The 283,859-nt window shown below is 34.6% G+C and overlaps 8 protein-coding genes and 1 non-coding gene across 18 annotated transcripts; 5 read left to right on the forward strand and 4 right to left on the reverse strand.

The window, feature by feature from the left end:
- Positions 1–14,230: 14,230 nt before the first annotated feature.
- Positions 14,231–14,445, reverse strand: LOC149419758 (small nucleolar RNA U3). The gene has a single exon (XR_016302851.1). It is a non-coding gene; the product is annotated as a small nucleolar RNA U3 (small nucleolar RNA).
- A 22,750-nt stretch (positions 14,446–37,195) lies between these two features.
- Positions 37,196–80,904, forward strand: LOC149419759 (PI-PLC X domain-containing protein 1-like). Its single transcript, XM_089637009.1, has 8 exons — positions 37,196–37,535; positions 73,005–73,159; positions 74,982–75,122; positions 76,072–76,208; positions 76,618–76,851; positions 78,297–78,387; positions 79,544–79,778; positions 80,475–80,904. Exons 1-8 carry the CDS (start codon positions 37,466–37,468, stop codon positions 80,864–80,866), a joined length of 1,455 nt encoding a protein of 484 aa, XP_089493135.1. The 5' UTR covers positions 37,196–37,465; the 3' UTR covers positions 80,867–80,904.
- A 10,760-nt stretch (positions 80,905–91,664) lies between these two features.
- LOC149419760 (PI-PLC X domain-containing protein 1-like) lies at positions 91,665–105,449 on the forward strand. Its single transcript, XM_089637010.1, has 8 exons — positions 91,665–91,848; positions 95,152–95,255; positions 100,610–100,753; positions 101,249–101,379; positions 101,488–101,778; positions 101,973–102,063; positions 103,094–103,346; positions 105,049–105,449. Exons 1-8 carry the CDS (start codon positions 91,782–91,784, stop codon positions 105,420–105,422), a joined length of 1,455 nt encoding a protein of 484 aa, XP_089493136.1. The 5' UTR covers positions 91,665–91,781; the 3' UTR covers positions 105,423–105,449.
- Positions 105,450–106,551: 1,102 nt separating this feature from the next.
- spel1 (DNA mismatch repair protein spel1) lies at positions 106,552–152,395 on the forward strand. The gene is made up of 15 exons (XM_089637270.1): positions 106,552–106,648; positions 106,963–107,012; positions 123,491–123,685; positions 125,083–125,268; positions 128,460–128,606; positions 129,707–130,095; positions 131,247–131,454; positions 132,172–132,331; positions 135,274–135,448; positions 137,509–137,693; positions 138,046–138,264; positions 143,987–144,219; positions 145,753–145,844; positions 146,222–146,444; positions 152,065–152,395. The coding sequence occupies exons 1-15, from the start codon at positions 106,612–106,614 to the stop codon at positions 152,296–152,298; spliced, it is 2,733 nt and encodes a 910-aa protein (XP_089493396.1). The 5' UTR covers positions 106,552–106,611; the 3' UTR covers positions 152,299–152,395.
- LOC149419762 (uncharacterized) lies at positions 110,494–117,478 on the reverse strand. The gene is made up of 2 exons (XM_089637269.1): positions 117,383–117,478; positions 110,494–115,595 (listed from the first exon to the last, which is right to left on the reverse strand). The coding sequence occupies exon 2, from the start codon at positions 115,586–115,588 to the stop codon at positions 110,744–110,746; it is 4,845 nt and encodes a 1,614-aa protein (XP_089493395.1). The 5' UTR covers positions 115,589–115,595; positions 117,383–117,478; the 3' UTR covers positions 110,494–110,743.
- A 2,711-nt stretch (positions 152,396–155,106) lies between the features above and the next one.
- Positions 155,107–231,888, reverse strand: nsl1 (non-specific lethal 1). 2 transcript variants are annotated; one of them, XM_089637272.1, is made up of 11 exons: positions 231,756–231,888; positions 218,578–219,521; positions 178,309–178,656; positions 172,317–172,468; positions 169,613–169,789; positions 168,727–168,850; positions 166,381–166,512; positions 164,509–164,596; positions 161,745–161,891; positions 160,077–160,349; positions 155,107–158,754 (listed from the first exon to the last, which is right to left on the reverse strand). In XM_089637272.1, the coding sequence occupies exons 2-11, from the start codon at positions 219,270–219,272 to the stop codon at positions 158,434–158,436; spliced, it is 2,457 nt and encodes an 818-aa protein (XP_089493398.1). In that variant the 5' UTR covers positions 219,273–219,521; positions 231,756–231,888; the 3' UTR covers positions 155,107–158,433. The 2 variants fall into 2 exon arrangements, with proteins under 2 accessions (XP_089493398.1, XP_089493397.1); XM_089637271.1 differs by lacking the exon at positions 231,756–231,888 and adding an exon at positions 219,685–220,027.
- Positions 197,172–198,645, forward strand: LOC149419764 (uncharacterized). Of its 2 annotated transcripts, none has more exons than XM_089637274.1 (4): positions 197,172–197,548; positions 197,687–197,767; positions 197,871–197,951; positions 198,039–198,645. In XM_089637274.1, exons 1-4 carry the CDS (start codon positions 197,491–197,493, stop codon positions 198,164–198,166), a joined length of 348 nt encoding a protein of 115 aa, XP_089493400.1. In that variant the 5' UTR covers positions 197,172–197,490; the 3' UTR covers positions 198,167–198,645. The 2 variants fall into 2 exon arrangements, with proteins under 2 accessions (XP_089493400.1, XP_089493401.1); XM_089637275.1 differs by having other exon boundaries at positions 198,227–198,645.
- A 5,939-nt stretch (positions 231,889–237,827) lies between the features above and the next one.
- Positions 237,828–240,578, reverse strand: Nup107 (nuclear pore complex protein Nup107). Its single transcript, XM_089637011.1, has one exon. The coding sequence runs from the start codon at positions 240,485–240,487 to the stop codon at positions 237,950–237,952; it is 2,538 nt and encodes an 845-aa protein (XP_089493137.1). The 5' UTR covers positions 240,488–240,578; the 3' UTR covers positions 237,828–237,949.
- A 4,743-nt stretch (positions 240,579–245,321) lies between these two features.
- Isha (Insulator su(Hw) mRNA adaptor) lies at positions 245,322–282,282 on the forward strand. 8 transcript variants are annotated; one of them, XM_089637276.1, is made up of 22 exons: positions 245,322–245,486; positions 245,565–245,855; positions 247,174–247,318; positions 247,697–247,779; positions 248,482–248,704; positions 252,179–252,332; positions 254,245–254,326; positions 255,490–255,567; positions 255,849–255,967; positions 256,786–257,054; positions 258,241–258,449; positions 259,364–259,552; positions 260,508–260,620; positions 261,940–261,972; positions 264,979–265,100; positions 271,425–271,555; positions 271,971–272,419; positions 273,654–273,917; positions 276,015–276,178; positions 278,025–278,141; positions 278,457–278,510; positions 278,697–282,282. In XM_089637276.1, the coding sequence occupies exons 1-22, from the start codon at positions 245,451–245,453 to the stop codon at positions 280,244–280,246; spliced, it is 4,875 nt and encodes a 1,624-aa protein (XP_089493402.1). In that variant the 5' UTR covers positions 245,322–245,450; the 3' UTR covers positions 280,247–282,282. The 8 variants fall into 8 exon arrangements, with proteins under 8 accessions (XP_089493402.1, XP_089493403.1, XP_089493404.1 ...); XM_089637277.1 differs by having other exon boundaries at positions 271,428–271,555; XM_089637278.1 differs by having other exon boundaries at positions 256,798–257,054.
- Positions 282,283–283,859: the final 1,577 nt, after the last annotated feature.

Here is a 283,859-nt window from a genome sequence, read left to right on the forward strand (position 1 = left end):
GGGTTGTTTCGGAGAATTTGAACAATTCATCAAATTTCAACGTTCATTTTCGGGTTCTGTGAAAGTCCTATTCAAGTTCTGTTACTATATGATTGTAGGCTAGTTGCTTGACAAAACTGAAATAAAAACAGAACTTGAAAAAATCTTTCACAGAACTTGAAAATGAGCGTTGAAATTTGATGAATTATTCAAATTCTCCGAAACAACCGGTCCTTAAAGTTACATAATTTTCAAACTTCACAATCACTCACAAATTTGTAATAATCAAAGTAATGATTCTGTAATTGATTTCCAGTAATTAATTCTTTCTGAGAATTTATTAGCATGTAAGATGATAAACATTAATAATTAGTATTTTGTATTTTAATAAAATCAGCTTTAACATAACCTAAGAACCCGTGAAAATACAAAAAACACAAATGAAATAATAATATATTTTATTGAAAAATAAAAGCATGTTTGTGGCACAAATTATTTCTAAATAGTTTGCCTAAAACTTGTTCAATAATTCTAGAATTTCGTACCAGGAAAGCCAATAATTATGTACAGGTCCTCGAGCAAGATTCGCTTTATTATCTTATGTTATTTTGTTTAGATTAACTAGTCCAATTATTATTTTGAAGCACTTCATTTTAGTTCGATATGGTTTAGTTTACTGTCCAAAGCGATTCAATGAGATTATATTTTTTTAAATTTTGTAAAATAAACGAAGATTTATTTTAATATTTTTAAGTCATCATAAGGGGGTATTTCATCATCCTCTTAATAGATTATCCTTAGAAAATGTATATTTTCGATTTATTTATTTATTAGCTGACATGTACCCGGCGTTGATCGACTTTTTTTAAATATCGATAAATATAATATCCATGTATTATATATATATAAAAACTTTCCGAAAGAAATTCTCTAAATAATGGTAAAAACCCTTTCAAGCTCCGTTGCATAGTTTAGAAGAACTAAGCACACAAACAGACAGACGCGGATGGTGACTTTGTTTTATACTATTTAGAGAAACCAATGTATTGCCAAGATTATGAATTTACTAAAAATTTATCAGGAAACGGCCTGACATCCCGTTTGTCGTTAATTATGATCTGGGATTGTAATGTATGGCCAAGATCACTCTTAATGGGTGAAAGCCAATATAAAGAATAAAAATAAATAAAAAATGATCTGGGATGTTCCGGGATGTTCCAGACAATTCCCGAACGTTCCAGACTATTTCCGAACGTTCCAGAATGTTCCGGGATGTTCTAGAATGTTGTGGAATGCTCTCGAATACTCTCGAATGTTCTGGACTCTTCTAGAATTTTCTAGAGGGTGATACTTTTAGCACTTATATCAAAAGCATGCCCTTTGGGTAAAAATGGGAATCTTCTTCATGGATGGGGGATAGAGGGCTACCACATCACATAACTCCCTTGATCGTACCGGGACCCGTTTCTGATTTTTAGCGGCACGCACATTGTACACTTACTTTTAAATTAACTACATAAGTAAGTGTTTTTTACACTTACTTTTACACATTGTACACTTACTTTTAAGGTAACTACTTAAATAAGTGCTTTTTAAAGAAAAGGTTAGCCGAGTTTTCTACCCATTTTGAGTATTTATCTGTTTTATACGTTATCGTATAGATAAGCTATCGAGATAATAGTGAAATACCCCTTAAGTCTCTTACTTCAAACCAAAGCGATGGTTTCTTATACCTCGTAGGTACAAATATACACATTTTGTTTGTGAACAATTTTATTCAACAATGTACAATAATCAATTACTTAACCTCCAGTTAATGACTCGGGCGTGTCGAAACAGATAGCGAATTAATTTAATTAAAATAAGCCTATTGTAAATTAAAACTACTCAAAAACAAAATGTCAAGAAATTGTTACATATTTATTGCCCAAGAAATACAAAAAACGAAATTTGTTTTATACAATGGCAGAAATTATGTATCACACAAGTTTTACTAAAGCCTACTGCTATGTTTAAAATATGAACCAGTGAATAATTTATTGTGTAATAGTGTTAAATTTTTCATTATTTAAGTATTATTTAGTGTACCTAGTATTTATTATAATTGTTTTTTTTTTAGTCTATAATGTTTATAACATTATAAGGTTCATGTAAACCAAAACCCTATTCGATTGCAGTGTATATTTATTCAAATATTAATTTAAGTAAAAGACAAAACAAACTACCTCATCCTATGTTTATTAAAATAAGTAGTAGTTAGAAAATATATTTAAGTTTTTTTAATAATTGCAAATTCACTGTGTGGCGTCATATTTTTAATTTTGTACACAACTATTTAATCAAAATAATCTACATGTTTTTTAATGGTTTGTCAAATTTGGCATTTAACGGGAACCTTTCAATTGTCAAAAAAAAACAAAATGGCGCTGATTCGCTATTGGATAATAATTTTACCTTTGAATTTATATGCGTAACAACCGGGCCTTATATGTCTTCCTAACGACACTAATATTAAAAATTAAGTACAAAGGAAAATCATGGTAAAGTTTTAATTTGAAACTATTTTCATTTATGTTGTATTTTATCACTATAAACGAGTTTTAGCTCTTGACGTAAATTGAAAAATGCCAATCAGATGCTAAATAAATGCTTGTAAATAAAAACCTTAGCTTAATAATAATATATATGTTTAGCCGTTACAAAATTCATTAAGAAAATTTAAGTAACACATATTTTTACTTCAAAATTCAAGCATAATAAGAATTCCAGAAAAACTATTGGATTCTTAAATTTTCTGTTCTTTTTTTGAAACCATTTTTGGAAAAACATTCTGGGATTGTTTTAACGGTTAAAACGATTAGCTTTATGTTTTCGTGATTAATTACTTTAATTAAAAAATGTGTTCATCTTATCTGTATTAATTGAAAGACAATACTTGAGTACCTGAACATTTAACAAAAAAATATTTTTTGCAATTAATGTTATTTTAATGCCCAACAGCTCTTTGAAAATCAACAATAATTTTTAAAAATATATATTTTATAATTATTCTGGATCGTTAGAAATATTTATTACAACACTTATTTGATATCAAATATTTTGGCTTTATTGACGGTCAAAATTTGGATTTAAAAATTAAATGCATTTTCATTTGATAATTGATTTAAGAGCCTGAAATTTAAACAAAAAATACTTTATTAATTTTATGAAAGTATAATTTGTAATTTGAATTAAGAAATGTTGGTGATTTAGTGCCACGATGATTCACGATTATTTAATCAAAATTATTAGTGAAGTGTTTGAATATTTAAAATGAGATTAACACTGTCAATGGTTGTACTTAATAAAATATTTATAATACTTTGTAAGATTTTCATTCCAACCTTTTAAAAGTGATGCAGTAAAAGAGCTCTAACTGGTTAGAGAATTAGTTGACAATAAGCAATGGAGCGATACACATCTGAAGAAAGCGGAATTATTGTTACTGCTTATTTGACCAATTTCCAGTATGTTTTTTTAACGCGGGTAGGGCTAAAGGTCAATTCACTTTATGTTATAAAGTGAATTGGGCTGCCATTTAGTCAAAAAAATTTAAAAATTGGCTCTGGTGGTATATGGTATATGGTGCAGGACGACAAGGAAAACGACGACAAAATTCACGCGATAAAACGACAGATCGGAAATTGGTCAAATGAGCATTAACAATATTTCCACGTTCTTCAGTTTTGTATCGCCCCATTGCTTATTGTCAACTAATTCTCTATGTCTCCACAAATGTTTGTCAACATTAATGTCAAAACAACATTGGCAAAAATTGTAGCAGATTCACATTATTACATTATGTTTGTTAGATGGATATTTTGACCTCCAATCCAAAATGATGTATTATATGGGAAAGGTCGGCCAGCCGTTTCTCTTAAGGCTGGCCGCATACATACGTTTTCCGTATTCGATTTACGAATTCGTTTTCCGTATTCGGAATTCCGTGAGACTAGCGCAAACGTTCGTTTTTCTTCATTCGGAATGTATAAACGTCAGAACGAGTGTTGCCAACAAGGGCGATATGTCGCCATTTAGGCTACTCAGAGCGAGAATCGGTGCCGAAAAAATCCAAAAGGCGACTGGTCGCCAATTAAGCTACTTCAAAAACATCAATTTTAAACATTAAACATTTATTTTTCTGGGGACAAATTTTATATTTTCTTGAAATTCTCTAGCCACCCTCCCCATGAATTTTTTTTATTTTCTGGGGACAAATTTTATTTTTTTGAAATTCTCTAGCCACCCCCCCCCTCCCCCACGAATTTTTTTTTATTTTCACGTAAAAACATCAATTTTAAACATGTCACACCTAACAGCAAATTCGGCTACTTTACGCTACCTTATGTATGAGAAACGGCGATATTAGGTCAAGATCCGTTGGCAACACTGAATTACGAATGGAAATTTCCGTACGTTTGCGTCGGCACAAACAAACTGTATGCAATAGCTGCGTTCCACATGACGTCATTAGGTTTTTTCCATTCGTTTTCTCCGAACGCGCCGGCTGGCATTCGGAGTAAGGAATTTGTTCCGTTCGGAACTAAAACGAACGTGTGCGGCAGTTAATGTATTTTCTACTGATTCCGTGCATTCGGATGTCCGAATACGGAAAACGAATTCGGAAATCGAATACGAAAAACGTATGTATGCGGCCAGCCTAAACCAAACATTTTTGATTAAAAATGATTATTTTTGCATATCAGTAATTTTTAGTAATGATGTCACAGGGCTTATCTTGTCAGGTAGAAACCCTGACCCCCTGAAACCCGTAGAGTAAATTAACGCGATACAAGACTTGTAACTGTAATATCATCTTTTTACATAACGATACCCACAGATCTAAGATATTTTTAAAAAGTACCTTACCAAAAATTAACGTAAAACTGTTTTTATTTTATTTTTCTATGCCATGAATTGTTAACTTCCCGAAGCATTCAATTAAAAATATCTAAGATCCATTTTGTAGGTATGCTAGGGTAAATTCCACCGTAGGTCCATCCATACGCCGCGGCCGTGCATCGCATATTTTTATACACATCTTCATAAATAAACCACTCTCCACATCTTGTTCACTTACGTCGTTAAGATTCCGAATTTATTTCAGGGTATTGTGTCATCTTAACGGATGTAAATATCTCACTTAGCGAGCATAAAGAACAACTGATATACCGGCCCATAGGTATAACTTATCTTGGTTAGGAAACTAAACGCATCACAAAGTATCCCGTTTCAGATTGAGGTGACCATCTTTCAATGGAAAAAATAAAGCCATTAACTTTAATTTCATAACGTTTTAAAAATAGACTTTATAATCTGCGTTGTGCACATTATATTTGCATTTTGAGAAGAGTATATATTATAGAACACTGCGATAATTAGCAAGTCATTAATGCTCGCAGTGAAAAGCCATTAAGCTAAACGCCATTAGGTTAAACGCAACGTTTGTTTTATTCTACGTGTTCATAGATGGCGTTAGTTAATTTATTTCATTAAATACGCTTTTTGCAAGGTATTGCTTTACAATATTAAAACAAATTATTTGTTTGCAGTCGTAGATACGCACTGAATAAATAGTTTTGTTTCTTTAAAAACTAAATTCTTTTACAAATTCAATATTGTACCGAAATTCAATCCAATATTGTATTTGTATGACTTTCTTGAAAGAATTGAGTTTTTTAATGACAAAATTGTTTATTCATATTCATATTGCGTATGTACAGGCGCAATTTTTTTTCTAAATATTCTAAACCAACGCCTTGCAAAAAGCGTATTTTAATAAAAAATAAATTAATTAACGCCATCTATACACACGTAGAATATAACGAGCGTGGCATTTAACCTTAAGCGTATATTATTGTACATATTTAAAAAATAATGCATTTTGAAAAGATAAACTTTTAAACACACATTTTAAATCAAATTGAAAGAGTGTTTACTACAATAATTGATGTGCTGTAATAAAAATAAAATAATTAATTAATTATGATGTATGTTCTTCGTTGTTATCATGCTCTACTTATGTTTTTGTATTGATTTCTAGCCATCAATCTTCTTCTTTTAATGATAGACTTGTGGCAGATAAGTATTGAAGCGCTAATTCTTCGGATAAGTTACACGTATGTACCTAGCAAATGTACGAGGTTAGGCAGTGGCGTGCATGGTTATTTGACCAAGGGTCAGCTGTGGATTTTCACTGATTGATTGGGTTAAAAAAGCACCCATTTAGTTTAGTTTCATGAATATACGCATTCTGATCAAATCTATTTTTAATAAATTTGTCCCACAATGCTATCAAGGAAATAAAATAATTGTAAGTGGCTTTTAAATATCGTTATAATATAACAAACCAAGTGAATCCCCTACAAAAATATAACAAACCAAGCGAATTCCCTACAAAAATATAACAAATCAAGCGAATTCCCTACAAAATATAACAAACCAAGTGAATTCCCTACAAAAATATAAAAAATCAAGTGAATTCCCTACAAAAATATAACAAACAAAGTGAATTCCCTACAAAAATATTGTAGGGAATTATATTATTGGTATTATGGTATTTACTATTGGCTGGAACACATTGGTAGTGATTTCTGAAATCTGAGCTACATTGATATAAAATATTGCTAATTTATTGAGAATCTCTTCAAATCCGGTTAAGAGCGGGATTGCAGGCCTCGAATGAATTGATAAGTTCTAATATATTTGTTTAGTAAGTATGAATATATTATCACGATGTTGGAATACGTGTTAATAATATTTTCGCATATCGACATTATTTATTATCAAGGCAAATGTAGGCAAAAGGCAAATGTGTTCCGATATATCAGGAATTTACTAAAAGTCTATCAGGAAACGGCCTACAATCTCGTTTTTAACCGGATTACCAATAATTTAAAGAGATGCTTAACATATTAGCAATACTCATTTCACTCCGTGCGGACACTTGGACAGGTTGTTTTGAATATATTGAGACTGTATTGAGACATTACGTAATATGTACATATAACAATAAAACCTTACTGTAATACTGACACTGGTGTGCCCGAAACGATCTCAATTTTTCAAATCAATTAGAATCGATATTTAAAAACTTTATGTTGTTTTTCTTCCTAAAACAGAAGTTAAAATTAAGAAATTTTCATAAGTTTGATTTTCTCGAGGTATGTATGGCTTTAACCACTGCGGACTGTCGTGCGCCCCTGCAGCCGAGATATAAAGTTGGTAATACAATATTCTCTAATGCGAAAGCTTGTAATCAAGAGGGCAAGATAAAGATAATGAACTTATCGTCTTAGAATCATCAATCAATAAGTACTTAAGTGGGTACCTACTTTCATAAAATCAAAATGACCTTAAAATATGTTTTTTTTAAGTATGACTAGAAGTCATATAATATTTGTGGTGTCACGTTTAAATTACACAGGTGAACGAATTATTACACTGCCAGTACTTAACATTTTAAACTACTTAAGGTTAAACGCAACGCTCGTTGTATTCTACGTGTTCATAGATGGCGTTAATTAATTCATTGTATTAAAACACGCTTTTTGCAAGGTATTGCTTTACAATATTAAGACAAATCATTTGTTTGCGCCCGTATATACGCAATATGAATATGAATCAATAGTTTTGTTCGTTTAAAGACTTAATTCTTTCGAGAAAGGCACACAAATACAATATTTTACCGATGATTCAATCCAATATTGTATTTGTATGCCTTTCTCGGTAGAATTGAGTTTTTATATGGACAAAACTATTTATTCATATTCATATTGCGTATATGAGGGCGCAAACAAATAATTTGTCTTAATACTGTAAAGCAATACCTTGCAAAAGCGTATTTAAACAAAATTAATTAATTAACGCCATCTGTGAACACGTAGAATACAACGAGCGTTGCGTTTAACCTTAAATTACACCAACTGGAATAACACACGACAAAAAATATGTTGTACAATGGATTTCAATTTTGGATTGTTTAAGTGTGCTAAATAAACATGTTTACAATTGGAAAAAAAGCAAAAGTCAGCTTAGGTTAGGTAGATGGCCTTCGTATTTGAGTGGTTACGATTCTCGGCTACGAACCTGGAGGTCGCAGGTCGTGAGTTTAAATCCCGGCGAGCGTAAATCAATTTTATTAGATTTATTTGCGTTATTTAATTATTTATTTATTTATCTTCCTGAGTGGTAGATACTTTCAGTATCGCCCTGGTGTAAGACAATCATTCATAATCGAAACATTGCTTGAAATGGCTTATGCCGTGTTTGGTGTAGCCAGGTATTTCAACTTCCTCTCCCCCATCTCATTTCCCTCCCCACAATCTTCACCCTCACAACATACCCTGATTGGGGATGACAATCAAATACCCATGTGTTTTTATATACCTAACTAACTAACTAACCATCACGCAGTTTCCCCGCAGGGGTAGGCAGGACGAACAACTCGGTCTCGGCACACACTCCTTGCCTCATTCACATACATACATCGTCTCATACATACCAATGGCCCGACTTGAGTATCTGATTCACTTGATCGTGCCATGTCTTCCTCGGGCGTCCCCGACTTCTGCTACCATTCGCATTTGCATCATATATCCTGCTTACACTCCTTTCTTCGGTCATTCGCTCTATATGCCTATATTCATAATACACACATAGACGTCACATGTGGCAGGTAAAAACATTTTTCCCTTTTAAAACAGCGGCATCGTTGTACGTAAAAGCAACACGCGCTATTTTTTTATCTATACGCACAAATAGACTGAGTTACAGCAACGAATGGAGGGGTACAGCTAGTCTATATAAATAAAAATTTAAACCTCCGATAGTTTTTCACCGATTGCTTTTAAATTTCCGTCTTGAAATTTCTGTCATGAAATGTCTGACTGGCTCCAGATGGTTGGGAAGATGTTGGTACTCTTGTGCAGTACACACGAAAAAATGAATGTTAAAAAAGTTAGGTTAGGTTAGGTTTTATAAAATGGGTAATTTCGTACGTTTGTAATTCTGGCAGTGGGTATTGTTAGGTAGTCAATTACACCGATATTTCAATATGATATTCAAATCAATCAATTCTGGAATCCTTTTTAATAAATCGTAAATCGTAAATTTAAAAACTTGAAAGCACCTTCTATTTCATATTTTATTCAAAGTATATTTCATGATGTTAATAACTTGTCTAAAGGTAATTATGTGTGTTTCCATAAGTAAGGTGGTGGCGGTTGGGTAACTCACCTATTCACCTAGTAAGGAAATCACGGAAATGTTTTTTAACACGCAACAGTGTTATCTTCGACCAAGTAGTGTACGTATTTCTGATGCTGTATTGTGCAGTATATTGCGCAAACCAGAATATTATAATAAATCAATCAGTTTATTTACAATTATATTAACAGTGGCCGGATTAACTCTTTTTAACGGAGATCTAAAAAAAACTTTCAACGATTTTTTTTCTTCATATTTCTCATCCAAAAATCCATATAACTAGAGATGGCAAAATTTAGCATTAATTTTCAGATTTATTAGCATTAAAAATTGGAAATTTAGCGTTTTATAGCATTTTGAGGCATAATTTAGCGTTTTGTAGCAAAATAGAAAAAAATGTATTTCCTGAATGTTTTTAGCGCATATTTTAAGTATTTTTTGTAAAATATATGTTTACCTTCATTTGCAAGTATTTCCATGTGAAAGATTATAAATAATTAATTTTAATATTAAATTAATAAGGAAGGAAACTGTACGGGTCGAACAAAAACACAACAAATGCAGATTGCGATTAACATCAATAGGCGTATTTATTTCGCACAATTTGTGTAATGTCAAAAAGCAATTTTAGCCTACAGTACAAAAATATTAAATATTTAGACATAAAATAGTAACAAAATTATAAAAAATCGTAATGTAAATATCGAGTTTTTGAAATTATCACATATTATTTTAATACCCGGTATTTTCGGGAAATTCGCGCCTATTTCGCTAAATAGAATAATTTAGCTGAAATACGGCCAAAATCACGTTTTTCGCGTTAATTCGCGAAATAGAAATCACTGGAAACACTTCCAAATGCCTTGAAACGCAAAGAAAACTTATAAATGCCCTATTTTCGAAACATAAATATTTTTTCGCGTTTTTAGTTAAAACGAAATTTTACCATCTCTACATATAACCACTAATTTTAACTTCCCTACATAGAAGGCTGTCTGTGAAAGGAAAACATCATATATTATAAAATGCATTCCAATTGGTTGAGTTAAATTCTGTTTTCTAATCTTAAGAGGAAGCTACAAGCCAAAAATATGTATATTCTTGGTATATCTTATATTGTAGGTAATAGGCATTAAAATCGCTTGACAAGCGGAGTCTAGAAACATTCTAGAAACATTTTGTAAATAGTTTTATAAGAAAGCAAAAAAGTTAATCAAGTGAAACTATCACAGATAATCTTAGCTATAGTACTGTATTTTTTTAAAGTTGCTTCCTTTATACTTTCATACATTTCTATTGAAAAAATATTTTTTTGTAGTAGTTTACATTTATATTTTTTAATGAGTAATTTATTTTTTTATTTGTATTCTACTCAAGCGAAACGATAGGAAAACCTTCAATTTATCTAAATCATATTTTTTGTATTCATAATATACACCAATTCGTTATAAAGATTAATCAAAATAGTGATTTAGCATTAAGCTTCGCCTTAATATATAAGAATTCAGCTGCTTATGTTTGTGCTGGCAAAACTCGAAAAGTAGTGGACCGATAATAAATATATATTACATTATTTTTCCATTTTCAATTAGGTAGACTTCGCCCCCGCCGGTTGTTCGCCGTCCGCCGACATACGTCAACGTAAAGTTGTACAGTAGTATGCAGTACACTGCCATGCGTATAAGAGTTCATTGTTTGGGTTAGGTTCTCCGAGATCGTGGTAGTATGGACGTATGGAGAAGGCTATAATATTATTGATTGGTTCTCCTAGACCGTGGCGGTATGGACGTATGGAGGAGGAACATTATAATTTATATTAGTATCTTCTGTTCAAGTACCGCAGATTACTGTCAGACAAAACCAAACATTAAAATGTACGCCATGGGCTTGCCGGTGCATGTATTAAATACCCACAATAGACGTTAAAATTTGAAATTCCAAAATGAAAACCAAAATATTAGTATCTTCTGTTCAAGTACCGCAGATTACTGTCAGACAAAACCAAACATTAAAATGTACGCCATGGGCTTGCCGGTGCATGTATTAAATACCCACAATAGACGTTAAAATTTGAAATTCCAAAATGAAAACCAAATTCTATTGAAATTAACATTTATTATCTAGCAATTTTCGGATTTCCTCTTTCGTTAAGGCGATGCCATACGTAGTAATGCAAAATCATGTTTTTTTGGTTTGAAAATTTGGTCGCCTAGAAATGTTTCAGATGCTTTAATTAAATACTGCGAGTAGAATACATCTTGGCCTTTGAAATAATCGAGTATTTTTTAAATAAGTCTTTTTTATAAGCCCAGAAAAAAATTATGTATAAGGCCTATGAAAACTGCTTTAAAGTTCAAAATCTCCTACTTACGAACCCATTTTCGGTTATGATTTTATTGTATAAAGTGGAAAATTAAGTTATTTATAAAATGATCGAAAAAAAATTAAATATTTATGCCTGAACATCCACAAAGTAAAATAAAATGTACTTTTTGGTCATGTTTTTGTTTATTGCATAAATCAAAAGAGGCGGATGGTGTTATGCGGGAATTTAAACTTTATCGCCATCTACGTAAGGGTTGTTCTTGATAGCGGCTCAATTTAAAATATTACACGACGTAGTGCATCGCCTTAAAATAGATATTTGTTGCCATAGAAAACGAAAAGGTGATACATTTTCACAATTATTGAAATAATAGTATTGTTTTTCATTATGCTTGGATATCCAAGAATGCCAATCCACAAAATACCCAATTCTTAAAAACCTTAAAAAAATCTCCGCACTCCGTAATGTGGGGAATTCCCCACAATTTGGCAACTGCCTAATAGTACATCCTAATCACACTTTTCTTATTGGATTTACATTATTCGAAATCTAACTTATACCGAGAGACGAATCACAAGTGAATTCTGATCAAAACCTTGTACTGTAGTACCGCTAACATAAAAGTTGCTTTTCCTTTCCAAAACACGCTCATTAAAGAACATAAATATGTATTATTAAAATAAATACCGGAAAGTCCAATTATGTCCTAAATACTGTATCTAAATTTCAATAATAAACAATTAGTTAATCTCAAGTGACCTTCCAGATAAGTATGGTACTGTATATTTTTTTCCATATTTTTAGTTAGATCATTGTGGAAATTAAACTTTTGGAAATTACCAAGTGTATTTTGGATGGATTTTGTGGATACCCTCATGGATTTTGAAAAATTATTGTGGGGAATTACACATGATTGTTCTGCAACAACCCCCCCCCCCCCCATGGATTTCAAAATATTGTGGGGAGTACTTATTTTGAAATTTTTTGTGGGGAATTATGGTTTACAGAAATTCTCTAACAATCCCCCCCAATGGATTTAAAATATTTCGTGGGGAGTATTCATTTTAAACTTTTTTGTGGGGAATAATGTTTTTCGGAAATTCTGTAACCCCCCCCCCCCCGGGATTTCAAACTAGAGGTGTGCCTAATATAACGTTAACAGGTATGGATAACATAATATCTTCAAATAATGGCATACCTGTTACTCTAGTACCGCATAACATAGTATTGAATAACTTCCCGTTATTTTATAAGTCGACCGTTCTGACGTGGAACGGTTGAGTTGTAAAATAACTGAATAACTAAATAATTCGAATAACGAATAACGAACGGAACGGAATAACAAAATTATGAAATAATGTTAACTTCTTGGAACTTAGAAGTTCCAAGTTCTAAGAAGGTAAGAACGTAATTTGGGTAATTCCCGATCACCGAAGATATACGAAGTATTGTTTGATAATTATATGGTATATTTGCGGCAAGTTCAAGAATGGTAGATAGGTACTTTCAGTATCGCCATGTTACTTGAATAATGCAATATTTTAAATAACTACAAAATAGTTGTTTATTGTTTCGCCGTTGAGATTGAGATTACGATCCTTGGCTACGAATTCGGAGGTCGCGGGTTCAAATTACGGCGTGCGCAAGTAAATTTTATTTGATAAATTTGTATAATTTCACAATATTTATTAGTTCAAAATAATTCGTTAGTACCTATATGGTATATTTGCAGCACGTTCAAGAATGGTAGATAGGTACTTTCAGTATCGCCATGTTACGTGAAAAATGCAATATTTTAAATAACTACAAAAAAGTTGTTAATTTTTTAATAGCTAAATCCTAAAAATATGTGATAAAAATATATTATTAAATATCGTTGGATTCATTGCCTAGATATCAATTTAATCAGTTTTGTGTGTCTCCATATTCAAATTCGGCGATAAGATATTTTTAATGTGGAATGAAATTTTTTCGCGCAGGAATGTCAAGCAATCAAAGAGAATATTTTTTTATTTCTGTAATCGCTCAAGTGGTAAAAATATATATTTTTTATTTGAGGTATTTATTCAAAATTAATTCAACAATTTTATGTACTTCATAATGTATATGCAACCTAACTGTCACTAGAAAAGTGCAAAGCAATAAAAATCATCAAATTATAAACATTATTTATTTTATGCTCCTCTCCTGCCCTAATATGAATATAACATTTCATTATCGACTCAGCCGCTCGGCCCCAGCAACGAATAACGATGCCGTTCGTTATTACGTATCTACAAGCTTATCCAAATTCTTGGAATACTATGTTATTAAATAACAGGTATGATACTATGTTATTGGGTTGGGGTGTTATTTGTTATATTAGGTATCGGAAAAGAACCGTTATTCACACCTCTATTTCAAACAATAAAACGGGGAATCAATCCCGTAGAGTAATTGTGGGGAATATGTGGGCAGAATTTATGCGAGTTCATTAGAAATATTAGAATTACTTATTCTGAATCAATCCTCAGGTCGGTATATTAAATACTTTTGAGTATTTGTCACCGGTATTTTATTGTACCTGTATTTATTGTACCCTATAACGAAAAGTATTCATAGGACCCACCTCTGGTGTAAACCCACTTAAATTATAAATATAATAATAACATAAATATAATAATAACAAAAATTAATTTGACCGCTCAGAAAGCGACGGTTCCCTAACTGTCTGAGAAAACTCAAGACAGCGAACGATCATCGATGGTCAGGAATTTGCCTTGCGACTAACTCCAGACCTGCCTCACGCTCAAGGAACCGCGCCACGTCTCCTCATCACGGAGTGTAACTCTGGTAGAGTGTACACGTTACGAGGGAGGAAGTACTACAGAAATGATCCTGTGAAGTACAGTCCTACCGTAAAACCGGCATCCACACCATTTATCGACCGGTTAAAAGCAACTGCGTCTGAGCCGTAAACGTAAGTCATGCCATCTAGAGTCAACGTATGAAACTAAATTTCAAATCGCCTAGCGTCATAGATGACACAAACGTATATAAATAAACTTTACACACAAACTAATTTTATTTTTCTCTCCACAATTATGCTGATATCTTGTCATGCAACGTTCATCAAAGTATTTTTTTGTTAATAAAGCCATACAATTTTATCTTAATGATAATTTAATGATGCAATTCCTAAATATTACTTATATTCAGAGATGTGCAAAATGGGTACCCAAAACCATTTGAAATGCAAAATGGAAATGAGTCAAAACTTTTCCATTTGAAAATGCAAAATGCCAAATGGTTTTTAGAAAAGCATTTCAAATGCAAAATGCAAAATGCCTATTTTCAAAATGCATTGAAAATGCAAAATGGTTTCTCAGGTCAAACAATTAAAATAATTATAGAATTTTTAAATAATTTTGTCATTTAATAATGGACATCAATGTAGAACAAACATATTCCATGATGGTAAATCCAAAAACACCACGACTACAGATTATGAAACCAAAAAAAATTGCGCGGGACTAATGTTGCCAACGTAAAAACATAGAAACTGCTATCCAACATTTATTACAGCGTCATGGTCCCATGTTCAGTATTTTTTGTAATGGTATCACTCAATTGCCAGGGCTTCTACCAGGGAGCAACTTGACAAATGTAAATTATCTCTCATAGCGAGGTTGAGAACCGACTGATATTAGGGGCTTATGAAAAAAAGATGAGTGGAGATTGTTGCAAAAAAGCATTTAAAATGGAAAATGCATTGAGAAAAGCATTTAAAATGCAAAATGGTTTTTAGAAAAGCATTTAAAATGCAAAATACCCATTTTGCATTTCCATTTGAAATAAAGCACATCTCTGCTTATATTGTTAGTTATAAATCATTGTAGAAATGTACTATATGTATATTTGTGCAGCGCCCTTGAGGTGATTTTGCACAAAAACGGCGCCATATAAATCATCAAAATATTATTATTATTAATTAATGATAAATAACAATAATAATATTTTGATGATTTGTGTATCGAACATGAAAACACGATTTTATTGCATTTAATATTATTGCTAGTTGAAAAATGCATCAAAATAATCGGTTACTAGGCGATTCAAGCCGGAAAAAAAAAGAATATAGAACACCTGACGCTGACTCATACAAACACCTGCGTTTAGAACAGTAAACAAGTTTTTTTTCATGTTATTGATGTCACAAGAACGCTTGTTGGAGAAATTATAAATACCCAGTTAAAACAAAATTTTGGGTCAGTCAAGTTTAAAAATTAACGAGTGGACGGAACACCTCCAGTTAAATCGCGATCTGTTAATTATAATTAAAAACTATAAATTCCTGAGTGTCAACTGAAATCTGTAGTCGCTTCTGTTCCTCCATCACGGCACAATCATTTTAAAGATTACAACTATTTGCAACGAGCTGTTTACGGCCGGCACTCTATCAGCTGAGCCAGACGCATCTGTCGTCATTACAATAATCTCTTATAATCAAATGACCATGCCGCCGCTGAATACCTGCTGGCTACCGACTGAACTGCCCACTGCCGTTGATCACCTAGAGGCTGGCCAATCTCTGCTGCATTGATGCTGAAAACCTAAAGGCTGACGAATACCTGCTGGCTACCGACTGAATTAGCCATTGATACCGAAAACCTAAAGGCTGGCCAATTCTTCCTGGCTACCGACTGAACCAGCACTGATACTGACAACCTATAGGCGGGCAAATTCTTCCTAGCTACCGACTGAAATAGCCATTGATGCTAACAACCTAGAGAACTGGCCACTGCTGCAGCAATCGCCTACACCATTTGCTGTATCGTATGGCGCGATGATGAACAATGTGCTCCAATCTGAAATTATCGCTGAAAGATTTCCGATTGTCTCTGTTTTATATCTGTGTATTAAAACCCAGTTGTATTGAAATACATATAACTTTTTCTTGTGAATTGGGTTGGCTGTAAAAAATAGGAAGTACCTATAAGCTACACCCTTTGTAAGTTCTGTATACCAGTACAATACTTGTAATTAAAATGTGAATTTTGATTTGAATCTTCTTTCTTTTATGATGGTTTGGATAGAATACCTCACGGTGTTTTACTTAAATCATTACCCAGGTTGAGGGCTGATGTGTGCCGGTGCTTATTATTTACAGTCTTTTCTTATGCTGGCAAACACGTCCCGTACAATTTGTGTAGCGCCGTTTTCACACAAAAAAAAACTTTAAACAAAATTAAGGTTACACAATTTTTCCAAAACCTATTCACCCCAAACCAAACATAACACTATTTAATTAGCATGTTTATGTACAATTAATTAGATCTATGTACTTAAATAGTTAATTATTGTATAATTATTTGGTAATGTTTATTAATACAAACATTAATTATTATCTACTTTGTTTCATTCTCTTTTTGTCTTAACTGCAACATCAGTTCATTTATTAAATTCTTTATTAAGTTCTTTTTATTAAATTGTTACTTCATTGTATTATATTATATTAAATAACCTTCCGATTGAAATAAAGAAATTAAAGACATACTTGAAATTAAAACTGAAGTTACACATTCAGAAATAATTAACTAAATAATTGCCTGTTTTTCCCTTTATTGATATTTATTATCAGTCTATACTCATCTCTATTGTATTTAGATGTTCGTAATTACTCGATAATTCAATACTATACTATATATGTACAACTGCACATATAGATAATCCAGAAGTTTCAATTGTTCCTATTATATATATACTTACCCATAGCATAATAGTATTCTATTTTTCTTATAATTAGTGTAACTCGCTCAATAAGCACAAGAACCAGTTTCTTCATTGGTGAAATTGCGAACATAAATATAGTTTGTAACCATATGTACTTATATAACATCCTGTACCCACTTAAAAATATTAAATAAAAATTTAAAAAATGAAAAATTGTGTCTATGTAATAACATACTGTAATATATATCGCCAAAATAAAATTTTACGTACCGACCAGAAATACGAGACAAAGTGCTACCTTTTTCTGTGACAATTTTAAAACCAACTATGAAGCTCATACACCTAATAGACTACATCATTTTGGCAACAAATTTGGGAATATTGTGGGCATGTTTAAAGATTCCATATTAGTTATAAAACGAAATCTCTTTAATCACTTTACTGAGATGTATGAATTGACGACTCCGCAGTGAATACACTTTTATTTTTATATTTCTATGTTCCTTTATACATATTTTGCTTTCCATAATCTACACTATTGACATATATGACGGCCGGCATAGTCCAGTGGTAACGCATTGGACTGCCATTCCGAAGGTCGCGGGTTCGAACCCGGCGTGCGCAAATAAATTTTATTTGATTAATTTGTGTTATTTCACAATTAATTAATTAAAATAATATATAGTATATTTGCGGCACGTTCCAGAGTGGAAGATACTACCAGTATCGCCCTGGTGTAAGACCACCATTCAGAATTGAAACGTTGCTCCAAGTGGCTTTAGCCGTGTTTAGTGACTAGATCTGAATAGCCAGGTACTTCCCCACCTTCCTCTTTCCCTTCCCCACTTACCTTCAGCCTCACAACATCCCCCAATTGGGGATGCCATAGTCTCACTGGCTCCAGACGGGAGCAGTTGGGACTCTTGTGAGGTATTCACTATAAAAAAAAAAAAACTATTAATTTTAATTTACCTTAATTTAATCATAAATCATTATTAATTGTTAAGAGAAAGCTACAAGCCAAAAATCTGTATATTCTTGGTATACCTTATATTGTAGGTAAATAGGCATTAAAATCGCTTGACAAACGGAGTCAGGAAACGTTTGATTTCAAGCACAAAACTGGTTTTTATTTATTTTTTATATAATTTTATAAGAAAGCAAAAAAGTTAATCAAGTGAAACTATCACAGATAATCATCTTAGCTATACTACTGGATTTAAAAAATGTTTCCTTTACGCTTTCATACATTTCGATTGCAAAAATATATTTTTTAATAGTTTACATTTATATTTTTTATTGAGTAATTTACTTTTTTGTTTGTATTCTACTCGAGCGAAACGATAGGAAAACCTTCAATTTATCGAAAGCATATTTTTTGGTATTCATAATGTACACCAATTCGTTATAAAGATTAATCAAAATAGTGATTTAGCACTAAGATTCGCCTTAACTATGTACCTAATACAACTGTATTACTTATTACCTATCTTTGTAAAAGCCCATTAGGGCGTAAATAATTAAATAAATAATATACTTGAACTGCTACTAACCTTATATGTATACAATACTGCCGCCATGGGTACAACCACGCATTGGGAATCCTCTTTGAGAATCACAAGGACGATGCTGTGTGTTTTTTTTTTATGTCGGCATAATTACACTTCCTAAAACATGTGAACATGTGAGACTAACTAGTAGTGAGGTGTTCACAAAGCAATTCTACTAACCTATACAGATACCGATTATTATATATGATAACATTGGAGATGAATGCTGAACTTGCCGAACGTCACAGCAGTGCTGCCAGGGTCTCTTATCTATGTGAGGTGTCAGCGCTTTATTAGCATCAGACACATACCTGGACGGATGACGAAACTCATGTTGTCACTTTTGGTGGACGCGGTGGACTCTTTTGCTGCAGCAGCTGGACCAGTTTCCTCACCACCTAGGATTCTTGCTGCAGAGTCTCCATTTTCTATATTCGTCGAACGTCACAGCGGTGCTGCCAAGGTCTGGTATCTGTGAGAGGATATTGTGTCAGCGCTTTGTTAGCAACACATACCTGGACGGATGACGAACCTCGTGTTGTCACATTTGGTGGACGCGGTGAACTCTTTCGCTGCAGCAGCTGGACCAGTTTCCTCACCACCTAGGATTCTTGCTGCAGAGTCTCCATCTTCTATCTTCGTGTCACCTGTTCCTGTACTTCATTTTACTTAACGTAACTTCACTTTATTTTTTTAATATTAATATTTTTTGTAATACCTGCATCAACTGTAAAACGCCCCTGAGGTGATATCTCACAAAAGCGGCGCTTTGCAAATTGTCCAATAAATAAATAATATGTAAGCTGTATGTAAAAGAATAGAAATAAATATTCCGACGTAATTCATGCATAATAATTACGTATACATGTTGTATTAGCACACTATATTTTTGAAAACAGATTATTCTTATCTTATCCTTATCTTATGTTTAAGTTTTTTATCTTTCTGACTGAGTAATTACCAATATTATAATTTTAATAAATCATATTTTTGCGTATTTTTTGAACATTTGTTTATGTACAGTAATTATTTAATGCGATTATGTGAATATGCATGCTGCGTTGTCAACGTGTAAATGTTGTAAAAATAGATTAATGTAAAAAAAACTAATGAGCGTTTTAAAATAGTTTTTTTTTTAAATGTATGAAGATTTTTTAGGAATATTCAGCAATGTTATGAAGTAAAAAAAACAAACAAACAATATAAAACCGTTCCTGAAAAATCAGTTTAAAAATTAAAAGTTACATCGGAATTACCCATATATTTATTTATTTATTAAGACAATAAGATACAGTTAAGGATATTTTATTTATTACATAGTTGTAGTACCTATTACGTATGTCCATAAAATATCATTACGAAATTTCGCCTGAGATTGTTCTGAAAGGTTTCGACCGGTTTCGGCCCACCTTCCTCAGCTTGTCTGCATGCACATCTCCCTCCCGCACATGTTTTCGCTTTTCCTTCTGGTTAGCTTGTAATTTAGTTTAGTTTTAGTTTTTATTTTTACTTTAATTTAGTTTATATTTCCATTGTCCTGAAGAAGGTTGAGTGCAACCGGAACCGGTCGACCATAACTCAAATAAAGTGGTTTAAAACAAAGTTTAAAAAAAATCATTAAGATTTTTAATAAATCAGCAATACTCAATTGTGATTGATTAACTATATATTATTAAAAATGAAACGTTCCTGAAAATGAATGCTTTGTTTATTGACTAGATCTAAATATACAAGTCATCCCAACTTTAATCTACGCAGATTTCCCTTAAATCTTGACAATTCTTTCCTCACATCATTTCCCAATTTTGATGACTTGAGTTGGGACTTTTGGAGGACGCAGAAAATGATGTGATTTTGCTCTCTTCAAATTGGTATATTTGTTTACTATGTTTACATAGTTATATTTGTTCGGAATAGCAAACGTTGATGTATAAACAATTATAGGTAATGTGTTCATCCATATAACAACTTGTAAATTGTTTGCACAAAAACATTTTCGGAATAATATTCCATATAATATGTAGCTAGCGAATATAAACGCCAAACATATTTGGGTTTCTACCCCTTCCAACAGAAAATAAAATGTGCACATTTTTTGGTCTTTTCTGCACGAGACAAGTAATTGCAGTAGCCGCGTACTATGTACCTGCAATACGTAGGAAGCGCCCGACCAGGCCTCCCCGTTCGTCAATGCTTCCGTATACCTACTAATACCTTTTTAACTGGTGGACGATTACTATCAATCTTATTTTGACAACAGCGGCAGAGCTATGACTGCCGGATGGACTCAAACTGTGGGGATATTAGTGATTAATATAATAGTTACGTTTAATAATAACTGTATATTTTTTTATTGATTTTATTTGTATGCATTATTAATACATATAAAATATTTGTTAATAATACGTTACATTGAAATGTCACTTACATATATTGTTTAAAAAAAATTAGATACACTTTTATCAAATTTATGTTGCTAATATATTTTTTAAATTCAATTTACAAATAATTTTTGAAGAACAATCAAATTACCAAACAAATATCCAGTATTAGAAATTATTAAGGAACAATTCTTAAGTTATTTTTTTCTAAAAATAGTGCAAGAGTATATAATTCTACATGCATGTTAATTGTAGCAACTATTAAATATATAATGTAATAATAATCAGCTTACTCGTGATAGTACTCCCTCTCTAATCACGATAATTTCTCAACTAGGGAGGTATTATTACCACTAATTAGAACATATTAGCTTTACATGTATTTAAAAAAATATATATACTTATACCTGCTTTTATTATAATGTAAAAAAATTGAAAAAACAAAAAATACTTTTATTGTGAATTTATGTAGCATATTCATAAACCTAAAATTTCTCAAATGATATAACATTCTCAATATCAATAGAGTTGAAATCAGGAACAATTTTTGATGACACATCGTCTGTAATTATGCCATTTTGTAACTCCATTGATGATGATTGCGTTATAGGCGTAACTTCTACAACATCACACGAATCTGGTATTTTTTCTGAATATGTTAATTTACGCTTTTTTGGAGGTTGAGATAGTGTTTTTTTTTAGTTTGTCATTGATTGCATCGACTATAAAAGAAGGATTCCCAATTGGCATATTCCTGTTATTTCTTGGATCAATAATTTCAGGAAGTAAGCAATGTAAATAAAATCGGACAAATTTGGGTTCCATTTTTATTTTCCAGAAATCGTCGTCTTTATAAATGTATTCAGTTTTTAAAGGATATTTTCGTCCACTCCATACAACAAATAAACAGACATTTTTTCCGTAATGTGAAGTTGCCTTTGTACCTGAAAATACCAATCATGATTTGTATTTATGCTCATACTTCCATCTTTGTTTTTCCTCCAAAAAGTAACTTTCTTCTCTTGAATAGCTCTTTCTAAGCCAAGTTTGAAGGACGTTAAAGGACATTTTACTTCTACTAGCATATCGCCGCTAAGACCGTCCGGAGAAGCTCCTAGAAATGGAAATTTCTTGTCAATAAATAGCCCACACGGTTGAATTTCAATATCGTGTTCAACGCTAGCCTGATGTAAAGCTTCTTTCTCATATTTTCTTCCGTGACTTATTGAAGATACATGAGAGATATTGACTTTGTACAGCAACGATTTTACAAGAGCTGCACAGCTTATATTGTCTCTTCTGCGTACAAATTTTCCAAATGAATATGCTGTGATCATTTTACGCCGCAACTCCATCCATTCACTGCAGTTACTCTGTAAAATTGTTTCCCGTTCTATTTTATTCCCATCTTTTTGTTTTTCTCTCAACACATCCTAAAGTATTTCTTTCTCCGCCTTGAAAATAGATTCAGAAATATCTGGTTTTATGCAGAACTCTCCATACTCAGCATCTTTTCGATTCATGTGTCGCTGAATGCGATTTTTCTTCCGAAAATATCGCAAAGTAAGACGACATTTCGATGGTCTGTTTTCTTCTGATTTTTTTAGTCTGCCTCCAGGAGTTTTCCCTAAAAGCTGTTTATGTAATGTATACAGTGGTTTTCGAGAGTTGTGGGATACAACCGCTGCATAGCATCGCCCTTGATAAGATTGCTTATTGGAATAATTTATCCTTTTTCCACCTACAAATTTGGCTATTATTCCGTTAAACCTCTCTACAACATTATTTCGTTTTATTCCCCATCTTCAATAAATTATGGACCTGTAAAAACGCATTATTATTCAACATAAATGCAAACGGAAAGCATTTTTTCCGTAAGAAGTAAGCCATTAATTTTGTTAAATAATGAATAAAACTATACATTCAAAAGTATTTTGAGTACAATATCACACAAAACTCCCTCACCGTTTGAGAACTAATAATACTCGTAACCAAAATAATGCCGACAAGAAAAAACCGTCAAAAAAACTGTCACAAACCGACTTCCGTTCCGTGCCACGTTCCGCGGACTTCTGTACAGATGCTAGAATGTTTGCGTCTTATATCACCACGAATAGAGGCGACAATTGCTTGACCAGCGGAGTCTGGATATATTTGACGTAAGCGCCAAAGTGAGTTTTATTTATTTGTTGAATATTTTTATATGAATGAAAAAAAGTTAGTCAATAATAATTATAAAAAACAATCTTAGCCATAAAACGGTATTTTTTTAAAGGTGTTTCTTATATGAGTTCTTAGTTACCTCAAGAAAAAACAAAATTATCAGTGGTTTACGTTTATATTTTTTGTAACGCAACCAATAATTTTATTTTAATTCCGATCAATAATAAAGAAAGAAAAAGCTTCAATTTATGCATAGTATATTTTTTTGTATTCATAATGTATACCGATTCGTAGCAAAGATTAATCTAAATAGTGATTTAGCATTTACCTTCCTCTTATTTATATGTAAGTAAAACTCTTTGTATATACCACTTTTAATTAATAATTGTCTACATTTTTCAAAGCTTACGGCTTCATGGTCGGGGTAATTTTCATTTCATTTTTATTGGAAAAACTTTTCTTTTTAAAAACTTTGAAGATTATGCCCATCAATGTACTATATCATTGTAGAAGATGATAATACTTATAAATCTAACTGAAACATGAAACAGAATAAGACCCAGAAAAAAAGAGAGATAACGTTCTCAACTAGGAATCGAACCCAGGATCTCAGTTTTACCTAGACAACGTCTAATTTATTTATTTATACTGAATGTTTACAGATGTTCTCACTTACGTGAGAACTATCCAGTTACAAAAACTCAGTTAAGTTACAGACAAAAATCTACGAATTACATACATACAGGTAAAAATGCAATTAAATACAGGTTACGTACATTTAAAAAACCAAACAAATAATAAAATAAAATTATACATAAGTTCAGTAAAATGACAAATAATACTAGGAGAGACAAGAGACACGAGAGTTACAGTGTTACATAATATAATTATCTAAACATATTATTTAACAATAGCAGAACATTTTTTTTGAAACTGTATAGATTATCGACGAAAATATCTACTTCAGCACACTTAATTTTATTATACAGTCGACACATTTGGGTCAGAGGGCTAAAATAGGCGATATTATTTTTGAATATATTCAGGTGAAAAATGCTATGGTGTCTTAAACAATGGGATTTGGGGACATTTATTTCAATATTGCTAAGACATAATGAGGTATCAAGATGGCCGTGGATAATTTTTTGCAAACATATTAGGTCAGTCAATTGTCTTCTTATTTTAAGTGTATTTATCTTAAAGTATTCTTTATACACATACGTCAACGTCGAGTGGTTAACCACTAATGCTTGTTTATTTGTTTTTTTTTAAGGTAAATGGCATTATTCTAAAGATACCCAACATGAAGGTAGGAACAGATTTTTTTTTTAAATTTAAATCACCTTCAGTGACAACATTCCGGTTTTCTCCGGTCGAATCCGAAGCACTATCCAAAGTGAGTTAAATTCACATTCCTTTTTTTTATTAATTATGCAAGTCTTTTATCATTAACTTTCATATTTTCGCTAAATCATTTTCACAAGCAATAATATATGGCACAGTAGATAACACACTGCTCGTCATCTTGCCTCTTTGCACTTGTTCTCTGACCTATAATCTACAAAATGCTGTAAAAAATTTTGAAGTTCAGATGTTGACATGACAACTCCCAGGAGGTTACATAAGTAAAACAGATTATTATCATACTCAATACCAACATACTCGTAAACTGGTTTTTAATATGTTTATATTCAATGTACGTAATTTTCGGCACGTATTTGCCTTACGAAATAAATCAAGCCCCTATACATAATTTTTAAACACCAAGATAACACCTTAAAACACACGTATCCAAGCTAAAATACTCACCACTCACGTTTTATTGGGAAAAAAAGATAATTTAATGATTTTAGTTAAATGTCCCATGGAGAGTTATTAGAACGGTCTTGGCCTATGGATGTGAGGCGGGAACACTGACAGCAAAGTCTGCGGAACGGCTGGACACCTTCGAAAGAAAGGTACTTCGAAGAATCTTAGGAGCGGTGCGAGAGGGAGAGGCATGGAGAATCCGCCACAATAAGGAGCTATATGACATCTACCAAGCTCCCAGACTCTCTACTCATTTACGGCTCCAAAGACTAAGATGGGCCGGACATGTGCACCGAATGCCAAGCACACGTGTACCAAAGAAGGTTTTAACAGGACACCCGGGAGGCAAACGAAAGGCGGGCAGACCTAGGCTGAGATGGGAGGACGATGTCAGGAAAGATGCCAGAGGACTACTCCATGTTGCAGATTGGAAGACGACGGCCGAGGACAGAGGGCGGTGGAGGCTCATGTTAAAGGAGGCCAAGGCTCGAAATGGGCTGTAGCGCCATTGAAGAAGAAGAAGTCCCATGGAGAGTGGGTCCGCAATATTCTGCAAGACCGTGGCCACCGAAGTAGAGCAAGATAAGGAAGCATATAAACACATTCATAAAGAGCATCTTGCAGGATTTAAAAAATATTTTTGGTCGGTTCTTAAAGGATTTCCAAGGCACAATTTTGCAAAATGTTTCTAGTAAATATAAATCAAAGATTGTCAATTGAAAATTAGGGTACAATTCGTCGAAACTACGCTATTTCACTTTTCACAACAGATCAGATTAGGGTACAATTCATTGAAACTACGCCAATTCACTTTTCACAACAAATCAAATTAGGGTACAATTCCTTGAAATTACGCTTAGTATGAATTAGCCATTTATGGGCACCTACATAGAGAATAATAATAAACATAAAAAACCCTATGTTACTACCTCCCGCATAAATATCTTCGCCCAGCAGACATAAAAAGAAATAATAATTACCTAAATTTGTATTTTTAATTGTACCATTTATGTATTCTCCGTGGAAAAATAAATACGTGCGATATTTTGTAAGCCTTTTAAAAATGCATGCAAGTGGCTCATCTTGTTCGGAAAAATCTAAAAGGCATTATAGGCAATCCTCTGATTCGTATACACTACGCAAAAATCTAAAATACATTATAGGCAATCCTCTGATTCGTATACACTACGCAAAAATCTAAAATACATTATAGGCAATCCTCTGATTCGTATACACTACGCAAAAATCTAAAATACATTATAGGCAATCCTCTGATTCGTATACACTACGCAAAAATCTAAAAGACATTATAGGCAATCCTCTAATTCGTATACACTACGCAAAAATCTAAAAGACATTATAGGCAATCCTCTAATTCGTATACACTACGCAAAAATCTAAAAGACATTATAGGCAATCCTCTAATTCGTATACACTACGCAAAAATCTAAAAGACATTATAGGCAATCCTCTAATTCGTATACACTACGCAAAAATCTAAAAGACATTATAGAAAATCCTCTAATTCGTATACACTACGCAAAAATCTAAAAGACATTATAGGCAATCCTCTAATTCGTATACACTACGCAAAAATCTAAAAGACATTATAGGCAATCCTCTAATTCGTATACACTACGCAAAAATCTAAAAGACATTATAGGCAATCCTCTAATTCGTATACCTACGCAAAAATCGATGAGCATTCCGATTTAGAAAAGAAATTCCGTTTCATAACAACCTAACATAAAAATAAACATTACTATTCTTTTTCGCACTAAATTATTAATGGCTTATTTTACACAACACGCTGAGTGCATAGTTTAAAAATATCGGATTTGCAATCTGAATAATAATTATTCTCGATTAAGATATTATTTGCAGTTATTTTGAAATAAAAAGACAATGAATGACAAACGTGTAAAGATAATCCCCGCGTAGTGTGATCTAGATACGGTTGGTTGGTTGCCTTCATTATTCCTATAATAATTGTTACGGAAAGTGCTCCAGAAAAAAAGTAAGTCATATAAATGTATGCATTGCTAATGTGAAATGCGTGCCGTATGAGGCGTTTGTTGTTGATGTTGTTGTTATTATTATACAACATTCTCTGACATAACGTTTTCCAACAACAGTAGTTGATGGCAGCATAATATTACCGTCGTGGCACCTAGTACGTACTGCGAAAAAGTACCAAGTCAAAATACTGCTTTTAAGATAATCGCTTGCGAAAGTTTTTTTATTTTATATTTGACCTCTTAAAATGCCAGGGGTAAAATGCCACGTCTGCTGACACTATTTTCGTAATAATTTTATTGCAAAATTTTTTTTTTTTAAATTGTACCGTCTTATATTAAGGTGAAGCTTAATGCTTAATCACTATTTTGATTAATCTTTATAACGAATTGGTGTACATTACGAATACCAAAAAATATGCTTCAGATAAATTGAAGATTTTCCTATCGTTTCGCTTGAGTAGAATACAAATAAAACTAAAAATTACTCAGAAAAAATATAAATGTGAACTACTAAAAAAAATTTTTTTTCAATAGAAATGTATGAACGTGTAAAGGAAACAACTTTAAAAAATACAGCACTATAGCTAAGATTATCTGTGACAGTTTCATTTGACTAAATTTTTTGCTTTCTTATAAAATTATTTACAAAATAAATAAAAACCAGTTTTGTGCTTGAAATCAAATGTTTGTAGACTCCGTTTGTCAAGCGATTTTGTTGTCTATTACCTACAATATAAGGTATACCAAGAATATACACATTTTTGCTTGTAGCTTCCTCTTAATGTATTATATTTAGATGAGGCATGAAGTGAAAAATATGTTACAATTTTTACCTCCAATTGACCTTTAATGCTCTAGCTACCGAATCCGGTCCACGCGTACCGCTTATCGTGATCTAATAGTAGAATACTTTTTGATATGCGATAGTGCCTCTAATTTTATTGCCATATGCATTCATACCAGATAATGTGTTCATATATTAATATTTGAATATATTTATCGTTTGTAGTTTCCCTTATTAGTTTGTAGTTTTAGTTATTTTTTGCTCTTTAAGTTATTAAAAATATGTATAATGAAGAAAAATGACAATATTCTTAAATTTTATTATATTTTCCAACTAAATAAGGTAAAATGACTATAAAAAATCTGAATTATGATTCTTGACACGGAATTTTTGACAGATAAAATAAACACATTTTCAAGTAACGAAACAAAGAGCTTAAAAAATTTAAATGTACGTTATTTCCTTACCAAGCGAATAAATTACATTTAAGTATGCCGGGAGCATTTTTGAGGTTAAAAATACCATCAAATTGTGGCAAGTGTGACGAACTTTTTTTAGCTTAGCTTAGCCCAGAAATCCCTGGGTAAAATAATTGGTTTCTGTGTGGAAGTTTGTTTGCGTGGGTTTTCTAAGAAAATGAATGAAAGGAAGATCTGGAAAGAAAATAGTATAATGGGTGGGTGATGTACAGAATTGTATTTTTTTACTTCTTACAGAAAATGAGCAGGTGGTTTGTAGAGATATGAAATAGCGCATTTTTGTTAACTGTGGAGTATTACCTGTATAATATTACCTCACAAAACAACAATATTTTGACTTTGTACTTTTTCGCAAAACGCCGACGAATACTCGAGGCCGGTTAGTCAATATGGTTCAGCTCCTACCGGTTCCGTGGTTATTTGCAGTACAGTGGACCCAACACGGCAAGACAACATTGTAGATTATTATAAAGAGACACGGAACACAGGATATCTTATGCAATCACACACCGGTGGACAAATAAATAAATAAATATTCTCTTAAGTGCTGGCAGAAATATGGAGAGTGGATTAAGGATATTGGATTCAGGGATGAGAGAAAATTACAAATGAATGTGTGTATCCTGAGAGGCCAGATGTAACTAGTGTTTCTGAAAAAAGGATGTTTCTGATTTTCTCAAAACTGTCATTTCTTCTTGTATCATTAGTTATTTATACCTACATCATATACTTTTAAAATTTCAAATAAAGAATTATACAACATGTCCAAAAAAACGTCACTATCCGAATGACAATTCTTTTTTCAAATTTTCTTCAGGCAGGTAGGTACCATAATATTGAAAATATGCATTCGAAATAATCGCGCCGATTTCACATTTGAAAAAATAATCTCTACCGGACTATTAAAAAGGTCGCCATCTTTAAACGGAAGAGGAACGTACTAACAAATTTAGAGACAGACGAAATGCAAAACGGTCAAGTTAAAACAAGATTTCACTGCGCTCAGTCAAATTCCTTATATTGTTCACCTCGAAGATAGAGAAAAATCATAGACTTACTGCCTCCGAGAAATTGGGACTGTCGCGTGGAATTAATGTTCAATTAATTCATTACTCTATAATACAGGGTGTCCTGTATTATTCAATTGCCTGGGTGAACCGTTGACGTTCCACTCCTTACTGTCGTGTGTGGCGTATGGATCAGAGAGGTGTTCCGAACCCTTGAATCAGAACAGCGCATCAACGGTCTACCTTCGATCCTCTTACTCTGTCAGTGAGAATAAGTTTCTCCAGCTCAAGTTCAGGGCATTCTACGCTCTACGGGTAACTAGTTGACAGCCTGCTTTCGATACGTGGAACTTCTGACTTCTGAATTATGGCTGTTCGTTAGTGATGCCATACCTCGAAAGTGATAATCGGTAGATTTCGGTGAAAAATATCGGTAGATTAGATACGAAAATCGGTAGAATTTCAGAATGGATTTGTGTGGGATAGTGCTTACTCAGTACTAGATTCCCCTGAATATTTTTTTTCGAATCCATGGGGGAGGAGGATTGCTAAGGAAGAATATAAATCCCCACTAAATTTTCTAAATGGAATTCCGTAGTATGATTCCTCACAATACTTTTTTCATATTCATAGGGGCGGATGGTGGCTTCGTAATTTCAAGTAAAATCATACCCCACCTTTTTTGAGTAAAGAATTTCAAAAAGAAAGAATTCCTCAAATTGAGATTTTCGAAAAAAATTACCATAATTCAGAATCTTTTTGCTGACTTCCGGTAAATTTTTATAAATTTCGGTAGATTTAAAAAAAAAAGTTAGATTTTTGGACAATTTCGGTTGATTTTCACAAATTTCGGTAGATTTTCTGCGAATATCGGTAGATTTTTGCCGAAATCGGTAGATCTACCAAAATATCGGTAGGTAGGGCATCGGTCCTGCCAGTGGTACCTATACCTATCCAAAGCATTATTCGCCCACACCACACATCTTGATAGCATATACATATATAAATATATAGAATTACGGATTTTTTCCTATACTTGGATAAGGTAGAGTTTTATGCGGTTACGTTTATATTTATTTTATTTAGAATTACTGACAGATATGGTACAAAATAAAAAGAAAAAAAAATTATAAGATAATAAAAGTAAACAAGACCAATGGAAATAGGAATATAAAGTATCACAAAGATAATGAAAGAAATGAAGAAGAAACAAAAATATAATACCTGTCATCCAGTGGCCTCGTTAAAATTCTCTGCAAATATTTTATTAGTACAGTTTTATACTTCAATAAAGGCATATTAAAAACATAAGCTAACATAGCACAAGAGTTATCAATGGTATGGTATCTATTTTTAACAGAATTGTAGCTTGAAACCGTAGTATGATTGTTACAATAATACACGGAAACTTGTTCCAATGGTAGGAACATGAAAGTGAATCAATATTAATATATATTTTATCTTTCAAATACTAGAAGCATTTTAGCACAAAAAATTATACTCGAAAATAATACCATTATTTTCATTTAAAAAAACTGTAATTTTTTCAATTTTAATTCACGCCCTTTTTACAAATAAACTGTAATTAATTCAATTTCAATTCACGCCCTTTATACAAATGTGGTTTAGATCCAATAAGGTTTTTCACGGGTGCATTTGGACAATAATGATAATGATCCAACTTTTTCTACACGGAGAAAATGAGTATTGCTGATTTATTAAAATCCTATTAAAAACTCGATTGTATGTCATTTCCTAACAAACTATCAGTGCATTGAGAATACATCGGAACAAGTGTTCATGTAGCTGCGTTTATCCTGATAAATATAGTGACGAAATGCGAAAATATTAGATGTTTTATGAACACGTGTTCCGACATCCCTTGTTGTTGGGATACCTGAGAATTCATTCGTTAAAGGCCTGCAGTCCCGTTTTCATCTGGAATACAAATAATTGTTAATATTGTTAATAAATTAGCAATAATGTATATAAGTAAGTTTTCTGCGCGTGTAAATGTTTACAAAATGGTGATCATCTGATCCATTTTACAATAATATAACATTTGACTAATTGATTCGCTTAAAAATTTGACACTAATGGCCACTGCAAGAAAATCAGATTACAAAAGATTTTCATTTCACCTGTCCACTGGTCTCTAGCAGACCTCCTCGATGGTGTGATTGCACATTACATACGCACAGGTTGCTTGCAGCTAGCTGGGTCAGTCAGTGAGTGCATCAGCTGATCGGTGGTTAGTTGTAACTGGACACTCGGTCGGTACCTACCTAGAGAGCCATTCGGTCCGTGAAGTCTATAGCCAATGGTAGCATTTCCCGCCACAAGTAAAAACGTAAGAAAACGCGCTAAAGTTACCGCAACCTTCTAATTTTGAAACGAGTGAACAATTAAACTAAATCAGTTTTCATTACTAACTACCTCTTTTGTTTTTTCTCACATTTATTTAATTCGATTTTTCCACATACATCCATGAGAATAAGTCTATTCTAAAAATGCCTATTGTGCGTGCGACCATATTTTTATTGATTCATTACTGTGAATTGATTTACTTTAGTTTCAGTTTAAAACCTGAATGAGCTCACAGCGTAGAATGTGCGAAATGACATAAGTCGGGTAAATATCACGTTTTCATTTCTTCAACAGTTGAGTTTCTTGTTTCAGTTGAATTTCATTACATAATTAAGCCCCTGCAATCCAAATTTCTACCGATTTATTATAAAAAATTTATGTTCCTAAAAAAATATATGTTATTTTTGAAGATAATATCTATACCTACATTTGTAGTTGAATTTGCCTTGATAGAAAAAAATCGATAAGTATGAATATGAAGTGTATAAAGTACAAAGTAGAAAATTATTAAAAACTCATTTTGGTCTGTTATTTAACATGTTATAGGTATGAAAAATTTCTGTATATCTTTAAACGAAATTTAGGAATTTATGGAGAGATTTTTGCGCTATTTTAAACGAGTCGTGTTTTATTGAATACTAACGGACCCGGCAGTAATAATAATAATAGTAAAATTACGAAAGATTTTTTAAATATTTATGTTGAGGTATCAGAAGGATTTATAGGCCCTGTTAGGAGTTCTACCTAGCCGAACCCTCTGATATGAAAATATCTGGAGTCGGTGAATTATTTTCCCATTTGATCTCTGGTGAGTTGACGTGTTGTTCTTGTATTGTTTTGTATTTATTTTGCTTATATAATGCACTTGCATAATGTTGATTGACTAGATGATCATTTGTGGAAAAGTGTGTGGAAGGGTTTACTTTTTCCTATGGGGAATATTTAACCCGGACATAAAGACGGAAAGATTAAAAAAAAAAAAAAAATATATATATATATATATATATATATATATATATATATATAGGTATATTTGGATGATTTTTATAGATAATGCGAATATCTTCTTCAGACTTCTTCCGCCATTTACTGCTGTATACCACAATGTTATTGTTAAAAAGAAAACATAACGACTCCAAGTCTTATTCCAGTGCAGAGATTTTGCGTTAAATATCCTCGGGCGTCTCCTACTTCTTGTACCATCCAAACTACCCATGGTGTTAATAAGAACAAACTTAATCGACTTAATAAACTTAACAAACGAAATCAGTCGAGAAGTTTTTTAATCTACTGGGCACAAAAAAAGAAACATAAAAAAATATATATACTAACTCGTAAACATAGATTTTCGCTTAATTAAATTAGCGCGCTCCCTCTAACATTTGTATTTACATATTATCTGCCTTTCACAACAAAGATACACATTCAGATTATTTATTTTCGCGCTTAAGCTTACACTTTTCATATATTGCACGGTGCACAGAATTATCTATGTACCGATTGAACAAACATGGTGGCATTACACAGCCTTATATTACATGACACAAATTGGTTCGTAGTAAATAGTTTGCAATAATTGGTACATATACAGGTACGTGAGGTAATAATTTGCAGTAAAGTATAAGTTTGCTCGGCAGTTGTAGATATGACGTTGACCTACTCCAAGGAGATGACTTAACAAAATATTGGTAAGCAAATAAAGTGCTTAATTTCGTAGCTAAAACCATATTACTCGAGTCATCTTAACATAACTGACTTTTTAAATTAGAATAACAAATCATTTCCTGTATTCATGGTAGTTTTTACTTCGTAATAAAACAATTTATTATGAATTAAATGATATTAAAGTAACTCAGTACAGGTGTTACTGGTCACTAGCGTAGAATAGATACTAGATAGTGTGAATTCAATATTAAAATTGTTATTAAAATAATTAAATAGATAAATTATTGTATTAATACGTAGGTACTTTATCGCTTGTCTGAATTGTATTCAAAATTAGTTTCAATTTTGATAAATAAATTCTTAATAAATCCGAGTTCATTAAACCACAGTTACAGAAAGGCCCTCAACCGAAATGAGTGATTTTGTTGATAATTATCCAATTATTATTATTATTATTTATAACTGTTTTATTCGTTCGAAAAATGTAGGTTAGAATTTTCAATTAACCTTAATTTACTTCAATCTTTCATATTGTACGAATGTGAATTCTTCAATAACGATGCTAGTAATATGCGATTTTTCATTTTTCCAACATACAAATACCGCATAACGATGCTGGAAATATGCGATATTTCTTTATTACAACATCCGAATCCCGCATAACAATGCTGTAAAATTGCGACTTTTCATCATTCCAACATATGAATCCCGCATAACGATGCTGGAAATATGCGATTTTTCATTATTTCCACATCCAGATATAGCAGAATGATATGGGAAATACGCTATTTTTTTCCTTTGCCATTTTATTTTGATAGTAAATGACATGACTACAAAAGAAACATAACTAACTAACTAACTAACCATCACGCCGTTTCCCCGCAGGGGTAGGCAGAGAGGACGGACCGCCAAACAACTCGGTCTTGGCACACACTCCTTGCCTCATTCACATTCATACATCGTCTCATACATACTCTTCCATTATTCTGACTCTTGACATGGCCCGACTCGAGTATCTGATTCACTTGATCGTGCCATGTCTTCCTCGGGCGTCCCCGACTTCTGCTACCATTCACATTTGCATCATATATCCTCCTTACACTCCTATCTTCGCTCATTCGCTCTACATGCCCAAACCATCTAAGCGTCCCTTTCTTAATCTTACTCATTACGCTTACATCAGCCTTGCACTCTTTGCGGATCTCCACATTCCTCACACGATCAAACATGGTTTTACCACACATACGCCTCAGGGATCTCATTTCAACAGCATTTAATCTACTTTCATCCTTTCTTTGCCAGTTCCATGCCTCACTTCCATACATCAAGGTAGGTACCAGCACTCCGTTGTGGACCTTCCTGTAAATTATTCTAATGTAGTGTTACGAAACAGCTAAAATTTAATTTCATCGTAGAAAACCGAAAAATACCTAGATAGAATGAAACTCATATTACAAAATATATCTGAATACTCCACTGCTCAGCATAAACAATCAACTAGAGCAATAAGCCAAAATAAACTGGTTATTCCCAATTTTAAAACATATTTTGGACAGAGAAATACTAAATATATAGAAACTATATAACGCCCTACCAAATCACGCAAAAAATAACTGAAACTAGTATATTTCTATTATCGATAATAGTGTAAAATAATGTCGCTTTCCGCTTCTGTATGTTTGCGCGCTTAATTCTTCTAAACCACGCAACGGATATTGATATGATTTTCACTATTATTTAGAGAATTAGTTCCGAAAGGTTTATATACACGGTGTCCGGAAACTCGTAGTACAAGCGGGAAACTGGAGAATCTACACCACATGGGGAACCCAAAAAAACATAAAGTTTTTTGATTTGAGCATTTTCAAAAAAAAAAAAAAAACCAAAAAAAAATATTTTTCGGCTATTTTAGGGTTAAAGTTTTTTCTGGTGTTAAGGGTTGAATAACAGATGTTTTAACCCTGCAGAGCAGAAATATTTTATGATTACACCGGGTTAAATGAAGGGTGATTTCAAAATAATGCTTCAAATCCGAGTTTCTTCATTTGTTTTACTTTCAAATAGTTTTAATTAGTTGGGTACTTTGATCTTCAGTAATAATTTATAAGAATTTGATTAAAAAAAAAAAAATCACTTCAAACTCGATTTACTCGATAACGAAAGCTCAAATAAAAAAAAAAATACTACAAAATCGACTCCAAATGTGATGTAGATTCACCAGTTTCCCGCTTGTACTACGAGTTTCCGGACACTCTGTATATGTACAATACATGCAAATTATATTTATAGAAAGTAGAGAAAAGTCGAGTAACGCCGGGTACAAGTCAGCTAGTTTTAAACTAAAGTCATGGCTGAGAGAACTGAGTTACAAACAGTTGTAAACATTGTGAATACATCAATACAAAAATATCAAAACTACAACAGCACGCATCTGAACAGGAAACCCTAAGGTTGTGGAGGACTGAGAAAACTGTGACATTATTCTTAAAATAATAACTTAATTTAATTACCTGATAAAACAAAACTAAAATAAACCTTTTAATAACACCGTTTCTTCCTGTAATACTTGTAACACAATTTGTAATTTTTTTAAGGAATGGATGCATCATAAATTATACGGCAGTTATTCTCTCTTGTAAAATTCATGCAATAGTTCAACGGAAAGTGGTTTTACCTTGGTAGAAATGTAAATCTCCACTTGATATCCTTGCGCGGTGTTGACAGAAAAGTAATGGTTTACTCATATGATACAGACTCAAACAAACTATGTAGTTCAGTAGTCTAGGAGTCCGGAGCCAATATGTTTAATGTAGGTCAAAAGTATTACAAGGTACCTTTCAACGTCTCAACACAATTTCGTTTATCTTTGTTAGCATTTTATCCGTCAACTTTATTTGAATGCACGGCTTCGTCCAACACTTTCTTTTAGAATTTTTTCAAACAAACCGTAATGTCGATAGCCTGTCGCACACGTGAATTATATGCATTTTTCAATTTAAAAGATTACTCCTGATTCATTATAAGGTTTCAAAAAACAATATTAACGTAAACATCCACTTTTTATTGCATTCTGGATGAAGCAAGTAATATTTGATTTCCCCGAAACATCTAGTTACAAAATAAATAATCTTGTGAAATGCTTTACAAAACACATAAATATATATATATACTTATAACTGTACCTAACAGATTTTTCAAATCTCCACATGAAAATGAAGTTGACAGCTAATTAAACTTGAATTTCCAGGCTAGAAAATGTGAAAAATTTCATCCCAAAGAAGGAAGTGCATTCTGTTCGAGAGTTTTTCTGCGTTATACAAACAGAATTTCAAAATATTTGGAAATGTGTTAATAAATTAACAAGTCAACAACCTTTTAAAACGAACATAACTTTAAATTTTCGTAACAAAATTATTTCTTAAAATATAACGCAATCAACAGAACGACCTTGAGTCGAAAGTATTCATCTCTGAGAGACTGTGCAATCCTACATTATCTCTCTTACCGGCAGACCATTCTCGAATCGTTAAAACATGTACCTCACTGTGAAGAGAACATTTTCAGATTTGTGTACGTTATTTAACTGCCGTCTCCTAAATAACTTCCCAATTGTTGACGAAAAACAAATAATGTGGATCTTTTGTTGAAGTGTGCAACGACGAGCCTCTAACCTTCAGTTGAAAGTGGTCTACCTTGACCGGGGGGAGTCAATCACACCGCGCTGTTTTGGCTCGGCAGTAATCAGCGAAGTGGTGATCATAATCGGTGAGGTGGTAATCAGTCACACAGTAATCTGGGTCTTCTTGCAGTCAGCTGGGGATCAACGCCAGTGTATGAGTGTCTTATCTCACGAACGGTCCTTCGAGGTTCAGGCTATAAGCTATAAGCTCGAGCGTCGGGGAGGCAGTGTTAAAGTTGATTTCGGCTTCAAGCCTCTGAAAGTGAACTTCAGTGAAGCGTGAACCGATCAGTGCTGAACATGAACAGAATTCTGTGCCTCAGTTTGTTGCTCTTTGTGATTGAACTATGCGACTCTAAGGCAAAATACCGTGAGTTAGCCCATTTATTTGTGCTCTATTTTTTGTGCATTTTAACAGTAATCCTCTCTCAATCGAGGTGTATTTTATTTTATAAGACGGTATTTTATTTATTTGTTGTTTTTCAGTAGTACCTACGTGCATAATTCATTCGGTATCCTAATAAAACCATCAAATATTCTTTATCATTAATGATTACTTATACAATTTCTTTTTACTTAATTTTTAATATTTTATTTATAGTAATTTATTTTGCCAAATATCGGCATAGCCCAAATATCTACGCATTTGGAAACTCGTAGTAAAAGCAGGATATTTGTGGATCAAGCAGAGAAACCAAAAAAAACTTTTTCCGCAACTAAACGGATTAAAAACTTTTGGAGTCGATTCTAAGCAGTCTTACAGCTGATACGATTATTAACCACTTGTATTTCCGCTTGTATTACGGTTTTCCGGACACCATGTATTATTTAAATATGTATTTAAAAAAATTTATTTATTTAAATAAATCTATACATTTCATAATATGAATCTACAAAAGTCTAACAAAAATGTGTAGTACATGGGATCTCGTAACGTCGTTTGTTTTATTTATGTAATACTTACGTATTTTTTACAATAAATGCATACATTCTTTAAACAGTGTATTATAATTTATTATTTGTGCATTATTTACTATATTATTTAATTTATCTCTATGCCTCGTTTCGTGCTGGTGTTTGCAGTTTTTTTGTTATTTCTTTACAATTACCGTTGGGACCTTTTTTTCCTAGAAAACGCATAGGTAAGTTATTAAGTTGTGTAATTTTTTTAAACCACCTACCTCAAGCTTGTATCACGACTTTCCCCTTGTACTGCTACGCGTAAGCTTCAGACGCGCAAATTTAATAATATAAAACGAACCCACTTAATTTACTGAGACTTTTTCAATATTCCCAATAAAACATTCAGAAATCAAACGAGATTAAAATAGTGCCTTTTATCATTTTTATAGCCTATTACACTATCTTAAACGTGTCGCCAATGGCAATAAAGGCGACAAATTGTAATGACATTTTACTACTAACCTGAATAGGGCATTACAAAGTACACCTTCCGTTGTTTTCACTGTTATTTTTTTATCAAATCATGACATTAATTTCACAATCACATCAGTGCAGTGCAACATGGAACTGACAGAGGAAGGATTATAATAAACTGAATTCCGTAGAAATTAGATCCTCTTGAGTAAGTTTAAGAAAGGGACACTTAGATGTTTTTTTAAATCGAAAGCTGATGGAGATTATATGAAGCGATTGTGGATGGTAGAAGAAGTAGGGGACGCCGAGGAAGACATGGCACGATTTGCACTTCGCCACGTTTTGAGCTATCGATCTATGCAATTTCTCTGCCATGGTTGCCCTATCTATCTTATTATATTAATAACAAGACAAAATGTGATTATTTTATAAACGGTTGATTTTAAACTACAGACGTCATATTATTTATTGATAGCGATCCTGTTGAACCTCTCCGATCTCAGATGATCAAAGAATTTGTTTTGATTTCCGCATTGCAATAAAATTCAAATAAATGAAATATTTCTGAACATATAAAGTTACTAAAAACTGTTTTTAAAAGGTGATGAAATAAGCATTCAAATTTCATAATAAGCTTAAAAATAAACATATCATTTTTGTCATATAAATGTTTTGAATGCATATATAAAAAAGTTTTTAAAATGGCTTATGTATGTTCGACTGAACACTGAACCAAAATTAATGAACATTTGTGAAGCATCATTTTTTCTTTGTTTCAAATAAAAAATTATTAATACAAATTTCACAATATTTCATATTTTTTTCTCAAATTGCGGTCGGAACCTTTGGTTTCGTGGAGTATATGCTTCATTTATTTAGTGGTTAACTGCTAGTTTTAAATACAAAGCGTGGTATTTTCTCATTTTATCATCGATTAAATCATAGGTTCCCAAATGGGTCTGTATCGCCCCCCAGGGGTCGATATAGGCTTGCTGGGAGTCTATGTAAGCGATAAAAAAATTTGGGGGTCCACGAGATTCAAATGGGGGTACATACGAGCGGACCTCCATTTACCTCAAGTCAACATTTAGGAGTTCCGTAAATGACACAATAGACCTAACACAAATATAATAGACTGAGAATTTACTTATTTGATATTTGTATTTTTATAATTTCGTTAAGTTGTTAATTAAGGTATATAAATAGAGTCTACGTTCCTTTTCTCGTCAGAATTAATATATTCAAGCAAAACATTGCACAGCCGCGAATTTTCCTAGTTCCCCAACTTGTTTTTGAAAAACATCCAGGGTAATAATAACGCTCAACATTTAAATTCACTTCACACAGACTTCAAAACTAAGTTTGAGGATATTTTGACTATGGAAATGGAACGTTGAAGAATCGGATATCATGTGACAAGAAGAACTGACCGGAATAAGCACTGACAAAGAATTTAAGGGGCTGTTCTGTAGGGCCAGCTACAGAAAGAAATTCCCGTTGCTTATCCTGCTTCATTTTAATTTGGAGTAATACCCCACAAGGGCGCCCTTGTCTGCACAGTGTAAAGACAGAGGAACTATACCGCCACCCGGTTGTTCGACTGGCAAGAGAAGGGAATCTTTTTACGAAAAAAATAAATGATTATCACATGGGACGTTAATAGTTTTAGGAAAATTCAATATTAATTCAATATAGGGGGTCTACGGAAAAAAACATTTTTGGTAAGTGGTCTACGTGGCAAAAAAGATTGGGAAACTCTGGTTTAAATCATATTTAAACGGTGGTAGAAAGAGATTTCCATTAGACCATATGAGTTCTTCCCAAAACTGAACAACTGTCTCAACGGATAACAGCTGTTTGTTCCCTAAACCCAACAAATTAACGCTACGGGTAGCTGTTTGTTCCCTAAATCGAACAAATTAACTCTGCGGGTAATAGATGTTTGTTCCCTAAGCCGAACAAATTAGCCTGAGGGGTTAATGTAAAGTTTCCTAAGCATGGTTCGAAATGTAATTAAAAAGTTTATGGGTTAAACGCTCATCGATTTTTTCTTATTATAACGAAAGACCAAAGAATAATGGAGTACAAAAAATTTCGTGATCCAAAAATCTGGCCATTCTGGCCTTAAATTTCAAATTCATAAAATTCGCTCTCTCAGTAGAAATTCAAAATAAAATGGAATGGAATATACGATGTCAGCTAGTGTGCTATATTTCACTGGCTTACTCGAGACTAGAACCAAAAGTTACCAAGTCTGTGACTACATCGGTTTCCATTCAAATCTACAAAGAAGTCACTTCTATGTGAAAGTGTGTGTGTATTACCTATTCAGTGTACAAACAGACTCGTGGATATTTTTGTTTTTATTTTTTTATGTGAATACCGAACATAAGTCCCAACTTCTCCCAACCGTCTGGAGCCAGTGAGACTATGACATCCCCAATTGGGGTATTTTGCTAGGCTGAAGGCAGTGGAAAAGGGGGGGAGAAGATGAATTTAGTACCTGATTATTTAGATTTGTTCACCAAACATGACTAAAGCCATTTCAAGCAAAGTTTCAATTCTGAATAGTGATATTACACAAAGGCGATACTGAGAGTATCTTCCACTCCGGAACGTGCCACAAGTATACTAGGTATAAATTTATAAATTTATAAAACTTTTAAACTAATAAATTGTGAAATTATTATTATTATTATTATTCAAATAAAATTCAGGGATATGAACCTGCGACCTTCAGATTGCTAGTCGAGAGCCTTACCCCTCGACCACGGAGGCCGTCAAATATGAAATGATAATAGTAAGTAGGTACCTGCTACCTACCCAGGTATTATTATACTGGTTATACGGAATTATTTCCACTGGTAGCATTTTTGCAGTGTTGCCGCAATCATAAATAAAAAAGTGAGCACAGAGCTATTCATTAACCACAGAAATGGGTTTATTTGTGTGATGTATGGTAATAAAGTTGAGTATTTAAGCAATAGATGGCGCTAGTCATAAAGCTTACTTCAGAGTCCGACAGATGTCGCTAGAGTGTAACAATTACTTGTGAGATGAGATTGACAGGGAACAAGCTTCTCGAACCAGAGAATTACCAACCCTGGGGTAATGAACAGTGTAGCTAAAACCAGACCTATTATTTGTATCGTAAACATACACAATTATAAGCAGAACCTTTTACTTTTTACAAAGAGTTCCCAACACTTAAATCTGCAAAGTAAGGCAGATATAACAATTTGTAACCAGCGAATACCTAGGAAATCGCTAATGGTTCGATTAGGATGTAATTTAGCAAACCTTTCCGTCTATAATTTAGTAGGCGCATCAAAGAAATAATAGAGAAACGGGAAGTAAAAATTGTTCAAGTGAGACATTACTGTGTTCTACTTGCGAGTTCTTCCGGTTCTTGAAAAGCAAGTACTCGATATAATGATTTCATATGAAATATAAACATATATTTTTCATACGCAATTATGTGCACAGTGGCGTAATGACTGACCAAGCGGGCTCTGGGGGGGCGGACTCGATGGGGCCCTTGTTAGAACATCATCACATAAGTTCAACTTGTGGCTCGTATTTGCATGTATGCAGGGTTATTTGCGTTATTAAAATCGTAAATTATTGGATTCAAATCATTATTATTAATTTTATTGGAGTTTCGAGTAAAGTAATTCAACTCAGACACTCGCATTCTTTACATTACACTAAAAAAATAATAATAATATTTACTACTGGTAACACAGTAATACGATGAGTAGTGTTTAACGCTTAAATATTTTTTTTATTAGAAATAACATCAATTTTTTTAATGGTTTTATTTAAGTTTTGTTAATAAATTACTGACTATAAAAATATATTATAAACGTCAGCGCCACCTCATTTTTCTGTCGTTTCATATAAAAATAATTAATTAAGGTCTGAATCTTTGGTTTCATAGAAGGTAGACATTTTGATTGTATTGTTGTTAACTTCTATATGAATATAAAGCATGGTGTTTTCTCTTTCTAACACCGTTTAGATCATATTTCTCACCACAACAATAAGGGAGATACAACGATTTCTGTGAGATCATGAGAGTTTTTCCCAGAAATTCACGCGACATGACCAAAGAATTAATCATAACTCCGCAAAGAAAAGAGTTATAAGAGTTATTCGTACGTCGTCGTGTAGATCTTGAGGTGCTCTAAATAGTTAACTGAGCATTAAAATATAATTTATGCCCAGTGACGAATAAAAAGTGAAATTAACGGTAGTGTAGAGTTTTTTTCACCAGCCTTTTTTTAAAACTCTGTACAAGATAGTTTAAAATCTGCCAAATCTGCCTAAACGGTTAGTTGAGAAATACTTTTTGTATTATTTATTAGGTTCATATTATAATAAATTATCTGACACAAATGTGATTGATGATGTTTTCTATTGTTCGTCCTACGTTTAGTATTACAAATAATTGATATTATTTCAATATCTTCAAAGATTTAGAAGTAAGATCACTGCCTACCTACACATCTTGAATAATTATATATTATTTATAAGACTTTTTTACGTTGGTTACGTAACTTAAAATACTTAACATTCGCAGCATATGAATTCCGAGTAGTGCAAAACCTGCGAAGCCTAATTATAGATGTAATTATCAACAATGACGAACACAAAGAAATTTCACAGTTCGGGCAACCGTAGTTCGTGATTCTACTAGTCACTCGATTGTGAAATTGCAGTGAATATATAATTGTTATTTTCACATTATAGTTTGTTTCATAAAAAAGGTCGTCACGTGCTATTATTTTTACTGGCAGACCTAGGTAGTATTATTATGTTAAAAGGGTATGCAAATATTACCCTTACAATTATTTTTATAAGCAATAATTATTAGCCTGAAACACTCATCCACATTGAAAAATCTCCTAATAAAAGATACATGACGCCAACGGGACATGAACCCGTGTCCTTTCGATTTCCGGTTGACAGCTCTGACCACTGAGCTATGGCGGCTTATCTCTTATCCGCGAAATAATTCAATATATACTAGTGTTTCATTCAACAATTACTGCTTATTACATTTTTTCACCTGAAAACAACCAACTTTATTTTATATGCGAAAGGCATTGTAAGTGCTAACTCTCTCACTAGATGGCGTCGAGACAAATTGTCTACATTTTTTGGTGAAGATACTAGAACTTGTCAAATATTAATTATTTATTTTTTGGTAAACTAATGTTTAAGACAAGATTTTTTTATGCATAGCACAAAGAGTAACAATTATTTTTATAAGCAATAATTATTAGCCCGAAACACTCATCCACATTGAAAAATCTCCCGATAAAAGATACATGGCTAATAATTATTGCTTATAAAAATAATTGTTACCCTTTGTGCTATGCATAAAAAATCTTGTCTTAAACATTAGTTTACCAAAAAATAAATAATAAATATTACCCTGTTCACTTTGAAGATCTAACTCCAATCGTCCTTTGAATACTTTCATAGCCAATGGCGATCTAAGAAAAGTATTAAGCCAGTGTTTTTTATTGATTCGGCGAAAGTTTTTAACTAGAAAAACTCCCCGTGAGCTTTATACATGTCTCCCAATATAATATCATTGAGGTATACAGATAGATCCAGCTTTGGCGCTCGCAATTATAAGCAATGGTAAGCAAAAATACAAATTTATTTTAATTTGTTAAGTTCAGGCCAACATCGTGAAATTTTTCCTTAAAAAAATTGAAACAAAGTTTTCACAAACTAATTTTGCCATATTATGCAATAAAACAATTTGAAAAAATATGATATATCAGTAGAAATTTCGATAGTTTATATAAAGCATTTTCCAGGCATGATAAACATTTTTTTATAAAATTCTGATGAAAAAGACGGGCAGGGTATGTAGAAAAAATTTAGGATTTATTTCAAACCATCACCTGTCTCAATACAATAAAAATATATACAGTACCAAAAAGTAACTTCGAGTTGTTTACAAATCAAGCTGAACAAATATATAATTCCGTGTCTATTTATCTCCTATCTGTCCTTGAAACACTTATCATAAATCTGAAAAACGCTTTTGATTACATTTTAATCCCTACGAGATTATCAGTATCATATTAATAGAGACTAGATATGATGGACTCGCCGAACGTCACATTGGTGCTGCCAAGGTCTGTTATCTATGTGAGGATATTATGTCAGCGCTCTTTAATAGCAGCAGACACATGTCAGCGCTTTATTAGCAGCAGACACATACCTGGGCGGATGACGAACCTCGTGCTGGCACTGTTGGTGGACGCGGTGGACTCTCTCCCTGCAGCTGCTGGTAAAGTTTCTTCACCACCTAGGATTCTTGCTGCAGAGTCTCCATTTTCTATCTTCGTCGAACGTCACAGCGGTGCTGCCAAGGTCTGTTATCTATGTGAGGATATTTTGTCAGCGCTTTATTAGCAGCAGACACATACCTGAACGGATAACGAACCTCGTGCTGGCACTGTTGGTGGACGCGGTGGACTCTCTCCCTGCAGCTGCTGGTCCAGTTTCTTCACCACCTAGGATTCTTGCTGCAAAGTCTCCATTTTCTATCTTCGTCCAACGTCACAGCGGTGCTGCCAAGGTCTGTTATCTATGTGAGGATATTTTTTCAGCGCTTTATTAGCAGCAGACACATACCTGAACGGATAACGAACCTCGTGCTGGCACTGTTGGTGGACGCGGTAGTTTCTCTCGCTGCAGAGCTAGTCAAGTTTCTTCACCACCTAGGATTCCTGCTGCAGAGTATTCATCTTCTATCTTCATGTCCCCTGTTCCTGTTCTTCATTCTACTTTACTTAACTTCACTTTATTTTGGTAATATTTATATTTTTTGTAATACCTGCATCGAGGTGATAACTCACAAAAGCGGCGCTAAAAAAATTGTCGAATTATTATTATTATTTAGATCAATAATCTTTATTTATGGAATTGATCGACGCAACGCCTAAATAGCACGATAGCGAGACCACAACATGTAATAATTTGTAAAAATATAAAATATTATTATGTTCGCAGGTTTACTTCTCAAGGCGTGCTAGTTTGTTGATCGAAAGCCGACAAGTACAAGTACAGTAACCTACATAAAGGGATCAAATTAGGTCATTTGTGAAAACGAGAGTTTTAACCTTATTGATGACAAATATATCGAGATCTAGATATTGATAGCACGTAGATGTATTTAGGATTATTAATTTTATTTTACTGATAACATTTCAACACGATTGCAATCACACGATCGTTGACACGGTGAAGAAATAATATTTGAAGTGTGTAGGTACCGTTACCTAAATTATGTTACCAAAACATGACATTATTGACCGACCATCTTACCTCATATTATTATGCAAGGCATGTATTTCAGTCAAGGCCATTTATAAAAGTAACGAAATGAGAATGGACGCCCTTATGCAAACATTTTCATTATAGTGACGGTTTTTTTGGTTCTTACGACAGGTAATAAGAAAATATTTTTTGTATGAATTCCAGTAGTTTTTATAGCGACCCCGTGGGTCATTTGAAAGTGCCGGTGGGTCAAAGCGCAGTGCATCAGTACTAAGTTTTTGAACATTAGACCTCGCATCCAAAAAAATATGTTTCTAATCCAATAAATAAAAACCAAAATTTAGTCTAAAATCCGAAGATTTGTAAGTAGGTACTTAAATACCTACCTGCTTAATTACAAACCATAAATATTTTACGAAACATTTTTTTGCTTCTAATAAAGTGTGGGACTACTTTAACTCATCCCACATATGATAACACTAAAATAATTACTCCGCCGCCTGAAGCCCCGGAGGAGCTAGGTGCGGACGGGAAGACGGCTCTCCGTCATTCTAGTTTCAACTTTCGACCAGACCACCACTCTCCACTACCACCGTCTCTGCGTTCGCATAACTTGTAAATTCATTTTCGCAAATAAATTCAACAAAGATCGCAGACCTTTATCTTTCAATCATCCGAATTCCTTGAACACAGATTTACGATACCGGCAGCCATCGTAAATTACACTCCACACATCGCTATCATACTGGCGACTCCACGCTGCCATAAAAGTGTATTCCAAATAAATTTCCAAGGAAAGGGGTAGGGCCCGTTTATATGCGTTCGTAGGGTACGGCTCGCTACGCCACTGATCAAACCATTAATTGACGATAATATTTTTACCTTTGTTCGACCCAGAAGAGAGTTTTACAAACTGAAATTGGTGTCATACAAGAGTATGGTTTATTTACGTATGTATGTAAAATGTGATGCCAACTTACCCACCCCAATGTGGGTGCTTCCTACGAAAAAAAATTCTGCTTTACTTCACCTTCAATACATATGCTAGAATTTTTTTTTTTTTTTAATTTATTTATTTCATCAAAAAATTACAGAATATATATAATATATCATTAGTAAGTTTTATAATTATATGTAAGTTAGAAACAATGAAATTGTTAGAAGAATAATGTTACAATAATACGGCAGTTTCTAATATAAGAAAAAATATATATGAATGTAAGAGCGTTATATAGAAATGGCATAATATACTATACTTTAGGTTGTGCATAACCTGCCTCACTAGGCGAACCTGTATTGAGGCAGAATTTTTAGTTAATTATTTCTCCATTTAGTCTATGGTTTGTTAATATTTAAATGTTTAATATGGGTTCCCATACAGCAATCTATTATTTTAGGTTACATTATTGTTTACATATTGAAGATACAGATAGAATAAGTTTAAACACAATACATACTATAATAACTCACTGTGACAAGGCATTTGGTTACTTTTCATTATTGTTTGCATTTACACAATACGTATATAGTAAGTTTTAGCACCGTACATACTGCAATAACTGTCAATGACAAGGCGTTTGGATGAGGGCACTAGTGTAGGCTCGATCATTTGAATAAATCCAAATTTTAACATTTTTTTTAAACTCTTTCCGTGTTTGACTCTCTTTAATATTTTCCGGGAGCATGTTGAAGATCTTTGTGGCAAAGTAGCCAAAGCTACGTTGACCAAAGGTGGAAGAAAGTGCTGGAACTTGCAACATGTCTTTGTTTGAATTACGCGTAAATCTAAATTAGTTTTTTTTTCGTAAAGCACGTGTTTGTTTTTAAAGAGATGCATGAGGATAGTTTTTACATAGATCTGTCGAACATCAAATACTCTCATTATGTTGAAAATTAAGTTACTGTTTGCAGTTTGAGGAAGTTTGAGAATAATTTTCATAATTGTTTTCTGCCCTTTTCTGGCAGACCTGCGAGAAGTAACGATCCGACCCATTCTTCTGTAATTGCAAATCCTGTGCCCTTCAATTTCTGAGCTGTTTCGACTACTTGCGTGACGTAAGAAGTCATGGAATCACAATTTTCCTGTCGTAACGAGATTAAATGTCTTAGTAGAGATATTTTACGAGAAAAGCCTGAGTCATCAAATATAGACCTCAGTTTAATCCATAACTCTAAAGTTGTTTCTGTTTCCTTAATATGCACGTACAATCCAGGGTCAATAGTTAAAACTAGCTTCGCCTTGGCTCTTGCGTCATCTGATGCTTTTGACTCGAAATTTTTATCTGGCTCCGACTTGATATAGTTTGCGAGATTGTCAAGCACCAACAGATTTTCGACCACAAAACTCCACTGATCATAATTCTGACGTCCTGTCAGCTTCTCAATACTTTGAAAATAGTTTACAGCCATATTTCCACGAAAAGTCAACAATTTTCGACTGTTTTATACTAAATTTACACAGTAAAAACCGAAAAATATATGGATATTTGCCCATAACCTATTAAAACTCGTTGCTTTTCGTAATAGACAAAAGAATAATCTTTATTGTTCTTGAAATTTATTTGAAATGTTACACATTGTTTCAATATAGATGGCGCCACTAAATACATTTGATAATTTTGTTACCAAATAGAAAATAAAACATTTTTTAACTTATTTCCACTTTTTTATTTTACCACTACCGGTTTCATCCTATTATGGACATCTTCAGGCTGGCAATTGAAATTCTTTTGTTACAGAATTTATACAAAATTAGGTACACAATGTCAAGGTAGGTACATATAATATAATAAAAAAGTGGAAATAAGTTAAAAAATGTTTTATTTTCTATTTTAATAATATATAATTCCACCAAGTATAACAGTATAATAAATAAAGTCATAATTTTGTTACCATTATTCTAATAACCGTTACCCTTTTTGTCTTTAACTCTTTCACTTTTTATTGTACTAAATAAATATACTTGTTTAAATTTTGCTCCGGAATGATGCATTACCAATACAGGGTTGGTCCTGCAGACGATTCTGTCACTGCTTAGCATTGTGATATGTTCAGGCACATAGATATCTTTGAAAAATACACTTTTGAGATAAGTATGCAGTTCGATGTAAAATTGTGAGCTCTACATGATGCATTACTGGGATATTTTGTAAAAAAAAAATGCCAGTGTTACAAGTAAAATCTCAGTATTGAAATGTTCGGTCACTCAGAGCAACACTGAGATATTGATGTTGTCCCACTGTTGCTTTCAAAAGGTCGTTTAAAATACTGAAATAAATTCATTGTCTCACTGTAGCTCTATAGTTTTCAACAAGTTGGGTGATCTTGGAAGAGAAACATAAAGAAAATGAAGGTGAATACTGGTCAGGAGTATGTAGCAAAGTCATGAAAGGTATGCAGAGCAAAACAAATATAGCCTTTACTGTGTACCAATTGTAAATACAAATGTTCTGAATCTGTTTTGGAAGTTGATCGATTAAAATATTTTAATATTTATGATTCCATGAATCCAAGCTAATAGTGGTTATTATTTTGAGAGAGATGGACATAACATACGTGTAAGATTTTTTTATGGCAACCTTAGATATAAGCAATAATACCATAAGCACTGCATTAAAAAAGAAAATAGACAGCTTCCTGCAAAAGGATGATTTAGTTGATGATGTTATGAATCACATCAACAGCTTTAGTAGAGTGGAATCGCACTATTGTCGTGCAGGATCGGCTCGGATCTCCAAATATCCAAAAGATGTACAATTTGTACAAATAGAAGTGTATCTCGATAGGTAATCTTTATGTTACACACTCTACGTACAGGAAAATATTCAATACCAAATTCAATTTTTTTTTTAAACCAAAAAAGAACCTTTGCGCATTTTGTGTATATTACAACTATAGTACTGCAAATGAGAAATTATAAAAAATAATAATATTCTGAACACATTCAGAATGTAAAGCTATCTCGATAAGAATAATATAAAAACATTACCAAGACCACTGATGATACTGTAGTTGCCATTCATGACTTTCAAGCTGTTGTGCCGTTGCCGAATGGCAATATATCTATTTTTTATAAGAGCAAGTTACACGTTATAACTTCTGTATTTACAATACCAAAACACGACAAGGCCATTGTTACATGCGGCATGAGGGTGTAGCTAAAAGAGGCGCAATTGAAATGTCTACCTGCGTGTACACATTTTTAAAAGACCTATGCCGAGGGAAATGGGAAGTGATCTTTTATTCTGATAACTGTGTGGCACATAATAAAAACAAATTTTTATTTTCCATGTACATGCATGCACTATGAACACTTGATATTCAAATCATTACCCATAGATATCTAATAGTTGGGCACTCAGAGAACGAAGGAGACTCCATTCATTATTGCATCGACAGAGAAAAGGTCAGGGTTTTAAAACAAGGCCTAATATTTATTCCAACGGAGTTAGCGATGATCATAAAGTGTTCCAAGAAGAATGAACCTCGTTATAAGTTAACAGAAATGGAAACAAAACTTCATTGACTTGAAGAAGGTATGTGAGAAGACTGGAAAAAAATTCTCAATAATCGTGGAAAAAAATAAATGTATTTGGAATAAAGTTAAGATTTTACAGATCACTAAAGATGATCAGTCAGTTATCAAATACAAAAGCACCTACACCGAGGATCCATTCAATCAGAGTATTAATGTGAGAGAGCGACTAAAGAATGTTCGGAATGAGAATAGTATAATTCTAGGACCAGCTTATGCAGTTTCATCTACAATTCCACCGAATAAAAATCGTGATTTCTTATTTCTTTGCCAATGTGGTCTTATACCAAAAAAACCTCATAATTTTTTTAAATTAATTAAACAGACCGCGATGTACAAGAAGAAAATAACGATGAAGGTTCATTGTAGATTTCCAGGGAATTAACACATATTTGTTTTATTTTTTTGTTCTTAAAGTTTTCTGTAAAAAAAATTGAATACTATCTATTCTAAAGGTTTTCTGTTATTTTTGATACTTACCTACTTTTTATTCTTGGTCTTCTGTTAATTTTGTTACATACTTTTATTCTTAAGGTTTTCTGTTATTTTTGTTACATAATTATATTATCACGCTTCTCATAAATAAATTTATAAGCACAAATATATATATTTTTTTCATTTTTATTCCACCTTACTCCCATACAATTGTCTAATTGACAAACTATAGGAGTGAGTTGGTGTGTACAGTTGAAAATGTATTTATGATTATAAACAGCATGGAAAAACATGCAGAAATAACAATTATTAATTATTTTAAGCAATAATTATTAGCCTGAAACATTCGTCCACATTGAAAAAATCTCCAAAAAAAAAAACAATTATTAATTCATTTATCCATCTAAACTCGTAATATTATTACTATGCTACACTGAGATAATTTGAGATGATTACCAAACACTCCGCGCAACAGTGAGATATTTCCAGATTTACGTATACTTTGTCAAAATTAGTATGAAAAAATTAATTATTTTTCTATTATTACAATTTTGTATTGAAGTTAAATAATTTACCTCTCTTATACCATAACATTAATCTGCAAGATTAGTTAATTTGATGCTGCTAGAGCTCACGCAAACCTAAAAGTCCTATTATCTCAGAACAGCATTTTTTAAGATATCCCACTATTGCTTTAAGGTGACGATATCATTTTAGTGTTTTACGTATTCCTGCGCAAATACATAAGTTACCGTTAATAATTGACTGAATAATTGTAATTTCTATAGTTTTAAAGCTCATCATATAGAAAATCATGGGGTCATCGGAAGACCCACTTGGTTACAGACGTTTTGTTTGGCATCTTGGTCTGTCAAGAGTTTTAATAACTTCCCTTTGTGTAAAAAATAGAGATAATGATGTCTTCATTGGGATTTTCCGTGATTAGGATTTCATTTACATATTATTAAAATTTAGTAGTATGGGTAATATGAACAAATTATAAATATTAAGTAGTGTTTTTTTCTGAACTAAATATAAGTGTGGTGATTTTTGTTCAGTTTAATGGTTTCGATTTCGGCGTTTTGTATTCAGCTTTTTATTAAATATTTAAGTGTTACAATATTGTTGTGAGTTTCGAATGAGAGTGGGATTTTGTTTTTAGTTCCATAGTATAGAAAGCTTTTTTGCCCAAATTTTGTAATTGTAGTTTCTTTTTGGAAATGTTTTTTTTTTACATGTGTTAGTTGTTATTTCTCGTGTTTTTTAATCATGAATGCCAAGGAGCATTGTTTTATAATAGAGTTATTTAATCGACAGTTCTTGAAAACCTTATGAAATTAATTTGTTACTCTTTATGCATTGCTAACATTGCTGCTGTCGTGCATTTTAACTTAATTTTATTTCTTTATATGGGCAACTTTCTTTAACCTTAACGTATCGCGGTCCCGATATTTCAATTGAAGTTTCGTAAGTCTGATTGTTGACTCAGCTTTTTACTCGTGCGGTCTGGTTATGATATTATGACCCTAGGAGCGGTGACGTAACTGCTACACGTATCAACATTTACTCTTTCTTCTTCGTTTACACACCACCTATTTTATTAATTCTTATCCTTAAATAAATATGAAAAACAACCTTTGACTTTTATGCAAAACGGGCGGTCTATTTGATAGATTCACCCTTTCTTAACATACGGATTGCAATCTTTAAAACGCAGGTATCAAATGTGAATGCTGTCCTTGTTAAGCACCGATCTATCGATATAAATTTGATTTTATACATCTCTAGCTACTGAGAAATCTTACATTTTGCCATCATTTACACTAGCGAAAACTCTTAGGATGGGTTATTTCATAGAATATAAACAATTCATCAAATTTCAATGTTCATTGGTGAGTTCTGTGAATGTCCTATTCAAGTTCTGTTATTATATCATTATAGGCCAGTTACTTGACAGAACTTAAATAGTAACATTGACATTTAGTATATCATCAAAAAGTCAGCTTTCTGACACTCATAATCTAATTATACATAATTGTCTGCTAAATTGTAATTGCCACCCCTTGGAAAGTGTAGATTGTATCTTGTATCTAGGTGTAAAGATTGATAATTTTTAAAGATGGAATGACCATATTGATATGTTAACAAAGAATATCAGGAGACTTACTTTTATTTTTAAAGAACTTCGACACATATTGGACAAAGAGAAATTAAAAACTGTCTATTTTGCCTTAGTCCAATCTCGACTTTCTTATAACATAGTATCATGTCTAAAGTCCAATGTTGAACCACTAAATATTACTCAAAAATTGATCCTTAAAGTGATCTACAAAAAAATCTGTTATCCATCCAACCTACTTTATAAGGAATGTAATGTTATGTGTATAAAACAGCTATATATATCACTCAAATACTTTGTCGATTTTTCATCAATTTAAATTTGCTGAAAGAACACAACAAACGCGGACTTCTAGAATTAGCTCGAGCGTGAGCACACAGAGAGCGGTCAGGAGTTCCGAGTTCCGCGTTCGGCGTTCATTAGAATGTACTGATACTATAACAACAACGCACACAGCGGGCAGTCAGACCGCGGCGGTCAAAACGGAACGCCGCGTTCTAAGAGTTCTTTTGCCGCCGAGGCAGACAACACCAGAACGCCGCGATGTTTGAGGTTACAAACACAGAAAAGTTAATTGAATTGGTTAGGGAAAGGAGTTTGTTATACGATTTAAGTGATGTAAATTATAAAAAACGCGAAAAAAAAGTCGAAGCTTGGTTTGAAATTGCTACTAGTAAATTTAAATTTTAAGTAAATTTTATTATTAGTAAATTCGCCTTGTTCTTCTCGCGTTGTGTTGATTGGGTGCACCCAATACTTTATTTTCTTTTTAGAAGCTGTTAAGCTCCACAAGAGCAATATATTTTCACGGATGATGAACTTTCTAGTGACATGTTGCATATGCAAAGACCCAAACGAAACTAGAACGCGAGAATTTGAACGCCGCTTGTGTGCGTTGGAACTCTTGAGCGGTCAACGGTCACTAGAACGCAGAACTCTGACCGCTCTCTGTGTGCTCACGCCCTGTAATTGAACTTTGTGGCGGTACATACTAAAACTTATTTTGGTCAAAGAAATTATTTATATCAGGCACCACTTATGTTTAATATTCTTCCAAATCAAATTAAGTCTACCAATTCCTTAGTTAAATTTAAAAAAAGTTAATTAAGATTTTTGTATTGACAGACGATTGTCTTAATATTTTTTCATCCTTGTCCTTTCTTAAATAATAAGATTTTATATGAGTCCCATTTGCTAAAAACTTAATGTCACCCAATCTGTCTTTATTATCTACTTTGCTTCTTCTTTTGAATAGTGATTAATGATTAGTAGTTATGGTTCGAATATTGTTACAATATACTCTCAAATTACCCATAATGATAATAAATGATAATTGGATGACTTGTGTAGCGCCGTTTTTGTGCAAAATCACCTCAAGGGCGCTGAAAACAGATCTGGTAACACATATAATACTTTTCTATAATTTTGAAATATTTTGTGTTTGTATGTAGAATTACTTTATGTTTGTGATTACTCTTGTTTGCTTCACTCAAATGTAAATTGTTAACCTCGATACAGACTCAGGACGGGTTGTTTCGGAGAATTTGAACAATTCATCAAATTTCAACGCTCATTTTCCAGTTATGCGAAAGATTTTTTCAAGTTCTGTTTTTATGTCAGTTCTGTCAAGCAAATAGCCTATAATGATATATTAACAGAACTTGAATACGACTTTCACAGAACCTGGAAATGAACATTGAAATTTGATGAATTGTTTAAATTCTCCGAAACAACCCGTCCTTAGTCCTAGTGAGGTTGATTTTTATGTGAAAAAAATGTGTTTTATGTATAGTTAGATGCAATAAATAAATAAAAACAGAACTGAAAAAGAACTTTGACAGAGCTTGAAAATTTACTTTGTAATTTGAAGAATTGTTCACATTCTCTGAAACAACCCGTCATTACAATCGACATATCTTTCATCATCCAAGCTCCATAATAAGTTACTGAGCAAACAACATTCGCTTCGTCATACAACCGTACGGGCGAGTATTTTCCACTAGCAATAGTACCGATGCCACATCGTGCGCGTATGTGTGTACGTACGCTGGACCCTGTCAGCACTTTCCTCGCCGTACTATGCAGATGTGACATGAGTCAGTGTATCGGCGGGTAGCGGGGACCAATTTAACAGACAATAAGCAAAGAGACGAGCTCCGGGAAGTCGGACTTATTCACCGTGAGGTTCTCCAACCAACACAAGACAAAAGAGTATAGTTTTTTCATCCATCGATTATCGACAATCGATAATCTATAACATAACTTAACTGTAAAGAGCAGACTCGCGTCCAAAAATAATGTTTCTAATTTTCCCTTATTTAATAAATCGCAATGATAGTATATAACCATATATTTTATCGACTCGAGCGATCTTTGGAATATTATGCCAAGTTTGCTAAAACGTTTTGAAAGATTGCTTGCCATAATGTACCAAATTTATAGAACCTAAGAATATAGGATAAACGGTGAAATCTAGTACAATTCATCGGCTTTAAGGCGAAGCTTAATGCCAAATCACTATTTTGATTAATCTTTAAAACGAATTGGTGTACATTATGAATACCAAAAATATGCTTTAAATAAATTGAAGGTTTTTCTATCGTTTTGTTTGAGTAGAATGCAAATAAAATTAAAAAAATACTCAGTAAAAAATATAAATGTAAACTACTAAAAAAAATATTTTTTCAATAGAAATGTATGAACGCATAAATAAACAACTTAAAAAAAATTCACTATTATAGCTAAGATTATCTGTGATAGTTTCACTTGATTAAATTTTTTGCTTTCTAATAAAATTATTTACAAAATAAATAAAAAACAGTTTTGTGCTTGAAATTGAACGTTTCTAGACTCCGTTTGTCAAGCGATTTTAATGCCTATTTCCTACAATATAAGGTATACCAAGAATATACACATTTTAGCTTGTAGCTTCCTCTTACGTCGCAGTAAGCAGTTTCATGTATTTTCATATTAATATTTTGAGGAATGGTATCAATTAAATAATATGTATAATATGTAAAATAATACATATGGCGGTATAATTTTTTTAAATTTCATAGATGTATTTACACAATTTGTCCATAGAAACGTCATTATCTCAAATGATTTTTTTTTAAACTTTCTTCTTGCAGGTAGGTAAAACAATATCTTTACTGAACCATTAAAATAGCCACCATCTTGAAACGAAAACGGAAAGGTTATCCTAGGAGTGTTTTCATAATATTATATTTCGCTTGGAATTATAGACAAGGTAACTTGTGTCAAGCAAGTTTACTTTTGTAGTAAGTAGTCTATAACTTTATTATCAGCCTTTAATTCGGTAGTAAGCCTGAGCCGGCTTGCGATGTTTTCTCCGAACAGTTTGACGTTCTTCAGGCAGCTAATTATTGTGATGCGCGGTTTATTTCCGTAGCGGTGAATAACAACTAACGACGAAGAGCGACGCTCCTGTACCGTGTTTACCGGCGGACTTATTTCTCTCATTTTACTATTCCTCGATTGATGACGGATCTTCCCGCCATTTCAATTGTGGTGGGATAAAGGTCAGTGTAGGGTGATACTCACCATCAAATTGTGTTCAAATTGAGCGCAGTTATGCAGAAAGCAGCCATTCAATCACATTCAGTGAAATAGGTACTTTTAAATAATGATAAATACATAATAATTAATTTTTGGAATGACTTAATGAGTAAAATATCAAATTGTAATATTTCACCATGGAAGAAAATATCAACGACTCTCAAACGAAAAATCAGTAGGTTCGCTAGGTTTAATGACTAAGCAGAGGTGTCCGGATTCATCGGGTGAGATTTGTTGAGGATGCATCTGGCCATTAGCTGCGTGGTGTGCCAGATCGGGAGAGGTTGGTTTGGGGAGACCCTTCGACCACTTCTACCATCGCCTTGCGCAGCAGTGGGAGGGATATGTTCATATGTCCGTCACTCCTGAACACCCTGATCCCTAGATTCCTACCCAACCCTCATACCCTTTACCTTCCCAGAACTTCCTCTGGTTTATTTTCTTTAAAAAAAACTCTCCACACAGTATGCCAAAAGATAACACAGACTCTAAGGGAATTTATTGAAGTGAAACTTCTTTACGCGCGTTATGCAATTTCGAGGACCGGAGTAAAACCAACTCATCAAAAACCGTGATCATTTCGCTATAGGAGCCTAGCCAATATTATATACCAACTTTAGGTCACTCTCCAAACTCAGCTTCGCGGTCTAGAGGCAGAGCGCCCGATTGTCGTCGTGAAGAACCGAGGTTCGATCCTCGCTTTAACTATTTTTTTTTCTTTTTGTGATTTTTTTAATAATATGTTTTTTTAAAGTGATAAAATGCTCTCGTGCTGCGACTTTTAGATATTTTGACTATATAATATTTTGGTCGAATACGTAATAACCGCGGTCTAGAGGCAGAGCGTTTGACAGTCGTTATGCAGGACCCGGGTTCGAATCCCATATTTTTATAACTTTTGATTTTTTTTTTTATCACATGCTACTTATAAATATGTCAATAGACAGAAAAAAAGAGAGAATGAAATGAAAAGAGAGGAGAAGAATATTAAAAGTTTCACTTCCGTCGTGCGTAGGCTTGCCACACACTGTATTTTTTTCATTAGAGCCTCATGTGTGGAGTTAGTGCAAAAAAAAAGAAAGAAAATGGTTCGGTTCCATCTAATTGAACCAATTGGACCCCCCTTCAATTCGTTTGCTTGTTTGAGTCTCAGATCCACCCCTGCCCATCAGTCTTTTCATCTCCCGTGGAACAGCGAAATAATTCAATAATAACGGTAACCAGCCTACCCAACCTGTTGGACTGGTTAGCCAGAAGTGCAGATCAGAAATATATACCATCAAGTTACAATGTGTTCGGCCGATACTTTGTTGCGAAAAGGGCGACCACAAAATAACTGACTTATTTTATTAGCAAAATGTTTAACAATACTATGAAGGCCGTTTATCTAGAATTAAAAACAATGCATAAAAACACACACGACAGTTTTTGTGAATCAAAAAGAACAAAGCTTTATTAGGTAGACGGAGAAAACATACTGACAATAAATATTGTTAATTTATTAAGTATCTCTTTAAATTATTCGTTATCCGGTTAAAAACGGGATTGCAGGTCCAGAATGAATTCATAGGTTTCCTAAAGTAATTACTTTACTAAAGTAGAGTAATTCCTGAGTCACGAGTTAAGACGCACACAGTTTCGTCGCGCGTATTTTGTTAACGAATAATAATAATAAATATGTCTAATAAGCAAAGCATCGCAGTACTGGATGATTGCTACACGCAACTATCGTCAATGAAAACTAAAAATCTCGAACAGGAGCGAATAATTCGGCAATTATCGAATGAAATAATCACTCAAAATAATATCATTTCGCGGCTCGTTACGAGTATTGAAGTCTTTCGGAGTACCTACAGTGCGAATGACAAGGTGATTACAACGCGATCGAAAACAAAAATCAACCAAAATTCAAACTCAGGTGAGAATATTGATACCATCTCTCTCACACCTGCAGTCAGCCAGCCTCGTTTGGCAAACAGCAGTGAACCAGTTACCGTTTCCCCTGCGCCCGCCCCCGCCTCCGAGTCGGTTACACCGGCTGAGAGCAGCGGCGTTAACGTCAAGCAAACCCCCCGCACCGAGCCGCCCTCCTGCCCATTGTTATCATACAGTGCCGCCTTACGCAATAAAAACAAAATTTTAGTCGTAGGAACCAATGACTCGAGTAAGATTAAAGTAATACCCAAACAAAAATTTATTATCGTTTCACGCTTAGATCCCGACACGACGACGGAGGAAGTCATTTCCCATGTCAAAACGAATACAGCTCTCAGCTGTAATGCTGAAAAGTTTATGGCGTTTTCTAAAGAATACTCATCCTTTAAAATAGGAGTCGACGAGCAGAACATAGATTTACTACTAAAAGAAGAACTATGGCCCCGAGGAGTGGTTGTCCGTCATTTTAGATATTATAATAAACGCATTTCAGGTCAAGAAAACGCGAAAAAGCCGACCGAATCAAAATGACTGCTACTATACCAGAACGTGCGAGGACTCAGGTCTAAGATGAATCAATTTCTAGAAAATGTTCTTAACCAAGAACATAAATTCATCGTGATTACGGAGTCTTGGCTAAACGATTCGATATTTAACGCGCAAATTTTCGACAGCAGATACACAGTTTTCCGAAAAGACAGAAGCACTCAACAAACACGAGGTGGTGGACTACTGCTCGCTTTACTAAACGAAGAAAACATGCGAGCCGAACGACTTTCCCATCTGGAAACGGGAGACGAAAATTTATGGGTCAAAGTCACAATTCAAGGCTTATGTTTATTTATTTGTTCTGTTTATATCCCACCCAGTTCAAAAACGCATATTTACACGACTTTTTTCGAAACTTTAATTAGTAACTTAACTTACCTTGTTGATAAAAAAATCTTAGTGATTGGTGATTTTAACATTAATTCTTCACAAAATCCACGTGCAGTGAACACTGAGCTTTTATATGTTATGGAACTTTTTCAATTGAAGCAGTTTAATACAGTACTTAACTCATGTAATCGTACTTTGGATCTAGTATTAAGTAACTTTAGTATGTTTACAAAAAAATCCGATTTCTGTCTTGTTCAAGAAGATAATTATCACCCGACACTTGTGTCAGAAATTAGTCTTGATCATGACAGACCGTTGAAAAGTCGTTGTTTACATTCAGAAAATAACTTTCGTGGTTGGAATTTCCGCAAAGGAGACTTTGAGAAGCTGTACAGCCAATTGCGTGACCACAATTGGCTGGCTATCTTGGAGATCTCCGATGTTGACGAAGCAGTTAAGTACTTCTACGATACCCTATACGCGTATTTTGACAAATGTTTTCTAAGAAAAAAGCGCCGCGAAATGAAAACTATCCTAGATGGTTTTCGCGTGAGATTATCGGGGACATAAAGACGAAGCTTGTTTACCATCGACGGTGGAAACGATCAGGTTTGGATAGTGAACACGAGTTATTCAAATCCTATCGTACAAAAATTAAACATAGCATTTCAATAGCACACAAAAAATATATTGTGGAGGTAGAGAATAATGTTAAACACGATCCAAAGTCATTTTGGAAATATGTTTCTGACAAAAAAAATGACAGAGGCCTCTTAAATCATATTATTCTGAATGATTGTACTTACAAAGGAACTGACGTACCGGAAGCTTTCGCAAAATATTTCCAATCTGTCTATAATCCAGAAAAAGCTGATTTTGATTCTTACGTACCAGGACAGATTGGATTGACAAAAGCTCAAAACATATCTATAGAAAACGTTAATAACATGGATTTCAGTTTAGCAATAAGAAAATTGAAACCAAAAACATCATTTGGCCCTGATTTCATTCCACCCTTCGTCATTAAGGGTTGTTCTGAACCACTGTCTAATCCACTTCTACATATATTTAATCTTACGATTAAAAACGGATTTTTTTCTAAACTGTGGAAGCTGTCAAAAGTTACCCCTCTACATAAAGATGGTGACAAGTGTCAGGCAACCAATTACCGTCCTATAGCAATTCTTTCCGCACCTGCCAAGTTATTCGAAATAATTATTCATAAATATGTATATGCCAAGGTTGAACCATTCTTGATCGAACAACAACACGGATTTCGACGTGGCCGATCAACCACTACAAACTTGATGGCATATACTGATTACGTGGCGAGAGCGCTCGATAATAATGAGCAAGTTGACACGTCATACCATGACTTTGCGAAAGCTTTCGATAAGGTTGATCACTTAGTGCTCTTAAGTAGGCTTGAAGAAATTGGTTTTTCCGAAAACTTAATTAAACTCTTTGCTAACTATTTAAAAGAAAGGGAACAATTCGTTTCCTATGGTGGTTTTAACTCTAACGCGTATCCTACAAACTCTGGTGTGCCGCAGGGTTCCAATTTAGGACCCTTATTGTTTCTAATTTTTATAAATAATATTCGGGGAAAAATCAAATTCGTCCGTTTTTTACTTTTTGCAGATGATATTAAACTGTTCTTAAGAATAAGATCATTAGAAGACTGTAAAAAGCTCCAGGAAGATATAAATGCAATTATTGACTGGAGTATTGACAGCAAACTCGGTTTCAACTTCCAAAAATGCTCAGTTATGTGTTTTACGAGGTCACAAAAGATCGTATATTTTAATTACAAAATGAAAGATACATCACTAAAGCATACGGTGACTTATAAGGACTTAGGAATTGTGTATGACGCTCGCTTAACATTTCACGCTCACATTGAAAAGATCTGTAAATCAGCTACAAGAATGTTAGGTTTTGTCATACACAATTCAAAGGAACTGACAAACCTTGCAGTCATAAGGCTGCTTTACTTTAGCTTAGTGCGTAGCATTCTCGAGAGTGGATCTCAGGTATGGGGGCCAGAGGACACTGTCTATGTACTAATGGTCGAGAAAATTCAAAAGAAATTTTTACGATACCTCTATATGAGAGAGTTTGGTTTTTACCCATGGCTGTTTCCAACAGCATTTATCTCGGGAATGCTGAATATCTGCAGCCTTAGTTCCAGACGGGACGTCGCATTATTGATGATGGCTTACAAGCTTCTGAATGGTTTAGTATCAATTCCAGACATTCTGTCAAAAATAGGACTTTATGTCCCGGATAATTTCACGAGAGGCCGCCAACACAGGCTTTTAATTCTTCCCAGGTCCAGAACTAACTTACCAATGGTGATGCCCCTGGGAAGACTCACTAGGTTAATTAACTCCCTTCCAGCTAACTTGGATATTTTCCATATGTCCTACAACGACTTTAAGCGCGAAATATTGTATTTGTTTTAACTGTATACTTATGTATAATTTTTTTTCCATATTTTGTTTACCGCTTTTGCATATGTTTTAACTGTATACTTATGTATAAAATTTTCTTCAATAATTTGTTTACCGCTTTTGCAATGTATTGGTTTTTGTACTGTTTTTGCAAATAAATAAATAAAATAAAATAAAATAAATAAAATAAAAACTACAGACAAAATACAAATGAATTGTCACGATGTCGGAACACGTGTTCATAACAATTCGAACAACATTTTCGAATTTCGGCATTATACATTATTAAGACAAAGCAGGTGCATGAACACGTATTATGATATAATTACGAATTTACTAAAAAAATATCGAAAGCGGCCTGCAGTCCCGTTTTTAATCAAATTACTAATAATTTTAAGAGATTTTTAATAAATAAGCAATATTCATTTTTCTCCGCGTATTATGTCTTATGTAGGTAACAAATCGATTGTTTGGTCGAATACAGTACCTACTCACAATGCACTTTTTAAAACATGCATTAAAAATGATATTTGAATTAAGAAAAGAAAAATGAATTAAATATTTAAAAAAAGGTTCCTCCAGTTGCAGCTTGTAAAATACAAGTTCAGAACTCCGCCATGTGTGAATGTCGTCTTGATGAAAAGGATCTCAATCAATTTTTTTTTACATAAACAATTCGTACAAAAAATCATCTCTGACTGACCCTGACCTGATCAGTATGGGTATTCTCCCCCCCCCCTTTAACATGGCATCGCTGTTGTCCTCTATCGACAAATATGTATATCTTTATATCATCTAGTTTCTTTAAAATTAATACCATCTATTTTTTATTGTATTTGTGCATGGATATTAATTTTTCCTCTAGTATTAACTTAGTGTGTTTAGTATCATGTATTTATTTTATTTGCTTGTATATTTTACATGTATTAACTATATCATCTTATTTATTAATTACTAGCTGAACCCGGCACGCGTTGCTGTGGCTCAGTCTGTCTGTGCAGATATAGAAACAATATCGTGTTAAAAAAAACATATGTTTACCTGGCACAGTTGACACCTGTATAATTTAGGTACATAAAAACAAACGCATATTCGAATGCAACGTTGTGCCAAAAGTTCAAAGCAGTCGTCTGAAGAACTTACTACGTAATTAGTGTATCATAAAAAGGCCAAAGCAATCGTCTGAAGAACTTACTACGGAATTAGTTTATCATAAAAAGGCCAAAGCAATCGTCTGAATAACTTACTACGTAATTAGTGTATCATAAAAAGGCCAAAGCAATCGTCTGAAGAACTTACTACGGAATTAGTTTATCATAAAAAGGCCAAAGCAATCGTCTGAATAACTTACTACGTAATTAGTGTATCATAAAAAGGCCAAAGCAATCGTCTGAAGAACTTACTACGGAATTAGTTTATCATAAAAAGGCCAAAGCAATCGTCTGAATAACTTACTACGTAATTAGTGTATCATAAAAAGGCCAAAGCAATCGTCTGAAGAACTTACTACGGAATTAGTTTATCATAAAAAGGCCAAAGCAATCGTCTGAATAACTTACTACGTAATTAGTGTATCATAAAAAGGCCAAAGCAATCGTCTGAAGAACTTACTACGGAATTAGTTTATCATAAAAAGGCCAAAGCAATCGTCTGAATAACTTACTACGGAATTGGTATATCATAAAAAAGCCAAAGCAATCGTCTGAATAACTTACTACGGAATTGGTATATCATAAAAAGGCCAAAGCAATCGTCTGAACAACTTACTACGGAATTATTATATCATAAAAAGGCCAAAGCAATCGTCTGAATAACTTACTACGGAATTGTATATCATAAAAAGGCCTACAGAAAAATCTCTACAGATATTATATGTCTATCTCCTAAGGATAACCCCTAGCAACCCAGGTTACACGTCAGCTAGTATATTTATATTAGAAGGCAACCTCATCGATCCAGGATATTAACTTCATTTGTAATTAAACATATTGTAGCTTTAATGCAAAGTGTTTGTATTCACCTTGTACGTATGGAACGCAAGATACAATGTTGTATAGTCTGACAGAGATTAATGACAGTACGCCGTGAGGAGAATGCAGTGGGCTTGCAACTTACAACCAGACAATGCAGGTCCGGACATATTTCAACAGCTTAAACCTCATTCATGTTCAAAGGAAATGATCAGTAATCCATTTTGGTGAAATCGATGTGTTGAGTTTGACATTGATTTGGGAGATAATAAGGTTTATATAATCCCCGACGCGACGCAGATATACTATAGTATTTTAACGCGATGAAATAATATTATATTGGTGCTGCTTTTTGGAACTTTTATTCTTGTCCCGTTTTATTTATTCCTTTTTGTATTGCATTATTTTAGATTTTTAAATAAATAAAATAATATAAAAATTTAAAAGTTGTAGACCTGGTACAGTCATCAGATATGAGTTAATCATAACATACTGTCAAAAGAATTCTGCAGAATCGTCCATTCAATTTATCTACAAAACATATTCATGACAGAAACGTGTCAAGGATAAAATTAATAACATCTTGTGGAGAACAGAAACATTTGTCAAAAATTAAATAATCGTAGTAATAAGTTGAAAGCTCGTTTAATAATTTTAATGATTTAAATCATGCAACATAGCAGGGCGATATTTATAAAAGTTCTTCGTTATTTATTTTCGGGTACTTTAACACTTTTCCGAAAAAGAAATAATTTAATAATAATATTTTTTGAACGTCATCATAGCTAAGGGGATCATACCATCAGATCTGAATGTACCATAATGTGAACCAAAATCAGTGTTGTCATAGTATAGTAAAATAATTTATTAAATTTAATTGTAAATTAGAAGGAGGGATTTAGAGACCTCGGTCACCAACGTTTCGCAAGACTGATCTGCTTCAGCATCAGTCAAATACGATTACTCGCTTGGCCGAAGAAATGTTGAGGATTCCGGGGAACGCTGTGGACTTTGACGTCAAATGTATAAATACCTGAAGCAGCCACATCACATTGGCTAAGCGGATATATTGCCAAGCATTATCTTTTGGACAATTCATAGGTCACAGAACATACTTTTTTTGAATAATACAAATAAATATATATATATATATTTTTTATTTATTTCATCAAAAAATTACAGAATATATATAATATATCATTAGTAAGTTGTATAATTATATGTCAGTTAGAAACAATGAAATTGTCGAAAGAATAATGTTACAATAATACGGCAGTTTCTAATATAAGAAAAAATATATATGAATGTAAGAGTGTTATATAGAAATGGCATAATATACTATATTTTAGGTTGTGCAAAACCTGCCTCACTAGGCGAACCTGTATTGAGGCAGAATTTTTAGTTAATTATTTCTCCATTTTGTCTATGGTTTGCTAATATGTAAATGTTTAATATGGGTTCCCATACAGCAATCCATTATTTTAGGTTACATTATTGTTTACATATTGAAGATACAGATAGAATAAGTTTAAACACAATACATACTATAATAACTCACTGTGACAAGGCATTTGGTTACTTTTCATTATTGTTTGCATTTACACAATACGTATATAGTAAGTTTTAGCACCGTACATACTGCAATAACTGTCAATGACAAGGCGTTTGGATGAGGGCACTAGTGTAGGCTCGATCATTTGAATAAATCCAAATTTTAAAATTTTTTTTAAACTCTTTCCGTGTTTGACTCTCTTTAATATTTTCCGGGAGCATGTTGAAGATCTTTGTGGCAAAGTAGCCAAAGCTACGTTGACCAAAGGTGGAAGAAAGTGCTGGAACTTGCAACATGTCTTTGTTCGAATTACGCGTAAATCTAAAGTTAGTTTTTTTTCGTAAAGCACGTGTTTGTTTTTAAAGAGATGTATGAGGATAGTTTTTACATAGATCTGTCGAACATCAAATACTCTCATTATGTTGAAAATTAAGTTACTGTTTGCAGTTTGAGGAAGTTTGAGAATGATTTTCATAATTGTTTTCTGCGCCTTTTCAACAGGATCTAGAGCTGATGAAGTACCCCCTCCCCATGCAATGATACCATACTCAATGATAGATTGGGTTAATGCAAAATAAACCGTTTTTAGAATTTGTAAGTTAAGGAAGTTCCTTACGGATCTGAAGAAATGTATTGTTTTCCTAATTTTATTCGCAATGATCTGAGTATGTATATTCCATTTGAGGTATGGGTCAATGGTGAGGCCGAGGTACTTCATCTGTGGAGTTCGCTCTATACAGGGGCACTCATTGCATACATTGGAATTCGTACAGTTATGTATTTTTATGGAGTAATCATCATTAGGTTGGCCTGCAGTATTGATGCTTGAAGTGATATATTTTGTTTTTTTCGTGTTAAGGGTAAGCGTGTTTATATCTAACCATTTTTTAACTAAGTTAATATTTTTTCAGCTTTTTTAAATACAGCTGACCAATTGTTGCCTTCAAACAGTAAGACAGTATCGTCGGCAAAGCTAACAATGCTTCCCTCAATTTCAAGTTTGCAAAAGTTGTTTATATAGAGTAAGAACAGAGTTGGTCCCAATACGCTTCCTTGTGGAATTCCATAGTCAGTTGAGCGCTGGTTACTGAGGGTATTATGTATTTTAACCTGTTGTTTGCGTCCATTTAGGTAGCTTTTAAAGAAGTTTAGCTCTTTGTCCGTGATGCCGATTTTTTCAAGTTTTTTAATTAGTTTAAAGTGTGATATTGTATCAAAAGCCTTAGAGAGGTCTAAAAAGATTGAAATACATTTATTTCCTTTATCAAGGCTTTTTACAATGAAGTCTGTCACCCTGGCAATGGCATCTGAGGTACTTTTGTTTTTTTGAAAACCATATTGATTTTTTGAAAGTATTTTATGGCTCTCGATAAATTTTAAAAGTTGTGTATTAATAAGGTTTTCAAAAACTTAAGACAAGCTATTCAGTAAAGTAATTGGTCTATAGTTATTGATATCTGACTTGTTTCCAGATTTGTAGATGGGAATTACGATACTTTGTTTTAGGTTAGAGGGGAAGTAGCCCTGTTTAATACTTAGGTTTATAAGGTATTCTAGTGGCAATGTTATCTCCGAAGACAGCGTTTTAAGGATTTTCGTTGAAATTTCGTCTGATCCAGCAGAAGAAGTGTTTTTTAGAGAATTAATTGTTTTGAGAATTTCTTCCTGTGACACAGTTTGGAATAGAAATTTTGTATTTATGTTATTTGTTTGAACCACTGTATCGGTAGATTGGGTGATTCCGCTCTGGGCAATTTGAGAAGCAAGATTTGGACCGATATTAATAAAAAAATTGTTTACATGATCAGCTACGAGCTTAGGATTTTTTGTGGTTTCAACAATATGTCCATCAATAGAAAGTTTATTTAAGCTCTGTTTCTCTTTTGTAGTTTGCGAGTTTGTGGCTTCTCTAAGTATTTCCCATAATTTTTTGGGATTATTGTTACTTTCTTTAATTCTTTCTGAGTAGTAAATTTCTTTTGCTTTTCTGATGACGTTACAGCACATGTTTCTATATTTTTTATAATAGTTGAATGTTAGTTGGTCATACGGATTTTCTTTGGTTTTTTTGTGCAGCGTGTTTCTTTTGTGAATGCAATTTATAATGGAGTGATTAATCCATGGTTTCAAGGGTTTCAATTTGTTACTTATATTTTTGGTCATCGTCAGGGTATGGTGGTGTAATTCGTTTTTCAAATAGTTAATAAAGTATATCCATGCGTCCTCCGATTGTTTAATTTGGAAGAGTTCTTGCCATGATTTGTTCTTTAAATTGGTTATTATATTTTGAAAGTTTTTAATTTAATTTTATTGTATGCTAAAGGCAGGCTACATTTATTTATTTGGATAGCTGTTTGTAGTGCAAAGATAGTTGAATAATGGTCCGTGATAGTTGATTTGTAGACGATACTTTTAGATGGTTTTTTTGACTTTACCATAATGTGGTCAATGCATGATATAGATCCATTTGTCGTTCTTGTTGGTGAGTTAACGGTACTCACTAATCCATTAAATTCTAGCATGTTGATATAGTCTTGGCTTTGGTGGTGTTGGTTGCTCGGTAGTATGTTAATATTTAGATCGCCCATTATTATGATATTTTTGGTATTGGAAAGATTTGAAAGTGTGCAACTAAGACTGTTTAGAAATGGCGTGATGTTACGAGTCGATGGCGAGCGGTATATAGCGAGGATTACTGTATCATTGTTGTATTCTATTTGTGTGCAACTTGCATCCTGAATTTTTAGTTCGGTTACTGTGAAGTTTTGATTATTTTTTGTGTAAACAACAATCCCATCGTTCTGATTATCAAACGTAGTTGAATTGTGTGATGTGTAATTTTTTATGATTTTAGGTGTATATGTGTTTGACAACCAGCACTCGGTCAGAATAATTATGTCGAAAACAATATCTATGTGGTGAAGTTGAATTAAGAGTTCGTCAAAGTTTTTATTTATAGATCTTATGTTTTGGTGCATAATTTTTGTATTGGCAGAGTTTCCAATCAGGCGTTTACACATATGAGTATCTGAAGTTGCGTAAGAAAGATTTTGGTTGTGTAATTCCTCATCAAAAAATTCCATTGAGAAAGGCATGTTGATATAATAATTATACGAAAATTTAAAAAAAATAGTTTATATGTTTATGGGAGCTCCACTGTCCGTGGCAGTTACCGGGAGTTTCACCCTAGTTGCAGATAGAGAATTACCGAAGTGGATAATTATTGTTGTAGTTCGAAACAATAAATGTAAAGTTTCTCCTTACCGTTTGATTATAAAGGGTGATCGGGCCAATAACTAACCGACGTTGGAGCTCTCCAGAAGCATCTAAACCATTTTTAACAGGTCATCAGCGTGTTTAATGTAGATGATTTTTTCTCCTTCTTTTTTTCTAATCATAATTTTTGAATCTTTGTACCACACATAATTATATCCCCTTTCTTTCGCCTTTGATTTTGTTCTCCATAGAAGGTCTTTGTAATGAGGACTGAGAATTTCGCTGATGTAGATTCGTTGACTTTCTGGATCCTGCGCGGTGGCTGAGCTTAAAAGTTTCCAGTTTGTAAGAAGTTGGTATCTCTTTTGTCTATTGTTTAGTTTAATATGTATTTTTGGGGGGACTCCCGGTCGTTTATCAGGTATCCTCCTCACGTCCACTATATCTTCTCCTTTTATGTCCACTCCTGCAATTGAAGCCACCCGTTTTATATCATCAGAGGGCTGCTCGTCATTTTTTGGAATGAGGCCGGCAAACTCCAGTGAATCTTCTAGTGATCTTTGATCAACTTCCGCCAATCTGACTTCCAGACACTTTATTTGTTTGTCCTTTTCGACGAGTGTATTCCTTAGTGACTCTACTTCGGAAACCAATTTAGTGATGGTTTACATTTTAACAATTAGATCGTCATATTGACGGCTGATGAAATCTCTCGAGTGTTTACTCTCTAAGTTTTCATCGTCAATTTTTTTAATAATTGCCGATTTAAAAGCTTCCAGTTTTGTTACCATTTTTTTTCCATTTTCTCCATAAGTATGTCAATTTGTGAAGATACATCTACAGCCAAGCTCGTTGTCGCGGGCATTTGTCCTTTGCTTCGAAGGTTTTTGTCGGCAGACATTTCTTGTTTTTGTGCTCTTTGTAGTAGGAAAGGTTGGAAACTGGCTCTACTACTCTATGTGGATTCGCTGCGTTATCTGTGTTGTTATTGTGGCTGAGTGACGTTTGTTTTGGAATGTCAGCATGAAGTGTTAGGACACTATAAACTCACAGATCACTCTGGTTTCGTGCTACCATTTGAATACCGGATCACTTGTAAGGTATTTTTTTAGTTCGGTTTAAGTTTTGGCACTGTTATCAATAAAAAAATTGTGGATGAATAGAAGAAATATAACTGATTTATTTTTTTTGTTTTAAATTATTCACTCCGAACTTAGACTGTTGTGAACTTCTGCACCTAAATCAACTTTAAAGATCCTACCTCAACAATCGTTCCGGAACTAAGTACCAAATCGGCTGTGGTTTGGTAAAACCCTTCAAGCCACAATGTGACGAAAAAAAGAAGACGATAAAAACAAATATTTACAAATTCACTGTGGATACACAAAAGTGGTTATTAGTTTTAAATTGTTATTTGTAAAATATAGGAATTCTCTTTATAATTATGAGAGATTTGACGATTGAGTAATTTTATCTACGTTTTCTCGAAATAACCTTAAAAAAATATTTACGCATAAATTTAGATTTTAATATTAAAAATTACTTTACCATGTTGTACTTCGAAAACTATTCTAAATGACACTACTGAAAAGTAACATTTAAAAAGTGTGGCTTGAAGGTTTCTACCAAACTACAGTCGATATACCACCTACGGTACATATGTTCACCTATTTCTCACTTTCATACACACTTGGTAACAAATCTATATCAATTATCAACATATTTAACATTTACAACACTTTTAACAGGTACTTGAATTATATTTTAAAGTAACCATGATTATTTCAGTGATACTTGAATGATATTTTAAAGTAACCATGATTATTTATTAAACTGTTATACGTGGTGGAATTATATAGTATTAAAATAGAAAATAAAACATTTTTTAACTTATTTCCACTTGTTTATTTTACCAGTACCGGTTTCGTCCTATTATGGACATCTTCAGGCTGAATTTCAATTGCCAGCCTGAAGATGTCCATAATAGGACGAAACCGGTACTGGTAAAATAAACAAGTAGAAATAAGTTTAAAAATGTTTTATTTTCTATTTTAGTAACCATGATTATTTCAGTGATACTTGAATGATATTTTAAAGTAACCATGATTATTTAAGAGGTACTTGAATGATATTTAAAAGTAACCATGATTATTTAAGAGGTACTTGAATGATATTTTAAAGTAACCATGAATAGTTAAGACGTACTTGAATGACATTTTTAAGTAAACACGATTATTTTGGAGCATCGAATAAGAAAAATATATATTTTTAATAACCTACAATCTGTTTTTTTTTATATTCTTTGTATCATGCACTTTGTCATTTATTTATTTAAGTCTTTAATCCAGCGATACTGGAAGGATGGTGCAATACCAGTATGCCATCTTACTTGATATGTATACAACTATTATATTGAAAAATTTAAATTTAAATAAAATTAAAAATAATTGATTAGTAGATACCTAATGATATGATAATTTAAAATAAAACATAATATAAATAAGTAAAATTGAAAATTAAATTTAAAGGATTGTCCATCGCGGAGGTCGCCGAATTATCTGAAACCATATAATTATTATATTACTAGCTGACATGTACCCGGCGTTGTTCTTCTTTCTACTTTCAATAAATATAGTATTATATATATATATATATAAACCTTCCGGAAGAAATTCTCTAAATGATAGGGAAAACCCTATCAAACTCCTTTGCATAGTTTAGAAGAACTAAGCACACAAACAGACAGACGAGGATAGCGACTTTATTTTATACTATTTAGAGATAAATCGTAAATCTTTAATCGAAAATATTCGTTATCCCATGGATAAGCTATCAAGAGGATTGTGAAATACCTCCTATGCATTATTTTCTTTCTTTTTAATCTTCAATTTAAAAAAAATCTGTATCTTGCAAATAAATAAACTTTCTATATATTATGCGCATCATATCCGTAGTGCGGCTTAGTTTATATATCGAATTAAAATTATGTTTATCGGAAGCATTATCCGTTACATAACTGATCATCCGTTCATTTTCGGTGCTGACAAGAAAAATCAGCTTTTCAAACAAAACTCTTTCGACCACATGCGGTTTCTTGACTGTTTCGTGGCGTTAGCATCAAAAATTATAATACAGATAATTGTGAAATAATTTAACTTCTCGGAATGGTTACACCAAGTTGTAAGCGTTAAAAGTAGGTACTTTCCTATTCAGGGCACATTGTTGACGTTAAAAGTTACTTATACGATATTTTAGACGGTTTCACCAACTGAATAATAAATAAACAGCTCTTTGTTAAAACAGTTCTTGGTTAAAAGCAGGAGCAAACACACGAAGAAACAAGGACTCTAAAGAACTAAAGGTGTTAAGATATTGGTGAGAAATATTCCGCTAATCTTATTTGCGTAGTTCTCCGTTTTCTAGAATAAATCACTTATTGTGCGTACCTGCTGTTTATATTTTTAAAATAAATATTTTTTGTTAAATGGTACAAAGCTAAAATATAAGTAAAAACTATAGATGGTGTAACGACTACTAAACTGATGCTACGTATACAAACGCGAGCCTGACTGCCGATTTAAACCTCAACTATGGTAAAGGGACGAAGCAACCGCAAATGGCGCGAAATGCCGCTTGCAGTTCCTTTGTTCCTTTCCCATAATTCGTGTATAATACGTATACGTACCATAATATGTATACAATACTGCTGTCACGGGCGGAACCACATTACCGTCCTTAAGATTCTCAAGGACGATGATGTATTTTTACTTGTGACCACATAATAAAACTTTTCCTAAAACATGCGAACACCTCAGCACAGGTTCTCGAAGTGAGGTGTTCACAAAACATTTCTACTAACCAAACGTAAAAACTTCGAAGTCTACAATGTACAAAACCATATATAAAAAAATATTTTATTTAAAATTAAATTTAACAAAAATATATCTGAATACTCCACTGCCCAAAATCAATACTCAACCACTGAAATAAGCCAAAATATACTGGTTACTCCCAGTTTGAATACAGCTTTTGGATAGAGAAATATTTAATTCCATGCTCTACCAAATCCAACAAAAATAATGACAAATATAAATATATTTTTAAAATATTAAAAATTTTAGCTGAGAGAACAAAGTAATATTCAACTTACAAACATTATGGAGACGATGTAAAGACAAATTGAAACCAAATACAAAATAAAACAGGAAACCCTGGTGAGGAGGACTGTGAAAAAAATTGAATTTATACTTATATTGTACTTTATACCTACATTACAAAGAATAAAAAACCCTTACAAATCCTGATTATCAACATTTCACATTAGGTATATATAAATTAGCCACAAAGTACACATAGTAATTTAGATTCTTTTCCTTCTTCTGAAAATGTTGCGAACAAAAAGATGGTCTTCCTCGTGCATCGATTGTTTTTATAATTATTGTGTAAATCTTCAACAAAATTTTATCAATTATTTCTCTTTTCCAGGTAACTCCCCCTCAGAATGTGGCTTTGTCTACCTGACAGTATCTTCCTTGGTGACCAACAAATGGATAAAGGACCCTAATGAAGATGATAAATTGGAATTGAATTGGGACCTCACACAGTGCGCTGGTGTTGCTGATTCTGAAATTCCGAATAAGGTAAGCTCCATTTTTATTTAATTTATCTCACATACTCTTTACTGAATACAGTAAATACTACATGGGTGATGTACTGTACATATCTCGCTGGGAACAGCCGGCATATATTTAATTTATATACATATTATACTCATATGGTCAGTGGAAAAGTGACCTCCCAAAATTATACGAGTATAATTATAGGGTTTTCCAATAAGAGGTGTTATTTTGATATTCAAAGAAAAATGCCATTTTTTAATATAAATGATCGAATGTTTATTTCATTATAAATAAAAAGGTATGCCGTTAATAGTGAAAAAATAACATCAGTCAAATGACTGCTACGACCACGCCTACAAGACCATATCCTTTTCATGAAATTTTCCATAACCAAATCGCAAAGTGGCTGCCTTATGTCCTCGATAGCCTCACGAATTTCATCTTTGAGGTCTTGAATCGACGCTGGGCTGTTGACGTAGACCTTCTCTTTGACGTGACCCCAAAGGAAGAAGTCGCAAGGTGTTAAATCACAAGATCTCGGTGGCCAATTGTGATCACCTCTTCGAGAGATAACACGGTCCGAAAACTTTTCCCGTAAAAAATCAATGGTTTCGTTGCTTGTGTTGCACGTAGCGCCGTCTTGTTGAAAGTAAACGTTATCCAATTCCGGCCATAAAAAATAATTTTATGGCCGGAATTAAATACACATAACACCTCTTATTGGAAAACCCTATATATTAAACGTTCATTCAAAATATTACACATATCAAAAAAAAAAATCAAATTACCTTCAACTTATGGACTCCTAGAGCCGCCTCTGATTATACCTACATTTTGTTTGTAATCGTGTTGGTTTCAACAACTTTTAATTATATGTCACCACGTAAGGGGACGACAATTATTAACAGACCTCATGGTCACAGAAAGCTAATCGTGTAACTCCATTTCTAGACAGTCGATTTCAGATAATCATCTCGATGCTACTTAGCCTTTCACCAATATATAGAAAATAAATAAAAACATTTATGTCGCGTTTTTTTTCTTTTTGAATTTTTTTACAAAGTGCATGTCGACGTAGAGATGAAAAAAATATTAAGACGTAGACGTTTGAAATGACACTGTCAATAATATTTATCTTTGTTCGCAATTCTTTATAACTCCCTGCGGTCACAAATTCGTGATTAAATAATTTCCACAATCGTCATAGTAATTAAATAGTTCAAACCTTGTTGTAATTTTAGTCTGTTTTATTGTGGGAGGAAGTAAAATAGATTAACGATGTTAGTTTATTGGAGTGTTTTGTTTGAAAACAATGATTATCCTACACTTCTTGAAAACAAACACTTAAATTGTAAAGGATTGTTTTGTATCGGTGATCAACGATCATTCAAAAAGACTCGGCGGCATCTTTGTCATATTTATAGCATAATAAAATTAATTCTGTCTGTTGTTATTCAAAAATGGTTATCAAATGAATGCACGAAAACGATGAAGTTAGCTCCTGACCTATTGTTTTAGTATGACCAGAAGTTTGTAGGACAAGACAAGATATTTTTATTGAGAAATACGGGCAGGCTATCTCCGCAAGACTACGTTTGACTACGGTCGAACTGATGTATTGTCGCGCTGTCCTATCCTGCGAGGTCGAGGCTGTGTTCGCGGTGCTGATACAAGACAGAATTGTACTTCCTTTTGTAGTGTCCTCGTTTGAACTCATATATTCAACTTTATGTTGATACCACAATAAGAATCAGGGCATGGGAAAGGTATACTGGATCTAGGATAGCAAATAACTTACTGGTCAATTCGTCGTGAATATTAAATAATTTTTATATGTTTCCAGATCTCATTGTTCAATGTCAACCCAGAGACAGCAAAAGTCCAGCCTTTGGAAACGGTCAACGTAGCAGATCGCCCGTGGAATTACCACGTTACCCAGGTATCCCTGGGACCTCTGGTACTTCCAGCAGAATGGACAAGAAAAGTATGTTCATTTGTCTGTATTGTCCGCATTATGTTTTTGTTTAACTTAAATTCAGTGGGTTGAAATACTTTTCAATTTTTGTGTATTGAAATTAATTAAATTATGGTGTTTTTGTAATCTGTTTGTATTTTTGTTATAACATAACCTACGTTACTATATCTCTATGCCTACGTTAGAGCTAAAAAATGAATAACAAACATTACTGTAAATTGCCATTTCAACACAGGCGTTTCACACCTAACGAGAAAGGCAATAATGTTTAATAAATCATTATCAAAAATTGTAAATATTTTAAAAATCATGAAGGTACATAACAATAGTATTACAACAACGCTAAGCTTGTTTCCTTGTTTGGTGTTCACAAAAGCTAAGCAAATTTTGTAAAAGTCTGCCCTAGAATGGGTGTTCAAGGAAAGATTTATTTATGGTATTAAACAATTGAGTGGATCAAAGTTTGCCATTTAATATCACATGCATGTTGATCTGGAAGAACGTGGAAAGTAAATTGAATATAGCTTTGTGGAAAGACCATAAAAGCATCGTCCACGTTACGGATAAGTTAATTGAAATGACTTTACCAACGTTTATTGAATATATCTGAAGAGTCTGCTTGTCCAAATATATGTTTACATATCTCCCCTCTCCTCGTTCTATTCGTTCTTCATTTTCTGTTGCTATAGACCAACTGGTTCCCATCTCTTGGAGCTCATGTATAGTATAAGCATTATGAAAATCGCCTTCATAAGAAGCTGTCATTTTTCAATCAAACTGAAGGCATCCCCAACAATCCACACCTCTAGTTTTTTTTACATATGCAACATAATATGTAAAAATATGCAACAAAAAAACCTAGCTCCAACCTGATTATTCTATAAAAACACATTAAAATTATCATCTAATACTTATATTTCAAACAGTAAAAATAATTATGTGTAATCCAATGTTTCAGATAAGAGAGAAGAACAAAGCGAAACTGGTAACTTCTGGACCCCAATGCCTTCCATTCTGGATTGCCAGTTATAGAGACGAAAAGCTGCTCAGTACCAATTGCTTGAAATTCCACCCAACATGGATGTCCGATATTAGGTAAATATCTCAAAATATTGACTAATTAGGTACCTAAATACATTCTACCTTTTTTGCAACTTCTATCAATCTAGCCAATATGTGCGAGTACTTGGATCGAATATGCCTCGTAGTAGGTTTATTTTTCACTTTCACAAACCTTGTTTGTTTACTTTTTTCTTCCACCTTCTCTTATCTAAAATGGATTGTTTTATATGGCTCGCTCGGTCTTCTGGGATGTGCTTGATTTGCGCTTCCTTCGACACTCGATTCCACAGAAGCTCCTTCTCCTCACAATTGTCAGTTAGCTTTTTATATTTTTGTTGACTCATTTCTATCTTCTGCTACGAGAATCATACTAAATATCCATTCTCTGATTTTGCAAAACTTGTTACTATGACGCCCAATAATCGTTTTATCTAAATTTCAGGTCCTATATCGCTGACATCCCGCTATCCAGACTTCTGATCCCTGGAACCCACAACGCTGGAGCCTACGCCTATGGATCCAGCGGATTGAGGAACGTCTTCCAGCGATACGTCTTGTGCCAGGATAGGGACCTCTGGACCCAGCTGGTATCTGGAGTCAGATACATGGACTTTAGGATTGCTTATTACGACACGCTTCAGAGCATTTTCCTGCCGAAGGGTGATGGATCAGACACGTAAATAAATCAGATAATTCTTTAGAGGATAATTTTTTAGCCTGTTAGCGAACATTTTGGTGGAATGAATGGAGTAGTGATGGGACAAAATTGTGGAAAAAGGTTATTAGATGTTAGTGTTAGATATAATCGACCATTTCATACTATAATATGATCAAATTCTGAATGATGGCCTTGCGACAATAAGTATTCCATTTCTAGACGATGGTAGAGGGTGCAATGCATGTATTTTTGTGCTTTTATCATTATTTATTAATAAATAAATAAAACAATACATTTAAATCGACTTGTTCAAATTGCTGGACCATTTGACCGGTCAGTGGTTGAGTGGGCATAGCGCTTGGGTCTCACCCGAGCGTCGCGTGTTCGATTCCTCGGCTGGCTAAGTCCTCCATCACAACACAAGCAAAATTTTCGGCTTTCTGTGGTGGTAGTAGGAGATTTTCAAACATTGTTGGGTTATTCGTAACCCTGGAATGTTTGTCTTTCTTTAAAAAAAAAAAAAAAAATTATTTAGTTTTTTACAATTTTTTGGTGTGTTAAGACCACCAAACTAAGCACATGCCCTTGATGTGGTGGTTGATTATATATTCAGTACATTAAAATAATAAACGATGTATGAAATATAGAAGAAATTAAAATTAGTATGAAAAGCACATAATTTAAAAGAAAAAAGGAGTATACACGGTGTCCGGAAACTCGCAGTACAAGCGGCAGTTATTGTGATGGTCTATATAAAACATACTTAAATAAAGTCTTGGACAAATACAAAGACCTTCCTAGTAAATTTTCAACAAGAGTTTCTCCTTTCAAAATCTATTTTCCTTATAATTATTAGAAGGTTTATAAAATGTTATTATAACGCTAATCAAATGCTGAATGGGTTCATTTCACGGTCTCCGTAGTCGAGGGGTAAGGCTCTCGACTAGCAAGCTGAAGGTCAAGGATTCAAATCCCGGCCTGTGCAAGTAAATTTTATTTCATTAATTTAAATGTTTTCACAATTTTCTCATTTAAAAAAATTATAGTATGGCCGTGTTTGGTGACCAGATCTGAATGGTACTCCCCCACCCTCCTCTTCCCCATCTCCTTCCCCTCCCACTACCTTCAACCTCACAACATACCCCAATTGGGAATACCATAGTCTCAGAATAACAGAATAATTAATTAATTTGAATAAAGACTGTTTATGTGCCGAGACACAGTTGTGTGGCGGTCTTTCTCTGAATAACCTTGGGAGGAAATAGCGGGATAGTTAGTTAAGAATGTGAACACTAACATGTTTTCAGTGACGTTTGTTATCATAATCATATATTATATGATTCACCCCACTCCGTTTAAAATAATTGCTTATTTTAAGATGTGGCAGATTGTTTTTTTGAGGGTCACAAGTCACAGGTCATATTTTCGGTGCGTAGTAAAATAATTTTTGTATCCTATTTCAGATTATGGCTGAATCACAACATGATCAAGGTCACACCACTTCTGCCCCTGTTCAAAGATATCAGACGTTTTTTGGACACCACAACTGATGAGGTGAATATATTACTCAAACAACAACCATTTTTTGATTTATCAAAAACATGTTACCGTGATTTATTTTTAGGGTATAATGCCGTAATGGGTTTCCTCCTTCTTTAGCCAACTTTTCGGTCAGCATTAAAATGTCCATCATCAAGGCAGATGTGTGGATTCTGGTGAAGTGTGTGTTTATTGTTTATGTATGTAAAAATGATACCATTTTGCGCCCGTAATTTCTCTTAGGGTCGGTATTTCAGTATAATAAGTAGTTAAATTAATGTAGTTTTCGGCGTTTAGTTTTGGTGTAGCCGTCAAGTACCGGATACTAAGAATTATTAAACTTACCCGAATCTCTATTACCGAATATTAACGGAGTTTTTTTATAAGGAAACGTTGGCTTAAGAAGGAGGAAGCGCGACGAGGCGTAATGACCCTAAAATAGATCCCTATAATACTTAAGGCCGTAAATCTTAAATCATATCCATGACAAGTTTTAATTTTTGCTTTGTTTCTATTTTTGGCTCATACCTTGGCAATAAAATGATTAATCAATAAAGATCTGTATAAAATGATTAACGAGTGATGATTGACACTCTAAGTATCGTCCTGACAAACTACCACCACTTAGATTCGAAATGTAACTTGAAAAGGCTTAGTGACCAGAAGCCACTATATATACACTACATCTCATAACAAAACTAATTGGAAATGTCATTATTTTACTGGCTCCGGGCAGCTAACGGACAGGACTCCTGGGCGGTATCTGCAACAACCAAAAATTTCCTACCAAAATTTGATCAAAATTTCAAGAAAAGTCAAAATTTGTTTTTTTTAAATATATTACTGTTCCACGGATATTTATCCGTTAACAGTTAGTAGAAGTTTTCTTATTTTAACATTCAGAGTCATTAAATATCCACTGTTTTAGAAAGTTCATGCAATAGCACTATTCCCATTCCTCTTGTCGCGTTATGCTCTATATACGGCTTATACGTGGGCACGTATAAGCCGTAGCATTCCTAGAGCAATGGGCTTTTAGTTAACTCAGGCTCCTACTAACTAACTCCTACATCATGACTGAACTATGTAGAAAGACATAAATACAATACGTAGACATGCAAGAAAAATGAATTCAATTTAACTTACGATACAACCATATATCCTTTTTCAGATTGTAATCCTGGACGTGCACCAACTCCCAGTCGGTTTCTACCAGTCCAACGAAATCCTCCTCTGGAGGCACCACATCCTCCTTGACGTGCTGAAGCAGGAGTTTGCAGACCACATCCTCAGTTTTGAGGAGGTCATGCTGAAGTCTAAGGCTATCATCGGACCCACCGTTGGAGAGATTTTGAAGACAGGGAGGAGACTGATCATTGGATATCCTGACAGCAGTGTCACTAGTCGTAAGATCTTTTTCTACTATTGTAAAACCACGGCCAGCCCTCTTCAGATGCAATTGGTGCAGTCCGCTCCGGGCGCGACTTATCAAGGCGCCGATAATACCTAACCAAGACAGCGCCCTTGAGATTTTTCTAGCGCAAGGAAAACTGTGCCTATCAAGAAAAATTACCCATTATTTCTGATCAAAATCTCCATTAATTTAGTAGGAAACTTTTGCACTCATTATTCAGTCGGCCACAACAATTAACAATCAGCGGAAAATAATAATAAAATATTCATTTTCAAATACTCAATTATGATAAATACCCTACAAATTAAAACTGAAAAAATATAATACAGAGTCATCGAAGAAGGTGTCCGTTATTTTAAAATTAAATAACTAAGTGTGTATTAAATGTATACTATTTATGTATACAGAAAAATACGTAGGAAATCTATAATTGTTTACATTTTTAGAGAATTTCGATTGAGTTCCCCCTGTTGCACGGCAAACATCTAAGCGATAGTCGATGATCCCAGTACGCACATGTCAGGAGTTTCAGTCTAAAGGAGATATGTCAGGCTTCCAGCTGGCCATAAAATAGCAGGACGGAATTCCGCCTCACTACAGTCAAATTCCCTGGCCGTTGGATTGGTAGGAATATGAAATCAAGTAGTAGTGTACACAAATTAATTAATATTTTTATTTCGCTTTTCAGAAAACAGATGGCTCTGGCCCAACGTCAGGCACATGTGGGGCAACACCAACGACGCATACATGCTGAAGGACTACTTGGACTCCGTCATGAACAACCCATACAGACCCACTCAGCCGGGATCCACACCTCTCTGGTCAGCCATGGCGCAAACCACCCCCAGCACCCTGGACGTCATTCTCAACACCGAAGGAAGCCTAAGAAAAAACGCTGACGTCATCAACAGAAACCTAACCTCCTGGTTGCAATACGAGTGGTGGAACAAAGCTAATATTGTGTCCAGTGACTTTTATCTGGGAAATAACTTGGTGGAAGTTATGGTTCATCTTAATAGCTTTAAGGGGAGATTGATGAAGTCTGCTGTTGGGAAGTTTTTCTTTCCGAATGACGTTTAATTGATACACAGGATTGTACTTAATTATGTTATTTATAATTAGCCATTGTAGTATTAAGTTTAATAAATTACTAATAAAATGTGTGATATAACTGGGTTTTTTTATTTTTTATATTACACATTACACACTTTCAAAATTTATTAAAAATAGACACTATTTCTTACATTTTTTATTATTGAACAAACGTTTTATTTGGAACCAACAACGTGGCGTTTTTTTTTAAAGAAATACATTTCCGGGTTACCAATAACCCGAAATTATTTGAAAAACTCCTACCACTATAACTATAAACGGAAAATGTTGATTGTCCAAAGATGGAGGACTTATCTAGTAGAAGGTTAAATCTGCAATGCCTGAGTGGGAACCCGATGCTTTAAGGCCGAGTGTAGTTTTTTTATTAATTTAAAATAATGATAATATTATTAAGCAAATCGATAATGATAGTGTTTTCAACAAGTAAAATTTTTTTTATACATTTTTTAAATTAACATAGGCTTAGTAATTATCAAAGTCAAATCGAAAATATGACCTTTTTCAGACTGTAATACGTGCGTTTTAAAAAATACTATTAATGGCTGAATATCGTCAAATAATACCTGAAGGGGTTTTCTTTAAACGTACGAAAAAAAAACTAAAAAATAAATAAAATAGGTTCGCAGTTTAATTTTTTCATAAACACTGATTGTACTTGTTTTTAAAATGCAGATTATAAAACTTTGGATACGTTTATTTAACAAAACTATACGATTAATTATTGGTATTATATTTTTCCATTTTTTAAAGTTAAGTTAATATTTTTTATACTACAATTTAAGAAAGAACACTTAGATTTTTAAATTACTATTAATATTGGCCGTCCGATGGCGCATATTTGAAATTTTAAATACGGTAAAACATCGAACTAAAAGCTTCTTTTAAATATCCCAACAGATGGCGCTATCATGGTGGTCGTTTTAAGTATTGTTTTATTAAATTATATGATTATTATTATTATATGATAATTATTAAAATATATATTATAATCGGCTACTAACCTGGCAACCTGTTTCGGACATCACGAAACTTCTCATATTTGGTGATCAAACGAAAATTTCAAATCTTATGAGCTCATGATTGATATAACCTAAAATCCTAGAACATTCAAACAGAAGATGGTATACAATATTCACGATGCCGGTGCTCACCGCTCGAGAGTTTTTACGGACTCAGCCAAACAAGAAAAAGTTACTTCAACCAACGTTCATAATTTCCGTCAGTAAAATTGTCATGATATGTGTTGTGTTCGTACAAACAGGTCTCCAACTCGTCTTGGAGAAATAATAGGTTCTTTTAGATTAATCAAGGATTTATTATTACTCCGCGTAATATAATCGTGGCTCGATAGTCGACCTAACTAGAAGCTTGCTAATTGGAATCTGAAACAGTGAGTTTCTCTGAGAGCCTTCGCACTGGCCCTGGCGACTACTGGCCACTGGCTCCATCTTTCGGACTTCCACGCAAGCTCTATGCACTGCCATCTGTGCGTGCATCTATAAAGCTCTTACTTCCCAACAATATGAAAATTTGTTGTTATCTAAATTGGATGTGTACGGTTTGAGTGAACAACATTCTAATATCGGAAAATAAATATAAAATAATTTGCTATTCATTTTGTTTATTGATTTATTATTGTTTATTTAGTACAGCTACATACAAATTTATACATTTGTTAAATCTTTTGACTGTCCAACTAGGAGTAATTTCCGTTTTAGGACACTCAAAATTTGGATGAATTAGGTATAATTGGTACGTACATTTACATTTGAAGGTAGTTAACTGGTATTTGTTTTGAAAATTAATTAATTCATTAGTCCTACATACATATTTGATAAAAAGAAAATTACGTACATTTGAAAAGTAAAATAACATATTAGCACATAATGATAATTTGTCAGTTAGTTCAGCAGTAGGTAGGTAACCATTTTTATCGTGTTAAAATCAACAGCGTTTTTTTTAATTCTTTAGGTTGTTCACGCAATAAATGTAATTTATGTGAAGTAAGTTTGTCAAGTCTGTGAGTTTCAGTTGAAATATTCCGGTTATATCACCCTACACTATTTGCATTGTGCAGTGCGTTGGGTACCGCAAGTCTTCAAAGATTATATCTGTTTGTAATACGGTTGATAGATTTAGGCCATTGAATAAGTGGGTTGATACTACTAACTGGCGATATTTAAGAAAATGAAATCGTTTGGTGGCGGAAAAAGGTATGTCAATAAAAAATTATTAAATAAAAATGGTAAATAAAAATTATTGAAAAAATATTAATATCATTCAGACAAAAAAAATGGTAAGACCCCAGGAAAATATTTAGGTGCTGTTATATCTGCCTTACTTTGCAGATTTAAGTGTTGGGAACTCTTTGTAAAAAGTAAAAGGTTCTACTTATAATTGTGTTTATTTACGTTACAAATAATAGGTCTGGATTTAGCTACACTGTTCATTACCTGAGGGTTGGTAATTCTCTGTTTCGATATAAGCTTGTTCCCTGTCAATCTCATCTCACAAGTAATTGTTACACTCTAGCGACATCTGTCGGACTCTGGAGTAAGCTTTATGACTAGCGCCATCTATAGCTCAACTTTTTTACCATACATCACAAGTGCCAATGGAATTTGTTATCAGAGCTACCTCTTGCGAACTACACCAACATCAACAAATGTTATTTTAGAGAATTAAATTCATTTCAGTTTATTATTAAAAAAAATAGAAAAGTGATAATTTTAATGCGTTTTTAAATAAATTTATAAAAGAGAATTACATAAATATAAACAGTGGATATCAACTGTACTAGTTGTAACAGATCTTGCCTTTTAAGGGTAAACGTAACGTACGTTATTATCTTCGCGTTAATAGATGGCGTTGGTTAAATTATTTTATGAAAATATACTTTTGTAAGTCACGCTTTAAAATATTAAGACGAATTATTTGTTTGTATCCATACATACGCTAGTTGCGCGTGAGGTTTTAATTGAATAGCCTTAAAGGTGAACCTTTCCCCACTTCGCCCCCCTTTACCCATTTCCTTCTAATCCCGGCTAAACGACAAGTTAACATTATTTGTTTAATTGTCGTGTCAATTATGAATATCCGCAAATGTTGAACTCGGCTATGATTATTTTGGAATATCTCATCGTCAAGTGAAATATTTAACCCGCCTCAGTGGACATCGCTGTTTTATGTTATGTGAACAAATTGTCAAAAGGAATTGCCTTCATTATATTTGAACTGATCTGGGTGAAAGGAACCAGCGGCTATGGAAGACCAGACTGAAGGGGTAAGTCTTTTGTCCTTTCACAATCTTTCCTCTCCTGTAAACAATATACGAGTATAAGGCAACTTCAATTCGTTTGTTACTTTGTTAAGTTCTTTGCCGCACTCCCCCATCTCCGCACAGTTACGAGCGAAAGATTTGCGCACCACCATTCGAGCCGGTCCTTCGAGCCGGATTATATTGTATTATTTTCGTTTGAAATTGCAATCTATATTTATTTATTTATTTATTGGATAATTTGTATAGCGCCGCTTTTGTGAGATATCACCTCAGGGGCGCTTTACAGTTGATGCAGGTATTACAGAAAATATAAATATTACAAAAATAGAGTGAAGTTAAGTTAAGTAAAATGAAGTATAGGAACAGGTGACACGAAGATAGAAGATGGAGACTCTGCAGCAAGAATCCTAGGTGGTGAAGAAACTGGACCAGCTGCTGCAGCGAAAGAGTTCACCGCGTCCACCAACAGTGCCAGCACGAGGTTCGTCATCCGTCCAGGTATGTGTCTGCTGCTAATAAAGCGCTGACACACTATCCTCTCACAGATACCAGACCTTGGCAGCACCGCTGTGACGTTCTACGAAGATAGAAGATGGAGACTCTGCAGCAACAATCCTAAGTGGTGAAGGAACTAGACCAGTTGCTGCAGCAAGAGAGTCCACCGCGTCCAACAACAGCGTCCAGGTGTGTATCTGCTGCTAATAAAGCGCTGACACCTCACATAGATAAGAGACCCTGGCAGCACCGCTGTGAAGTCCATCATTTATCTCCATGTAATCCTGTTCCTGGTAATTTTTGAAGTGGTGCATTCTGCCCGCAATAAAAATCGACAGTCGGGATAATAAATTACCCTGGGCTTAGTAAAAAAAACTTACCAGGGTCCAAGCTTGCCCAGTTTCCGAGAATTTTGTTGAAAACATCTGGGGTGTATTTACCGATCGCCGTTCGTTTTGAATGTCCAATACTTTTGAGCAAATTTCCGAATATTCACTTTTAAAACACTGCACTCAAATCACATATTATAAAGTTCTAATAATTATAAAGTTTATTTTTATTTAAGTTCAAATGTTGATAGATTGATTTTAAAAATAATTTCAAGGGGATGTTGCCTCATTTCCCTTGAAAATACTAAAAAAAAACACAAAGCGGTTAGAGGAAGCGTTAGGACGTGCCCTGCTGCCACGAAGGGCGCTAATAATCAATATTTTTACCTAAGTCATAGCATTTGCATTAAATAAGTTAAAATTAAGTCCATCAAATTGCTACATTAAAACGGATTACATTTAATGCTTCATTGCAAATTATAGGTTAACGATAATTTAATCGTGTAAGTAGGTACCGGATTTAACGCAAGTAATCGTATCGTCTAAGTAGGTACTTGTATTCAATAACCAATTCTATTTATACGAGTACATACATCGCTGGCGTTAAGTAGGTAATCCCGATGCATTTACGACCGCTATAATAATATTTAATAATAATAAATAATATTTCAGTTGCTATTGTGTTTAATTTGGAAACATTTCTCAAGAGAATTGTTTACTTGGATCAATTACGCTAGCGTTAATTCAATTATAATTTTTTTTTTTTGGTAAATTATTTATTGCTAACACCTGATAGCTTTTTGTTTGACAAGCCCCCAAAGGGCACACAAACTCCAACGGCTCGGAGGGCTTTGAAGCAGAGAATGGACGGTTATCTCTAGAGTATTTCCTCCTGGGGTAAAAGTGATCTCGTCGAATTTAATGTTTCAAAGACCCAATCCTGTCTGATTACGTCTAAAAGGGATCTAAATGATAATCTAGTCTCCTTCAACGGAAGCAATCTTCCGAACAGGCCTTCCATTGATATGCTTGGTGTAACTATAAGTGACCAGCTCAGGTATGGGGGCTCCATCGAAGCCAGAGTAAAGCTGGCCTCTCAGAAGCTGGGCGTACTGTACAGGGCCCGCAGATACTTTAATAGTACACAACTGCTGACCCTGTACAAATCGCAAGTGCGCCCTACTGTCGAATTTGGCAGCCATCTCTGGTCCGGAGCCCCTAAATACCTGAAAAAAACCCTTGACTCTGTGCAGAAACGGGCGGTCCGTTTGATAGATTCCCCAATCTTAACAAACGGACTGCAATCTTTAGAGCACAGGCGTCAGGTATGTATGCTGTCCTTGTTCTATCGGTATTACAATGGAAGATGCTCTGAGGAACTAGCGTCATTGATCCCTTCGGCACCGGTGCGTAGTCGGGATACACGCCAAACGCGTGCCCAACATTTGTACACGGTTGACACTTGTCACATGAGAACGGGTCGCTTCTACGATTCGTTCTTAAGTTCAACAGCTCGGCTGTGGAACGAACTGCCGGCCTCTGTGTTTCCTCCCTCCTACAACATGGGACTCTTCAAGACCCATGTTCACTCCTTCCTCTCCACAAAAAAGACCCTCCACACAGCATCCCCAAAGATGACATAGGCCCTGAGGGAAATTATTTTCTTCAGGGCCTCCTGTGTGGAGTTAATATAAAAAAAAAATAAAAAAAAAATTGTGACTACTTAAGAGAAAAAGTTGAAATTACTGATTTCTCAACGAGATGTATTAGATGCACGTCTTAATAAGTTTTTCTATCTATCAAATAAAGTTTCCAACCTGAGAATTCTAGAGGAATTTCTTTCTTTAGTTGAAACTCTGGACTTGATTAGAAGTAAGATTGAACCTGATTTTGAAAGATGGTTTAAGTTTGACGATATGTATGGACGTATCTAAAGGAAAATTTCCTTACATCGAGAAAAGACTTCACGGGTGGCTAGTGAACCGAAAAAATGTAGTGTAAAACTCCCACCGATTGAATTGGCATATTTCGATGGGGAAATAAAAAAAATGGCCCAAATTTCATTCAGTTTTATTAACACCGTACACAATAACGACACAATTTCGAATTCAGAAAAGTTATATTATTTGTTGTGGAAAATCAATAACCGTGTTAAATTAACGTTTTCCGGGATCATTTTATAGCCGGAAAATTACTAAATTATTTTTTTGTTATTGGTGCCCTTTTTTACTCATTTAAAGTTCGCTCTAGCGTGTTTAAATCGCACTTTATGGAACGCGCGTTTTTTAAAGTTACCATGGCAACATCAACAAATCAACAAAATGTGAAGTCTAAATGTCAATTGTGTTTTTCATTTCCATGACAACAAGATATTGTGATTTCACATCACGAATTCATTAATAGTTCTTATTTCCAAATTTTTAATAATAATATCAATATTTATGTTTTCAAAGTGCACCAATAAAAAAAAATAGCGTAAAGTATTCGTGGATAACTGGTCTTTAAAACACTTGCTTTATTTCGAGCACTCGGCTACGCCATCGTGCTCGAAAAATCGCGCGTGTTTTAAAGACCTGTTTATCCACTTATACTTTAATATACTATTAACTCATTGATCGATAAATATAATGACAAAAGAGTAATATCTTCTGCATACATCGATCAAATTTTGGATTGTAAATCTTTTGCTGCTACCAATATCAATAATCTCGAATCCTTCATTGATCATTTCGCGTCGGCTGTGGCAGCCGTTAAAATTTAAATTTAGATAATTTGTGTGGCTTTATTTTCTTACACATTGCATTGAAAAAAACTGGATATGCACTCAGTGAAAGGTTTCAAAACGTGTAATCGGGAAAGTGAATTCACCTCGTTTGAAGACTTGGTGAAATTTGTGCGGGAAAAAGTTAAGATCTTGCAAAGCACCCGTTCTTCAAGGAAATCACAAAGATTACGATTAAGATCACAAGAGCGCTGGTAGTGAGGAAAATCGCCAGCCTACTAAATGTTTACTTTGCAATAATCCTTCGTATGGAAATTTGTTTAAATGTTTGAATTTAAAAATGTTATGTGGGGGAACGTTTCAATTTTATCAAAAGCAAGGGATTGTTTCAGATGCCTTAGTGATAGACAAGGCTAGGGCTTGCAATTCAAATCAAAATTCTGATTTTTCTGTTTCAGATTTTTGTTTAGGAATCGCTAATATTGTCTTCAATAATTATTTTTTCTTTATTAGTTTATAGTAAAATTATGTTAAATAAAAATATGTTAAACTCCTTTTCATAATCTGAACCCCCAGTGGAAAGACCACGAACCACCACTGTTTATTATTTACCTATTTGTTTTACAATAGCCAAACTAATTCAACAATAATTATTGTACTTTAAATTGGTTATTTGTTTGTTTAGAAATTCTAAATTGAAATAGTGATTAATATTATCAAAACGAACTCGAATGCTTACATTTTTCTCATTCTGTCAAACTAAGTTTATCGCAAATGACCTCAAACTATAAAAACAAAATAACATTTAAAAACAAAATAACATTTAGTTCCTTAGAACGGGCAATCTGTCTAGCTAGAAACTAATATCAACCTACAAATCATAATAAAACTTGTACTTATTTTTAATATACTTATACAGTTATTGCAATCTTGTCATTTTTGCCATATACATGTATCTAATGTAATGTAATAAATAAAATAAAATAAAAAAGTTAATTTATAACGCAATTACAGTGTTCTTGGTAAATTAAACCTTTTTTTTTAAAACCGTCGATATTTTTAGAAATGTCATCAAATTAGCTATACATGCTACTTTCATTCCATATTTCTGCAAAAAACACGCCAAATATTATTTAAAAACAAATAAAAACTGATCGTGACATAAAACAACTGCGCTCGTTGCTGTGTTTTGTTGCGTTATAGTTCATCATATAATTTAGTTCATTATTCCAAAGGAAGATCTCACACAATATGTAATAACGTGTATCGGTGGAAAATACACTAATTTCGTGCCATGAGTAAAATTTACGTTAGTAGATATTCCTGTGGGTATGAATTCGTTTACCCACCAGACAAATTACCCACATTACTCGTCTTCAATAAAAAAGTGGAGACATTAAAGAATTAAATAGTCGTTATAAGCGTGAATTCGTTATATCCGTCTTTTTAATAAAGCTGTCAACATTACATACGTCACAACATTAACAAAACCACCGGTATATTAATAATTTATTCATTCTCACTTCCCGCCAATTTTGCGTTTCCTTTCGGCCACGTTGGGTTAGCGACTAGTTAACCAAAACCCCTGGTCACACCTATAGTTTTTGTATGTGTTGAACATTGGTCTCGGTTTAACTATTTGTTGAACGAACGTGGTTTGAATGTGAGTGATGCTAATCTACGGTGACAGTACTATATAAAATAAAAATCAACGGCAGGTCCATGACTTTTCGAAAGGTCATAAATATCGCAGCATCCAAATAAATCTTCGTTTAATCAGAATTGGTCATTTTGACTAGTGTTTTCATTCGACGTGTAAATTCGATTAAGAATTTGACAGATACGTATTGGTATTGAAATCCTCAGCAAGGGATATCCCAGTGGGGTTTTCAATATTTTCATTTTTTTAATCTCACAAGAGCGTCCCTGTCTGTAAAGGCAGGGGAGATATGATGCCACCCGGTTAGGCAGCATTGTGGGGCGGGTTAAGGTAGGGGCTCTAGGAAGGGATTTATTAATGCTGCTCTTGAAGAGGATCAGATTATAAGAAGAAGGAAAAACAGATACCACATAAACATAAAAACTAGTCTACGAAGCGGCCCATCCTCATTAAGCCAACATCACTATGAACGGGTGTTCCGCTCGTGTATGTCGAGTTTCACGCACTTGCACCGGTGTACCGGGAATCAATGCTCAAGCTCCGTACAGCAGGCTACGTTAAAATACATGTAGAACAAACTCAGCATGCCCACATTGCGTCTGTGCATTAGAGTCTGTTAACAATGGATTTTCAATCAGACGTACCGCCCTCATTTGCCCAGAATCAAGTATGTTTTAACAAGTATTGTGGCCCAGAGCAGTGGCTGATATCGCTAAGGAGAGTTGGAGCAACGTACACCCGAACTTAAATGTTTCATGCTATGCATATTTTTACAAAGACAGTTTCTGACGGGTAATTTCACATAGCACCGCCACCTTAGTCCCGTTTTATAGGGAAGTGCTGAAAGTTTGTATATATGTTACTAATCATCCTAGACTCGTGTGTTTATCCAAAGCTCAAGGCTGAGAATTCGTGAAAACATAAAATTTCCCGGCAAACAGAATAAAAAATCGGGGACGAAAGCGTATAGCATAAAATTCAAAAGAGAATGACAAAGAAAACCTAAAACTGTACATAATTTCCGAAATTCTTTATACTTATAAACGTTTTGGACAAACAAACCACGCAGGGAAAACTTGTATTGAGTTGGAATTGTCCAAGAGGTATTTTAATAATATCAAATCATATTGTGTATCCTATTCCCATATTTCAATATTAAATAAATTTTATATTTCAAATGAATTAAACTAAATAAATATAAATAAATAGTATGTTATAATGTGAGTAAATATTGTAGTAGGTACAAAAATGATAGTACGTCGTTTGGTGCAGAATATTTTATATATCATGCCATTATTGTTTTCACCACTGCAGCTGGGAAGTTCGTCAATCTCAGTTGAACTGGAACGCAAGAATCATAATAGATTGGTGTCAGCATGTCTGGGTGATCGCAGTGTCAGCATCATAATATGATGCTGACACTGCGATCACCCAGACATGCTGACACCAATCTATTATTATCCTTCATAGAATCGTCCAATGGTGCCATTGGTACCTTCTTTTAATAATATTTGTCTAATTTTCATATCGTCATTCTGGTGGCATATCACCTAAAGGGGAAAAGAAAAAATAACCTTATAGCGTAGACTCCTGCATGTAGGTAGGTAGGCACATTGTTTTTTTAAGGATTCGTAAGTTTTAGCATTAGGCTTTAGGGTTTGATGTTTGAGTTTTAATCTTAAAGCTTAAAACTTTAAGCTTTGTGGTTTAAGCTTTTGTGATTTAAGCTCTGAACTTAAAGCTATGAGCTTGATGCTTTGAGTTTTGAAAATAATGGAAAGTATTACCTAATTGTTTTAGTGAAGTAAGTATCGTAATCGCTATAGGTGCGGATTACATAACGCACATATGGGAATATCGGTTTGCCCTTCGACAGTTAGACTTGATTAGACTTTAAACGCGGAATTTTAATGGCGTGCTGTTTAAAATTTTGTAATTTTGTCTTACTGTCAAATCTTTTGGTGATTCACTGCACAATCGCTCTTTGGAGAAAACTGCAAACGCATCATTGGCACCGCCACGCTTTGATAATCCGTGAAGTTTGGTCGCAGCTAGGCGACAGTAGGCGCGCTTCCACCCCATATCTATCTTTGTTTACATTATTTATGTTCATACCTAACTATCTCAAACCTTGGAGAAATAACTTCCGAGATCCTGTTTTATTTTCTTTGGATAAAACCAACATCACCATGTAGTATTCTCAATCCGCCCCTGTTGATGCATGATTAATATTCAGATTCGATGGTGAACATTGCGGGAGCGATCAGTGACCGCTCAGACCGCACAGTGAGCGGAGATTGCTACATTATATCGTTGACTCAAAACTTACTGAGATACTATAGAACGCCAAACCGTCACTGTGACTCAAGTGTGTCGAAAAGTCTGACTTCTGTAGAATGTTCAGATCTGTGCTTGTTTTTGTACTTACAGCAATTGTTCTTACCAGAGGATCGAACGATAAAAGTCAGTTTATCTATTTATTATAATTATTGTTTTATTTTTAATTTAACAAAACTGATTACTATTAATAAAAGGTTGTATAAAATTTAAAACACTTTCTTACTAGGGAGGTTGGGTCGAACGTAATGCACGCACAAAAAATATGTGTAAGCAAATTTGTGAAAGACAAGTGAAACATTGCAAGTGAATTAGGGGTTAATTTCCTTTGTTCGGTGTTAATTTATGTGACTTATTTACTACCTTTTGGTTCCGAAAATCCAACCAAATTTACATTTTATTATTTTTAAGCAAATAATGCAGTTTTATGTCTGATTCTTTCTTTGTAAGCAAACTAAATGAAAATTAAACTGATACCTTGGTGGAAGATGTCAACGATATCCTTTGAAAGACGAATTAACATTGAAATGTTAACTTTTTATTCTGAACTTGTAATTGAAGTTTATTTGTAGGTAGTGCATATTATTTTAATATTTCCTATTATATTATAAAAATTACTAATTTCGGTTGTGTGGCTAACCATATAACTCTGGTCCAATGAACTCAAATTTGCCTTGAAGTTAAGTGTCATTTTCAAAATTAGAACTGATTGTGTGAAAAATTCAGACAAGCGATAAAGTATTCATCAATAATACAATATTTCTAACGAAGAAATATTTTAATTGTCATTTTTAAAATTGGTAGTGATTTGTAAAGAATTCAGACTATCGCGAGATTTTCCCGGGTCTGCGCTAGTATCCAAATAAATTCAATAATTTCATTTATTGATGCAATTTGATCAAATTTTCAGACCGAAAACACATGATTTTGTGTTATGCCGTGGTGTATCGTCTTTTGTTTTTGACATTACCATACATATTGTATCCACATAAAGAGAAGATCACTCTTGTTTACAAAGATTTTCATGTTTTTAATAAGTCATTATGTGTTATGAAAACAAGTACAGTCAATTATCGCTGGCTAACAATAATTTTATTATAAACGTTGTTGATACAAGATGCAATGTTGTATTTTTGATACATTTTCCTGTGCCTTTATATAAATATTACTGGTACATTGTAATAATCCATAAGATGGATAAAAATGACGTAAAATAATTAGGTCCCAATGGCCAAGTGGTTAAAGTTGTCCCGTTAAGAAAGAGATCCTGGGTTCGATTCAGAGTTGAGACCGTTACATTTTTTATTATGTGTCTTGTTCTGTTTCATGTTTCGTTTAGATTAATTAGAAGTATCACATCACATTTATAGATACACAATATGTATATCACGTATGTATTACCTACTCTACTTAGTGGTATTTGTTTTGTTTGGTAAATATTATAACTTCAGAATCTGATGCCGGAAGGCCATCGTTTTAATTTGAATGAACATATTTGACATGTTGAGGTCATTAATCTGGTATGATTTGAGCTAGTTACCTAACTAATGTTTACCAACCTAATCTGCTCACAAATAATTTATAATTAATATTTTGATGTAAAATATGCATAGCAATACGCGCTCCTTGCATGTTGCACGTTGCTTGTTGCTTGGTGCATCTGTAAACCATACTGTAGATCATTGGATTAAATTGGTCGATGATAATTACGGTGCACAAACGGATAAACCTACTTATCCTAGAGCAGAGTTTAAACAAAATTATAACCAGTCAGTTGATTTATTCATGCCGACTCTTTGTTGTGGCGGAATGCTATCAAGCATGACTGTATGTTTTATGTAATTGATACAAATAACAACATCAGCCTTATTTCACATTTTTAAATACTACGTTCAGCAAACTTAAACAACAAAAAAACATGAAAATTTGGGCTTCCTCCTTCAGTCAACCTTTGGACAGCCTTACAGTATCCATCATCGGGATAGATGGTGATGAACATCGCTAGACTGTTTGGTATATATTTGGAACACGGTTCAATATCGTAAAAGTCTAACAACAACATAATGCAATTGGAAGAAACGATCTTAACAAGTATACTGAATACTTACCAGGAAGTTAGTAAAAAGGCGTATCACAAAAATATGTTGCCTATGGCCTTTGGAAACCTACGCTCTACACTCTTGATTGACCAACAAACACTTTTTAATCCATCAGTGGCGTTCTTTTTGATCTAGCAAATCCACAGTATCTAATTTTTTAAGATTTATTTCTCAGATTTTTGATTAAAACCAAGTCATCGTAACAACCACGACCTTGCAAAGCCTTTCACACATTAGATTACAACAAATAAAACTCAGAGTATCACTGGCTATCAAATAGACAACTAAACTAATGTGCAGTATTTTTACCACAAATCCGGAGTTCCTCAAGGGTCCAACCTCGGCCCTTTACTTTTCCTTTAATTTTATAAAATTTCTGTTATTTTCGGATTCTTTACTGAAGAATTTTAAAATTTCTCACATTTTCCGGGCGATATGAATCTATGAATTCGATCGGGGAATGGATTCGAATAATCACATTAGTTTAATGTTTTGAAATTCTCCAGAATGTGCTCATCCAAAGTAAACATAATGATCTACTTAACTTAAGAGTTGTTCAATTATTATTTTCAATGTGGCTTCTAAAAATTATGGAATTCATGAAAATACATTCGTTTCACAATTATCTAAGCAATTTCAAGTATTTTTTACAACTTTGCAATTAATTGGAGAACCACAATATTATAATGTATATGTATAATGGTACATTCTCCTCAAGGGGAAGAATGTATAAAACTAGTTCCTAATATTTTAAGACTTTGGTTACTACAGTTGGTTAATCAGTCTTTTTTAAATAATTCTTATATTGTCAAAATAAGCAATTGATAACCATAGTTTCGAAATGAAGAGCCAATTTGCCATTAACAACACTTCTCTGTAGGATGATCTTAATGTTGAATTAGGTACTTCTCAATCAACATTTTCTTCCAAATTATTGGAAAAATTAAAACGCTAGTGTCATACGTTTTAGCTAAAAAGAATACCTTGATTTGGTTCTTGAAATTTTCTTTATAAATTCCTACGTACGTTACGAGTTTGTAAATAATTTATAATGCGTATAAATAACATTTATTGCATCTCTACAGTTACTCTTTTAAAATAACTTAAATTTATATTTGATATTGTATCTCCACTTAAACCATATAAATAAGGTAAAAATACTTATAATACCCACACTCAGGCTTCGCCTTCGTGGGATTTTTTTTTTATTATGTACATTTATTTCAATATTTTATGTAACCATGTATGTATAAAAAAAAATTTCAATAATAAATAAAAAAACTTAATTCTTTATTAGCAATAAATTTGACTAATGTAATTATTTGTTTAGGAGCATTACCATGTGACATACACCTCACCGTTTCGACGTTCGAAGGACATTCTGGAAATTTGGAACTTAACTGGAAAACTCCCTGCGAACAAATGCCAGACTGGGTAAGTTTTGAAGAAAAAATCAGAAGCAAAATGTATGAGGAGGGGAAGAGTGGGATGAATCTTAAAATGAGCTATTGTTTAAATATGCAAAGACTCAAACTCAAACCAAACTACACATTTATTTACCTTTAGTTATAGATAATTTAGAATCTCCTCGGATAAATATCGAAGATTGGTTAAAACCATAGAATAAAGAAGAAAACTAGAAGATCCTTCCATGCAAATTTGAATAGAAACCGATTTTCCATTAGCTCGCTAGCCGAGCGCTCTGTCTCATTTGCACTCGCCTGAGATCGAAGATCTCCATCCCATTTATATTTCGAAAACACAAGTTTTTTTTATTGAAAATTTGAACCTCGATTGGGAAAATATATATATTTTCTAATTATCTTGCTAGGGCAATCCCGATGAGTTACAAAACTCATTTTAGGATGGGAGGAAATTACAATACATAAGTCGGAAAAGAATACAAAAGAACATACAGAAGTCAGTACATACAATTTTACATTGGCATCAAAATATCAAAAATACAACACTGCATAGTAATTTTTAAAAGACAGGTTAAGTAGAAAAAAAAATAAGAGTAAACAAATAAAGGAACAATCAAAGATATACAAATATGGATTTACTGATGTTCATTTTTAAAAATATTTCTTTAAGCCATCATTGTGAGTTTTTATTTATTTTTCTCAATGGTTTTGTACATTTCTGGAGGCGAATTATAAAGCGTGTAGGCAATTTAGTTTAAAGATTTTAATCCATATTTTGTAGTGTGTGTTTGAGGAATGCGGATTTAATTGTTATTTCAAGTATTGTGGCTGTGGATGTCTTGATTGTAAAGTGGCTTAACGTAAGTGTGAGTTGATTGTTGGGTAATTTGTAGGATGGTGATAATGATTTGATGTTTAGGAAGGATTGTGATTGGAAGGATACCGGAAACTAGATAGATGTTCCTGACACGAGTGTCCCGTGGAAGTCCAAGAACATTTCTGAGAGCTCGGTTTTGAACCACCTGCTGGTCAGCAATCAATTTCTTTGAGGCAAAACCCCAGATACAGCAGAAATAGGAAATGTGTGAATGTATCATAGCATAATATACTGAAGTTAGTAAAAAAAATGGGTAGTAATCCTTGAAGTCTATATAGTACGCACAGTTATGGGGATAATTTTCTCCTTTACATGCTTTATGTGGAGATCCCACGAGAGTTGAGAATCTACTATAAGGCCCAAATATTTTGTGCTCGTTTTCTTTTCGAGGCAGTTGTCACAAAGTTACAAAGGATGAAATAAAACAAAACATTGATCCTGTTAATTTTGGTGTCACCGGAATTAGAAAATTTAAACAAGGGGCAGTAATAGTGGAGTGTAAGGATGTTGCTGCAACAAAAAAGATGGAAGAACAAATAATATCAAAAATGGGAAAAAATTATGATGTGAACACACCAAAACCTAAGAATCCCAAACTTAAAATTATTGGTTTATCGGATAAATACACTCTGGAAGAAATTGTATCCAAAATTAAGATGCAAAATGATTACCTTGAAACACTTGATAGTAAAATTGATATTAAATTTATAAAAGAAATTAAAACCAAACGAGGAGACATTAACTATACCATTTTCATGGAAGTTGATGGTAAAACATACAATAGAATGTTACAAGAAGGAAAAGTAAATATTGGTTGGGATAGATGTCGGGTGTTCGACAACATCTCACTTCTAAAATGTTACAAGTGCAATGGCTACATGCACAAGGCACAAGACTGCAGAGGTGAAAAAGCATGCACTCGATGTTCCGGAACACATGACAACGACAACGAAAGCTGTCAAAGAGACATCCAATGCATTAACTGCAAAAAAATGAATGATCGATTAAAATTACAACTGCCAACTGACCATTTTGCTTGGAGTGATGAATGTTCAGTGCACGTGAGAAAAGTTGAAGCGGAAAAAAAGAAAATTGATTTTTTATGTCACTAAAGACCTGCTCTAAGGTAAACAGTAACATAAAAATATTTTCGAACAACAAATTAGAAACCGAAGAGATCTTGTACCTTAATATACAAAGCTTGCCTGCACACCATGAAGAGTTACAAATTTTACTCGAAGAACGAAAACCTCAAATGATCATGCTCAGTGAAACGCATGTCACAGAAGAAATAGAAGAAGTTGAAAAAAAATTTACGAACTATAAGGTAATAAGATGTAATTCGAATAGTCGGCATACAGGCGGAGTAATAATGTTACTGAAAGATAATATAAATTTTGAAACAATTTCTAACGAAAATCACAAAAACTGTACCTGGATCTTAGCAATAAAAATTAAGAAAGGATTTAGACCAGGAGTATACTGCGTAATTTATCACTCCCCAAATGCCAGTAAAAGTGACTTTATAAATTATTTTGAAAACTGGTGTTCAAATTTTTTAAAAGAAACTGATCTCAATATAATTATTGGAGACTTTAATATAAACATGAAATGCGAAACAGATTTTTATACAAAGAAAATGAAAAGCATCATCAACATTACAGGAATGAAACAGTTGGTCAAAGAATACACTAGGATAACACAATCAACCTGTACACTCATAGATCTTGTTTTATCAAATGATTATGAACTAAATGTAAAAATATTAGATCATATTAAAATCACCTAAAATAACAGATCATAGCATCATTAATATAGTGATGGCAAAAAATAAAAACATCAAAAATATCGAAAAAGTTATTAAAAGAAGAAACCTGAAAAGATACGATAAGAGTAAAATGATTCAAGAATTATTGATTCAAGATTGGAAAGATGTAAATAACTTAGATTTTCACAAAAAAGGTGAAACTATAATAACCAATATGACTGATGCAATAAATAAAATAATGCCTGAACAACGTATAGTAATTAAAACCAATAATCAATGGTATTCCAAAAAACTAAGACAAATGCAATATGAACGAGATACTTCTTATAAAATAGCAAAAATTACAAAGGATAACGAACATTGGAATAGATTTAAAACAATTCGAAACAAGTACTCAAAACTTATAAAGGATACAAAAAATGAACATTTCATCAACAAAATTCAACGGGAAAGGGGAGATCCAACGAAAATGTGGAAAACACTTAAGTCAATGATGAAAAATAAATGTGAAGATGTGGAAAAAGATATCATATTCCCAACCGAATTGGCTGGCGAAAACAACATGGCTGATAAGTTTAATAAATATTTTGTGACAAGTATAGAAGAAATTAACAAAAATATCCCAATCATAGAAGAAGAAGAAATTTTCAATTTTGAAGAAAAAACTTGCGAATTAAAGTTTAAGAAAATAGACGGCCAGAAACTCCAAAGAATACTGTCCAAAATCAAATCAAAGCCCAGCCAAGATGGGATCACTATTCAAATATTAGAACATGCATTACCTGTAATAGGAGAAGAGTTTCTTAGTTTAATAAACGAATCGTTAGAAACAGGGAAGTTTCCTGAATCATGGAAAACGTGTATGGTGATACCGATTCCAAAGATTTCGAACACAAAAAAATGTGAAGACTTTCGACCTGTAAATATGTTACCAAAATATGAGCAAGTGATGGAATACATAATTAAATCTCAACTTGAAGAATACTTGGAAAATAATAGCATCCTTTGTGACGAACAATCTGGATTTAGGAACAATAATTCATGTGAAACAGCGTTAAATTTAGTAATTGATGATTGGAAGGAAGATATAGATAAAAACTTGCATATTGTTGCGGTGTTTTTAGATTTTCAGAGAGTTTTTGAAACAATAGATAGAAAAAGAGTTATTCAAAAATTTAAAAAAAATATGGAATAAAAGGGAAAGAACTGGAATGGTTTAAAAACTACTTAAGCAACAGACAACAAACAACAAAGATAAGAAACAATATATCAAATCCGATTGAAAATAAGCTGGGTGTACCGCAAGGATCTGTATTGGGTCCGATATTGTTTATACTCTACATAAATGATATGGTAAAAATATTAAAACATTGCAAAATAAGACTGTTTGCAGACGACGCATTAATTTATATTGCAGAAGATAATTATGAGAAAGCAATCAAAAAGATAAATAGTGACTTAGAAACATTGTCAAAATGGCTCAAAGTAAATAAATTAAAACTAAATGTAAATAAGACAAAATACATGCATATAGGCAGAACAAATACGCACGAGGAACCAAAGGTTTCTATAAATGGAGAAATCATAAAAAAGTGGAAGAAATTAAATATCTAGGTGTTATTATAGACTCAAAATTGAACTTCTCAAAAAATGCAGACTATACAATTAAAAAAATTGCAAAAAAAATATCATTTCTTGGTAGAATCAGAAACAAAGTAAATAAAGAAACATGCCAGATAATATACAATACAATTATATCAAAACACTTTAATTACTGTTCAAGTATTCTTTTGCTCTGCAATAAAGAGAAAATGAAAAAAATGCAAATACTGCAAAATAAAGCAATGCGAATAATACTTAAGCGCAACATATACACACGGATAAGAGACATGTTAAAGGAGCTGAATATTTTGACGGTGAAGCAAACTGTGTATTTGAATGTACTTATTTTTATACATAAAATTAACATAGGGATGTTGTCTAAGGAACTGAAAAGAAAAATAAATTACAATAACGAGATACACGGACACGGGACGAGAAATTCTAAGCAAATTAGATTGCCAACAAGAAAAAAAACAAGCACCCAAAAATCTCTGATGTACCAGGCCGTTCAACTCTATAACAAAATCCCGAAGGAAATTGCTGTGATAGAAAATATTAATAAGTTCAAAAATGAATTAAGAAAATATGTCTATCTCAATTATTAATGTTTCTTTTTTGTGACTTTATTGAAATATTTAAAGAAAGATTATGTTTGTCAAACAATGTACATGTTTATATGTTTATAAAACTATTAGCACACACGAAGATGTGAGCTAACTTAAGATTTAAAAAAAAAAATAAAATAAAAAAATAAATAAATAAAAAAAAAATAAAAATAAATTGATATTGAGGCTGGAATTTTTCTTGTTGCCGAAAAGTATATAATGCGTTTTTTTTACATTAAGGGTTAGTTTATTTATTCTCAACCAGGTTGTGAGATGGGAAACTTCAGCATTCATTTCCATTTCAAGCTCCGCTAGGTTTATTTCGCTACAAAAAAATTACCGTATCGTCCTCATAAAATTGTAGAGTTCCTTTAATGCCCCACTTTGTTATGTTTTTGATCACAAAGGGGATTTTTTGTCTTATTCTCTGTTATTATATGGTTAAAACACTTTTGAAACAGTAGATAATCATGTATACACTCAAACTATAACAACTATTGTTGTATTTTCAGATAGGACTATTCGATAAAGATCCCAGTGCCACAGGGGACCTAACACCTCTAGCCAAAGTTATGCCTAAGCAGGTCAAAGATGGTTTCTTCATTACCAACACCGCGATGCAATGGACACTACTTCCCGGGGGTTGGAATAAAACGGTAGATAGAAAAGTTAGAAATAATATGCACTTTCTTTTGGCATTCATCTACTAAATTACAAATGATAAAAGAACTTTTACAAAATTCAATGGACACGATTCCCTGAACCCTGAACCAGTTATAGGTATCATCAAATATACGTTACAACAATAAAGTGCAACAACTAGATCCAGTTACCTGCTACCCACACCTACTGTATCTAAGAAAAAATATTGGTTTTGGGAACTTTACCATTTTGAACAAAGGAAAACAAACTCGAATACTAACATTTAAAACTAAAAACTCTTCTTTCAACCTATAACTGTGATGAGACTCGTCAAAATTTGCTAATCAATCATGGAAACATTTCTCCGTGATTTAATGCTGGTTTCTAATTTGTCATTTCATATTAGATTTGCATAGGAACTAGACATTATCATTGTGTGTATTGTGCAAGGAAACAAAATTTTCAAACTTTTTTTTATTTATACCTACACCTTCTTTTATTATTTCCAGCAGTCAGATTCAAATCTACCAGTAGTATCCGGGCCCCAGTGCCTGGACTATTGGATCGGAAGTTTTGTAAATGAGGTTTTGAATGCTTCGAACTGCCTTAAAATACAGCCCACTTGGCTGGCCGATAAAAGGTGAAATGAGAAGTATAATTATACTCAAATCAAATAATCTCCCATCAAAATACCTAATAATTTAATATAAACCTCAAAATTATAATTTCACAAATTGATATTTTGCAGGGCCAAATTCTCAAAAATTCGAATCTCTGAAATGTTACTACCGGGAACTCACGACACTGGCTCTTTCTATGGAGAGTCCCTCGTTAAGGGGGATGCTTTGAAGAAGTTCATCTTCACACAGAAAGAGGACATTTGGAATCAACTTGTGTTTGGAATCAGATATTTAGATATCAGGGTCGGATATTTTGAGGAAGAAGAGCAGGAGTATATACCCATTTACACGAAAAAGGACAATGATTCCAGCCAATCCAGCGAAGAACGAAAGGAAATGGACAACTTTTATGAAAATAAGTAGGTTCCTTCCTTATATTTCCTATACCCACTGGAAAAAATGCTTTTCAAAGTGTTCTAGAGAGAAAAAAAATATGGAACTGAAATTTAAGAAATTTCATCCCACTCGAATTATTTTCAGAACATTTTTAAACTTCACGTTTATCAGATTAGGCATGGGTTCGTAAAATTATTATTTGTGTGTTTTATTACAGTTTTTGGCTCAATCACGATCTGGTTAAAATAAGACCCCTTCTTCCCATACTCCAGGATATCAAAAGATTTGCAGAAAAGGCAAAAAATGAGGTATTTAAATTCATTTGATAATCCTGCATGTTATCTTGAATTACAAAATAAAACAAACCATGAACTTACGACGTTGTCAAGTTTTTAACAAAGGTAATGAAGTTAGTTTTTAACATAGTTCTTGACATACATTGTATGTAATTGAACGTGAATATTATTAACATTTTAATTTTCGTTTTGAAACGAGTACTTGAGGATCAAATAACAAAACCTATTAATTTATCCTTTAATTTTTATAAATTTATCAATATTTTCAAAATGCACAATGCTTGTCTTTTTGATGTGTAATACCGGCTTAAGGTGATGCACTACGTCGTGTAATATTTTAAATTGAGCCGCTATCAATAACAACCCTTACGTAGATGGCGATAACGTTTAAATTCTCGCTTAACACCATCCGCCTGTTTTGATTTATGCAAGAAAAAATCATGGCCAAAAAGTGCCTTTTATTTTATTTTGAGGATGTTCAGGCATAAATATTTAATTTTTTTCGGATCATTTTATAAATAACTTGATTTGCCACATTCTACAATAAAATCATAACCAAAAATGGGTTCGTAAGTAGGAGATTTTGAACTTTAAAGCAGTTTTCATAGGCCTTATACAATATTTTTTTCTGGGCTTATAAAAAGATTTATCTAAAAAATACTCGATTATTTCAAAGGCCAAGATGTATTCTACTCGCAGTATTTAATTAAAGCATCTGATACATTTCTAGGCGACCAAATTTTCAAATCAAAAACACATGATTTTGCATTACTACGTATGGCATCGCCTTAACTATATACATATATGGCTTTCGATGAAAATTAAAATATCATAATAGATGATGTTTTTTTTGTTGTTTTAATTAAACTGCTTGTCGAGCATCATGAAACACGTGGAGCAAAAAATAGTTTGCAACCACGTGTTTTTTATATTAAGTATGTTTTTCTTATACGCAAGAATTATTTACGGCGGGTTGTGCATTACACACTTTCCATGAACTCACTAAAAGTTTTAAAAACTTATTATTTTTTTTTATTTCCAGATAATAATAGTGGATATTCATCGCCTCCCTGTAGGATTTTACCTAATCAATGGATCAGTGAGATACAAAAGGCACCAGCAACTTATTAATTTTCTTTTCAAAGAATTGGGAGACCTTGCCGTCGATTACTCGCAAATAATCAAACAAAGTATCCTTAAAAATGTTTATTCATATCGAGGTCCGAGGATGGAAGACATTTGGGAGACGGGGAAGAGGATCATTGTCTGCTACCCAGAGACATCATTTACTGGAAGTATGGACACAATACTTTTTCTTCAGTGGGATGCTGACGTTGTTTAGTCAGTCGACGGCATCGGGAGTCACTTGGTTCAGCACACGTTATCGATTCTCCAATCCATGCCGCTCGCAATGGCCGTCGAAAGTACATACATTGGTCGACATTCTTATTCTCGAGTCTCGTCGAAGGTACACACTTAAAAACGCCAAACGTTAAAAGTCATTCCAGTCGAACAACGAGTGGGTCGAACCACTCCTTGTTCGAGTGAAATGACTTCGTCGAGAATCGAGGCCCCGGTGAGCCTCCGGAAAAATGATGAAGAGGACATTCTTCTACGATGTTTTATGTTATTTGAATACGTCCACATTTGCAAAATACAAAATCCTTTAGGCCCCATTTATCATATAGTTACCCACAATGGCTATGGTCGTATACGTAATGCGAGGTCCATGTCTTCCGAGTGAGATAGAACCCTGGCAGTTTTAAAAAATGGACCCAATAATAATCCGTTAACAGTTGATGTTGGCTGCATGAGAACGAGTAATCTCACCTTCTCATTCTTACGTAAAACGGTAGATACGCCTGTGGACTGCCCTATCATCATTCGCATCGTCTTTCTTCCCTTGTTTAATTAAGATATCTTCACGATTCTCGCATAAACATATCCCTTCAGGAATACTTCCTTATCCCGCCTCGCCTGATGATGGCATGTTTTTTGATGTCCATGTCGACATTTTGAAACACATTTAATTAATTAACTAAGCTTTGTAATAATTATCCTCCTCCTTTATATAAAGAAATAGACAAAGTTCTAATTAAAATTAGCCCATATTTGCCATTTCGTGACGACCAATTCCAATTCTTTCTATATTTACACCAAATATTTACTGTTATTATATTATATAATTTTATACTAGTGAACATTAATACATGAATATGCCCCGAAATAATAAAGTTTAAGATCTGCTTGATGACCTTCAAAACATTGCAAGGAATGGCGCCAGCCTATATATCGAAATATGTGTCCGACAAAACTTAAGCAATAGACAGCTCACTCTTAGGTCAGCAGATCTAGATGTTAGTAATCGTCTAATCGAACTTTCTAAGTCAAATCGAGCCGTATACTATGACTTCCCTCAGCTCTTACTAATCTACAGAATTTGACTGAATTTAAACGGGCTTTAAAAACAAAATTATTTAAAAAATCTTACCATTCATAAATCTTAACTTCTTTTCGATATTTTATAATAAGCCATATTCTAAAACTTCCGGTAATTGTTTGGTTTCGGTTGCCTCCTTGTACCCTTTAAAATGTCTGCTCAAAAGATTCTCATTTCTGAGCACAAACTGCCTCCTGTTTTAAATTATGTTTTTAGTTTTATTATTCTTGTTTTGCCCTGTCCTGCTGTTAATGTTATTCTAAGTTTAGTCATCATTTTGTATAAACCTTATATTTAGTGTTATAATATTAGATACGTATTGGGTAAGGCACATTGTAGGAATAATTTTAAGAACATGACCACTAATACTAAATTACCGTTTTAAGTGTGTTATAGTTAAGCGCACTTGAAGTGAAATGACACTAAACTGGGCTATATAAATGCCATTATTATTATTTATTATTGTAATTAAAATTATATTATTTACGTCATGCTTGTAGTGTCCTTATAAAAAGCAATTATTACTACCTACTTATTTCTTTATTATTTTGTTACAGGGTCATGGCTTTGGCCAGCACTTTCCCAAAAGTGGGGAAACCGGCAGACTGCTTCTTCTCTAAAACAATATATACAAACCGTCTTAGAGTCGAAACCACCAACTTCAGACAATCCATTGTGGGCTGTCATGGGACAGATGACTCCGAGGGCAATCGATATCATATTTAACCCCAAGAATGATCTTATGAAAATGGCGGATTCCGTCAACAGAAACCTCACACGATGGGTTCGAGATGAATGGATGGAGAAAACTAATATAATCGCGACAGACTTCTTCATGGGAAACAATTTAATTGATTTGTCCGTCAATCAACGTTGGTCCGAAGGGGATGTTGTCCCTAAGCCGTTTGTTTCCACCCCCAGCACATCATAAAGAACACTACAACAGTATTAAATAATATCATGCAATAATATTTAAAGTTTTGTTATTTTTACCAATGTTCATTTTTCAATAACCGATACCAACGGAATATTGCTTATAAGTGGAAGCGTGAAATGTAATTTAACCCAGGGCCTGCCCTGTACAGGTGCAATTGGAGTACTCCAAGGCGCCAAGGATCCAAGGCTCTGATAATACCAAATACCTAAACAGCGCCCTTGCGGTTTTTAGTAGCTCCAGACCATTTGGCTCAAAAATTACCAAAACTACTATCCTTTATTTATAAATTTAAACGGGGACCTTATAGTTTTGTATTCCTACAAAACCTATTAACACAATATATTCTACTTTCAAACAAAAAACAGAGTACTAGATTAAAACTGATATCTAGGTAGCATTCTTTTAAAAATGTGTATTGCACTATCTCACTCGCTATTACCATAACTAATAGAAGAGGTAAGGTTAGAAAGCTATTAAAGGCCGAAGGCCACGTTTTTTGATTATTGTGGAGGTTTTTTTTAAATCTGTATTATGATAACTATTTCATGAAAATGCATTGAATGTGTAAGCAATAAGAATAAATGGACAAATGGATTTAAAATGATAAAATGCGTAGGGTAACGGAATCACCCCTCATGGCAACCCTAGTTTTGTTTTTATAAATCGAATAACTACAAAAACACAAAAAATCACTTTAGGATCCATCGGGGGTATTTGGCTGTCTCCGGGGCGTGTAAGTAAGTTATTAGGAATAAAGTATTATTGGTATTTAAGCCAAGCTAATTTAATATTCTAGCTTTAAAAAAAATGCGCACTGTCAATATGCTGTCTCCGAGGTGTAATAAAATTTTGAAATGACTATAATAACTGTAAGTAAGTTATTAGGCAAAATATTATTGGTAAAGTATTTATGCAATACACGAGCTAATTTAATACTCCAGAGAAGTTTCTGCATATTGTCATTGACATTTGACAAAATATTTTATTGAAAATTATTCTAATCAGTCTGGTACCGGAATTGTTTGCATATAATTTGTACGTAAGAACTTTGACAACAAAATGCGAGTCGGCCTGGTAACACCATGCACTGAACCATGTGTCAATATTATTATCATTTTGGCGCTCCATTTTTGACATTTACTTTGTCATTAATAAGTATTGTTTTTTGTCTAATCTTATTAAAATGGCTAATCTGCAGCCCCTCCAAGCTTTAAATTTAGGTATGTCTATGTATATTATTTATTTATTTTATTTTAATCTACAAGAACCTTTACATTAGCTTGCTTTTTACATAAGTATTTTGTAAACACGATCAATCTCTTACCGGGTATGAAGTTATGACTAGTGATGAATGCCTTAAAGATTGAGTAAAACATCAATTTTTTAAATAATTTATTATATTATTAGGGCCGTTTCACTAAATTTATATTAGAATTCTGATTTTTTTATTAAATACCTTCTGAAACGGTTGATTTATGTGAATAAAAGTTCTGTTCAGTTTTCTACTATTCATGTGTGTACATGCCTTTTACAGACTCATCCCAGCAGCTGAGTTTTGTCAGATTCTTCAAGACACTCTCTGAGGTAATTAATTTCTTTCAACCGACGTATGTACTTGATAATTATTTACACAGCTTACAGTAGTCAATAGTAGCATGATAACTGACCGTTTGACTTTATGCATTTAAGTGGACTTAGTTTAATCCCAGATTGGTCTTAAGTAATGGTCTTATGAGCAAGATGCTAGATGATATGGTAAGATTTTACACCTATAAAAATCAACCCATGAAAACATAGTATTTGTTAGTATGATGCATCTATTTTTAATTAGATGTTTTTTTGTGTTTTTACTCAGTAATTAGCCTTCCTCCCCAGTAACTGTGTCTTAACTGCTGTGAACTTTTAAAATGTTTTGTAAAACTTATTGAAAAAATATTGTTTTGGCTGAGAATTGAAACTTCCTCCCCGGGGACTGGTGTCAACCGATCTAACAACTGAGCCTAATCACGATTGGATAGGACCGAGTTTTATTTCAGAGAAACGCGTATATGTCCGTGTGTGTATTAGTGATTGCCACCAAAAGTTAATAGAATGCACTGTCATCTACAAAGAGTCTATCTGCTGAATTTCAGCTCAATCGGATTTCGGGAAGTGGCTCAATTTCCACTTTCAAGATTAGCATTCATTCATGTATTTAAAAAAGAATCTCTGATAGATCTCTCTCTAGGGAAGGCCTAGTTTTACATTTTATTTATTTTTTAACATAATTGTATTTCATATTGTTCACTGGGATGTCCCGTGCTGAGGAAGACATTTTAATTTTTAAAATTTTACATTGAGTTTTGTTAGTAATCTTGGTAGATATCCAGAATTGCTGAACGCGGTTAATACACACTAATATTTTGAAAGCATTTTGTCTCAGTTTAATAACAATGAGAACCAACTACTTCAGTCTAGGGAATGCAATCCCGCAAGAAAATGTCAATCCAGGTATCTGCTGGACTGAACAATCTTAGTCCCGCTGGATCCAGGTATTTGCGGGATCCAGCAGAGTGGACTTTGATATCTAATCAATCGTATAATAAAGACCTCGATCTACCAACCTTGTTTTTAGACTTTTAAATTTATACCTATAATAAAACAAGTTCTTTGGGACATTTTAAATGATTAATTAATAGGTATACCTTTAGTTAGACATAGGTAAAGTTTAAGTCATAAATTGGCAATGAATAAGATAAGACATAAATTTACATAACATACCCGCCTCGGAACAGACTTTGTCTAGTGAGGTGGGTAAAAGAAATCTATGTACACAAATGAAAATAAAATAAACGCCCGGATTGCCGGCACTGAAACTGAAATTGAACTGAAACTTAAATTTAAATAATAACGTTCACACGATAAACAATATTCTTGTACGATGAGCATCATAAGTTTAATTAAACATTATTGTGGAAATAGCTTCGTAAAAAAGTTTAAGTATTAATTGTGTCATCTGATAAACGGCTTCTGATATTGGACACAAGGTAGCCAGCGGCTGAAAAAGCTCCTTCAGCTTCCACGCTGGTTGTCATTAGCGCATTGTAAGTGAATTGAAGGTAATTCTCTGTAATCCCGCCAGTCCAGCGGGATCTCGCAAAATTTTCGACCGAGATTAGTCCCGCAAAATGTCTGCGGGATCTCGGTATTTCGGGATCCCGGTATACCGGGATTGCATTCCCTACTTCAGTCATCAGAAATAGAAAATGATGCATTTTAATAGTTATTTCATTCAAAATACCGATTCATCGAATGTTTTGACATAATAATATGAAAATGTGTTTTTAGACTACTTTTCTTCCTTTTAATTAAATAAAAGAGAGTAAAAAAAACTAACAATAGCAATAATTTAACTAACTAATTTGAACAAAATAAATATTAAAATGCATTATTTTCCATTTCCTGTAACTGAAATATTTATTTTTCATTGTTGTTAAACTGATACGAAGTGTATTTTAAATAATTTGTGCCTTATTAACCGTGTCCAGTAATTCTGAAAATTTACCATAATCTTTTATGCCAACAGTCTTTTTTAAAAAAACGAAGGAGGGAACCAAGTTGTAGGAGAGTGAAAACACAAAAGCCAGTAAATGATTCCACAGTTGAGCATAAGAGCCACCAAAGATCATAATATTGTCAACTCATTTATGTAATCTCACAGGATGTGTGCTTGATCTAATATCTAATGTTTCTGATACGTCACATTATGTCAGTTGTATACAAAGGTTGGACACATGTTTGCTGCCGGCTGTATATTTAATTTCAAACTAATTCTCACCCTAATCCTGCGGCAATTACACACCTTAACTCTTGACAGGCCAAGATGCCAAACAAGGTCAGTAACCGACGACCCCATGCATTTTTCTGTCTTATGGGCTTTTAAACTATAGAAAACCCAATACTAAAATGTAATAAGTAAAATACTAACATGACATGTCAAGTATTTAAGCTAAAATAAGGAGGATAGTAATTGTGGGTACTACCTACTCCCCCACTTGGCCGCGGGAAAGTTAACCGGTTCAACGCCAATCTCTCTCATTGGCGGACCAATCATTTGTAATTTTACAGGTAACAAAAGCTCCTGGGAGAGAATGCGTTAAGGGTGTTCGCAAAGTAAAAATAATAGACATGCAAATTTGCAATTCGTAAACAGATTTTATTTTCGAGGACCGAATTGTGATATTACAATGCAGTAAATATACAGAAAATAGTAACACGCTTAATACCCACATCCCAGAGAGAGAGAGAACCAGGTAAACAGAAAAAAGGTTAATATGCACTTTTAATAGAAAAACCACTTATCAGTTAGATAACAATGAGAAGTAAGTATTTCAGTTTCTGGAAATGGAAAATAATGCGATGTAAGCTATGTGTCCACGTGGCAAATAGTAAAGATGTTTATACGTCGCATCGCATCATTGAAGTGAAAACTGGATAGAAATCCCCATATTTAAATTTGGGGAGGCTGGTATGGGTACTGCCAACCTGGGAACAATTCGTCAAACAATATGTGGCTCTTGGGGTGAGGTTTATCCAGGTCTTTGCGACCGATGTGTCTACCTACTACTTGTGGGGTGGGCCTGATTGAGAGAAGCTGGTTGAGGAGAAGTTATTGAGTGAAATTATTTGCCTCAGGACCTCCTACGTAGAGCTAATGTAAAATATATTTAGGAATTTTATGTGTTTATGGGGTGCCAAAAATTTTACCTGCACCGGGTGGCGTGAGGTGTTGGTTATCCAATAAATGGTTCCCGGGGCGGCGGTACTCAAAACCGTCTCCCAAGTTGCATTTATTAAATCACCGAAAGTTTGATGGCCACGCTGCCTCCCGCGCTCTGCGCAACTTGGTTTATTCCCTTTTCCCTGATTGACCCATCTATTAATTTGACTGTCTATGACGGGACCTAAAATTGAGAGGTTATCTAGCTACGGATATCCTAACTTTGTTAACCATACCATAAAAAAATTACATAAAACAAAATTGTATATTGATAGCCTCAGTCAATAGAATGAAAAACCGTTTTTTTTATTAAATATTTATTTTTTATTCATTAACCGACATTTCAACGCAAACAGCCATCTTGCTTTTGAAAGCAAACATACTTCATATGACAAAATAATCTAGTCGTCATAAATAATTAAACAGTTTTGCCATCATAATTCTTACTATGTTTATGAAATAATATTTTATACGGTAGTGGATTCCGTAATAACTATAAGGCAATATTTTCCAATTTTATTAAATTCTTAAAAATATGAAATTATTCTTTATGTATTCAACCGAACCATGATTTTGCTTTGTCTTTAGCTTTTCCCACTCCACTTCCTATTTTATTCCAAAAACTGAGTTTTTCTGTGGTTGTCGGTATTTCCTCTACCGTTTTATCCGGATCAGTACTTTTCTCTTTTAGAGTATCAACATTCTCATTTACTTGAAAATTAGGTTCTTCGTGTGTTTGGTGTAAATCCTCAACATCTTCTCTGTCCCTATTGACCGATAGTGTAAGGAGATTGTGAGTATTTTGACTGTTGTAAACTGGTTTGTAAGACTGCTGCTGATTTTCTTTGTCGACAACAGTAGCTTGTGGCAGTTGTTCTGGAGTCCATTGTGTCTCCAAAGTTTGCTGTCCACCCTCATCAAATTCTTGATCTAAATCGTCTGTTTCAGGAGATTTCTCTGACGTGATGTGGGAATCAACTTGGTGGTGGTTTATGTCCTTTTCCACTGCTGTTCCTAAACTTCTGGGCTCTTCCTTGTCGTTGCCTTTTCTGAGGTGGTCAGGGAATGCATCCAAAAAGCTTTTTTCTTCCTGTTCTTTGGGTTCTTCTTGCCCTTCTTGGGTTGTGGTGAGAAAGGAATGACTTGTAAGAGGTTTGGGTTTAACATGTCCTTGGTAAACCTCTTCTTCTGTTTCTTTTCCCACTTGTGTCTGCTGATCCCATCCTGAATACTGCTGTTGTTCTTCGCCTAGATAAGATTCTGGTAAGCCATCAAAACCAATATCGACAGTAGGTTTCTCTTTATGGGCGACCTGCGGTTCGTGCTGGTTGATATAGTTTCCTTGAACTTCAGTGTACTTGGCTTGTATGTCGTCCATTTTAGATTCAGTATGGTAACCCCTATTAGAGCTGGGGTTACTCAAAGCAGCCATTATTTCAGCCAAATGACCGTCAATTGCCTCGTCAGTTTGGTCCTTTGGGTGCTCTTTATAGACATTAAGTTTTCCCGGAACTTTGTCCTGTAGTTTATTTGTCTCGCCAAATGTATTTAGTGAGCGTCTATTTTCGTCAGTAAAAGACTTCTGTGAAGAATGGTCATTCTTCAGGTTTTTCAAATCTTCCGTATCTGGCTCAACAGGTGAATCATTATTTCCTGATGTTTGACTTATATCAATATCACTCGGCTTATTTGCCTCTTTTTGTTGCAAATAACCTGGCTGTCGTCCAAAATACTCGTTTTGCTGTAAAATGCTTCCAATTTGTAATTCAACATATTTATCATCATCATATTCAATATTGCGTTCTGTTTTGTCTCGTTTTTCTGTTTTTGGTGACAAATCTTCTGTTTCCTGTCCCAGGTCTTCCGTTTCCTGTCCTAAATGTTCAACATGCTGAATTGTGCTTCCAACTTGAATTTTTGGGTTTCGGCTGCTTGAGCTGTAAAAGTTTTGACTTTCTGAAAATCCTTGTGTTTGCTGTCCCAAATCTTCAGTTTCCTGCCCTAAATGTTCATCATGGTGAACTGTGCTTCCAACTTGAAGTTTTGGGTTTCGGGTGCTTGAGCTGTAAAAGTTTTGACTTTCTGAAAATCCTTGTGTTTGCTGTCCCAAATCTTCAGTTTCCTGCCCTAAATGTTCATCATGGTGAACTGTGCTTCCAACTTGAAGTTTTGGGTTTCGGCTACTTGGGCTGTAAAAGTGTTGACTTTCTGAAAATCCTTGTGTTTGTTGTCCCAAGTCTTCAGTTTGCTGTCCCAAGTCTTCAGTTTCCTGCCCTAAATGTTCATCAAGGTGAACTGTGCTTCCAACTTGAAGTTTTGGGTTTCGGCTGCTTGAACTGTAAAAGTTTTGACTTTCTGAAAATCCTTGTGTTTGCTGTCCCAAATCTTCAGTTTCCTGCCCTAAATGTTCATCATGGTGAACTGTGCTTCCAACTTGAAGTTTTGGGTTTCGGCTACTTGGGCTGTAAAAGTGTTGACTTTCTGAAAATCCTTGTGTTTGTTGTCCCAAGTCTTCAGTTTCCTGCCCTAAATGTTCATCATGGTGAACTGTGCTTCCAACTTGAAGTTTTGGGTTTCGGCTGCTTGAGCTGTAAAAGTTTTGACTTTCTGAAAATCCTTGTGTTTGCTGACCCAAATCTTCAGTTTCCTGCCCTAAATGTTCACCAAGGTGAACTGTGCTTCCTACTTGAAGTTTTGGGTTTCGGCTACTTGGGCTGTAAAAGTGTTGACTTTCTGAAAATCCTTGTGTTTGCTGTCCCAAGTCTTCAGTTTCCTGCCCTAAATGTTCACCATAATTCGACTGACTTCCCACATGAAGCCTTGTATTTTGAGGGATATAAAAACTAGTACTCGGTGTATAGTCTTGTGTTTGTTTACCTAAATATTCAGATTCCCTCAGATATACATCATGATACCCCGTATTTCCCACTTGAAGCTTAGATTCCCTAGAATCAGGACCATAGAAATTACCCAAAATCTCAGATTGTTGACCTAAATCTTCCTGTCCTAAATGTTTATTCTGATACATCATGCTTTCCACTTCAACTTTAGGAGATTCATGATATATTTCCGAAAATCCTTGAGTTTGCTGACCCAAATCGTCAGGTAGTTCTCTGTCAATACGTTCCATAATATCCTTTAACTTTTGGGTCAGTTCTGTGATTGCCTTTCCAACAATTTCTTCCTGGTCGATTGAATCCTCGTGAAAATCCTCAGTCTGTTGACCTAAGTCTTCAGGCTGCTCCACATATTCAACCTCTGGTTTGTAATATTTGTCATAATAGCCATTAGAAGCATACCTGCCATCGTAAGCCCCCCTTCTGTACCTGCGTTGGTCTGCGGAGTGACCTGCGTCGGGTGCCTGGCCATGAGCATCGTCAGCTCCCCCGTAGCTTCTCTGAGCGCTGTAGGAATAGTGTGCGCTGTAACCCTTAGTATTACCAGTTCCTAGTTCAGTACCCAATTTTCCCATTCCAGCTGCCATTTGATCACTCAATCGTTTCTGCATAGCAGCCAAATCTAAACGAGATGACGCTCCTAGAGCGGCCCCGGAAGCAGCCCCTAAATTATTACCTGAGATTGCCCCTGATGCAGTCCTGGAAGCCGACCCTGACGAGGCGCGACTACTATCGTAAGAACTTCCGTATTGACTTCCTGAATTGTGGCTGGATGAAGTTGTTCTTTGACCACTCCCTCCATATCTTGAACCGTGCTCTTCCCTCTGTGATAAGTCTTGATTTTGGGCTTCACCGTTCTGTCCATACAAATCTTGGCTTGTCAAGGACCCTGAGTCCAAAGCTGTGTGGCCTGCAGGGTAGATAGTATATGGCGTTCCCTGTTTTTCCCATGATTTTTCATAGGAGTATGAAGATTGGTAACTTTTGGGCTTTGTTTGTACCTGATACACTTGACTTCCCAATGCTTCTGTATCTCCCGCTCCATATACATTTGTACCAGCATCATATGTTTCTCCAGTAACCTGTCTGTTTGCATCTGTCTTGTATCGCCTCTGTTGGGATTCTCCGTATTGTGAGGCTCCGTAGTTGCGCCCTGTGGAAGCCACCCTGCTGCCACTGTTATATACGGTAGATCCCTGGCCTGCAGACCCTAACTCTAAACCGCCTACCACCAACTTGTCCCTATTCCGCGCAATCGCTCCCACATCTGTAACCGGACCCACAGTCAATCCGGGAGTGTAACGAACTCCTGAGCTCCTCGAACCCGACTTTTCTTGATGGGAGTCTCTGTAGTCTGTATTGGTAGTTTCGCCCCAACCATTCGTTTGAGCATAGGTATCTGATCCATACTCTCTTCTTTGGTCATCTTCTTCTACTTGTACCTGTGATGCTGAGTCTAACCTTTCAGCATGTGCGGCATTTGTGCCATAGCCAACATTGTGTCGTACATACACGGGGTTAGCTACCGGGGTGACTGAGATAGGTATCGTTAGGGGGACCACAGGACCAGGTCTAACTCCCAATCTGATAGTGGTACCTGGTCTGACTATAATTGGGCGAACTACATTTCCTCCGGCTGCTCTCTGTCTTTCCGCTTCGGCAAATGCGTGGGATTGTTCGTAAGCTGTAGACGTAGACCCGGACTGATATCTGGAACCACTTTGGGAATATTGAGATCCCTCCGCTGCAGAATCTAGTCCAACCTGTCTCACTCCAGTTACTGGTACATAGTACGTGGCACCTCCTTGATTATCAGTCCCAGAGATGGCTCCCGTTTCCCCGTGATGGGCTTCATAATCATTAGCATTTGTGTGGTATCTTGAACCTGAGCTGTAGCGACCTCCGGTGGCGCCCACAGCCCCCGTGGCGCCCACAGCCCCCGTGGAGCCTTGTCTGCCGGCTGTTTGCCTGTATCCAGACTGTGATGCGGCGCTTGAATCCACGGAACCGTGTCTGACTTCGTCTTCGTAGCTTCTTCCGATGACTGCCTGTCCAGAAGTCCTGCTGCCGTAGTTAGAACTGGAGCCATAGGTCTGGCCAGCACGGCGAGCCTCCGCTCCGTACAGACGCGACGCTGCTCCCCCGGCTCCAATTCCCGCCACCTCGGCTCCCTCGGCTCCAAAAGCGGACCCTCTGGCAGAAGCTGATCCGTAAACAGAGCCTGATTTTCCCAATTCATCTAAGACTGCCCCGGTACCGATAGCATGAGGATCTTGTCCCAGTTGGCTGCTGACAGTCATAGCAAGTCCCTTCATCTGCCTCTGTGCCAACGTGTCCATGTTGTGAGACACCTCGAAGTTGCCCCCCATATTGCCACTCTGAGATCCATAAAATCCTTTTTTTTCTGCTTCCCCATCCCCCGTCCTGGAATACTGGAAGTTCTGCGTCTCCTTGAAGCTATCGGCTGCCACCAATGGTAACAGCAAAAGAAGTAGAACCTTCATGGTGTTTCTGAAATTATTACGAAGAGTTGGTACATTTTCTAAGAACTGCACAAAAGATAAGTTACATAGTCTAAATTCAAGGAATCTGAAAAAAATCTGATAAATCAAAGAAAATCGTATTATCTGTCAGTTTTGGTTGTGATTTCATGACCCTAGTGTTTTATAGTTTGGTAAAGTTATCAACGCCAAATGTGTTAAGTAAACAAGAAGTCCATGTTTGGCCATTAGAATAATTCATTTCTTGATTAAACCACAAAAAATAAAAAGTTTTATTTATATTTTTTCTTAATCTACAACTTTGCGATATTAACATTTATTAACAACAATTATAATAAATGTTGATTCTTTTCTTGTTATTTTCCTTTCACCATATAATACTTTATTGGATATTTTGTACTTTCTCCTTTTTATCATTATTGGCTTTTGAACTAAGCGCACTGATAAGCTCAATGGAATAATTTTGATTATTGAAGACAATATTAGCGATTCTGACAAGATAATGTCTGTAGTTCTTATTATAAGTATGATACAGTTAAATATGACCGAATGAAATAGGGACGGATTAGCGCAGTAGTGAGAGCAGAGCCTTAGCAAGTCGAAGATCCTGGATTCAAATCCCAGATGTGACCATTTTTTTTTCTTTTTATTTTTCATTTTAAATTTTTAAATTTTCGTTTGAGAATTGCTAAAATTGTCTTCAATAAATAACATATTACAATTTGAGGTTTTAGTCATTAAGTTATTCCAAAATTTAAAGAATAGTTTTGTTTAACTGTATATATTTCCCAGTAATAATATTCTAACTTCGGCAATGACCACAAAATTGTACAATTAATTTTCTTTTCCGACTTTATGTCCGGGTTAAATCTTCCCCACAGGAAAAATTAAACCCTTCCACACACTTTTCCACAAATGATCATCTAGTCAATCCACATTATGCAAGTGCATTATATAAGCATAATAAATACAAGAACAACACGTCAAATCACCAGAGATCAAATGGGAAAATAATTCACCGACTCCAGATATTTTCATATCAGAAGGTTCGGCTCGGTAGAACATCTAACTGGACCTATAAATCCTACTGATCCCTCAATATAAATATTTAAAAAATCTTTCGTAATCCTACATGTATTTAAAATGACTGATTTTTGCATTTTTATATATAAATTCTTTGACAGATCTAATACTCCTAAATTTTGAATGAGAGAGCTAGGTATAATGCCAATAGCAGAAATAACAAATGGTAATATTATTACATAATTATTTTTTTTCTAAGTGATATTTTAAGTTTCCTTACACGTTTTTATAATCACAGAAAAAAAAATGGTTTCTTTTTGCTGCAATTCTACATACCATTATTATTAATAAAAATTTCACAAATATTAAAACAATTAGAACGAGTCATTTCAAGGAATTGTAACAATTCATCAAATTTCTAAGTTAAAATTCAAGTTCTGTGAAAGTTCTGTTAGTATTTCATCATGGACCGGTTGATTTACAGTACTTTGATGATAACAGAACTTGAATAGGACTTTAATATTAACATTGAAATTTGATGAATTGTTAAAATTCTAAAACAACCCATTCTTAGAAGAGAATTATGTAATTTTTTAACCAATATCCCAGATAATTTAAAATAGTATAAATTATCGTTAACCTAACAGGTTGATGCAACATTTTGTATTATGTTAAATTATTTTATTGTAAGTTTCCCAAATAAAATAATATATTGTATTCGTTACACTACAACACGTCATGAAACATTTTGCAAAATAATGTAATAGTACTCACATTTTTGGACCATGAAACACAAGTAATTCACAATATCTGGTCAGAATTTGCACGTACGCGCTACTCGCTTAATTTTAAAGCAATGCACGATGGCTCCTTGAAATATGTCTTTATTATAAACGTAAATATCGGTGATCTTTGATAACCCCGCTTTTATCAGCTAATGACCAGTCAGTATCCAACTTTGCTTCCAACATGTTTTTTCTCTTTATTTTACTTGCCCTATATTTTTTGACCTTAACCCTTTTTTGATACTGAAAATCAAATAGAATATTGTGTAAGAAAACGAATTTACTGACTTACCATCATCGAGAACGGACCGCAACACAACTCTGTCTTGGCACATGCTCCTTGCTTCATTTACATTTACTTCAATCTGGTCACCAAACACGGCCAAAGCCATTTCAAGAAACGTTTCAATTCTGAATGGTGGTCTTAAACCATGGTGTTACTGAGAGTATCTTCCACTATGGAATATAATTATAATTAATCAAATAAAATTTACTTGTGCGAGGCAGTAATAATAATAATAATAATTGGATGACTTGTATTGCGCCGTTTTTGTGCAAAATCACCTCAAGGGCGCTGTACAAACTTATAATACATTTCTACAGTGATCTATGTTATTACTTAACTATTTATGGAGAAAATATACAGTACAATACTTACCTGGTAGGTCACTTGAGATTAACACTTAATTAACATTATCTAATTGTTTATTGGCGAAATTTAGATACAGGATTTAGGACTTAATTGAAAAATTGAATATAACTGGACTTTCTCTTAGGAATGGTATATTTAATTTAAGGGTACGACAGCTTAAAAAGGTAAGTTTTTAGTTTAGACCTGAATTCTGTTGGACTTGTTATGGATCTTAGTTCCGGAGGGAGTTTATTCCAAGCCTTCGGCCCAGATAGTCCGAAAGCGCGATCACCAAACATAGTATTTGGCTTGAGTACTCGTAAGTACAGCAAATAAAACGATTTTAATTTTTTGTAAATTGTGAACTTCATTTTTCTTTTAAAAGGGGTGACAGATTACGCTATAAATTCAATGCGTTTTATATAACTCCATATTGCTCGCCATACAATCCCATTCTGATGTGTCACCTAAAAAGTGGCAACGATATGCGCTGTGATCTGCTAGTCAGGCTATATTTGGATATTATGCGACCCCCTCTACAGCAGGAGAAGGGGTCAGAACAATTTACGGAGCACCGTAATTAAACGGCTGTTATCTGTCAAAGTGACAGATCCCATACAAAGAAATGATATTCCGCGGCAGTTCCCCAATTTATCTGACCCCCTCTCCTGAGTTAGATTATAGCGTAGTGTGTCATCCCAACATATAATACGAATATGTCTCGCCCAAATTATGCACGCATAATATAGCTTAACGTCACTAATGCTTAAATGTAAGTGTTCTCTGTTCAGTTTACTATATTCATTAAGCATTCTCAATCTTTACATCAAAGGGTTAGTAAAAGAGAGGAAATAATAACATTTTGATAAACACTGATTTTTATTTTTATTTAAATATTTTGCAAAGGAAATTCCAGACACATTACCAAAGATTTCTCAGTAGCATTTACACAATACCCATTTAAATCACAATAATTCTTAGTAAATTAATGTTTATCTGAGAATACTGTGTCAATGCTATTGCCAAAGAGAAGGGTGTATTTTAATGAAAAGCATTCTTAGAAACATCTCATATTATCTCTCTTCGTTATGATGACCTCAGCCTTTCAAATACAGACTCCACACATACCTTGGAACCAAATCGCAAATTATTTTCATCAAATTAGAGAATGTTATTTTTAAGCCTTTTATTAAAAAATCACATCCGATATCACCCAAATAAATGCCCCTTGGTACCTGAATTTAGGTACAAAACCAGATTGGTTTTTTTCATTGACTGAGCGTAGCAATTTTTTTTAACTCAACTGTTTGGCATTTGAAATAAAAAATGGATGGTTTATAATTAAGTAGGTAGATATTTATGCTATGTAGCTGATTTAGCTGACTTTGACAAAAGTGTCAGGCGTTGTGGGTCCAATAATACTTCCTCTGTTATCTAAAAGCCCTCCGTTATTGCACAAGCAACGTTTTCTGCTTATAATTATGGTCGTAGGAGTTTTTCAAAAATATTAGGTTATTCTAAACTCAAATTAAGACATTGATTGAAATTGATGATACAAAAACTAGGTTAGGTTTATATGTTAGTTTTTTTAATCGCTTTTAATGACTTTATACCACGTTTTAAAGGTGTGTTGAGTTATCATGGAACTGTTTAATAATAATCCAACGTTGAGGATGATATTCCTTTTAATTAAAATAGTATGGTCACTAAAATTAATAGCTTCATCCGGAAAAATAAAATCTAATCTGTTTTACAAACAAATACTGTTCCAACGTAATGTGTATTTCATAATATTATTTTGCGTCTCAAATCTTCCTTCTTAGAATCAGAGAGTATTATTAGTTTCCGTCAATACATATTTTCAAAAACATTTAATTTTCTCAGATTTTCATGGTCGATTTTTTTATTATTTTTAAATAGGAGCTATTGCGTGGGGTAAACAGGAGGCCCTGAGGAAAATAATTTCCCTCAGGACCATCTTTTGGGATGCTGTGTGGTGTTTTTTTTTAAGAAAAGGAAGGAGAGGAAGTTCTGGGAAGGTAAAAGGTATGAGGGTTGGGTAGGAATCTAGGGATCAGTGGGTCAAAGGGTGTCGGACATATGAATGTATCCCTCCCACTGTGGCACAAGGTGATGGGTTGAGAGACCAGTTGGAGAGGTCAAAGGGTCTCAATAAATGGTTCGTGGGGTGGCGGTACCCAAACCTGCCTCCCAAATCGATAAAATTAATGAAACATACATTCTGCTAATAAGAATTTTAGTTTTTTCAAAAATATTCTGCATTCTAAAATAAGTACGAATATAACTAAATGTCCTTTTCATCTAACCGTTTCTCCCAGGGGTAGGCAGAGAATAGACCGCCACACAACGCTGTTTCGGCACACACTTCTGTTATTCTGACTCTTGCATTTGATTCACTTTATCATGCCATGACTTCATACATATTATATTCTTCTTCTTGGTTAATTCGTTAATTTTATCTATTGTTATTTTTGTTTTTATTATCAATTATGAAATATACTACATATTGTGTGCCTTGTGGAATAAATTATTATCTGTGGCATTATAATAAGGAAGAGATAGAGGTCACTGAAGTAGTCCAGGAATGTGATGTCTGGAAGCACCTTGTCGAAGAAGATGAAATGAAACAAAGAATTGAAAGATAAAAGAAGTTGGATTTATAAATAAAATGTTTATCAAAGGCGTCATGTGTATGTGAAGTTATTGTATGAGGTTAATTTGAATTTTTATGTGAATTTATGAAGACAATGCTCTAGATTAGCATGACCTCTGACTCTGACTCTGAACAGATAAAAAATAAATCAATTATTATTGCTAGTACACAATTTTATAATCGCTGGAATTCATACCCAGCCGAATGTATCATTATGGAGAGAGACTCTTTATCCAACCACAATTTCTTTTAAAGAGTAGAATATGACTTTTATATTATTACAAGCTACGAAAAAGTAATTTAGAATTATTGTACATTGAGTCAAACAATAAGAAACTCCTGTGAATAATATTATGGCTTTAAAATACAGGGTGCGGCAGAGAGGACGGACGTTTTTGAGATGGGTAGTACTCTCCCCCTCCGTCTACGAGAGAGGTGGGGGGGGTGCCGCTTGACTCGTTAGTTCCTAGCATTGTTTTACCAGTTGTCGTCATGGAGCCGTGGACGGTGGAGCACCGCGTTTTCGCCTATGATTGTTTCGTCCGAAATAATGAGTCAGTCACCGTCGTACAGCGTGAGTTTCGTCGCCACTTCAACATTCATCGGAATAGAGCTGTTCCCTCTCGAAACACCATCCTTCGTTGGGTTGAATCACTTCGCAGGCGTGGTGAACTGCAAGAGGGCTAGAGTATACGAGAACAAGCCCCAAACTCTGGACAAATTGAAGGACGCAATTCGCCTGGAAGTCGCCCAAGTTGAGAGTTGAGAGAGTCTACGCGAACTTCCAAGAACGCCTCCAGCACTGCATCAACGATTTCGGCCACCACATGCCTGATGTGATTTTCCACACTTGACTGTCTCAAATGCTATTTCCTCGCGAACCTGATTCCATCAATAAATTTGTTTTTGAGTAAAAATTAACTATTTTATGATTTTTTTAAAACCGTCTGTCCTCTCTGCCGCACCCTGTATATATATCAATCAGCGTTTATTATTCAATCAGAATTTATGCATAGAATTAATGAATCGTCATTTAAAACCGTAAGAAACTTAAACGCCCTGTGATTGGTCGGCAGGGTCTGACAGAAAGTATACCACTCCCTTTGAAAAAAAAAAAAAAAAAGTGGGTGTGTCAAGCCTACGCAAGACAGAAGTGAAACTTCTAGTATTCCTCTCTCTCTATTTTCATTTCATCATCTCTATTTTCTCTCTTAGGTTAGTTTGAAAATTAGAGGTTAAATAATTCAACGACGAAGCATGGATTTGCTTTTTCTAATATTTTCTTATAGATGAATGACGTTCGATTAATGTATAGTTCCAAAAATTTTCAATTTATTCACAAGTATACAATATTACATAAATAACAATATTACAATTAAAAATTACAAAGAAATTACAATGACAATTTACCAATCATGTGCCATTTTCATTGTCAATTTCATGAATATCATTTCCTAATGTCGTGATAATTGGGTTATGGTAACTAAAGTGCGAGATATATACATGAGCACTTAAATCCTTAATGAATCGTGCAAAAACTGCATCGATTATTGTCCCGTGTCTAGTCGTGCTAGTGTTCCTATCATTAACAATATCCAAATTGAGGGTGTTTTTGAAAAAGTTCAATAACTCTACAGATTCTTAAATTCGCAGTACACGTAGAATTTGGAACGATTTTCCGTTTTTTTGATGGAACTGGAGCAGGTGTTATAGCTTCAGCTACCGCAGATTGCCGAAGTTTTTGACGGTCTCTGTATGCTTTACAACGTTCTGCTGCCGTTTTAGCTTGAGGTTTGGGAGGCTTTAATTCTTTTTTCCGCTGTCTGTACCGCCTGTTGGCCATTGCTTTGATTGTAACGACATTCCTACATCATATTTCACTGTTAATATAATCTCGCCAATATATTAAACAATCCTATTCCAACAATACTACTATATTGTGAAATATTTATCAACTCTTATAGGTTATATTTACCTTATGTTAATGTCATCACTGTGTGAATCAGACTCTCCTCTTCTTTGGTGATTCTCAGGGGATATTTCCTCTTGTGCCACTGATGTGTTCATCACCTCTATCTCGTCACTACTCATTTTTAACACTGAAATTCTGTACCAAACCGTATGAACCACAATCAATTACGTATTTCACTCGTATTACACTCACGACGCAGTATACTAACCAAGCAGCTGATGCTTGGCGTGGCGCAGTTCGCTGTTGTCTGAGAGAGAGGAAAGAAGAGAAGAGAGAGAACGTTCGTGAGCGGCTCCCCCACCTCAACAAGCGCATATGGTGAGAGAGGGACAGTGAACGGTGAGCGGTGGTGGGGGTACCCGCATTTTCGTGTCGATCCTGACTCGGTTTTACTCCGTCCCCGAATTACGCGCCTAAAGAAGTTTCACTTCAAAAAAAAAAAGATGAATTTCCTTTGAAAAAGATATTTATTTATAAAAAATACTGTATATAAGTCAGAAGGTGAATATTTAAAAAAAAAACTCCTTTTTGTTAACAAAGATAAAAATGTAATTTATTAATATAATCGCTGGTTTGGCATTATTTTTCCAGTCTGTCCTTCACTTTCGACATTGTCATCAATGGACGATTAGCGCCTTACAGATTTGTTTTTACTTTTGCCACTTCAAATAACGCCCCCCGTTAATGTCTATTGATTGATAATGATTCTCGATCAGTTAATTAATTCTTTTAATCGGCGCTAATCATCGATTTGTGACAATGTCAAATGTGACGGGAGTTCAAACGCCTGGGGCTTAGGGTTTGAATATTGTGATTATAGAAACCCAAGACCACCATAAGGCTGTTCAACCGTGTGGACTATTATACGGTGCATGGCGAGGATGCAGTCTTCGCAGCTCGGGAAGTCTTCAAGTCCTCCGCGGTCATCAAGTCCATGGGGTCTGAGCCCAACAGGCTGGACTATGTGGTGCTGTCCAAAGGGAATATGGAGATGTTCATCAGGGATCTCCTACTGGTAATTATCCTCATTAACCCTTCCCTTACGGTGCTAAAAAATCCCTCTAGCTCTGGTGCTGTGTACTCAGTGTACAGGGTATATTTAGAGTTTTGTCATTTTTAAGTTGGATAAAAATTAATGCATAGTAATAAATTAAATTCTAACTTACATTTAAATTTAAACTTAAATTCATTGATTTTAACTTAAAATCATTAGTTTTCAGAACGATCTCAGGCGAAATTACATAATGATATTTTATGGACATACGTAATAGGTACTAAAACTATGTAATAACGAAAAATATCCTTAACTTTATCTTATTGTACTGTGTATGTCTTAAATAAATAAAATAGTACATTTGGACACATGGGCATAAGTAAGATATTATGTATTAGTGATGAAAACGAGGTAAAAACATTGACAACGCATGAATCGTGGCACAGTGAGCGAAACCCCGTATCCCTCTCGCTCATGACTGCACCACTCGGCAAGTTATCAACGCATGCAGACATACATATATGTATTATATGTTAACGAATTGTTTCCCGAGTATTTAACAAAATATATTTTTTTGTTGCTATCAATAAACACTCATGTGTTTTAATTATTTTACCCAATACATGAATGTATTGCTGACGAGAGATATTGAAATAATTATTAAAATGTCAAATTAGTTGACAGCGCCGTCAAGGAAGGATTTAAAACTCGCTAAATCCACTTAAAAACTGTGATTTAACCCCTTCAGTAATCATAAAAAATTGGAAAAAAACATGTTTTTTGTGAATGAATTTTATTAACTGAAATTTATAAAAAGAAATATTCAATTTTATTCATCGTATTTAATTAATAATGCCTTATAATATATATAAAAGAATCACGTAATTCAAACAAAAATACACAATCTCACTACTCAAAACACTGCGCAGTATAAACATTGTGTGATGTCACCTGATTTGCGGAGTTCGGGAGATAGGGGGAGAGGTACCTCGTTTAAATCATCGCAGCTGTCTTCTGTCTCGCTTCCACATAGCATAAATCGTATTTATTTTCATCCGAGTATATTCTGCTGTGGTCTTTTCCCCAAGTAAAGTTTGCCCGAGTTATCTCGGGTGTGAGAATTTTTGCACATAATAGCCGCCTGAGTAAACTCGGGCGTTGTCCCAGGCTGGAAATGTATACCGTCCACAAATGTTCTCCACTGACTCCCTCGACATTCTCCTCTCATCCTGCTCCAATCCTCTTCAAGAGATCAGTCCACCTCTTATTCGGCCTGCCTCCTGGTCGCTTCCACTGGGCCACCCACTTGACCATGTTCTTTAGAGTTCAATCTGACTTTCTTTCAACATGGCCAACCTGCATAATCTGACTATGGTTTCATGCCCAATACAATCGTTGAGTTTTCTTTTTCTTTTCAGGTGAAATTGTATCGTGTGGAAGTTTACGTTAACCACGGCACTATCAAGTCCCAAGAATGGGTCTTGGAATTTAAAGGGTCTCCAGGGAATCTGTCCCAGTTTGAAGATATCCTCTTCTCCAACGCAGATGTTGTAGTCAACTCGACAATAATGGCCGTCAAGTATAAGGGAGATGACAAGAACAAGGTAGAATATCAATATTTTCATATTTAGTTCCTACCTCTCTAATTAGTTTATTTAATACCTCCTGACTGGTAAGACTACTAACGAGACACTGCCATCTCAGGAGGCACATGCAGTTGTTAGAAGTGGAAAACACCAACAGATGCAGGAAATGTGAAGAGGATGAAGAGACTCCAATTCACCTATGGTGCCAATGTCTCACTCTGTTGGGAACAAGGCTCAGATACCTGGGAAGACACATTGTAGAACCAGAAGACAGCCACATATCCAATGACAACCCTGGTGAACTTTATTAAAGGTACAGGATTACTGTTAAAGGAATGAGGTGAAATGGGAGATAGCACAATGGGCCTATGGCCTAAGTGCTCACGGAAACTACATGTAAACCGTCTCCTCTCTATAAATAAAATAAATAGTACCTCCTGCCTTTGGATTAATTTATTGTTATTTTTTTTAATACTGGCAATATCAGATTTGAAATCTAAATATAATAAATTATTAAAACGTACAAAAATGAAAGTTTTATTGATGAAAAATACAATATGGAGTTTAAAGACCCTGTTACAATATAGATAAATTAATAAATAAAAAGATATTTATTTTAAAGCCCACATGTAGACAATACCATACTTGATAAAGTGACATTTTAATTTTTGTCTTTATCTAACCCAGTAATAAAACGAATGTATCTAAATTCCACACGGCAATAAGGAAGTTGAGTCCATTTTTTTTATTTTTTTTTATCAATGTTCGCATTCAAACTTAAATACTGGTATTTTTTTTTTTTTTTTAAAGTTTGTTTTCATAGTTAAATTAATTCTCAAAGTTTAAATTTTATTAAGCCCGCCAAAACGAGCGGAATCCGAGCGGTAACAGGCGGGGTGTAGTGTGACGTCATTAGAACTGTGAAAACCACGTCGCTTAAGCATTATGTATGGAAAAAAATTTAATTCTTCAACAAGGAATTCCAGTAATTTTTTTACCAATGTTAACCGTCTATTATAATTGATGTTATTAAAAAAAAAAGAAAATTGATTAAGATTTCATAGTTAAATTAATATTTTAAGTTAGAATATTTGCTTTTCACGCCCGATACGGTACTTGTACGGTATCGCCGTCGCTACTTGTTGACGTTCCCCGCGCGAATTCAGGACCACCGCGCAGAAAAGTAAAGACCAAAAGTAAAATAACGGTTTACAGCCCAGTTCACTGTGAGACTTTTCTGAGCGGCCGGCGGCCTGAAGTGTATCACATGCTTTGTGACATGTATAATAATAAAAACATCTAAGTTATGCAATAAACAACATATTATTATAAAGCACTATACGAATATGTATCTTTAGAAATCCATTTCATATAATAATAATAACAAATACGTACATATATTTGACAAACCCAAATAAACCTTTGGCCTATACACCTCTCTCATCTAAATCGACCATCTCTCATGTAATAGAAAGAGATGCACCATAGGTGTTCCGTTGTACGTACAAGTCACGACACATGTGACGACAGAATTCTTTCGACCAATCGTGGAGCGTATACAGTATATTGCTATTGAATGCTTTTTCAAGAACGTTTAACTAATTGTAAGAATAATAATATAGAAATATATTTATATATTTAGAATCGATATTTTTTGATCTACATGAACATATTTTTTATAAGTCAAAATATTTTTCACTCAACTTCCTTATTGCAGTGCTTCATACTCTGCTTTGGAATGTTCAACACTGCAATTGCAGTGCTTCATACCCTGCTTTGGAATGTTCAACACTGCAATTGCAGTGCTTCATACCCTGCTTTGGAATTTTCAACACTGCAATTGCAGTGCTTCATACCCTGCTTTGGAATGTTCAACACTGCAATTGCAGTGCTTCATACCCTGCTTTGGAATGTTCAACACTGCAATTGCAGTGCTTCATACCCTGCTTTGGAATGTTCAACACTGCAATTGCAGTGCTTCATACCCTGCTTTGGAATGTTCAACACTGCAATTCCAGTGCTTCATACCCTGCTTTGGAATGTTCAACACTGCAATTGCAGTGCTTCATACCCTGCTTTGGAATGTTCAACACTGCAATTGCAGTGCTTCATACCCTGCTTTGAAATGTTCAACACTGCAGATGCAGGAGTCCAGCTCCTAAGGGTTAAGACTTGGTTCAGCCAAGATGTACCTCCGGGAAACTGGTAGAGGGAACATCCTATTTTTCGTTTTTTTATGTGAAACCGCACAAGAGTCCCAACTGCTCCCAACCGTCTGGAATTACTGATACTATAGCATCCCCAATAGGGGTATGTTATGAGGCTGTCGGTAGTGGGGAAAGGAAAAAGATGGCGAAGAGGAAGGTGGGGAAGGCTACCCGGCTTTTCTGATCTGGTCACCAAACACGGCCAAAGCCATTTCAAGCGATGTTTCAAAATGGTGGTCTTACACCAGGGCGATGCTGAGATTATTTTCCACTCTGGAATGTTCCGCAAATATCTATATAAATAAAAATGTAAATGTTCGTTTGTTCAAAATCTTAAATCTCCGATAGTTTTCCACCGATCGCTTTGAAATTTTGACACAACGTTGCATTCAAATTTGCGTGTGTTTTTATAAGCCCATATAAAATAGATGTCACTTGTGACATGTAAAAACATTCTTTAAAAAAAAACAGCACCATCGATTTGATCAAAATGCTTCTTTTTTTATAGTGCCATTTATTGGATGTAAAAGCAACATGCGCTATTGTTTCTCTATCTACACAGACAGACTGAGACACAGCAACACTTGGCGGGGTACAGCTAGTACTAAATATTATTTTTAAGCAGTAGTAATTCAATTAACAATTCGACCACCATAACACGGGCATGTGCCTAGCATGGTGGTCGAAAAATCCTTAATGCAATGTAACAAACAATTTCAATGAATAAAGAAACATAAAAAATAAAAATAAAAATTTGTGAAATAACACAAATTAATCAAATAAACTTTACTTGCGCACACCGGGACCTCCAGTTTGCTAGTCGAGAGCCTTACCCCTCAACCACGGAGGCCGAGGATAACTCTGGAACTTGCCACAAATATTCTACTATAAGTAGATCCATTTGACAATCCTATTACATACTCTGTTCTGAGTGGACAATTCAATGAATTGTAAATGAAATTGTACGGAATAAATAGTTGTTTGTTTTATTTGACTTTTCAGATAGTGGGTGCCGTTTGTGTGGACTGCAACGAGAGGACCTTTGCAGTGGCGGAGTTTGCAGACTCGGAGCACTTCACGGAGCTGGAGGCGCTGGTGGTGCAGCTCGGTCCCAAGGAGTGTCTCGTCTATGCCACCGATGGTCCAGAGGTATGGATATGAAACAGTGTTGTATTGCTATTATTATCGATTGTCATTACAATCTGTGTAGCAACAATAAACTTTTAGGCGATGGGCTCATTGTACTATCTACCTCCCATGTTTCCCTTTATTCCTTTGAGTGTTGCCCAGTTGCTTTAATAAAATTCACCTGTATTGTAATTGGGTATTTGGCTCTATCTCCTGGTTCCACAGCATTTTATCTATTTATTTCCTCGGGTTCTGAGCCTTGGTACATTGGCACCATCGGTACATGACCTACCAGGTAAGTATTGTACTGTATATTTTCTCCATAAATAGTTAAGTATGTAATAACATAGATCACTGTAGAAATGTATTATAAGTTTGTACAGCGCCCTTGAGGTGTTTTTGCACAAAAATGGCGCTATACAAGTCATCCAAGTATTATGATTTATTATTTATCGATTAATTGGTGATTCTTAATTACATATCATCACATTTCCTACTGTCAAGGACATATATAAGGAGGGAGGTTTAGAGGCTTCAAACCCCCTCCCCCATCAGCCTCAGTATTTCGTAGGGAAAAATAGAATAGTACTCGTTTATTCCATTCCTAGAAATACAACAATATTATTTACACCATCTCTTTTATCCATTTTATGTAAATAATTAGTTGTGTTAATTATAAGTAGAGGTCCTTAAAACTTTCTAATAAATGTTTCCCGTTTTAATAGTTGAAAAAAAATGCATCAATAATGTTACTGGAGACCAAAATTTCATTCACACTTTTACTTCAAATAATGTCAGGAATCAGGAACTGGTTAAAGTATGTCCCTTAACACCCTGTATAAAACTGAGGAGCCAAGTGCATAATTGCTAGAACTTTTTGTTTGTGTTTGTAATTTTTATATTTGACAGTTTATCTTACAAATATGAATCTATTCATAGATGTGGTACCTACCAGTTTTTTTTACTTGTTATTATTACTTCCCAAACTTCCTCCTACTATATACCATCCCCCGCTTCCCTCCACTTCTACACTACCCAACCCTGAGTTTTTCCATAGTTCAACTGGCTCTGAACAATGGGAATTATGTGGTGTTAATAATAATAATCATAAAAATTTTCAGAGTAAAACCATCTGTACAATATTGGAAAGATCAAACGTATCTGTATCAAAGCGCAAGAAAACAGAATTCTCCACCGAGGGTCTGTACCAAGATCTAAACCGCCTCCTTCTGTTCGAGGAAGACCAGATCAAGGACTCCAAAGCACTCCAGGAAACCAAACTGCAAGAAGCATGCGCTTGTCTCAACGCTGTCATCAAGTACCTTGAGCTGACCTCAGACCAGAACAACTTTGAAAAGTTCAAGTTCACCAGGCTGGACAGTAATCGCTTTGTGCATTTGGATTCTGCAGCCATGAATGCGCTTCATGTTCTGCCTAAAAAGGAAGGTATGATGAAGAATCAGAGCATCTTCGGTTTGCTGGACAGGTGTAGAACCTCGCACGGAAAGAGGTATGATTTGTTTTTTTTTTTATATTTGACCTAATGAAAATAAGATTACTTAACCTTTTGAACGCGTTAATTTGCTCCGTTTTATCTATACCCGTACGCGGTACATATTTTCAAATACCTATGCACGCAATTAAATGTCAAATTATAGCATTATGGCATGATTTATTGGACTATATAGACAGAACAGATTATTCTCCACAATATGAAAACAAATCCTCTTAGATGTTTATAAAAACACAAACATAAAATTTCACACAAAGACGTACCGTATCTTTTGAATGTGGTCCCGCCATTCACTCGGCGTGTATGTACTTAGGCCACTGCGTTGATAGACACAAGTGGGACACCATGATCACTTATCATTTTTAGTTATGAAAAGTTGTGAATGACATAGGTACTAGTACTAACGCCATCCGTTGACAAAAATGTAAACTAAAGGACTAAAAGGCGCGAAGAGGCGCACTTGATTATCGATCTTTTTTTATGAAATACAATTTTATTTTTGAGAAATTCTTGTAGATGTCAGCATCGTGATAGTTCTACGAATGTCCAAGTGAGCAAGAAATACATTTATGACGAAAGAGCGCTGGAATATCGGCCGTTAAAGTTTCCGTATCAACTGTTGATACAGCCGCGTGTGAGTATAGACTTTTTGCCGTAACAACAGTTGATACAGCCGCATGCAAAGAGTTAAACATTAGATACAGCAGCTTTTGCCGATCGAACTCACTGATTACTAAGTTCAAATGTAGTTAGAAAATGCTAATCTAAGTGTCACTAATGGAACTAAGTACAATTTCTGCTCAGGGGTGAAGAGTTGAGACATCTATTTGCATGAATTAACTTCCATTATTCTCTGGACTTCCAAAATTGAATTTTTAAGGTACAAAATCCCATGAAAAGAAAGTATTCTTTTACCTTGCCGATAAGCAAGGCTAGCATTCAACGGATAAAATTTTACATTGCCGCCAGGCAATGCTGGCGCACAAGTTGTTATAGCCCTATTTGTGCACCATATATACACAGCGACTGTGACTGCACTGGATGCGGTTTATTGAGGCCACTTCTTTTGAGGATTATTCTCAAATTTATTTCTAGTTAGTTGTTCCACAGTTCTATCAGTGTAAATTAATGGTTTGTCTGATTCGCAGACTCCTGGCACAATGGGTCCGCCAGCCACTGCGGGATCTGAACCAGATCGAGGAGCGCCTGGATGTGGTAGAGGCGCTGCTGAAGCACAGCGAGGTGCGGAGACAGCTGCACGAGGAACAACTCCGCCGGGTGCCTGACCTGCAGCTGCTGGCCAATAAGCTGTCTCGCCAGAGAGCCGGCTTGCAAGACTGCTACAAGATATTCCAAGTAAGAACTAGCAGGACTAGAATTGATACAAGATATTCCATGTAAGAACTCGCACAACCAGATATGTTGCACAACGTTCCAGGTTGCAACTAGCAGGACTAAGATTGAAACAGTTATTCCAAGTGAGAACTGGCACGACTTGGATTGATATAAGATATTCTAAGAGCAAGTAGGACTAGAATTAAATTTAACAGTGCTCTGTAGTAGAAGTTAATTTTGACATTCTTTCACCAAAACAATGAATTAGTGACTGTGGACGTCGCTAATTGTGTTTCATTCATTTTCGTGGCTTTTGGTTTTAGCAAATCAGAACACTTTTGAAAGGGGTGAAAATGTAATGTGTATTGTTCTAATTTTGTGGGCAATTATTTCATGTTTTTTATCAGGCAATATTAAAACTTACTCATCATCAGGGCATAACATCCCAGGCTGGGATTTGGCCTCCTCCACAAATCTCCCACAGGTACCTGCAGGTGAGAAGCTGTTCAATCCTGCTCCAATCTTCCTCTCTTAACTTTCAGAGGAAAACCCATGAAATTGGATGTCCCGTCATCTGCAATTCTTTCCACATGGCCAGCCCTTCCCAACCTTTGGGACCTTTAGAATCCTACAATGGTTTCAAGCTCAATTAGATTCCTGTGTTCATGATTCATTTGATTTTTTAGGTTCCATTTTTTTAGTGAGGGTCCAAAAGTTCAACTATTTTAAATATTGCAGGGTCTTGAAAGGATCCCGTTCCTTGTAGACAGCCTGAGGAAATGTGACAATAAATCCATCAACGGGACCTTTGTGGAACCCATCGCAGACATCCTCCAGGACACGGAGAAGTATCAGCAGATGATTGATGCCACTATGGACATGGAACTCGTTGACAAAGGTACCTCTCAATTTTCTGCATTCTTTTCAGCCACAAATACAATTCTCTTACATAATCTTAGGCTACAAGACTCATGCCCGTAACATGCATGGAGCGTTGAAGATCTTTCAATTAATAATTACCAATATAAGGCTGGGTTTACACTTGTAAGTAAAATTTACGACTTTCGTAAATTTTCGATAAGTTACTCACAGGAGCGATTACATATGCATCCAACTTATCGTAAATAATGCTCACGGAAGTTGTTTGGAAGTTTAATTTACGAACTTCTCACAGAAACCGCTACACCAGTAATTCTATTTTTGGTAAGATGGCTTCCTGACAACAATGCGTTGCCGCCGACTTTGACAGCTGTCAGTTAGTAATATTTGAAAACAGGGATTTGCTTATTTACGGTTAGATCATGGATCCCCATATAATACCCATTTCCGCACACAACGGATTGCCGCTTCGATAATATGTACAATTTTGTCAAACAAAAACGTAAGGGCCCGCAGAGTGTGTTGGATAAGGAGTTGGCTTCAAAGAAGTACTGATGGGGCTTACGTTCGTTTAACGGCAGAATTAAGAATTGAGGATCAACAAAAATTCTTTAATTTTATCCAAATTATAGCAACTGACTTCTAATACATATTGAAAAGAATTGGACCGTTAATTAAAAAAGAATGATACTCGTTTATTCCCATTATACACCAGCTGAAAAATTAATGAGATTCCTGAGGCGTATGTGTGAACACCATGTACGATCGTGTGAGAAATGCGGAGATCAGCAAAGAGTACAAGGCTGATGTAAGCGTAATGAGTAAGATCAAGAAAGGGACGCTTAGATGGTTTGGGCATGTAGAGCGAATGAGCGAAGAAATGAGTTTAAGAAGAATATACGATGCAAATGTGAATGGTAGCAGAAGTCAGGGACGCCCGAGGAAGACATGGCACGACCAAGTGAATCAGATACTTGAGTCAGGCCATGTCAAGAGTCAGAATAATAAAAGAGTATGTATTAGACGATGTATGAATATGAATGAAGCAAGAAGTGTGTGCCAAGACCGAGTTGTTTGGCGGTCCGTCCTCTCTGCCTACCCCTTCGGGGAAACGGTGTGATGGTTAGTAAGTTAGTTAAAAAAATTAATGGTGACTATTCGATTCTTGGCGTCAGGTAATGTTTTCTATGTATTCTTATATTGCATTTTTGTATGCATTCATTGGAGATATTAAATTGTTGTGAAGTTTGACAGCTGATCCATCAGTTCGTGAAGTCGAATACTAGAATCATTATCACACATTTACACAGGCATTTTTTAAACATGACATTGTGTTAATGATAAATTGATAAATAATGTTATGTTAGTCTCCATAGATTATTGCAGTGTATTATTTCATAAAGCTGTTCATGGCAACAAATAAACAAGTCCCGGGGAGCAACGGCAGAAAGACCTGTCAGTGTTGCAGATTTCTGTTTTACCATCCAGACAGTGACGTCAAAACTTACGGTAAGCGTCTCAACTTCTCAATCTGTTTTGATAAGCTGAGAGAGAGCCGTAAATTCCCGCGTGAGCGATTAGACCTGTCAAAAACTTACGTAAAAAAAACTTCCGTAACTTGATATATAAATTACGGTAAGTGACTTATGGTGTCGTTTACATTGGTAAATTTGTCGTAAGTCGCTTACGTGAGCAACTTACAGGAAAAAACTTACAAGTGTAAAGGCAGCCCAAATGAAGAGGAAAATGTTTTCAAATTTAAAAAAGAAGTGATGAAATATGTGAATATTATTACATATTATGTTAGTTTTGTTATGACTTTTATTAATGACTTAAACTGTTGTGAAGATTTTAATCTACCATTTGGCGCTGATAAAATTAAATATTGAAAGTATATTATTATTGTATCTTCAAATCATAATACAGGGTGCGGCAAAACAGACAGTGCAGTTTGAAGGGCTATTAAAAAAAAACAACGCAACTTACTCAAATGGGGTTTATTTTATTTTATTCGGTACATCATGCCGTTTTATGCATCAAGTCCTCAAGATGATATCAGAAAGATCATGGTCCCCAGCAGCGACACATTGACGGAGGAGATTTCTGAAGTTTTCGGCTGCATTTTGTCACATCTCGACAGGTATAGCGGCGATTTCCTTCCGAATTCCAAGATAGTTCCAAGGTGTGAGGCCGATGTTTAAAAACATTTTCCTTCAGGTAGCCTTACAGGAAGAAGTCGGATGAAGAAACGTGCGGACGGCGAAGCCGCAGTGTTGTTCTAACCAAACCATGGTAACGACTGAAAACGGCATGACCCTCCCGACAATCAGACCCCTCCCAGGTTCCTACCCCCACCACACGGAATGTACCGACCCTTCAAAACTACAGTCTGTTTTGCTGCACCCTGTATGTATGAGAAAAGCACACTAGAAAAGAGTTACAGACTATAATATATAAAAAAAATTGTAATTAACCAGTACACCACCTAACAAATCAGGTTGGAAATCCGCTTGCTCCACTCAATTTTGACATTTTAAATTTGTCATTATGATGGAAATGATTTGAGATTTTCACGGCCAAAAATATTATTGTAATTAATTTTTGGGTTATTATGCCATGTTGCCCTACCTCCTACTTTAACCAACTTTTCAGACAGCATTACAGTGTCCTTCATCAGTGCAAATATCTGACATAAACCCAAAAAGTAATCAAGATATGTAATATCATTATGATTTTCGTATTTCTGGATGAAGAATTAACCTTTTCATTTGGCGGGCTGTACTTTGCAAATTACATACGTGTGCGTCAGCCGTGATTAAAGGTTTAAAGCACCTCAATACCCTTGCAATACGAAAATGAATTTAATGAATTAATAATGCCAAAAGAAGGAGTTTATGTGATGATGAAGTGTATGTGTGTATTATAACTAATAGATTTCTAAAATGACCATTGCTGTGTCAGGTGAATTCCTGGTGAAGCCTTCGTTCGATGACCAACTCAAGGAGATGAGAGACAACATGGACGGAATAGAGGGGGACCTGAAGAGGCAGCTGAGCAAGGCGGCCAGGGACCTGAACTTGGACGCAGGGAAGACCATCAAACTGGACTACAACTCTATCCACGGACACCACTTCAGGTAAACAGATTATTTAATAGACTCCTTTCAAGAACTTCCCCAACTTTTGACTTAACCTCTCAAACTAATTTGTTCGCTCTTGGGAACAACTCATAGAAATCGTTGTTTCTCATTACATGGTGAGAAATAGGATTTAAACAGTGTTGGAAAGAGAAAACACCACACATCATATTCAAATCTAGAAGTTAACCACAGAAAAATTAAAATGTACACCTCTGTGAAACCAAAGGTTCCGACCGCAATTTGAGAAAAATTTATCAAACTTTGAGAATTTTTTTTACTATAATTTTTGTACAAAATGACAAAAAAGTGAGGTGAAAATAATGTTTATAATACATTTGTTTAATAAAATGTGGTTTTTTTAGTAATTTTAGTTCAGTGTTCAGTGACAAAAAAACATAGGAGAGCCATTTTTAAATTTTTTTAAATGTGCAATGTTAATTATATATGTTTATTTCTAATAATATATGTAGTTTGAAAGTGTATTTCATCATCTTTCAAAAACAGTTTTTAGTTTTCGGATGCATTCAGAAATATTCTATTTGGAATTTTTACAAATTTACTTGGAATATTTTAATTTAATTGGCCGTTATAGTTCAATTTATACGGAAATTTATTTTTATGAATTTTTTTTCTCTTAAAATTTTGAATTATGTGGGAATTCGTTAATTCTAAGTTTGGTTTTTCGGTACCAAGGTCATTCCCGCGTACTACATATATATTTCATAAGTAAACCTGTCTTTTTATGCAAACTGCTTACATAAGATTACAAAAAGTGATTTTTATCTGAAATAAAACTTCAGATAAAAAAAACCTTTTTTTTTATCTGAAGTTCTGTTTGAATGGCGATTATTGGAACATTAATTTATGTTCTCTCTGATAATCTTAATATATAAAAATTCAGCCCGCTTATTTTTGTGCTTGCAAAACTCGAAAAGTATTCGACCGATATCGCTGAAAATTTCAAATTTTGTTCTTATTAATGCCAGGAGTGTTTGGAGAGTGGTTTGAATGGTATAAGAAGTCGGTGACGCCCGAGGAATACTTAACGCAATATCTCTGTACCGGAATGAGATACCGAGTTAAATTAAAGTTGATGTAATGTAGTTTTTTAACAGTAACATTGTGGTATACAGAAGTGAATGGTGGAAGAAGTTGGAGACTCCCGAGAGAGACATTAGCAATAGCGTTTGCGGGGTCCACTAATATGAGCTAAATAAAGACATCTATCTTTTAGCTGAGATACCGTCCTTTATTTCTGAATTATGTTTATTATGTGTAATATTATATTCATACTGCAAGTACCATTCTACACAGACTCAAAAAAAATCTTCAAAACACTAGACGTCATGTCAATAAGACAACTTTACGCCAAAACTGCTCTCCTACATCTCATCCATAATAATCTTCATATTACAAATCAACCAAAAGCCATAATAAAAACCAGGTCATCAACAAATAAAACACTGAACATTCCGATAACACACACCACACACGGACAAAGACACTTTCAATACTACGCAACAAATTTTTTAACAGTATGCCCATTACTTTGAAACAATTAATGACTACAAATACATCTGCAAACTTTCTCAAAAAACATATCGTAGCCTGGATAAAAAATCAAGATATTCACTTTATTCAAAAGATTATAATTCCATACCAAACATAACCAAAATATAATAAGTAAAATTAAATATTATACACGTTCTTCAAGAATCATCCAAAAATACATACACTCACATATAAATGTGTGTTTTCATGTTTCAATATATGACTGTGAAAAAAAAATTAACTTTCTACTACAACACATAAATACCTGTCACACTTAATCACAAACACGTTAACACCTCAGCACAGGTTCTCCTAGTGAGGTGTTCACGTAACATACAATATCACCCACACACAGTTTTACCTATATCAACCTATGTTCTTTATTTTTTATACCTTTTTTCTCTACTTTTTTTCTCTGTACTACAATATAAACCACTGTAATCATTTGTAAAATGTGTATTTAAGAATAGACATAAATAAATAAATATTTATTGATTCTTTTGCAGAATAACCCTCAAGGAAGAGCCCGTGCTGCGCAAGAATAAGGCGTTCCGAGTGCTGGACGCCATCAAGGGGGGAGTGCGCTTTGTCAATGATAAGCTGGAGTCACTCAATGCCGACTACACTCAGGTGAAGAAGGCCTATGAGGAACACCAGAAGAGCATTGTCACCGAAGTCGTGAGAATTGCATGTGAGTTTTATATTTCATTATATTTTTGCAAAAACCGTATCAAAATTTATAAATTATTCACGTGTGAGTAAGAACAATCCAATTACATATATAAAGTCAGTTAAAAGAATAAATTAAGGAAAAAATAGACTGTGAAATACAGTGAAACCCATTTCATGTTTTTTCTATCCCTTGAACGATAAATTTTTAAAAACGTCTAATATTCCAAAACACAAGGTTATACCGCATATCCGAATGTCGCAATGTGATTCATGAAGTTTCAATTCAATTGTTTTAAAACTTGCCGCGTGATGGGTTAAATTGCATTGAAAATGCCAGCTTTGTAAAGGTTAAAACCTTTAATTTGTTCCAGCGGGCTACTCGGACATCCTGTGGACCCTGTCAGAGCAGCTGGCCAGGCTGGACGTGCTAGTGTCCTTCAGCGTGGTGGCGTGTTCAGCCCCAGAGCCTTACGTGCGACCTCGCATGGTCGCCGGCGGGGAACAACTGCACCTGGTGAGGGCGCGCCACGCATGCCTCGAGCTACAGGACGGCGTTTCTTATATGCCTAACGATGTGCACTTTGATCAAGGTAAATAAAAGGATGTCATTTGCCATTTTTTTTTTTTGAGAAAAATCAACAACAAACCTAACCTAACCATCCAACCAGACATAGCTTTAACCCATTGGCCTCAAACGACGCCGTCCCGGCGGGTCTGATGTCTGTCGGCTTAAAAACGAAAAAGGTATACATTATTGAAATCTGTGTTTAAAATTTTAAATTCCAATCGCTCTGTAGATAATCTAGCATTTATTTCAAAGTAATTGGCAGGACTCTTTTGGTACAATTTTTTCCTGATATTTACGATTGAAATTTTGTTATATTTCGGATTCATTGAATTTTTTCAAAATGGCGTGTGGTTTGGGAATTGACAAGCTTGTTCGTAAAATGCATGGTGGGCGGCTAACAAGAGCCCAAATGGCAAAAAATATATATTATGGTAATAAGTATGATTAATGTACAACTTTTCTTTATCCAATTATAAAAAAATGAAGAAAAATAATTGGTTTTTGAAAAAAAAAATTTTCATATCCTCGTTTAATCATATTATTATTATTTTTTAAACAATACATATATTTTTTTACATACCTTGATTCAATGCACAAGTAAATTAAAAGAGATTGTTTCGTTTGCATGTTTAATTTAAAAGTTATGTAAGATTTAGTACACCACTGCACATAAAACTTTTGGTACAAAATTAATTCGGATGTGAAGGACAATTTTTTAGCCAAACAATTCGGAGGCCAATGGGTTAAAACTAAAAGTAAAAAAATTTAACTGTAACATCGATGTTCACAAGCATTCAACTTTTAAACTTGAATTTTATTTCTCAAATTCAATTGCAGTTTGTGTCGATATAAAAATATAGTACATATCATGATGTGTTCATTTAAAATAATCGTTTTTATTTACTAATTATGAATAGTCTGTTAAAGTTTATTTCTAAAATGGTAACACTAAAGACGGGTTGTGTCGAAGAATTTGAACAACTCATCAAATTTCAACATTAATTTCCAAGTTCTGTGAAAGATTTTTTCAAGTTCTGTTTTTATTTCAGTTCTATCGACCAACTAGCCTATAATGATATAATAACAGAACTTGAATAGGACTTTCACAGCACTTGAAAATGAACGTTGAAATTTGATGAATTGTTCAAATTCTCCGAAACAACCCGTCCTTAGTGTATTTTGCCAGACATTTTTGTTCTGGCAAAAAAAAAACTAAGTTACTAGTCAGGTACTTGTTTCAGATTGACATCTTTACTTTCTTTTCAATGCACTAGTTAGTTAAAGTTTTTTGCCAGAATGACAAGATACAAGTGCACATCCACAGACATAATAAAACAGATAGTCCCGAATTGCTACCGTCATTGGTTTAAATGTTCCAACGAGGCGTACCAGGCACACTACACTTTTTCATATTAAAGCCAACAATACCAATGCAGCAAACAACTCAGTAATTACTCGCGCAATCACAACTTACACCCACTACGAAAAATTACTAGACTTAGACATCTTTCATGATTCCTTTCTAACATACAAAACTAACTCAAATTAAATTTCTTAGCGTGACATATTTCAAAAACACTTTCACTTCATTTTTCAAAACTTCTATGTATTAACAGTCAATTACAATTCGTGAGCATATTATAATTCTTGATTTCAATTTATTTTTTTCTCTCCATACACTTTCTTCCTTTTATAACTATGTTATAAAGGGATAAATCAAAGTCTTGGACACTTTTGGAGGTTGGTGTATTATTTATGTTTTACACTTTTTAAAATGGCGGGTGATATCTAGATCCGTATTCGTCAGAGACTGCGTCGAGAAGAGAGCGCCAACCAAGGGTGGCTAACCTAGCTACCCTTCCAGCCGGTCCAGTGTGGCCACCCGCAGCATATTAATGAATCTTCCCAGTGTGTCCGGGGTTGGTTGTTGCTTTTACAATGTATTACCTACTCATACATAAATTTAAACTTAAATTTCTTGATTTTCACTTAAAATCATTAGTTTTCAGAACAATCTCACGTAATAGGTACTAAAACTATGTAATAATGCAAAATATCCTTAACTGTATCTTATTGTACTGTGTATGTCTTAACCCATTGGCCTCAAACGACGCCGTCCCGGCGTGTGTACGGCGCTGAGTCTTAAAATCAAACGACTGAGGGTCTGATGTCTGTCGGTTTAAAAATGAAAAAGGGATACATTATTGACATCTGTGTTTAAAATTTTAAATTCCAATCGCTCTGTAGATAATTAAGCATTTATTTCGTAGTCATTGGCAGGACTCCGTTGGTACAATTTTTTCCTGATATTTACGATTGAAATTTTGTTATATTTCAGCTTCATTGAATTTTTTCAAAATGGCGTGTGGTTCGCGAATTGACAAGCTTGTTCGTAAAACGCATGGTGGGCGGCTAACAAGAGCCCAAATGGCAAAAAATATATATTATGGTAATAAGTATGATTAATGTACAACTTTTGTTAATCCAATTATAAAAAAATTAAGAAAAAAATTGGTTTTTGAAAAAAAAAAATTTTCGTATCCTCGTTTAATCATATTATTTTTTTTTTTTAAACAATACATATATTTTTTTACATACCTTGATTCAATGCACAAGTAAATTAAAAGAGATTGTTTCGTTTGCATGTTTAGTTTAAAAGTTATGTAAGATTTAGTACACCATTGCACTTAAAACTTTTGGTACAAAATTAATTCGGATGTGAAGAACAATTTTTTAGCCAAACAATTCGGAGGCCAATGGGTTAACAAATAAATAAATCGATTTAGCGATTTTTTCCAGTATGAAAATATTTGTTTTCGACATAACATTAATTTATTTTTTAAATTACATAAAATTTTAATTTAACACAACTTGGTGTGTTCTACCCGAACAACCCTCACACTTTGAACTGGGGCACCTCTGCTAAATCACCAAACGTAGCTTGCCACTTGGGTGACCTATGACAGATGTGTTGGTTATCCAATGAATGGTTGCCGGGGCGGCGGTACCCGTACCACCTCGAAAATCAGAGATTTGTCTATATAGCGTAAATAACTTCATAATACTACATCTTTAAGTCAAAATATCAAATTTGCAACATAATGTTTCTTGCCAGACGATAGATGATATTGTGTTCAGTTTTTTCCGGCTACCCCCTAAAGATATGCACTCTGATCAAGGTAAACAACAATATCATCTGACGTATTTGAATAGACAAAAACCAATGCGCCTGCATTACATTACACCGCCAAAACTGACCTACACATCGTCGCTGTTCTAACTCAACCTAGTATCTATCTACATAAACATTAGTTGCGTGTGAGGTTTTTAAATTGAATAGCCTTGAAATGTGTACCCTTCACCCCCCTTTGCCCCTTATCCCTTTTCCTTGACCCGGGCCAAACGACTATGAACATTATTATCGTTGCATCTTGGTCACCGCTATCTTATCGTGTAATTTTTATGAATACCCGCATATATTAAACTCGGCCGTGATTATTTGGAACATCACATCGTCAAGTGAAACATTTTTACCCGCCCCAGTGAATGTCACTGTTTTTATATTATGTGAAAAAGTGTTAAAAGGAATTGCCTTAATTATATGCAAACTGATCGGTGTAAAAGGAACCAGCGGCTACGGAGGACGAGACCTAGGGATAAGTCTTAGGCCTTTCCCACTTAGACATTTCCTCTCTTGTAAACACTATAAGGCAAATTCAATTCGTTTTGTTATTTTGTTAAGTCTTTATCGCACTTCCCGCAACCTCCGCACAATTGCGAACGAAAGATTTTGCGCACCACCAAACATGTTTTCTTGGAAGTTTAAAAAAATGTCTATTTTCCTGATTTTAAATTGTTTAAAAACCATTCTTTTTTTATATAATTAGTAAATTACATATTTATTTAATTATTAATTAATCAAAAAATATCTCCGGTTATCTTAAGGTTAAGTCAAAATTACTACATAAACCTTGCAAAATTGGGGCCCCAGCATGTCACTAGAGCAGGGGTCTCCAAACTTTTTAACCTAAAATTACCTGTGTATGTCACTTATTGTAAGTTTTTAAGATAAATCTCATAACATTAATTATAGTTCAAATTATTATTAAATTATCATATGTCATGATGTGATAATTTGACACAATAACTGACATATCATATGTCAGTTATCGTGTTTCTTAATCGGTTGTTAAAAAAAACACCTTTCCTCTGAGGTAATCCTGATGGTCTGGAATGTATAATGCTTTAAGTCCCCGATAACTTCACCAAAGCTGGGCAGCCCAGGCCTATTATTTTTTCAAGAGGCAGGACTAACCTACCAATGATCATGCCTTTGGAGAGAATGACTACACTTCTACTACCACCTCTCTTCTGAGCTAGACATTTTTCAGTTAACACGTTCCCGGACGAGCATGCTATAGCATTCGCATTGGATAGTTTAATTATGTCGCGGATGCTATAGCATTCGAAGTTTATTGAGTTTTTTTTGTCAGATATGCTTGAGCAGTTGCTTTATCCTTATAAAATATAGGTAGTCTATTTCTTACTGTCACTGCTGACACAACCACAGATCGCTTACTGTCACATGAGACCTTTTCTGCACACAAAGATAAAACAGTGTTTACCCCTTCCCGTACAGCTCGCCCGGCGTACCCCGCGTGGTTACGTATGCTATAGCATGCGTCAAATGTATTGAGATACGTCTGCTATAGCATTCGCGTCCCACTTGATGGTGTTGGTTGGTACGTATCATGACGGAAATGCTAGAGCATTCGCAAAAATCTAATACAAAAAAATAGTGTCAAAGTAGGGTGACTCACTGCCCGCGAACGTGTTAAGGCTACATAAGACTCTAATAACAGGAGTCTGCTCGACGCTCACATTTTGACTATTTCTGATGAACGTATTACTTAAATCTCAAATGTGTCGAGAGGGATCCCTACGGATGTAAATTATTTACATTTGAAATGAATAAAAACAGGATCTTACAAATAAATATTTTTTTGTATAATGGTTTGAAAATTTTATAAAACGTTTTTCAACTATAAAATTAGCGTTAAGCCCCAGATTTTATTTTTCTAGATGATGAAATAGTAATTTCTCAAGGGATCCTTCTAGAAAAATTTCATAATTTTAGTAATACGTTCATCAAAAATAATTTAAATAAACCCCATGGAAATATCGATTCTCTAAGTCAACAGTAGGTCCGTCTGTTATGCCGGGCCAAATATTATTTTTACACACCTTCATCACTTATGGCGTTTAGATTCCCACTTTATTTTATTGATTTGATAGGACAAATTCGACCGCCGGTCTGTCCAATACACAAGGGCCGCTCTTCGCATATTTTTGTGCACGGCTAATTCGCTTACGTCGTTATGATTCTGGCATTATTTTAGGGTATTGTCTCGTCTTAAACTTCAGTGACTTCATGATTGCAATAACACTCTAATTTTTTTTTAACACAAGGCTGGGTTTCAACTGATGTAATTAATTTAATGTTATTAGTTGTAAATTTTGTGAAATGTGTTTGGATTCACTGCTTTTCACAATAAATAAATAAATATTATATTGTTTGACAGATTTAGTTCAGAGATTTTCTTTTTTATGATTCTGTGCCCCGCAAGATTCCCAACTAAAATAATCCATGATTTAGAATCACAGGAACCTAATTTTGCATGTAAGGTGTAATCCTTAGCCCCGCCTAATGTTTCCTGTATTATATTAAATTTGTAACTTTGCAGCCAGTCACACGTTCAGCATAATCACGGGCCCCAACATGGGCGGCAAGAGCACGTACATCCGCAGTGTGGGTGTGTGCGTGCTGCTGGCGCACCTGGGCTGCTACGTACCGTGCCAGGACGCCACCGTGCCGCTGGTGGATGCCATCCTCGCCCGCATTGGCGCCGAGGATTCACAGCAGCGCGGCCTCAGTACCTTCATGCTGGAGATGATTGAATCTGCTGCCATTCTTAGGGTGATTATTATTAACCAACTAACCATCACACCCTTTCTCCGCAGGGGTAGACAGAGTAACCATCACCCAACTATATACATTCGAAAACATTTTTTTTTTTTTAAATAAAGACAAACATTTCCGGGTAACAAATAACCTGATAATATTTGGAAATCTCTTACTACCACCATATTAAGCGGAAAACAGTGTTTGTGTTGCCTGGTACGCCTGGGTGGGACACAAACGCGATGTCAACTCAGCCACTGACCAATTAATTTAATTGCTACGTTTACAATTACATTCATACACACTCTTCTTTTATTCTGATTCTTGATAATATGTAATAATAAATTTATTACAAAAAAATATTAATATTGAAACTTTCGACTTGCATAAGAGAATTAATTATTATATTCCTTGCGACCCTTTCACCGTGTTGCCAAATTTACAAGTAACAATTTCAAAATAATGCTGGTAACATGGCGCTTCACTTGAGAGCAAAACAGTATATCAGTCTTCCAGCATGTTAACAATTTCTACTTAGTCTGGTATTTTCATAAACATATTGTATATTATATTTTGCAAAATATGTATGTATTAACGTAACCCATATGATCTATATTAAAATAATAAAAAAATGAAGAAAAAAAATTATTAAAATTAGTTTTTTCCAACTTTTAAAAAATGACGTAAATTTCTTGTTGCCTTCAACAAGTTTAAAACAATCTGGTACTATCCTGACAAGAAGCAAATAGTCTGGCAACACAATTGTTTATTTTACAAATTCATAGTATATAAGAAAAACAACTTTCAGTGTTACTTAATTTAATTTTTTTAATGTAATTTTATTTTATTAATTGTAATTTTATTTAATTTTTTATTAGATTTTAACGCAACAGTGCTCAGTTGTCAGACTACATATCCATATTCCAGAATCACAAATAAAGTAAACTTATTTGGTATAAAATGTTGCGGAATTTTTGTTGCTGATTGCTCTAATTCATGAAATGAGAAATGGGGGCCACAAACTTACAGACATCTCGCTAATATTTGATAAACAATATATTAAAATTCGCCAAAACTACACACGGCAAAAGGGTAGTTCAAGATCAGAATATCAAACAACCTAAGAAGTACCGTTCAGCCAGTACTCAGCTGTCAATAGTTTTTTCCAAAGACATTCAGAGTTTTTCATTGGTGGATATAGTTAGGTTAGGTTGGGTTGTTAGGCAACAATATGACATCACAAGCCATGGAGATTACCGTGTATTTTGTACGATTCCAATTTTCGATCGGAGTTATACCCCCACGATACAGGCCGTGCTGTAGAATTTGAACTAACAGTTAAAGAGACCTGTTTACGGACTTTTGCACTGGGTCAGTATAGGCTAGTAGCAGGGATTAGTACCAAACCCTGCTAAACCCAGTGCAAAAGTCCAAAAACAGGTCTCTTTAACATCAGTTCATTTTATACAGCACGGCTTGTATTAATAAAAGATGGCGGTAATTCATTGCATTCCTTCTGATTTAATTGTGATTTTGTTTTATTTTCAGACAGCCACAAAAAATTCCCTGGTAATAATAGATGAGTTGGGCAGAGGAACTTCAACCTACGAGGGATGTGGAATTGCTTGGGCCATAGCCGAGTGAGTAATCTACTAGTACCTACACTCTAAACTTGTTGGTAATCAAACTAATAAATTAAATTAAAATCGATACAGAGCTGTATCTGGGGATGGGATTTGGCCTCTTCAAATTCTATCCAGTGGATTACTTATCTCGCCAATCATCCCAATGTCCTGCTCAATCCATCTCTTCCTTGGCCCGCCTCTGGATCGCTTTCATCAGGACACACTTGGTTATGATTTTCGATGACTTTGGGATCTACAGTACCTTTAGAAGGTCTCATTCTCATACCTGTAATATGTTATATTTTGGTGAATAACCTTTTTATTACGATTGTGATATCTAAATAAATAAATTAGATTATTGAATGTCGATATATATGCGTATGTCATTGCAGATACCTGGCTCAGGAAAGTAAAGCTTTCTGTCTGTTTGCCACACATTTCCACGAGGTGACACGCCTGGAGCAGCTCCTGCCGCAAGTCACCAACCAGCACGTTGCAGCGGTGACCAGGGACGGACAACTGGTGCTGCTCTACCAGCTCAGGCCGGGAGTATGCGACCGCAGTTTCGGTATTCACGTGGCCAAAATGGCAGACTTTCCAGACCGAGTTGTTAAGGTAAAATTAATAATTACTTCTTTGCTTTTTTTAACCTTTTTTTTGTTATTTTATTTATGCTTTGGAACACCAAACCCGTTTTGAGAGATATCAAAAATGAACTCTAAAAGTGTTTCAAGTGCAGGCGATTCTGTTAAATTTTATGCACTTTCTCATAGCATACAGGTTTAAATCGCATATCGAAAAATTCCAGCTAGGGCGAAATTCCAATGCCAGCAGCTCGAACGGTTTATCGGCGGGAAAAAAATTCTTGTCACTGTTGCACGAACAGTTTTCCAGAGGTTAAACTACATGGATTTTTTTTTTTTTTGACAATTTTGTAGCGCCGTATAGTAAAAATAGTCTCATAACTTTCTGTTTTTGACTCAACGATATTTGTTTGTTATAAATTTTGTCACACAGATAATGGATTCGCTTTGAGAAAGAAAATCCTGTACTGAGAAAATGAAGAAGAAAGATGTGAGATGCTGCCTAAGGATCAGGTTCCGTGCGCTGATGGCTAGAAAAGATCATAGTCTAAAAAAATACCTCCAAGCTACATGTCCTGTCTACTTATTGTTTCCGTCTCGTTAGCGTAGAGACGATTTTTAATTTCCTTGAGCCCAAAATAAGACTACAAATTTTAAAATTTGAATTGGTCAAAATAAAGGAAAAGTGATTCTTGATCGTTTTTCGTTCATTTGTTTGCTTTTCCTCTAACATTACAAATATAACTTAAGATATCGTCAGTGTAAATCCAATACCGTGGAAGAACCATTTGTAAAAATGTTCAGGCGGGACAAAACTATATAGTATAATAATAATAATAATATCTTTATTTAGGAAAGTTTACACATTACAACTATATATACATATTATGGTGTACATTAATTTGTAACTTTTATATTTAAGGTTATAAATTTAACCAAAATGAAGAACTATTAATACAAACATAATATTTTGAAGGTAAATAGAAAATAAAAGCACAGTTGTGGTTTCTCAAATACCGCCTCACTAGGCTAGCCTGTGTTGAGGCAGAATTATTTGTGTTAGTTCCTAATACCATTGAACATACCTATACTTGTATTAAGAAGTATTCGCTCAATAATGTGGTGGTAATGTGGTGACTTCAATAACTGCAAATTTGGGTGAATGCACCGGTAAAGGCCCTATTCTTATTTTTAATCCAAATTTTTACATTATCTTTGTAATTTTTTTGTGAATCACTTTGTTTTATGCTGTCTGGAAGAATGTTGTAGAGTCTTGTCGCAAAGTATTTAAAATTTCGTTGACCAAACGTAGTATGTGTTTTCGGAATTTGTAATAAGATTTTGTTATTGCTTCGAGTACATCGTGTATTTGAACTTTTTATGTAGTAATTATTTATATTTGAGTATAGATGAGTTAGGATAGTTTTTGCATATAGCTGCCGAACATCGAATACATTCATAATATTAAAAATTAGATTCGAGTCTGTAATTATAGGTAGCCTTAGAATTATTTTTAAAATTGTTTTCTGAGCCTTTATGATTGGGTCTAGTGCAGATGAAGTGCCGCCTCCCCATGCTATGATACCATACTCAATAATAGATTGGCAGACTGCAAAATAAATCATTTTCAGGTCTTGAAAGCCGAGAAAGTTTCGTATGATTCTAAAAAAGTGCATGGTTTTTCTAATTTTGTTTGCAATTATTTGGGTATGAAGGTTCCATTTGAGATATGGATCAATGGTTAGGCTGAGGTACTTCATCTGAGTAGAGCGCTCAATGTAGGGGCACTGACAACATTCATCGGAATTCAAACACAAGTGTATTCTGATGGAGGCATCATCAGGAGGTTGACCAGTAATATTAATACTAGGTGTGACATATTTAGTTTTCTCTGTGTTCAGTGTGAGCGTGTTTATATCCAACCATTTTTTTACCATGCTTATGTCCGTTTCAGCTTTTTTGTAGACAGCTAGCCAAGTGTCAGCTTCAAACAGTAAGACGGTGTCATCGGCAAAACTAACGATTTTCCCCTGAATATTAATGTTGCATAAGTCGTTAATATACAACAGGAACAAAGACGGACCTAATATACTACCTTGTGGTATACCGTAGTTAGATGAACAAGTGTTGCTAAGTATGTTATTTATTTTAACTTGTTGCTTGCGCTCATTAAGGTAACTTTTAAAAAAGTTAAGTTCGTTTCCCTTAATACCGATTTGTTCAAGTTTGTTTACTAATTTACTGTGTGATATTGTATCAAAGGCTTTGGAAAGATCTAAGAAGATTGAAATACATTTTTTCCTTTTATCAAGGTGTTTTACAATGAAATCTGTGACAGCGGCAATAGCGTCCGAGGTGCTCTTGTTTTCTTGAAACCCGTATTGATTTTCTGAGATCAGTTTATGGCTCACGAGGAATCTTACCAGCTGTGAGTTGATGACTTTTTCAAATACTTTTGATAGGCTTGTTAGTAGGGTTATTGGTCGGTAATTATTTATATCAGTCTTGTTTCCTGTTTTATGTATAGGAATAACGATACCTTGTTTAAGATTTGAGGGGAAGTGGCCCTGAGTGATACTAAGGTTTATTAAATGTTCTAGGGGCAATGCAATTTCCGTAGACAGCGTTTTCAAGATCTTGGTTGTTATGCCATCAACCCCGGCTGAAGAAGTGATTTTTAGGGAATTGATAATTTTTAGAATCTCTTCTTCTGACACCGTTTGGAAATTGAGTCTTCTGTTGGAGTATTGAAGTCCTGTTTCAGTAGGTTGAATATTCCCATAATTTGGTAGACGAGAAGCAAGATTTGAACCAATATTAATAAAGAAATTATTGATGTAATCCGCAACGACCTTAGGATTTTTTGATGTGTCAATAATTTTTCCATCAATGCAGAGTTTTTGTATGTCCTGTTTGTCTTTGGCATTTTGAGTATTTGTGGCTTCTCTTAGAATTTGCCATATTTTTTTGGGATCGTTATTGCTTCCTTTGATTTTGTCTCCATAGTAGATTTCTTTTGCCTTTCTAATGACTTCCCCGCACGTATTTCTGTATCTTTTATAGATGTTTAATGAGATTACGTCGTAAGGATTGTCTTTCACTTTTTTGTGTAGTGCATTTCTTCTGCGAATGCAGTTGATGATTGAATGACTTATCCATGATTTCAAGGGTTTAATTTTGTTTGGAATTTTTTTTGACAAAGTTGTGGTATTATTACTTAATTCATTTTTCAAAAAGTCAACAAAATATCTCCATGCATCATCTGAGTTTTTTATTTGGAAAAGCTCTTGCCAAGATTTATTTTTAATTGAGGTTTTTAAATTTTCAAAGTTAATATTATTGTATATAAGAGACTGATCTCGTCTATTTTGTGTGGTGTCGGATTGCAAAGTGAAGATTGTTGTGTAATGATCTGTAATTGTTGATTTGTAAACGATGCTTTTGTTTTGTTTATTAGTTTTGACCATTATGTGATCAATACATGAACTTGATTCATTGACTATTCTTGTTGGTGTATTGATGGTACTAATTAATCCATGGAATTCTAACATGTTCAGGTAGTCGTGACATTGGTGATGTGGATTATTTGGGAGTATGTTGATATTTAAATCTCCCATAATTATCAAATTTTTAGTATGGGAAAGATTGGATAATATGCTATTAAGACTGTTTAGAAATGGTATGATATTACGATTCGAAGGAGAGCGGTAAATTGCTAGAATGCAAGTGTCATTATTGTATGTTATTTGCAAACAGTTCGCGCCAATAATGTCTATTTCCGTTACAATGGGGTTAAGATCATTTTTTGTGTATACGATGACTCCATCGTTCTGGCTATCATGTTTTGTCGAATTGAAGGAAGAGTAGTGATTTATTAATTTTGGAGTATAAATGTTTGACAACCAACATTCCGTGAGAATAATTATATCGAAGTCTATATTAAGGTGGTTAAGCTGTATCTGGAGTTCATTAAAGTTTTTATTAATTGACCTAATATTTTGGTGCATAATTGTAGTGTTTTTTACCTCTGCTATAAGGTATTTGCAAATTTTGGCATCTGAAGTAGTAAAAGGGTTGATTTGATCACCATGTTCTGCATGTACGCGATTAAAGTTAATAGCCATTATAAAATTTATAATAAACAAAAAAAAGAATTGTTTAGTTCCCTTGAATGAGAGCTCCACTAATCCCTGGCCATCACTGGGGGTTTCAACCTTTTATTGCTAGTGCAGGAGTTCATTATTGTTACAGTGCGAAAATAAGCATAAAAGATATGACTCACCAATATTGGGGGAAACGACCCAGTGAATGACCGGTAAAAGTTGGACTCTCAATCAAAGAAATTAATCAATTTTTTTAAGATCATCCGAATGTTTGATGTAGTGTATTTGCCTGTCGCCGTCATTTTTCCTAATCATTATTTTACAGTCTTTGTACCAGACATATTTGAAGCCCATTTCTTTTGCCTTTGTTTTAGACCTCCACAGAAGATCTTTGAAATAAGGACCAAGGATTTCACCAACAAAAATCTTCTGGAATCCGTTTCCTTGTGTTGTAATTGTATTAAGTTGCCTTTTGTTCAGTAGAATTTGTCGTCTTTTTTGGGGGTTAGTAAATCTGACGTGGAGTTTTGGGGGGACTCCAGGTCGTCGGTCCGGAATTTTCTTGATGTCGAGGATGTCATCGCTTTTTAATTCGATTCCTGAGACTGCGGCCACCCGTTTAATCATTTCTGCAGGCTGCTCACCCTCTTTTACTTCGATCCCAGTAAATTCAAGGGTGTCTTCATGAGTTACTTGCTCCACTTCTGCCAGTCTGACTTCCAGGCTCTTTATTATTCTGTCTTTTTCCGTTAGCTCCTTTCTCATTAATTCAACTTCCGAAACCAGTTTGATAATGGTCTCCATCTTAAGATGAATGTCATCGTACTGACGGCTGATGAAGTCCCTTGTGTTTCTGGTTTCTTGATTTTCGTCATCTATTTTCTTTATTATTGCTTGTTTAAATACTTCCAATTTTTTTTTCCATTTTCATCTCCATTTTCTCCAGGAGATTATCGAAGTTTAAAACGTAGGGCTCAGATGAAAGGTTAGCAGCTGTCGATTGTCCTTTGCTTCTCAGATTTTTTTCTGAATTTGCCATTTTGGTTGACTCTGTGGGTCAAACACTGCCTCTATTACCCTTTTGGTTGACTTGCGATGTACTGATAATTTTTCGATTTTAAACTATTGATAATTATTTATTCACTGGTCAATCACTGACAAATCAAACACTGACTTAGTAAAACTAACAATTCTCATCGGATTTGACACATCCACGGGGAAATTTACTCGCTGTACCAGATTGTTAACTATTTATTTCGGGAGCAGATCAAAACACAGCTGTCACTCGATTATAGGTATTGTTGTATGTCTATAGTGGTACACTAGTGCCTCCTAGCGGCGCGAGTTCTGCGACTTGGTTTTCTTTCATACGTTTTAATGGTAAACTTTAAATAATTCATAAACAGGTCCTTCATAGATGGCGCTAATTTGGTTATTTTAATATTTACGCAGCTTGTGCTGTTCAACTGAAAGCACCAATTATGTATTGGCTTATACGCGGTATTGAACTTACGTAGACAATATTCAATTTTTATAAATTCATTCCAGTTTGCCGAGGCGAAGCAGATTGAATTGGAGAGCCATCGACTTGACGTGGAGGATGAGAAGACATCAAATAGTAAAGAAAAGAAGGAGGAAGCAGAGAAACTAATGAGAGAATTCATCAGCTCCTGCCAAAAACTGAATTTGGACAATATCTCAGAAACAGAACTTGAAAAGCTGAGAAAAAACATTATTTCCAATGACAATCCTTACATTCAAATGCTGATCAATTCACCATAGTTAGGCTTTCATTCTACCTTCTTGATTTTATCAAGTTGAAAGTACATTTTCAATTTGTTTTGTATCCGTTCCTACTGCCTGTTTAATAATAAAAAGATTGAAACAATTATATCTACGACTTTTCTGTCTCCTTACTCTCTCTCTCACATTTTTCATACCTTGGAGCATTCCCCAAATGATTCCTAAAAATGATATTTCATTGTCAAAATTGAACTCGCATAAAAAATGCTTTCTCAGCCTTCATGGTTGACATTGGTGAAAACTTGTTTCAAAACCACCCCCAACATAAACCAAATATAGCACTGTGTTCAGTTCTCATTTTTCAGTGTGTTTTCACAGCTGGGTGCGAAGTCTTGCATATGAAATATGCGTAAATACAAATATACCCATATTATTGTAGAAAGCAATCACTTTGTGGTTTGACATATTTAATAAAATAAAATACTTTTTTGTTTTAAAACCACGATATTTATTAATTTAAGAACCGACCGGTTTCGCTTTACTTAAGCATCATCAGGGTACAAATTAATACTAAACAAGAAGTACATAATGTGTGTATATATATAACAAAATATAGAGGGAGACAACATGATACAAATATAAGCAACACAAAGACGGTCATAAAATACATTAACATAAGTGCACAAGTAATGGAAAAACCGCTAGATAATTATGTAGACTAATGGGTTATATCAATAAATCGGGAGAAACAAAGCATCAACTGGCATGGTGGTAAGGAGGTAAGGAGAACTGGGATTTTTTTTATGGGTTTATTGGAAACAGACCTAATATTGGACTACTTGATATGTCTAATTGATTATTAAGTATCTGACTTTTGGTTTTTACAGCTTTTTTAATTTCTAGTGCCTCTAAGTTGTTTAGTCTGTTACCATGCCCGTTTTTATGTAAGATGTTAGCACCGGTGCTATGACAGAATGTATGATCTTTATCGATCAAATGATCACCTATATCAAACATACCTTAAAAACTCTTTTTCAAAAGTAGAAGAATTGAAAGATATGATTCTCCCTAGTAATTCTACACTAATTTCTTTTGACGTTGTAAATTTGTTCCCCAATGTTCCCATAGAAGAGAGTAAATGTTTAATTTCTGATTTATTAAATAGTTCCGATCTCTCTATAGATTTTATAAAAGATTTAACTTCCTTGTTTAATATATGCCTGAATCAAAATTATTTTCAATTTAATAATGTTATATATCAGCAACGTGACGGCCTAGCTATGGGGAGCCCTACCAGTCCTCTGATTGCTGATATATTCATGGATAACTTAGAAAATAAAATTTTATCTAGTACCTCACATCTTATTAAAAATGTCTTGTACTGGAAAAGATACGTTGATGATGTTTTGTGTATATGGACAGGGACTAAGCGTCAACTGAATTCCTTTCCTCAAACTTATAAACTCTTTTCATAATAAGATTAAATTCACATTAGAAATAGGCATAAATTCAACTTTAAATTTTTTAGACCTTACCTTATCGATCGTTAATAACAGAATTAATTTTAACATTTTTCGTAAACCCTCCTATACTGACGTTGTCATACACAGCACCTCCAATCACCCTATTTCACATAAGCACTCCGCATTCCATTCAATGGTCCATCGTTTAGTCACAATTCCAATGTCCGATAGTAATTTTGATAGTGAACTAAAACTAATTAAAAACATATCAGTAAATAATGGCTATGAATCAAATTTTATAGATTTAATCTTAAATAAAAAGCTAAAACAAATAGCCATTAATCGCTTCCTCTTTGCTAGTCCTTGTCCTCAAATCAATGATAATAATATTAATTATCAATGGCGGCGAATTTTATTTATTAATCACTTTTCTACCTTAAGTGTAAAAAACCTTCCTTCTGAAGTCAAACCGGCCTTTTATACTAATAACAATATAGGTAAATTTCTAATTAATTCTAAAGATAAGGACGATAAATTAAGTCATTCGGGGATTTATAAATTAAATTGCAATAATTGTTCGGCTTTCTATATCGGTAAGACATCACGTAATGTTAATATTAGGATAAAGGAGCATCTTCGTTGCCTCAATAATAACGGGTTTTCCGAATTCGCAAATCATTTGATCGATAAAGATCATACATTCTGTCATAGCACCGGTGCTAACATCTTACATAAAAACGGGCATGGTAACAGACTAAACAACTTAGAGGCACTAGAAATTAAAAAAGCTGTAAAAACCAAAAGTCAGATACTTAATAATCAATTAGACATATCAAGTAGTCCAATATTAGGTCTGTTTCCAATAAACCCATAAAAAAAATCCCAGTTCTCCTTACCTCCTTACCACCATGCCAGTTGATGCTTTGTTTCTCCCGATTTATTGATATAACCCATTAGTCTACATAATTATCTAGCGGTTTTTCCATTACTTGTGCACTTATGTTAATGTATTTTATGACCGTCTTTGTGTTGCTTATATTTGTATCATGTTGTCTCCCTCTATATTTTGTTATATATATAAACACATTATGTACTTCTTGTTTAGTATTAATTTGTACCCTGATGATGCTTAAGTAAAGCGAAACCGGTCGGTTCTTAAATTAATAAATATCGTGGTTTTAAAACAAAAAAGTATTTTATTTTATTACAAATATACCCCAGCTAACACATTACCAGCCAAAGATCGAGCCAGTCTGATACATACATGGTGATTCCTAGCCTCCTAGTGCGTTTGTAGCATTAATGCAGCACACCTCTTCATTTTGGTTTCAAATCTGAAAAAATTGAAACATAATAAAAAGCGCGTTTCAACCATCTTATTTACTTTATTTGTATTTTTTAACAAACATATCTCATTTTGTGAAATTATTACAATATTCTCAAAGTATAACATTTGTTTTGACTAAGTGAATGTACCATGAACCTAATACGAATACTGTTTAGTGGAAAGTATTTAAACTAAAAAAGATTATCATTTAAAACATTCCATTAGACGGGCAACACTAAACAAAAACATTTAATTGCAGACAAAAATAATTTGTTTACTTTAGTTATGTATTCGAAGACAACTTAACTGCAGTAAATAGTGAAACTTAAAATAAAAATGTTTAAAAAGATTTATAGAGTACAATGAGTAAGAATATGAAATTATCCACTTTACAATAACTGCTAATGATAACAACAAATAATGAGAATAATTTACAATAAATTTTCCCTTTACATAAAAATAACCTTTGGATTTTTTTTACACCAGCCATTTTCATTTTTTGTCCATATTAAGAAATGACAGTTTTCTATTCTCTTATAACTATAAAATTAACTTAAAAGTATGTTTAACAAAATTATGTACAGGTATGATCTAGTAAGGGTGCGGAGGTTATGAAATATGAAAACGTCAAGTCCCAACATAGATTCAATGAAAACAGTGATAAAACCAATAGTCACTTTCACAATACAACATATCACAAATATCCAGAACCATTTGCGGCTTCCCGTATGCCTTTATGCAACTACTTCGATTGACCATGATTTTTATGATTATATTATTACATATTATGATTATTAAATTAATTTTAAAATGTATGTATACAAGTAACTCTTTAACCTTTATAGAACACAGCTAATTATATGGTAAGATTTATCATTTGTAAAATTTACTTATCTCTGTCATGAAGTAAAACATTTCATTTACTACCAGTTCTTGGTAAAGTACCCAGAGAAGACATATCGGTGGTTGTACTCCTAAACTGTTATTTTCATTTGGTGCACAAGTAACCCATATATGCACGCACTTGTAGGTATACGCTATTTTTTTTTTTTTAATTTATGCCTACTAAAACAATTGCGCACGCCCAATATTCTAAATGAATCCGGAATGCGTTTTGTCCATTTTAAATCATGACATGTTTGAAAATATACATTTTATATAGAATGTTAATTATTATTCCATATTTGTATTAAAATAACATATAAAATTAAATTATCTGTTATCAACTTGTTTCTAAAACGGTTTTTGTTATGTATTTATTTTGTTGAATAAACCAACAAAAAGGAGCCGTGTTAAAAGATCTACACAAATTAAAGAGAAACTTAATTGTTCTGAATATTTGCATTGTATTGTACGCTCTAGTAAAAAAATGTCTCATTTCATTTCGATGACTTACAAACATATAACTTATTACTAACTTCTCAAGGCCACGCTTTCCCAAATTGCCAAACTATTGAAAAAAATATAGATCATAGAATTAATACAAATATTATGTATCTCCCCCTCGCTACTTCTTAAGCTTGGAGATTATTACTTTTATGTCACAAATTTGTTGTCAATTTGATTTTTTTATGTTTTATTTCGCTCTGGGAAAGATAAAAATGGTTTGTAATGTATTCCAATTATAATTCTCAAACGCATAAAAATACAATGTCTATTCTATAATAGGTAAACAAGCTATTGTAGTAATTTAGGTTACCGGTTCTTCAAAATTCCTCAGCCGTGTTTTTTTCAAAATATATCAGAATCATTATTTAAAATTTGTAAGCATGAAGTCTAAGAAATATAATTATATTTTACAATTTTCTATAATGTTATCTGGCAACTAAGTGTTTAGCAGCAACACCCCTTAAAATCAATCAATATATCACTCACCCTTTTTCAAAACAAGGGATAATTTTATTATTGTACAAAAGAATCAAATATTTACACAGAAATTGAATCATGTATGCTTTTTGGACTCTCAAACAGAAGAAGGAATGTCTTATATATGTTTGTTACAATCGTTAGATTTTAATTAATTATTGACATTTTAACTAGTTGCAATAATCAATGGAACTTTAGTTCATCCCAGAGCTCGCAATTTTTTTTTTAATACCGTAAAAAGAACATTCAAATTGATAGACCAGCCAATCAATGAAAGGGGGAACAAATCATGTTGTGGGGAGGGGGCGTGACCGTCTACCTTTCTGTGATTTGTAAATTAATGAATCTGACAGTGTACAGGCAACTCGCATTGTAATAAACACTATTTAGTCCTTGAAAATAAAATCTGCTTACAAATTACTAGTCCTTTTTGCAATGGTGCGCAAATTGCTGACCGAATAAAAAAACTACAAATCTCAAATTGGGTAAGCAAAATTTCCAAACATTTGTCTCCAAAATTGAATTATTTTTTACAATTTTGTACCCAAAGTAACTGCAAAGGCTGCGTTGCAAACCGTTGCCTCACTTTTCATTTCAATGTGCACTCTTCAGCAGTAAACATTCAACTGATTTCATAGTTTATTCAAAGCATTCTCGAACCCTTCAGATTTTGTGTTAGGACAAGTCTATCAACTTAAACGTCTATGGTAAAAGCCAATTTAAAATAAAACAATTTTTCCAAAATAATATAATAGGTTATGCTCAACTTCTCTCATTTGATGAGATTTCTTGTTGCTCAAAATGTACATCGAGAAACAATCACGGTGGTGTTTGTATGAATAAGTAGGACACTGATAATATTGGCTTTATACAGAAAACATTATAAGAACGCAAAGCATCAAATTGTTTACAACTTGTATTGTCCACAGGTAAGCGATGTCCCAAGTACGGTGGCGGTGCCATGGCATGTTACAATCAATATACTATGCTAAAATAATTATATTTGGAAATTGCCAAATAATTATTACGATAAATCTATGGGGAAACATTAACAACTCTTCCTTATCAATCACAATGTTAAAATGTACATGGTTCGGGGGCCTGAAACAAATAATTCGGCAATGGCACTTCCTCCCTCTGTCTCTCTATCTCTCTCTTTCCATTTCTCATTCCATTTTATCATTAGGTAGCTCAGTAATTTAGTATTCTTCTCTTTCAGTACCAAGGACACAAAACACTACTTTACCTTACAATCCGCGCAACTGAAATTGGATATATCAATATGTTTAGAAAACTGTACAAAATGAGGTATCTAGTTTGAATTTTTCCAAAATCATTGTCTGCTATAATGTGTGACCATGAGGAAAATGAATTAAAGAATGCAAGAGACAAAGAATCAAAATGGATAGAATAATGCCATTCATTCCTTTACCCCTTGGAGACTCGTAAAGAATCTCTATCTCCGCAATAGACAGTGGTTGTAGACCCAAGTCGTGGTTGTGGTGGGTGGCTACTTGTCTATCTGTGGTGCAGTTTGTCAGCGTTAACGGTGGCATTCCACTCGGGATCCGTGGGGTCTTCTTCAGCGGGGATGGATCCTGACTCTTCTTCAGACTCGGAGGGCGGGCCCAGTTCCAGCAGGGGTGGGTAGCAGTTGTTGGGCACGGTGCTGCTCTCGCTGTCGGAGGCGCGCTGGTGTGAGGAGGAAGGAGCCGAGGTGTGGCTGCGGGTGGAGCAGGTGGTGATAAGCAGTGGGTGGTTGTCGGGCATAGCCTTCAGCATCTTGTTGTACAAGTCCTCCTGGAGAGGGAACATGCGGGGCGAGTAGGGTGGCACTACCTGCAACATACATAACAATTATTCTTCATTCAATGCTATCCCGATTACATTTAGTATAATCACCCTTGTTTTTTATTATAGCTCTAATGGCCACTTTCATAAATCAAACTAACTAATATCACTATCATTAGCTGAATGTTATTTTCGCTTGGAGGTACACAAAGTCAAACCATCTTTTTCCATACTAAAGTTTACACAGAAAAGTCAATCCATAAATTATTATTGACACAATTATTAATGATAACGCAACACACTTCCGGCGGAAAGGACAGTTCTACCTTTTACGCCGATCCTACTTGAACTTGAATGGCGAGAAAGGCATTGCTGTAGGGAAATCACTTTGTAAGGGTCCCCCAACCATATGCACATGTATTTAAGTCTTCTCCGTCTTCAACTTCTTGTCTTTTGTGTGGAAGAATATTTCGCACCAGAAATGCGGAAGTTTTTTGTATTTCTTTTAATAATGAGTTGAGAATTGAGAAAAATTGTAATGTAATAAAATACGTACATTTTAACACACATCATTAAACGTCCCAACACTGATTCTAACTTCAGTTTATGGGTATTACAAAAGTAGATTCAAAAAATTATACTATATCGATACATACCCACTAACTAACCATCACGCCATTTTTTCCGCAGGAGTAAGCAGAGAGGACGAGACCGCCAAACAACTCGGTCTTGGCACACACTTCTTGCCTTATTCACATTCATACATCGTCTCATACATACTCGGCCCGGCTAGAGTATCTGATTTACTTGATCGTGGCATGTCTTCCTTGGGCGTCCCCGACTTCTGCTACAATTCGCATTTGCATAATATATTCTCCTTACACTCCTTTCTTCGCTCATTCGCTCTACATGGCCAGACCATCTAAGCGTCCCTTTCTTAATCTTACTCATTATGCTTACATCAATCAGCTTTGCACTCTTTGCAGATCTCCACATTCCATCTCCACTCACTCACACTATCATACATGGTTTTACCACACATACGCCTCAGGGATCTCATTTCAACAGCATTCAGTCTACTTTCATCCTTTCTCTGCCAGTTCAATGCGTCCCTTCCATACATCAGGGTAGGTACAAGCACTCCATTGTGGACTGCTAACTTCGCTCCTTTGGACAATTTTTTGTTAACGCCAACTGCGTTCAGTCCTCGATTAATGGAGTTACCAGCATTTATTTACCTTTCTTTCAATATCTCTGTCAGCCTTCCCACCTCTCGTAAACATACTTCCCAAATACACAAACTCATCCACCTGCTCAGTGATTCTTCATACTTCGTTTATCCTAGAATGCAAATATGAATGATAACACACCTCGACACTGTCCTCGGTAATGCGTCGCCTGTTAGTGATGGGATTAGCAGGGGGCGGTGCGTTACTGACTTCAGCCAGGTGCGTCAGCAGCACGGAGCACGCTGTGGTGGGAAGCGGCGCCGGGGTGACAACGGGGGGCGAGGGCACCCCTGCGCTGACTGCAGGGGGTGACAGGGGGGCCGGCATGGGTGGGGTGCTGCTGCACGAGTTGGGGAGGGGGAGGGGAGCGGGGTTGACGCCCGTCTCGCTGCTCATCGATGTCTCATCAACTACCTTGAAGAAAGATGTTACAATTAGAACTACACACATAAATAATGGAGTAATTTTTCTTCTGATGTGCAATTAACGTAGGTTGAGTTCACTCCAGAACAACTCAGCGGAAATGCCCTCAAACCAGTGATATTTTTTCAGTACTATGATTTCCATATATCTTCTCGGGATTATCAGTTGGATAATCTTGAGAAAGTCTTGCTTTGTAAAATGATTAACCTCTAGTGTGCCAAGAAATAGCTGTTGATTTGCCAGTAACTAACTCACTAGCCACGATTTTAAGGTATTTTGAACCTTAAAAAATTATTCTACCATACTAAAATATATTTTATTCACTTGGAAAGGAAATAATACATCCTAACATTATTCTAACTTGTCATTTTACTCCTGCAAATATGTTTATTTTCTCATTGAAAATATACCGCTAAATTCATAGTGCAGTATTTATTTACAAGACAGCCTCATATAACTTATCTTTATTGTGAAGAACGCTTTTAGAACTAGAGAATATTTTCTTACGTTTTCATTAGATTATATTTTTTATACCATTAAGAGAGAAAAAACATTTCACTGAATATAATTAGCTATCCTGGGAAACCACATAGGATAGATATATAAATTTGTTATAAATATACAGGGTGTCCGGAAACTCGTAGTACAAGCGGGAAACTGGTGAATCTACATCACATTTGGAGTCGATTTTGTAGTATATATTTTTTTTATTTGAGCTTTCGTTATCGAGTAAATCGAGTTTGAAGTTGATTTTTTTTTTTTTTTTTTATCAAATTCTTATAAATTATTACTGAAGATCAAAGTACCCAACTAATTAAAATTATTTGAAAGTAAAACAAATGAAGAAACTCGGATTTGAAGCATTATTTTGAAATCACCCTCCATTTAACCCGGTGTAATCATAAAATATTTCTGCTCTGCAGGGTTAAAACATCTGTTATTCAACCCTAAACACCAGAAAAAACTTTAACCCTAAAATAGCCGAAAAATATTTTTTTTTGGTTTTTTTTTTTTTTGAAAATGCTAAAATCAAAAAACTTTATGTTTTTTTGGGTTCCCCATGTGGTGTAGATTCTCCAGTTTCCCGCTTGTACTACGAGTTTCCGGACACCGTGTATAAACAATTCATCTGGTAAGACTGTAAAATTTACAAAAACATTTTTGCAAATAGCAAGTTATAATGAAAATAGTGTCAGCTGGCATATGGTGTACTGACAATTAGCATTTTACACCTTGCATTCCAAAGGTTAACCAACCCTTGGAAATGCGCTCAGCTCGAAATAAATTCAAATAGTATGTAATAAAAAAATAGTGATAAACACTAATTGAAATGTTTGTTTGTTTATGAATTTATAATGCAAAATGAAGTTTGTGTTTGTTAGTTACCATGGGAGTGTGAGGTGGAGTCTGCGTGGGCGTGGTGCGAGAGTTCTGTCGGCGCGAGTTCTTCCTCTTCTTTAGGTACTTGCCCCGCTCCTGGGCCTCGCAGCGGTCATGGCGCTCCACCACCCCAGCCTCCGATATGTCCTCAGTCTGCAATGAGGAAACACGGTGGAACATTATAATAACATTCATTATTAGTACAGCAAAGCAAACAATTCACTTGTTTACCAAGAATACCATATCATCAGATATTTAAATAAGTTAAAAAGAATGTCTATTTATGTATTGGTTTGCTTGCTGCGAGAAATCACAGTTGAGACCAAAAGTGTTCCAATGTAAGAACAGGTTGTTTTCAGCAGTTGCTTCATTATAATTTCATGAATTGCACGAGGGGACCGACTAAATTTGCTCCTTATAGCCGTTAATCGTTATATCCAAACAAGGTATTTAAAAAGTCATATTTATCTACCTACCTGCCTCTACCATCAATATATTCACAAAAGTACATTATGTTTTCAAAATACGAGTAGGTCTGACTTATTAAAAAAGAATTAGAATAATACACTTTTATTACTCAAATTTATAATAAATGATTGTTTTAAAGATTTCACTTTCATAAATTTACCCGGTACAGGGTTTTGTAGGTACTCATAACTAGGTACCTTCATAAACATATTCATTGGTTTTTAACAAAATTGAAGATGAGTTGTAATACAAAAGAAGACGTAAAAAGGGAAAAAATTTGCGAATTTCGCAGATTTTATGACAATTTTACATTGTGCCCGATGGATAGCAAAGGTTTACATAGCTGACAATCTTACACAGGTAGTGCCATAGAAATATGTATCCGTCCCCAACATGATAGGAAATTCTTGAATAATTCCCTATTACAGTAGAACCCCGTTAATTCGAACCCCGATAATTCGAAAAAACGTGTAATTCGAAATTTTCGCAAAAAAAATTTCCGCTGAAAAATTTTTTCATACAAAATTTTTTTTAATTCGAAATTCGTTAATTCGTAATTCGAAATTTATTTTTGTCCGCGCACGAAAATTTGTTCGTGTAATTCGAAAAAATTACGCCAAATATCTGAATTTAAAGGGTCGGCCGCGACGAAACTCGGCCGCGTAATTTCGTTTACGCGTAAATATATCGTATTTCATCACCGCGACGGAAATCGGGCGCGAAATTTCAATTTACGCGGAAATATATCGTATTTTTACTAACTTTACTTCGAATATCCGAGTTGAAAAAATACGGCGCGACGGAAATCGGCCGAAAAATTTCGATCCATGTCGAAATATGACATATTTTTACGAATTTACTTCAAATATCTGAACTTAAAAGGCCGGCCGCGACGAAAAACTGCCGACAAAATTCGATTTACGCGGAAATATATCATATTTTTACGAATTTATTTCGAATATCTGAATTTGAAGAGCTGGCCGCGACGGAATACGGACGCGAATTTTCGTTTTACGCGGAAATATATCGTATTTTTACGAATTCAAATTCAGATATTTGAAATAAAGAGCCGGCCGCGACAGAAAATTACCGCGAAATCTCGATTTACGCGGAAATATATTGTATTTTTACGAATATCTCAATTTAAAGGGTAGGCCGCGACCGAAATCAGCAGCAAAATCTCGATTTACGCTTAAATATATAGCATTTTTACGAATTTATTGCGAATATCTGAATTTAAAGGGCCGCCCGCTACGGTAATCGACCGCGAAAATAAAGAAATAATTGGTATTAATACGAATTTACAACTAAAATACCACCCGGATTTGAAGAGGCGGCCGAGAAAATCGATTTTCGGCGTATTTTTTTTGTTTTTTTTTTCATAAAATTTCGAATTACGTGGGAATTCGTTAATTCGAAATTTGATTTTTGATGTCCGCTGGATTTCGAATTAACGAGGTTCTACTGTACTTTTTCAGACCCGATGACCCATTAAGAAATAAGTGTTGACAAAATTATTTGCTCGGTATATCAGTGAATCGACTTTGTTATAAAAGTCAACAATTATATGAAGATAAGGCTGAACTAAAATATCGTTTTGTAATTGCTCGTTATAGTCGTGAACCCGCTATAGCCGTGATCGTTATAACCAAATTCAACTTTAATTTGGTTATTTAAATGAAAAAATTGATATTTTAAATGAAAAATAACACACCACTTTTGTTATTGAATTAATAAAATTCATAGAATGAATGAAATTCATGGATTGAATGAAATTCATAGAATTAATAAAATTCACAGAATAAATAAAATTCCCAGAATGAATGAAATTCATAGAATTAATAAAATTCATAGAATTAATAAAATTCATAGAATTAATAAAATTCATAGAATCAATAAAATTCATAGAATTAATAAAATAAAAAGAGTTAAATTTAAAAGGGCGGTGTATTGCAAAATGTTTTTTCATTTAAAACAAACACAGTAGAACTGTGATAATTCAAAACCTGATAATTGGAAATTTTCACCAAAAAAAAATTTCATACACAATGGTTTTTTAATTTAAAATTCGTTTATTCGAAATTTATTTGTTTGTGAAATTCGAAAAAATTCGTTTTTTACGATAATAAATCAAAAAATTTCGTAAATCTGAATCTCAAAGACAACGTGGCGGTAAAACACCGAAAAATGTATTTTTTATGTTAATTTATGTAGAGAAATATTTTCATGTAGCTCATAATCTAAAGTGTGTAACATAAGATGTATGGTTTGTTCAACACACATGGAATGTTGTGATACTTACATCGCTCTCTCGTTCTTCAGCCATTCCTATGGAGCGCTTCCTCACCAGACCGTTGTTTGGTGGTGGTTCTTCTTCAACCATTCTCCATCTAAAACCACAAATCACAGATCATCACAAATTTGCAAGGAAAATTAATTACAACAATACAATTGCAAGTTTGTTTATAAGATGTAAATACAAAACACAACATAGAATAATGTTATAGTTTATAGCTTTTATATTTGGTATTTGGTATTTAGTCTCTAGCTAACTTAACCACTCGGAACATTAGAATGTCAAAAGACGTAAATATGATAATAGCGGTCAAGACATTAGTACGTCTTTTCACGTAAACGCGCGAGATTTTACAAAAATCGATTTATTTCCATCACTAGTATACGGATTGCCATGATTTAAAAAACAGAGTATCGATAATGAATAACGCTACGCGTCTGCATTCAAGAATATCTATGGAATGTAGAGGTGCATTATCTGAGTCGATTGAATCTGTCATCTTGTTCGTTCGTAATTTATTGCGTTTTTAAATAATTTATTAAAAATATTTTAGTTTGGACGGTTAATATTTTGAGGTGACTAATAGTTTTTAATTATATTTCTTCAATATATAAAGTGTTATTTCTTTATGATACTCAGAAAACAGTACATTTTTCACATCTTTGAAATAATGGTCAGCGATTTTTACATATTTTTGACGTTTTCAGAAAATGTATATTTAGAAACGCAAATATTTACGTATAACAAAACAATACGATAGTGAATTTCATAATCTTTCCAAAACATTTTTTAGAATGAGGCTACGTTTCCCAAAACGTGAGTTATGAAGCTTTTAACAAAACTCGTGAATAACACAAAAATTTTCGCGTTTTGACAGTTCGCAAAGGAACACAAAGTAAATAAAAGTCCTTTTCTGAGAGGTTAACATTGTCTTCATAATGTTTGCAAGTTGATTATCACTGTTCTCTCTCATTATCAAGTTGATCATCACTCTCTTTAGTTTTAAATACACATATTACTTTCCAATATTTTATTGTTTGGCTTGGTAGGGCATTATATAGTTTTGCTGTCCTAATGTTAATATTTCTCTGTCCAAAACGTGTTATCGAAATTAGGAATAACCGTTATATTTGGCTAATTGCCCTGGTTGTGTATTTATATTGGGCAGTTAAAAATTTTATTATAGTTTTTTTAATATTTTGTCTGTCGAAGTTCTAATCGGAACATTCTAAAATATTACTTTCTGAGCATGTTGAGACGTTCGGTGTGAGTGCTCAAGGCAGATCCCATTTCAATATTTTATACATGACATACATCTCTATAATACTAAAATAAAGTTGCTGTTTGTGCGCTTAGTTTTTCAAAACTATTAAATAAATTTTGATAGGGTTTTCATTCATCATTTATAGAATCTCTTCGTTTATAATCGAAATGTTTTTATGTATAATAAATGCATATTATATTTATAGAAAGTAGAGAAAAGTCGAGCAACATCGGGTACATATCAGTGGGGGCTCGTGACTTTTGGATGTACTAGAGTGTTAATATTACAAAAAATGGCATTGTCAAAAATTCGTTTTTTTTGTATGAAGATTTTTAGGAAATCGGTACGGCGCACAGCCAAACTGAAATTTCCTGAAAATCTTCATACAATAATTAGAATTTTCTAAAAATAATAAAAAATCGTTAATGCCATTTTTTGTAATATTAGCACTCTAGTTCACCCAAAAGTCATGAGCTGCCACAATTTATCAATTGCTCAATATTACTCAACTAACAATGCACAATTTGAAGGAGGGACTAGTTTTCAAAAATAATGCATGTCCCTTTAATGATTGTATGTAGAACTAATTAAATACTTTTTTTATTTAAACTTACTTTGGTGTTAATATTTCTTTGTACTGTAATATTTCTAATTTGGTGTTCGCAGCAATGCTGTGCGGGATCACAATATTGTCTATGTCGTATGAGCTGTTTAATCTGGTACGGTCTCTTTCCCGTATTCTGTATCTGGAAACAATAAACATCACAGTTAGTAGAATGTTCTACATATCACATACTAGGGACCATAAGTTTCTCTCTGACATTTTTGTTGAAATTTAATTTTTTTGCAACAAGTTTCTTAAAATTTATTTTTTTAAAACCCTATCTAAAATATGTTTAACTTTTATGTAAATTTGCAAATAATTATGCATCATATTCTATTTAAAAAAAACTCATTTTTTTATTTTTAGAACAAAATTTACAGGCAACTTAGTTTTTTGGAGCAACCTGGTTCCATTTGCGTTATACTTCAAGCTCATTCGCTTGGGACAACAAGGTTCCATGAGAGTTTTACAACTGAGAAAATAAATGAAAAAATACATTTATTAAAAAGTGAATATGCAGAAAATAACAATAATATTTGGATGATTTGTATAGCGCTGTTTTTGTGCAAAATCCCCACATGTTACATATGTTATTTTTATTATTTATTTATATTTTGTACAGGCAGATAATATACAGTACCATGCATACTAATGTAGAATTATCTTTAGGTTTGAGATTATATGCAAAGAACATGGCATTTAGCCAAAAAAAAACTAATTATATCATATAGAACTCCGTCGCTCCAAGTTTAGCTGATTTTCAAAGCAACAAGGTTCTATCTGTTTTTCTTTGCTTAGTTGTTTGACTAAATGCAACGCGATTTTTTTAGCCTATAATGTTTTAAACACAAAGAAAATTCAATTATAATACATTCTTCATATTCACTTTTTCATAACTTTCAAGTGTTAGTATTTTATTCAGGATTTAAACTTTGAACCTCAATATCTCAGTTTCATACAAATGGCAGATAGAACCTTATTTTTCCAAAGGAACGACATACTGTAAACATAATTTTATAATACAGAGCTTCAATAATATTTATTTAGTATGTTAAAATTTAAAAAAATAATTATGTATTTAAAAGAAATAAGAATTGTACTCTACTATTCAAGGCCAACTTCCCAACCTACCTCTTCCCCCTCCCCACTCCATTCATCCTCACAACGTTGCCATAGTCCCACTAGCTTTGAGCAGTTGGACATATCAGTTAGTGTGGCGTTAAAAAAAAATATTTATAACTAGGGCTCCTCCATAAGAAAACTGCATAAAACATTGAAGAAAATTTATTTAGTTAGACCCGGTCAGTTAGAATGACATTTTGGTTTCATTATCAACATGCCATATCAACCAAAAGGATGCTAACAATTTTCTGAAGATGATAAGATAACAATCAAACCAATCATATCCAAAATTACCTTCAGCTCCAGAGAGACAGAAACCAAAAAACAACACATGTAAATAATAAAATAATTATGGAATGTTTCAACAGCACTTGGCAGAGGGCTAAAAGCTAGCATGTTGTTCTAAGCTAGCATTAGCAATGGAATTGTTCCATTAATAAAATCTATACGTTAGAGCCTCGATAATCCGTACCCAGGCTAATCCGAACTGCCAAATGACCCCTCTTTCCTCATACCGAGGCAGCTAACACTATATTTTTCTGAAGTTACATAAGAGCTCTTACGCCGTGTCCGCGCTACTCTCATGTGTCAGGTGGTGTTTTAGGATATAAACATGGTTCCTACGCCAAAACGAGAACATAAACCATTATACATATTGCATAGCTGCACGGTAAATCGAAGGAAAGATTTTTCTTGGTCAATAAACTCTAACCCGCCAGACATAGATCAATTTATGACTAAGTAAATGTGTTTGTGATTTATAAGTTCATTAAACATAATTTTCCAAAGCAAACAGCTGTTTCATTCAATTTTTCTGTCAAACATACATACTATAATAGAAACACTTTGCGAGTCCAAACAGGTGTTGTTTTTCATTAGTTCGGATTATCAAGGCTCTGCATAAATTTAATTTCTTCTTTCTTTTCTCAAGCAAGCACAGGTTTAAGGCTTGCACATTCCCGCTGGCTGGCCACTTGTAATTACCAACCATTGTTTAGGTACTGAAACTATTAGTCGATACCTATCCAATCGGATATAATGGCATATCAACGCTCCGTTATATGCGGACATCTTGGGTGGTTACAACAGACCAGAATATGATCATCTATCAACCCCAATTTGCAAAGCTTCATCTTTCCGTGCCCATTTCTACAGTGCCTTGTATTGATCCCTGTGACGCCCTTGTCCGGGTGCATGGAGATATGAAGGTATGGAGATGGATGGCGGTCGGTACCTGTGATGGTCGGCAGAGTCGGGAACGGGACTGCTGCCCCCGCTGGGCATGTCCTCGCGGTCGGGATCCTGCATGGAGCTGCGGCGCCCCCGCGATAGTTCCAGCCCGCGCCCCCGCTTGTGTCCTATAACACATCACACACCATTACATCTAATCTCACAACAACACACACACTAACACTGGTCATTCAACTTTACAGATGCTTCTCGTATCCACTTCTGAGAGCCCATTTAAAATACTATTGGGTTTATCATGAACATTCATTCGGCGCACTCAGTCAGTCAATTTGAAATGAGAAGATTAACAACAAAAATATACTCCTAATTTTAGAGAATTATTATGTATTCAAAATCCTCTGGAAACTTTCTAGATTATCGTAAGCAATTTTGATGATTAGAAAAATAATTATAAAAATATACACCAAATCAACAAACAATACAATGAAAAGCCAACTGCAAACAATATTGTATTGAAAATTTTATTGATGTATTCCAAAACATTAGAAAATTCATCAATACTTCTGTCTATTCAACAACATTAGAGTGTGCACACAGTATAGCAGGTATTATTGAGTATGTATATGCGGGCAGTCCACACACCATATCCCACACCGACATCAATGTTGAATTGAAATTCAAGATAAAAATATATATTATACAATTGAGAATGTTGGACAAGAACAATATGTAATAATTATTCGATCATGAATTCATATACCTAGTTACTTTATAAATAATATTGTATTGGTCATTTCTTATGGCATCCTTCGTTCTTATATGTATATTTTTAACATTACCTTAAGGGTGAATTTGGTCGAATCCCCACTTAGGTCGATTTAAAATAAACATAGGACAATTATGAGTGTCTGTGCATTAAATAAACTCACTATTATATTTTCTCTTTTTATGAAGTGATATCTTGTTGGGCAAGGAGGTGTTGACTTTGATGGAAGGTGGCATCTTGGCTGACAAGCTCTTAATGGACTTAACAGAGCCCCGCGAGCTCTTCTGCTGCCAGTTGGGGTCCTTCATAAGAGCCGAATAATGGATGCTCGATGACACATCTGGAATAAACAACAGAAAGTTAATAAGAGTGGCTTCGAGTCAAAGTGTACTAATTGCCTTTGTACAAAATTCAAAACGGTAGGTTAAATTAATAATACTAAAAAGTATATAAGTTCCGTTAAATGTGTCATGTTCAATGTTTGAAGCAAACTGGAGAATGCGAGTGGTGTTTGGACTCTACACAACAAAAAATACAAAAAACTTACAACAAACAAAAAATTAACTAAAATTCTAAGGCATGTATATATATCTCCGAGGATCTTATCCAAGATTCTAACAGATTTGGAAGTGAACTAGGTGGAGCCAAAAAACTAGGTGAAGTGCAATATTTGCAATACTGGATTCTTGAAAAAATTTTCTTTTGTTTTAACTTTAAAGTCAGAAACATTACAACTTTCCAACAATAAAATTGTTTATTTGTGTAACATTTATTACACGAATAAACAATTTGTATAATGAAAGACAAGGATTCATGAAATTTATAAGACCCGCCCATCGGGGAAAGGGGAACAAAATAAGTGAACGGTGCGAGGGGGGGGCGTGAGCGTCTCCCTTTCTGTAATTTGTCAATAAATGAATCTGACAGTAAACAGGCAACTCGCATTGTAATATCACCATTTAGTCAGAGAAAATAAATTCTGCTTACTAATTACTCATCTTTTTTACAATGGCATGCAAATTGCTGACTGAGTAAAAAACTTGGCTACAAATCCCAAATCAGGTGAACAAATGTTCAGGCTCGTTCCCAAAATTGAATATTTTGTTACATTATTTATATAATTATTAAGTTCTGCAAGTATTTTTTGGTTTTTCTAATTGTACAATAACCAAAAAATACTTGCAGAACTTAATAATTATATTATTAAATTTGATTTTAATTAAATTAAAAAAAAAAATTAAATGGAGTTCTACGAATTAAACACAAAAACAATAAATACATTATTTATACTTGGGACACTTTTACTAATGTGTTATAATTTACCCATCTCATTCATTTTTAGTGTCAATATGCAACCCTATATAAAGGCAGTTCGATTTTTAACCTTCAGATCTCGTGCAGAAAATCCCACAATGGACTCTTTGGCGGTCTGCGGTATAAGTTTATTAAAAGCATTCTTGAACCTTCTTGGTGCCAAAAATATGGTCACGTGGTTTTTTTTTTTTTTTTTTTTTTATAGTGAATACCTCACAAGAGTCCCAACTGCTCCTGTCTGGAGCCAGTGAGACTATGGCATCCCCAATTGGTGGATGTTGTGAGGCTGAAGGTAAGTGGGGAAGGGAAAGAGGAAGGTGGGGAAGTACCTGGCTATTCAGATCTAGTCACTAAACACGGCTAAAGCCATTTGGAGCAACGTTTCAATTCTGAATGGTGGTCTTACACCAGGGTGATACTGGTAGTATCTTCCACTCTGCCCCCAGCTCGTCGAAATGCTACCCATATTTCATGTTAGAGCGAGTCTATCAATTGGGATGTCTATGGATTCAATCAATTGTCTTATTTCCTCATAATTGGCTATTCTAACTAATGTATAACTCAGCTCATGCGATTCCACTATAAAACCAGTCCTCATAACAAAAAAGGCAATTCTAAAAATTATACTTAGGATCCCCATCAGAACTCCTACCGACTATGTTTTTAAAACCCTGAATGTAATGACACCAAAACAATTATACGCAAAAGATATACTAATTTACGCATTCAAAAACCAGGACAACTTTACACAGACAAACTCAGACAAACTCAGACAGACTCACAAGATCCACATTACAACACATGTTACACCAACCTACAACTAAAACAACTTTTGGACAAAGAAATATGCAGTATTATTCTATAAAATTATTAAATGTCCTCCCTTTTGAAATAAAAAACATTAAAAAAATAACTGACTTCAAAAGAAACATTAAGAAATGGATTATGGATAAGGGAAGGAAAAATATAGATATAATTTTGCAACCCAACAAAGACTTAAGGTTGTATTATGTTTTATTTTTTCTGTAAATATTGTTTTTTAATTTTCTATGTAGTATTTTAACATATGTACTTATACTATTTCAAACATATAACCATGTACAATGTGACCTTAGAACGGGGTACCCCAGTAAGGACACATTATCTTATATAAAAAATTGTTAAATAAAAAAAAAATAATAAAAATAAATAAATAAAAAAATTTAAAAAAACTGTGGGGTGGTTGGTCAAGCAGTCCAAAGCAACGATTTGCTATCCAGGCCTTGCAGATTTAATCCTCTGCTAGTCTCCAGTCTCAAAACCTCCATCATTGCACAAGCAACATTTTCTGCTTACAATGATGGAAGAGGAGTTAAAAAATTGTCAGATTATTAATACCCTTTCTTTTGAAAGAAAAACTAACAATAATTTTTTGAAGACAATGCAGTGCATAGTTTCATATTAGCTAAGCCGCTGTAACCTTGGACCAGTAAATTGCAGGTCTGCATATTTATAGATTGATAAATTGTCAGTGAGGCGTGTGTGTGTGTGTGTGTGTGCGGGGCATCAATTACCTTTGACGTCAGACAAAACGACATGGAAGGCCGGGTCCACCAGGGCGATGCGCTCCTTCCTGGAGAGGGTGGATGGGGGAGGAAGAGGGTGCATGGGCATGGCCCGGCCCGTACAAACGGCACACCCTGACAGTGGCCACTGGCAAATACACCTGCAAAATAATACAAGAAATATTACTAAACTGAAACTATAAACATAATTTACTAATTCACAGATGCATTTTGGTATACACTTATATCTGTATGCGAAAGGTAATAGTCGAAAAATCTTGCTTTAAGTTGTATGCGAAGTCGCTCTCAGTTACACATCTCTACATTAAACATAGTATTTGTAAAGATCGATGCTAGAAAATATCACAAAATCTCAAAACAATACTACCAATTTTTAACCACATTCAACAGTTATAAAATAGTTTCTTGCAAACACGCAGAGGTCCTATGCAGGAAGTTGTATAAAAGCAATCTGAATAGCATGGGGTAATTCACATTAATGACTTTACCAGGAGCGCGCAACCTACAAGAGCGTAGGTACAAATGGCAAACGGTCTCCTATACGATTTGAATCGCAAAACTGGAGGCGGTAACTGCCGCGCAGAACGGAACGAATGTCGCGATCCGCCACATATGTTCCTCATAATGGGTCGTTAGCGATATCTAACATGAATTGAGAAGTGATTGGGGACTCCGGAGAGTCAACATCCGAGAGTCAACATCTGAGTTGACATAAATACTTAAATCTACATGAAATCTTATTGAAATTTTTTGAGTAACACGGCAAGGACAAAATTATGAGTTCACATATCTTGATGGAGACTTTTCTTTTTCCACACACAGATATTTATGTTTATGATGCTCCATTTGCAGATATCTCCAGACGGTGTAAAAAATACTAACATTATCTATTTCGGCACTGTAAATAAATCTATACTATTCACAGGGAGAATCATTATCTGACAAAATTAATGTTTAATAATATAATATTAATAACAACTAGCAAAATGAGAGTCTGTACAATGAATTATTGATTGATTAATTTACATCAATTAAACTTGTTATAAAGCAAAATAATAAATCAAAACTAACCAATACCTAATCACCTTTAATCACAACCAAATGAACACCTCAACCGGGTTGCTCTAGTGAGGTGTTCAAGAAACATAAAATTTTCCATTTATATCAAACCTACCTAACTCAACATTATAAAACAACATACAAAGAACCGTTTTTATACTATTATAACTACGTAAAATGATTACAGAAAAAAGCATAGAAATAAAAAAATTTATTAAAAAAAAATAAACACTTAGAAATATTAATTTCAGTACGATCCTTTGTTGCTTACAATACAAAAAATAACCACATATTTTCTTACGCAATACTAAAAACTAATTTTTACACACACAATAAATTATTAATTCCAGTGGGATGTTAGTGATCTAAAATTAATACCAACAAATCGTCAATGCACATATGGACAATGACGACTTCACGAAAATGAGCCGAATTACAGTTTTTTTCCACCTTTTAAAATATGTTCTATGTGATAATGTAAGCAGATACAAAAAAAAATTAAGTGCCACATCAATAAATTTGCATTTAAATGGGTTATGTAATCTTACAGAGCATGTATCATCTTACACCAGCTTTAATACATGGCTAGTACCGCTCACACGATCCCCATTCTGTATCTATGAGACCAGTCGAGGGATTGGCTAGCTTCAACTACTTGTTTTGTGGCTTGTTGCGCTACCTCAACATGGCATAATAACCCTAAAATAAATCATAATACTTTTGGTATAAAAATCTCAAATCATATCTGATAAATAATGATGTTTTGCAGACCCTTGTTAAACTGGCTAAATAATAGGGTGTATCGATTTTTAACTTTTTTTTTGTTTTCAAATTCCAAGTTGAAATAAAGTTGCTACTAGGTACCACAACTTACCACAATTTTTTTTGGATTTTTAAAAAAAATGTTTAGGTCTCCCGCACAAGGCCTAAAGTTTTAATTTTTTTCAAAAAATATCAATTTTTTGTTTAATTTAAAAAAATAAATTCATAACTTTTTTGTTTATTCCAAGTTAAAAAACAGTAATATTAGGGCATAAAAATAAGTACGAAACGGTTTTTTTTAATAAAATATGGTATTTTGGTCTCCCGCACAAGCCCTAAAGTTTGTTAATTTTGATGAAATTTTGTAATTTTGTGTACATATATGAACCATGTTTTTTTTAAGTTTAAGCCACCGGAATTAATTGTACTTTTCTTACAGAAGGCATAAAATGAGACAATATATATATAGTAAGCCACCTGGCGTGCGAGATGTTGCCGGGGTTTCGTTTGGCCAACTCTTCAGCAATAGAATTGTCTTCCATATTAAATTGAAATTTCATTTGGGAACTGTAATAACATTTATAAAATTTTCACTAGGCCTATGTAAAAACTATACATAATTTTGATTTAAGGTTTTGAAGCCAAGATGAAAGGACGAATACTTAAACAAGTCAGTAAATTTGCAGTAGAACAAGAAAACTGCCACTCATGTCGTATGGAAAGTAATCAGCAACATTTTGTACTTAGTTTTTATACTACATTTTATGACATGTTATAACCTTTTATACTTTTGTAAAAAACAACAGTAATAGCAAATAACATTAGTTTCTTTCAACACCTTTCTCATACAATTTACACCGTCCAACTATCTTTTTTCAGGTATAAAACATATTATATATATATATAGTATATATGTGGTATATATTTTTACTGTATGTATATAAGAATTATGTATATATATATTGTCTCATTTTATGCCTTCTGTAAGAAAAGTACAATTAATTCCGGTGGCTTAAACTTAAAAAAAACATGGTTCATATATGTACACAAAATTACAAAATTTCATCAAAATTAACAAACTTTAGGGCTTGTGCGGGAGACCAAAATACCATATTTTATTAAAAAAAAACGTTTCGTACTTATTTTTATGCCCTAATATTACTGTTTTTTAACTTGGAATAAACAAAAAAGTTATGAATTTATTTTTTTAAATTAAAAAAAAAATTGATATTTTTTGAAAAAAATTAAAACTTTAGGCCTTGTGCGGGAGAGACCTAAACATTTTTTTAAAAATCCAAAAAAAATTGTGGTAAGTTGTGGTACCTAGTAGCAACTTTATTTCAACTTGGAATTTGAAAACAAAAAAAAAGTTAAAAATCGATACACCCTAATGTGTAATCAAAAACTTTAAGAGCAAAGCAGGTTTTTCATCATTATTCGATGCTGCCTCTACCAGGATGCACATATTTCTACTTTGGGTTTTTACACATATAAATAGAATAGTGAATACATGGAAGAAACTTCTACAACATGTCATTAATTCTACTAACATAAACCAATTTAAAGCTCAATTGGATTCTTATTTGGAGAGAAGAAAAGATTACTTTAAATTAAAACCAACTCAATTACTGTTAAATTCATTGTGAAATCAGATATGAGCACATCAGCAAAATGTTGCCTGATCATTAAATAATAATATGTATAATCATTTTCACTATGTATGTGTTCTTTACTCAGAAATAAATATTTATTTGAAGATAAAAAAAAAATGATGACCACCATTGTTTAGACTGAATGTGTAAATAAAAAGTTTAGAGCCAAGCAGGTTTTTCAGCATTGTGTAACTATAGTTGAAACAAAAGTAATACTTACAATGAACTTGAGTTAACATTGAGGCAGTGAAAATGTTATCAGCAACAAAAGAATTGTTAGTAGTTACAGAATGACATATTTTCCCTCACAGATCTTTCTCCCTACAGCGTGTAATGAATGCTTGTTTATGTGAATAAGTATTTTCTCCTCTGAAAGTCAAAGGAACCAGCAACAAGTTTAGTACCTAGCCAAACAAGCGACAGAACTTTGATCCGAGAGAAGATATCACTAGGCAGCTTAAAACACGTATTGTATTCATTGTATACTTGTAATTATTTATCTTACGATTTAACTGAAAAAAAAAACACTTTTTGAAGCATCATTTGTAATATTTCTGTTTTTAATCTAAATGTAGTATATAATTCAATCGAGATCAATGAAGATATCACATTCAAATACCTTAAGCTTATCCATATCACATTGTCAGACCTGTTGTTTCTTCATAATCTGCTAAATAATAAAATAGATAGTCCCGAATTGCTATCCGTCATTGGTTTAAATGTTCCAACGAGGCGTACCAGGCACACTACACTATTTCATATTGAAGTTAACAATGCCAATGCAGCAAACAACTCAGTAATTACTCGCGCAATCACAACATACACCCATTACGAAAAATTACTTCATTTAGACATCTTTCATGATTCCTTTCTAACATACAAAACTAACTTATTAAATTTCTTAGCATGACATATTTCAAAAATATTTTCACATCATTTTTCAAAACTCCTATGTATTAACAGTCAATTACAAATCGTGAGCTTATTATAATTATTGTTTTCAATTCATTTATTATTATCTATCCACACACTTCCTTCCTTTTATAACAATCTCAGGCGAAATTACGTAATGATATTTTATGGACATACGTAATAAGTACTACAACTATGTAATAACTAAAAATATCTGACTGTATCTTATTGTACTGTGTATGTCTTAATAAATAAATAAATATCAAGTAGGGACCAGTGGATGATCAACTTCCAGGGTTTTTATGAATTATTTAATAAACATTTGACATCCGGATCCCCCATCGCTTTCTGAAAGAACTTTTCCCAACAGATGGAAATCAGCCCTGATTACCAGTCTTTAGAAATGGCACTAAAAATGATGTCTCGAACTATCAACCTATATCGAAATTACCGATTCTAAGTAAAGTATTGGAAAAACTTGTTCACGATTGATAATATCCTATTTCACCTTCACTCTTAAATAATCGACACGACTTCATGAAGAATCACTTCACAACTACAAAGCTTTATTTTTTAGTTTTTTTCAAATTTTCTTCATGGCCAAATGGATATGCGAAGCCAGTTAGATGCCATTGATACAGATTATTCCTAAGCATTTGACTATGTTAATCACTATCATGTGTCCTAATAACAAATGGTTTCGCATCTCGCTTAACGGAAATCGTCTCAGGTGTGCTCCGGGGATCACATCTCAAACCACTCTTATTTAATATTTACATAAACGTTATTATGTATGCTTTCAAAATAGTTACTATGTTTGATATGCAGATGACATTAAAAATTTTAAACTTGTAAAGTTCTTATCCGATTATACATACATTTTCCATTGATTGACACTTTTCATGATTCGTTGCTAACGCACAAAACTATTTTATTATTTTTAGCTTGGTATAATTAATTTTTATTTTTAAACTACTTACACTTATTTTTCATTAAACTTTTATTAACTGTGAATTACAATTCGTGAACAAATTTTCTGAGCTTAAATAAAATTTCTCTGTAACTTCACTCTTCCATTTTATTGTTTTTTATTATCATTACCCATATAATATTCATTAGTTAACCTGTTGAAGGCCGGAGCATAAAACAGAAAAATACTAGTGGAACCTAAAATTTTATTATTGTTAGGCATACATAATAGGTACTTTAAGTATGTAAAATTTAATGTACCATATCACTTGTACCATAATGCACTTTGTGTGTGAAAATAAACAAGTAAATAAAATTTCAGTATAAGATAAAATGTTGAAAGACTATCTGTTCCAATGTTTTTAGATTGATGGAAATCTGTATACGTTGACGTTAACATTAAAAAATCGGTAAACCTGTCAAATTCTGCTTTAACTGACATTGTATCAATCTGAAGATTATGAAGCATTGGGATTACAGGAAGAAGATGAAAATCCAAGACTAAGAACCCCCACACAAATCTATCAGCATTAACTTTTATATAAAAATTGTCCCATACATACTCTTCCTCTTAAACCGACTGTTAACACGATCCGAATCAAGAAGGACCAGAAATAAAATATCACCTGATGTCTGAGGGTTTGGCCGCCTTCCCCGCCGCAGTGTGCAGATTGTGCATTTGCAGCAACTTTCGCTTACGAAAGGTGGCCTTGACGAGAGGACGCACCCTGGCCGCCCCGGGGTCGCAGGAGCCGGGCAGGGGGTCGCTATAACCCGCAGGTGTGGTGGTGTCGGTAGGGTTGGGGGGTTGGTGGGTGGGGGGGCCGCCTCCCTTGTTGGCGCGCACCTGGCGCAGCAGCTCAGCGTGCTGGCGGATCTTGTGTTCCAGCTCCTGGACCTGCGCTTGCAGCCAACCCCAGCGGGAGGCGATCCACGCTCGCTCATGGGACCACTTCCAAAGGGCTCGCTTCCGCCTGCAAAACAAAATAATTACAGTAAGTTCAATTTTCATAATACTGAATATTTTATAACAAGAGTTTTGACTGCAGTTTGCACTGTTAGTTGGCACATGTACATGAAATTCTATTTCAGGCCTAGTGAGGCTAGCGTATGTAAGATAACAATTGCAAATTAAAAAGAAAACTATTACAATTTTTCAACCTTACATAATATATAAGAATAGATATTAATGACTGGTTAATTTATCGAGAAATAAAAAATGAACAAAATTTATGAAAAACGTGATTAAAGTATATGTACAAAACAGTACTGGAATGAAAATGGCAATTATTGCCAATGACTCATCATGTTTTTTAAGGATTGTTCAAGACGAAATGAGGGGTAAAATCAACTTTTTAAGGGCGGCTTGCACCATAAGTTAAATTTGATTTAAATATAATTTTAAACACATTATTTGATTTAAGTCGACTTGGCGTCTTGCACCACAAAATTTAAGTCGTTAAATGCGTTTAAAGAACTGTCAATGTTAAATACCCAAAAGCGGCCGTTTAACCGAGTTAAACGTGTTTAGCCCCACTCTAAGCAGTACTGTCAAAATTTTTTTAGGTTCTTCGATTTCTGATTGTGGTTAAAATCTATCTCATTTTAATTTGTATTCACAATGAACATTTGGGATTTGTATTCTCACGATGATGAAGAAATTATGGAAATTATAAATAAATTATACTTATATATATAAGTAGACCGTTTATAGTCAGAGAAGTAAACACAAGAACAAATTTATTTGAAACACTCAGTGCCAAGAAGTTTCAAAGAAGATTTCGTCTCAGTAAAGAAACGACATCATTTTAGTGCAAGAAATTGAACCTCAGTTAAAATTCAACGCCAATAAAAACATCAGCGAGGTACTCGTCACTAGAGCTAACGCTCCTTATCGAGGAGTAGGTAGTTTGCAAGGTTGTAAACTTCTAATCATACCTACAGCATTCTTATAATACTTTAAAACAATATAGTATGTAAAAGAAATAAAAAAACAAAATTACTCGGATAATTGTTTTATTTTTAATTCCAACAACATAAGCTCTTTTTGTCTTATTTCATCATTATGTCTATTTGCTTTAACTTGTTCTTCATAAAATAAATGAAAACACTATTAAACCACACACACAATCACAAAATATTTTGACACTTCAAGCAAAATGAAACATCGTAGCTGTTTTATTTACGCGTTAATGGCGGTAACCACGCGGTAACTGTTTTACCGACGCGTTAAACACGTTTAACTAAAATTGCCACCGAACTGCGTGGTGCAGGACGCAACTAAACGCATTTAAGTTAAATGTATTTAGGGTCTTAAATACGTTTAGTTAAATACAATTTAAGATAAAATTTGCGATAGTTGGTGCAAGTCGCCCTAAATGTTTTACCTGAATAAGATGTATTTATGGAGAAAAATTATTATAATTTTTCACTAGTATATTATTATAAATAATAGTAAATTATTTTACATCTATAGCAGTTTTCACAGCTACCAGTTACATATCGTGGTTATACTGGTAAAAAAACGTTAACTCTAAAATTGCTGTTTTAAGAAAACAAGCATTCGTACTATCTTCTAACTTTTACATCAATTTAATTTCAGTTTTTGTTAATATAAAAATATGATGTGTGTTCATTTTACCGGTTCTGTGCCATAAGCACGTTTACGCACTCTTCATTGCCATATACGGCAGGCCAGCCATTACAGGATTAGCGCACTTATGCGCCCTTCTTTATACCTTTGTTGCTTGGTTATATCATGCATTTAGAATAATTTAAAATGTGGAACACATAGAAACTTCTATTTGGATGACCGAGAAACACTTTAATATTAAAGTTTATTAATGTTAACAACTTCACAGTGATCTAAAAAAAAAACCATCGCATGACAGTGACTATGTGTCTATAATGCATTATTATTTTATAATGCGTCAGTTGTGTCAGTTTTCGTTTCGCCATTGAAATATTATAATTTTATTGCCGTTTATTTACTTTTCGTGATTTATAAGTTATAATTTGTGATACTTGTGCAAATAAGTAGTTATTTTTAGTTTACGGAGTGGGTGTGTTTTCTGTTTGTAGTTGTAAGATTTTTTAGAGTTTTAGTTTTACGATAATTATTCTAACATTTCTTTGACTGACAATGGAGAGTGGTAAACAAAATACATCTGGTAATAACCAACTGCAGGAAGATTTCATGGATGAAGCTGGCCATACTGTTGAATCAGATAATAGTGATATTGATATCGAAGTTGGTGATGAAGAGCAAGAACAAAAGCAAGTTCTCGCATTTTTCTATAATAAGTTAAGACAACCCTGACATTTTGTGAAAATTAGAATTGTGTTTTTCTAAGTGAATAGCGGCGTAAACGATGCACAGGTGGGTATATATTTGGAAGTGTTTATAATAACCTTTAAATATAAACAACAAAAAATACTTATTAAGGTTTTTTTTGCTAAAAAAATTCACAGCCAGCCTTGCACAGCCATACTTTCCGGCATTAAAAATGCTAATATCTTTTTCATTTGTGTCTGTTGGATTTTTAATTACGAAGTAGTATATTTCAATATGGCAGGCAGGTATGGATACCACCGCCCCAGGAACCATTTATTGGATAACCAACACCTCTGCCATAGGTCACCCCAAGTGGTTTACTACGTTTGGTGACTTAGCAGGGGTGCCCAGGTTCATCGGGCGAGGTTTGTTCAGGATGCGCCTGCCCACCAGCTGCGAGGCGTGCCAGATCAAGAGAAGCTGGCTTAGGGTGACCCTTTGTCCTCTCCAACTGGTCTCTGGAACCATCGCCTTACACCGCAGTGGGAGAGATGTATTCATATGTCCGTCCCTCCTGGACACACTGATCTCTTGATTCCTTCCCAACCCTCATACCCTTTACCTTCCCAGAACTTCCCCTCCTTTCTTTAAAAAAAAGACCCTCCACACAGCATCCCAAAAGATGACATAAGCCCTAAGGGAAATTATTTTCCTAAGAAAATATATATTGCATTTGTTTCAAATTGATTGAATAACTTAATTTTCATATATTAAATGTTATGTGACGTTTACAAAAGCGTAAAGATGCAAAATGCCTGCAGCCAAAAAAAATTAAGATAAGTTAAAATTTTCTGTCAGAAATGACAAGTCCACATTCATAGACATAATATAAGGCAAATCTATTTAACATTTTTAGCCAGTACAAAAGTATTCATTTTTTATTTATATAGAAAAATTAACTCGACTTAGTACATATATGTATTCCAGCAATTAATAGATATTATAACTTCATAATATTGCAATATTAAGTCAAAATATCAACTTTCCAACATTGTTAGCCAGTATGCCCACGATTGAATGCATCGATTCTTTTGGCTTCCCAACCTAACCAAATTGCTAGCATTACCCAGCTATCCAGTAAACCAGTCAACAAATCCCCTATAGACCACTCAATTTGGTTGATTCACCCTTTGTGTGTTAACCATTGAACACAGACGCGCGATGGTTGGTTCAATTTCGCAAGTTACTCCTCTGGGGAACAAAAAAAAGACAAACGTGGGTAAAAAAAAAATGCTTCATGGAATGAAAAAAATTCAGTCATGATGGTACTAAAAGTATTAAAAAAATAATTTTTACAGTTTCATTTGTTGCATCCTTTTCAATACATTTGAATAGCTCCAAAATGAACTTCATTCCTGGTATTTCTATCAGACCATATCTTACTTTGTATTAGTAGCCTACAAGCAAGTTAAATCCTCATGTATAATGGTTAAAAACTTTGTCAAAACTTCATGATCATTAATCATGCCTGTCATTTTATTTATTTTCATTCTTTAAATGTGTGCTCACACAACTACGCATAACGGTCCCCCTAGGCAGACTGAGTAAAGTTGGTTTAAAGACAATACAGACGATTCAACTCGGATGGGGGTTGGGTGCTCTAGCAATACAGCCATTCAACTTGTTAGCTACATGCCCCCTTATCACGTACAACTCCACGGTTTAACTTTACGTTCAACTCAACCAGATTGATACAAGCGCTAAACCAAATTTAAGTCTCCATAGACAAATGTTGTTTCTGTAAGAAAAATTATTATTTATGAGAGCTGACATATTTTTCGTTTATTATAGTTGTTAATATAAAACCACAAAAGAGTGCCAACTGCTCCCAACCGGCTGGAACCAGTAAGACTATGGCATCCCCAATTGGGGTATGTTGTGAGGCTGAAGGTGATGGGAAGGGGGAAGGTGATGGGAAGGGGGAAGGAGATGGGCAAGAGGAAGGTGGGGAAGTACCTGGTTATTCAGATCTTCTTTTTTTCTTCTTCCTAGCACTATCCCAACTCATTGCCTAGGTAGGCTGTTGGGGTCGGCTCTTCTCGTTCTCAGGTTATAGCTTCTTCGGTTCTGAGTGTCGCTTTCATCTAGGCCGTTTCTTTGTAGGATTTTGGAGCATTGGGTCATCCAGGAGTTCTTTGGTCTACCTCTGGATGACTGTCTTTGAAGCTCTATAGACATTGCCTGCTTCACAGTGTGGTCTGGTGGTCTCCGTCTTATGTGCCCATACCATCTTAACTGTCGTTCCTCTAGCTTAATGTTTATGTCAGTGACACCCAGGCTACCACGAATGCGTGAGCTTTTAATTTTATCTTTTAATGATACTCCTGCCGTCCATCTAAGCATTCGCATTTCTGCTGATTCGAGTTGCCTAGAGTAGGAGTTGTACATAGTCCAGCATTCGGAGCCATACATTATCGCGGGTCTAACAATAGTCTGGTATGTCTTTCCTTTAAGTTTTATTGGCATTTTCGTGTCGCACAAAATTCCTGTTACGGATCTAAATTTCATCCATCCCACTCCTATCCTCATCTTATTCAGATCTGGTCACCAAACACGGCCAGAGCCATTTCAAACAACGTTTCAACTCTAAATGGTGGTCTTAATGTGCCGCAAATATTAAACATTTTAAATGAGTAAATTGTACTTATATAAATTACTTGCAAGTCGAGAGCTTTACCCCTCGATCACGGAGGCCATCTAGGTAGGAGATTCGTGTCAAAGTAAACAAGAAGTTCAAGGGTTCAGAATTTTAAGTAATTGAATTTATTTCCAAAAGGTGTCAACAAAAATTTTGTATTCAACAGAATAAATAGAAAATAGTTTCATTGTTACTTTTATTTTGAAGTGAATGGAGAAGCATGTAGAAACAGTGGGATGGCATACATCACCCTGACCATATTATTACGAGGAATAATGATTGTAAGGAGATTTACATTAGCATGAGTCAAGTTGGATGTATTGTGCATTATATAACTTGACACAATGGAGATGTCTGAATGAACCAACTGCAATAATTTGAACTGTAAGACTGATATGGTCGATGTGTCTACAATAATTGTATTCAAAGTCTTGCTTGGTATTATGAAATAATTAACAGCTGAGAGATAACAGTGATAAAGATGAGCATATGTGTAAACCACTGATAATAAGTAGATGCATAATAATAAAAATAAGTACAGTAATTATCTTATATCTATTAAAAAAAAACTACGAAAATACTTTTTCAACCCAAAGTACAAAACCAGTGATGATCAAACTTTTTAGCCAGAGGGCCAATTTATTCTATCTCATCTATCCTGGTCACAGGGGGTACGGGACATACAGCTCGAAATGGTTAACTTTGCAGTCAATGTGTAGCCAACGTATTTGTATTTTTAAAAAAGGTGTTTTTTTTTTAATTTCTTAAAACGTAAAAAAGCAAAGCGCCACCATTCTTTCAATTTTGATTTGTATCATTCTTAAATATTAAGGTACATAAAACAACAACAAAAAAACAATTGGAGAAACCAATAAATTATGTTGATTTTTATCTTCGAAAAGTTACACAAAAATTTGGCAAGAAAACTTATGGTATTTTATAAAAAGGAAACCTTTAAAATGCATCAAAAATTTATTTTATTTAGCTAAGTGGGCCACATGAAAATGGCTCGCGGACCGCGGTTACTCATTACTGGTATAAACCATAGCCTCATAAAAATCTTTCAAATACTATTTTATGGTCATTGAAGATAATGGATGATTTTTATGACCGTTGCAAAGTAATTAACTGCCTATTTGTCCCACTCTGTCCTTGGTTCACAGACTCCACAGTTATTTATTTGAATGAGTGTTAGCTCTAAAAAAATATATTATTTATCTTAAGACACACCGTTTACTGAAATATTAACTGCTTCATATAAATAGATTGTATTTTTGATTGGCATTACAAAACGATCATTTAAAGAACAATATTATAATAACTCTACACATTTACACAAAATGCACTAATAATAATAATGTGATGACTTGTATAGCACCGTTTTTCTGCAAAATCACCTGTTTAAAATGTACAAGTTATTAGCTAAGTGCACAACCATTTTATTTTACAGGGCACTGCCTAGCACCTAGCGGTCAGTAGTAAAGCTAGGGCCTATTGTTAAAACAGGTGTTTTAATTACCATTGGCTTCTATGACAGTATTTGTTTGGATAATTAGATTGTCAATGTGTGTTATTTTGATTAGGTTATAAAAAGCCTCGCAGAGTGGATTTTTTCACTTCTTCTCTCCAAAAAATAGTAACAGGCAGGAATTATGGTCAACTGACCACCTGTAAAAGTGTTTTGCCCGGGTCGGGAATAAATTTAAACTCGTAACATTAAATAAAGTACAAATGCAGTTTTGTGCAACCAAAACCATGCGTCTGTTATTCTGAAGACTCCATCAAGCCCCAAACTATTCTCAACATCACCTCAAGGGCGCTGTACAAACTTATAATACATTTCTACAGTGATCTATGTTATTACTTAACTATTTATGGAGATAATACACTAATCCAAAATGTGATTACAATATAAAGATAATAAATTCTATTGAAACTACATTATCGTAATTGACCAAAATGACTCAAAATGTAATCGAAAGTTAAAGTTCACATTACCAAACTCTATATTCCAAAATATATATAATTATTGAACACGTCTTGTATAAAATAATAACTAATAGTAAAAATAGTAGATAGTAAAAAAAAATACCATTTTGCACTCTCGCCACTAACATTAAAAAATATGTATTAAATTTAAGAACTCGAAAGACCCTTCGGATTCCAAAATGATTTCTGGGATACATTTTCATAATAAAGTATAAGCGGTGGAATATTTTGACACATTTAATTTCCAAACCACTACAGTGAAGTGGTTTGACATGACCCTTTCACACCAACAAAATATTTATACATAAATTATTGCAAGTTTGAGAAATAAGTGGCTTTCAGATAAATCTAAATAAAGATTTGAGAGGAAATACCACTTAACCCTTCGAAGGCCAGACGGGTAAAATGCCAATCGTACGCCGGCTGACACTATTTTCGTAATAACTGATTTGTTTTTTTACGAAATGGTACCCCGCCACGCGTTGCTGTGGCTCAGGCCGTCTGAGCAGATGGAGAAACAATAGCGCGTCTTGTTTTTACGTCCAACAGATACAAGCATTTTTTACCTGTCACAGGTGACATCTATTGTATAATATCGGTCTTACTCGCAATAGATAATTCGGGGGGATAATCACGCGCATGCGTACTGCGTATTCCTGGCTGACAAATGTTTAAACAGCCCGAACCCAGGATTAGGGACGTATTACTATGGTATTAAGACGGAGATCGCGGACTTAGTTAACAATCTGGTTGATTTGACAAATGACCATCGGTCGCGCAATTAAAATATAAAAAAGCACTAATACCCATTTGCAGCACTATCAGAGGAATATTTTAAATCGATTTACCAAAGCAAATACGGAATGTATTATCCAATTTACCAAATTTAGAAACAATTCAAGGCATGACCGGGTGAATGACATCGCAAATGTCATCTGAAGAAACGTGAAGTTAGCAACTAAACGACAAATGCGAAAATGACCGAGATTTTAAGGATTGGAACAAAGTGGTAACGGTCTAAAAATCTATTAATTAATATTATTACTTATAAATATTTTAACACGAACAATGTACGGTCCTCTTCACCGTATAGCTATACCAGCGCTGCAGCGATGTATTAGGGAATATTTATAAGTAAGATTGTTAAGGTATATAAACTCACATGCTTATTCGAATGCAACATTGTGGCATAATATCAAAGCAATCGGTGAAAAACTTTCGAATGAAGACATAAGAAAACATTCTCGATTTTTATTATAATTTCCAGATATCATATGAGGCTTTCCTGTAAATAAATACGGTACTGTACTAATACTTACTAATACTTTTGAAAAATGGAATGATATTTGACATGGAATTTCGCGTTGCGCTTTTTTCACAGATAAAATAAAAATATTTGCAAGTATACATTAAGACTATTTCCTTGCCAAGCGAATAAAATATATTTAAGTATACTCTGAGCATTTTTTAAGGTTCAAAATACCATAAAATCGAGGCAAGCGCGGTGAGCTCCTAGTAAATCCACGGTGGTTTTTTATGTTACGTCGGGTCCCTTGCCCAGTTATAAGAATCATTAATTTGGTTTTACGCCCAGCTGGGCTTTTACATATTAAGGGCGGCTTGCACCATAAGTTAAGTTTGATTTAAATATAATTTTAAACACATTATTTGATTTAAGTCGACTTGGCGTCTTGCACCACAAAATTTAATTCGTTAAATGCGTTTAAAGAACTGTCAAAGTTAAATACCCAAAAGCGGCTGTTTAACTGAGTTAAACGTGTTTAGCCCTACTCGTAAAGCAGTACTGTCAAAAATATTTAGGTTATCTCTTCGATTTCTGATTGTGTTTAAAATCTATCTCATTTTAATTTGTATTCACAATGAACATTTGGGATTTGTATTCTGACGATCATGAAGAAATTATGTTATTGAAATTATAAATAACTTAAATAAATTATAATATAGTCAGAAAAGTAAACAAGAGAACAAATTTATTTGAAACACTCAGTACCAAGAAGTTTCAAAGAATATTTCGTCTCAGTAAAGAAATGACATCATTATTAGTGCAAGAAATTGAACCTCAGTTAAAATTCAACGCCAATAAAACATCAGCGAGGTGCTCGTCACTTGGAGCTAACACTCCTTATCGAGGAGTACTTTGCAAGGTTGTAAACTTCTAATCATACCTACAGCATTCTTATAATACTTTAAAACAATATAATATGTAAAAGAAATAAAAAAAAAACAAAATTACTCGGATAATTGTTTTATTTTTAATTCCAACAACAGAAGCTCTTTTTGTATTATTTCATCATTATGTCTATTTGCTTTAACTTTTTCTTCATAAAATAAATGAACACACTATTAAACCACACACACAATCACAAAATATTTTGACACTTCAAGTAAAATGAAACATCGTAGCTGTTTTATTTACGCGTTAATGGCGGTAAACACGCGGTAACTGTTTTACCGACGCGTTAAACGCGTTTAACTAAAATTGCCACCGAACTGCGTGGTGCAGGACGCAACTAAACGCATTTAAGTTAAATGTATTTAGGGTCTTAAATACGTTTAGTTAAATACAATTTAAGATAAAATTTGCGATAGTTGGTGCAAGTCGCCCTAAGTGACACAAATACACTTTAGGGCGACTTGCACCAACTATCGCAAATTTTATCTTAAATTGTATTTAACTAAACGTATTTAAGACCCTAAATACATTTAACTTAAATGCGTTTAGTTGCGTCTTGCACCACGCAGTTCGGTGGCAATTTTAGTTAAACGCGTTTAACGCGTCGGTAAAACAGTTACCGCGTGTTTACCGCCATTTACGCGTAAATAAAACAGCTACGATGTTTCATTTTACTTGAAGTGTCAAAATATTTTGTGATTGTGTGTGTGGTTTAATAGTGTGTTCATTTATTTTATGAAGAAAAAGTTAAAGCAAATAGACATAATGATGAAATAATACAAAAAGGATGAAATAATACAAAAAGAGCTTCTGTTGTTGGAATTAAAAATACAATTATCCGAGTAATTTTGTTTTTTTTTTTAATTTCTTTTACATATTATATTGTTTTAAAGTATTATAAGAATGCTGTAGGTATGATTAGAAGTTTACAACCTTGCAAAGTACTCCTCGATAAGGAGTGTTAGCTCTGGTTAGCTCCAAGTGACGAGCACCTCATTTTGATGTCATTTCTTTACTGAGACGAAATATTCTTTGAAACTTCTTGGCACTGAGTGTTTCAAATAAATTTGTTCTCTTGTTTACTTTTCTGACTATATTATAATTTATTTAAGTTATTTATAATTTCAATAACATAATTTCTTCATGATCGTCAGAATACATATCCCAAATGTTCATTGTGAATACAAATTAAAATGAGATAGATTTTAAACACAATCAGAAATCGAAGAGATAACCTAAATATTTTTGACAGTACTGCTTTACGAGTAGGGCTAAACACGTTTAACTCAGTTAAACAGCCGCTTTTGGGTATTTAACTTTGACAGTTCTTTAAACGCATTTAACGAATTAAATTTTGTGGTGCAAGACGCCAAGTCGACTTAAATCAAATAATGTGTTTAAAATTATATTTAAATCAAATTTAACTTATGGTGCAAGCCGCCCTTAGTCTATGATTAGATATCCTTGAAACCTAAAATACTAAAAATGTCAGAGGAAAAAAAATGGCCTGTGTCAGTGTTAAATATGATTTAAGATTTTCACGGCTAAAAGTATTTTTGTTATTTGTTTTTGGGGTGTTATGCCGTGTTGCGGTAACTCCTTCTTTAGCCTACTTTAGTCTAAAGAAGGAGTTAGCGCAACACGGCATAACACCACAAAAACAAATAACAAAAATGTGTCAGTGTTATTTAAAAAATACATAAAATTCACCGGGAAGTCATATCAAGTGCAAGCTTATAAATTTATCTAACTAAAGTAACATCATCTCTGAACTAAATAATAAAAACAATAAATTGTCATTACTGTACAGCGCGAAATCGGCATAATATCTCAGTCGGTTTTAGCTTTAGATAATGATAATACGGCGCGAGCACAAATAAGTAATAAAGCGGCCGCTACACTACTCGCTTCGACGCTTCGACGAAGTCCTCGACGAAGTTCGAAGTGCGTGCCCACACACTCGTGTACTTCGCGAGTAACTCAGTCCAACCAGTCAGTGATTGGTTTATTTATGCCGTGACGCTTCGAGTCCTTTGACTCGGGCGCATTTACCGACAACAATCGGAAGTCTTGCGAAGCGAAGCGAAGATGCCCGAAGCGAAGATGCCCGAAGCGAAGCGAAGTTCGTGCCCACACTATCGTATTCGGTCAACTTCGATCAACTTCGCGAGTAGTGTAGCTGGGCTATAAGAATGTAGATTGAATAAAACCTAAACTATTTCCTTGGGAGTTTTATCGCGTTTACATGATCGAGAAAGCAGAACATGACTCAGTGATAGTATTATTCTTATCAAATAGGCTGGCCGACCGTAAAAATCTCAGGAAATCTTATGCTATAAATGTATACATATAAACAGAACAAAATTTCCGTGAGCCGAGCTGCGAATTATGGGAAAGGAACGAAGCAACCGCAAACGGCGCGACATGCCGCTTGCGGTCGCTTTGTTCCTTTCCCATAATTCGTGGTTTGGTTCTTTTTATTGTTTTAATTTTTTTTAATGACTGTACAAATGCCAAAAAAAAAGTCTGTGAATTTTCCCCTGAAGCGGTTTCCCTTTCTTTTAATTCAAATGTTTTAATTACTGTCATTTTATACCGTATTATTTACATTTAATTTATTTTTAAATACATTTTCCATATCCATTTTTGTTGCCATCATCGCAAACCACCATAATATATTTAGTATTATTTCATTGTATCTTTCGACGATTTTTTCATAAATATATGTACATATGTGCCTCTGTATGGCTTTCTATAAACGGACTAGAGAAGAATTTGCGCACAATCCTTAATATAATATTATATACTATCCGTCAGTCCCATATATCATTATTTATTATATATTACCCCACCCCCACTTCAACACTGAATAATATATGTTCAACCATTGCTTATTAATGTTGTTTGTATATTTTGAACTGAGGAAGGAACAGTTGTTCCGAAACCGGTCGGCTTTGATATAAAAATCTAGTTTTTCAAACAAAGTAATAGCTACATTAAAAAATATTATATTATGTGTTTGCTAATTATAAATGCTAAAATAAATATCAGATTCTTCAGCTTATGTATAGACAGTTTGATAATGACAAGTTTACGTTGAACTTCGTACACTCTCGAGTTTTAAATAATAATATTAATGTGTGTATATAAATAAAAGGCAACGTTCGTATATGTGCCCTATAGACTGGGCCGATTTTCCTGACAATTTAAAAGTTTGTTCTTATTGGTGCCAGCAGTGTTTAGAGAGTGGTTTGAAAGGAAGAAGAAGTCGGGTACGCCCGAGTAAGACATGGATAATACAATAGCGAGGTATTGCCGGGTCAGTTAGATACTGAAAATTGCAATAATTTTTGCTTGTACCCTGCTTTTAGCAAAACTATAAGATTGATTGATTAATTAATTGATTTTAGTGGAATATAATTATAAAACAATCTTGTGCGCTGGTATTCGGAATAAATACTTGAAGGCAATTTTAATTTATCAAACAAATATTATTCACGGTAAAACAAAAAAATATTCAAAAACCTAACCTTACATAATAATTTAATTTCGGTGTGTTAAAAGGTCCACCTACAGTTGGGGGCGTTACCCCCATTTGGGAGTAATTATGACCAAATAAAAGTAATGACGAAATTATTTTGTTATTGTTGAGTTATGTTACTTAGAGAGTGTGAACTATTATTTTGATTGTAAACTGTCGGTCTTCCAAATAAATAAATAAAAATACAAACGGAATTAGAAAATGAAAAATTGTTCATACGATTTTTTTATCTTCGGTAGACGTACCCACATAATAAAAGTCCGTATAGTGATATGTATAATATGGCTCAGCTGAGAAATGAGCGACGATATAATATCTTGTTATCTAAGTATGCCAAAGCCGCGTGCGTAGTAACCTGAGATGTGCTTTATTTCAAATAAATCCTTTTCAAATGGAAATGCAAAATGGGTATTTTGAATTTTAAATGCTTTTCTAAAAACCATTTTGCATTTTAAATGCTTTTCCCAATGCATTTTCCATTTTAAATGCTTTTTTGCAACATTCTTCCTACTATCTCTACTCGTCTTTTTTTCATAAGCCCCAAATATCAGTCGGTCCTCAACCTCGCTATGAAGGATAATTTACATTTGTCAAGTTGCTCCCTGGTAGGAGCCCTGGCAATTGAGTGATACCATAACAAAAAATACTGATTCAAATACTGAACATGGGGCCATGACGCTGTAATATTAAATGTTAGATATCAGTTTCTATGTTTACGTTGGCAACATTAGTCCCGCGCAATTTTTTTATGGTTTCATAAATGTAGTGGTGTTTTTGGATTTACCATCATGTAATATGTTTGTTCTACATTGATGTCCATTATTAAATGACAAAATTGTTTAAAAATTCTATAATTATTTTAATTATTTGACCTGAGAAATCATTTTGCATTTACAATGCATTTTGAAAATAGGTTTATCTTTACTGAAACGAATATGACTAATGCAAACTGTATTATTATAAGACTGAGCATTAATAATAAACTACCTATACAAATAATATCAATATACAGGACACACTCTGCTGTTATATCCACTTTTATTGGAGAATTGAATAATATTATTTTAAATAATAAATGTACAAATAATTTTCTAATTGGCGATATTAATATTAACATTGCTGAAAATAATCACACTATTGAAAAGGACAATTATATTAACATGATGACCGCTTTAAATTTTAAACCCTGTATTAACAAATATACTAGAGAATTTAATAATCAAATACCATCATGTATTGATCACATATGGAGTAATTCCAACTACATTGATAATCTTCAAACAATAATATGGAGAAACAACATAACGGACCATCATACATGTATTCTTAACCTTAACATAGAAAAACAAAACATTAATAATAGTAATAAATCTAACATGCCTAAAATATCGATAAATCAACAAATACTTCATGAAAAACTGTCTCACGAAACATGGGAATCTATACTCTGCACAGAAGATGTAAATAATAGTGCTTTAAAATTTCATGACACCTTACAAAAGCATATAAAAGATTCAAGCTGTGAAATACACAAAAAAATATATAAAAAAAAAATTCAAAAAAATTAAACCATGGATTACCCATGGTCTAGTGGTTTCCATTAGAGAAAAAGAAAAATTATTTAAACTTACAAAAAAATTCCCACTAAATAATTCGATTATTTTACACTTTAAAAAATACAGAAATAAACTAACGGCACTAATTAAAATGACCAAAGAAGAATTCTACAAACAAAAGATGTTAAATTCAGGTAACAGTGGTAAAAAAATTTGGAAAACAATAAATGAAATAATTGATAAAAAAAGAAAGACAAGTGACATTTTAAAGCTGCACATCAACAATAATATGATGCAAGTTTCTGATAACCCAAAACTATGTGCGAATGCTTTCAATAATTTTTTTTCAAATGTCGGAAAAAATCTCGCAAACGAAATAACTAACAACATAGATAATACCACCACATCAGGAATTCCAGTAGCTTCATTAAATAAAACAGTAAAAACATTCGAAACGATAACCGAACAAGAAACTGTTGTTATAATACAAAACCTAAAAACTGAGTCCGCACCAGGTTTTGATGGGATAACCGTTGAAATTCTGAAAAAAATTCTTAACTTTTTGAAAAAACCTATTACACATATCATAAATAATAGTCTTAAAAAAGGAATCTTTCCATCTATTTACAAAAAAACTATTATTTCACCGATTTTTAAATCAGGTGATACTAAAGAAATTAATAACTACCGACCTATATCAGTATTATCAAATATCTCAAAAATTTTTGAAAAGGTAGCAAAAAAACAACTGCTAAAATTTATTGAAACTAATAATATATTGAGTGACCAACAATTTGGATTTCGCGAAAAAATAAGCACACAGGACGCAATCATAGATTTAACAACAAAAATACATCAAGCACTAGACAAAGGCAAAAAATCTCTTGCAATATTCATAGACCTAAAGAAAGCCTTCGACAGCATAAGTCACAAAAAATTACTCTACAAGCTTAACAAAATAGGAATTATAGATAATGCCAAAATGTGGATAGAAAGTTTCCTGAACTCTAGAAGTCAATATGTAAAAATAAATAACACTCTCAGTGAACCGAACACAAGTGACTTTGGAATACCACAAGGCACCATATTGGGCCCTCTTCTATTCATATTATATGTTAATAATATCTTTAAATTACCATTAACAGGAAAACTCATTTCATATGCAGATGATACTGCAATTATATTTCAAGCGAATTCATTGAATGAACTTGAAATAATTGCTAACAATGATATCAATACGTTAAAAGAATGGTTTGATAAAAACTTATTAACATTAAATATTGAAAAAACATATTATATAATTTTTAGTATAAACAAAATAAACCCTTTTATTACATTAAATATTAAAATACATTCAAAAAAATGCATATCAAAAAAATCTACTTGCCAAAATAATGACTGTTTATCCATAGGAAATAAAAATGAAATTAAATATTTAGGTGTAATAATAGATAGTCAACTTAAGTGGAAAACTCACATAAACAATATCATAAATAGATTAAGAAAACTCATTTACATATTTATTAGTCTAAGAAATATACTTAACTTAAAAATTCTTAAAAATATTTACTACGCTCTAGCGCATTCAATAATACAGTATGGTATCGTTGCGTGGGGGGGAGCTTACAAATCATCACTTTTACCGCTGGAAATCACTCAAAGGCTGTTAATAAAAATTTTAATAAAAAAACCATCAGACTACCCAACCTTACAACTTTTCCAAGATTTTCAAGTCCCATCACTAAAAAATACATATACGAAAAATACGCTACTTCAAATCCATAAAGATCTGTATAAGAAGTCACACCATGCCATGGTTCGTGTCGAGAGCAATAGGCAAAATACAATGGGTCGCTTATGGACTCCATTAATGCATACCAGTTTTGCACAACACTATTACACGTACACTGGAGTGGTATGGTTTAATAAATTAACGACTGAGATGAGATTAGAACCGGATTTTAATAAATTTAAAAATAAAATTAACTTCACTACAATAAATAATTTAACGAATTAGAATGACGATGATATCTCACTATATTATTTTATAAATTATTGTATAAAAAAACTAAAATCTCTTCACTTTATATGTTTTTATGATTCTTTTTTTCTTCTATTTACATATGTATGTTAAGTTTTTATTATTTTCCCTTTACACACGAGTTTTAGACTCTTGTAAAGGTAAACATGTTAATTTTTATTGAAATATGCTCTTACTATGTAAATTTAAACATTATACTGTATTTTATAAAATAAATAAAAATATTTAAAAAAAAAAGGTATTTTGCATTTGAAATGCTTTTCTAAAAACCATTTTGCATTTTCAAATGGAAAAGTTTCGACCCATTTCCATTTTGCATTTCAAATGGTTTTGGGTACCCATTTTGCACATCTCTGGTAGTAACCCGGTAGTAAGCGTTCAAAAATAAGAAGAATATGGTTTGAAAGAGGGAGATATGTAAATACAAATTTTAGAAAGAGCGCACTAATATTTAAAAAAAAAAAAACTAATAATGAAGTGAAAATATTTAATAAAAAACGACTCGTTTAGCAAAAACTTCTCGACAAATGCTTAAGTTGCAATTAAAGATATACAGTATTTTTTTCATAACTATAACATGTTAAATAACAGAACAAAATGTGTTTTTGATAATTTCGGAGCACACTTTGCAATTTTTTCTACGAAGAGAATTTCATACAATTACCGTTTCGGCTCAACAAATAGATATCTTCAAAAACAACATATATTTTTTGGAACATAAAACTTAAAGTTTTCAAGAGAAATATGTTATAAAAAGGTAGAAATTGGGGGGCTTAAAGAAACAAAATACAGTACACAATGATGTTTTATTGTAATCGAAGTGTGCTAGCTGTAGAGAAAAAAATTGCGTTCACTTAAAAATAACAACAGCAATTCATGGATTTTAAATAATACAAACATATACAATAGAAAGAAAAGTTCGGTTCGGAATCACAACATTGTAAATCAGTGTTAAATACGGAAATCGTCATTGAAAAGATAAATTTTCGTACATTTTTATAAAAGCATCAAGTAGATTTATTTGTGTGCACAATCGTCTCCGTGGGTTACCTGTGTTATTTGCATTGTTCACGTTGGAGTGTAACAAAAGTTTAGTATAATTCGGCTGAAAAGGGGATCCGCCTAGCGTCTGGCGTTACCTCATGAATGAATTGATCTGCCAGAGCGGGACAGAGCGAGGGTTCGGGCGGCGGCGCGAGGGGGACAAATAATATTTTATGCACGGATATTGCGTAGTGAACTCTAGTTACTTCACAAAGACGACGGAGAATATATAGGTCGGGGGATTCGGAATACGACAAAAAATAGTATGTTCTCGTCCGTTGTGTAACAAAGGGTTTGTGTGACAGTTCGGGTGACGTAAGATTGGATGGATGCAACGAAGCAATGCGATGTTTAAAATTATTGTCAGATTCTTATTTCAGTTTTTACAAGTATAATTTCGTAATAATGTGTATATTTTTTTTAAATTTATGATTCCGAGTATGTTACAGGTACACGTCAGACTAAATCTAAAACGTACGGCTCTTGGAATGCTATTTTCGTCATCAACAAAATAACATATTATGTTAGAGGAGAAAAAACATAAAACGCCCTGATAACTCCGCTGTAAGCGTGTCGTTCTGATAAATGGTGTTGCTAATGTAAAAGAGGGAGAGGTTAGAACGGAGCTTTATACAATTACGCAAGATCAGTATGGTCCTACCGCTGAGAGTTCCGTCACAGCCTCTCTTTCTGTTACATGCGTCATTTGTGAGAAAAGCGGAGTGGTGATTATTGAAGCTATCATCGGTATGCCTATAGCAAGGCTGCCCAACCCCAGGCCCGCGGGCCACATTGTGGCCCGTGAACGAATTATAAGTGGCCCGCGTGAACCATTTTCAAAAACCCGCCAATTTGAAAAAGTGTCGCGGGCCCGCGGTAAAACAAATAATGCAAGCTTGCGCGCGGTCACCAGTGTTGCCAACGAAGGCGATTTATCGCTATTTAGTCTACTCAGAACGAGAATCAGCGAACGAAAAAATCTAACCTCTTGAACTGCAATACGGAATAATAGAATGGGGAGGAGCGTATAAAACCAACTTAACCCCACTTGAAATAGTACATAGAAGACTCATCAAAATAATTCTAAAGAAACAATTGAAGACCCCAAGGCAAGAAGTTGTTAACTTACATTTTCGTAAAAAATTAGTTAGAATGCTCTCTAAACTAATTCGCATACGCTCTTTCCAATGAACACCATGCCAGAGCTTAAAAACGGCAAGAACATGCTTAAATCAATGTGATGAACATGTTAACTACGTGTTTCTGTGACATTAAGTTGATAAAATAAGGGCAAGAACTTGTTAACTACTAAGTTAGCAAGTTCTTGCCGTAATTCTGTAATTAACAACTTCTTCCCATCTACATTGGCTTAGATTTTTATGGTTAACATGTTATTCACTCACTTTGACGTTTACCTTGGTGGTTTTAAAAAGTTTTGCAGTGCACGTTTTTTATTTAAAAATCATCAAAAATGAGTTCCAGAGGTGAAAAAATGGTGAAGATGTGTCAAAAATTGATCAGGGAATCAGGTAAGCTGTATAAAACATTATCGTTCATCTTAATTTATCCTTAAAGTAGTTTGAAAATGGGTGGATCATTTTTGTTTTGGTGTTTTTCTATCTAAAAGTCAACAATTTTTTATTGTAATGCTTATTAATTTGTTTCAGGAAGTGTTCAAGAGTCCACTAATTTAGTACAACCTGAGAAGCATTTAGAAATACCTCAAAATAATGTAATTTTAATGGATGGTAAATGCAAAAAAAAAAGTTTTACTCTGTGACTCTGAATATTCTTTTATGTTTTCTTATGTTTTGAATTCCTTCATTAATGCTTTACAATATTTCGTTTCAGAAAGTGTTCAAGACTCTTTGACTGGTGTTGAGTTTGGGATATTATTAGGAATACCTCAACATGATGTCATGTTAATGGAAGGTAAACTTAAAAATACTTTATTGTGACACTAAATTCTTTTGAACATTGAACTAAAAATGATTATTTTATTGTACTTTGTATTTTCAGAAGATAATCAGAGGAGTCTAGAGTATATCGCTACTACCACTGGTACAGGAGATATAATTTTGGAATACGTACAACAAGATGAGATACTCAATAATTTAAATCAAACTGGTGAGGATAAGGCTTTATAACTTGAATTGAATTTTATTTTACTGATTTGCATGTAATGAAGATTAAATTATTATTTTCAGATGCAGCTCTTGCTGTGGAAAGCAGTGTAGGACAATATACTGAGGACGCTGAAAGCGAAATTGAAAACAATTTAAACGTTTCTGATATAGAAAACAGTCATTAAGAAGGTAATTTGTATTGCTGTACCTAGGTATATAATTTCAGATTAACTTAAAAAAAAATCATTTTTGACTGTTCGCTAACTGATATGAATGTGTGTATTATTTTCAGGCACTAAAAAGAGTAGGAAGAGGCCCAAGCTAGGGCGAGCAAGAGAAATAGCGCGGGACGCTAGGATGAGAGGTGATTCTTATGTTAATTATAAAAAAAGCCTTAAACCTGCTAAAACACCAAAACTGGAAGAAAATCTTTGTGTTAGCAACTGCAGATTGAAATGTAATTCAAGATTTAATGCCGAAGTTAGGCAAAAACTCTTTCTAGAGTTTTCTTCACTACATTCAGAAGCCCAATCAACTTTGTTATTGAGATCGATGAATATTAAAAATATAACCAGGATCACTTCGGCCAAACGATCCTGCAATATTACGTACTCTGTTTCAATACAAGGAATTAATGAACAAGTTTGCAAACCAGCCTTACAATCCATTTACCAAATAGGTAGAGGCAGATTAGATATTTCGAGGAGAAAAGTAGCTGCAGGAGTTTTATCACCAGCAGTAAGTTACAGAGGTCGCCACTGCACGAGGCCTAACAAAACACCAGATAACCAGCTTAAAGAAGTAAGAGAACACATCAATATGTTCCCTGCAGAAGCTTCACATTATTCCAGGAACAAAAATCCCCATAAATTGTACCTCGCATCCGATTTGTCAATCCCAAAACTGTATGAGCTCTATAATATGTTTTGTGGAGAAAAAGAGTATGCCCCTGTTTCGTTGAATCGTTACACTAGGATCTTTACAGAGGATTTCAACTTGTCGTTTGGTGTGCCTAAGACAGACACTTGTGGGACTTGCGATAGCAAAAAATCTGACCAAGTTCATGTAAATATGTATAAAGCTGCATTTGAAATGCAAAAACATGATAAGAAAAAGGCATCTGAACTTTATACACAATACAAAAAACACTATCGGAAAAAAGGTTAACTTTCAAATAGGAATTCGCTGGATAAGAGTGGAGGAATTCGGGATTTATAAATATCGAAAATCACTCTCCGAAGAAGAGCCTTGGAAAGAAGTGGATCTTAAAAAAAAAAGTTTGAAACATTATCTTCCCCGCCAATGCTGTCATCAAAAGTGAGAGATAACAAAGAAATCGATGCGGCCAAATGGAATGTTATCCAAAAATTGTAACCATACCTGGATGAGTTTTATCGTGGATTTTTTAAAAGTCTCACATGCAAAAATTTAAAAAAATTGACACATGCTCTGCTACCTTTTCTTTTCAATAATAATTATTATTTAGTTAGGTACTTTATATAAAAAAAAGTTTAATTTGTTTGATTAAATAAAACAACAAGAATTTAACATGTTCTTGCCTTTCAATTCTGTATCTTCCTCACCTATCCCTGAAGATGGCATGAACATGTTAACTACATATTTTTGTAGAAAACATGTTTATTTTAACTTTTGGACTGCAAAACTACTTAATATTACTAAATGTAATGTAAATTTGGTTTGTTTACTACACCATGAAGGATCAGCACATTGTATATGACATTCAAATAAAAAATTATAAGTCAAAACGCAAAAGTCTAAATATCTCAGAATGCCTTCAATGTAAGTTAACAACTTCTTGCCTTGGGGTCTTCAATTAGACTATTCAACCCAGAAATTATTCGATGAATTCAAAGTATTACCAATAAATAAAATTTATCAAAAAACGCATTACTACAAATCCATAAAGACAAACTAACAATAAAGTCATTTAGCACCAGACCGAAAACCTTAGGACAAATAATAATTCCTAAACTTAATACTACAACAGCCCAACATCATTACACATACTCAGCAATAAAATGCTTTAACGAACTCCCTATAGAAATACAACCCGAGAGGAATTATGAAATTTTTAAACGAAAACTCAAAAAACATTTTACTATTACATAATTTTTATGTGTTACGATGTGCCAACCTATATTTCCATTATATACAAAACAAATGCCATCTTATAATTTTCATTATGTATAAAAAAAATTTCAATATGTACAAAAAAAAAAAAAAAAAATTGCAACTTATATTTTCATTATATATAAAAAAAGTAGTCCTTCATGCATCCAAATTGTAACAACTGATAAGTATGTATAGTACTGTCAATTTGATAGTGCTCCCTCCCTAAACACGAGAATTTCTCAATTAGGGAGGTATTGTTACTACTAATATTATATATATTGGTTAATTATGTATTATATGTATATTGGTTAGTAAATAAAAAAAAACTTACTTTTTAAACAAAAATACACCGGTTTTTGATATAATATTTTTGCGTCCGAAATCTTGAAGCCACCCCCCCCCCCCCCGTGGAATTGGAAAAATTGTTGTCGGGAATCACATATGATGTTTTTGGGTGTGCGGAATTTTTCTCAGCGAAGTTCCGTAACAACCCCCCCCCCCATGGATTTCAAATATTTTGTGTGGAGCACTCATTTTGAATTTTTTGTGGGGAATTATGCTTTATAGAAATTCTCTAACAACCCCCCCCCTCCCCATGGAAATAGGAACCGTCAGTATTCAGTGGCCCGCCATTGATTTTTAAATCGTCAATTTCGCCCAACTGTTAAAAAGGTTGGGCAGCCTTGGCCTATAGCAACCAACGTGAAAGTGCTGATGAGTGATTTTCTAAACAATTAGACTGGCTCTATGATAAATATTACTTTCTGATATTGATTATTTACATTACGAGTGAGTGCTATAGGAACAGAGATAATATCATTTAAGCGTCGGACCTTTCAATATTATTTTTTCAATTCGTCGCCTTATAAAAGTCACAAGACTAATGGAAGTTGGTAATAAAATTGACCCTGGACTGGGGACCCCAGCAGCCGATAGTACCACGTACTTACAGTTGGTAACATGTTCTAAGGAAGATGAATTCCAAATATTTAACGTAATATAATCAATAAACGACTGCAAAATGTTGAGAATGGTTGGTTGGCCCATAGTTGGTAGAAACATTTATAATCGTATGTCGAGCAGTGGCGTGCAGTCAATAAAGGCTGAAAAGCTGTCCCTACCCGGAGGAAAATGAACCGGAAAAATAAATTAAAAGATAGGTATATTTATATATACAGCCGCATACTCAACTGCGAGCTGACTACCCTTTGCAGACCCTCGGCTAAATAAAATATCAACAAATTAACGGTTAAAAAAAAACAATCAACGACTTCTGTTTTGTTTTATAAAACGGTTTAACTGCAAACTTTAGTATTTTTTCAAAGTTTTGAACCAGTCGATCAAAGAAGCTTTTTTAACATATTCAAAATTCAGATATTTGTGGTTCGATCTTAATTGCAGATTTTTTTTCATCTTCTCAGAGAAGCACTTTTCGTTGAGAATGTTCTCTGGGGATTCCGTGTTTTTTTAATAATTAAGTACATAGATACAAACAAGTAAGGAACTTGAGCGCACATGTATCCAGTTGGTCATAATCAGCGGAAGATAATAATAAAATGGTTCTTTTAAAACATTCAATTCACAAATCAAACCCGAACTTGAAAACTACAAGACAGTCAGCCAGCCCTTTGGTCCTGGTCATGTTCAGGTGGTCAACGCACGCCGCTGATGTCGAGTAACTAATATAGTTAACATGTGTGGAATGTTTATTTTGATTTAAACATCACTAGCATAATATCCAAGGTTTTTTCATTACTCCAAGTCAATTCAGTCATCAGTTCACCGGATGACGAAGACTTTAGATTTGTAAAGGGGCTTAGGCCGTTAAGTAAAATCTCTTCAGAAACCTGTTTATTAAATTAACGATTCGTGAAATACTGTTGAACTGTATAGAAACATATTGAATAGATGCCCTCGTGAGTTATATTTAACGACATTTATAAATTAATTTAAAATCAAATCAAAAACTTTTTTTTAAATAATAATTTCTACCAAGTTCTACCTAATACTTAGGTCGTTTTGTTATTTTCATGAGTATTCCGGCTAAAACCACTATAAACTTATTTCATTTTGAAAATATTTTATAAGAACGGAGAAAACTAACATGTAAAAAATAAGATATTGTGAGAAGTAAATAAAACTGACCATAAACTGACGGGTTCTGCAAATTAAACAAACAAAAAAATAATAAGTTATGATATGATGTATTAAATGAATATATGCTCGCGGAATGGTTAGGAGAAATTAACATATTTAATAATTAACACTTTTGATACTTAATTACTTAAACAACCGATGTATGAAAATAAAACTTTTGAACACCTTAAGTAAACAAAGGAAAATATTAGCAGGCGTTCCTCAAGGTTCCATATTAGGCCCAATTTAATATATTATTTATGTATCTTTTATTAAGTACATTTTTAAACATGTAAAACACTTTGAATATGCGGACGATACTGCATTGGTGATTTCTCGCAGTGATTTGCAATTATGTATTGAACTATTACAAAAAGATTACATTGAACTTTTGAAATGGTCTCACGACTCTGGTTTAATTATAAATGCCAAAAAAAAAACTAAATTGATACATATTAGATCACCCAATGCTAAGGCAAATATTATTACACCTGAAATAAAGACACACTTCAAATTGCTTACATGTTGGTATTCCTGCAATATGTACATGTGAAAATATTGAACTGGTCACAGAGAATGTATATTTAGGTATTATTATTGATTGTTTTTTCAAGTGGGACTTACAAATAAATAAAGTCTGTGAACGTCTGAGATCTATTGTTAATAGATTATATCAATTAAAATTCTATGTTCCAATACGTACACTTAGAATAATTTATTTATCACTAGCTGAATCTATTATAAGGTATGGAATCACAGCTTGGGGACTTTCATGAAAAACAAATATAAACCATGTTCAATCAGTTCAAAATTCACTAGTTAAATGATTAGCTCATAAAAGTTTATACGAACAAAGGCATAATGTTCCATACCTTTATCAGAATCTTAAAATTTTCTCAGTGAGATCAATTCTGTGGAATAAAATTATATTTCAGCATATGAATAGCCCTATACAGGGTGTATCGGCACGTACCCGACAAACTTTAACCAGCTATTCCTTAGCATATTTGGAGTAAAAAATCTTATGTGCACTTTGCTGTCCGGTAACGTTTTTTTTAATAAAAAAATAATTATTCATATTTTCACCACATGTCACCACTGTTTTATCCTTTGACGGAGTTTGAAAACCCATCTGGCAAATATTTTATTCGAATTCCGTTGAATAATGCACGTGTGTACCTATATTGGCGCACGTTTTCAGTCACAACGAAATAGCACGGCACCATTCGTCTCATTTTTAACTATTATTATTTAGTGTGTGCGAAAGAGCGAAGACGCTTTTTGACATACTTGCTTATAACAGCTGTTTAACACGAAACGCAATGCCAATGACAGTGATGTAGTGTGGAAATTTTATTTTTTTTTATTTTTAATTGAAAAAAAAATGCTACCGGACAGCAAAGCGCCCATAACATTTTTTACTCCAAATGTGCTAAGGAATAGCTGGTTAAAGTTTGTCGGGTTAGTGCCGATACACCCTGTATACATAAATAGACTGGACTACACTTACAATACTCGTTTTACGTTAAATGAAGGACTAATTGTACCTAAGCATTTAAACAAATATGGACAAAGAACACTGGACTACATGATACCTAGTTGCTTAAATATGTTACCTGCTGAAATAAAAAAAATGTAAAAACAAATATTATGTTGAAAAATTGGCTCGCTGAAAGAAATAGTTTGTATTAGAGTCTAATATAAACTATAGGTAGATACTATCACTGTTGTGTATATTTTTTAATATTTTTAAAACAAATTGTTATGTTTTATTGTTATCACTGTTGTCATTAAGTAAAATGAGTTTTACCTTTTTTTAATATTTTTTTTATGTGAAAAGTTGCCATCGACAAACTACTGAAAAGTAGTTTATTTGGAACTTTTCTGTTTTTTTTTCTGTATTTTATTTTATTATTTACTGTAATACATATTTTTGTCTCGATTTCTTTAAATAAAAAAATAAATAAATAAAAATAAAGAACATTCTTGATAAATAATTTTTTTAATTATTAACTTTTTTAATTATTTTTTTTTTTAATTATTAACGTTTTTAAAAGCTAACGTTTTTAATAGCTAACATTTTTAATAATTTCATCGCCCAAAACGGAAAACAGTTGCATCATACGCTTCTTGCGTAATTGCAATTTTTGTTTTCAGACATTATTTAATGCTGCTAGTACAGTTGGGCCAGTCAGTGCATTTGGCCAATGCGGTGGCCCAACGTGCACAGAACCCATAGACATATGAATATTAGTAGACCTGCCCTAAGTGATTAAAAGCGTATTATCCCCACTCCCCATACCGGTTCCATTGGAGCCGGCTGGGCTCGCGTATGGCCTCAAGTGAAATTTGAAAACGTGACGTCATCATTCTTGTGCGAACTATGGTCGAGGCATCATCGGTTCATTTTACGAAATAACACGGCAAAATGTTGACTTGTGATATGAAAACTTGTAAAAAATAGATGTGAAAAAGAGAATAAACCCAATTGTCGTATTACATTCCATAAGTAAGCATTATTTTACTTTATTTTAAGCTTATTCACACCGTATTATATGGATCAGTTTTAGAAACATATACTATCACATCACAATGTAGCGATTCTCAAGTGTGCTCATCGTTGTTTACTGGGGTAAGTAAATTATGAAACATTTGTAAAAGTGTCTTAACTAAATACTCTGAAACTAACTACGACTCTGCAAACAGAAGAAATTTACTTTGCCGAATTTGGACTTCGCAAATTAGTTCATAACGTGGCGAGTAATTTGCGCTCCCATGTAAAAATGTCTATTCATTCAAAAGCAGATTTTACTTTTAAGAACTAAATGGTGATATTATAATGCGAGATGCCTATTTACTGTCAGATTGATTTATTGACGAATCACAGTCAGCTTAACCCCCTTCGTTCTTCAACAGTTGATTTTACCCCTCGCCATTATCTTCTCGTCTATTAATTCCTATGTCTGTGACAGAACCACTATTGGCGTATTTTTGCCGTTGGACGCGTTGACCGCCAACCCGATTATTGTCGGTTTTCGTGCACACATCAAATAATCTCGACGTTAACAGCGTTCATACGTTGGCGGGTTGGTGCCCAATGCGTTGGGCCAACATGCAATTAGGAGGAAAGGCTGCGCGGCCTTTTTTGCACAAAACTTAAACTAAGTGGATTTGCGGCAAAAATACTAGACTAAACTAAACAAGACCAAAGTAAAACCTGAAATTGTCATATTTAATCATTGAAGACAAGCTAATTCGACCCCATCCCCTTCGGTCATATTGAACTCCATCGTTTCATTTAAGTAGCACATATCCGTACTAAAAGCTTACTACACCTTTTGATAATAAAAAAAAACATTCAGTTTGGTCAAATTATTTTGGCCTCAAATCAGAATTTAAGTTTTGTATGAAAAAGCTGCCGCGCGACACTTCCTCTCAACAGCAGCCACTTGGCCAGTAACATTTTCAATGGAAAAAATGTAAACTAAAGCCATTTATAACATCATAATTCATAATATTATTATTTATATTAGTGGAGAAAGTCAAGTAAACATTGTACGCTGAAGGGCGATAACAAGAAACCAAGTATTACGTTTGAATATAAAAGCAGTAATCATCTAATTTCAGTTGTCTGTGCGTTGGTCGATTAGTCCTGCGTTAAAGTGAAATCTTAATTCAACGTCAAACCGAAAGAAAAGTGTAAAAATCAACAACTGCAATAGCAATCAATTACCAATTAGCTACGGCGTGCCTCAAGGAAGTGTTTTAGGTCCTACCCTGTTCTTAATATACATAAATGAATTATGTAATCTTCAAATAGATGCCAAAATTGTAAGTTTCGCTGATGATACGATTCTCCTCTTCAAATCAAGCAATTGGAGTGATGTATACATAAAAGCTAACAGGGGCATAACTGTGGTTAAAAGATGGTTAAACAATAATACACTTACAATGAATGTGACCAAAACTAAATACATTGAATTTAGTATTAATCCTTCCTTAAGAAACCCAGAAAATCAAATTAAAATTTGTGCTTGCAACCTGACAAATCCGATAATATGTGATTGCCCTTATTTAGAACAGGTAACTAAAATTAAATACTTAGGTATTATTTTTGATAGCAATTTAAAGTGGAAAGAACATATAACCTCTACAGCAAACAAACTTAGAAAATTCATTTATTTTTTTAGACAAACTCGCAACTTTCTCAACCTAAGCCAGCTCAAAACAATCTACTATGCACTTTGTCAATCTTTAATAGAGTATGGTATCATAGCATGGGGAGGAGCAAACGCTGCCGCCATTGATCCAATATCTAAAGCTCAGAAACTTATAATAAAGATTATCCTCAAACTACCAATCACAAGCAGTTCGGATGAAATCTTTAGGAAAATCTGTGTTATGGACATTAGGCAACTTTATGCCAAAAACATACTAACATACCTCTTCAAACACAAAACTACTTTTGACAATATCCAAACTGCTCGTGATACTAGAACAAAAGGACATAATTTCTTACAAATCCCTTTCGCTAAAACAACTTTTGGCCAGAGAAATTTTAGATATTTTGCAACAAGGCTATATAATGCTCTCCCACTAGCCATTAGACTGAACGAATTTTTTCTGAAATATAAAACAGACATCAAATCTTGGATCATCAGCCAAGACAGATCCATGATAATTTTTTTTATAAAAATCCCTACATAAGTATGTACTCCAACTAGATGCTGATTAACAAATGTATCATTTATTATTATTATTTATTATTTTCTATCTTTTTCACAATGTCATTTAATGTAGTGAAATATTTAATGTATCAAAAAATATGTAAACATTTTTAATGTATCAAATACGTCTGTCTCGACACAGGTTTATCCTAGTGAGACAGACATCGAAAAAACTGAATTTAAGAGACATTTGCAAAATTCGACTGGCAAAACTGATTGAGTGAAAAATTCAGACAAGAGATACAGTAGATAACTACCTATTTATTATATGTATAATATTTTTAATGTTTTTTTTTTTTAAATTAGAATTTCAGGAATTCCTACAATCCCGTGATTTTTCACGGGTCCTGCCGCAAGTAATTTCATTAATAAGAGTGTTTAAGATATTTCATTTATCGCTACACCTACATAAACAGACACTTTTGCATTGTCGTGAATTTTTGTTAATTTCCAAGCTTTAATAAAACAAAAGTGTATCTATCATATCATGGAAAGTCCGTGATATTAAGGCGAAGCTTAATGCCGAATCACTATGTTGATTAATCTTTATAAGGAATTTGTGTACATTATGAATACCAAAAAATATGCTTTAGATAAATTGAGGATAGGTTTTCCTATCGTTTCGCTGGAGTGGAATACAAATAAAAAAATAAATTACTCAATAAAAAATATAAATGTAAACTAATTAAAAAAAACAATTTTCAATAGAATTGTATGAACGCAAAGGAAACAACTTTTAAAAAATACAGTATTATAGCTAAGATTATCTGTGACATTTTCACTTGATTAACTTTTTTGCTTTCTTATAAAATTATTTACAAAATAAATAAAAACCATTTTTGTGCTTGAAAACGAACGTTTCCAGACTCCGTTTGTCAAGCAATTTTAATGCCTATTACCTACGATATAAGGTTTACCAAGAATATACACATTTTTGTCTTGTAGCTTCCTCTTAAGGCCGTCGTCCCAAGGGTCGGCAAAAACCGATTGCCGTAAGAATGCGGTACACCGAGAGCCACCTTTCGGTATTGGAACCAGCAACGGTTTGGAAGGGAGAAAAGCAGGAGCGATGCGACATTCTCGTATACATACAGCCCGTATCGCGTCATCGCTGATATCACATTACGAACTTATAATTATCATGTTTCTTAATTACATTTAGATTACTTCAAAGATGCTTTTAAAATATTCCTAACTGTTTTTTACATAATCGCATTAATAAAATCACAACCTCGTCCTCACTTGATGTCTGACAACCGTTTGTTATCATTTGCATATTTACTCGCCATTCGGTTGACTTCTCAGTCTTCTGTCAAATTACAATTTTTGTCAATATATTAAATTAACTGTTATAATGGTACCCTTAAAATATAGTAGTACCTGTAAGCCAATTTGACAGATTAGAAGACATTGATGAAAATCGGCTTAAATGCGGCGAGTGCTATAAAGAAATATGCAACACCGACAGTTTACTGGGCAAGAAGCTAAAAAATTATTACTTTAGATCTGTCGTGTGCAGAGACCATGCAGCAAGCATCACGCAACATTTCCCCCACCCTTACACCACTCGGTTCCTCGTCGATTCCTTACGATGGCTTATGATGTTGATTTTAAAATTTGAGGACCTTAGAAAAAATAATCTACAGCTGTAAGGTCGATTTGGCTACATTTTTTTGTACAAACAAGCATATCGTATGTATTAAAACTTATAACACTAAGCGGGGGCACCCCCCATCGATACGAATTTCAAATTAAAATGTGAGGGACTAATTCTCGGGAGAAAACTAATCCCAACAGGGGGTGTCATAGTCCCACTGGCTATGTATGACACTAAACCATGAACGTAAAGCCTTAGACACATTACGCTATATAAATTTGGGGGTGGCACGTAAGTCTTATATGTTGGGGTGACGCACTACGCTATAATCTTACTCAGGGAGATCAGATCAATTTGGGAACTGCCGCGTAATATCATTTATTTGTATGGGATCTATTAGATGACAGCCGCGTAATAACGGCGCTCCGTAAATTGTTCTGACCCCAGCCATAAGCAGAAGAGGGGGTCGCATAATTTACAAATATAGCCTAAATAACTAGGAGGTAACCACGCCCACACTTTCAACACATATTTTTAGGTGTGTACAAGTTATTACATTTGTTTCTACCGTTGCATCTGCATGTGTATGTATGTGTATGTATGTGTGTATGTGTGTATGTGTGTGTGTGTGTGTGTGAAAAAATCAAAATAAATTCACTTAAACATCATACGAACGGATACCGTGTAATCTCGAATAAACTTTATCGTACTTTATCGGATCGAAGACTCATTCTTTCCAAGAATATGGATACCGGATGAAGAATTTATTAGGTCATTATTAACGATAATTCGCTTTATCTTAATCACAGCGTAATATTTTAATTACAGATTTTTAACTGACTTTAGTAATATGAACAGTCAATGAAAATGAATTAATGTATTATTTTATAGTATGTATGTGGTAACCGGGCAATACAGGACAGTGACAATTCAAGACACTTTTGAAAAGTGATATAAGGTCATGAAAAGTAATCTTTACAGTAACTTTTTCAATTTTTTTTCGAAAAATAGACAAAAATTAAAAATACGGGGTTAAAACGACGACGAGCGGGAAGGGGTGGGAGAATATACATTTTTCTAATAATTAGAATAAAAAAACTTTGTTATTATTTTATTATAATTATGTATATCCACAAAATGTTACATGTGAAAATTTTATACATTTTTGTTACTAAAATATACTGATATTCCGGGCTATAGTTAGATAGCTAAATTAGTTTATGAGAACATTGGAAATCCCTTTACCAACATTACATATTTCATACACAACACAAACTATTCTGAAAACTACACTTCTTCATATCGCTCACAGATGGCCACCGAAAAAATGTATGATTACTCAAAATCCCCCAGATTTCTTGCCTTAAAAAAACTCCCTTTCTCCCTTTGAAATTCAAAATCCCTCAGATCTTTGGACTTCTCCCCAGACATACCTCACCAATATATCTGACTGGTGTAATGAATTTACATGAACAGACTTGAAAGAAAAAGTCGCAAACAGCTTGGAAACCGCCACATAAAATACGTTGCCTGGGAAACGCGGAACGGCGCGAAAACTTGAGCCAATGAGAGGACGGGAAGAGGGAGTGGGGGGACAACGTGGTCACTTATCAGCCGGCGGAATGATAAAGTTATCTGAAATTACGTCTTTTCGGTTTTCAGTGGGGCGGGGACTCAACTGGGGACACTGCTCACTGCGACTGCTGGCTCAGATTCAAAATCACAATGAGCGCGGCTCGGCAATACGTACCAGTGTATATTCCCACGCGATGAGATTTCTTAGCAGCGGGTAAAGCCTGTGACAGACCACGATATTCTCGTGGCTGTCACAGGCGAGCGATATGCTTAAATAGGTCAACACAATACATGATGCGTATAGCGTAATGTGTCTCCACCCTAAAATTGTAATCAAACGTACTAATTTCGGCTGGTTACTAATTGACTGTAAAACTAGTCACGTTTCATAAACATTGAATTTCCAAATTCTCAAAATTGGAACTGATTGACCAACGGATAAAGTCGTACCAAAATAATTTCATATTTTAATGATAATTCTAAATTTGAAATGCGCACTTTTTGTAATTTTTTTTGGCAGATCTTTTCTGAATCACTAAGATTTTTCAAGATTTTTTAAGGCGTTCATTCTAATGGTAACTAATATTTATTGATAGGCAAATATTTTATGAATACTTCATTCTGCTCAACAAATCGTAAAATTATAATATCCCGAGAATTTTTAAATAAAACTGATGCGAAGAAAGTGTTTTCCTGCCTACCATAGGGTGTTTTCGTACCAAGACAGTAGAAACAAGACCCATTCTTAATCTTACCAATTACGCTTACATCAGCCTTGCAATCTCTCCGGATCTCCACATTTCTCACAGTCACGATCATACAAGGTTTTACTACACATACGCCTCGGGGATCTCGTGTCTACAGAATTCAGTCTTGTTTTTATTGCATGATTAATATTATTATTGCACAAACATACAGAGTTAGGCCGATCATTATTACTTTTGATTTTGAGATTAATTGTAAATCTACTTAAATAATATGATTATGGTAACCAAAGTTCGCCGACCTGAAACGGAACATAATATAATAAATAACCAAGGCATAGTAATCTTTATTTATACATCAATAGTCTGCGTAATATGCATTCCTATTTTCATCTGTGTTTTGCCAGCTAGCCACCTCTTCAATCAATATCGCAGAAACCATGCAGGTACTGAATTATTAACGAACTTTACACTATGCGAACTTTATAAGGGAGGAGGGTGACGGGGAAATATTGTTGGAAATTTCTATTATTTTTGAGTGAAGGTATATCATAAAATCAGCGAATGGGAATGGGGTGTAACCATCGATTGACAGATACATAAAACACCTATCAAGTTATTATATCTCAATGTGCCCGTCAAGCTCACGTAGAAGATAAGAAAACCTATACAGTTGGTGATGTGATAAGAGAGAAAAGATATCGAGAAATTTCGCTTATGATCGTTGATTGTTTATTTGCAAAACATGCATTACTTACACCACATCGGAATAGGCTCAGCCTTAGTTAGGTGGGTTATACAAAAAAGGCATTTGTATGTAACTGTGTATTTTAGTTAGTAAATATATATTTTTTTGTTTTAATATAATTTCCAAAGTGCACCAATATTTTATTAACATGTTTCGAAACCGATGGTTTCGTCGTCAGGATAATTTATATAAATAAAAAAGTAAACGTTAGTTTGTTAAAAATCTTAAATCTCTGAAAGTTCTTCGCCGATTGCTTTGAAATTTTCACATAACGTTGCATTCGAATACGGTGTGTTTTTATACATATACCTATATTTTACATATGTCAAATGAGTCAGGTAAAGACATGCTTTTATATATCACCTGTGACAGGTAAAAATCGTTTTTTTTATAAAGCGCCATCTGTTAGACGTGAAAGCAACTCGCGTTATTGTTTCTCTATCTGTACAGACCGACTGAGCGACAGCAACGCGTGGCGGGGTTCAGTTTGTTGTATAATGAAAATTAATAAAAATAGACAAATAAGTACGTACAGACAAACAAATATTACAATGAACGGTGATTAATCGGTGAAACATGTCGATTATTTTGATTAAATAGTGGTGTATACAAAGTGATTTATTTTATTTAAAAGCCGAGAACAGTTTATTGCATTCTTGATGTCATAGATACAATAGCATTTCATATTTTCTCTGATTTAAAATATTATTATTATTTGGGCATGTCAACCGGATTAACGACGAAAGTAGTGCAAATAGAATATATTACGCGAATGCGAATGGTAAAAGAAGTGGTAGACGCAGAGTTGTGCCATGTCAAGAGTCCGTAGGGTAACAGAAGGATATGGTATGATATGCATGATTGTGAATGCAGCAAAGAGTGTGTTCCAAAAAAGTTGTTCGGTGGTCCATCGTATCTGAAAACCCCTACGGTGAAACGGCATGGCAATTCAGTTAGTTATAATTTATAATGTTTGCACAGTACCTACCTAGTTATTTTATTTTATTAAATTAAATACTTTCGCACTCCTGTAAAGTGTAAAGTTGTCAGTAGTGATCCACATAGTTTTTCTGTGAACAAAGAATTATGCACTAACGATGGGAGCTTGTTGCTGATTACGTAAATACTACGTACAACGTACATGCGCCGTTCAACGAACAGTCTAACAGAATATTACGTTACAAATATTTAGTAAAATGTAAAAGTAATGTAAGCTACTTTGTAATGTATATTAATTAGTACATATTAATATACGTGTTTAATTGACGGTGTTTCGTGATTTCTCAGTTCCAACATAAAACAAGGAAGGAAACAACTTAATAATTTTACCTATGTGTATTCCCATAATGGCAGTTTAAAAAATATATTATTGTCGGAGAGAATTCTGAAATTCTAATGTCATACCCGTTGCACAGCAAAGAGCGAAAAGATGCACTTTCTATTTATATAAATAGGTGTTTCTGTTTGGTATGAAGTTATGTAAAAAATACAGTAGAAAACCCCGAACAGTGTGGTGCCATCGAAAAGATTGATAAAAGTTGCTGTTTTTTTTACCGATAGTCCATACGACAGCTGTAAAGCTAGCTTTACACTCAAAAGTCAAATTTCCAACTTATGCAAGTTTTTCATAAGTTACTTACAAGTGCGTTTACATAGCGTACATCAGTCGATCCGTATCCTGGCTATGTGCGACATTCTTCGCTCAAATTTAAGCAGGTTAAATCTGCCTCTCAAGCCTTGGTGAGCCACAGAATAGTTCACTTTTTAAGTAACAAATGTCAAATATATGACGTTTGCGTACTTCCACCTCACCGAAATTTACTTGAATTGCTTAATTTTATCAGTATGGACTACCATATTCATAAAGCGAGGGGGATTTTGATGTTATTATTTGATAAATCAATTTAAAATAGACAAAATAGTCGGGTAAGATATTATAAGAGGGATTTTCAACGTCGGGGCAGGGTTTTCAGCGGTTTGTTCGTCATTAGTTCATGAATAATGCAATGACTCCATTAACATAAATACACATATTTACATAAATACGCGTTATGTTCATACTAATCGAACAAAAAATATACCAAGTTCCTGTTTCTAGATTGAAATCGAAAAACGAAACGCATAAGAAAAGAATAGCAACAACGAATATGTGTGAATGAATGAAATGGCTAAAAATACCACCATTCATAGCTAAATTGAACGGAACGCATTAGAAAGAGATAGCCATGCAAATAATATGTGTGTGGGTGAAAAACAGCTGTTTTATTATGAACTAGCTGTGTGTAGGTTCAGCCGGAATGAGTTCTTGAACGCGGTCCTTTGCGGAAAGCGGATTCCACTCCTACTCCTTTTTCAAGTCAACTACTCCCAGAGAACTCGGATCCGAATGCCTCTGGGTATGTAGCCAACGCTCGGCAGCGTGGCTCTCCGGCACCCGCGTCCCCCATCCGACTCACTTGCGCGAGTTCTCCGAGAGTGGGTAACTCACCACTCAAAGAGATTACGGTCCGGACCCGCACTGGTGCCAGCCCTGGTCCGGCAAGGAGTTCGGGCCATACAGTTCGTACCCAAGAACTCGGTACCCAGACCCACTTCTAGAACTCGAGTTCTTTTAAGACAATTGATATACCGGGCTATATTCATCCCAATTATGTTATAATAATGCTCACGTTATGCTACGTACACATGTGCGAGCCGAACTGCCGAACTGAATCTCAATTTATGGAAAAGAAACGAAGCAACCGCAAATGGCACGAAACGCCGCTTGCAGTTGATTCGTTCCTCCCCCGTAATTCATGGTATGGTTCGCGTTTCGGTTCGCAAATATATACGTACCCTGAGTTGTTCAGAAGTTTAACAGCGAATGTAAGAGCTAGCATCGACCGACAAACTTGCAGGTTTCATTTTTACGGTAAGTTCTGTCAAACAACGAGTTGCCGCTGTCACCATTTACGCATTTTTTTTAATAAAGACGAAAGGGCCTAAAGTGTTGGAATAGAAGTTGGCTTGAGGGAGAAAAAACCCTAGACGCCTTTGACCAGTAGCTGTTCTTTAACTTAATCGAATGACAGCAACCGAATTCGAATAAGTCATGTGAAACAGGGAATATTGAGGTTAAAAAGCTCATTTTCGGAAAGCTTTTTACTACCTGAAAAATAAAAAACGGTACCTCTTCGATTTTTGGAATCGAATTTTTTAAACTTTCGTTTCGTAGTGCTTATTTGGGTTATATATAGTGTTATATTTTCCGGGACGTAATTACGTACCTACTTATCCTGATCAAATTCATAATAAAAATATTACTTTTATCAGAAAGACTTAAAACCAGACTTCGACAGAAAAACAATAATGGGGACTTAACTAGCAGAGGATAGAATAGCGACACTTACACAAAGCAGGAATTTATTTAAAAAAAAAATAATAATACGTATTAATTAATTTGATACCGCCGGTAGGTAACTACGTACTTAATCTACTCGGTTAAATAATATGTGTACAAAACATAAGTCATACAAAATTTCATTTGCCTACATGATTAGAATTATGACTCATAAAAATGGAAGATCATACAACATAAATCGATAAATGTATTTGAATAATAATACAAGCCCGTATATTTAAAAAATAGATAAATAGTACAAAATAGGCATAAGTGTATCGTGTGTGTCAATATAATGTTACGTATACATCCGCGAACAGAACTGCCGAACTGAATCTAAACTTATGTTAAATAAACGAAGCAACCGCAAATGGCGCGAAACGCCGCTTGCAGTTGATTCGTTCCTTTCTCGTAATTCGTGGTACGGTTCGCAAATGTATACGTACCCTTATGTGGGTTAAACCATATTATTCGGTAGGGTGATAAACGAAGGAGACAATAATATAAGTTCAGCAAAAAATACACGGCATGGTGTGTTCCACTGTTCAGTCCATGTAGTCGTACACAAGAGCAGTGTCAATGGTAACCAACTGTGACGTTATCAGCACATGTCATATCATATACAGTCATGTATCGCCTCTAATTTCTCCAACTGGTATTGATAGAAAATAGCAATATATTATAATAACATAGCTAATGTTATTGATTACTACTAGTGATTGGCCAAACCACCAACTAATGGAACACTTCGACTCCTTCGACTACTTTGGTAGGTCAAATTTTGGTAAGCTTGGATAGCTGGACGCACATTACGAATGACCACTCAATTACTCTAAAAGACGGTAATTATACAGAAAATAGGGACACGCTTAAAACGTAAATTTTATTTTAAAAACACTTTATCTGTTAGATAATAATGAGGTGTATTTCAGTTTCCGAAAATAGAAAATAATGCATTTTATTAGCTATTTCGTTAAAAATACGGATAATTTGACGTCTTTTGTTCCTGTCCATGCGAAAAAAACAAGTTTCGCTTCTTTTGAAAATTTCGAAGATGAGTAATGCTATCGAAATATGCGGCAATCTTGTTGGTATTTATACGCAAGTACTTCACAAATAGAAATGCGGCAAGGTGGTGGGTACCTACACGATCAGCTGATATTATTATTGCTGGGGATTCGTACACGGGAAATTGGGCACCTACCCAGACAATAATAAATATTAACACTTTATCGAAGAATAAATTATTATAAATTAAAATTACATCGATAAACACTACGAAAACAACGGTGAGGTTCAAGGACTTTTGTGAAGGCAAAAACGTAGGTAGACATACCGAGAAAACTTTTTCATATTTTTCACAAGGTCGTCACGCGGCCCTGTTGTGAACAAAAATTCATTTTCCAATCATTCGAATGGGGAAACAACGACAAAAATCTATATTGAAACAAGAAATATGTACTTTAGACCAGTGGCGGCCGGTGGTCAAAATATGTGGGGGTTCACCGGATTACAACATTAAGTCATAAAATAAATTAAATAAAGGTACATACCTATTTATAAAGAAGTTCTATTCTCTGTTCATTTTGTTTAGCAAAGACCTCTATCAATGCTTAACACTGATAGTGCGTTCAGTCTGTCCTGGCTCAACGTGTTAAAAGATTGTATTCTTTTTAACGTTGAGAAACATCTTTAGCTTTCAACTGAGGTCATTCCAAAGGTCACGAATGGTGCACAAAAGTTTTAGTAATTTCACAGTCTCGGGAAAGTCTTCTAATAAACAAGTACTATAAAAAAGTTGTAAAATTGATAAAGCGCCGTTAGCTTTTGAAAAATCGTCGCGGGCGTAAATTGCACAGAGTTTACCTTTTAGGTACTGAACTTTATTTAGGAAGTCATACGTTTTAAGCGTCACATTGAAATCATGTTCTGGGAAATTTGACCTGTATCGATTTTTATTAATTAGCTCATTATGGTGTTTACCTTAGGCACGGTAGCCTGAATCCAATTGCATTCTGATGTCAACTTTTCGTAAAACCTTTGAGCTCAAAACTTTTTGTAAATGTAAATGATAAGAATTATGTTTTTTGATTTTTTCAGAAAGGTGAGTTACATCAGTAACACCGCTGATTGTCCAAACTGAATCAACATCGTAAATTAAACACGTAAAACAAAATAAACTATTCAATTGATCACATGCACAGAGCTACAAGCTTTGTTATACATTGTTTTGTTAAATGATCGAGTAAACTTCTTCGATCCAGATTTGCACTCTTATTTTACTATCAGTTCAGGTTTTAGGTGGACCGGCATTTTTTATTATCACTTTGTTTTCAAAACTCGACCTATTATTCTTAATGTATTCCACATTCAAACACATTCTTAATTTATACGTTGAACAAACACAAAAGTAATCATAAATTAGTATAACATGCAATTGATATGCCTTATTAATAATTGATATACAAGATCGATAAAACCTGCAATTAAACTTCAAAACTTTCTCAGAGTAAGAAAAGTTTTAAATTCAAGAGACAATGCCTGGCAACGGCGAGTACTGACTGAACTGATAATAAGTAATCTGACCATCACTCATCTCTTAATGACAAGTTTTATCCTGTATGCTTGTATCGAAGAAGCGTAACATTCGCTGAAAAATAGCAGATGGTAAATTGAAACAACGATATCGACAATAATATCAAACATACGCGTTTTAGTTTAACTTTCTACTGAATAAACCGTTCCTTCTGATGTGGTGGTAAAACTCCGAACGCCGTTCTTGATATGGTATTATTTGCAAAGAATAGTATGTAATGGTATGGACCCACGCTTTCGACTGTTCCACAGAATATGCGACAAAGCAGTTAAATTTTGGATCGCAATCGAAAACGAACTGCTACGAACATAGTCACAAGTCAAAGTCGGTCTGCAAGTTAAGCGCGCTTAATAAGTAGGTACCTTTTGAATGAGATATTATAACCGAACCGAGTTTCGTATTGTGATTAGCCATGTCGGAAATCTTGTTGGTTGTTCGGCGCTCGGGAGCACATATTAGCTGGCCGCCACTGCTTTAGACAAGAATACTATCATCGTGTGATTTTTTAAAGCCAAAGAATATTATATTCCGCACAATAATGATTACATGCCAACCCAAAGTTCGGAATTATTTGAGACAAACAATGTATAAATAAACATTAACACTTCCTTGACGACGACAAACTTTGTGGAAATGTCAATTTAATTAGTGCAAAGGCATTCATTCCATCAGGTAACAACTTTTTGAAAATTATACACCATTCTAGCAACTTTTAATAAGGATACATCTCGTTCTGCATCATAACAGTAGGTACATTCATACATAACCCAGTGTCCACAATACAAACTGATAAGAAAAGGTAAACAAATGCCAATAAATAATAATAATTGTACTCACAGGGGCAAGGGCTGCTGGATAGGGTTGGTGTAGGGGACGGTTTCGTCCGCACTCTCTGCTCCCGAGGAAGACAGGGTGGCGTCCGAGTCCAGTTGACCGCCCACTACCTTCAGCTGGGTGCGCAGGGCTCCTGCGGCATCTGCCAAGCCCGCGGGGGCTGTCCAAGAGAGCCCACTACCGCGGCCCGCACCCACTTCCAACCGCTGCACAAGCACTCGTGCTGCACCTCTCGTCAGAGCCGGGCCGGAGCCTCCAACTGCGTGACGGAACAGAGCGTGGGCCTCCTCGGCTGCGTGCTTGCCCATCGCTCGAGCCTGCTGCATTCGCAGTCGCCTCCGCAGAAACTGACACCGACGCTCAAGACGGGCTTGTGCATCTCTGACCAGCGCTTCTCGGGCTCCTTCGTCAGGGTCAGTCGGCATAGCGCCCACGTCACTTAAAAAGTCGGCCATCGGGTCAGCATCCATGACGAGACCGCTGCCCGCACCTTCCATGGTCTCGATGACCCGGAGGATGTCCGCGCCCTCCAGTTCACCCAGGATGTGCTCCATTTCCTGCGCGTCCTTGAGGAAGTGCTCCGCACTGGGAGGCTCCATGAGCAGCTTGCCGTTGACCCGGCCGGGCGCTCCGCCCTCGCCACCGCCCCTCTGGCTGTGGTAAGTGTCTCGGCCGGCCTCTGACAGGGCCGGGGCCATGTCTCGCGCGGGCGGCTCCCTTATCTCGCCGCCGCCAGCCCCGATAACGCGCGACGCATCCTCCTCCGGCCCGGATTGCGCCACGGAAAACAGTGCCGACAACGACCTGTATTACGTCACGACACACTTAAAACACCGAATGACACCACAAACGAATCGGATGCGTCCAAAACACAAATCCCGGTGTCACGGCACTTCGGATAAGCTGCCGGTTCCTTGGCGTTCGCGCTTCACTCCATTGTTCTGAAACTGTAAACCTAACATTAATTGAGGAATTATTTAGAATACTTTTTGTGTCAACATGTATACGAGTGAGAAACAACATCTAGAAAAACTGGGGAACACATATTTGCACTTTCGTACATATTATAACCGACCGGCATAAATAACGTAACGTTAAAATATAACCCACGTGATAATCCGGTAGAACTACACCCGTCGGAAGCTGCGATTATTCCGATGATATATTACCGATACACGCTATTTGTAAGGTTCATTTGGATTGTTACGGCGGTTTCAACAAAAACCTATTTAAAGAAACGTAATAAAGTCAACATAAATGCGTCATACACGTATAATATGACGAAATTTGTACGAGCAATGGCGGAATAGATGCCAGTAAAACACACTTGCACACAAATAATGAATATTCCGAAACGACGGACGCTAAAACCTTCCGCGGTGGCTCTCGGAAAACGACTGAGACAGAAATATATTGCTACACGTATCATTGTTAGATCAAAGCGAACACTCGCAATTTTAACATACAGATTATGATACCCGTAACAGATAAATCCTATTCATTAATTTTAACTATTAAATAAAATCAGTCTTCATAAAACTCTTAAACGATTCTTTACATGTTAGCAAATTACATACAATGAAGAGAGTATATTTTGAATGATTTCCTGAACGTTTAATAATTTTATATATTAAACAAAAGGAAAACACTAAAATTCGTCATCAAATGTTTGATTTTGCTTGGTAATTCTTTCCTGATTTTCAATAATAATTTCATTCATAAAACATCAAACTTATGCATTTTGGCGCTAATGCATTTCAAAATAGTACCTCCTTTGATACGAAGTTAGCGCCGAAAGCGTAGGTACGCGAGATGCCCCGACAACAAACATTGACGTCAACCACGCCCAAGTAAAGACTTTACTTTTCATTATCCACAATGCTAAATAATTACAAATAGGTTTAGAAATAAAGTAGTTTTTATAAACATATAATTATTAAAACATTGTCACTATTCACTGAGGGTCATAATTAAGATTTACAGGCAAAAACATGGAGAAAAATATTGCACTATCGGGGCGTGTAACCAGTAAAACGACCAGAAAATTCAATAACAGACTGTCATAATACGCATGCGCACAAACAGCGGCGGCAGTTTTAAAACACAACTTTATTGTAAAATCCAGGGGGTTAAATTTGCATTATACCTACATAATATTAATTTAGAATAAGAAGTTAAATATTTTAGAAACATACATGAAAATACATTATAATAAAATTGATTATGTTCTTTTAGAATATTGGTAAATATAAATAATCAATGTTGTTGAGTTTTAATTTAGAATATCTACATGCATGAATAAATATATTATTTTCAGTGACATTATGATATATTTACATTATAACAACAATAATAATATTTGCTATAAGCGGTGACAACCAATGATGGTAGAGCAATAAATAGAGCAAACAAATTTAAAAATTTAACCATTTCCAAAGCAACATGTTAGAGCTAGCAATATTTTTTTTGATTCCATAATTTTCTTCGCTTAAAATAATGAATTATTCTAACCTACATAATATTATTTGTTTATGGGCTGCATTAGATAACCCAAAACCACCTCTGGTGGTTAAAGAAAATAATAAATTGAGTAACTACAGTTAAATAATTTATTACTAGTAGTCAAACAGGTATGTTTCTAATTTTCTCTTATTTAATAAATCAAAACGAAAATTTCCTCTTAAATTATAAGATTATATGAGATTGAAAATAAAGAATTATATATCCAAAGAAATGGCACCGTCTCAATGACAATAAAATTCTTTTTTCATACCTTCTTCAGGCAGATAGGTACCATAATATTGATTATTCTGATTTGACTTTGATTTTTTTTTAATGTGAATTTCGCACAAAAATTCTAACTGCTCTAGAGCCAGTGAGACTATGGCATCCCCAATTAGGGGTATATTGTGAGGCTGAAGGTAGTGGGAAGGGGATGGAGATAGGAAGAGGAAGGTGGGGAAGTACCTGGCTATTCAGATGGTGATCAAACACGGCTAAAGTCATTTCAAGCAACGTTTCAATTCTAAATGGTGGTCTTACACCAGGGTGATGCTGAGAGTATCTTCCACTCTGGAACGTGCCGCAAATATACTATAATATATTAAATATTTTAAGTGAATAAATTGTGAAATAACATAAATTAATCAATTAAAATTTAATTGCTCGCGCTGGGTTATGAACCTGCTAACTCCAGTTTGCTAGTTGAGAGCATTACCCCTCGAGCGCGGAGGCTGTCAAAATACCTATAAATAGGTAGTATCCAACAAGGCTATCTTTTTCAACCGCAATCGCATTTAAAAAAATTATTACAGACAGATGAAATGCTAAATGATTGAGTTAAAACAGGACCTTAATATGCTCAGTCAATTACTGTCATGACAGAGACTGTCATGTTGAATCGAAGTCACAATAACGCTGTAATAATCAATAACGCGGTAACAATCAATAACGCAGTAACAAATTTAACAGTATATAATTTCAATAACTTCTTTTATATTTTTTTTTCTGTAAATTCTTTACTTTTTACTATGTCTTATATTCTATACTTTTTTTATTCTTTTTAAATTCTATTATATTTCAATCTTTTGATACATTCTTTCAAATTATTTTAAAGTATTTCACATTAACACTAACTTTTTCTTATTAGTGCATTGATTTCGTAAATTGAATTTATATATATATTATTTTTTTTAATTGTATACTACATATATTCACTTAAACTATAAACTCCTTATTTTCTTTTAAATTATATACTTTTATACTTATTTTACCTTCTTCTATATTTCATACTTGATTTATTATTTTAATGTACTGTATATATAATCAACCACCACAATATGGGCATGTGCCCAGCTTGGTGGTCTTAACATACCTAATAATTGTAATAACCATATCACTGAATAAAGAATAATTTAAAAAAAAAAACATTCAGCTTCGGGAAAATTATGGAGTAATCTGGGAAATATCATAACATAACATGGAGAAAACTTCAAATAGATTTATTAAGGTACTAGCTGTGCCTCAGTCTGTCAGTACAGATAGAGAAACAACAGCGTGTGTTGCTTTTAAGTCCAACAGATGGCGCTGTTTTTCATAAAAAGCCTGTTTTTACCTGTCACAGATGAAATCTTTATAATAAAGTATATAAAAACAAATGCGTAATTCAAATCAATCGGTGAAGATTTTGAACAAACAAACATTTACATGTATGATTTGAGATTTTCAGGGGCAAAAGTATTATAGTGATTTGTTTTTGGGGTATTATGCCGTGTTGCGCTACCTCCTTCTTTAACGAACGTTTCGGACAACATTACAGCAGTGTTCATCATCAACACGTCTGCCCTGATGATGGACACTGCAATGCTGTCCGAAACGTTGGCTAAAGAAGGAGTTAGCGCAACACTGCATAATACCCCAAAAACAAATCACTATAAAACATTTACATTTTTATTTATATATAAGATCCGCAGTACCAGTGTACAATTGGACACGCTCTTTGCTGGCTGCAAAACAAGGAACTTAAGATTGAACTATTTTTTTTAACTTCTCAAACGCCTAAAGTACCAATTGGATAAGAAAAATTTGAATGCCGGCATATCCACACGGTAATCTGACATTAATGCATTCTGTCTGTGGGATTTTTACCCTCGGCACACTGCAATAGGTGGAGGGAGCTCGGCGTTCCAAAGGTTATTTTCATGGTTTTTTTTTTTTAGCACTCTGTACACCCAAAAGTCACGAGATGCCACTGCTCATGACTATGGTCATTATTGAGTTCAAATAAAAGCATATTTTTGCAATCCTCTCAAAGAGTTGAATTGTTGCTTGAATAGCTTTAACTGTGTTTGGTAACAACATTTGAATAATGACTAAGTATAATAATAATCAATAAGTAAAAAATGTAAATAACTATTAATAACTAGTGAACCGTGCAATTCTTTGCTATCGCTAATATCTTTGACGAGCAACTCTGACTTATTCCACCATTCACTACTGTAAACCACAATTAGAGAGGACCTATAGGAAAAACTCTTCTGTAACTACAAGAGACGAGTGGATCCCTGCTCAAAAACAGTATACGAGTAAATAAATTCCAAAAGAACAGAATATTGGAAAGAAAAGATTAACTCTGAGCGAATCAACCTGCGACGTCTCTGGAACTCAATAAAAACTGTAATTTCTGAAGTCACTGTTCCAACGAAAATAGATATTACCCCGTAAGCCTTCTCAATTTTTTTTCGGGAAAAAATTGAATCCATTCTTGCTTCCGCATCTCACGCCCCTCCACCAATATTCACTTTAAATTCTAAAGGAATTTTGTCTTCCTTCAAACCCACAACGCTGGAAGAAGTAATAAAAATTATTTCAAGCTCACCTAATAAACAGTGCAGTCTTGATCCTATACCGACATGGTTATTAAAACAATGCTCTACTGTTTTAGCTCCATTCCTAGTTCACGTTTTTAATAAATCACTGAGCACGGGTGACTTTCCTGAACCACTCAAGTCAGCTGCAGTTACAACAATACTGAAAAATTCATAACTAGACGTCGATAACTTAGGTAATTATCGACCCGTTTCAAACTTACCATTTATTTCAAAAATCCTGGAGAAAATTGCTGCCGCACAAATAACCAGTCACTTGAATTCAAATAAATTATTCGCAAAACGTCAATCTGCGTACAGAAAGTTCCACTCAACTGAAACCGGACTACTTCGTATGCTATCAGACATAACTCTTGCCGTAGAGTCAGGTAAGTTATCACTTATCTCACTCCTATACATGAGTGCAGCATTTGACACGATTGATCATGAATTCCTCATTAGGAGATTAGAGGAAACATTTGGTTTGAATTCCGACATAAAAAATTGGCTGGTATCCTATTTATCCAATCGCTTATAAGCCGTAAGGGTTGGAAATAAATTGTCCAACTTCGCAACACTTTCTTCAGGGGTACCCCAGGGATCCGTTTTGGGTCCACTTCTCTTCATCCTTTTTACAAATGATGTCGCCAAAATAATCGAGTCATTTGATCTTTTGTCTCACTGCTACGCTGACGATCAGCAAGTTTATTTTTACTGCGCCCCAAATGAAATCAATAGTCTCAAGATCCGTATAACTGAATGTCTAGAAGCAATAACTCGTTGGATGTCTTCAAACAAGCTGAAGCTCAATCCATCTAAGACTGAGTTTCTCTGGGCAGCCACAAACAAACGTCAACATTTCATAGACGATTCACCTATTACTATTTCTGGCAGCGATATCATCCCAAAAACAACAGTCAAACTTCTCGGTGTCAATTTAGATTCAGACTTTTCGTTTAAAAGACAATTAAATAGGACTGTAAGCACCGGTTTTTTTCACCTAAGACAACTCAAGTCTGTCCAAAGAAACCTTCCTACAGAAGCAACAAAACTACTTATCAACTCTTACGTAGTCTCACGTCTCGATTACTGCAACGGCATTTATACTAGCCTTCCAAAATATCAAATTGACAAACTTCAATCAGTGTTTAATGCAGCAGCGCGGCTCATAACCGGGGTTTCAAAATATTCACACATTTCAGAACACCTTCGTAACCTTCACTGGCTCAAGTGCCCTGAAAGAATCCAGTACAAACTATGCTGGATGGTGTTTAAATCCATCAATGAAATGGCCCCACCCTACATCTCTGAACTATGCGTCCCGGAAAACACTGGTCTGAGGTAGTCAACTCTTAGATCAGCAACATCATCAGCTGTGGGCAGACTGATAGAACCTATGCGCAAGCCAAATACTAAGTTTGGTGATCGCGCTTTCGGAGTATCTGGGCCGAAGGCTTGGAATAAACTCCCTCCGGAACTAAGATCCATAACAAGTCCAACAGAATTCAGGTCTAAACTAAAAACTTACCTTTTTAAGCTGTCGTACCCTTAAATTAAATATACCATTCCTAAGAGAAAGTCCAGTTATATTCAATTTTCCAATTATGTCCTAAATCCTGTATCTAAATTTCGCTAATAAACAATTAGATAATGTTAATTAAGTGTTAATCTCAAGTGACCTACCAGGTAAGTATTGTACTGTATATTATCTCCATAAATAGTTAAGTAATAACATAGATCACTGTAGAAATGTATTATAAGTTTGTACAGCGCCCTTGAAGTGATTTTGCAGAAAAATGGCGGTATACAAGTCATCCAATTATTATTATTATTATTATTACTGTTAAAAAACCTACATTACATGGACTTTAATTCAAGTCCGTATCTCATACCGGTGCAGAGATATTACGTTAAGTATTGCTCGGGCATCCCCGCATCTTCTACCATTCAAACCTCTCTCTAAACACTCCTGGCACTAATAAGAACAAACTTTGAAATTCTCAGCCATATTGGTCGACTACTTTTCGAGTTTTGCAAGCACAAACATAAGCAGGCTTAATTTTAATATATTAAGACTTTAACCTAAGTAGAATTTCTAAGTTTGGTCATTTAATAAAAATTCTCCAGTTCTTGAACAGTAAAAATATTAATATTAATTTGGCATTCTCAGACTATAAAAATATTATCATTCGTTATTTCGGCTACTGGCATTATACCTAGCTCTCTCATTCAAAATTTAGGCGTATTAGATCTATCAAAAAATTTATATACAGGGTGTATCGGCACTAACCCGACAAACTTTAACCAGCTATTCCTTAGCACATTTGGAGTAAAAAATGTTATGGGCACTTTGCTGTCCGGTAGCATTTTTTTTTCAATTAAAAACAAAAAAAATTAAAATTTCCACACTACATCACTGTCATTGGCATTGCGTTTCGTGTTCAACAGCTGTTATAAGCAAGTATGTCAAAAAGCATCTTCGCTCTTTCGCACACACTAAATAATAATAGTTAAAAATGAGACGAATGGTGCCGTGCTTTTTTTTTTTTTTATAGTGAATACCTCACAAGAGTCCCAACTGCTCCCGTCTGGAGCCAGTGAGACTATGGCATCCCCAATTGGAGGATGTTGTGAGGCTGAAGGTAAGTGGGGAAGGGAAAGAGGAAGGTGGGGAAGTACCTGGCTATTCAGATCTAGTCACTAAACACGGCTAAAGCCATTTGGAGCAACGTTTCAATTCTGAATGGTGGTCTTACACCAGGGCGATACTGGTAGTATCTTCCACTCTGGAACGTGCCGCAAATATACTATATATTATTTTAATTAATTAATTGCGAAATAACACAAATCAATCAAATAAAATTTATTTGCGCACGCCGGGTTTGAACCCGCGACCTTCGGAATAGCAGTCCAATGCGTTACCACTGGACTATGCCGGCCGTCAAAAAGTGCTATTTCGCTGTGACTGTAAACGTGCGCCAATATAGGTACACACGTGCATTATTCAACGGAATTCGAATAAAATATTTGCCAGATGGGTTTTCAAACTTTGTCAAAGGATAAAACAGTGGTGACATGTGGTGAAAATATGAATAATAAATTTTTTATTAAAAAAAAACGTTACCGGACAGCAAAGTGCACATAAGATTTTTTACTCCAAATATGCTAAGGAATAGCTGGTTAAAGTTTGTCGGGTACGTGCCGATACACCCTGTATAAAGATGCAAAAATCATTCATTTTAAATACATGTAGGATAGCGAAAGATTTTTTTAAATATTTATGTTGAGGGATCAGTAGGATTTATAGGTCCAGTTAGAAGTTCCACCGAGCCAAACCCTCTGATTTGAAAATATCTGGAGTAGGTGAATTATTTTCCCATTTGATCTCTTGTGAGTTGCCGTGTTGTTCTTGTATTGTTTTGTATTTATTTTGCTTATATAATGCACTTGCATAATGTTGATTGACTAGATGATCATTTGTGGAAAAGTGTGTGGAAGGGTTTAGTTTTTCCTATGGGGAAGATTTAACCCAGACGATACATGCACTGTTTTAAATATAGTGTCCTCTGCCGCAAAGTCGCATCTTCAACAAGCTTAAACTTTTTAATAAAAGTGTTTTTATTTGAAGTGACCTGTCAGGTAAGTATGTTTTCTGTATTTATTTTGTAAATAAAAAAAATTAGATAGACCTCAGGAAGCCATAATTGTAAAATGCCCCCGAAGTGGTTTTTCACAAAAAAGGCGCTATACAAATTATCCAATGATTATTATCAATTCTTAGTGATGAAAACAGCATACCTTAATTGCACTTATTTTATTTTTTAGACCAGAATGGTTTCAACAAATTATGGTTATCTTTAGACTGACCGGTCATAAGACAACCGTAAACAGTTGAAATCGGTCTGGTATAAAAAAATTAAAAGGTGGAATAAAGTTTCAAGACTTTAGGTGCGGTATACCTATATATCTGCATGACTCTTTATGCCTCTTGAATGCGGTACGTCGATATACAAGTTGTCGGGAAACTCCTGGTACAAATGGGAAACTGTACAATCTACATCACATTTGATCGCTAGGGGGTATCAGCTGTTTAATGTCTTTTAAATACGTAGAAGCGTAAACCTGGCTTCAAAATTTTTTTAACTGCTTGGTTGCAGAAAAAAATTGAAGAGTTAAAACAAAAAAAATACAAAATGATCCAAAAGTGTTTTTTAGGGTTGTCTATGTGAAGTAGATTCACCAGTTTCCTACTTGGACTACGGCAGAAAATGATTACGAATCGAATGGAATTAAAATATCACTTGTCATCAAAAATTATCACACTTGAGATAATCTATGCTATATATTTGGATCACGGAGAAACAATCAATTTAAATACCTGATTTAAAGTGGTGGATGAGACGAGACACTTTAATATGCCGTAACAAATACTTTCAAAGTTCGTATAATTTTCAAATATAGCCCGGCTAGCAGATCACGGCGCATATCGTCGCCACGCCCACACTCATAACACATCATCTTTTTAGATGTAACAGGTCTGTATGGGATTGTATGGCGAGCAATATGGGAGTTATATAAAACCCTTTGAACTTATAAGATAATCTGTCACCCCCTTTATACAAAATTGTTAAACATCGTTTTCGGCCAAAACCATATGTAAATAATTTACTAAAAAATCTAACAAAATGCATAGACATTGAAAGACTTGCCCTAACATAAAATCTGGTTATCATTTGGACATGACCATATTTTCGCGCACCAGGAGGGTTCGAGAACCCTTTGAATAAACTATAACATCAGTCATACGTTGACCGCCGAAGGGCGCACGTTGAAATAACCAGACCCTGTGCAGAAAGGTAAAGTTCGCTAAAGGAAGGCAAAGGATTGCTGCGCAATCCATTGTGGGACTTTTCTGCGCAAGGTCTGAATGTTTTAACCGAACTGTGTAAAAATCGGGTTGCATAGCAACGCACAAACGAGTGAATGAGTAAACAAAAACAAATTTGAAGTATCTAAATAGTCTAACAAAATATAAAATGATAGAAATAAGTCCATTTGGTATTGCGGTTAAGTGTTTTAAGCAGCCAACAGTATGGGTGCCATTGTAAAAATGTAGTAAGATTCCCTGATGGGCCAATCTATCAATTTGGATGTCTATGGCCGAAACATTTATTTGTGTTGAAAACTAGAACAAAGCTGAAGAAAAAAAAAGGTAATTCAATTGAATAATGCGGTTAGCCCCGAGTGGCTTACCCCACTCGGGGCTATGCCATGTTCTCTCTGGCTCTGATTAGCACACATGTACATTTTTGTGTTAAATGAAGACAACATCTGAATATGACCTGTGTGTCATTCTACATTCTTCGTTCCTGCCTTTGATACCTTATAGTAGTGCAGTCGGTGTGAGCGGCGCTAGGATTCTTAGTTAATTTTTATTATAGGAGACGGTTGACTAAAGGTTCCCGTGAGTACTAGGCCCATTGTGCTATCTCCCATTTTACCTCATTCCTTTAACAGTAATCCGGTCCCTATTATAAAGTTTACCGGGGTTGTCATTGGATATGTGGCTATGTCTTCTGGTTCTACAATGTGTCTTCCAAGGTATCTGAGCCTTGTTCCCAACAGGGCGGGACATTGGCACCAAAGGTGAATTGGAGTCTCTTCATCCTCTTCACATTTCCTGTTGGTGTTTTCCACTCCCAACAACTGCACGTGTCTCCTGAGATGGCAGTTTCCCGTTAGTAGTCCTACCAGTTCCCACAGTGAGTGTCTGTCCATATTGAGTAGTTGTCTGCTTCGCCTTGGGTCTGGAGTTATTTATTAAGTACTTTCGATTGCCTCATTGCCTCGGGTGCCCTTTCCCATTCCTCCCAGTGGCGGGATTTGGCCCACCTTCCAATATGTAGTTTGGTGTGGCAAGCTGCTACTCCTACGGCCGGCTTGCATCCCACAAGTGGTGCTTTCGCCCCTTTCCTTGCTAGTTCATCAGCCCGCTCATTGCCCTCAATTCCATTATGTCCTGGTACCCAGATCAGAGTTATTTTATTGATGGTAGCAAATTCTTCAAAAATGGTCCTGCATTCCATCACCAGTCTGGAGTCGCATCGTGCCATTAGGGCTGCCGGCTATCAGAGCATGTGCCTATGTTCTTATTCCTGTACCCGATTCGTATGTTCTCCTGTGCACAAGTTAAGATGGCATCCATCTCAGCTTGAAATACAGTGATATTATATTGATTATGTTGATTATTATATTGATATGATATTATTTCATCTTTAATCAGAAACATATTTTTAAGGTTTATGAACCGACACTAGAGGTCATTATTAAATAATGACGATGACTTCGGTTACTGCAGTCAACGCCTACTTACCGCTGATCTAGGGGTCAAATTCTAGCCTATAATTATAATAATTTAGTTAATACTTTACGCATATTTTTGAAAGTGTAGATCAGGGGTTCGCAACTTTTTTGGGGTCGCAACCCCATTTTACAAAAGCCATATTCACATAAAGGACATTCAGTGGCAATACATTCTTCATATTCACTTTCCGGTAAATGTAAATTTGTATTATTTTATTGTAACTTTGAATCTCAACATCTCAGTTTCCTGGCAAATGGAACTTCATTGTTTTAAGGGCACGACTTCTGGAGAATTCCACTCCACGCCTAGCGGCAGCACTTACTGTGGCTTGCACTCCCACCCACACATGTACGTAAATTAAAGAAAAATATTAAAATTATTCCTAAAAATGTATATAAATGGACTGTTTTACTTGTCTAAAGAGATATTTTGAGAACCGATAATAATAAATTATTTATTCCTGAATGCGGGGAGGTTAATTTAATCCCACACATTTCTTATTTTATATCTGTACCTACGTGTATAGATACACACAAACAAGTAAATAAGTTAGTGTGAAAAATGTACAAAAATAATAATGGTATTCAATGAAATGATTACACATTGATAACCTCCCAATTATTTTAAGAAAGTTATAAAAGTTTTACAATAAGAAGGTATTTTCCTAGCTGACCACCTAATTGTAATTAAATTTCACTCTTATAATATATCATACATGCTTCCACTATTGGAATAGAAATTATACCTATTAACTGTCATAAAAAAACTGTAAATCGAATAATTATTATAAAACCTGACAAGGAACCCTCAAGAATATTTTTTATTACCTATAATATGGCAAATGATAAAACAACTCGCAATGACAACTGTTTTGTATGAAATTTTTAATATTAGTCTTGCCATTTTTCATCAACTAATTTCGTTTTTAGATTGAGCATGTTGCACATAAGTACAATAATTAGATTCACATGGGTTTAGGATTCCCAATTTTTTTCTAATAAAGTAAATTTTAATTATTACAAGGTAGACAAGAATCAATGTATAAATAATTATATGACAATGATATCATTAAGGCTATTGTGGAATCATTATAAAAGGAAAATCTATAAATATACATTAGGAGCATGTATCTTTCTCTCTTGAAATAAAATAAATTGATATGTCAACCTAAATTTAAATAATATAACAAAACTATTATAACACATCATTGTGGCAGAACAGATCTTCGTGAAATATTCATAGATAATCATGTAACCTATTAGTAATTTATAAATAAAGTTTAAACAGTGTTGAACAAACCAACAACAACTCAAGTCAATCCATAAAAATATTTTTAGTCAAGAGTGGAAATATAAGTAGAAAATAATTCAAAAATAACTATTTGTTTTGGAAGACTTTATCAAAATTAATGATTGTATCTCGTTGATCGAAGGTTAATTTAAATTATTTACCTGGATAAGTCCATTGCCAGTCCATCTTCAGTTGTGGAAACATCATTTGAGTAGCAGCACAGCGTTTCCAGCGTTGACGTTTGTTGATGTTCATCTTGAGACGTGAGATTAGTCACGAATCGTTGGAAATTTTGATTTCACTATTCAAATAAATAATTAAAAAATAACATCAGAAAATATAATATGATTACTTTATATTTACTGAGCATATTCAATAAGATCTTATCACTTTAAAAAAAATAAAACGCACAAATAATATTTTATATTATTATCATTGACAGCAAGCAGTTTCGCTGAACTAAATATGATATGTATTAGCACTCGAGATCTACTTTTTACCAACTTTTGAAATAAATAGTCGCCAAAATATATAGGTTTCGATGTATAGGTATACGTATAAAACCTACACTATTCAATATAAATATTATTTTTTTCATGGACGAAATTTAAAAACTTAAATCTTAATTGTAAATTAATTACAATGTCAGATGAAATTGCGTAATATTATATTTTGAACACTTGCGTTGCCCGCGTTGCAAAAAGAGATGGAAGGATCCCTATTTTAAAATCATTTATAAATAAAGCGTACATAGTTCAGTAAAAATAATATAATATAACATGTTAGCGTCTGTTTCTCCATGTTCACGAATTTCACACGATGATAATAATGACAATACAGGGGCGACTGATAATACAAAAAAAAATTCTGACAAGGTACCTTTCTGTGCTAAGCCAACCCCGCCGACAATTCGGGTACTTCCTGTAAAAAACTTATTTTTATTTATAAAACCCGCTAATCTTTCTGCCAATAAATAGGTTTTTTAAAATTTTAGTTTCAGTTAAAAGAAATATACACATTTCACTTTCTTGACTTAAAAGTATACATTAGAAATAAAAATCTAAATATTATTGTTTACTACCAACTTACATAAGTACATTTTAATTTAGCTCGCTGATCTAAAGAGTAAACAGTTTTTTCTTAAATATATTCATTCTATTTACTGATTTCAGGCTATTGGGAAGGAGATTGTATATATGTAGGTACACCATCGTGGCCTATGTTTCTTTTACCACTTTCAGTTTTTGCTGAATGTGTGTATAGTTTATTATGTTGTCTTGTGTAATGTTCTTGGACTTGTGATGTTTTTTTATAAATGTTGTGTTAATGTGTACAAATCCGTTTTGGATTATGTAGATTAATAACATATGGTATTTTCATACAGTTTTCTGATTTTCAGTATTAATATTTATTAACTTGCTTACTATGTATTTATATTATTAATGTGACAATTAATAGTATTCAGGTAGGTACCTAACTTTGTCTGTATTGATAATTTTAACTTAATATTTGGATTATAGAGTGGAAGATACTATCAATATCGCCCTGGTGCAAGACCACCATTCAGGATTCAAACGTTGCATGGAGCCAGGTACTTTCCCAACTTCATCTTCCCCATCTCCTTCCCCTCCCCACTACCTTCAGCCACACAACATACCTCAATTGGGAATGCCATTGTCTCACTGGTTCCAGATAGTTGGGAGCAGTCCGGAATCTTGTGTGGTATTCACATTATTTTTTTTTTTAATATACATAAATATATTTTTCTGTCTTTTCCTTTTCGTTCCAGCAAGTAATAAAACTTATCACAAATGAACTCTTGCGAGATGTTCTCTCCTGTGACTACAGCAGAAGAATGAGAACATTGCAATCATAATATAAATTATAATTATATTGTATATATCATAATATAAATCACAATATAAATTATAATTATAATGAAAAAATAAGAAAATACACAATTTGGCATTCTCAGACTATAAAAATATGTATTACCATTCGTTATTTCGGCTACTGGCATTATACCTAGCTCTCTCATTAAAAATTTAGGCGTATTAGATCTATCGAAAAATGTATATATAAAAAGATGCAAAAGTTGGTCATTTTGAATACATGTAGGATAACGAAAGATTTTTTTAAATATTTATGTTGAGGGATCAGTAGGATTTATAGGCCCTGTTAGAAGTTCTACCGAACCGAACCCTTTGATATGAAAATATCTGGAGTCGGTGAATTATTTTCCCATTTGATCTCTGGTGAGTTGACTTGTTGTTCTTGTATTGTTTTGTATTTATTTTGCTTATATAATGCACTTGCATAACGTTGATTGACTAGATGATCATTTGTGGAAAAGTGTGTGGAAGGGTTTAGTTTTTCCTATGGGGAAGATTTAACCCGGACATAAAATCGGAAGTTTATAATTAAATTCAGCCTGGGTATGTTCATGTTTTGCAAAACTCAACCGATATGGCTGAAAATGTCAAAGTTAACTCTTATTAGTTCCAGGAGTGTTTAAAGAGTTGTTTTGAATGGTGAAGAAGCCGGGGACGCCCGAAGAATACTTAACGCAATATCTCTGCACCGGAATGAGAATAGCGAAGCATTGCGAGGTTCACTAGTTTTGTAATAATTATCTACTTCACTTCAGTATAATGTAGTATAAATTGAAATCAATTGAGTGCATTAATTATTAACAAGAAATAATCCAAAATACAATCTTTCGGGACATTCTCTGCTGTGATTACAGCAGAAGTTTGAGATCATATTATGCCTTTCTTAGAAGTCAACTTGAGTACAATTCTCCTGTCACACCCACATTACAAAATTCAGGGAACAAGCTATTGAAAGAATACAAAATAAATTCTTAGACTCCATTGATTTATTATACTAGATTAGCCCTGTCTAGTTAAATTAATTTTAAAAATAACGCCACGTAGCGTACGTCACAAATATGGAGATGAACTTAACAACCCAGCTCTGTTTAAACTCCTTGTACAAGCGTTCAAACTCGTAAGCGAAGCCACGGAGAATTTGTTGTCAGAGGTGTTGTAATATGGACATAATTCAAATTTAAATATTTGGAACTGGGTTATTTATGATTGAAAAAATGAACTTGCCCAGCATAGCTGAGAAGCAAAATAGTTTACTCTAGACCAACAACAGGTAAAACGCAATGCACAGTGCCCATTTCGCATTGCGACACAATGCGTGGTCCTTTTCATAAATGTGCACGTGAACCAAACCAAAATTGTGTTGGGGTTATTTTTAAATGATTATGCCGTGTCTAGTCTAATTTAGTCTATGTTAGACTCCCAAGTTTTAAAATCAGTATTCCAGTAATTTTTTTGAACTACAACACTCTTAAATAATCTGAATATGCTTAAATTATCAGACATAAGGATTTTCACTAACTTGGTATTTCTATATAAAATTCTAAATACTTAATGCATTCGATAGTCCAGAATTGCTTGCATTGATAAGCTATGATTCCACTATGTAATACTAGAAGTCGGGATTTACTTCAGTGCAGAAATTCTGGGACTAACTACCGTTATTACTCCTCATTACCCAGAATACTAACGGAGGGAAATAATTATGCCAAGTCAGTGGACATCTTCAATTATCACTAAATAAATACAAAATATTGTAGCTGGAGCATTTCAGCTATGTATTATCTATAAAAAAAGGAAAAAAAACTGTACAATTTTACTATTCCTCTGTAAAAGCCCCTAAAAAGGGGTGTTATTAGTTAAATAAATACATCATTGTAACTTTATAATCTCCTTGAATTCAATATTATATAATCTGAAATCTAAAATGCTTTATTTATTCACAAAAAATAATCAAAAATGAAAAAGTATGGTTCGAAATAAAAAATTAATATTTGATTTTACTTTTTTAATTGTTATTTCCATGCTCATTATATTTAGTTTGTGAACTTCATCATCAGAAAAATAACATATGCAGAAGCGCTATCGGAAGATTACGGATGACGGAAGAATTCTGAGTAACTAAATTAACTATCATGCTGTTGAAGCAGGGGTAGGCAGAGAAGACGGACCGCCAAACAGTTCACTCTTGGCACACGCTTCTTGCCTCATTCACACATTTGCATCATATATTGTACTTACTTTGTTTATTCGCTCTACATGCCCAAAGCATCTAAGCTCCCTTTTTTAATCTTACTCATTACGCTCACATCAGCCTTGCATTCTTTGCGATTTCTCGCACAATAATACAAGGTTTTACCACATATACGCCTCATGGATCTCATTCCAACAGCATTCAGTCTACTTCCATAGTTCCTCTACCAGTTCCATGCCTCACTGCCATACATCAGGGTAGGTACCAACACTTCATTGTGGACTGCTAGCTTCGCTTCTATGGACCTTTGGATTGTTAGCGCCATCCGCGTTCAGTGCTCTATTAATGGAGTTTCCTGCATTTACCCTTCTTTTAATAATCTCTAACAGCCTTTCCATCTGTAACGGCTTCTTTTTAGAGTTGCCTGGAATATAATCACCTTCACAGGTATCATATTATTATTTGAAGTTGAGACGGTTGTTGTAGGTTCCTGTAAGCACTTAGGCCATAGGCCCATTGTGGTATCTCCCATTTTGCCTCATTCCTTTAACAGTAATCCGGTCCCTTTTATAAAGTTCACCAGGGTTGTCATTGGATATGTGGCTGTGTCGTCTGGTTCTACAATGTGTCTTCCAAGGTATCTGAGCTTTGTTCCCAACAGGGCGGGACATTGGCACCAAAGGTGAATTGGAGTCTCTTCATCCTCTTCACATTTCCTGCATCTGTTGGTGTTTTCCACACCCAACAACTGCATTTGTCTCCTGAGATGGCAGTGTCCCGTTAGTAGTCCTACCAGTTCCCTCAGTGAGTTTCTGTCCATATTGAGTAGTTGTCTGGTTCGCCTTGGGTCTGAGTTATTTATTGAGTACTTTTGATTGCCTCATTGCCTCGGGTGCCCTTTCCCGTTCCTCCCAGTGGCGGGATTTGGCCCATTTTCCAATATGTACTTTGGTGTGGCAAGCTGCTATTCCTACGGCTGGCTTGGATCCCGCAAGTGGTGCTTTCTTCCCTTTCCTTGCTAATACATCAGCCCGCTCATTGCCCTCAATACCTTTATGTCCTGGTACCGAGATCAGGGTTATTTTATTGATGGTAGCAAGTTCTTCAAGAATGGTCCTGCATTCCATCACCAGTCTGGAGTCGCATCGGTTACTCTCGCCATTAGGGCTGCCGGCTATCAGAGCATGTGCCTACGTTATTATTCCTGTACCCAATTCGTATGTTCTCCTGTGCACAAGCTAAGATGGCATCCATTTCAGCTTGAAATACAGTGCAATGTATTGCTAGACGTATACTAAGTTCCCTATTGGAACCCTGTAAATAGACCCCGGCCCCTGTTCCCTCCTCCATCTTGGACCCATCTGTGAACCAGATTAGTTCCTCTTAGGAGATTGGGCCTGGAACCGTGCCCGATTCCTACCTTATAGGGTATGTCTCTCTAAACTGCTTTCTGAACAAGTATTGGGCTTGTTTGCCGTCCCGCCGCATTCCAGCTGCTGGACTAATTGCCCTCAGACTTAGTCTTAGACCCTCATGATTAATACCTAGGAATATAAATATTCCTAGGTATTAATCATGATATTATTTAATCTTTAATCACAAATATATGTTTTTAGATTTATGACCTGACACTAGAGGTCATTATCAAATACTTGACTTCGGTTACTGCGGTCAACTCCTACTTACCGCTGATCTAGGGGTTAAATTCTAGCCTTTAGTATTATTTAGTAGTACTAAATATTCTTCATAATAAAAATATACTCAGGAATCCTGCAATAAATATAAATGAATAATTGGAATGAAACCAATGTTGTATAATGGAACCATAATTGTATGTTTAACCTGATGAAGAAACCATTGGTTTTGAAACATGTCGATTATTTTGATTAAAATAATAAATTATGTATAATTTTGGTGTGCACAAAGTGATGCATTTTCATTGAATTAAAATGACGCCACAAAGTGAATTTGCAATTATTGAAGAAGTGCATAGTTAGAAGCTCACACTAATGTTTTTACTTTGACAATGGTTGAATGTTACAGGGATTGAACCTGTGAGCTTCAGAAATCTTGAAAGCTCTTATCCTATGAACCAAAAGTTGGGGTGGTTTATGAAATAGAAAACAATTTAATTAAAAAATTAACACATTGTTTTATTTAATCAAAAAATACTTTTTAACTTGTAAGTAGTCAAACATGACCTCTTGTTGAACCATAAAAATATATAAACCGTCTGTTATTATTGTTTATGAACATAACAAATTTACAACATTTATTCATTCATCTCAAATGCCCAAGGGTCCCTGTTACTCTCCAGCATAGATAAAGATGAATCACTTATTTTATGTAACACTTCACGGAGCTTGTGTTTAGAGAAAAGTTTGTAGAGTTGATAAACTTCAGATGCAATTATTTCCGAGAGTCTCACGGCTTCTATGTGTCCATCAACATTTCCGCCCTGCAAAATCTTTAAAAGAAGTAATACTATTTCGGGAATACATAATTTTCTTAAGGCTAAGAGTTCTTTCTCCCTTTCGGCACTTTCGTCTTTGTTATAATCAGCCAGTTTTTCATCGGAAGTGATGTCATCAGCCAGCCAGCCCCTTGGGAATAGTAAAACATTGTACAGTAGTTGTTTAGTGTGTCGAGCTTGGTGCAATCCTGCTGCGGTCCACCGTTCTTGTTGCGTAGCAGCTTGGGCCTTGATCTGTTCATAGTGAACTTTATCTGTGAAGGAGCAATCGTTTGGGAGAGGCTCGGGACTTCTCGGTCTTCCCCCCACATGCTGTCTGTACCAGGCAGCGTAACCGTTTATCGCTTCCAAATATGCCTTCAAGCACATGTGCTCTCTGAGGTCATTAGAAGTAGAAGTTAAGTTTTTGGATATGGCATTGGGCGGAGAGAAGTGTAACAGGCGACTGAGCACTCCAGTGGCCGAATCTGCATCTCCCTTGAAGATGAGTGTTCTGATTATGGCGTTGCTCATTTGCACGGCTACAGCAATCTGTGACGGGTAAAAAGATAACCATTCCAGACACCCTGCAACACGCTGCATGAGTTGCTGACCATTTTCTTCTGTCCCACCCATCATTGTGGAGTCGTTATCAGGGTCGTTTGGACTACGTTCTTTTAAAACTTTAACAGCATATTTGACAGTCTCTCTAGCTGCAGCCTCCACATCAAGACCAGCTTGTTTTCCTGACTCCATTACTCGGGCCCGATCATCCTTGGCTTCCACAAGCCACATGAGCTCCGAATACTTCTCCACTTGATATTTGACCGGAAGAGTGGAAGTATAATATGCTATAAGCTCCGGCGATATGGTTGCGCTATCTACCTGTTCAATAAGCTTTTCAACATAAGCCTTTAGAATATTGTCACTCACATCTTCAACAGGATCTTTTCCTACCCGACGAAGGACAATAATGATATGGGCCAAAAATCTGACAAAATTGAAGTCAGCTGTCCCGATCCACTCTGTAGCTTTGCGCAACATGGAGTTAACTTGCTCAAGCATTAAGTGGCGTTGCATTTCTTGGTAGTAAGTTTCGAACTTCGATTTATGTAAGGCATTAACGCATCCAAAGATACGGTGGAGCGATAGCTCTGTTGGCTGCTCAAACTGTTGAAGGAGATTCTGATCAGAGTCGGAGATAAGAGCAGTGCTATGGTGTTCTTTGAGAAACTGATCCACTCGAAGCTCAATCTGAACTCGTAAGTGCGCCCACAGCAGGTCTTCCCGAGAGGCGGAGCACACTGTCAGCAGGGACGGAAGGTGGCCACACAGGACTCCAAGGGTGGCGCGAAAGTAATTGTTCTCTTCTGTCTCTGTCAGCAGCCCGAGGCAGCTCCACTTCCATAGATCCCGGGAGGGGTTCCCTACCATGGGGAAAGTGGCATCTAATTTGGGAGGCTCCGGATAATCCAGTAAAACATGGCCCCGCAGAATGATAGCCCGCCACATCTGTCCTGCAGATATACATAAAGAAATTGCCTCCTCAAATCTGCCGCATCGCAGTTCTTTAAAGATACCCTGACACAAATTTTTTTCATCCTCCTGATCCAATGGATGGAGAGTTTTCTTTTGCCTTCGCGGCGCATCCGGATCTAACTCAGTAACAAATGTTGCCGCACTTTCAGCATCGAACAAGCTCATTCCATTTTCCAGGTGATGGAGAGTATTCTCCCAGTGAACTGTTCCACCAGTTCGGCTAGCAGATGGGATAGCAGAATCATGATATGCCGCGCAATTTTCTAACCAATCTACTATCAGTTGCATGAGGCGGAGTTCATCATCAGATTTAAATAAATCACTTATTAATTTTCTCGGGGACAACTTCTCATACTCTTTCAGAGATGCGGGTGTTTCTTTACCATGCATGGTGTCCAAGTATAAGCAATATAACAAACGCCAGGTATCGGCTTCTTCACTCAGCCAAGAATTTTTCGGCGAGAATCGTTCCCAAGGGTTAATTTTCTCCAAAGAATCACAACAAGATTGCGCAAACCTCCCGATCATCTCTAAAACATTGCCAGAATTCGACGATTGAAGAACTTCGTAAAATTCTTCACTCAAGTCGTCTACTTCTTTTGAAGCCTTTAATTCAAGTCCAGCTATTGAAGTAGCATTCAATGTATGACGCAAAGTTGTATCATTGAAAGCTCTTGATTTTGTAATCGCAGATATATCATTCGGGGACATTGTAACCGACAAATCAAAATCACGAGCAGTCATCTTTGGATAGACGCTACTCGGAGAATTTGGAGCACCATCGAAGTGCATGCGTCGCATGGAATTATTAAAAGCCATGTTAAACTGCACTGCTAGCCCACTTTTTATCTGTATTTTTATTTTACTTCAGAAAAGTTCAACACGCACCACTGCCAGACAACCGGCTCAAAAAATTATTTTTCTATGGATTATACCATAAACAAACCACTATCGATTATACCATAAATAAACCACTCATGATTATACCATAGACGACCATAGATATACCACTTCCTAGATAGCGATTTTAGTTGAACGACAAAAATTGATCAAGATATCGTTCAGACGTTTCAATTTAACTCGAACTGATTTTGCTAATCAAGATAGCGTCAAATGAAGTTATTGCTGCGTGCGTTCCTATGATTTCGGACCTTTTACGGAACGAACTTTAGAATATGAAAAAGTGCAAAAAACGTTGTATGTGGGCCAGATAATGGACTATAAGGAGAAAAGAAGAAACGAATTGGGTGCTTCTAACACTATATTGAGAGATGGCGTTAGAAGATACCGAAGGCCACCGCAATCATTTTCGAATTTCAGAAGAACAATTTGATGTACCTACTGTTGTCTAAGATTCAATAAAAAATACAAAAACAAGACACAGTTATGCAAGTGGCTGTCCCGGCATAAACTAAGTTACAAATTTATTTATACTGGGTTTTTACATACGATTATAAAAACTCAGTTAATATACAAATAGGTACAACAATTATTGGCTAATTAAGTATTGGCTAAATTGGCTTCCCATAGTGAGAAACCGTTGTATTGGGGAGTTCGCAATGTAACTGCGCTTATGTGTGTTTCAGTGGAATAGTGTATTTTGTCGTGTTGTTATTGCAGGTATTCGTAAGTTTATGAGTTTCAGATGTTTGCAACAGTCGAATTTAGAGTTTAGAATTTTGAATAAAAAAGTTAAGTCGTTTATTTTACGCCTGTCTTCCAATGTGTGTATTTTAAGAGTATTTAATAAGAAATGATATTGTAAGTCTTCTAGTGGGATATTTAATTTAAAATTTATAAAACGTTGAATTTTTTTGTATTCGCCTTATGTTATTTATGTGAATTTTGTAAGAGGGAGACCAAACTACCGAGTTGTATTCAATTATGCTTCTAACTAGAGATATGTACAGGGCCGTATTTGTACTTTTCACAAGTATAGGCCACTTCGTTTGCGCCGCCCCCTACCCCCTTCTTGGAAATTGTCACCGATAATATCTATCATAAAAAAAAATAAAAAATAAATAAAACATAATCACTCACTTTTAGGCTGCCATTAGGTGACACACAATTTTCAAAATAAAAGTTCAAATGTAGGAAGTAGGTATTCAAAAATAAAATAAACTTTAAACTTAAAATTTAATTTAATTAGCAAAATTTAATAACAAGAATTACAATTTTTTTTATTGACAAAATCATCTATACTATCTTCATAGCTTATAATATTCATTAAGTCTGCTTCAATGCTCAGAAGAGCCAAAGAGTTAAGTTTTTCTTGCGACAGTGAAGACCTTTGGTAATTTTTCACACGCTTTAAACAGGAAAAACTCCTTTCTCCAGAACAATTTGTGGCCGGGGTGCAAAGTGCGATTCGGAGAGCTATATACAAGTTTGGATAAACATTACATAGAGATTGTTTCCTCAAAAACTTAAAAAGATTCAGTAATGATGTCGATTCAGGTTTCTCTGCCGTCTTATTAGAGGAAATGTGACTACAAAAGTGTACACATTGCTGAACTAAATCGTCTTCTAAATCATTACAGTAATATTTCACAAGAGACTGAGCTTTTTCTGAGACTCTTTGTGTTGAAAATTCACTCATTCTTGTTAAAAATGAAAAATTTTCTTTAAATATTATATATGCACCATGTCTTCTCTCTAACTCAGCTCTCAGTCTATCCAGAATTACCAAAAAGGTGTTGACTCTGAAAGAGTCTCTGGAGGTTGTTTCAATTTCCTCATTTGATGCTTCGTCTATGAAGTTTTTTCTCTTAGGGTTCCTCTTACTCTTAATGTCACCCTGATATTGCTTAAGTGCGCTCATTTCAATTGCACTTTTTTCGAAAAAATCAAAGTTTTCTCGCTCTGCTATTGTAAATTCGAGGAGAGATCCATAAAGATCAGATACCGTCAGTACATCAACAGATGAGTTCTGAATCTGAGCACTCACTTTATTTAATCTGTCCAAAATAGCATTCCAAAATACGATCATAAATGCCGTTTCTAGTTTTTTCAATTTAATGCGAATTCCCTTTGCTTCAATTCGTGGGATGGGTTTCTGTGTAGCGTCATTTTCAATCATTTTTAAAACCGTAAGTAATTCATCCCAGGAATCTCTTACAATTTGACAGCCATCTGCTCTTACTGACCAACGTGTGAGGTTTACTCTCTTCAGCGTCTTTCGTTTTCCTATTTCATTAGCCAATTTTTTCCAACGATCGGTTGACTTCACAAAGAAAGTATATACCTCTTCCAGCAACACGAAAAAGTGACAGGCGTACAAGACTCAGCGGCCGAGGTTCCCACCAAATTTAATGAATGAGCTGCACAAGGGACGAACATGGCAAGTGGTGCTTGTTCTTGAATTTTGGCTTGTAAACCATTATAAGTTCCTGACATATTCGAGGCATTATCATTTGACTGACCCCGGCAGTCTTCTAGATTTATGTTCAACTTTTCTAGCTTGTTCGCGCAATATATATGGGATTGTTAGGTATGCATCCACAGGCTTAAAGGACAAGTGTAATGTCAATACCAAATCCTGCAAATGTCCTACCTACCTTTTTACCCATCCCAAAATGTCACCATATTAAAAATATTGTTGCGACACATGTAAAATCTGACAAGTGGTGTCAGTTGCTTATCAGAGTTCGGAGTGATAATTAATATCAGACAGGGCGAATATACATATAATTTGTGAAGTGAAATCAACTAATACTCCTGGAGACGTGTGATAGTCATCAACGGGTGAGTCCATCTTTCCTGCATTCCAATCTGGGCTTATCTTGTGCTCCAGAAGCCCAGATTTATACCTTTGATTATTGCACTGTCCATCGGGTTTGTCGGATGCATATATCGTCCCATACCTATCATTCGGAGTAGTTTGGGACTGGTCCTTCGGGCGTGTGGCATATCACACCACCTCTAAAATATATAGTGGAGTCGCAGCTTCGCGACACCATAGCTCTAAAGTAATGGCATCAAACATATCTTGAGCCTTGTGTCCTACAGAAGGTAAGAATTTAAGAAATCTCTCACATGACTCTCCATTATTTAAAACATATCTAATCACAAGTGTCAGTTGATCTACGTGTGCTGCATCCGGTGTAGAGTCTACAATTAAAGAAAAGTATTTAGCTTCTTTTATCTCATCACTAATGCATTTCAGTACTTTCTCAGCCATTAAGCAAATGAACTCGTCGCAGACAGTTTTTGATAGGTCTTGATAATCGCATACACGGCTTACCAAAGCGATCGAGTGCCGCCCCCTGAACTCTGCCGCCCCTAGGCCGCGGCCTATAAGGCCTATTGACAAATCCAGGACTGGATATGTATAACAGTTTAATGGCTTGTATGGAGTTTTTAGTTGTTCTACGAAGCCTAATGTTTTCATTCCTTTTTTTTCAATTTGGTGGATATGATTGACGAAACTTAGTTTTTCATCCAAAATAATTCCGAGATCTCTCATTTCCGTGACTCTTTCTAAAGCTGTATTGTTAATGGAATATTCAAATAAAACATTTTTTTATTTCTGCAGAAAGTCAGGGTTATGCATTTGTCTACATTTATATACAAATTATTTTGTACGCACCAATCTTTAAACTTATTAATATTTGACTATAGTATTTGGCAATGATTTACATCAGTTATTTTTTGTATAGCTCGATGTCATCAGCAAAGAGCAATACATCGACATCGTCGAAGCAATTTGTTATATCGCTAATGAAAATGAGAAACAAAACCGGACCAAGGTGACTACCTTGCGGTAGGCCATTGGTCGCACAGAAAGCTTTCGATAGCAAAGATTTTATTTGAACAAATAGTTTACGATTTGATAAATAGCAACTATTTTAGCATGTTATTTCTTACTCCTAGGGCAAATAGTTATCGGGTTAGTAGTTTATGGGATAATTTGTCGAATGCTTTCGAAAAGTCTATATATATGCACTCGACTTGTTTATTTTTTGCAAAAGATTATAATATAAAGTTTTTAAATATTGTTAAGTTAGTTGCGGTTGATCTACCTTTGCTAAAACCGTGTTGTTTTTGGTCAATTAGTTTTATTAATTTGGGATAGATTTCATCAAGGACCAGTGATTCAAAAAGCTCAGGAAGTACTGACTGTATACAAATGGGGCGAATATGGCTATGTCAGTGTCATCTCCTTTTTTGAGGATAGGTGTAATGAAGATCGATTTCTAGCGGCTTGGAAAATATCCAAGGAACAATATGCGGTTGAATAGTACTGTGAGCGGTTTAGATAATGCATTGAAACATTTTTTAAGGAATATTGGTGGAATGTTGTGTGTTCAATATTAATAAAATGTTTTTTTAGATGCATTTAAATTCTTAAAACAATATATTCATCCATATCACATAGCTGTCACGTTATGAAAACGACCTTGCCAGCGCCAGCTGCATCTAGCTTTCCAGATTACCTGCCATTGATTGAAATTTTGCTAGCGCGCGACAGTCGATTTTTGGAAGAAAACGTCTTTCGAAAACCGGACGGTAAAGCCGGCGTATCTGTCAGCACCTTACATACATTCATTTCGGTCCAATAGGTTAAATTTTGGAAGGCAATCGTCAACGTGTCTGTTTTTGTTTATGGTAGAGGAAGACGTTCGGTGTTTTATCTGTGCATGTCGCCATTTGCAATTAGCAGGCATGTAGTATGTATTTTTCTGTAAACTTCCGATTGTTAAAACTAAATAATTTTTTATGCGATATGTAGGAAAATATTGTTAAAATTTTAATGATTCTTTGATAAAGCAAAAACATCATCATGGATATACAGGAGATTAAAGCGTTCAACTCAGAGGTACGTATTATATCAACTTTGGCAATGTCTACTTTCCTGAATCGTTAGATTTTTAATAATGAATACCTACTTTTTCAGCTTTCTGGGTTGTATGACAACAAACCACCAATATCTAAAGCAAAAATGAATGCCATTACTAGGGGGGCAGTAAAGGCTATAAAGTTCTACAAACACGTAGTTCACAGTGTCGAAAAGTTTATCTTGAAATGTAAACCGGAGTACAAAATTCCTGGTCTTTACGTGATCGACTCAATAGTTCGCCAATCCCGGCATCAGTTTGGTGCCGAAAAGGATGTGTTCGCTCCCAGGTTTGCCAAGAACATGCAACAGACATTTATAAACTTACTGCGGTGTCCTCCAGAAGATAAGGTAATTATGCATTCTTAACCTCAAATCAGTTCATCTTAGTTTTATGCCGATCTCAAAATTTATTGCGCTGAATTGTAAAATAACTACTGCTTTATCGAAGTAAACACATTACAAGTGTAAATTTTGTGAATTTGCAACTCATGCACATTCCTATGATTTTTTGAAATTATGCATTATAAACTCATTATACACCCAAGCCGAACGACTGGAAGTCTCTATAGCGAAATTAAGTTATGAATGTTATTCTGTTATATATTCACATTCCGAATGCTGAAAACATTGCAGTCCTCCGGTATACATCCACAGAAATAGCTTGTCCTAAAACACTGGGAGTCCAGTAATACTTGAAGATCTTAATATCGAGATGTCCGTTAATTTACATACTTTCCAAACTAATTTTAATACTGAAGTCCAAAACAGAAATTGTATACCAGATAGGTTAGAGCAAAAATGTCCCAAATAATGAATAATTATATAAACCAAATTTTATTTAAAAAATTGAATAGTTATTACACAAGCCACATTTGTATTGAAAGAAAATACCCTTATTAACAGGTTCACTGCCAGTCTTCATTGGTCAGTGAAGGCTTGGAAAACTCCAATATGTAAACTTGGAAAGCTCTGTCAACCATTTTAAAATATATATAATTTAAAAACTAGAGAAGGTAGTCAAAAACCATGCGTGGAAAACATTTTTTTATAAATTCAAGCACAGGACCAGTATAAAACCAAAACGTCGCGACAGTTGCCGGCTTTACACTGTGCTTTGGAAGTTGTACTGACGCACGTACGCAAATTGGCAGGTGCGGAGTTTGTCAAATCATTTGATTTCCTACAAATGGAACAGTTGGCAATTAACCTGGTAATAGTCTATACATGTAGTTGAAAAAATGTTCAAATATGGACTTCTAATTCTAGGGATACAAATGAAACTTTGAAAAACTTCAAATACCTCTCAACAATGTGACTTCTTTTTAACCCTTCAGTTAAAAAGAAAACACCATACTTTTTATTAAATACTAGAAGTTTACTACAGAAGAATTAAAATATGTACCTTTTAATAAACCTTTAAATAAGGTTCCGACCGCAATTTGAAAAGTTTTTTTTCAATATTGTGAATTTTTTATCAATTATTTTTGCATGAAACTACAAAAAAGAGAGTTGACATTTACGTTCAGAAATATTCCATGTATTTGGATTTTATTGTAAAGCGGAAAAACTCAGACCTTCTGACAAAATATGTCTGAAGCCTGAGGAGTTACGGATATTTCTTTACAAATAATGTGTAGAAATAAACATAAGTTTTGAATGATTCCAGCGCAACATAATTCGAGTGTTGAACCTGTGGCAAAAGAATTATGTCTTTGGTCCGGAGGTTATTCAACCTCTGTTTGACATGGCCAACCCAAACCATCCCATACACGCGGAGCTGCTGGCACAACAGGCCCAGGCGCATGCTAATGGTAAGTCCACTTATTCCGGAGTCATACTCATTCTGGTTTTGTTTAAAACCACCACTGAGACTTCCCTTCCCTAAGATAAGCCATGTTATTATCTGAGTTCTTCGTCTCACTAATTTTATTGATGGTGTGATAAACATTTCTACATACATTATAATTTCCAAAGAATGGGAATTGTTGATAGATTTTTTGATCTTGTGATTCCTCTGATTTAAATATTCACATTGGTAAGAGGATTCTTAAGAAAAGTCGGGACTTAAGAACAAGAGAACCTTTGTTTGAATAATTAATATTTTTCCCAGATTCGAAATTTGAAAATTAAATCAATTTCAATTACCAAAATACATAAACAATTGAGAGTTAAAATTATCATAATTTCAGGTTCTATGTCAGAGAATGCTAATGCCAAACATTCCCCTGCTGTCATCTCTCAACACACTCCAACAGAACCATCTCATGATCAGGTAACTATGTTATATTTACCCAAAGTAATGGTCAATAAATTGATACTACCAACAATTAGCAAAGTATAATTCAGAAGTATATTACATACATATTAGTGATGTGTCGTTTAGTTATTTAATTAATTGTGCTGACTCTTTTTGATGTGTCATATTCTTATGATTCCCGGTAAACTGTACCACGGCACAATTGAACGGTGACTCTTTTTTAATTTTTTATTTCTTCGCATAAAGTTGATTGTTTTACAAATAAACTTATTTTTTATGTGAAACTGCTCCCAACCAGTGAGGCTATGGCATCCCCAATTGGGGTATCTTGTAAGGTTGAAGGTAGTGGGGAGGTAAAGGATATGGGGAAGATAAAGGTGGGGAAAGTATCTGGCTATCAGATCTGGTCACCAAACATGGCCAAAGCCATTTCAAGCAACGTTTCAATTCTGAACGGGGGTCACTGCAAATGCAGGGCTCTAGCTCCTAGGAATTAAAAGTGACTTAAAGGCGACAATATCGGGTGATGTCTTAGTACCTACTCGACACACTAGGCGATGTAACGATGGCGACGTACGCGTGTCACTATTTCCAGTTTCGCAGATCCAAGGGAATCTCAATACCGGTTCAATAACCTCATCTCCCTACGAAGAAAAATATGATATCATTATCTTTGCACAACATATACATAATGAATAACTTGTTTAATATTATTAGGGTGGCAAGTCGGACGCAATCCTCGCCCAGCTCCGTCAGATGCAGAATCTCCTCCGTGACGGATCCACGCAGCCGTCGGGACCCCCGCCTGCCAACTCTGGAGACAAGACCTCTGTGAACTTCAACCGGCGTCTCCTGAATGTGGACTTTGAGTACGAGAGCGAGGACGAGGGGGGCCAGGGGCAACTCATGAGCATCAGTATGTCTTCCAGCGTAGGCCAGGGTACTGGAGGTGCTATTTTAAACATATAAGTTGCCGTACTGTAAATGTCAAGGAGATTTCATTACTTCGCTTATTTATTTCACAGTTTTTTTCTGTAAATACTGCAAAACCGTCCCAATTGCTCCCGACTCTTAGGAACCAGTAGAACTCTGGCATCACCTATTGGGGTATTAGTAGATATGTACTCCCATCATTGGACAAGTAAGTTTTCTGCTTATAATGATAGTAGGAGTTTTCAAAATATTTTAAAGGAAGAAGATTGGAAATGCAATGTGAAGATGAAATTTTAAGAAAAACTAACATTTTCGAAAATTCGGCTTCTGCGACCCCTTAAAATGTAGGTATTCGAAATAATAATAATATGACATATTCTCGGGTATTTTACGTATTTCCGGGCCCCTCAAATTCAAACATTCTAAACAATATATTTCTGTGTAAATCAAAATTTCCTGGCCGACTACCGTGCATCCGGGTGATGATAATTCCGTCAAATACAGATTTGTAAAAAACACCACATAGTTCCGTGTAAATCAAAATTTCATTTATCATTTTCTGGTTACCATTGCGACCAGATTTACTCAGAAATAATAATAATAGAAAAATTAAATAATTTTTTAATTTAAAAAATTAAATTATCTGATAATAATTATAGAAATTTTAACTATAACTCCAAACTCTCGCCAGATTCAGATTTTCAAAATAATATGATACATCTTCACACAAATCGAATTTCTTCCAATTTTACCGACCAAAATAAACATAGAATAAAGAATAACATGAGAAGTGCCTTGTGGGCTTGTTTCGTGATCCAAGTGTAAGCCCAATTTAGGCTTATTTCCATACAAACTGAGTTTCATCATGATTATGTGATTCAAATGGGATGGCGAAATACAATTTTAGTCGAGTGTAATAGAGACAGACAGCATGCTAAATGCTCTTGAACCGAAAGTCAGTGGCACATTTGTTTCCATTCAAATTTATATGGAAGGCACTTCTAGTTTTCTTCTTTATGCTATGAAAATAAATTACGAGTTAATAAAGTTTTTCAAATCAATATTTTTTTCTGGGGAAGTTTTTTTTGGTTAAAATTTTGAATTTCTCGAACTGAATTGACGGGGTTCTACCGTTTTTAAATTCATAAATTAAGTAGGCTAAACATTTTAACTGCTTTAACCTCTGGAAAACCGTTTGTGCATCAGCGACAAGAATTTTTTCCCGCCGACAAACCGTTCATGAGCTGCTGGCATTGGAATTTCGCCCTTGCTGGAATTTTTCGATACGCGATTTAAACCTGTATGCCATGAGAAAGTGCATAATTTATTTTTAATAGGATCCTTTGCACTTGAAACGAAACTAGAGTTCATCTTTGATTTCCCTCAAAAAGAGTCTGGTGTTCCACAGGTTAAAATAGCAATGAAATATTGACAATCTTGATTAATCTTAGTTTGTATCAATATGTTTCCGATTGATGATATTATTGTCAAGTATGTTAAAAGTCTGAAATCAAGGTGGAAACATATTTTTACTGTTGGAAGTTGCACATTAGGGCGGCTCCCTCATAGGCCGGTAAGGTATCATCGACATAAGCTCGAGTGCTGTACGACCCTGCACAGAAAAGACCCACAGTGGACTGTGCTGCAAACCGTTACCTTACTTTAGCCAACTTCTGCGCAGGGTCAGCACTCAGTTTATGTTGGTTCCTTACCGGCCTGTGAGGAGGCCGCCTAAACTCACCCAGAGCTGAGGTAGACGCACTTAAAAGTGTTTTATGAGGAAGTGTACAAAAAAATGCATTAAATAAAAATTAGCAATGTAAATATTTTGCACAAGGATCAAAGTGAGTTCACGCAGATAGTTATATGTTGTATGAGGCAGCGTACCGGTACAAAGAGTCGTACAATCATTTATCTGCTTACGCTAGGAGCTGTATCGGGGGCGCGTCGAGGGGCTGTACCGGGGGAGTCAGTCAGAATCGGGCGAGCACAGTATTCTCATTGCTCATACGAGTTCACGGCTCCCGTTCAATTGAGCCGTTGTTTAATTGAGTCGACTTTTTGAGTCATATGAAAATATTGAGCTGGTACCGTGGCTCCCGCTCTTAATTATATGAGTCATGACCCATAGCTAGTGCTTATTCCCTGAAATGAAATCTCTTTGATAAATGTTAAAGTATTGAAATACATAAAAGTGTATAACAAAAGTAACCCATATTGCTAAACCAATTTGGTTGATTCTTAAAAATACGTTCCAGTACTGTTTGGCAAATTATAGCTTTATTTACTACTTACGCAAATGTTTTCACTAATATGACTAATTTAAATTTAAGTATTAAATATTACTGGCTTGGTTGCGGAGGAAATTGCTTAGCTACAAATTATGCTACTGTTTTATAAATCAAACACATTTTATTGTTGAACTGTTAAGCGCTGTTCGCATTGGGAATCTTTTCCTGCAAGGTTAGTTTCAAGCGGAGTATGTAACTTCATAAGCTTGGTGTGAATTGGCTTGAACTTCAAAAATCCTCGGAGTTCAGAGTCGGAATTTTTAAACCCTAATTTGGAAAGTGCTTTGCATTTGCGCAATAAGAAACTCCAGTGAAGAATATTATGGGTTAAAATAAAAATTCATATAGATCGATAAACGCTGATTCTGAATATACAAGTTTTATTATACATAGAATTTATAAATCGTCATTTAAAAATGTATAAAACATCATCACATTAAAACACACTGTTTGGTTGGTATGACTGAATCTGCTGATTCTGACATCACAACCATGTGAGTAATATATCTATGGTCGACAATGTCTTTTTCTTTCCTAGTAATGCAGGTTTTTAAACACCATTTAATTGTTTATCAGGTGCGTGAATGTATTTTTGCACTTTGGTTCAATACAATAACATTTGTGAAGAGATGCTAACATTTTAATTAGTGTTCTTCAATGTCAAAAGTGGGTAATCTTAAGAATAAAAAACGTCTCAACTCCCATACAAAATACAGCGCAGGTTGAAAAAAAGTAGGCTTTTTGAGACTGGTGACGTCACACGTCACGTCCATAGATTTGGTGCGATTTTGGGAAAATTAAAACTTTTGAAAATTGTTTTAACTATTAAAACTAACTATAACAATAAACAAAATATTTGTGTTTAAGTTAGAAGGTCATTGCATTATTAATAAATAAATAAAAATAATGGGAGTTCCTTATTCATAATCAAATCCCTTTTGAATATTCAATATTACTCTTGTTTATAAATCGAAGCTAAGATCATCTTTATTTGCTGTAATGCATTTCAAAATTTAGGTCAGAATTATGTGTATTAGCTTGTCCTCAATATCTTATAGCTTCCATACCCGTCTGAATCCCCTAGTCCTAGTCATTCAGAAGGAATAACATATTTGGCATAATCAGATTTTGAACGGATTCAACGTGATTGATGTCAGGGTTGTGTTAACATTTGTGTTTTCTATCTCCAGGTGGTGGCGATAGCCCCATTCCGATGGCCCCCGCAGTTCCCCCGCCGCAGCCCCCGCCAGCCTCTTCTCACCAGCATCCCCAACAGCAGCAGATGGGGCATAACTTCCTAATGAATTCACTGCAGAATGTTAACCCTAATGATGCACTCGGAAGGTGAATATTAATCTTTTTGCTTTTAATAATCTGTGGTTTCGAATAACTCTATTTTATATTATTGTTCTTTGTGGGTCATGATCATTTTTAGTATCTTTTAACACTATATATTGTGCATGTCCCATTGTAAATGTACTTTGAACTGTCCAGAGGTCTGAATAAAGCTATAATCGGTATAGTTAGGACGGGTTGTTTCGGAGAATCTGAACAATTCATCAAATTTCAACGTTCATTTTCAAATTCTGTGAAAGATTTTTTCAAGTTCTGTTTTATTTCAGTTTTGTCAAGCAACTAGCCTACAATGATATAAAAACAGAACTTGAATAAGTCTTTCACAAAACCCGAAAATGAACGTTGAAATTTGATGAATTGTTCAAATTCTCCGAAACAACCCGTCCTTAATCTTGTGATGTGATGAAACAAACCATTCACGGAGTAGTTGTTTAAAAGCCTTGGTGACTCCGGTGCCCTTTGGGTTTTCCACTCGACCACTGGGGTCAGCTTGGTTTACTTCTATAATGGCAAAAAAATTGGCTCTGATCACAAAATACCATCAAAAGCATTCATTAAAGATTACACAATTACAATACATCATTGCATCTAGTTATGACAGTTTTGAATAGATTTATCTAAGGGCACTTAGGACGGGTTGTTTCGGAGAATTTGAACAATTCATCAAATTTCAACGTTCATTTTGAAGTTCTGTGAAAGATTTCTATAAGTTCTGTTATTATTTCAGTTCTGTCAAGCAACTAGCCTATAATCATATAATGACAGAACTTGAATAGGACTTTCACAGAACCCGAAAGTGAACGATGAAATTTGATGTATTGTTAAAATTTTCCGAAAGTACCCATCCTTAGAAATTAATTCTATCAGTTTTTTTGGTTTTTGTTTTTTCTTTTTTCAAAACCTCAAAATTGCTGCTATGGTGATTGTCAATGATGTTCTGGTGTTGAACATGGATGGACTGGTATTTGGTTCTAAGAATGCAAATGTGCATTTATAAACATGAGTCAAGAAGAATTCCTGCACTGTATTTACTTGTGCACTCTCAACTTACACGTTTCTATATAAACACATACAAATTCCTTAAAAATAAACATTAATTATATTTAACTCCTCAGTCCTCTGACGTGTTTTGACAGAAGGTCGGAATGTTTCCACTTTGCAGTAAAATCCAAATAAATGTAATAATTCTGAACTTATCCGAAAACTGATTTTGAAAGGTAATAAATACGCTTTCAAATTTTATTATTAAAAATAAATATATAATTTTTGATATATTTAAATTTTTAATGCGACATAAAAAAAAAATTAAATGGCATACTTTTCGTTTTTTGTAACTAAAATTGCTGAAAATGAAAAAAATAATAAAAACGCAGGCATTTTAGGCACATTTTACTGGACAAATGTATTGCAAACATTCTGTCAGCTCACTTTATTAATAAAATATTTATATAAATTCAAAATAATAATTATAATAACATAAAATAAAAAATTCTCAAAATTTTTATTTTTATTTTTTCAAATTGCATTCAGAATGTTTGGTTTCATAAAGGTGCACATTTTAATATTTCTGTGGTTGGCTTCTAGATTTGAATATAAAGTGTGGTGTTTTCTCTTTCTAACTCACCGTTTAGAGCATATTTCTCACCATCACAGTAAGGGAGATAGAACGATTTCTATTAGACCATACGAGTTGTTCCCAAAAGCAAACAAATTAGCTTGAAGTTTTAAGATAAATAGGCTTTTATGGCATCTCTATTGCTACACGCTGTTTAAGTTCTTTCTGCTTGTTCTAAAAAAGGCGACCACTGCGAGATTTGAACTACATCCAAAGTAATGTTATTCTTTGCCGCCATTTGATTAACTTGTATTGTTAATAATTGTCTATTTTGTTTCTTTTCAGTATATTGACAAATCCTGAAATTCTTAGACAACTGCAAAGTTTGCAGGCACAAATGATGGTTGCCAATTTTCCTCAGATGCAGGTAAACCGAAAACAAAATTATTCTGCTTTCTTCTACCCCTAGAATTAAATCTAAAATACAAGTAAAAAAATTATTTTCCTTAGAAAACAATAGTTATTTTAAGCATTCCGATTCAAATTGAAAAATTCTCACTTGCTTTTCGATTAATAAATGCAGATCTATGGTGAAATTTACTTTCTTTTTTGGGCAAAAATCTTGCATCTCCAGCTGTTTCGTAACTTTTTTCCGAGTAATATTTTATTGTAAACTAATTAAAAAATGTTAACTGTTTTGTTACTTTCTTGTTTTTTCACATTTTCCCTTTTTAAATTTTTACCTCTACTCTTATGGTGAGGAACTACGTTTACTTTATACTACATGTGTTAACCCCTCAGGCCTCTGGCATATTGACCATTATATTTCTTAAAGACGCTGTCAGAAGGTTGAAGAATTTGAGTGTGTTTCCGCTTTGCAATAAAATCCAAATAGATGCAATATTTCTTAACATATCCAAAAACTAAAAACTGTATTTGAAAGGTGATGTAATAAGCTTTATAATATTATTATCAGAAATAAACACGTAGAATTAATTTTTGAAATATTAAAATTTTCAATTCAAACCTATAAATGTTTAAAAAATGGCTCACCTAATGTTTTTTCATGTAACACTGGACTAAAAAACAGACATTTGATTAGACAAATGTATTATAAACATTACTGTTTACTGCACCTCACTTTTTTGTCATTTTATAAAAAATTCTCAAAGTTTCATAAATTTTTCTCATATTGCAGTCGGAACCTTTTGTTTATTAGTGGTGCACATTTTAATTCTTCTGTAGAGTTAACTTTTAGATTTGAATATAAAGTTTAGTGTTTTCTCTTTCTAACACTGTTTAGATGACAGTAACGGAGACAACGATTTCTATAAGACCATATAAGCTATTCCGAAAAGCTAACGAATTGACTCTATTTAAGCTTTTTTTGTTGTTAGTTGCATACATTGCCATTTGGATAGAGCGTTATTATCTGATGAAGTGATAACATATGATAATTTCAAACTGTTTTTCGGATCTATGTATCTTTAAATAAAGATGGATTTCTAGAGCAGGTTTTTAAACTCCACAACCGAATTATATTGTTCTAGATATTTTAATGTCTTATAATATTGATAAATTTATTTGCAGGGTATAAACAACATGACCATACAACAAGAAATGAGCTACGTGGATATGTCCCAACCACCTCCAGCTATCCACGCCAAGGTACAAACAAATACTATACAATTACACATTAACCTAAAAACACAGACCGACAAATAATGCTACTATTATATATGTATGTGTTTTTAATCCTTGTGAAATATTGAATATTACTGTTTCTGTATGTTGTCTATGGTCTACTAGATATGTCTATTGTCACAGAAATTGTTAAATACTATTCAATTTTTAAAAAACAATTTAAAATGGCATCAAAATTAGGTGTGATGTAAAGCTGAAGTTTTACTGTATATTCACTGTTATAATAATTCTGTGATTATTTGCAGCAGGAAGAAAGAAATAAGCCCTCCAGTCCGCTTTTGGACGAGATGAACAATGAATCGGACATAGAATTTGTGGATGATGCCGGGCCACAGGTGATTGAGATCGATGGTAACGATTCCAGGTAATTCAGTGCTCATTATTCCATTTATTCCAGACAGGAGACCCCCAGCGAAACATTCCCCCTCGGGGTTTATGTGATCTTTGGGGAAAACAATAAAGAAAATAGTAAAAACTCTTGTCAATATAAAAGTGATTCTAATTCCATGTCTCACTGAGAATTACTCAGGTTTCAACATTTAAAACATCCACTCTTTCCCGACAATATCTAATTTCGCTGAAAAGGATACTATCAAAATATGCCGTCGGCATTTTTCTGTTTGGTTGGGAATGCTGACACTGTGTATCTCACTGTTCTAGTATTTCACAGAGATAAACGAAATGTACTTTATCTGACAACTCCTTTGTGAAACCTGTGTCATGTGGGGGGGATTTTGTCATTGCTATTTCAATGGTACCAACTAAATTAGGTAAAATAAGGTACTCGCGAGTGACTCAACTAGCAGCTACTAAACGTAGCGACAACTAGATACAACATCTTCAATTCTAATCCCCAGAAATACACGAATTTACTGAGGCTTCGTCTGACATCTGTAATTGCTAGTCTCTGGTCGCTTTCCCAAATCGTTACCAATACATATAGACTGGGACATTTCACTCGCTATTTGTTTTCAGTAGCTCCGTGTGACTATTTAATAGTGGCGATCACTCGTTGCGGCAACGTAGCAGCAATAAAATCGCCCCATGTGACATAGATTTAATTGAGCAACCCAAAACAATCATGAAATAATATTATCCTGTCTATTACTTTTTATGCATAAATACAATTGTTTACTTAATTCAGAGTTCATCTTGTATTGGTCCACTTAATGTAAGATGAAGCCCCCATTCCAGGAGTCCGTCGCCCAAGAGTTCGCGCAGACGGAGATCGCGCGAACGGTCCCGCCGCAGCAGGTCTCGATCCCGCAGGTCACGGTCTCGATCCCGGGAGCGTAGGGCGGGAAGGCGTGGATCCCGGGAGCGAGAGCGAGACAAGCCCCGGGACAGAGAGCGTGATAGAGAACGGGAGAAGGAGCGGGAGAAGGACAGAGAAAAGGATCGGGAGAGGAAGAAGAAGGGACTGCCGCCCGTCAGGAAGGAGAATGTCAGCGGTAAGTTTATTTTATTTTCACTAATTTAACCCCTTTGGTTTTCTATCTTTTTGAGAATGGGAGCTACTTTTAACTCTAGTTTTCACGGGAATCGACTTCTAACATTGCATCATAAGAAATGGGGACTTTCTTCAAAGATGTCTTAAATCTGTGTACATAGTATGTTTTAAGCCATTAGACACAGATCGATTAGTCGCCTGATTTTATTTCCCTGATTTTCTTTGTACGCTTGAATGACGCCCCAAACCTCTTCAACACGCTACAATATTTATTTATTTATTTAGACGCCGTAAAAGGCTTTTACAATATACATGATTTATGTTTACAGTGGTTCACAGGAGCGAAACAGTATTATGTTAAACAGAATAATTACTGAGAAATTATGTTGAAAATTAAACAAAAATAACATCTGGTATACATAGGTACATTAGCATTTTTATTTTCAATCCATACAGTAGTTTAGTATTGAGGTTATTGTTACCTTCAATATTGAATTTGGTTGAATTTGCTGAGAACTAAGAGTTAGCTAGCTCTATTGAATCAGGGCTGTCAGTAAGACATCTCATAACAATTTTGGGAAAAATTATAGTTTTAATTAAGTATATAAAATTATTAGATAACACACTTCTGTCTGATATCTGATGTAAGTGCATTGTTTAGGTTCTGTGATAACTTATGAATAGAATGGTTTTATGCCTAATAACATTGGTAATTACGACAGAGGTATGTTATTATAGCCTTCTGTCTATGCGCATTTCTGTCTCCTATTTCTATTTCTATCTCCATCCCTAGCCAAGGACATTTTCCCAAATATACCCATCCTCCTCCTTTCAGCCTTTGCACAAACCAGAGCGAGTGAGATAGCCGCTGAGCGATCATTACGCGGCTATCTTACTCGCTCCAATCTATGCCAAAGCCAAAATGAAGGTGATAGGTATACTAAAGACATATCCCTAGCCATGGATACAGAACGGAAATCCGCCTCCAGATCTGAATAGCTAGGTACTTTCCCATCTCCTTCCCTTCCACATTCCCTTCGGCCTCACAACATACCAGAATTACTACTGGCTCCATGCAGTTAGAACTCGCAGTATTATCTTTTTCTTAAATCTTAATACCTACATATTTAATTATTGCTCTATCCTCTTCTTAAAGTATTCTTACTAATCGTCTTTTATCTCTTCAGTTTGCAGCACAACCCTGTGGGTGGGTCACCTCTCTAAGCTGGTGCAGTCCGAGGACTTGTCTGACACCTTCGGGGCCATCGGAGATGTGGTCAGCATAGACCTGGTGCCCCCGAGGGGCTGCGCCTTCATCGTGATGAACCGGAGACAGGATGCATCCAAGGCCATCTCCAAACTTAACAAGCACAAGATGCACAGCAAGGCCATCACAGTAAGCTTTTTGACACTAACGCATGCTGTTTCTCGGGGTGGGCAGAGAATGGGCAAAGGTGTAATTTGTCCCTGTGAATGAAATTATAGGGTATCACTTTCTACTGTAGAGTTTTGCCTTTAAATAGTGGTCTTCATATTTGAAAAGTAACTAATTATAATAAATTTTCATGAACTAATTAAATTTTATTAGTATTATTATTGTTACAGTATACATTACGTATTTCATTCAGATTTCTAAAATATTTCCAAAAACAAATCATCTTCTGTATTCTTTCTTAACTCCTCAGGCATATTCTGTCAGAATATTTCCACTTTTTGATAAAATCCAAATAAATAGAAGAAATATGCTTTTGTTTTTTTTACGCCAGGGTTTTAAAAAATTACCCCAATCATTTAGATTTTTCTCTATAGCCAAGTGGGCCGTAAGAAATTGTAATGCGGGCCGCAAGTATGGGGCCGCGGGTTGTGCATCACTGAATTGTGACAAATAAATTTTTACAGCCGAAAACCAAAACAAACTGATTGTTTTGAAGAGGACATTGAGAAGCATCAAACAAAATCTTTAAAAAAATCATTGATAATAAATTCAAGTAATATAAGTGTATTTTTCAAATTTATTTTGTTAATAGGATTACCTACTCGTATTTTGAAAATAAACTTTACATTTGCGAATATATTGATAGCAGAGGCATAAGTAGGTACATATGACTTTTAAAAAACCGATTTGGATATAACGATTAACGGCTATAAGGAGCAAATTTAGTTGGTCCCCTCATGCTCGTTATAACCAAGTTTGACTGTTTAGATTTTATTGAAAAGCGGAAATACTCCGACGTTCTGACACAATATGTCAGAGGCCTGAGGGGTTAAGTAGAATTCAATAACAATATAGTGTCATTGTTTTATCACCAGGTGGCCTGGGCGCCCGGCAAAGGGGTGAAGGGCCGAGAGTGGAAGGACCTCTGGGAAGCGGAGGTAGGTGCCTGCTATGTTCCTTGGACCCGGCTGCCCGAGGGCGGCGAAGGACTGGCCGTGTTGGACGTACTGGAGGAGGGCGGCATGCTGGACGAGGAGACCCTTCCCTCATGGCTGCAGAGGAAGGTAACCAACCTACAACTAGACTGTTTCTAAATATCTCTTTACAGTTCTCATTAAATATTGGATTTGTGACATGATGAAACAAACCATTCATGGAGTAGTTGCTTTAAAGCTTTGCAGATTCCGGTGCCTTTTGGGTTTTCCACTGGACCACTGGGGTCGACTTGGCTTACTTCTACAATGGCAAAGAAATTGGCTCTGATCACAAATTAATACAGACAATACATAACAAATACATCTCAATAACAAATTTAATAAAAAAAATAACAAATAAATAACAAGTTGAAAATTTGAACTGTCTTACCCTAAGATATTAGAAGAACGAGATGTGCTATGAGCAGTTCATACTGTGTGGAATTGTTTTGCCCAGTGTCGCCGGTTTTGTTCACCAATACTACTGCACACCTTCGCTTGCGCTAAGGTATCTGCACTAATACATAGAACAGATTTATGTGCGTACACGTCCCTATAGTATTCAAAATACCCTAATTAGGTAGTACTCCGCCTACGGTCCGGTGGCCAACATAGCATATCTCGTTCTTCTAATAGCTTTGGTCTTACCTAAATATTTTATTGTTTTTTTTCTATAAGATAATAATGTTTTTATTTGTTTTATTATTTAATATTTCTATTTTTTACAATAAATATACAAAATTTACATGTCATACAGTATTATAATGTAAAACTAAAAATTGCCTTTCCTCATCATAAAGAGACAAGGCTCTTGTGGTTGGTGAGGGAATTCTAACTCAATTACAAAAAAATCATAAAATTCATAGCTGAATTATAAGTAATTAATAAAAATAAAAGTTAAAAAAATAAAAACAAAACTTCTCACGTGTGAAAACTGTGTGTGGAGATTTTAATGTATATACTAAGACTATTTATTTATCTGAAAATAATTGTGTGTTGACATAACATTGCATTTTTAATATTGTGAAATGAACTTTATTTCTAGCCTGGCGGTGTATTAGAAGGTGTGCCAAAGACTGAACTATCTGCAATTCCTCCTGTGTTGCTGGCGGCAGCGGGCAATCCGATGATCGTGTCTCCCCTGCCGCCACCCCCAAAGTAAGCACCTTCCTGACTTGTTATTTTATTACTGTGTAGTTTAAAAACTAACCTGCATTACTTTTTTGTGATATGTGTGTGCATTTACTACTTTTCAACACACACGGTGTTCGGAAACTCGTAGTACAAGCGGTAAACTGGTGAATCTAACTTGGTGTATAACTTTTTTGATTTGAGCTTTCGTTTTCAAGTAAATTGTGTTAGTGGGTTTTATCAGCTGTTAAAGGTCTTTAAAAATCTTTTTTTAACCCTTTAGTTGCTGAAAAAAAGAAAAAAGTTTAAATAATAATTAAGGTAGGCGACACAACATGCTATACGCATCGTAGCTTGGCTTATTTCAGCATATCGCTCGCCATACACTACCAATGGGTGTTTATGGCTAGCGATCGCTGAAATTGGCCAAACTACGATAATATAGCGTGGTTTGTCGCAGGCTTAAATCGAAATGCTCAGATTGTGATTCAAAGAAGTTTTTTTTTTTGGATATTTTATGAGTAGATTCACCAGTTTTCAGCTTGTACTACGAGTTTCCATCACTGTGTATGTAGTTTAAATTTGATTTTTAACACATAACATAAACTAAAAGTTTTCTGTGTAAAAACAGCAACAGTCGATAAAAACCTACTTCTTAGGACTTCGGTAGGACTCCTAACATTACCTATAAATCCACTGATCCCTCAACAAAAATATTTAAAAAAAATCTTTCGTTATCCTACATGTATTTAAAATGATGATTTTTGCATTTTTATTTGTAAATTTTTTGATAGATCTAATACGCCTAAATTTTTAATGGGAGTGCTAGGTATAATGCCAGTAGCCAAAATGGTAATATGTTTATAGTCTGAGAATGCCAAATTCTTTTTATATCATTTCCTAAATATGTGTATTTTCTTATTTTTTCATTAACAGATTTTTTTAATATTACAGACAGATTTTTGAAAACAGTTTTTTTATTATTATTATCATTATTATTATTATTAGTGAACACCGTCCCGAAGACGCTAAATGTCTTTGAAGTGTTTTTTTTCTGAATCGAATTTTCGCCAACACATATAAAAGCTAAACCCGATGATGCAATGAACCTTAACATTGAATATTTTAAAGCAGGTGAACTTTAACAGTTTCCGAAACCTGAAGATAATTTACTTCAAGAAAGAAACTGAAAAGATGATGTTTTCCCACAAAAACTAAACCATAGAATTTTACCGAATATATTCCGTGTTGCCATTATAGGGTGCAATTTTTTCTTCTACTTTTGAGATATATAGGGTTTTTTTCACATTTTCAGGAGATATAAAAGTATGTGCTCTTTTTTAAAGGTCGATGCTTGATTCTCCCGTAGAAAAAACCTGGTACCTATGAAATTTTACTAATAAAGCTATTATGCCTGCTAAGCTATTGTCTGTCATTTACATATTTACGCCTGCTGAAGTCAAGTTTACAGTTCATCATCATCATTTCATCAATTTATGATATGTTTTTGTTATGAAAAATGTGACCGTTATTGATAAGATTTTGTATTAACTTGTCAATCATCATTCATTCCTCCAGTAAATTCCTTCAATTATTATTTTGAATGATAAACTAATGTTTAAGAGACAAGGTTTTTCACGCATAGCACAAAGGATAACATATTATTTTTTGAGCAAAAAATACCAGTACGTATTGAGTAATTTGGCGGGTTTTGAATAAGTCGACGTATGCAATTGGTAGAGCATTTGTCCGGCAATCAGAAGACTGCGCTTTCAATTCCTGTCAGCTGCATGTATTTTTTTCTCGGAAGATTTTTTCAATTTATACAGGTGTTTCAGGCTGATAATTATTGCCTAAAAAATAATACGTTACCCTTCTTATTTATTTATTCATTCATTTTTATCATACTCTTCTCCAGTTGGTGGCCTGTTTGTTATTTTTTTTATATGTTATCGTTGTCTGTTTTGGGATTATGTAATTTATTTATTGGTGTTACATGTACCATATGAGCTCATAGCAGGAGGTGTCTCCTAGTAATAGTTCAAAAGAAAAGTGTTTTGTTTACGTTTTTCCTTCACTCGAGGCAGCCCTGCTCATAATGATAACTATTCTCGGTCCAACATTAGAACAACCCGTGGACGCGCATGTCTCCGCCCCTTCTCCCCACTTCTACAAGGACGAGCGTTAACACATTCAGACCCACTATTTTAATAAATGAAATTTTATTTTATTTGTCTACCGACATTTGTCCTTTTATTTATTTAAAATATAAATAAATAAAAGGTCCCCCCGTTTATTTAAAACAAAACATTTTATATATTCTAATAATGATGATGATAGTATTACAATATATATTGTACTTTATTTGGCATCATATTTATCAAATCAGCTAAGAAATCAATCCAAAGTTGAAAATATCATCATTTCCGTTACAAAAAAAAAAAAATTCCTCTGATGATTCATTTGAAATGTCAAAAGCTAACAAATTATTATTATTGTCCTCGAGTTCATCAACAATGTGATCGATATTCCAAAAAAAATTTTCGATACCAATAATATGTCGAACAAAGTTACTCCAATGCTCTGGCGTAACTTTTTCGATACCTTCTTGCATGAGTCGTCTTACGTTACTTATTTTGAAGGAGGTATTGTTTACTTTGACATGCCGTTTAACCATTGACCACATCGTAAATAAAACCGATCAACACCAACATTCACAAATTTTATACATATATTACCTATCTATATCCTTGAATTATAAAAATGCATCGTTGCAAATCGAATAGTCATACAAATAACACATAAATAATGTGTACCTGTCCTTTTTTGTTTTTCGTAATTGGTGATAGTAAATTTGGACATATCGGCTGAACATCCATTTTATCGCAGGGTCTGAATGGGTTAATTTCTCTAAGCGCGGGCACTTAGAACGAAAGCCAAGGACATACTGAATTGTGAGCGGAGACAGGAATCGCAGCCGAGCGATGGTGAAGGAACGAAGCGGGGAGGGTGGTATGCGCAGAACAAACCTAATTTGGTACGCCAGCAGGTCGTTCTTAACTTGGATAGAGAATAGACAAGTTGAACCAGATTCCAAGAATATTGGGCTTTCTTCATAACTGCCTCTGTACTAGGTGTCCGGGGGTAAAGTGCACAAACTTTGGGAGGTGATTCTACATGACGGTAGAACTAAAAAAGAAAAATACCTTTTTTTCGAAATTCCGCACAAAAATATTTTTCCATAGAATATTTATTTTTCTACACAAACAATTCAATTTTTTTTTTAACCTGAAAACTACCTAAAACGGTTTCCGAAATCAATTTTTAAATTTTTTTTTTTACTTCTACTTTAATTCATGTAGAATCAATCACCTCCCAGAGTTTATGTACTTTACCCCCGGACACCCTGTATTACGGTGCATAATAAGCATGAAATTTATTTGGGAACTTTTAAAATGGGTTTCATTGTATTTCATTGAGGAGGGGAGGTTTTTGAGAAAGGGGGAGGCAAGTAAATATTTTTTTTCAAGGTTTTTTTAAAATTTATTTTATCTATATTTTTATTGTTCCTTCTCTAAATGTCTGAAAATTACTGAAAGCGATTTATGTACAGTGAAACTCTTAAGGTTACCAAAGAACTGGAAAGAAAACATTTATACCTATACGGGGAGATGAACTTGAATCTAAAATCCAAATTTCGGCGGCCATCTTAAAATTCTCGAAAACTCAACTGATTTGGTTGGTGGCCATCTTGAAATCTTAGAGCTCTCAACTGATTTGGTTGGTGGCCATCTTGAAATCTTAGAGCTCTCAACTGATTTGGTTGGTGGCCATCTTGAAATCTTAGAGCTCTCAACTGATTTGGTTGGTGGCCATCTTGAAATCTTAGAGCTCTCAACTGATTTGGTTCAAAATTGGTATAGGGTAGGTTAGGGGGAGATGATCTCAAATTTTATGTCAAAATGTACAATTTCAACAGCCTTCTTTAATTCCGTGAATTCTTATTTATATCTTAGATAATGGGAGTTTGTTACTTAGTAGAAATTAGTTTCATCGTTGGTCCAGTGGATTTCAAACGAACACGAAATATGTTACATTCTCATTAATGGTTTTTATTTTGTCCGGGCATTTAAGGGACACCGTGCCTTGTCAAATTAATGTGCAAGCACACAAATCATTATTCATTATAACAAGAATACTCCATAAGTCTAAGCTTAACTAGAGATGCACAGTTTACACTCGCGCTGTGCCAGGTTATAAGTAAAATAATATAATTGTTATAGGTTATAAGTAAAAAAAAATGTACATTTCCATTGCTATCTGTATTACAATTGTTGCTAAAAAATAGGAGATTGTTCTTATATTAATTTGTTTCCAATTTCCAGTATGGGAGTGGATGCGGCCTCCATTGGCTTGCCTCCACCTCTTGGGCCCCTCAGCTTTGCCGCCCACCCGGCCCTGCCCCTGCCTCTACCTTTGCTTGGATTTAAACCAGCTGCCCAGACAGGTGAGTCGTATTTCAGTAAAACTTTCTAATAAGGTTTTACAAGGGACGGGTAAAAACTTCTAGTGTGGGATTTTTTGGACCATTTTTGTCTTCAAGGAACCGAAAAATAGTTTTTTGGCCTGAAAACTTCTTAAGTGAGAAGTTTATAAGTGGGGTTCGCTGTAATCTGATCTAATTATTTTAACTTGAGTGGCAAATGGCCAATGTGGGAAATGCCCATCTCATACAGGACCCCACCGAGAGACAGCCTGGGTTCTCATTGCCTCGCAAAACCTGGTCCGCCATCAATAGGTTAAGGTGCTCCCATAGCCGCTGTGCCCACATGATGCACAGATGGGGCCTTAAAGAGTCGGCGATGTGTGAATGTGGTGCGGTGCAGACCACCGAACATGTAGTCAACGAATGCCCGCTCCATTCATTCCCCGGCGGGATTGATGAGGTTCACATGGCGACGCCTGAGGTCCTAGAATGGCTCGCAGACCTAGATGTCCCCCTCTGACCCCCCACCATACGAAAGAAGAAGTAGATTATTTTAGTTTACCACATCATAATAATAGGTGATATTACATGAATTTATTTTGATCTTCCCGCAATCAGCTGATATGTTTAGTTGCCAGCTTGATTACCAAAAGATGTCACTAATGTTCCTCTCATAGAATATTCCAGTTGATGTTTTGTAATGTGTACATCTGTATGTAGGCGCCATTTAAAATTGTATTCTAAACTTTTCATAATCATTTTCCTTTTAATGTCTACATAGATATTTTCAGTAGACCGTAGACAATCTACAGAAATAGTAATATTCAATATAGCCCTAAATAAGCACAGGGTATAAAGCGCATTTATAAATTTAAGGATATAAAAATTAATTAATTATAAAACCTAAAAATATGGGAATAACGTTGAAATACAGGTGGATTCATTGGCTTTAAACTACAGTAAGGAGTTTATGGGGGTATTTCACTATGTCGGGCTAAATATCTGAATAGCTATCCGTTGGCTGGCTTTAAAGTTCAGAATAACTTCGTTATTCAACGGCGACCGTTTCACCATTGTTTCGAACTTCCGGATAGATAACACTCGAAATAGTCTGGCAACATCGCAAAATGTTTGCAGTTACTCCATCTACTGCCACGGCTGTCATGCGTCACAGTCCGTACACCGCGAAGTGTGCATTTTTTTGGTTATGTTATTTATTTTTTTTTTTTTTTTTTTTACAGTATTACCGCACAAGAGTCCCAACTGCTCCCGTCTGGAGCCAGTGAGACTATGGCATCCCCAATTGGGGTATGTTGTGAGGCTGAGGGTATTGGGGAGGGGAGGGAGATGGGGAAGAGGAAGGTGGGGAAGTACCTGGCTATTCAGATCTGGTCACCAAACACGGCTAAAGCCATTTCAAGCAACGTTTCAATTCTGAATGGTGGTCTTACACCAGGGCGATACTGAGAGTATCTTCCACTCTGGAACGTGCCGCAAATATACTATATATTATTTTAAATGAATTAATTGTGAAATAACACAAATTAATCAAATAAAATTTATTTGCGCACGCCGGGTTCGAACCCGCGACCTTCGGATCTGTAGTCGGAAGCGTATACCACTAGACCACGCCGGCCATGTTGATTATCAGGTCATTGTAGATAGATTCGTGTCGAATTAATACATTGTTTCTTATTTTGAACACAATCAAATGATTCAGGATGGATCATACAAGCATTCAAATTCATTCTACAAAATTCGACTCACTTCTCAGCTGTTAAACTCGGAATGTTTTGACGCCATCTTTGATTCGAGGAATAGCGCCTAACGTGAAGTTCGAGCACTGATTAGTCAAATCTAACTTTAACCCGAGCGTTAGCGTTATTCAGATATAGTGAAAACGAAAAAATGACTAATCCGCGGATTAGTGCTTGGTCAGAACATAATCAGAGATACTGAAAAACCCCCTAAATCTTTCCATATTAATATTCGGAGATTTGATTTTTCGAAAGAGTTCGGCCAAATCGCAAACTGAACGCTCAGAAATGTGTATCTCTTTCCGGTGTATGTATTTAACATAAACATAACTATTTCTACATAATAAAATTTGATAATCAAATGTGAAAAATGTTGTCAAAAACGCTAACCACGTTTTTACTCCAATTGTTGAAAAATTCAAAGAGAACTCGAAATTTCGAAAACACGTTAATTTTGTTTGGGGAATTTGTAAGAAAACTGTAACTTTATAAGAAAATATTTTAATAAGTTAAATATGAATAATTATTACTTTTGGCTATTTTTAGGATTTCATTAATGGCATCCAGTATAATTTAGGGGAAACTGGAAAGAATTATTATTTATTTTTCTATCTTTTATAAAATATGGATGCCCGGTCATATTACATACAAGTGTTTAGTAAAAGTACCAACCACAAAACATGCTTCTAATGTTCTTAAAATTTCTAGTTGTCGTTCGTTAGAATTTGGAGTTTTTTGTGACGTGATGAAACAAACCATTCATGGAATAGTGGTTTAAAAGCTTTGCGGAATCCGGTGCCCTTTGGCCTTTCCATTGGACCACCGGGGTCCGCTTGGCTTACTTCTAGTATGGCAAAAAAATTGGCTCTGATCACAAAACTCTAAATACATAATTCTCTCATAAATACGCCGCTCGATTATCTGCCTTTTTTTTTTTTACTAGTTGAAAGAGCAAATTCAAGCTCTGTAATTCATAATACATCAAATTCAGTAGCCCGCCGCATATCTATACTCTAGCATCAAGCTGTACTCCGATGGGTCGGGTTTTCTTAATCTTACACACTTAGCTCATCCGTACTACTTCAGATCGCATCTACGCACAGCGGCGCCCCGCCTTTGCTTCTACCTACACACCAAATGCATAACTTTCATTGGCTCCGCCACATTGATGGTTTGTGCAGTCGTATCTACAGTATAGTCTCTATAATATGAACAGTTAAAAACCAAACCTGTTTAGTTTAACAAATTTTCAGATTATTAGAATCTATAAGAAACAGCTGGATTTTCGTAACAAATGTTTGAAGTTTTGGGGAACTTTTTAACTAAGCTTTGAATTATGTGCCTCACACCACATAAATTTGTGATAAAGTTGTTGAATTCCGCCTGGCGCTTAATACGCAAAATAACTAAAAATAGAACTTTGTTTCAACTTAATTACTACGAGAAACAACTGTTTGTCAGGGAGATGGTAAAATATGTATTGAAGTTATATTTTTCTTATTAAAAATAACCCAAATTAACAACCTATTTTGTACATGTTTACATCTCCCCCGACTTATATAGTTATTTCCATTAGTAATTAAGTTAAATTCAAGTGTTATTTTTTTTTTTTTGGAATTCGGCAACTTTACCCAGGTATAGGTTGTAAGCATCATCATCATTTTATCATCAATATTACAAGTTTTGTCGTAAGATTTTAATACAGGAACGTGTTTCTTTTTTCTTCGCAAAACCAAATTATGTTATAATAAATATGTAATCCCGATGTTTTAAAATGTCAAAAACCGCATTATTTTTACCGCATTTATTTTTACGCTGGTTTAATTTAAGAGTTGACTTTTGATAAAGTTCCCTACTTCAATTAGTATGGTGCTATATGCGAGGATACTAATTGCAAATAGTATTGTTTTTCTGGAGTCAGCGCACTCTCCATGAAATTATGATGAAGTAACTGATAAAAAATAAACTGTTCTCACATAGGAACTTTTAAAATCCCTCCTAAATTTACTAGAGTACCATCCTTTATCTATTTATTTTATGTTAGGGAAATCAACAGTTACAAAATACTTGGTTTATACATGTGCTATTTACTTAATTGAGAAACCAATTGTAGATCTCCTCATTATAGTAGAACCTCGTTAATTCGAAATCCACGGGATTAATCAAATTAAGAATTAACAATGATGGGAACCACACATCGCTGGAATTGTGAAAAGAGCAAATTCACTAACATATCCAATCAGGAAAACCTTCCTCGACCTAACACCGGACATGATGTTAAAAATATATAAAACATATGTGCGACCTCTCCTGGAATATGCTTTCCAAATATGGAGTTCTTACTTCGCAAAGGATTAAATCTGTTAGAGAGAGTACAGAGACGTTTCACAAAAATACCAAGAGCTCTGAAAGATCTACGATACGAAGATAGACTCAAGGAACTAAGATTACCAACCTTACAAGAAAGAAGAGAAAGGGGTGACTTGATCGAGACTTACAAAATTCTGTCTGGACATTACAGTTGCCCTAGCATCCAAGAAATCTTCACTACTAATAAAAATATAAATCTCCGTGGACACTCGAAAAAAATTACCAAAACGCCTTTTGCATCTAATCCTCGAAAACACTTCCTTGCAAATAGAGTAGTGGATGCTTGGAACAAACTCCCACAACATGTCATCGATGCAACAAATATAAATCAATTCAAAGCTCTATTGGATTCACATTTGGAGAGAAGAAAGGACTTAGTTCAAACTTAAAACAACTCAATTACTGTCAAACTTGTTGTGAAATCAGATATGAGCGCATCAGCATAATGTTGCCTGCTCATTACATAATAATAATAATAATAAATTCCCACGTGATTCGAAATTTTATGAAAAAAAGGAATCCAAAATCGAGTTCCTCGGCCGCTCCTTCAAGTTCAGTTATTCAAAGTAAATTCATAAAAATACAATATACTTCCGGGTAAATCGAAAATTTCGCAGCCGATCCTTTAAACTCAGATATTCGAAGTAAATTTGTAAAAATACAATATACTTCCAGGTAAATGGAAATTTCGCATCTGGCCCTTTAAATTCAGATATTAGAAATAAATTAGTAAAAATACGATATATTTCCTCGTAAATCGAGATTTTGCAGCCCACCCTTTAAATTCAGATATATTCAAAATAAATTCGTAAAATTGCGATATATTTCTGCGTAAATCGAGAATTCGCGGCCGAATTCCGTCGCAGCCGGCTCTTTAAATTCAGATATTCGAAATAAATTCGTAAAAATACAACATATTTACGCATAAATCGAAATTTCGCAGCCGACCCTTTAAATTCAGATATTTGGTGTAAATTCTAAAAAATACGACATTCCACTGTAAATTGATTCAAAATAATAATACTAATTAGGACCATGTATAACAATGTAAAAATAAATTTTTCGGCACTTACCGCCACGGCTGTCTTTCAAATTTTCGTAGGCGGACAAAAATAATAAATAAATTTCGAATTAATGGATTTCATTTTTGTTATTTGTTTTTGGGGTGTTATGCCGTGTTGAGCTAACTCCTTCTTTAGCCAACGTTTCGGACAACGTTACAGTGTCCATCATCAGGGCAGATGTGCCCTGATGATGGACACTTGTACTTTTGGCCGTGAAAATCTTAAATCATATTTAATGAATTTCAAATTAAAAATCCATTTTGTATGAAAAAAAAATTATGTAAATATCAATTTATCAGAGATGTACTTTATTTCAAATAAATCCATTTCAAATGGAAATGCAAAATGGGTATTTTCCATTTTGCATTTTAAATGCTTTTCTAAAAACCATTTTGCATTTTGCATTTTAAATGCTTTTCTCAATGCATTTCCATTTTAAATGCATTTTTGCAACATTCTTCCTACTATCTCCACTCATCCTTTTTTCATAAGCCCCAAATATCAGTCGGTCCTCAACCTCGCTATGAGAGATAATTTACATTTATCACGTTGCTCCCTGGTAGGAGCCCTGGCAATTGAGTGATACCATTACAAAAAATACTGATTCAAATACTGAACATGGGGCCATGACGCTGTAATATTAAATGTTAGATAGCAGTTTCTATGTTTTTACGTTGGCAACATTTGTCCCGCGCAAATTTTTTGTGGTTCATAATCCGTAGTCGTGGCATTTTTTGATTTACCATCATGTAATATGTTTGTTCTACATTGATGTCCATTATTAAATGACAAAACTGTTTAAAAATTCTATAATTATTTTGATTGTTTGACCTGAGAAACCATTTTGCATTTTCAATGCATTTTGAAAATAGGTATTTTGCATTTTGAAATGCTTTTCTAAAAACCATTTTGCATTTTGCATTTTCAAATGGAAAAGTTTTGACCCATTTCCATTTTGCATTTCAAATGGTTTTGGGTACCCATTTTGCACATCTCTGCAATTTATGCACTTTTTCTTCAATGGTTAAATTCTTGTTTTCCGCCCACCCACCTCGTTTCTCGTTTCCATAAATGATGCATGTACCAGAAAGAGAGATGGAAGAAGAAGAGAATGTGGAAGGCGCATGTAATTCAATTTCTTATCATTGACCCAGCAGGTCTCCAGCAGGCGCTGCACCTCCAAGCCGTGCTGGCCCACCACCAGCAGCAACAGCAGCAGCACATGGCGGCGCAACTGCTCCTGGCGCCACCCCCACCCCGCCTGGGACCCCCGCTCATGCACCAGGTACATTATATTATATTACTAGCTCAAGTTCCCCAGGCTTTCAACGGAATTTTTCCAAATCAGACAAACCCTGTACCATTTCAGTGGCGGTGATGACTGTATTAATAGAGCAGTTTTTGTTTGTGCAATATCATTTACAAAGCCTATCTCATTTGCAGAGAGGATGGATTGCCAAACCACTCGTTGTTGGTATACAATCTTTGCTTTAATCACATTCATACATTGTCACGTACATACAAGTCTATACTTATTACTTCAGTCATGGTAATGGACTATAATACCTGCTCCTGCAAATAAATGGCTTGTGGTATTATGGTCCGTTACTAAAACTGAAATAGTGTTGACTTATCTTTTGTACAGTAAAGGTGTTTTGAATTTGAATGTATTAATTTTTGTGATTTTTTTTTTATCTTAGCAGCCACCAATGTCCATTGTTGAAATGCGCAAAGATGATCCCATGGAAATAGAAAACACAGAAGATATTCCCACGCCGCTAGACGCGCGCGCAAAGATAGGCACTCCATTGTCACGTGAGGACATTCAGATGGCTGAGAAATACAAGAACATGGTATCGCTGCCGCCGCCTTCCTTCAACGTCCCCCCGCCTTCCATGTTGGGGAAACCCCCACCGATTTCCATCCCCCCCGCCCCCACCAATATGCCGCCACTCAACAGTTCCATTCCTCCCCCCAACACCAAGATCCCCCCACCTGTCACCTCTCAGCCCCCGCCTGCCCTGGGACACCTCATGGACCAGAACAATCAGGATGGGAAGGATAGAGACGGGAAAAGAGACAGAGATGGCGGCAGAAGAGGGGACAGGGATAGGAGGGATAGAGACAGAGATAGTGGACGGCGAGACAAGTAAGAATTTTAATATGAATACTTCAATGATTAAATATTACAATTTGAAATATTACTCAATAAGTTATTCCACCAAAAATATTGAACATTCATCCTGAACTTGGACTGGAAAAAGTCAATAGATGTCGCATGTTAAAATAAAAATGGTTATATTTATCCAAGACAATATCTAGATTGGAATTTAATTCAGATAGAATATTGCATAAAGATAGCAGCTGAAAAAATATGCATAAAAAAAAATTGAGATAATGTTGACAGTTCTTAGTGGAAGTACGATACAGTTAGTCGCCTGAAATATCCATACAAATTGAAAATATCTCCCAAGTAAAAATAAATGCCGCCGACGGGAATTGAACCCGCACCTTCTGATATCCGGTCAGGCGCTCTGGACCACTGAGCTACATCAGCTTATATTCGCCAAATAATTCAATATGTACTAGTACTTCAATCGACAATTACTGCTTATTATATTTTTTCACCTGTAAACAACCAACTTTACAATTTGTATGGATATTTCAGGCGACTAATTATTGTTTATAATAATTTGTTATCCTTTGTGCTATGCATAAAAACCCTTGTCTTATAAACATTAGTTTAGCGTTAAAAAAAGTTAAGATACAGTTGATATGGTCGAATTGGCTCAGTGGTCAGAGCAATTTCCCGGCAAGGCTGAGGTCCTGAGCTCAATTCCTAGATGTGACCGAATCCTTTTCTGTTCCACGTTTGAGAGTGGTTAATATTGTCTTGGATGATTAAGAATGTTAATTTTTTAACTTTACTCTAATACTCTTAATTCTTATCGGTATCGGAGATTTTTAATGTTGATTACAAAAAAAGCACTCTCAGTTTTTCTATATAAATGGTTCATCATCATCACTTTTGGCTCTACAACCCTTGGTGGGTCTTGGCCTCCTCAAGAGTCTTCCTCCACTCATCTCGGTCCCGCGCCAGCTCTCTCCAGTTTCGAAGCTCCAAGGCAGACAAATCTTTGAGGACGTTGTCGCTCCATCTTAACCTTGGCCTTCCCAGGCTCCTTCTCCCTATCGGTCTTGAGCTCCGCAGGGACTTTGGTTCTTGATGCTCGGTCATTCTCTCCACATGACCTAGCCACCGAAGTCTTCCCAGTTAATATAAATATAAATGGTTAATGCAATAAAAAACATTAAAAAAGGGTAATTCATATTTTATATGAAAAGAGTTTCAAGCCAAATAATAATTAATTTTAATTCTTCAGTAGGCATGAGCGAGATCGAGAGAGAGACCGCAGCGATCGTCCCGACCGTCCTGACCGTCCTGATCGTCCTGATCGACCCGACCGTCCCGACCGCCCTGACCGAGCCGACAGAGGCGGAGACAGGAACAATGAAAACAACCGAGACGGCAACAACAGAGAGAGAGGAGCCGACAGAGGCGACAGGGGAGACCGGGAGAGGGGAGCCGATAGGGACAGAGGAAGGGATAGGGGTAATAACAGGTGGTCCGGGAGGGGAGACGGCAGGTAAAAATGAATTTATTAATAATTCTTTCGTAATGATCCTGAATTCATCCTTTGTTCATTTTGTAGTACAGTGAAACACTCTTAAGAAGTTTTCCAAGGGACTGAAAAAACCAAACCTCTTACATGAATACTTAATGAGTGTTTCGCTGTAATCATGATACCTTTAACAGTTGACAGCACCACTAAAACCTTTCCTGATTTTAGTTAATCCTTTAATAATGGACGGTTTCCTCTTGGGGTAAGAATAACCCTGTTGAATTTAATGTTTTAAAGACCCAATCATGTCTGATTACGTCTAAAAGGGATCAAAATGATAATCTAGTCTCCTGCAATGGAAGCAATCTTCCCAACATGCCTTCTATTGATATGCTTGGTGTAATTCTAAATGCACCGGGGCTCCATCGAAGCCAGAGTTATTAGCCTCTCAAAAGCTGGGCGTACTTAGGATCCGCAGATGCTTTAATAATGTAGTAGCCAACTTCTGACCCTGTACAAATCGCAAGTGCGCTCCACTGTTGAATTAAGCAGCCACCTCAAGCCTGGAGCTCCAAATTACTTGAAAAATCCTTAACTGCAGCAACAGACCGCTTGATATAATAGGGATCTTAACAAACAGATTGCAATCTTTAACTCTTTGCACGCGGCCGTATCAACTGTTGTTACGGCAAAAAGTCTATACTCACACGCGGCTGTATCAACAGTTGATACGGAAACTTTGACGGCCGATATTCCAGCGCTCTTTCGTCATAAATGTATTTCTTGCTCACTTGGACATTCGTAGAACTATCACGATGCTGACATCTACAAGAATTTCTTCAAAATAAAATTTTATTTCGTAAAAAAAGATCGATAATCAAGTGCGCCTCTTCGCGCCTTTTAGTCCTTTAGTTTACATTTTTGTCAACGGATGGCGTTAGTACTAGTATGTCATTCACAACTTTTCATAACTAAAAATGATAAGTGATCATGGTGTCCCACTTGTGTCTATCAACGCAGTGGCCTAAGTACACACACGCCGAGTGAATGGCGGGACCACATTCAAAAGATACGGTACGTCTTTGGATAAAATTTTATGTTTTTGTTTTTATAAACATCTAAGAGTGTTGACACACGTGGATTTGTTTTCATATTGTGGAGAATAGTCTGTTCTGTCTATATAGTCCAATAAATTATGTCAGAATGCTATAATTTGACATTTCATTAAAATATGTACCGCGTACGGGTATAGATAAAACGGAGCAAATTAACGCGTTCAAAAGGTTAAAGCATGCGTCAGGTAGGAGTGCTGTTCTTTTTCTTTCAGTTATAACAGTTCATCCAAAGAAATTATTATGGTTACCAAATTAGAGTTTAAGTTTGGTGCCGAAGTCGAAAAGCATCATACAATCATTTGTATGGATTCCTTTACAATATGTGCGTACAACCATATTGGGTTGATGCTTAGAGGAACTATAATTATTATTGATTACTTCGGCACCGGTGCATAGACGGGGAAACACGTCAAATGCGTGCCCAACATTTGTACATGGCTAACATTTGTCACATTAGAATGGTTCGTTTCTACGACTCGTTCTTGAGTTCAACAGCTCGGCTGTGGAACGATTTGCCGGTTTCTGTGTTTCCTCCCTCCTACAACATAGGTCTCTTCAAGACCCATGTTCACTCCTTCCTCTCATCAAAAGGACCGTTCATTCAGCATCCCCAAAGATGACATAGGCCCTGAGGGAAATTATTTTACTCAGGGCCTAGTATGTGAAGTTTAATGTAAAAAAAAAAATGAAGAATATGTCAAATTATTTCTCATTTTTTATATTAAAAAGAAAAGGACATTGCATTAATCTATACTCGTTCCCTCTTACACTATAATATTACGGAGTAAATGTCACGAGTGGCGTAAGGTACTTGACTTACCCCACGTAGGTATGATTAAAGTAGCAACAATCTCTGGTGGAAATTAATTAGCAGTATAGTAATTTTGTGTTTGTGTTCCACAAATTGCACCATACACAATGTCGATATTTGTCCTTTCTCTCCAATCAATATGTGCATGTCATGTATATGTTTTTACATTTTGAATTAATATATTTTTATGCACAGGGCCGGAAGCGGCGAGCGCTCGGAAGGCCCCGGTGGCGCAGTGGCGGCGGCAGCTTCAGAACGCAGCCTCCAGGACCGCTTGTGGGAGATGGCCAATGGCCCTGGTCAGAGGCCACACCGACCGGACTCTCCTCCCAGCAAACACCCCAGAAACCATAAGGATGGTAAGACAATCATATTAAACTTGAACACACAAAACAGAACATTGAAGAAAAATGAAGAAAAAAAAAACTCAGGGACTCACTTGATCGTTCCATGTCTTCCTCGGGCATCCCCGACTTCTTATACTATTAACTTCCGCGTCATGTATGCTCCTTTCACCCCTTCTTCGTTCATCCCCTCTACATGCCCAAACCATCTAAGTGGCCGACAAGAAATTAAATAAAAATATATTATTGTTAAAGCCATCACGTAGACCAGCCCTGGCCAACCCAAATTGCACCCCGGGCCGCATTGTCGACCTAAAATTTACAAAGGGCTGCACGTACAGACATTATTGCAGAGGTAATCTGAAAGTACAATCAGGTAAATGTGAAGAAAACAATACTACAGCCAGATGTGAAAAGAAAACACACATTGAACAAACAAAAAATGTATTTTTATAGTAATCAACATATTTAACAGGGCCGCACGTATGGGCGCGGGTTGGCCAGGGCTGACGTAGATAATGCCATGCTTGATAAAGGTAGCGCAGTGGATGTCCAGCTTTCCTTGTTTCTAAAAAATCTTTTTTTTTGTAAATCGAAGGGAAAACCATTTCCTGCTAACCTGACAACACAGATTTTTTTTTAATATCATTATGAATATTGAAGGTAATTTATTGTTCTGCAAAATGCCTAATAAACAACAAACAGAACATGTTTTAAGTAAAATATTTTCCTTTTATGACTTCTATCAAATCTTTGGGGTTTGTTGTGATATGATGAAACAAACCATTCATGGAGTAGTCGTTTAAAAGCCTTACTGATCCGGTGCCCTTTGGGTTTTCCATTGGACCACTGGGCTCAGTTTGGCTTACTTCTATTATGGCAAAAAACTTGGCTCTGATCACACTGATAGCTTCCTACTCATGCAAATAACATTTCCAACCCCTCTTTAAGTGGAGAAATCAACCATAGAGTTAAACGATTAAAGGCGCTATATAATATCTCGTTGAAGTCATTCCACTGTGAGAGCAATTAGGGGGACCGGGTTCAGAAGTTTCCGTCTTACTCCGAGTACCCTTACCGCGGTTGTTGGCCCCATACTAACTGAAGCCACCACGTCAAAAGGCTCAGCTGTCCGACCATCCTTTCCTTTAGTCAAGCCCATTTTCCTATCCCTTCCCACACCCTGTTACAAAGCGTTGGAGGTTCGACCCACAGCAAAGTGAATACAATTTTTCACTTCGAGTCTCATCTAAATAAAATCATCAATGAAACCAACACGCATTTTTTTATTTTTTATTAATTTTCGGAAAATCGACAGTTTACATTTAATCAGTTTGTATATAAGTATTGTAAAGCTAAAATAAAACCAATTATGGATTTCCTCCTTATGACTTTTCCTCTACTGAGACAGCATAATATGGAATAAGTAAATTAAATTTGTGAGAAAGGAATATGAATTAAAAAATTTATACAAAACAAAAGATTATATAAAACGAAAAATTTACAAAACAATTCATTTATAGCCATGGAGAGAGGTTGTAGATATAAATCAAACCATAATAGAGATATAAACAATAGAGACATAAACCATCGGAGAAATATTCTTTTATGGACCTCTTGTAATTTGGTAAGTTTGCAACTGAAAATATCAACCTTGGATAATACGCTATTGTAATTATTGCATAATCTGTTCAGGCAAGAATTCTGCTTAGAGTTCGTTTTGCTTTGATCAACCTTGAACAGGACACAAGAGCAAATATTTTTCATTTGAGAGTCGTTAATATTGTCTTCAATGATTAAATTATTATATCATCCGCCTTGGTTTAGCTGACCCATAATAAATACCAATTGTTTACCTAAGGTCCTCAACAAGATGGTTTGCTAGGCGAGGCTCCGCCCTCGGCCTCGCTCCGACCCATGTCTCCCACGGATAGGACCCCGCTGCCGCCTATGGCCCCCTTCAGAATTGGTCGCGAAGGTGAGCCCCCCTTATAAAATTTACCCTTTAGTTTCTTCAATAAGGTCCCGCCGCTGAGAGCCCCATTATAACCTTTCTTTCTAGCTCTCTAGACTTCTCTGTAGAATTGTTTCTATTGGTTGTTTGCACTTTGTTTTTGTTTGTTGTTGCTAGATTGCTACGTAAATGTAAAATAAAATGTACAAAAAATTTATTCAATAAGATTTAATCCATAAAAGCTGTTGTAACTGTCAAAATAACTCTTGTCTTCAAAATTTCATTTCAGTCATAATGAAATTTTGATTTTTATCTTACTGGAATTGTACCATTTTTCAGAAATGCAAATGAGATTCATGGGACCCTGTGGACCAAGGGGCCCCATGATTGGTGGTACGTACACATTATTTTTAAATCTTGCTAAAATAATGCATCATTCATATCTTATCTAATTCTTTCGCTTTGTGTTTTGCATTGACTTTGGCAATCGTTTTAAAATAAGTGTATAATGAACCGGTCTTTCTTGTGTGCCTAAGTATTTGTTTTGTTAGATACAACTTTTGAACATACTTTTTTCAGGTATGTGGATGGATGGACCAGCTCCACCATTTGGTCCACGCTTTGGTGGAGGCAACGGGCCACAGTTCAACCGTCCGCCGTTCGATGGTCCACCATTTGACGGGCCTCCATTTGAAGGTCCTCCATTTGAAGGCCCAGGGCCGCGAGGATTCAAGAGACCTCCATTTGAACGAGAGTTTGATCGACCATTTGATAGACCTTTCGACAGACCACACTTTGACGGCCCGGGTCGTCCGCCATTTGACAGGCCTGGGTTTGATGGCCCGCCATTTGATGGCCCACCGCACTTTGACAGGCCTCCTTTCGATGGGCCTCCTGATGCTTTCTTCGAAAGGGGAGGCCCAAGAGGTCCGCCTCGAGGGATAAGAGAAGCGAGGAGCGGAGAAGGGAGGGGAGCAGAGGGAAGGCGTTCAGAGGGACGAGGATCAGAGGGCAGGGTTGGAGAAGGGAGGAGAGAAGGTAGAGAAGGAAGAGGTGCTGAAGGTAGGGGAGAGGGAAGAAACGAGGTTAGGGAGGGAAGAAACGAGGTTAGGGAGGGAAGAAACGAAGTTAGGGAGGGTAGAAACGAGGTTAGGGAGGTTAGAGAGAACAGGAGATCTCGCGGAGAGAGAGAAGAGCGAGCACCTAGAGGCTCTCGATGGGCAGAAAAGGAAACCAGCGATGTTGTGGAAATTATTGAAGATATCAAGGAACCTACAATTGAAAAACAGAAGGAACCTGTTATCGAAAAGGAGGAAAAACAAAATGAAACTGGAATGGATATATTCAAGGAATCAATAGAGAAACCAATTTTGTTGGAAGATAGCAATGACACACCTTCAGAGAAACCAGTTTGGCTGGAAGATAGCAGTGACATCCAATCAGTTGAAAATGGTGACTCACAGGCAAGCCCAGAAATGGAATCGAAGATAGAAGACAGTGAACCAGTTGCTGCGTTAGTAGAGAAGGTCGCAGAGGCTTATCCACTAGACATGATGGCGGATTCCCCGCCACCTCAAAAAGTGAGGGTGGCGTCACCATCTCCCGTAGAGAGGAAAGCTTCACCTCCACCCGCCATGAGAGAAGACCCACCATCTGCACAAGTGAAAGAAGCCACTCCATCCCCTGTGGAAAGAGAAACTTCACCACCTCTTGTTTTGAGAGAAGCCTCACCAGTTTCGATAGAAAGAGAGCTTTCGCCACCTCCCGTTGTAAGAGCGGCCTCACCGGTAGCCAGAGAAGATTCGCCACCTCCTTTTGAAAAGGATTCATCTCCACCTCGCCAAGAGAAAGAAGCTTCACCAGCTCCCGTCCAAAGAGAAGCGACCCCACCTCGCTGGGAGAAAGAAACCACCCCACCTTGTGCTGTGAAAGAAGCGTCCCCACCTCCCACCTTCATTGAAGCCTCGTCAACCCCCGTTGTGCGAGATGAACGATCCCTCGTAGAGGAAGAGAGCAAGCCAGCGCCGGAGGTTTCCTCCGTAGAGCCAGACCGCCCCGAAGAGGGTCGAGGCACCCCATGCAGGGACGAACCTCCTCCAGGCACAGAGAACACGGAGGAAGCCCCTTGACCCCCTCCCCCCCTCGCCAGCCTGCGCTTCTGCTAGCGACACACGTTAACGAATGAATAAATAGAGTTACTGTTTTATGTATTGCGATACCTATTAGCTCCCGAGAGTGACTGCCTCGTCCCGGCACGGCTGTGATTGTGGTGAACACAGGATAAACAAATTCAAAGACTACACTATAATAATTATTTATGAAATGCGCAAATCATTTGCTGTCTCTGTGAGATTGTAATTTTTTTGGACAAACACGATTTAATCTCGTACTTAATACCAAAGATATTTTTTGTAAAATTTTTTATACATAATATGATATATATATTTATATAGTCAATAAATTCAGTGCCTTGTTGGTAATTTTATTACATATACAAACTGTTGACAAATAGCTTCTTTTCTTTAATCACTTCTTTTTTTCAATCAGAAATACTTTATTTCCAAAGTAGGCTAAATTGCAATTTCCTTGTCATTTTTAATGCAATTTCCTAGCAGAAATCCTAGTAATTAAAATAGATTTTAATAGTTGCTAAGAATTCAGCTTACTGTCAATATTACTATTTGCCAAACATTTGAATGTAAAAACCAAATATTTTAGTGTCAATTAGAGATTTCATGAGCACAGTGGACTTGCATTATGAATTGATGGATTTGCACTTAGGCATATAATATACATAATAACAACCGTGTAACAAGGTGTAGACTATTGGATACGCAAGGTAGGTGAATTGGAGTCCTGTGTTCAACCACTTCTACGGCGCGTCTCCCGAGGAACCCGCCCGGGCGCTCAAGTTGAGTGACCCGGGCAAGGTACTGTCACCATTTTTGTATTCGCATAAATAATGTTGCCCTCTTTATTCATTCTGTTTCCGTCAGACGTGTGCAAACTTCAAGCTGGTTAGGTAGATGCCGCCCCCGCCCGGAATAACCCGCCTCACTGGTTAGATGCCGCCTCCGCCCGGAAAAACCCGTCTCACTGGTTAGATGTTCACCAAACCTGGAATGACTGGTTATAGAGAATCTGACCAAACTTGCAACAACTTTGCTGGTTAGATGAAACCAGAAAACCTCCGTAATAACCCATTTCGTGGCGGAGAAAAGGAACCACATTCAACAGTTGCTTCTAAATAAGTTTTTACGTCAGGTATGTATGCGTCATGCAACATCCATAATAATCTATCCATTAGATTATTGAAAATAGTGTACTCACTCCTCTACCAATAGTAAGATCATGATTTTACTCATATTACTACATATATCGTCGGCTTAATTCGTAGATTGCGTAACTCCAAAAATAAGATTTTAATGCTATTTGGTGTTAAAATTCGTCCTGCTTAGAACAGTAAAACACTTTGTAATATATCCATTTTGCTGAATTAAGTAAACTTCCTAACACCTTTTAAAATAGAAAGTTTTAAATTACAAATAATTTTATATTATAATTAAAATAAACAATTCAAAATAATAATCTGTCGTTAATTTTTTTCTCTAAAAGGTTTTTTTGCACCTTTTATGAAATTTGACAAATGGTAGTTAAGCATTCTACAAATTAAGTTGACGATATATAACATCATACCAATATTATTAAATACTTCTGCGCATCTGCAGAAAAGTCTCATAATGGACTGCGCTGCAATCCGTTACTTTGGATTTTACTGCGTGCAGCCAAAGGCGGCTTGCAGAATGTACTTGTGGTAAAACCTTTTGAGAACTTCTATAAAATCGTTCATGCCTTACAATCTCATATTTTATTTCTCACAAGTGGCGGTCATTTGTTTAAAACCTTAATATGTAAATCTTAGTTTAAGTTTTGTTTTATTTTTCATTTTTGATTTGGTTACGGTTAAAACTGCAATAAATATTAATAATAATGAGTCTTTTCTATCCAGTTAGATGCCTTTATATCGCTCCAATATTATCTTCAATATAAATTATGTAAATCTAAATAATAAATAATTAATTGAATCAGATTATACTGGTTTATACGAAATCAAATAAATTATTTACATGGTTGATTATCAAATATTTAGAAAAGTCAAAACCTATAGACTAACATATAATTATATGAGAGCACATTACTTTTAAAAGGTTCACAAATATTACATTATTAACTCGTGTAAAAGTTAATATTATATTTAAAATTAAGACACTTTTACTATAAATGATCACTAATTAAATTTATAGTCCTTCAAATTAAACTAAGATTTTTATGTTCTTATTCCCCTTTTCAGATATTTTAAAAATTATTTATTTAAAAATCCTTATAAACTTTGTTTTAATTACCTGGGCCAAATTAAAATCAAATTCGAATGACTCTAGGTTTATTGCTTTTGGGGATGGATTTAGGTGAAATTAGATCAATGCTTTTGAGATAGTGTATGTATATTTTTTTATAAATGTATTTAATTTTGAGTACTAAATTTTTTCAATGATTTGAATATTTATATTTAAAATTTAATAAAAAAACTACCTTAGGAATATTATAAAATATGCTAATTTCTTGGCTTAAATATAAGTAAAATTTGTTTCAATCTCCATTCTTTCAGATAAAATGTTTTTCTTTAAAACATTGTTTATCGTGTAATCGAAGGTGTTACTTTTCAAAGAATTAAAACGCTGTTTTAAAAATCCTTTTATATTTATCAAAGCATTCTTTGAGCATGAAAAGGATTCAAGTATCGCAAACTTAAACGTTTTGTTCTTACTAAAATGTTTTTTAAAAGCATATCTGTCTAACTATTTCTTTTAACTATGTCTATCATTTGAATTGTGATATTTTAATTCTTTGAAAAGTTTATGTCTAACATAAGATAAACAAAAAGAGTTATTTGAAATTAATAAATAACCTTCCTTAATCATGATTTTTGCTTCAAGTGTTTTAGATGTGTAAGATTTAGTTATTTGTTTGTATCATTTTTTAGATTAGATCAATTATAATAGGTAAGTTCTTATTGTGTATTTTTTATGTTTCCCTCCAGTTGAAGTTTGCACACTTCTTGTTTATCATTTGCGGTGACCTTCTTTGTAAATGATTTCAAGTAGATTTTTCTTTTTTATAAAATAATTCATTCAAGATCAGTGAACCACTTCAAGCGTGGTTTTTGAATTTGATTTCTTTTAACTATGTAGATTTAATTGTTTTATTGACTTGTTCAAATTTCTTGTCTAGTAAAATGTGTAATAAATCATTGTTTTGAAATGTACTGTGTTTTTTGTATAATCTCCACAGATGGATCACTTTATGTTCTTCCAGTTCCACATTTATTTCCAGCATCTACATAATATATTATTTTGACTGATTTTTTTCCATGTTTTTTGATCTGCTGAATCAAAAACAACAATGTTGCTTCTAAAGCAGTGATGCACAACCTTTTGAATGGAAGTAGCAATGTATCAAATTTTCCAAACGTTCACGGGTTGCAAATGAGTATAAGTTTTGCGGATAGTGTAATTGTATATATTTTAAAGCAAATAAGCCTATTAAGATAAAATGTCGCATTCAGTAAATTAAAATTTTTGTAATTCGTATAACGGTAACCATTTCATAACTAAAGGAGAAAACTATGACCATTGTCGATTTTGATCATTCGTAATGTCAGCGTTTCCAAACGAAACATTGTAG

This window comes from Hesperophylax consimilis, chromosome 11, assembly GCF_061612785.1.
Source record: "Hesperophylax consimilis isolate HC1 chromosome 11, BYU_Hcon_1.0, whole genome shotgun sequence".
Lineage (NCBI taxonomy): Eukaryota > Metazoa > Arthropoda > Insecta > Trichoptera > Limnephilidae > Hesperophylax > Hesperophylax consimilis.

What these genes read in the sequence shown, in the direction of transcription:
- Isha (XM_089637276.1), top strand. Translation starts at nt 245,451, where the DNA reads ATGGATATACAGGAGATTAAAGCGTTCAACTCAGAG. An exon ending in TAAACCAGCTGCCCAGACAG is followed by an intron (nt 265,101 to 271,424) that starts GTGAGTCGTATT and finishes TCATTGACCCAG; the next exon opens with CAGGTCTCCAGCAGGCGCTG. An exon ending in GATAGTGGACGGCGAGACAA is followed by an intron (nt 272,420 to 273,653) that starts GTAAGAATTTTA and finishes TTAATTCTTCAG; the next exon opens with TAGGCATGAGCGAGATCGAG.
- LOC149419759 (XM_089637009.1), top strand. Translation starts at nt 37,466, where the DNA reads ATGAACAGAATTCTGTGCCTCAGTTTGTTGCTCTTTGTGATTGAACTA. An exon ending in CAGCAGAATGGACAAGAAAA is followed by an intron (nt 75,123 to 76,071) that starts GTATGTTCATTT and finishes CCAATGTTTCAG; the next exon opens with ATAAGAGAGAAGAACAAAGC. An exon ending in TGACAGCAGTGTCACTAGTC is followed by an intron (nt 79,779 to 80,474) that starts GTAAGATCTTTT and finishes TTCGCTTTTCAG; the next exon opens with AAAACAGATGGCTCTGGCCC.
- LOC149419760 (XM_089637010.1), top strand. Translation starts at nt 91,782, where the DNA reads ATGTTCAGATCTGTGCTTGTTTTTGTACTTACAGCAATTGTTCTTACC. An exon ending in CAGAAAAGGCAAAAAATGAG is followed by an intron (nt 102,064 to 103,093) that starts GTATTTAAATTC and finishes TTTTATTTCCAG; the next exon opens with ATAATAATAGTGGATATTCA. An exon ending in AGAGACATCATTTACTGGAA is followed by an intron (nt 103,347 to 105,048) that starts GTATGGACACAA and finishes ATTTTGTTACAG; the next exon opens with GGTCATGGCTTTGGCCAGCA.
- LOC149419764 (XM_089637274.1), top strand. Translation starts at nt 197,491, where the DNA reads ATGAGTTCCAGAGGTGAAAAAATGGTGAAGATGTGTCAAAAATTGATC. An exon ending in AAAATTGATCAGGGAATCAG is followed by an intron (nt 197,549 to 197,686) that starts GTAAGCTGTATA and finishes AATTTGTTTCAG; the next exon opens with GAAGTGTTCAAGAGTCCACT. An exon ending in TGATGTCATGTTAATGGAAG is followed by an intron (nt 197,952 to 198,038) that starts GTAAACTTAAAA and finishes TTGTATTTTCAG; the next exon opens with AAGATAATCAGAGGAGTCTA.
- nsl1 (XM_089637272.1), bottom strand. Translation starts at nt 219,272, where the DNA reads ATGGCCCCGGCCCTGTCAGAGGCCGGCCGAGACACTTACCACAGCCAG. An exon ending in TAAAAAGAGAAAATATAATA is followed by an intron (nt 168,851 to 169,612) that starts GTGAGTTTATTT and finishes GATGTGTTATAG; the next exon opens with GACACAAGCGGGGGCGCGGG. An exon ending in AAAGAAATATTAACACCAAA is followed by an intron (nt 164,597 to 166,380) that starts GTAAGTTTAAAT and finishes TTGTGGTTTTAG; the next exon opens with ATGGAGAATGGTTGAAGAAG.
- LOC149419762 (XM_089637269.1), bottom strand. Translation starts at nt 115,588, where the DNA reads ATGAAGGTTCTACTTCTTTTGCTGTTACCATTGGTGGCAGCCGATAGC.
- Nup107 (XM_089637011.1), bottom strand. Translation starts at nt 240,487, where the DNA reads ATGGCTTTTAATAATTCCATGCGACGCATGCACTTCGATGGTGCTCCA.
- spel1 (XM_089637270.1), top strand. Translation starts at nt 106,612, where the DNA reads ATGGCTAATCTGCAGCCCCTCCAAGCTTTAAATTTAG. An exon ending in TCATCAGGGATCTCCTACTG is followed by an intron (nt 123,686 to 125,082) that starts GTAATTATCCTC and finishes TTTTCTTTTCAG; the next exon opens with GTGAAATTGTATCGTGTGGA. An exon ending in ACTGCTACAAGATATTCCAA is followed by an intron (nt 131,455 to 132,171) that starts GTAAGAACTAGC and finishes TAAATATTGCAG; the next exon opens with GGTCTTGAAAGGATCCCGTT.